Raw genomic sequence first — 232,456 nt, 5'->3', positions numbered from 1 at the left:
ATGCTTTTGTGATTCAAACTAATTTTAAGCCAGACCCTTCTTAACTAGCATTGGTGGCCTTCATTTATATTTTATGAGCCAGCCTATTCTAGCTGCTGGAGCTAAAGGAATCAAAGGAAACCGTAAAGTTAGTTTGATGCTTTGGGATTTAAAGCCTCCGGTGGGGAAGGCATTTTCATGGGCATTTTATGCAGGAGAGGCACTGCTAAATGTGCAATGCTGAAAGAGACAGATTACAGGAAAATTAAATGTAGGCTTTAACTGAGAAATAATCATTTTCTATGAAAGATAATGACTTCTCTTGAGGCCAGTATCAAGATTTATTGGCCCAAGAGGTTAATATTGATCAAAGCCAAGGCAAGCAAAATATTAGACCTTGAAGTAGAGTAATCTTGATATTGAAGTCTTGCCACTGACTGAACAGGTCAATATATCTGGATGCCAAAGCCCAAAGCTTTGTACACATAATGCTGGATGAGATTAAATATGTCTAACACCTTTGGTGGATATACTTTCTCTTCTCTGGCCTGAGTCATTTTGTGGCTGTCCTTCCTCTACATATGAGAGGGTTTAGGCACAGGTTTTTATTATTTCAAAAGTGGCAGTTTCTTCCCTATGACAGAGTCATTCAAGGGCAATACTGAAAAGGCATCAAACCCACCATATAGATGCCCCTGAGCAGCTTGGTCACACAGGTAAATAACGTTTATGAGAAGAACTTCACTCCAGTTGTATATCTGCACTATCAATCCTTATCATTCAATGCCAAACCAATAGCCATAAGACTGAAAACTATTGAACTTGAGAGGGATCTGTGGAGTTTCAATATTGGAGATTTATTACTGTGCCAAACTTGTATGTATAAAATACATAATTCTGCCCACATGGACTCATAAATCCAAAGGAGTCAGCAATAAATAGAAAAATAAAAAATTACAGACTAATTTGTTCAGAAAACTAGAAACAAATCAATATGAAAGCTATAGCTCAAAGTACCTACATTTTCAAATTTTATAGATAGATTAACATTTTTCAGTAATTTAAAATTTGAACTTTAAATTTTATTTTCAATATTTATGTATACACTTCACATTCATTACTTTATCTGGTAGTATTTAAATAAAATTCTCTGAATTATTAATACATTAATTTTATAAAAAGTCTCAATCATGTACCATATATAAATAATATTAAACTGCCACTGTGTAGCCTTGCAGAAGTCCCTTTGATACCATGGACTTCCACTTGCAACCTTCTATAAAATGAGGGGGGGTAGAGAAGATGAACCCATAAGTGTCTTATAGTTCTGGCATTCTATGATTTAAGACTTCTTTTGTCTATTGTCCCCCCAGTAAATTTCTAATTGAATGAGGAAAACCTCATTGTAAAGAAACTTAATATACAAAGGTGCCACAATCTCACTACAAATTATTATAGCATGCCAGAATCAGAATCCAAGGAGTTAAGAGAAAGGTTACCATTCAAATTACAAAATGATTCTTCACTTTATAAGGGACTAGCAGGTAAAAAACTAGCTCAGGGTATATGAAATATTATACAAATATTAGATTTACACACCACTCTTCAGGGACACTTTTTTTATCAGTCAAAACAAATAATACCTGGCTTGTGTTCCTTATTGTCTAAATGAGCTCCCATAATTTTTAAAAATCCATTAAGCATAAGCATGCACTTTCGATGAGTCATTTCCTCACATTTCAGACCATAACCACTAAGATTTTTTTTAAAGCCATGTGTATTTTGGATGGGATTTTTTACTTTCTTCTTATTTTTGGCAGTAGTATTCACAATGTGGAGATAATTGTTCTTGATTTAGTCTTTTTGTTTCTTTAAATGGCTCATCCTATAGCTTCCCACCATAACCAGTTAGTCATCTTCAAAAATCAAGAATAGCATTCTAGACTATATTGCTATTTCTCATGCCCATATCTGACAATTGTTGATGGTGTGTGTATATAGATGTGGCTAAAAGAGCAACATATGAACACTGGTTCCTGTTCCCACTATGCCTGTCCATAATAAAGCTACTCTAAAATCACTTGTGTTTATAACTAAATTAATTATCTGAAGGTCATGTTTATGTGTCTCTCTCTGAGAATCTGCCACCAGTCCTTAATTTCTCCTCACTTTTTTCCTCATATGTTATATCTCTGGCAATATTGGAAAACACTTCTACTAACACATATCCTTTGAGTATTTCTTTTGCCCTTCCCATGATTACCCCAAAACAATGTTCTGGGGCCAGTATTATTTAGTTCACATAGTTAATCATCTTGTGGATCTTTCTTCAGGAAATCCTCTTTATTATTAAATAAGCAGTCACTTCCTAACATCCCTATTTAAATATTTGTACCAAGAAAAGAAGTAATTGTAAAGGTGGAGGGAGACTTTTTACATACAAATATAGATATTTGCAGAAATGGCAGTTGCTGCAAGAAATGCCTATGAAAAATCTCTTGCAATGTGTTTATTTCATTGTCAATTCACTGGAAGGCTAATAATATTCCGCCATTAGGAAAAGGCATTGTTATTTTTAAGAAGAGAGACTGAGTCTCATAAAAGAGGCAAGACTATGAAGACAGAATTAAGATAGAACATGTTCTTATCAGCAAACTGAAAACAGGCTTCTGACTACCTAGTGGATAGCCTGTCTCTATAGGCTGACTTGGAAATTCATATTTCTGCCAACCAGGGGATTTTAGAGTGGTCTGATAAATGATAAAACTTTGGTATTCACTAGGGCAGGGGTCCCCAAACTATGGCCTGTGGGCCACATGTGGCCCCCGGAGGCCATTTATCCTGCCCCTACTGGAAGGGGCACCTCTTTCATTGGTGGCCAGTGAGAGGAACACAGGATGCATCCACATCCTGTGCTCCTGGAGTACTATATGTAGCAGCGCCACAAAGCGTGGCATCGCTCACTTATAGTACTACTTCCAGTGACATAATCCTTTGCATGGCGCCTTGTTCTGAGAGTAACTGAACAAGAGCGAGGCACCACTCAAAGGATTATGTGGCTGCACAATGGAAGATGTCAGCATGGTGAGCAGTGAGTGGGGGAGGGGATTCCGCACTGTGTATACTGCTGCCCAGTATAGTGGTGGCAGTGATGGGCCTGTGCAAGGTGTGACAGGCCCATCCCAGCCAGCGCTGCAGCCTCTGCTATCCCAGACAGCCGTATACAGTGTCACAGGCCCAGCACTGCCTCCAGTACTGTATACAGGCATTGGATAGTGGTGATATGGCCTTGACATCAGCAGTGGGCCTCTACTGTGAGAAGCGTACCACTGCCACTGGGTGTTTTATAAGACACCCCCTGTTTTTTTTTTGGGTCAAATTAATATAAGACAGTGTCTTATTTTCGGGGAAACATGGTAGTACAATGGCCCTCACACTCCCCTAGACATACAACATAATGCCCCTATGCCATTATGTTGTCAGTTTGTTGATTTAAATTTACTTGTTCTTTATTTTAAATATTGTATTTGTTCCCATTTTTTTTTTTACTTTAAAATAAAATATGTGCAGTGTGCATAGGGATTTGTTCCTAGTTTTTGTTTTTTTTTAATAGTCTGGCCCTCCAACGGTCTGAGGGACAGTGAACTGGCCCCCTGTGTAAAAATTTTGTGACTCTTGCACTAGAGGAAAAAAAACAGTAGCCCATCAACACCATTGGAAAATTCTGATTAACTGTTCATTCTTTTTGTTGTTTTTTTTTTTGGGGGGGGGTAGATACTAGAAAATCATATTCCAAGTCCTCTACTCATTTAAAGGAAAAGATGGCAGATTATGTGTGATCCTGATTGTGGCTTCATAATATTTGAATTGTTTATGTCTACTGGAAGTGTTTTTCCTTGGTATGGGGATCTCATTCTTAATTTATTCCCCAATACTAATATGTGAACTGGGATTTCATCTTACAAGTGCTAGTCTGAACTACTTGTCAGGTTCAAACAAGGAAACATTTCATATCATGTAGAGCTATGTTAATAAAGCCTAGAAATAAGATTTTCCTGCTCATTAAAGCATTCTATCTTTTAGAACCATTTCAGATTTCAAACCCTTGTCACCAAAAACATATCACTAATATACTGATTTGAGACTATATATCAGGTCTACAGAAAAATGCATTTTCCTAGTAAATAGCTTATTTAACAACATGAAAAAAATAGAAAGATTTACCTTTTTTTGGGGGGGGTATTATTATTCTCCAGATTTTACTCTGCCTTGCTCATAAAGTACTATGTGTAGAAATAGCAATTTGTATTTGTTTCCAGTTAGTCTGTGAAATTTAGGAGAATAATATAATTCCTATAAGCAAGGGTTATTTTCATAATACTATATAGGTCACTAGAAATGAATGGAGGAAAATAGAAGTTCAAAGGAAATTAATGAATTCAATAAAAATCTGATTATAGCTACAGTAATAAATGGTCCTCAAAATCACACAGGTAGCCAGGGCCTAGGTCTTTCAACTGTGAATTTGCCTATTCAACTTCTGTGGTTACATTTGTTTCATTCTGAATATTAAAAAAAAAACAACTACAAAGTTATAATTTTCTTTTTTCCTAGTTATAATATATCTATATTTTTCTGACACCATTATAAATTCCTAGTTGCCTTGTTCACTATAGAATAGTAGTTCTTAACCTGGGATCCTCCAAACCCCAAGGTATCCATGGATAGTTTTCAAAGAAATAGTTAACTTGAATTAAAAAAATTATATCATTATCTTCACTAACTTTCCTTCAATAATTTAAAAACATTATTCTGAAAAGGGTGTCCATGAACTTCACTATACTACTAAAGGGATCCATTATACACATACAAAAAGGTTAAGAACACCTGCTCTTGAAGCTGAACCCTTTTAATTTACTTTGGAATTGCCTTAATTGACACTCATTCCATTTCTAAATATATCATGTTCTTTTCTTCTGGTTTTTATGTATCTCAAAAACCCAATTCCTGATATCTGCCTAATCTTTGGGCCAGCATATTATGTGACCCTCAAACACATTTGCATTTTCCCATTTTTCATAGCACTTGTCAACAGTTTAGTTATAATATGTGTTTTTTTCCATCCTAAGAAAGGCAGGAAATTTAAACTTGTGATAAAAAGTTACAAGTAGGATTTTTTAAAAAATCATTATGGCTTCTTAAAGGAATTCACATCATGACTGTCTCCTTCTCCCCACCCCACCTTCTAACACCCATTTAGTCTGACTGGCTTCATCCATTGTCAGAGTTCTATTTTTCCCTTTTCTGTATCACTGACATCTGGGTGGTCTGTAGAAGCAGTGTCTGCTATAATTGGAGAGGGCATTGTCAGCAGTTTTGTTTTCATAGTGATCTTCTCCCCATCAGTAGGAGTTACACAGTGGTTGATGGACAGGGAAACATTCTGCTGTCTGGTAAGCTTTGCATATACAGCTAAAGCATCCCACAGGATTTTTTTGGTTAGTTCAGTGGATACTGAATCTACGATTCCATGTGGTTTTTGCCTGGGATCATTTTGGGAGCCCATAACACTATTTTTAAAGTTGATTTCTTTCTCTTCCATTGGATGTACATCTTCTTCCAGTAATATATCAGCCTCATTTTTTATAGGTGCCATAAGCTTTTGTTCTTTTTGGCTACTTAAACATCCTGAGGAATCATTACTAAAGAGTTGTTGAGATTCAGACTGAGCATGGATAAAGCAGGCCTCCATTTCCATAGGTTGGAATGTCAGAGTTTCAGGATGAGTGGCTATTGATGCCACTGAGCTGTCTCTTTGATTAAACTTTGTTTCTGTATTTCTCTCTAAAAATTGGTATTCCCCCTTGACCTCATCATGGCATTTGCCACTCCTTAAAGATGGTTCATAATGAAGTGAATCTTGGTCATTATGGTCACTTGACTTTTCTGAACAGTCTGTCAAAAGGTGTGATGTTTGATCTGATCTAAAAAACTCACTGTAATCCATGTCACACTCTGAATACTTAACTCTTTCCAAGTTTTCTTTGTGGTCATTCTTTGCTTTATCAAATATCACATCAGTCCAATACTTTTCTTCAAAATGGCTTGTCTCTTTGAATTTCAGAGTTTTTGGTTGTGTGTATGTCAGCAGTACTCTGTTCCCTGTATCATGCAATACCAGTGGATCATTCCCATCTTCATTGTTGGATGGTTTAAAGAATGATGCTTCTAGATTTCTAGACAAAGGAAGACTGGAGCAGCAACTCAGTTTTTTATTTATTTTGACACTTGGCTGTAGTTCAGGACTCAACCGTTCCTCTTTCCTATCTAAATTGTTATCTCTCTTTCCATCCCATCCCAGTGAGTGCCCATCCACTACTAAGTAAGAATTCCCCAAATCCAGAGGTACTGGAGAAAATTCCTCTGGCAATATCTCATCAGATAAAGAAGATAACTGGCTAGACTGAATGGATGAATTTTCATCTTGGACATTCTTTGAACTTTCTGGAAATACCATTTCTTCTGACAGAGAAGGGAAATCTTCTAAATTGAAGTCAATATCACCACCATTTGTCCAAAGCACAAGGTCAGGAGGAGGAGAAGGGAAATCTTCACTGGGGAAAAAGGAATCCTTCTGGGTTGGAGATGGGAGACCATCACTTCCATAAGAAAGCACTTCATCAACAGGGGATGGTATTTCAGACAAGGTACCACCATGGAGAAGAGGCAGACCATCTCCTTTAGTATGTATGGGGACATCAGCCCTCACAGCTGGGCAGTTCTCAGTCTGGGGAACTAGCATACTGGGTGACCCAGAAAGAGAAATTACCATCTTATGACCTCCTGAAGTTCTCTGCTGTATATCAGATTCATCTACCCAGTGCTCATCCCTTGACTGAACAATTTTCTCATCTTGAAAGATCCTGGGACTAGGTTTAGCAGGCACACGGTTGAAGTCAGTTGACAACTGCTGAAAGGCACATTTACTAACATTGTCAGAAATAGGTCCTTCTTCTGGATTTTCTCCACGTGCAGGTTTGGCTTTTTTGACTGACAAGTTTTGTTTTCTCTGTGATATTTCAAAAGGCAGTGAAAGCGGTTGGCAATTTATTTCCAGGTTTGGGGGTGGAAATGACACAGAGATTTCTGGGAGAGGAAATTTAGCTTCTTTTTTGCTTTTCTCATCCAACAAAACATCTTTGACCCCCAAATCTTTCTGATCTTTTCCTGAGTCAAGGGGAAATACAGGACCTTTATGTTCCAAATTATCTATCTGTGAAATGTCATCCAAGGATGAAGAGGAAGTGAATATGGATTCAACACAAACTTTATGGCCTGAACAAATCTTTTCTTTATCCTCATTTAGCCCCACATATGGAGCCATTGAAAGTATATCACTCAATTTTAGGTAGGGTGTGTCTTGAGACAATGGTAACTCTGTGTAGGAAAGGTTTGGGTTTTGTTTCCTGCTGCCAGGCAAACTCACATTAGATTCAGAAGGAGAGTCATTAGTTGAAATATTGTTATTTTCTTGTGTCTCTGGGAAGTCTTGGCAGTTTTCAAAAGGGAAATCATTATCAGGCTGTTTCTCATCACTGTTAACCACTGAAGTCAATCCATCTCCTTTACTTGGGATTGCTAAAGGATTAGACAAAGGACTAGAAAGCTCATTCAATGGTTGTTGATCAGTGAACTCCTGCCATTCATTGACATCTGTGTTTTGTGCACCCTCAGCTTCTGAGTCACTCCCTGAAATCAAACTTTCTGAAACATTAACTAAAAAGGCCGTCACTTTCTGAAATTCAGAAAAGGATGGATATGATTGACAACTCTCTAAATCTGAAGATGAGTCACATGGTGATATTAATGTGTCTATAGAGATAGATTCTAAACAGGTACTGAGAAAAGATTCTGATTCTAAGGAGTCAGCTGGATTGGTATCACACTTATGCAAGTGGTTTTCATCATACTGAATATACTCTGATTTCTTCTCTTGATCTTTTTTGCATTCTGGAATACAAATAAAAATAGAATCTATTTCAAAAGCTAGGTTTAGGAAGCATTTTAAGAAATAGGAAGATTCATATAACCTTAAGAGTATAAATAGTGCTCAAAAGTCTCTAACCTAAACTCAGAATAAAAATCCTATTTAAAGAAAAAATCCTGGGTGGCAGCTGGGTGGCTCAGTGGATTGAGAGCCAGGTCTAGAGACAGGAGGTCCTAGGTTCAAATCTGGTCTTGGACACTTCCTAGCCATGTGACCCTGGGCAAGTCACTTAACTACCATTGCCTAGTCCTTACCACTCTTCTACTTTGGAACCAATACACAGTATTGATTCTAAGATGGAAGGTAAGGATTTTATTTTTTTTTAAATCCTAAATGCCTCATGGTCTGGAATGGGGAGAGGGAGATAAGAAAGAGCCAGAAGGGATCTAGCCCCCTAAGTCAGTGGAAATGATGCTAAAATAAAATGTTCAAAAGTGGACAACTTAATTTGACCAATGAATTTGACTGATTTCTTCCACAAAATATCTTATTTTTTGTAGAAATAACTAAATACTTAGATGCCATTTACAATCACAGAATTGTAGGTTATTAGATCTAGAAAGGATCTTAGAGATTATCTAGTGCAATTGTCTCATTTTACAAAAGGGCAAGTGATACCCAAATATGGAAAGGGATTTTCCCTAAGGTTACAGAGTAAATAAATCAAAGATTGGAACCCTATGACAGGGTATCTACCAAAAGAATAGTAAGTTTTATTTTAGGATAAAGTGAACAATGAGTAGTTGTTTTAAGGGTAAGATTGATCCAAAATTTAAAGCTATTTTAATCTATTTTGTAATACATTGTGGTTTAGGATAGAGAGGAATAGAATATTTTAGGTTGAACTTAAAATTAATCTGCATTTCCTAAACTTATCAACTGGGCAGTGGAAGAAGGTAGAAAATAAGAATGTTAGATGGGAAAATGGAACAATTTGCCTCATGGTGTTGTGATTCTCTGTCACTTCAGTTTAAGCTCTGGTCATAATAACTCATTGCCACTCTTGTGGAGGGGATTCACACATTCTGTAGAAGATGGAACTAGAAGATCCCTAAAACTTTTTCCAGCTCTATGAGGAAGGCTCAGGCTATGAATTACAAAATAGACATAAATCTGAGTTTTGTATACACAATATAATTGTCTGCTACAAAAAAATAGGACTTGCCTTACCTTGAGGAGCAGAGATATGGTGTGTCTGGACAATTTCCAGCTCAACTTCTTTAGATTCCACCTTCATTCTGCAAAGACATGCACAGATGATTCACAGAACTCAAAGGGTGCTCAGAATAAGCCAGAAGCATAGTGTAGTGGTAAGAAGATTAGTTTTAGAGTCATAGCATCTGATTTCAAATCACAGCTCTGCTAAATACTACCTGTTTGACTTAAGATAAATGGCCATCTACCTTTCTGAGCCTCAGTTTACTCATTGAGAAACTAGTTTGTATAAAATGATTTCTAAGGTCTCTTCTGCTTCTAAAGCTATGATCCTATGTCCCAAAGGGGTCTGCTTTCTTAAGGAAATATCTTTAAGACTGTTATCCATTGTCTACATGGAGATATTCCTTCATCATAAAATGGGCCAAACTTCACACAGCTTCACATATTAGCTTACAAAAGGCAATTTCAAGCAGGCGAGACACTTTGGATTATTTATACCAGATTGTTAGATCTACAGTTTGTGACTAGGTCAAAGATCAATCTATGGCAAAAATTTTTCCCCTCTCATAGGGCCTCAGAATAGGCAACTGTTTCCATGGTATGATCAGAGAGGCTATGAAATCTGTCCAAGGACTGAAAAATCTCACCATTAAAGTTCTAAATTGATCAGACAACAGTGAGCATTGCTTATTGGAAAATACTAGTGAAAATGCATATGTATTACCTGAGAATAGCATATTCATAGATATCATGACCAGACACCTCTCTTTGTATCCTCAGTGTTTAAGCACAGTGCCTGGCACATAGTAGGTACTTTAAAATGTCTGTTGGCTGAATGAATGAACTAACTTCTATATTTTTTCTCAACAAGGAACAAGATATAATATGGGTCAAATTCAGTATTAGACACCTATATGGAATAAGACTCAGGTCACTAGGAGGCCAAACGGTCAGGGACATCTGGAAGAGGTATGAAGGGAGCTGATGGCAAATTTTACAAGTTCTCCTGGTGCTCAACCAGTATTTTGGATCAATCCCATTTCCTGGGACCTCACTAAGGCCATCATTGAACCACTGCACTGATGCTCTTGGCAGCTGTTCATACATGATTGTTTATGTAACAAAGAGACAAGTACCTCTGTTTTCCTTCTTGACTTTTCTTCTCTTGTGGTTCAACTATTGGCCTCTTAATGACATCTGAGCCCTGTTCTGGGACCTGGTTTTTTCTATTGTAAATAACCTGCCAAAAACATGTTTGAGAAATAATGAGTCCATTTTGGTGAATTGGGACAAAATTTTAGGGAAAAAGTTAGAAGTTACAAATAGGTCTAGGATCATCTTTGCACATGGCTGCTATGAAAATTTTTTCCAGAAGCTTCATTTTGGCACTGAGTACTATTATTTAATCCCACTTGGTTTGCACTGAGCAAACCAAATTAGCCCAGCATTGCAGGTCCTTATGAACAAAAGGCCAACCTGTATTCCTACCCTAATTAATAAGTGATGAGATCATTCAGTAACCCCCAATATGGGGTTCACTCACACTGTCCTCCTGATGAGAGGATTGTTCTTCCTGTTCAGCTGAACTTCTTTCCAATGTTGAACAATTTAGCTCATTTTTTTGTGTCTCTACACAACTCTTGCCTCTTGCTAATGAGCCTTTTATAACTTCACCTGTGAGATAAAGAATATTAGCCCCAAACAGCAGCATCAAATATGATTTTCTGTTTGGGAATGAATGTTTGACACTTCTTAAATGGAGGAAGTTCTAAATTATTCTGGGTGAACTTACTTGGAGGTCTTTTTTCCACAACATCAGGCTTAAGTTCAATCATTGAACTACATTCCTTTGCCCTTTCAGTTGGTTTCTAAAAATTATGAAAAACTGGAATTAGTACTAAGAAGACAGGAGGAAAGACATAACAACAAGCATATGAACCAACAGAAAAATCTACTAATATTTGTAAGCTATTCATACTGTCTGGAGACAGCTTTTAGAAAAAAAATGAAAATTTCTACAGCTAGTTATTCTGGTTCCCAGAGAGAATACAGTTATGATCAAGATGTTATAAGTCAACAGAATTGTGGAGATTTCTTTAAACAGATTACTATAAGCAAATAAATGGCTTCCAGGATTTTTGTCATACAGCAAAGACCTGATACGAATCTTGTTTGATTTCCAAAGAGCTTTCATGCTGTCGATATTGCCAAATAGGACAGTACTGTTCAGCAGGCTCTGAAAGACACAGATTTTCCTGTTATTAGCAAGTTGTGTGACATAGCCAGGGACAGGACCCACTCTCAAAAGATTCATTCTCTCTCTCTCTCTTTCTCTCTTTCTCTCTCTCTCTCTCTCTCTCTCTCTCTCTCTCTCGCTCTCGCTCTCGCTCTCGCTCTCGCTCTCGCTCTCACTCTCTCACTCTTCTGTGTCTCTCTCCTTAAACATTTTAGTAGTGCTCCTTGTTTCCAAGTACACTTAGAGATTTCAGGTCCCAAACTCAGAACCTATACATTTCCCTTCCTTATCCTTTAAAACTGACAAGTTTTAGATCTATACTCCCTTTTCTGATAGAATCAAGGTCAAAGAGACAGGAGATAACTTGAAGGCCATACAGTCCAGTTTTCTCATTTTACACAGGAGAAACTGCAGTCCAGAAATGTTAAGTTACTCACCCAAGGCCATTCATGTAGCAAGGATCAGAATCAGGATTTGAATCCAAGATGTCTGACTCCAAAGGTAGCATTTTTCTACTCTATCATTTTATCACCTTTTAAAACCTCTCTTGCTAGCTAATCTAACAAATTGATCTATACTTAGATGCTAATGGCAAATAATGGCATAATTCCTTTCCCTTTTCACTTGATAGATTTGTATTTAAACAGAGACTTTTGATGCCTTAACCTCTGATTGGTGCAATTAATGGTGGAAATTCAGGCATCATGGTTGACTGGTTTGGTTGGAGGCATTTCATCCTTCCAATATACTCTATTGGTAAATGTTTCTTCTTCCTATGCAGCTAGCTAGAAAATCCAGCACACCTCTAAAAGGTTATTTGTATGAGAATATAACTAGGAAACGGACTGGGAGGAAGGGTGTCATTGCCAGCAGTCTCTTTATCAGTAGAATAAGTATTTGGTGCCTATTTTAAAAATACTTCTACCATCAACAATACCACCAAACTACTCTTTCAAAAAACAGGACCTGGGAGAATCAATTACAAAATTCAAACCTAAAGTGATACATTTCCAGCTCTGCAGTCTAGATTTTTTGATATCCAATACCAAGGATGTATAAGAAACCAATTCATAAAACCTGGGATGTAACAGCTTAACATGTATCAGGAAATAGCATGGCTCTTGAATGACAAGAAGGTAGATCCTGCAATAAGCAAGTGAAATGTTTATTACCACATATGAGGTGAGGGAAAAGAACCAATTTCTCTTCTTATTACTTCCTATCTGACTTTTTTTTACCACATTAATGAAAAAAAATAGTGTCAGAAAAGGACTAAATTTAGAGGCTGATTAATTATTCTTGTATCCCAAGGGTCTATTTGTAAAGATTTTGTATGGCACCCAGTATATCTCCACCATAATAGGGCTTGATACAATTATGCCCAATATTCATATTCTTGATAAATGAAAACATATTTGTCAGCACCATTAATAAGTCAGTAATTTTTTCAGACTAATTTCCAAAATGTCCAAAGAAAATCAAATAAAATAGTTTTGGAGGACATGTCCATAGCTGCATTTTTCCAGATGAGGGGCAGTGATGGGGGTTAGAGAGGCTATCAAAATTGTTTTCATCTGCTCTATCATATTCAGCAGAGGAAAAGGCCAGAAAGAATCTATAATAGCAGTGTCCCAGGTTTATGTATTTAATATAGACACCATCTCAAAAATATTCTAAGTAGATGTCAGGGAAAAGAGACTTTTCTTCAATTTGAGAATATTAGAGGCCAGTTATCTTAGGCCATTGCCATAAGTATAGGCTCTACCTTAGCCATCTAGGTTTACATAGAGAAAATCTCCACTTCAGGATGACAGGAAACACCTCAAGTTACAGCTACCTATTTCACAAATGCTGGTAACTAGGGAGATCAGATGAAAGGTTGTGGATGACTCATTGAAGCCCATGTTCCCACTACTGGTGCATATACTCAACAGAGTCTTTTTCAGCTGCAAAGGATGGTGCATTGCCATTTTGTTTTTTCTTTTAAAAGACCACTTGAATTGCTACTGGGAAATGATAGTGGTTTGGATCTGATACCTGTCAAGCCAAATTTATTTTTCTTAACGATACCAAAATTACTGCATGGCATTCCTTTTCCCTCGTGGAAGCATCATCAGTTGCAATATCAACAATACCTTTATTTTCCTGGTCGTCACTCTTCACGAACTGGCCCAGAGTTTGATCCCTGTGGTCAAGCATGTTACTGACCATTGATCTGTCCTTGCCCCCCTTCAGCCACTGTGGCTGTAGGCATGAGTCCTCATCAGGAAGCCCCCGGATCTCCCTCTCAGCAAGAAGGCTGCAAGGCAGTTCAAAAGAGCAGTTAATGTTTTCTGACCCAGCTCATACTTCTCTTATGGGAACCACATCCTGGTGGGACTCTGTGCCCCAAAGGCTCTGCTGCATTGCCATTCCTGGGAAATGAGGAGGGGATGGTACTTGCTCTTTTGCTGTTTGAATAACTATATCAATCCCTAGGTGAAGCATGCTTTAAGAGTCTGTGTCCAGTGTTCAGAGCATCATGTTAATGAAACTAAGGTTATGTAGTCATCATTCCTGCATAGGCTATATAAGTTTAAATTATTTCCCACTCACAGACTGCATCCTTAATCAAAGCTGTGTGCTTTTTTTATACAAGGGAAAATGGATGAATGAATATGGATGATTCAGTGGAGTCCATCCATACTGTTTAAGATACTGTAGCCCATGTCTTACTCATAGCAGTGATAGGAACATAATCTTGCTTTTAATAAATACCTAAAACAAACTTCCTAGCCTATACCCTCAAAATAATTTCAAATTCTACCCTTTCCCTACTCAGACTCTGCATGAAATATATGTGGGAGTTGGAAGACTTTAGAATACCTCCAGGTTTCCTGTTTGGCTGGTTTCTGGAGCACATATTTACTGGCCAACATGTAAGTGTCCTTACATTTCTCTATGTACATTCTCAATAATATATCTTTCTCTTTTTTCCCACCTGTAAGCCACTATAAATAAACCCATTTAGAACATTTGGGGCCTTGCCCAAATATGACATTAGATCCTTTTAACAAGAGTTCAGTTCAACAATCCATATCATCAAGACTTATTGAAACCATATTTGTCTTTATATATTTGAAGGACTGCCATCTGGGAGAGATATTAAATTTGTCCTATATAGCTCTAAGGTAAAGAATTAGGGCAGTATCTAAGGATGAAAGTTACAAGGAGTTTAGCTCAGCATAACTTCTTAATTATGAGAACTATCCAACAATTGAATGGACTACCTTATGAGTTATTACTCCTTATCACTAGAGGTCTTCCAATGGAGAAGAATAACTACTTATTGGGAATGCTAAAGAGCAAATTTCCTGTACTATATTGAAAGTTGTATTAAATAATTTCTAACGCCTCCTCCAAATCAAAGTTCTGACTATCTTCTTATAGGGGGAGGGTTCTAAAACAGAAGTCTTTGGACTTTTAAAAAATATTAAAACTATTTGAAATATAATTGATTTCCTTTATGATCCTATCTATTTTTATGTATTCAAAGCCATTATTCTGGGAAGGGGTCCAGAGGCTTCATAAGACTGTCAAAACAGTCCATGACACAAAAATGATTAACAACTCCAGCTTAAGGCCCTTTCATTTCCCCTGAATATATGTGGGTCTTCCTGCTGCACCTATCACCATACAAAATTGCCATAGGAAGTGTATGTACTTTATGACTTGAATTGCTTTACCTCTGAGCTAGGGAAGAAAAACACATGCCCAAGTCCTTCCAATAGCCAAGTGAGTTAGTTTTGCTACTTCCAAAGAAAAGTATAGTAAAACCTTAAAACTCTAGTACAATTTTAGAGAAAAATGTTAAAGGGCTCAGGATTTTTTGTTGGTGAAGCTATGTCAACTCCAGTTCTAGAAGAATTTGCCTGGTACAGGAATTCCCACCCCTTCCCACCCCCCAGAATCCTGTCATTGGTTGTCCAGGCTTTACTTCCAAAGCATCTCAGGAGGGAAAAAAAATGCTCCTGTTAATGATTTGGAAGAGTTCTAACCAATTCCTTATAAATGGTAAGCCTAGTCCCTATAGGCAATATCACTATCATCAATGTAAAGTATTTGTTGTTATTACTCTTTTGTAAGACAACTGTATACATTTTTTCCCCCTTGGCCAGAAAAAAATAACACCTTTCAGTCATACTCCTTTTTCTGTACAGGAAAATCTCAACTATTCTTTCCATTCTTCATTCTTCAGTTATAATAACCCCACCTTACATCCAAATAGTACTTCTGGCATCTTGAGGGCTTCCATTTAAGTGATTTCATTTTATTTAACCCAAAAATAATCATCAAGTGCTAATTATGTGCATGATGCTTAATTATCACAATAATCTTATGAGATAAGGTAGCTATATTATAGCCACATTACAGATCATGATACAAAGGTTAAGCAAAATGAAATGAGATGCCTTAAAATAGCCTGACCAGTTAGTGGCAGAACTAGGAAAAGGATATGAGTTTCCTGAATTTGAGATCTATTATATTATAAGATCCTGTATCATATACCACACAGAACCTTATCCTCACCCATATTCTACACTATATTTACTGATCTTTACCTTCACCTCTGCACTCACCTTTAACCTGTGTAGGATAAATATAAAGAGTTTTATGACCAGTGGTTTAATATTTCTTTATTTCTTACTTTATGCTTCCCAAGGACATCATGGACTCTCTCTACCATTATAATTCTTCATGTACTGTGATGAACATAGTGCTGCAGATGGAATCGATTAAGGTATTGGAAAAAGGTATTGACATTTTGATGTCAAGAGTTTTACTACATGGGTTTAGGGTAGATTGAGAATAATCAATACAACTAGACCTATCAATTGGAATGACCCAGATTTGTTTGTTTCCCCTAAGAGAGGAAATTTGAAAACTCCTCTCTCTTATAGTCCGTGAGGCTACATTAGGGGAATGGGCTAAATATTATTGAAGAATTCTCTGTTGATTTATTTCGGGCTGATCTGGCTACAGCTTTCTTTTATAATACATTCAAACCTTCTTACTCCATGAGACCCCTCTTCTGTTTTCCCCAAAGCTGACATCTAGCTCCCAAGACTCAAGAAGCACTCTCTATTCTGGAAAGATTCTACTAACTACTTGGGCTAATGGTCACTGTGTCACCATAAGCAACCTTCTCAGTAATAAGCAGGCAAAGTGCAGCCAAGAAACCTTTTTAAAGATGCCTGTGACTTGTAATCAATAGGAACATGAATTATAGATCAGTTTCAAGCTGAGATTTATTTGAAAACTGCACCCACAGGGAAGCAAAGTACAGTACTGACGCATTGGCTGTTGGAATAGGGAATTACTTCCTTTTACCCAAAGAGATTTTTTAAATAGTCCCTGACCTTTTCCTAAAATAAATAACATCCAAATATCCCAAGACCTGTAAATGACTACTGTGTTTCCCTGAATCAGCTTTGGCACACCACTGTTCTGAATGAGACTTCTTTTCTCAACATACCTCTCCAAATGTCCCATCTCCATCATCATTCACATTATCTATTGCATTGATTGAGCATTACTATTTGAAGGATAAGGAAATAGGTCATGATTTATGGGTGCAACCATGTTTATAGATTATAAAGTCATTTTAGCTACTGAAAGGAAGCCAGACCCTTTAAATGGAGAAGTACTTTCCTGGAGGTCAGTAATCCACTTTAATTAAACCAATTTTCATTTCAAAGGGAAAATTAAAACTTTCACAGTGTTTTTCAAGAAATTCCTTGATGAATAGTGAGGCCAATACCTTTTGTGTCAAATGGTTTACCCTCAACAGTCATTCAGTGGAGTCACCTAGACTGATTCAGCACAAATTTCAGTAATTTCTTTCCTAAGGGAGCTCAAAAAATGTAGAATGTAGAGACCATACAATTCTGTGTGCCTGTCCTCCTTTTCTATATTCAAGGTAATAAATAATTCTGTTATTGGGACTTCACAGGAATACAATTCTGGTCTCAGTTTTTGTCTACTTCTGCAACCAGATCATACTCTTTTATTTTGGACTCCAGCTTCCTAATGGCAAGGCAGTGGAGAGGAGACGAGAGACAAAAGGGAGGTCAGAGTTAAGAGGAAAGATTTCCAAAGGCCAGATATAATCTCAGAAAGGCAAGATGATTGCTAAGGGGACTGCACATTCAAACATAAGAGATCCCTTTGTCCACATGTCTTATTCTCATTTGTTCTTCCAGATCAGAATAAAACTGCATCCCTAAGCCAAGTTGTTAAGTACCCAGAAAATAGGAAGCTTGGTGGGCAAATCATCCCTATAGAGCACGGCACAGCACCACATGCAGACAGGTGCTTCAAAAATGCCTTTTAATGTTAACGTTCAGATTACCTAGCTGCCACCAACCCCAAAACAAATCACACTCACTGTGTGTTCTCATACCATTTCAGGTTTTCCCCAGGGTCAGGTAAGAATGAAACTGATCTTCCTGTATCAGATGAAGTTGAGGTCATCATGTCCTCTGAACTCCTGACCAGCCACTCGGATCTGTAGACTTTCTCAGCTTCAGGCTTCTGGTCTTCTTTAGCTTCTGACCAGGGATTAGAAAACTACAAAAAACAGTTCAGATTATACTCTATAACATTTCAAATCTTTGTCAGTGAGAAAAGAATTCACTGTTGGATAAAGACATGCACCCAATAGGCAAAGTGATTATAGCCCAGGGGGGAAAGCAAAAGAATTGAGACCCAGCAAATCAAAAGCAAGATACATTCTTGTCCACATAAATGGGATTTGCTGGAGCAGAGTAGGTTTACAATGCTAAATTAGCTTGGATTATTTCCTAGATCAACAAGTTCTCTATCATGAAAGAAGACATTTTCTCCTAAAGTCAAGAACACATTCCACTCTATAGATCCCTCTGACCTTAACTTTGCCAGCCTCATTCTCTTCAGTTCCCTATAGAAATGTTCACTCAAAATTTTAGAATCATAAAATATCCCACAGGTTAAGGACAGAAAGGAAAGTTTTGTATATTTTAAAATATCCATCACAGTAAAGTTTTTTGTGGCAACAAAAAATGGAAACAAACTCATTGGCCAATTAGCAAATTAAGGATGATTAAACTGTGGGAAACAAATGTAATGAACTATCACTGATATATTCATTATATATCACATATATAATGAATATGAATAATTCCGAGAAATACGAAAACTTCTATGAACTAATGCAAAATGAAATAAGCAAAACCAGAAAAATACAATTCCTGCAACAATGTAAACAGAAAGAATAAAACAAAATGGAATACTGGCTAAAGAATGGCTCTAGAGAAGAAACAAAAAACGTACCTCTCACCATTCTCAGCAAAGTTGGGGGAATAGAGTATAGAATATTGACTAAACTATCAGGTGCAACTAACTGACTTGTTGGACAGTTTTGCTGAACTTTCCCCCTCCTTTTTCCTTTTTTTAACCTTGTTACAAGTGATAATTCTCTTGGTAGTAGAAGGGAGGTGGCATATTCAGAAATAAATGTACTGTTAAAACAGAAACTATCAACAACAACAAAAAGATTTGACCAATCATAAAACATTAGAACCAGAAAATCAGAAGGCATTGCAACCATAATTCCAGAGGACTCATGATGAAGCATGCTACTCACTTTTGTTAGATTTAAAATAGTTTTGAGCGTCAAATAGTTGTAGATAAGAGAGTGGGAGTCATAAACTGTGATAATTAAAATGTTTGGGAGCAAGGGAAATATATATATCAATTATGACCGTTGAAATATGTTTTCTACTGTGTCTTGGTTTTATATAAATATAAGATGGTCGCCAGGGAATATATTCCCAATTTATGAATATGCCCAAGCCAACTGGGTTTTATAGAGAAATTTAATTTATAATACACTGATTAATCAATAGAAAAAGAAAGAAAGGAAGAAAGGAATAAGAATGAAGGGCCTCAAGTCAATAAGGCCTAGACCTCAGTCCTAAGAGCTAAATCAGTCAGTTGGTTTTATCACTCACCCAAGATCTCTCTAGGTAAGGCTTCTCATGCCAACCTCAGGCTCCACCTTCAAGAGAGCCTCCTTTTAAGAAATGTTTCCAGAGAATTCTCCTCCTGACTCCTCCTGAGTTCTCCTTCCACAGCCTCCTTCAAGACCTCTCCAGGAGCTCTCCCTCCAGGACCTCTCTCCTCTCAGACCTCCTCCAGAGCATCAACCCTCCTCTTAGTCCTCAGACCCCGCTATCTTTAAGCCCACAATCTAAGTTCCCTCCCCTCAGTTCTCACATCTACCAATCACTGTAGATGTCTCCCCTGTGCCAATGGTGGCTCTAGCTTAACCCAGGACCGCCCAGAGGTCTGTCCCCTTTGCACATGTCTGTTGAAGGTCATATTCTCAAATAATTAAATCTTGATCTTTGCTGCATCCCTTCCTAAATCCTGTTACTCTGAGTAGGGTGGAGATTGTAGTTTCTAAGACCTGGTTCTGTCATTCCAAGTATCTCTATTGTATCAATTCTAAAATCAATCATGACTCAAAGAACTTCCTGTTCTATGCTTAAGCATAGGTCAAAGCCCTTTCCATTGTTTAGCAAAAGGTTTCTGTCCTAAAGTAGACTTAAGTAGGGAGGAGAAGGATCCTCCCATGCCAAGGAGTTTCATATTCCAATAGAGTTCTTACTATCAGTAGGAAATTTTTTCAAGTATGAAATTTCCCAATGGGGAAATCTCCAACATTCATAAGTCTAAGAAATTTTAAGGTTACACTTCCCAACAGAGAAAACTGATGAACTCAAGAGTACCAACTGCACATTTATTTTTTGGACATAGCCAAATACAAGAATTTGTTTTGCTTGACTATACATATTTGTCACAAGGCTCTTCTTTCTTAATGAGTAGATATAAGGGAGATAAAATTGATTTTTGTTGACAAAAATATTTTTTTAAAAAGAGTATGATATTAAAATGAAAGGCATCAATCAAGCAATTTTTAAAAAATGAAGCTAATCTAATCAGTTCAATCTTCTCATTTTACAAAAAAGGAAATAGAAGCCTAGAGAAGAGCAGTTACTTTTCTCACATCACACAGAGCAACTGAGGCAGAACTAAATCCCTAGGCTCTTGAAATTTAATGCAGTGTTCTTCCCTACTCTATTATCCAGGCATATGCCATCCTCTGCAGACTAAAATGATGATACTAATCCATTGAGAACAAGCACTATCTCATTATTTGGTCTTTATATTCCTAGTACCTAGTTCAGTGCTTTCTAGCTAATAGTTTTAGGTGCTTAATAAATGTTTGTTGAAAAATCTGGGGTCAAGGGCCATAAGTTTGAGAAATCTAACCCTACCAAGACAGGCAAGCTTCAATTACCCATCCACATTCTCTAACCTAATTCCCTTCTCAACTTGTGTCCAGGGGCACATGTTGGGAAGCCATGGTTAAGAGTCCTACCCATGACTGTGCAGTAGAATCAAACTGATATACTCAGAGTTGAACCACAGAATCTACCTTCCTTAGAGGACATTTGACCATCTAACCATAAACACATTGCAATGTACAATTAATATGATACTCAAGAACAGATTTGGCGAATCCTACATTCAGGCTTGGAGGCTAAGCAACTCAGATAAAAGCAATCTCATAGTCTCTTCTTTCTCTAACTGTAACAACATTGCTACACTAAAGAAAAACGACTTCCTAGAAGGTATAGGATATAGCTGAATAATGGCATTTAATATTTCCCACTGTCTCGACAAATAACTTTGCTGTGGTTTTTATTCAATTTACCTTTATGAATAGAATTCACTGTTAAAGTCCTGTTCTAATATCTCATTTTTATGTGGAAATGGCCCAGAATTTTTGACATGTAAGCTTCAGTAAGTCCTGTCATGGCAAAAAGTCTTTGAGTAAGAGTCTAATGATGGACAGTGTATCTCTCATCTGAGAACCAGGATAACTAAGTTTGGGAGGGACTTGGGGATCAGCACCAGAAAGGTGCCCACTAGGCTATTATTATTAGAACACAGCAGTTCAAAAAGATCATAGCTCTTAGTCAAGGGGGAGCACTGTATTAATGGCAGTAATGGAGTGTCCAAACTGATCTACAGGGGGCTGATCTTTTATGGTCATGGAGTATAAACAGGGAATATAGGCTTTTCCTGTCTCCATATATAGATAGGAGGTCAAATAATAAAAGCTTTACCTCCTGATGAGTCACTTCATAAATATTTTGTAGGTATTTAAGTTCTTCCAGAATGTGATAAAGGAGGATGAAATAGCAATTAGTAATCATCAGGGTCAAGATGAAGCATTTGGGTGTCCTGGAAGGGTGTTAAAACCTATACATATATATGCATCTGAAATTTGTGTCTTTTAATTACAGTCTACCAAAGGCCTTTTGCCTTTACAACAATTGCTAGAGATTGGATCTGTAATTTCATTCATATAGGCAGCTCCCAGTTGAGAAAACTCTCTTACAATGCAGGTTAATACTGTTTCTGTGACATATTCTTGGAGAGTTGTCTGAAACACGAAGAGATAGAATGAGGTCACAAAGATAGTAAGTGGCAGAGGCAGTGAGTGCTTCAATAGGGTCTTCCTGCTGTTGAGGTCAGTTCACAATCTAGTCATTACCCCTTTGCTGCCTCTTTGATGATACACATGGTCTATCACAAAATAACTATGTAGTAGAGAATAAGGCTTTTCTGGAATTTAGATGTACTTTGTTAGGGTCTGAGTCCCTCAACTTTAAAAAAAAAAAGATCAAGTTCAAAAATATTTCTCATTGCATCTATGCCCACAAGTTATGCTCTAGGCAACTACTTGCCTTCTCTACCTTTAGGCCTAGCTCTGGTAACAACAAAACAGCATTAAATGCAGTTCTTTCTTTAAAAGGAGGACAGGGTGGGTGGGGACAGGGAGGAGGAATATCCTGACCAAATAAGAATAGGATAAATACTATGAAAGATAACTTCAAGATCTTTCATTAATGGAAGACCCAAGGAGGCAAAGTAGGGGAGGGCTAGGTCTATCTGGTCAGAATGAACTCTCTTAATGTTATTATTATATGCTAAAGTGGAATTACATTTTATTCTCGAATTACCCATTAGGTCTTCCCCTTTCCCAAAATTCTTGGATTTGGTGGTAAGCCTTTGTTCACACCATGACTTTAAAGCTTTGATCCTGTTTCTTTCTCTGCCTATACGTTCTGTGAAACCAGGGAACATGTCTTAATTGTTTTGGTGTTTCTCCTTGTCCCTAACACATTGCTAAATTGTTGTTGGATGAAAATGAATGTATGTACCTTTCCTGATGGTTGAATACTAATCATTTTAATTCTTCCTTACCCAGAACTTCCTATACTGAAAAACAAACAAAACAAAACACAGGTACTATCAATAACTAAACCCCACAAACTCACTTTTAGCCTACCCTTGCCTACAATCATTTTCATTATACTCTGAAGTATCTTCAGCTCCATGTAGCAGGGACATGGACCACATCTACAATTCCTAATAGGGCTCTCCTATGACTTGGTTTTAAACTATGACTGTTTTCTTTCCACCAATAGCATTTATATACTAATTACTGAGGATTCATCTTGCTTTGTGATCTGGAGAGCAGATGCAAACATGGAACACCAAACAAATAAATTACTTGTCTGCTAGCAAGGAAGAAGGCCTACCTTAAAGTTTAATTAATGTTTGCAAAGCATTTAGATTACTCAGATAAAAGTCCATAAGCAAGTATCAATTATTATCAGCAAGTCTGGTTCTGCCCAGGAAAAGGAATACATTATTCTTTCATCAGCCACTAAGATGGCCAGAAAGCAAAAATTCCTCATCAGACATTAAAATAGCACCCTAGTGACCTGATAACCACCTGGTCCAAAGAAAGCATCTAACTTCTCCCACCCAACCCCATCAATTCTATTTATCTTTCCTTATATGCACATATTGAAATAGGTATGATAGACAAATGGCCAAATTTAGCACCAGAGATCTGGCTTTTCATTTTGATAACTAGGCCCAAACTATGTGGTGCCAGACCAGAGAATGAAAGCCCCCAACCATTCTGCCATGTAATTACTTCCACCTGCCCTGAACTTCCCACCATTAGGATCATAATGGATTAGATAACAACAGGGAGGTTGTTCAGAAGGCTCCAGCAATTCAATTGACTATCTTAGAAGTGACCTGGGAGCCCAATGACATTAGCACAATTGAGAAGATCAGATTATCTAGTTATCACCTGGAACCCAAGAGGATAAGATATAGAAGAAGGACATGGCAAGGACAAGTTCTGAGACTAGGAACCAGAGAGGGACAACCTGAGGTTGCTGACTCAGGGAAGTGGGAAAAGATCTTCAGTTTGGCAAGTGTACAGGTAGGCGAAGAGAAGACAAAACAGACATCTGAAAGAAGAGAGGGCAAGGAATTTAAAGAGAAGATCTTAGGTGAACTCTTTAATGATTTATGCAATTAAAATTCTTTAAAGAAACCTTATAAAGATTTTGGTAGTAAGTATGACCAAATCTGCCTGCAAATGGCATTTCTAAGGCAAATTAGACATTATTTTCATGACTGATACAGGCTTCAGTTCTAACAGAATTTACTTTACCTTTTCTAGAGTTAGCCTAAGATCACAGAAGCTACAATAACAATTTGCAGTCATCCAACTTGGTGATGACATTATCTAAATTCTTATAGGATTACAGATTTTGAACTAAAAGGAACAGTAGAAATAATATAATTCAACCCTTTCAATTTTGCAGATGAGGCAATTGAGAATCAAAGAAGTTAAATAAGTTGCTCAAATTCACACAGCTACTAAGTGGCAGATTCCAAATTCAGACTGTCATGACATTGTAATGAGCAGAGAGAAGGAGCTTCCTAACACTTCAAAGAATGATGTATTGACTCAGATTTTTTAGAAATAAACAATTTCTAAACATTTTAAATTGCTAGACAAAAGGACCATGGATATCACTGGGCTATCAGATCACATCAGCAGTTCAGAAAAGGCAGCCAGTTCCTGACATCCTCTGAAGAAGCCAATGGCCTACCTGTTCTGGCTGCAGATCTGTTAGGCTTTTGTGCTGATCTTCAGTCATTAAACTGTAGTTTCCTTTGTCCTCCAAACATCTAAAAACGGTGAGAATAGCAAAAATTATCATAACATTCCACAAATGTCATTCTAATGTCATTGGCTTCCAAACACTAATTCTATGTACAAATTTTGATTATCCATGTTAACAGCAAGAGGGCACACATAATCTAAAAATTATTGATATTTGCCTTTAGAATTCATTGTCTATTTTCTTCCCAGTGGCTTTTTACATTCCTAATTCTATTTGACTGAACCTAGATGGCAGAAGAGAGGAAGCAGTCAAAAACATTTCTGGGAACAATTTGGATTCCCAAATATTTTATTTTATCTAGAGTGATTTTAAATGGAGTTTCTCTCTTTCTAATTCTTGCTGCTGAATTTTTTTGAAATATATAGAAATGCTGATGATTTATGTGCATTTATTTTGTACCCTGCAACTTTTCTAAAGTTGTTAATTATTTTCTAGGAACAATTTGGAAAGGACCACACTTATTTTAGTTATAACTTGTCTAGTTGCCTTAAACTAGGCCACATAAATAAAGAGAATAAGCTCACTAGTTCTATCTTTGTTTAGGGCAGTTATCTTCACAAAGAAAACCCTGTTCCCTAGTCAAAGACTGAACTCTAACCCTGAATCCATCACCAGGTTTGGTAAGGAGAAGGCCTTGAACAGTCTAACCCAATCCATCCCTCAACAGACTTCTCTCCAGCTAATGATAATCTACTTGGAATTATTCTTCCAGAGTTAGCATACTTACCTCCAAACGTTCCATTCCATAACTGTACCCTCCACCCCCGTTCACTGTGCTCTTTGGAAGGCCTGATCCTTAGAGTTAATATACTTGCTTTAATTCTTTGCCTTTCTTACTCCCTCCACCTTCTAGATCTCATAGAGACCTGGCTATCTTTTATAACATGAAATCTCTAGCCATTAGGACCAGCTGAAGTTTTACTTATACCCCTTGACTCATTGGTCATGGCTGGGAGACTCAATAAATCCCTTGCTCCCATTGCTATTGCCCGGACTCTCCTCCTTTGAAGTGTATTCAACCCAAAGTTGTTACCTAATTAAAATTCTGGTGTTATCTACCAAGGGGCTGCTAGGTTGCTCAGTGGATAGAGAACCAGGCCTGGATTCAAATCTGGCTTCAGATACTTCCTAGCTGTGTGACCCTGGGCAAGTAAGTCACTTAACCCCAATTGCCTAGCCCTACTTTTCTGCCTTGGAATCAATACTTAGTAAGTAATACTAAGTAAGAAAAAGTAAGGGATTTTGTAAGAAAAAAAAACAAAACTTATACCACCACACGCCAGGACCCTTTCCCTTCCATCCTCAATTAGTTTGGTGAGAGGCTTTCTCTCTATCTCTGTCTCTCTCTCCCCTTTATCCCAGTTCCTGCCATGGACTCAGTTATAACATCTAAAGAGATGATCCTCAGATGAATTTCTCCAGGCCTAATATCTTGCCTGAATTCTAGTCTACCATCATAACCTATTGTACATCTAAAATTGGATTTTCCTTAATCATCTTAAACTCAACATATTAAAAACTAAATTCAGTATCTTTCTGTCAAAATCCTTCCCTCTTCTAAACTTCTCTATTACTGTTGATGGCATCACCATTTTCCCCAGTCACCCAGGCTTAAAACCCTGGTATCATCCTCAACTCTTTTTCATTGACTTCTACATAACCAATTTTTTTCAAGTCCTATCAATTTTACTTTTGCAACAACTCACATATATGTCATGTCCTCTTCTTTCTATTCACACAGTTGCCTCCCTGGTGAAAGCCCTTTATTACTTCCTGCCTGGACTATTGCCATAGTCTGAGAGTTGTCCCACACTCTCAGATCTCTCCCCACTCTAATCCATTCTCTACTCATCTGCCAAAGTGATCTTCCTAAAGCACAGATCAGTCATGTCACTCTCTCCTCATTCCATCAACTCTAGGTCCCCTAATATCTCCAGAATCAAATAAAAAATCCTCAATTTGGCTTTTAAGGACCTTCACTACCTGACCTTTTGCTACCTTTCCAGCCCTTTTACACTATCCTCCCTACACAAAGTCTATGATCCAGTGATATTGACCTTCTTGCTGTTTCTCACACACAACACATCACCTCCTAACTTTGTGCCTTTTTACTCACTGTCTCCCAAACTTGAAATGCTCTCCCCCCCTTGTCTCTGCTTCCTGCCTTCCTTCAAGACTCAGCTTAAATCCCACCTTCTACAGACAAACCTTTCCTTGTCTCTTTCATTCCCCACTAGTAGTGCCTTCCCTCTGAGAATATCTCCCATTTATACTGTATATATCTTACATGTAGATGGTTGTTTGGATATAAACTCCTCCACAAAAATGTGAACTCTTTGAGTGCAGAGGATATATTTTTGGCTTTCTCTGTATCCCCAGCACTTAGCTTAGTATCCGACATATAGTAAGAACTTAATAAATACTTGTTGATTGAGTAACTGATCAACTTCTTTCCCTTTTCCCCACTGCACCATAGGATTGACTCCCCAAAATTCTGACCACTTATTGAGCTAAACACACACACACACACACACACACACACACACACACACAGCCAGCCTCCCACCTAGCCATCTTACAAATACTATGGGTTATGAGGCAGACTAGGCAAGAAGGTATGAATGAAGCTCAATGCAATTCATTCCCATTTCTAGAGATACAGCTTGACAGCTAAAATATAAACTGAATCAGGGCTATCATCTTAATACTTGAAGGACAAAATACTTTGAAATTATATTTACAGATTTTTCTCCCTTAAAAATGCTGCTTCTAATAGCTTACCATAAAATCCTTACCCAAAAGGCTGATTCCAAATGATCCTTAATGTCCTCTCTAGAGCTAAAGTTCTAAGACTACATAGTAGAACAGGCAGACAGATGAAAAGATAATGAGGTGTATTCTTAAGTTTATGTAAAGATTAGCTCACTCTTTCTGTTGCTCTATCCATGCCAATTCAGCTGTAATTTTATCTTCCAGGGCTTTCTCCCGAAGCTTAAAAAGGGTTGTGTGGTACTGAGTACTCGGTTCTTCTTCCCTTACATACTGATCGGTCGGCCTCTGGTTGAAACCATCAAAATAGCTAGTCTGATTGATTTCTTCTTTCTAGAAGCAATGTAAGAATTGGTTTATATGTCATTTTCCAAGTGACCTCAAAATAAAAGTCTCAGAGGCAGCTAAGTGGCTCAATGGACAGAAAGCCAGGCCTGAAAATAGAAGGTACTAGGTTCAAATCTAGCCTTAGACATTTCCTAACTTGGCAATCCTGGACAAGTCACTTAACCTCATTTGCCTAACCCTTGTAGCTGAAGGGTTTCAGTTATAATGAATCATGAAGATGTTAAAAGATGTATTCAAAAGCTGACTCTAATGAGCAAAGTGTTCATGGACCAGACTTATGGATAAACTTCTAATATTTCACATTGACTGATTTCTGAATCCTTAAATTAGTTGAGACTTAAATTTTGTAGAACTTAAAAATGAAACCTCTATTGTTATATGCCATCTGGAACCTAGCTAACTATTTGTAAAGATCCTCTGTTGTGTCAAAGACATACATTTAGCATCTGGATAGCTTGGTGCCAGTGTTCTGGAGGAAGAAGGCTTGATAAGGGAGCTTCCTTCCAGGGCACCCTGCTCTTCCTATCCATTCCTTTATCTTGTAATTAATTGTCAATATTGTGGTAATACTTCTGTTGTTTCACTTGTTTGATTGACATCCTGCAAGCTCCCCATCCTTGAAGACTATAATAAACAATGCAGCTTGCTCAACCCAGTCTCTCTCTGACTCCTGAGCGCTGACCTGCTGACACCACCCAAAAGTTCTCTCCCTGTGTACCTTGTCTCTCTGCTCCTTCTATGGCTCACTCTAGTTCTTAATTTTCACCCATTCCTTTCCAGCTTTCAGCATCCCTCCTCAGGTGATTAAACCCACACGAGAATTGTATGTAGGGGCTAGTCCGCTACAGCCGCTTTTCTGCCTTAGAACTAATATGTGGTATTGATTCTAAGACAGAAGATAAGGGTTTAAAAAAAAAGTATCTCAGGGCTAGCCTTACAAATAACAGTCCCTTCCCTGTGGGATGGGAAATGCGCTTCTAGAAGGTCCAACAAGACCACAAGCATTTACTCTACTCTGTCCTAAAGTTGTCCCATCAGCAGAATTACTGATTAGACAACCAAGGTAGAGTCACAATCTCTAGAAAACCACTACCCACATGCCCGTGTTATCTGAGAATAGAAAGCCCACTTTCTTCCATTATACAAGAAAATCTCATCCCTGAAATGAGGAAATTAGATAGAGAATAAGCAACAAGCCTTGGAAGGTAGAAGTATAGTGCAATGGTTAATCCAGGATTTAGGGGCTCCTGAGGAGCTTCAAGTGTGAAGGGTAAAGCACCCAGAAGAAGAAAGGGCACTGAAGAATGAAACAATGGATGTGAAGTAACATCTTCAAGAGAAATACATCATTAAAATCTGGTCCTGAGGCTACCCTCATACCTGGCTGCTGTCTGTGAGTTCTTCGCCAGAAAATGCCTTGCTACTTGAGTAACCAGCAGCTGATGAGGACCACGCAGTGGTGTGGGATGTGCTGGGACTGCCTTGCTTCACTGTTTCCCTATCAGCTTCTATGGATAGAAAACATTGAAACAAGATTGTAGCAATGAATTCTCTATAAGAATAGGAAAAAAATAAAAGCTTCATTTCATTTGGAACTTTGATAGAAGGCATAAGATTAAACTTGGACAATTTAGCTTGGTGTTTCTTTCCCCACACAAAACATTAATGTTTACCTGAAGCAGACAATGTTTTCATCATGCCAAAAAATCCAGAGAAATAGAGCACTGCTACTACAAATCCAGATTATATAAAAACAACTTTACATTTGGAACTGTGAGTACAGAAAATTGGGTTCTTGGTTAAATATTTCTGATACTAGAGTTATTCTAATTATAGCAGGCCTCAAGTATTTTTTGCTAAAATGTCATAAATGAGAGAAGGTTGAGGAATTGGGTTAACCTATGAACAGATTAAAAATTTCAAGGATTATTGAAAAATAATTTTATCCTTTGATTTCTATCTCTAGACATGAAGACTCATTAGGCACTGTACTTCCATTATAGCAAGAGAATTGAGCTAGATATAGGGAAGTACTTGTCAAATATGATAATATCTTCATTATTGGGATCTTTAAAAATAGCATAAACCAAATGTCTTTAAGGGTTTAAGTATTGTTCTATTTAAATATAGGAGGCTAGCTGACATGAACTTAAAAAAAATTATCTCTGGGTACTTTTTTGTTTTTAAATTTATTTTTAAATTTTAAAAATGTTTTCCATAGTTACATGATTCGTGTTGTCTTTCTCCCCTCTTTTGTCTCCCATCTTGTTGTTGACAAGCAATTCTACTGGGTTATACATACATTATTACTCAAAATCTGTTTCTATATTATTCATTTTTGTAATAGAGTAATCTATTAAAACTAAAACCACAAATCATATACCCACATAAACAAGTGATAATTTCATATGTTTTCCTCTGCATTTCTACTCCACAGTTCTTTCTCTCAATGTGGGTAGCATTTTTTCTTGTAAGTTTCTCAGAATTATCCTGATTGGGGCAGCTGGGTAGCTCAGTGGATTGAGAGCCAGGCCTAGAGATGGGAGGTCCTAGGTTCATATGTGATCTCAGACACTTCCCAGCTGGGTGACCCTGGGCAAGTCACTTGACCCCCATTGCCTAGCCCTTACCACTCTTCTGCCTTGGAGCCAATACACAGTATTGACTCCAAGATGGAAGGTAAGGGTTTAAAAAAAAAAAAGAATTGTCCTGATTATTGCATTGCTATTAGTAGCAAAGTCTATTATATTTGATTGTCCCATGATGTTTCAGTTACTGTGTATGATGCTCTCCTGGTTCTGCTTATTTCACTCTGCCTCAGTTCATGTAGGTCTTTCCAGTTTTTAAAGAAATCAAGTTGTTTATCATTCCCTATAGCACAATAGTATTCCATCATCATCATATATCACAATTTGTTCAGCCATTCTCCAATTGAGGGACATTTCTTTAGTTTCCCATTCATTGACACCACAAAAAGAGCAGCTATAAATATTTTTGTACAAATAGGTCCATCCCCATTTTTTTTTTAATCTCAGAGCACAAAACTAGTAGTAGTATTGTTGGATCAAAGCGCATACATTCCTTTAAAGCCCTTTGGGCATAATTGCAAATTGCCTTCCAGAATGGTTGGATCAGTTCACAACTCCACCAGCAATGCATTAATGTCCCAATTTTGCCACATTCCCTCCAACATTTATTATTTTCCTTTACTGTCATTTTGGCCAATCTGCTAGGTCTAAGGTGGTACCTCAGAGTTGTTTTGATTTGCATTTCTCTAATCAGGAGGGATTTAGAATTTTCATATGATTATTGATAGTTTTGATTTCTTCATCTGAAAACTGCCTACTCAGATTCCTTGACCATTTATCAATTGGGGAATGGCTTGGTTTCTTATAAATTTGACTTAGTTCTTTGCATATTGGAGAAATAAAACTTTTATCAGAGAAATTGGTTATAAAAATTACCCCAGTTTGTTGCTTCTTTCCCAATACTGGCTGCATTTGTTTTGTTTGTAAAACCCTTTTAAATTTAATATAATAAAATATTCATTTTACATCTTGTAATAGTCTCTATTTCTTATTTGGTCTTAAATTCTTCCCTTCTCCATAGATCTGACAGGTATACTATTCTACTCTCACCTAACTTACTTATAATATCACTCTTTATATTTCATATACTCATTTTGAATTTATAGAGTGTGAGATATTGATCTAAACCTAATTTTGGTCATACTCTTTCCCAATTATCCCAGCAGTTTTTGCCAAATAGTGAATTCTTATCCCCAAAGCTGAGATCTTTGGGTTTATCAAACACTAGATTGCTGGAGTCATTTACCCCAATCTATTTCATTGATACACCCTTTTTTTTCCTTAGCCAATATCAAAATGTTTTGATGATCACTGCTTTATAGTACAGTTTAAGATCTAGTACTGCTAGGCCACCAAACATCACAATTTTTTTTTCATTAGTTCTCTTGATTTTCTTGACCTTTTGCTCTTCCAGATGAATTATTGTTGTTTTTTTTTCTAGTTCTACAAAATAGTTTTTGATAGTTTGGTAGGCATGGCACTGAGTAAGTAAATTAATTTCGGTAGGATTGTAATTTTTATTATATTAGTTCATCCTACCCATGAGCAATTAATGTTTTCCCAATTGTTTAGATCTAGTTTTATTTGTGTGAAAAGTGTTTTGTAGTTGTGTTCCTATAATTCCTGTTTTTGTCTTGGCAGATAGATTCCCAAATATTTTATATTGTCTAGAGAAATTTTAAATGGAGTCTTTCTTTCTAACTCTTGCTGCTGAATTTTGTTGGAAAGATATAGAAATGGCTGATGATTTATGTGGGTTTCTTTTGAATTCTGCAACTTTGCTAAAGTTATTATTTCCACTAGCTTTTTAGTTGATTTTCTAGGATTCTCTAAGTTTACCATCATATCATCTGCAAAGAGTGATAGTTTAGTTTCCTCATTGCCTACTTTAATTCCTTCAATTTCTTTTTCTTCTCTAATTGCTACAGCTAGCATTTCTATTACAATATTAAATAATAGTGGTGATAATGGGCATCCTTGTTTTGCTCCTGATCTCAATGGGAAGGCCTCTAATTTATCCTCATTGCAGGTGGTCCTTGCTAATGGTTTTAAATAAATACTCTTTTATTTTGAGGAAATATCCTTTTATTCCTTTGCTTTCTAGTGTTTTCAGTAGGAATGGGTGTTGTATTTCATCAAGGGCTTTTAATCTATTGAGATAATTGTGTGATTTCTGTGAATTTGATTATTGATATGGTCAATTATGTGGATAGTCTCCCTAATATTAAACCAGTTTTGTATTCCTGGTATAAATCCCACCTGGTCATACTGAATAATCCTTGTGACATATCACTGTAGTCTCTTTGACTGTATTTTATTTAAGATTCTTGCATCTATGTTTATTAAGGAGATTAGTCTATAATTTTCTTTCTCTGTTTTTGGTCTTCCTGGCTTGGTTGTTGGTACCATATTTGTGTCATAAAAAGAATTTGTTAAGATTCCTTCTTTGTTTATTTTGTCAAATAATTTGTATAGTACTGGGATTAATTGTTCTTTAAATGTTTTATAGAATTTACTTGTAAATCCATCTACCCCTGTGGATTTTTTCCTAGGGAGTTTATTGATGGCTTGTTCAATTTCTTTTTCTGAGACAGGATTATTTAAGTATTCTATTTCCTCTTTTGTTAACCTAGGCATTTTTTTTGGTAAATATTCATCCATTTCACCTACATTGCCATATTTATTGTCATATAATTGGGCAAAATAGCTCCTAATAGTTGCCTTAATTTCCTTTTTATTAGAAGTGAAATTATCTTTTTCATTTTTGATACTGGTAATTTGATTCTTTCTTTTTTTTATCAACTTAACCAATACTTTATTTTGTTTTGATCCCCCCCAACTAGATCCTAGTCTTATTTATTAGTTCAATGGTTTTTTTACTTTCAATTTTATTAATTTCTCCTTTGATTTTTAGGATTTCCAATTTAGTCTTTATCTGGGGATTTTAAACTGGTTTTTCTAGTTTTTTTGGTTACATGCTCAATTAATTGATCTACCTTTTCTCTATTTTATTGATATAAACACCCATGGATATAAATTTTCCCCTGAGTACTGTGCTGGCTGTATCTCGTAAATTTTGATATATTGTCTCTTCATTGTAATTTTCTTCATTGAAATCAGTGATTCCATTTATGATTTGTTCTTTGATCCACCAGTTTGGAATAATTAGTTTCCAATTAATTTCAATTTGCCTCTCCATGAACCCTTATTAATTATAATTTTTATCCCATTATGATTTGAAATTTTTATTTCTTTTTTTATTTCTGCTTTTCTCTATATTTGTGATGCTTTTATGTCCTAGTACATGGTCCATCTTTTTATATGTACTATGTGCTGCTGAAAAGAAGGTATATTCCTTTTTATCCCTATTCAATTTTCTCTAGATATCTATTTGCTTTAATTTTTCTAAAATTTCAATCACTTCCCTTACTTCTTTTTAATTTATTTTTTGGTTTGATTTATCTAGTTCTAATAGGGGAAAGTTGATGTCCTCCACTAGTATAGTTTTACTATCTATTTCTTCCTTAAGCTCCTTTAGTTTCTCCTTTAAAAATCTGCATGCTACACCATTTGGTGCATATGTTGAGTACTGATATTCTTCATTATATATACTGCCTTTTATCAAGATGTAATTTCCTTCCTTATCTCTTTTGATCAGGTCTATTTTTGCTTTAGCTTTGACTGAGATCATTATTCATACTACTACCTTTTTTGTCTTAGTTCAAGCCCAATAGATCCTGTTCCAGCCTCTTACCTTTACTCTATGTATGTTTTCCATCGCCTCAGATATGTTTCTTGTACAGAACATATGGTAGGACTCTGGTTTTTAAACCATTCTGCTATCTGCTTCCATTTTATGAATGAGTTCATCCCATTTATATTCACAGTCATGATTACTATCTGTGTATTCCTCTCCATTTGACTTCCTCTTTTAATTTTGACCTTTCTCCTTTTACTCTTTCCCTCCCCTCTAGTGTTTTGCTTTTAATCAGTCCCCTCCCTTATATTATTCTCCTTCTCATCAACTCCATTCTTATTCTCCTACTTTTCTATAGGATCTTTTAATCATTGCCTCCCAACTTTTCCCTCCTTTACATTACTCCCCTCTCCACTACCCAATTTATTATTCCTCTTCTACTTCTATGTAGGGTAAGATAGGATTCTATACCCCAATGAATCTGGCTGTTCTTCTCTCTCTGAGCCAATTCCAATAAGAGTAAGGTTTAAGTATTACCCATCACTGTCCTTTTCCTCCCTTCCATTGTATTGGTCTTCACCTCCTGCACACACACCCCATCATCCTCACCTCTTTATGTATTATAATTTACCCCACTTTACTTCTCTCTTCCTATTTCTTTTAGTACTATCTTCTTTTTAATCCCTAGGTTTATTTATTTTTTTTTGGCATATTGTACACAGCTTACTACCATATCCACTATGTATACTTGTAACTACTATGAAAATGATAACATTTTTTAAGAGTTACAGATACCATCTTTCCATATAGGAATATAAACCTTTTGTCCTTATTGAAGCCCTTAAATTTTTTCTCTTTCTTATTTACCTTTTTATGCTTCTTTTGAATTTTGTATTTGAACATCAAATTTTCTGTATAAGTCTAGTCTTTTCTTCAGAAATTCTTGGAAATCTTCTATTTTTATTAAACACCCACACTTTCCCCTGAAAGAATTTAGTCAGTTTTGATGGGTAGGTGATTCTTCCAGAATATCATATTCTAACAATGTGGAATCTGCCGGATCTGGTGTAATCCTGACTAGTGTTCCATGATATCTAAATTGTTTATTTCTGATTGCTTGTAGTATTTTCTTCTTGGTCTGGGAACTCTTGACCTTGGCTATAACATACCTGGGAGTTGTCATTTGGGAATTTATTGCATGAGGTGATCTGTAGATTCTTTCAATCTCTATTTCACTTTCTTGTTGAAGAATATCAAGGCAGTCTTCTTGGATAATTTCTTATAATATAATGTCTAGGCTTTTTTTTATTGGTCATGATTTTTGGGTAGTCCAGTAATTCTTAAATTGTCTCTCCTGGATCTATTTTCCAGGGCAGTTGTTTTTTCAATGAGGTATTTCATATTTTCTTCTATTTTTAAAATTTGTTTTATTGTTTCTTGATTTTTGTGAAATCATTATCTTCTATTTTGCCCAATTCTAATTTTTAAAAACTGAATTTCTTCTAAGATCTATGATTCTCCTTTCCATTTGTTCCATTCTTCTTTTCATATTATACTTTTCTTCATTTGATTTTTTGTGCCTCTTTTTTCCAATTGACCAATTTTGCTTTTTAAGCTGTTGTTTTCTTTTGCCTATTTTTCTTCAACCTATCTTATTTGATTTTTTAATTCCTTTTTGAGTGCTTCCAGAGTGTGATCCCAATTTCTAATTTTTTGTTTAAGATTTTGCTTGTAGTTCCTTGTATCCCATCATCGTCTGTTGGTTCTGCTCTCTGGTCTTTTTTTCTAGGAGAAGCTTTCAATAGTTACCTTCTTTTTCTGTTGTTTACTCATTTTCTCAGCCTTTTGTTATTGTTTTGTTACTTTTTTTCCCCCATAGACTGTACACTCTCTCCTCTGTTGGTTTAATGGATAAGACCAGTTGAGCTAATCTGCCCTGAGGATAAGTCTTCAATATAGTCAGCCACTGAGGCCTGAAGGTGATCAGCTAGATAGACCCCTGGTCCTCCCCGCCAACTATTGTTTAGGCATGAGACCTCAAGGGATATGTGTAAGGTACTCCTCTACCAGAGCAGACTCTGTTCCAGGGTCCCAAAATCAGTCTACACCTAATCGTAGATCCTAGTGAGGCAGATGGAGGGGGGTGGGTTGGGAAGTGGTAGACCAGGACTTCTCTGTGTACAGTTTTGCTTCTGATCCTCCCCTTATCTCATCAGAATCTACTTTCTCTGCTTTCCTTTCAAGTTGTGTTTAGCAGGAGAGGTCTGTGACTCCATCTTGCTATTGGGTTTGGATTCCTGTCTTTTTGAAGGACTTTCTAAAGATTGGTATAGTAAGTCAGAACAGTTTCAGCTTTTGCTAGTACTGAGCCACCATCTTGACTCTGCATCTTGACATGAATTTTTGAATTCTTCAAAAAGCTTAGATTCTTATTTAAAACTATGAAAGAAGCTGACTCTGTACCTTTTCCATAAGGTAATCATTACCAATATTTAGCCTTTTTTCCTACACAGTTCCTCACCAAGTCTTGGTTCACTTATGGAGGATTCACTGTATCATGGGTTGTTTTTTTTTTAAACCCTTACCTTCTATCTTGGAATCAATACTGTGTACTGATTCTAAGGCAGAAGAATGCTAAGAGTTAGGTAATGGGGTTTAAGTGACTTGCCCAGGGTCACACAGCTGGGAAGTGTCTGAGGTCATATTTGAACCCAGGACCTCCTGTCTCTAGGCCTGCCTCTGAGTTACCCAGCTGCCCCCCATAGATTTTAATATATATATATATAATTCTGTATCATGTAGCTTTTGTTATATTGTGGGATTTTGTGGATGAATACCATATTGTATACAATGGAAATGTAGTATGCCAATACTGCTTGTGCAAGTTTGCCAATGTGAGATTGTACACGGCAGACTATTGACTGATGGAATTAAGGTGACCAACCACAGAGCTTTGCTCTGTATCCTGGGCACTGCTTGGCTCGCTGACTGTAGCATTAGTCTGTTTGCTCTCCTACACTGTGCCCATAAGTTCAGAAAGTGTTTAAAAACATATGAAGTATTTATAAGAGTGTGGGAAAGGTTAATAAGAGTGGGAAAAGGTTTATATGAGAGTGGGAAGGATTTATAAAGCCTTAAAATATAAATAAATAATAAAATAAATATAACTTTGCCACTTCATGGATTTTCACCTATCGTGGGAGTCTTGAGAATAGAACTCCCATGATAGGTGAGGGATCACTGTAGTACAAAGTAGTTTCTTACAGTTTTGGCTACATATTCCATGAAAATGGGAAACAACTTACCAACTCTCCTTTAAATGCCCACAGCTGCCACCATTACCAATAGATACAGAGGTCAGCATGATAATCCTCAAAGGATCTTACCTGTGCTACCCAATATATTTCTCCTTGGTTCACTTTCCCAGGTGGCAATTGTTGGACTGTTGGGTCTGCTGCAATATGTTCTAGGGATACAGAAATAGTGGTTTTTAAAAAAGCAATAGGTAATTTCATGACACCTTATCACAATACACATAGAACATGCACATTTTAGAAAGTGACATTCTCTGTTTAAGTAGTCAGGAAAAGGCTCATGCCTTAGGAGAGGGGCAGCTTAGCTAAATCCCACATAGTACAGTCTAAGGTCAATTCTACATGCTGGCAGAGTGAGGCAGAAACCAACACAATGCTATGAGATATGTCATTGCTAAGGGCAAATCACTTGTTTGGCTTTGTGAGTAATGAGTTAATTCCCTGGACATCTATCATACCTGCTCTTAGGTGATGGTCTGGTTAGACATACTTTAGATTCCAGGTCTCCATGGGTCGTTGGCATCTTCCATTTTTCTCCTTTATCTAGTTCGCTTTTATGGATGTAGTTGTCATATAAACTTTGCTAGAATAATAATAATAGCAATAATAACAGTAAGCATAATAATTATAATACACTTTGAAATTTACAAGGTATTTCCCCAGCTTGCTCTTTTGACAAAGGAAATGAAAATATTATTATCATTCCCATTAAATAGGTGAGAATAATATAAACTTAGAAAGGTTAAATGAGTTGTCCAGGGTCACAGAGTTAAGTGTCAAAGGTAGGATTTAGATCTATGTCTTTCTTAAATTCATTACTCTTTCCACTACACCAAATATAGGCATTCATAGTAGTTAGGAGGAGGATATTATATGAGTGGCTTCATGAAGCTGGCCCTAGGCCTTTGAGAGCACTTAAGGAAATAACATATTTGCAAGGAATGAGGGCAACACTGCCACTAAAGTGATCCTAGTTTATTCAACTTAATCTTTTTTTTCTTTCCAAAAATTTTTCAAACTATTATTTCCATTATCATTATTTCTCAATAAAACTCTCATAGCACTTTCTCTTATCAATAAAGGTCCAGATAAATACAATGAATCAATATATTGACCATGTGTCTGACTATATGCCTCATTCTGTGCCCATTGTCAAGATTGGTTATTGAATTGATCTAAATTTTGATTTGGCCCATGACCTTCCATCAAATATTTATCTAATGGAACTTTCATTTGTCTGACACAAAAAGAAGGGAAGCCTTTTATTTAGGAAGCAAGAGTTAAGGGAGAAATCTGGGGAGAGAGCGAGAGAGAGAAAGCACTTACTTTGTGTCAGACATTGTGTTGCAAAAAGTCAACAAAAAAGAATAGAAGGAAGCTCAAAAAGAATCAGGACAAAGTTGGTAATATATTAAACATAGTCTATATTTTTAGAAATTTAGATATTATGCCATTTGGATTTGATATTGTTTATGGAATTTTTTAGTTTTTTAATTTAAAGATATTTTATTTCTCCAATTACACATCTAATAACAATTTTCAACACATATTTCCCAAAATTATAGGATCTAAACCATTGCCCTTTCTCTCTTCCCTCCCCCCATTTGGAGAGAATAAGCAATTTGATCTGGGCCATTTATGTATGATCATGCAAAACATGTCCATCTTGGTCATTGTTGTAAGAGTACACTCGTACAAAACCAAAATCCCAAAATAAAACCATTAATACACTGATGTGATAGTATGCTTTGATCCGCATCCATCTGGCTCTAACAGTTCTTTCTCTGGAGATGGATAGCATTCCCCATCATAAGTCTTTAAGGATTGCCAATCATTGCATTGAGAAAAGCACAATTTTCACAGTTGATCATATAATATTGCTGTTACTGTATATAATGTTCTCCTGGTTCTGCTTATTCACTCTGCATTAGTTCATGTAGATCTTTCCAGCTTTTTCTGAAATCATCAGGTTCATCATTTCTATTCTTTCTTTTTTTTTTAAAACCCTTACCTTCCACCTTAGAATCAGTATTGGGTATTGGTTCCAAGGCAGAAGAGTGGTAAGGGCTAGGCAATGGGGCTTAAGTGACTTGCCCAAGGTCACACAGGTAGGAAGTGTCTGAAACCAGATTTGAACCCAGGACCTCCCATCTTTAGGCCTGGCTCTCAATCCACTGAGCTACCCAGCTGCCCCCCCCCCCATCATTTCTTATAGTACAAGAGTATTCTATCACCAACATATACCACAATTTGTTTAGCCATTCCCCTAGTGATGAACATCCTTTCAATTTCTAATTCTTAGCCACCACAAAAAAAGTTGCTATAAATATTTTTGTGCAAATAGGTCCTTTCCTCTTTTTTATTGTCTCTTTGGGAATATAGGCCCAGTAGTGGTATTATAGGATCAAAAGAATGCTCAATATTATGGTTTGTTGGGACATAGTTCCATGCCCCCCCTAGAATGGTTGGATCAGTTTACAACTTCACCAACAATGCATGAAGAATCTCAATTTTGCCACTTCCCCTTCAACATTTATCACTTTCCTTTACTGTCAAATTGGCCAATCTGATAGGTATGAGGTGGTAACTCAGCATTGTTTTAATTTGCATTTCTCTAATCAAGAATGATTTAGAACATGTTTCCATATGATTATTGATAGATTTGATTTCTTCAACTGAAATTCAATTGTTCATATCTTTTGACCATTTGTCAATTGAGGAATGGCTTATATTATAAATTTGAATTAGCTCTCTATAGACTTGAGAAAATAGAACTTTATCAGAGAAATATGTTATAAAAATTTCCTCCAGCTTGTTGTTTACCTTCTAATCTTGGTTAGGTTGCATTTGTTTGTACAAAAGCTTTTTAATTTAATATAATCAAAATTATAATGGTACCTTTTAGTAAAATGTACTTTCTTGGTTTATCTCTTTGAATTATGTCTATTTTTGCCTTTATTTTTTGCCTGAGATCACAATTATTACCTCTGTTCATTTTTTTTTTTACTTCAGAGAAATAATACATCTTGCTCCAGTTTCTATTTTAACTCTATGTTTCAAGTATGTTTCTTATAAACAACATATTGTTGGAATTTGTTTTTTAATCCATTATGTTGTCCTCTTCAGTTCATATTCACTGGTCTTTGGGACTTGCTAATTGTGTATTTCTCTCCATTCTATTCTCTTATACTTTTCCTTCTCTTTTGAACAATGAATAAAATCCTATTAAAAGGGGAAGAAAACCCAAATAGTTATTAGACTAAGGAGGCAGAAATGAAAGATTTGGTTTTTAAACATGATTGCATGTTGCATTAAATGCTAACAATTCCTTTTTCAGTATCTGAATACTGTATCAAGTTGTGAGTGACTTGATTCATATAAGTGTTTCTGTTCTATTGTCTTTATGGATGATCTGTGTAGGTACTCATAAAACTGGCTTTCATTGGGAGTTCCCAGAGGAAAGGGATCAATTCTTTGTGTGACTCTTTTTATATCACCTAATACAGTGTGTCATGTTCAGTTAGATGATTAATAAATATTTAATAGTATTTATATGGAGTGACCTCAAACATACAATTTTTGAATTACCTGTATCAGATCTCAGATTATTTATCTTATTCCATAGCTTCCTACCAAGAACATATCTCTTGTACCCAGGTGTACAAAAATATTTATGGCAACTTTTTGTGATGGCAAAAAAAAAATGGAAACTTGAGGGCATTCCAAGCAATTAGGGAATGTGTTAACAAGTTATGGCATACGAATATGATGAAATACTATTATGCTCTAAGAAATGATGAAGGGGATTGTTTCAGAGAAACATGGAAAAACTCTTATGAAATAATATAGCAAAACCAGGAGAACAATTTTTACAATAACAATATTATAAAGATATTTTTAAAGACCTGGGAACTCTGATCAATACAATAATCAATGAGATTTTCAGAGGACTCATGATGAAATATACCCACCTCTCAACAGAAGGATGATGAACTTGGGAGTATAGATTGAGACATTATTTTTAACATAGTCAATGATGTAATTTTTTTTTCTAATATTCATTTGGAACAGAGACTCTTTTCCCCTTGCCTTCTAAACCAAAGGGGGAGGGGGGAAGTAGAACTTTGAAAAAAAAATCTAAGAGAAAAGATATTTTAAAAAAAGAAAAAGAAAAAAGGGAGCACGTCTACTTTATGTCTCACATGGTTAATATCCACAGCATGAAAGAATCATTAGAATGCATACCATCTAAAACATGACTTTCATTTGGATAGATAAACCATGGACAGACTGTTACAAATAGAAAAACATTACAAATGGACAATAAGCTGGACCTAGAATTTAAAAGGAAGGGGAATGCAGACTGTACTGCTTTGGGGGAATTAAATGGTGCTTTTAATGATCCCAGCTTTCTCTCTGATCCAAAGGCCTATCTTTTAAACAATGGAATTATTTTTATTTCTTTTTAAACACTTACCTTCCACTTTAGAATCAATACTATGTATTGATTTGAAGACAGAAGAGTAGTAAGAGCTAGGCAATGGTGATAAAGTGACTTGTCCAGGGTCACACAGCTGAGGCGTGTCTGAGGCTAGATTTGAACCTAGGACCTCCCATCTCTAGGCCTGGTTCTCAATCCACTGAGCTACCCAGCTGCCCCCTTATTTTTAAATTCTTAAAAAAGAATATTTTATTTTTCTCAATAACATTTGTAAAAATAATTTTTAATATTTAAAAAAGCTTTCAGTTCCAAATTCTCTCCCTCCCTCTAACCTCTCTCCCTTCCCTGAGATGGTAAGCAATCTGACATCAATTTTATATGTGCAGTTATGCAAAACATTTCTCCATATTAGACATTTTGTAGAAGAGAAAGAAAAGAGAGAGAGAGAGAGAGAGAGAGAGAGAGAGAGAGAGAGAGAGAGAGAGAGAGAGAGAGAGAGAGAGAGAGAGAGAGAGAGAGAGAGAGAGAAAGGCGGGAGGGAGGGAGAGGGAAGGAAGGAAAATATAATAGATTCTGGTCTGTATTCAGGCTCCATCAGTTCTTTCACTGATGGCAGATAGCATTTTTCATCATAAGTTTCTGGGATTGTCTTACATCATTGTATTGCTGAGAATAACGAGGTCATTCACAATTGTTTATAAAAAATATTACTGTTAATATGTACAATGTTCTTTAGATTCTGCTCACTTTACTTTGCATCAGTGCATTTAATTCTTCCCAGGTTTTTCTGAAATCATTCTGCTTGTCAGCAGAATAGCACAATAGTATTCCATTATAATCCTATACCACAATTTTTTCAGCTATTCCCCAATTGATGGACAACCTCTCAATTTCCAATTCTTTGCTGCTACAAAAAGAGACACAATAAATATTTCTGTACAAATAGGCTCCTTTTTCTAATTTTTAAAAATTTCTTTGAGATACAGACCTAGTAATGGTATTCCCGATTCAAAGTGTAGGTGAGTTTTAAAGTCCTTTAGGCATAGTTCCAAATTATTTTCCAGAATGGTAGGATCAAATCACAACTCCGACAATACATTAGTGTTCCAATTTTCCCACATCCCCTCAAATATTTATTATTTTCCTTTATTGTCATATTGACCAATGTAATAGGTGTGAGTTACTTTAATTTGCATTTCTCAAATCAAGAGTTATTTAGAATATTTTTTCATAGCTAGCTTTGATTTCTTTATCTTAAAATTGCATAAAATAGTATTATTTTAGTGATGCTCAATGACTATGAGTCATGAAATATCACAGGCTCTTAAAAATTAAAGTTGGAGAATTTAGAACCAAAAAATTAAAACAAAGTGAATGCCCGTATATGGTGAATGACTGAATCAACCATGGCATATGAATATAGTAGAATAGTATTATATTCTAAGAAATGACAAATACAATGAATTTTAAGAAATTCAGAAAGAGTAGTGTGAACTGATGCAAAGCAAAGAAAGAAGAGCCAGAAAAATAGTATATAAAATGAATACAACCAAATGATCTAAAATGCCAGTTAGGGAACTCTGGTGGAATGTGATGATTAATCTTATCACAGAGAACAGAATATGAAACATACTTTCCTCTTTTCAGTAGAGAGATGAAACTCTCCTTCATATACATATTTGTATGAAAAACTGTATTACATTTAAAAAAAAAGAGAAATAAAATAGAGGATCACCCAAGAAACAATAGAAAGGTAACTGGGAGGTATGAGTAAACTACAGCAAGTTAGCAATGAACAATTGCACAGGTAAAGTGGCCTTAACAGATGTTATCAGAGAGTTATATTACTGGAAAAGAAATTAGGCTATAAAAAGAGTGAGGACTGTTTAATGCAGAAAGAGTGAGAAATATCCATGGAGAGGTTGCATGCTCCTTTGCTATCCATGCAATCTTAAGGATTTCTGAAGCACTTCAGGTTAGTGGACTCCTGTGAAGGAATTATGGGAAGACACAGACAAGAGTTAATATAAGTGAGAAGACCAGGTGGATTATTATATCCATCATTGGAGGGAACACCTACTTTGATGAGATTGCAAATTCAGTAGCTTATCTCTTTGAATTTCTATTTCCAAAGCTTTGTTTTAAACAAGAGCTTAACTGTACTCACTAACAAATGAAATCACATTTGCATATTTTAAGTATGTTTGAATCTCAGAAATCTTGAGTTTTACAAGTTGAATTTTACAAAAGGCTTAAAAAACAGTTCATATACATATAACTCTAAGAATGGTAGGTGACAAAGCAAAACTAACCTTGAGAGTAGACAAAGAGAAGCAAGTTTTGTAATTGTCTCTTTCCACTGAGGATAGTAAACAATGGCCTCCTTAAAACAATGGAAGAGGAACATTTTCTCAACTTAGTGCTTACCTTTAAATTATTTCTAAAGAGCAATTCATCCAAAGATTTCTGAGTTTCTTGAGCTTCCAGTTCTGCTTTCTGCTTCAGAAATTCTAACTCTTTCTCCTGTTTCATCTGATGCAACTATATAAGGAAGAAGATCACAACAATCCTAAGACATCTCTCTCAAATGAAGTATCACTGAATTCTAACCCATTAGGTCAGAGGAGGGCTGGGATAAAGATGTCACTTGCTTTAACTTTCCAGTTTTGCAGATAATCAATCAAATTCAGGGATACTTTTCAAAGAAGAGAGCAGCCTTCCACTTCAAGTTCTTTTTCATTGAGTAAGGATAAACTTGTATACCCAGTGCCCAAACACAATGCCTAACATTGTCACTTCAAAAATGCTTGTTCATTGATTGAACCAAATAAAACAATGCTCCTCTGCCCAGAAAGTCATTTCATCTACTATTCTGGCCCCTCAAGATAACTTCATCCTGTTGAAATAAAAGTATAGTTTCCTTCGCCATCTTACATTCCATCTTTTCCCTTTTGAAAAACTACCTTTACATTTTCCCAGCCTTTCTCATAATATCTATGCCTAAATAACATAGCTTCCAAAACTTTTTCATTGATCCTTTGACCCTAATAAACTGGAATGCATCCAGAAAAGGGGACAGAATGGAGACTGGAGACCAGGAGAAGATGAGATTTGGGCAGAGCAGGATAGCTAGTTTCAAATATTTGAAGAAATATTTGGAAAAGGGGAATTTATCTTGTTCTATTCAGGCCCAGAGGGCATAATAGTAACCTTAGGTAGAAATAGTGGAGACAGATTTTGGCTCAATGTAAAGAAAATTTCATTATAGTTAGATCTATCCCAAAGTCCATGGTGTGGTTACTAGAAGTAACCACTATAGGTATCCAAGCAGAAGAGATTCCTGTTCAGATATGTCTTAGACTAGTATTATAGATACATAGAACTGGAAGGAACTTCAGAAGTCATCTAGTCCAACTCCCTCATTTTACAGGTAAGGAAACTGAGTCTTAGAGGTTGACTTGGCAGAGCAGAAGCAATTTTAACATACCCTCCTACCTCTGGATTTCTAGTCCAACACTCTTTTGTATCACCTGAGATTCTGTGACATATTAAACAATTCTGTCCATGTTGTCAAGTTTCTTCCATTTAAATGAAGCATGAAAAAGTGCTTCCTACTTAGCTCAAGAGGTCAAAATAATCAAGAAGTATTTTAGTTTCCCTGAACTTATAGCTTTAATGTTTGGGGATATTAAAGGCCAAGGTTAGAACTAACAAAAGAGAAGTTTTATATAGAGACAACAGACCAGAAATAATTTTAGTTTATAAAAATGTCTTTTACAATAAAAATATATTTATAACTTCATATTAGCCAAAAGCTAAGGAAATGTGGAAAAATTCCTAAGAAACTAAATCATACCTTCAGTTTCTGAAGAAAGCTAAGAGATTTCTGTCGTACACTGTTTAGATAGCTGATGCAGACATCATCAAAAATTTTGTTGTAATTTTTATTTTCCCCTGAAAAATAATGGAAACCAGAGATAACAAGTAGCACCTATAAAAAACTATTAATAATCACTGCCCTCATTTATATGGGGGCTTTTACATGTTTTGATCCAATCAATGAACAATACTTTTTATTTACTCATGTGATATACATCTTGCTGTATGCCAAGGAGAGAAAGACATAACTCCAATTGCCCTTTCCCTTGAGAAAACTTCCTTTTCATGTAAGGGAGGCAACATATTTATATATAGGTACCCACAGAATGGGGTGCAGTAGATAGAGTACCAAGCTTAAAATCAGGAAGACTCATCTTTCTGAGTTCAAATCTGGCCTCAGATACTTCCTAGCTGTGTGACCCTGGGCAAGTCACTTAACCCTGTTTGCCTCTTTTCTCATCTGTAAATTGAGCTTGAGAAGTAAATGGAAAACCACTCTGTCACAAAAAGTCTAACATGACTAAAATGAATGAATAATAACAACAAAACACACAATACAAAATGGTGGATACAGGATGATTTTAGAGGCAAGAAAGAGATCTGAGGAGATCAGTAAAGACTTCATCATATAGAAGGTGGTATTTGAGCTGAGTTTGGAAGTTAACCATGGATCCTAAATGGTAGATCAATAGAGTAAATTAGATACACAATATACAGGGGTAAATGAGTACAAGGGTAAAAAAACCTAGTATTTGAAAAAACCCAAAGATGCCAGCTCTTGAAATAAGAACTCACTGTTTAACAGTATGGCAGAAGCAAGGTACAGACAAATATCTCACACACTATACCAAGATAAAGTCAAAATGGATATATGATATAGATATAAAAAATGATACCATAACTAAATTAGGTGAACACAGAATAGTTTACCTGGCAGATCTTTAGAGAAGGAAAGAATTTATGATCAAATAAGCGATAGAGAGTATTATAAGATGTAAAATGAATAATTATGATCATATTAAATTGAAATTTGTACAAATGAAATGAATGTAACCAAGATTAGAAGGGAAACAACAAACTGGGAGAATTTTTTATAACAAATTTCTCTGACAAAGGTCTAATTTCTCAAATTCTCTTAGCCAAATTTAGAAAAATACAAGTCATTCCTCAATTGACAAATGATCAAAGGATGTGAACAAGCAATTTTCAGATGAAGAAATCAAAGCCATCAATAATCATATGAAAAAATATTCTAAGTCACTCTTGTTTAGAGAAATGCAAAACAATGCTGAAGCACCACCTCACATCTATCAGATTGACCAATATGGCAGTAAAAGAAAGTAGTAAATGTTGGAGTGGATGTGACAAAATCGGGACACTAATGCATTGCTGGCAAAATTGTGAATTGATTCAACCATTCTGAAGGGTAACTTGTTACTATGCCCAAAGGGCTATAAAACGGTGCATATCCTTTGATCTCATAAATACCACTACTGGATCTGTATCTCAAAGAGATAACAAAAAAAGGGAAAGGATATACTTATACAAAAATATTTATAGCCGCTCTTTTTGTAGTGGCAAGGATTTGGAAATTGAGGGGATGGCCATCAATTGGGAAATGGCTGAACAAATTGTCGTATATATTGGTGATGGAATAATATTGCATTATGAGAAATGATAAGCAAAATGATTTCAGAAAAAAACTGGAAAGATCTGCAGAGTGAAATAAGCAGAACTGAAAAGAACATTGTACATAATAACAACAATATTGTATGATTATTATCTATGAAAACTTTACTACTCTCAGCAATACAGTGATCTGGGACAATCCTAAACGACTTTTGATGGGGAATGCTATCCAACTCTAAAGAAATAACTGTTGGAATTGTCTTTCACATCACTGTATTTATGATTTTATTTTGGGGTTTGGGTTATGTATGACTGTGCTCTCACAACGACCAAGATGGAAGTGTGTTTTGGCTGACAATTTAAGAAATAAAATAAAATAAATTTATAGAAAAGAAAAATTGGTGGATGTGAGGGAGAATGCATTTCCAGCACTTGGAACAGCTGGGGAAAAGGACATAGGAAGTGGGACACCAAATGTGAGGAACAGCAAGAAGGCAATTTGACTGTATTGAAGTATGAGAAGGGGAGAAACCTTTAACAAGGCTAGAATAGTAGGTTGATGACCAGGTTGTGAAGGACTTTAGGTAACAGGAGTTTATATTTGATCCTAGAGGTAATGGGGAGCCATTGTAGTATATTAAATAAGGAAATAATATGGCAATCCCTATATAGTTTCAGAAAATCACTCTGGAGGATGAATTGAAGTTACAAGAAACTCAAGGCAGAGACATCACTTAGAAGGCCATTGCAGTAAAGTGAGAAGTAATAAGTGCTCAAACTTGTATAGCTGTATGGGTGAAGAGAAGAGTACAGATGCAAAAGATATGACAGAGACAGAAACAACAGTACTTTTACAGCTATGATGTCTTTTGATTCTGAGAAAACTCTAGTAAGGTGGGAAAAATAGAATAGTATAGCCACTTTGTAGATAAGAAAATTGAGGTCTAGAGAAATGAAAATAAATAGATGGTTTTCATTTATGTGTAAAGGAAGTTCATCCCCTCCCCCTCCTGAGTAGCTTGACCTGTCCATCAACATTCCTGATATAACACAGTTGCGCCCGTGTATGTGCTTTACGTCAATAAGAGTGAGAGGGGAGGTCCTGAAGGGGCTTCTTGCTGGGAACAAACTCAGGAGGAGAGCAGGGAAGAAAGAATTTATGATCAAATAAGAGATAGAGAGTGTGTAAAATGAATAATTATGATTATATTAAATTGAAAAGGTTTCGTACAAATGAAACTAATATAAACAAGCAGCCCTGCAAGGATGATGGTAGGCAGATCTGAGAAGGTAAGAATAGGTTTTTCCAGAAATTAGTTCAAATGAGATATTCACTCAGTTTATCAACCACATAACCAAATACAATGAAATATCCTGCCACAGTCCCTATGTGAATCTCTCTTGTTGAAAACAGTACTGCCATTTTGACAAGAAAGGCATTCAGTTGAGATCTTTCCTTCTCAGGGGAGAGAAAGGAATAATATAGTTGTAGTATCATTTCCACCTTCTTTTATTTCTCTTGAAAATAAGGTTAATGAAAAGTCAAATTAATCTTCATTGGTCTATGTTTATATACATTATATGTATTAAAATTATATGTATATGTGTATGGGTCTATATGCATATATGTATACATATATATTCCTGTTTGTATATATGCATGTATATAACCCTCCCATCTCCTAGGAAGCCACATGATGCAGTGGATAGTAAATAGAGCTATAGAAGCAGAGAGCCTGGGTTTAAATCCTGCCTCTGACACATATGACTGCTATTGATGGAGGTGGGCAGTGATAGAAGTGGGACCCTCATGTTGTGAAATCTTGTATTTTTCACCAATTAGCACTAGGTAAGCATAATAAATTGCAAAGTCTGTAGTTTCAGCAATAGTTAAGCATAAATTACAAAATCTGTATTATCAATCATTCATAATGGTTTTGTACTGTTCTGTTCTATACACCAGCTTTGTGCTGTGTATTATTAATTGCTTGTATTGTTCTGTATTTACTTTAGTTCAGTACAGTTAAGTATTATTAATCACCTATAGTGGTCATGTACTATACTGCACCCTCCCTATATTCCCCTCTTTGGTAAGAGCATTCCAGGAGGGTAGCGAGATCTCTCCTACACTGACAAATGATGGCAGGTGGGAGAATGGCAGTAAACATGGGACATGTGCCCTAAGGGCTCTGGCAGTCCAGGGGAATCTCCCAAACCTGCACATGTCCCTTATCCCGTTCCCTTTCTGGTGTTCTTAGGTTCACCAGTGAAGTGTCAAATCCTAAAACACATCTCCACTTGGATTTGTACCCATCTCTTCAATGCCCATTTTCTAGGGTTTGCAGCCTGTAACCTCCTGAAATGCCCAGGCATTGGCTATTCTAGGAAAAGGTAGAAATTTCCCTGCAATGGGAAGTGACAAGCCCCCAGACTCTCCATAAATATGCAAACCTTGAATCACTCCTTAGGCAACTCCACCAGCCCCAAGGCTATTCTATTAGCCCTTAGGTCATTTCATCAGCCACTGCTTGTAGGTGGCAAATCTATAGCATGCATGCCAGAGCAGAGCCTTCTCTGTGGGCACTTGAAGCTTCACCCACCAGGGTTCCTTACTACAAAGGCAGAGGGACTCAGGGTGGAGCTGTCCCCTGCTCTTCTTCATGGGCCTGAAGACATTCCTCAGCCAATGGGAATGCTTCCTCCCTCCCTAAGGTGGCAGGGGGGAAGGTGGAATGGCACAGAGTCTCTAAAAGGTTTGCCATCACTGGCCTGGCTATTTTACAATCTAAAACTCTTCTTTAAGTAATAAAATCCCTTTATACCTTGGTATCGAGCAGAGCTTTGAGCCTGCCATTCTTGGGTTACGACTCTACAAATTTCGAAGTGTTCTCCTGGAACAGTTTGACCTTGAGCAATTCTTTCACTCCCCACAACTTCATTTTCTTCACCTGTAAAATAAAATGGTTAGATTAGATGGTCTCTGAGGTTTCTTCCAACTCTAGAGCTATCATCTTTCATCTAGAGCTTAAGCCTTCCCTTCACAACAGTGCAGGAGGCCTATGGCATGCAGGTGCATCTTGGGCAAATAGATGCTTATCTATCTCCTTTGCTAGAAAAGAACAACATGCAAAAAAGATTAAAGATGGCCTAGGACACGTAAGGGCAGCCAGGGGCCACAGTGAATATACACTAGGCCTAGAGTCAAGAAGACTCAAGTTAAAATCCAGTCTCAAATATGTATTAGCTACAGGACCCTGGGCAAGGTACCCCCGTTTCCTCATCTGTCAAATGAGCTAGAGAAGGAAATGGCCAACCACTCTGGTATCTTTGCCAAGAAAACCCCCAATGGGGTTATAAAGAGTTGGCCTCAACTAAACACTATCAACAACAAGACTTCGCTGCCTCATGAACCATGTGAAAGTGGGAGTCAGAAGACCTTTTTGCTGCTTAACGTAAAGAAGGTATTTCTTGTTTCCTCCCAGGCCAGCCATTAACTCGACTCTCAGTTTTATATTTCTTTCCTCTGGTACAAAGTCTCTGGAGGGAAATTAGAGCACTGGAAAGTACTCTGACCCTAATCTTGGCTGAACTCACAGTCAAATCTTAGACACTATATATTTCTGATGGTATCTAAAGTCTTGGAATAATCTCCTTTTGTATCAAGGGTGTCATCCAGTCTGTGATCCAAGTAGGCATTTTTAACTTTCTCACCTCCTCAAAGGTCTCAGATTTCTCAGTTGATCAGAGGGCCCAATGGACTGAATTGCTGACCCTCTTTTATTTTATATGTATATAAAATAAAAGATATATATGGTAAATATATATATGGTAAAACCCTCACCTTCCATCTTGGAGTCAATCCTGTGTATTGGCTCCAAGGCAGAAGAGTGGTAAAGGCTAGGCAGTGGGGGTTAAGTGACTTGTCCAGGGTCACACAGCTGGGAAGTGTCCGAGGTCAGATTTGAACCTAGGACTCTCTAGGTTCTAGAATCTCTAGGCCTAGCTCTCTATCCACTGAGCTACCCAGCTACCCCCTCTGACCCTCTTTTTTTAAAGTGAGTCCCATAATAAAAGATCTGAATTTCCTCATTCCAGGACTCCAGAGCTAGCTGGAAGTTACTACTCCCTGATCAAATTTCTTATAATGCTTTCGTCTTTCCTTTATAATGCTCACATTTCACCTTGTTATTTTAATTATCTGCAAATTTATCTCTCTACTAGACTGCAAACTTCTTGAGCACAGGTTTCATTTTCTTATTTTATTCTTGCATATAGTAATAACTACTTAGTGAAAGTCTGTGGTTCAAATGAAAAGGATCTCTTTTTCATTCATCCAAGTTATAACAATCTGTTGTTCTTCCTTATAAATATAAAATCCTGATCCATTCTTAGCATCATCAACGAGATCTCAGCTACATCTCCAGTCCACGGGGGATGAACTGCACCAACTCATCCATGTATTTACTCTCATCTTATCCCCTGGTCACAAGCAGCACACATTTGCAAAACTCTATGCCTACTATCTATGTGGCCTACCCTAACATGCATATTAGGAGGGGAGGAAGGAGAGAAGTGAATAAAAACAGTATCATCTGCTTCATTTGTTTGTGTGTTTTGCCTAGTGTACACCACAGACATTGCCTGATAAAGACACTTCTGAGGACATCCTATATGGATGAAAGGATTTCTTTTGTTTTATTTTTTATTAAGGTATTTAGTCAGGAAGACCTCTCACAGGTTGCAAAGGGTATATATGGAATGAGGAGGAAGGAAAAGGGTAACCTACTTACTTTATTCTCTGGGAAAAGAAGGGGGAGGAAGCTGGCTAAGCGGCCCCCCTGGCTCAAAGCCAGGACCAGGTCTCCTGGGGACAAGCTTGCCTGTCTTGGGACTCTAGGTCTAATTGGTCATTTTGCAACTACATCATTGAAAAGGAAAGAAGTAGTTAACTCACAAGGGTCTTTCTACTGAAGGCTGCAGGATGATCTTATTATTTACTTTAAAAGAAAAGCAAGTTGTACATAATAGACCTGCAATTTCATGTATAATCCTCTTTTTTTATTCTACTATGTTTATGTAAATGATCATTCTAATTGGTTCCTGTTGCAGAATAAAAATAGGAATTATTCTTTTAAAAGTGGCTTGGGGGACTCTCTAAGTCTCTATCTCAGGGGGGAAAATGAGTATTATAATTCTTTGATTTTAGAGTAGCTGTGCTTAATGGATTTTCAATCGAGAAAGCAGCCCCCTCTGCTGATAGGAATCCATCTGTGCTCTTCACCAGATGGCTGAACACCTACTAAAAGGAGTTTCTGCACCAATTTCTTTTTTTTATTTTGGCAAGCTAAGGAGCCACAGTGACTTGAGACACCATAAAAACTCTTAGATCTACCTTAAGAGTCGTTCACTGAGCAATATTTAGCCTAGGGTCTCAAATTCTTGAGTAGGCACCTGGGAGCAATGTGATAAAATAAAATTTAAGAAGTATTGAACATAAAGTCCAAAGATTTTGGTTGACCAACTAGACAACAACTGGATCTTGGGCAAGTCAGTCTCTTTGCTTCACATTCCTTTAATGATATTCTAATTGACCATTGGATTTGTGATCTGGGTATATTCTCCAAAAATGCTAATCCCCAAATATCTGTGATTTTGTGTACTGTCTGACTTCTCACCTTGCTGTCCCCTTTCATATTTCTTTGCTACGTACTAAAAAAGTTGAAGTGGGTCACACAGGACTGAAGACCATTTTGTAGTTTGCTTTTTGTTTCACAAGGCACCATTACCAGAGAATACATCATCACCAAATGGGGAGTTGATCAATTTAGTGATGAGTCTCTCTGAACTTAGCTAGGTAGACCTCAGGAAGCACTCTACTTCCTAGACCACACAATGAAATGAGGATAATAGTACTTGTCCTGGGTTATCTCACAAACATGTTTTATCATGTAAGATATGTATATAAAAGTACTCTGAAAAACTATGAGATGCGATCTACATGGATTCAGTATGGATAAATAGTGCTTGATGAATTAAAAAAGGTGGGCTAATTACAAAACCAGAGATGGATAACTGGTGAATAATTTGTAGGATGTCAAGAGAACTCAAGGAGTTTGGGCAGACCACTTGTCATGAATTTAGGGAAGGATATGGACAGGTTGGGCAACATAAATGGGTTGCCATCTATATTGCTAGAGGAAATACCCAAATTACTGAGGTTATAACTCTACTGTAATATTAGAAGTTGATGAAGGAAAGGACAAATGCCAGAGTTTACTCACAGATGTGGTTATTTCTTGTATTTTTATACATTTAAATATACTTAGCCAGAAAAATGGGTAAGTTATTGAAGGACCCTTCCTTCCTCCTCATCCCCCCCTCCCCCTTTCAGGTCTTGTTAATGAGTTCTCCCTATGGTGACTAAAGTTGGCCACAGTACAGTGTGGGGCCAAAGTTAATTGGGGCAAAAAAATCTAACTCTCAAGCTAATTGGTTCCAAGAGCTAATGTCAAGGTAATTACATTAATTAATTACATACAGAATGTTTCTTTCAAGCTCAGGACACCAAGAGCAAGAGTCTATATATTATAGTGACTCCCCACAATGCAAACATACAGACTAAAGAGTGCAAACACTGTTCCTCAAAGAACACAAATTGGGGCAGCTGAGTGGCTCAGTGGATAGAGATCCAGGCCTGGAGTTGAGAGGACTTCAGACACTTCTTAGCTGTGTGACTTAAACTCCCATTGCCTACCCCTTGCCGCTCTTCTGCCTTAGAATTCTGCACTGTGTTTAAATGTTTCATAGTCTCTAAGAGGTCCAAAAAGCTTAAGTAATTTATCAAATGTATAATACTTAGTATTGAATCTAAGATGGAAGGTAAGGGAAGAAAAAAAGAAATCATATATCTGGCACCCCCATGCCTTAGTACTCTTCTCCAGTTGTGCCTACCATACATACCTAGCCAAGTTGACAGTGTAAACTCATTTTCTTCTCAGGGAAGTAACTGAAGAAACTCTGGTTAAGAGCAAAAGCTTTTTTCTAAGCATCTATTGAGATACAGGTTGCCTGAGCTTGTTCTTTTGTTTCCTTAAAGCTCCTAAAATAATGTACCATCTGCTATGATTTGGTCAAAGCAAAATAAGGTCTCCTAGGAGTGAAACTGCACCCCCTCATTCTGTTCTTGCTTAACCCTTTCAAGTCATTAACCTGCTCTCTTCTTACCCTTGCGATAACAAGATTTCTGTTTTTTAAAACCACTTTTAGTTTCAATGTCTTTTTGTTCTCACACATAAGGAATTAGATATTAAGATATCACTAACACCACAAAGTTACTACATATTTGTTTTAAACCATTTCTTCACTGTGTTGAAATGTTTCATAATCTATGAGGTCCCAAAAGGTTAAGTAATTTACCAAATGTATAATAATAATTTTTTAAATTTACATCATATAGGATGTTTTGTTTATTGCTTTATAGTTTACCAAGCCTCAAATATACATTGTTTCACTTGAGCTTAAATGAGAACCTCATGAGAAAAATAGGGAATTTCCACACCTCCATTTTACAGCTGAAGAAACTGACATACTAAATGGCTAAATGACTTTCCCAAGGTTACAAGCTAGTAAGTGTCTAAAAGGGGATTTGTACTCAGGTCTCCTGACTCCATTTCCAGGGCTCTTCCCACTCTGTTGAGTTGCTTTCTTTAGGAGTCCATTTGAAAACCCAAAACTTCTCTTTATTGCCAAATAGCCCCCAAGATTTCCCAGACCTAACTGCTGCAAATTCTGGCACACTGTTACCTATGGAGTCCTAGCTCCCATACTCTCTGGTTCCACCAGGAACCAGTCCTAGTGCAAAAATTCCTTTCACCAATGAAGATCTTCAATTTCTCTGTAACTTATATAAAAGGTAACTTTTCTATAGTTCATCTTCCTGACAGCTTCCAGGGGACACCGGAAGTATGAGTGACTTACCCATGGCCATACAGCTACTATGTATCAGAGGTTTAACTTAAAGCAATTTTAAACCCTCATTGCCATGCTGGCTCAATCTATTCTTTCTTTGTGGGAAACTTTTTTAGTAGTGATTTACTTTTTGGAGGAGATAGAAGAAGGGTATGAATGGTAGCTGATGGCTATTAACCAAGTTCATAATCTCCAACAGTGCCAACATTAATTCCTTACATATCCTACCAGGTTTCCTCATAGGTCACCCTCTTTCACAATCTAACTGTCAGAAATCACCAAGGAACTTGCTATCCAGAAGGACAGGGTCTCACAACTTGCGATCCTAGTATATGGCATCCTCTACAGCAGTGGTAACCAAATTATTTTTTGCTTTTGCACCCTTAGCAATAAAGAAAATTTTAAATTGTATCTTCAATATGTCTATAATTTACTTAGTGTTAAATTATTTTTGTGTACTACTATACAAGTAATTATCTCCATTGTAAAACCTTTATAAAATATATGTTTAAAAGGATAAGATAAAGATGAAATCGCATTTGGTTCTTGAGACAATAGGGAACCACCACAATTTTTTGAGCAAGGGAGTAACATGGTTTAACCTGCACTTGAGGCAAATAAGTTAGACCGATTGTGAAGGATGAGTAAAAGAAGCAGGAAAAACAAGTTATAGAGTTATAGCATTGCCAGTCATCTTGGCTTTTGTCTTGCCACTGGATTTTGATGACAGGAAGAGACTGCTACTGTTGTTTGTCCTTCGTTTTTTGAAAAGGACCAATGATATCATGACAAGTAAGGTCTTGGCATGCCTGTGAGTTAGATTTAGGTTGAGGTAGAATTATACAAACAACAGCAGCCTAGTTTATCATGGTATCTAAGTGACTAAAGAAAGGGGGAGATAGGTTGTGGAGGTTGAAAAAAATTGGCAACTGGTTGTAAGTGGGGTGAGTGAGAGTGAGGAATTCAAGACTACAATGAGGTCTGTAAATCTCAGTGATCAGGATGATGGAGCCCTCAACAAATATGGGAATCTTTGGAAGAAGAGTGGATTTTCTAGGAAAGAATAATGTTATAACATTATAACAGATCACAGTCCATTTCATGCCACTCATTCTGTGACTCTCACTCTGTTCTACCCTAAACAGTGGCTACCAGGTAATTTGATGTGGGGCAGTGAGGAAGAATGGAATTTTCCTACATGCATCACCTAAACAGCTGCTGTTTAGGTGCCTGGAAGCATGGTTAGGTTATAATTACCTTGGGAGGCCAATGCCTGACTTAGAAGCAGGGAGGAGGGAGTTTGTTCAGTGGAGGGAGTGGGCTGAGGTGGGGGATATTGGTGAATAAGGGTAGGTGTGACTATTTTGGAGACAAGCCCTTAAAACTGATTATTATCCCCCCCCCCCCTCTCCTCTGCTTGACCAGTCACATATCCTTTGTAGTCAGGACAGGATTCCTTTGATGTCAAGCCAGGGTTCCCATTTTGTAGATGACTGCTCTGTAGAGCTGTTGAAATATATCCAAGGCTTTTTATTTCAATGAATAGAGCACAATGCTTCATGAAGGCAATAAGTTTTATCCTTGTATGGCTAGTTTCTTTCACAGAGACCCCCCCTAAGCTATGGCTTGTTCACAGGTGGCTCACCAGCAGAAGTCATGGATTTGTATAGTTAAATGAAAGCTGTCCAGGGCATGGAGTGTGGTCAAGTGAACTGGGCCAAAGAGGAAACCTGCTTTAATCCTTAAGCTAAATGGTTTATTTAGGGAATGTCAAGGTAATTATATTAGTCTATGTTTATTTACATTAGTCCAATGCTTCCTGCAAGTCTACTGTAGAAAAAGAAATTAACCAGATCATCTTCCCACCATTTACTGGCTTTTGAATGACCAATCACAGCATTCTTCACTATTCATCTAGCACTGGTAACTAATCACTATATGAGCCTTTTCCTAGACTTAGATGCAGTTGGATCAACAGTGTCTTATATTTAGATAGCTCTTTTCCTGGAAAGGAATGAAAAGAATGGCAAATTGATTATCTCATTCATTCTCAGAGTCTCAGCATCAAACATCAATTCATTCATTCATTTTCATTATAGGACATTTACAAGGGGATAATTATGGCCTTTTTAGAGATGTGGCATTTGAGATAAGGAATGTTTAAATGGCTTATGCTGGGTTACATAGTGGGACGACAACAGAATATTAAATACCCTCTCTTACCTGTATGTTTGTTTGAGAAGTTTAAAACCTCAGTTGCTTTGGCATGAAGAGCTTGTGTCTTGGTATCCCCTGTAGCCTCAGGATCTCTAAGAGAAAATCCAGTCAATTCTTCCACCTTCTGAGTTGCAGAAAAATCAATGAAGCTGGCTTGCTTTTCAGATTCTTTCCTTGGACTGGGAGACACATAAACGTGAACATCTGGAGAACTTTTCCTAGTTGGTGAGGTTTTTGAGACCCTTAAAAGCAACAAATGAAAATGGTCTCTATAAAACCAAGCAGAAAGTATAGGGAATTATTGACTACAATACAAACTAGGCTAAGGATGGGGGAGAGGAGAGAAAGAATTGTTTTTTTAAGAATTATGAGAACCTAAGGAAGTCTGATAGCAAGAGAGTATTCAGGTTGGGCTATAAGCAATAAAAGTCAATATTTGGTGAAATTGACTTGTATGGTATTAGTGATGGTGCAGGAGGAAGTAGAGAAGATTAGTAGGGAGTGTCAAAGTTAAGGAGAGAGGAATTAAGTTAATTCAACCAATATTTGTTATTATATAAGAAATAGAAAGAAATTAAGAATTTAGTTCTTCCATAAATTCTGCAATATTTAATCATAAACCCAAGGCATGTCCTGGGTTCTAGAGCAAAAGATGTTTAAATACAATTTCTTTCACTGGACATTCATTAGTCCCCTCTTGTTTATCTACCCTTGTGTTAGGTGGTTATATCTTCTTGTGTACCCATTACACTGTGGGAGAGGCAAAGGAAGTAAAAGATGGTTTCTGATTTTGAGGAGCTTGTAGTTTACTTGGAAATGCAAGACATACACATATGGAATGGCTAGAGAGGCAAGGGCTTCTCTGTGAATAAAGTAAGAATAGCTTACCAAAACTATAGGATCATAGAATTAGAGCTAGAATATTCAAGTCCAGATTTCTCCCTTTAGAGATGGGGTAACTAGGGCACAAAGACTTGCCCAGGTTCAGATAGATAGAAAGTGTCTGAGATTGGATTTGAATCAAGATCTTCTTGATTCCAAGTCCACTGTCCTATTCACTATGCCATAGAGCAGTGATAGCATACCTTCTAGAGATGGAGTTCTGGGCCCCTCCTCCACACCACCCCCAAGACCCAGTGCTGTGCCCCTCCCCACCACCACATGCTGGGTATGCCCCCCTTACCCCACCCAGAGAAGAGAGGAAGCACTCTCATTGGCTTCTGGGCAGAGTGGTGGGTAAAATAAGGAATGTCCTTAGCACTGTAGAGATGGAGAGCTGAATGGCCTGAGTTCCCTGCTCCCCTCCAGCTCTGCTGCCTATGAACCACCTACCATATCCCCTGTATGTTCCCATTGGCTGCTGGGCAGAGGGGTGGGGATGTGAAAAAATGTTGTCAGGCACAATGGGGGAGGGATCAGCTCCACCCAAGTTCCTCTGCCTTTCAATGAGTGCCCAAAGAGAGCACTCTGTGTGCTATCTTTGGCATCTATGCCATAAGTTTGCCCATCACTGCCTTAGAGAATGAGGATGATCCTGGGTAGGGGGGACAGCTGATAGAAGCAAATCTGAAGGTCATAAAAATGTGATGGACAGGGATGAGAAGAGAACAAAAGAAAAGGAAGGATATTCCAGGCAAGCTTGAGTAAATAAATATGCTTTTATTGCTATCTAAAGATGACTCCTAAGATTGGATCCATTAATATCAGACAAATAACATCGTAAGAGGCAAACAAATAAATAGAATGATTGGGTACTGACACACCAATCCAAGAAGGAAAAAGTTAATTCTATTCATAACCTCATCCTTGTTGTTTCAGCTCCATGATGTCAGACCACCTCAATAAATAACTTTGGAGTCAATGCCAAGAGTAGCTTGTTGCTAGTTCATGACTTGAACTGGAATTCTGCATAAATAAAAAGTAGGTTGGCACAGTATTTAAGGTATTTTTTTAAATTAAAATGAAAGTGAGAAAATAGGTACTTCTTGATCTAGCAGCAAGTCCAAAAGATATTGACCAAAAAAGGCGTGGTGTGGCAGATAGAAGTCACAGCTGTTTATAATGTGAGCTTTTTTTAAGCACAGAAAAATTAGTGTGGAAATATGTATGTTTTTTCCCTTTTTATCATCAATCAGCTTAGCTAAATCTCATTTCATATTTCTCATTAATAAGTGTTTCTGTTATTCCTGGCACAGAGTGACCCAGAAACAACTAGATTGATTAAAAATAGCTTTCAGTAACTGGGGCTTCCCATTCTGCCTGCAGATAGTAGGGGCCAGGAAGAGACTAAAAAAGACCATGAACCCACAAGAACTACAAGTATAAAAGAAAGGAACCATCCCATTGCTTTCAGGAATTTCATGCAGATGAATCTCAAGGTCTAAATGATCCCTCCAAAATCCTACCCACATTGGTAGGCTCCAGGTTAGAGGTAGGCTGCATAGGCTTCCCAAACCACTAGCAGAGTCAGTAAACCTATCCCAAATTACCAGGCACCTGGAGCAGAGAATTTTAAAGAGAAGTGATTTGGGGAATGAAACAACCCCTCTCCTCTATAAGCTCTACCCTATGGCCTAGGCAAGACTAGGAAGAGTCTGATTAATTTTTATTACTCAGCTGCCAAGATTCTTTGTAATTGTCAGATCCCAAGAAAATGTCAGTGTTTTTCTTCTCCTTTTCTACTTGCACTATCAGTATCTACCTAGATCCCTGTAATAGGACCACGGTTATAATAGAACACAGAATTCTATAATGTTAGAGTTGGAAGAAGCCCTAGAACCATGTTGACAAACCTATGGCACATGCATACTGGAGAGGGCTGTTCCCCTCTCATTCCCCACTGAACTTGAGGATTTTTTTCACATCACCCACCCCTCTGCCCAGCAGCCCAATGGGGCTGTCTGGGGTAAGGAGGTGGCTCACATGTGGTTTTAGGGTACAGTTTGGGCACATGGTCTCTAAAAGGTTCAACATCATTGCCCTAGAACATAGAATGTTAAAAGGGGTTGAGGGGGAAGCTGGGTAGCTCAGTGGATTGAGAGCCAGGCCTAGAGATGGGAGGTCCTAGGTTCAAATCTGACCTCAGACACTTCTCAGCTGTGTGACCCTGGGCAAGTCACTTGACCCCCATTGCCTAGCCCTTACCACTCTTCTGCCTTGGAGCCAATACACAGTATTGACTCCAAGACGGAAGGTAGGGGTTTAAAAAAAAGGGGGGGGTTGAAAGGGGTCATTGGGATTAGTGATTCCAGTGGCCTTGTTTTATAGTGAAAGAAATTGAGGGCCACAGAGGAAATGGAACCTGTCCTGTCTCAAAAAATACTCTCCCTCATCTGAATGGATTGTCTAAGAATAAAGTGAATTCCCCATTAAGTATTCAAGCAGAAAATGGATGATTACCTGAAGGGAGAGTATAAAGGTTTTTGTCTTTATGGGTAGAAGTCTAAACTAAATAACTTTCTAGAGCTGGGATTTTTATTCTATGAATCTAAGATGCAGAAGCAAAGCAAACAAGTCTTTCTTATCCCAGAGAAGAGGTTGTTCCTTTTTTCAGTAGCCTAAGATAGCTCCTTACAAAGGACTTTTCTGGTCCTGGCAATGGCAGTGACCATTTTAATACAATAGCAAAAAGATGCTCAGACTTGAGGTCATAATTATAGTCCCTGTTCAAACACTAACTGGTTTTATATCCAGGTATATGTATATATGTATATACAAATATATATATATATATATATATACACACACACACACATATAAATATATATATATACAAGACATTGTTCTCTTTTTGATAGTTTGAGATGGCTTTTTGTTGAGAGAGAGAGAGAGAGAGAGAGAGAGAGAGAGAGAGAGAGAGAGAGAGAGAGAGAGAGAGAGAGTGAGAGAAGGAGAGAAGGAGAGAAGGAGAGAAGGAGAGAAAGGGAGAAAGGGAGAAAGGGTGGAAGGAAGGAAGGAAGGAAGGAAGGAAGGAAGGAAGGAAGGAAGGAAGGAAGGAAGGAAGGAAACTCAAGGGCTCAGTGGATTGAGAGCCAGACCTGGAGTCAGGAGGATCTGGGTTCAAATATGGCCTCAGATACTTCTTAGTTATGTGACCCCGGGCAAGTCACTTAACCTCCAATGCCTAGCCCTCACCACTCTTCTGCCTTGGGACCAATACACAATATTGATTCTAAGAAAACTCTTTGACAGTTAAGTGGTCTATCTTTATAACCAGATTCCTATAGATAAACTGGAACTGTATAAAAACCATCATCTATTTAAAGAGATTTAGAAAAGTATCAAATAATCAAGTGATCAACATATTTATTAAGCACCTATTTCTCTACTGTGCTTGGTACTGGAGATCCCAAACAATGAATGATAGAATCCCTACTGTTAGGAGCTCAAAATCTGTTTCCCATTCTCAACTGCCTCTACTCCCTGGAAAATCAGTTCCTTCACCCTCCACAACCTACCTCCCACATACTTTTCTTCAGCCTTTCTTCATATAATTCCACTTCATAATTTCTATTTTTTCAGTCAAACTAGACCCTTACTCTTAACTGTTTCCCAAAACTTGACACTCCTATCCTCTATCTCCATTTGTTCATAAAAGCCATCTTCCAGGTTTGAAATGTACTCTGCACGTCAGAATCCTTATCTCAGGTATCTGAGGCTCAGCTCAGGTGATACGTCCTCCAGGAAGCCTCTCTTCACCCTCCTCTCTTCAGTTTTTTGTGCTCTCATTTTTGCCTTAATTTTCTATGTGCTCTTCTTAATTATAGTATACATATATATATAGTATCCCCCTAATAATAATGATAGTGATGGATAAACTGAAACATGGTGTTTTTAAGATTTTCAAAACACTATTCATATTATTTCTTTTGTGTAGAATGATAGCAGGATGACTTTATTTTTGTCTTTGTATCCCTCACACACTGCCTTGCACAAAAGAGCTCCTTAATAAATGTTGGTTGCATTGAACTGAATATAATAATAGGAGGCAGTGATGAAGGTTCACTCCAGTAACTTCTCTACTCTCTCTGCTAAGCTAAAAGGGGGGGGGGTGAAAACCCTGAGGTATTTACATTTCTCTCCATAACTCTGACTAGAGCAAACCGGTTGTATAAATCATCTGTGAATCCATGGCTCTCTGTTACAAGGATTGTGAAACTGTTACTGAGGAGGGCAGGGGAGGAAGGGAAGAGAGCTGGGGGTGTTGGGAGGGGGGAACAATTACAATCTGATTTAGCAAGTTAAAATGCAGGTCCAAACATTTTCCATTAGCAATACTAAAGTGCGAAGAAGTTCTTTGAAATAATTTTAAAGTAAATCATTTTATCTCTATAAAACAAAGCCCTCACATTAAACTAATGTCAATTTTTCCAATTCTAGAAACTAAATCTAGAAGAGGATACCATCAAATATTACCCTCTCTCTACTTCCCACATGTTTCCAGATTACAATCCTGAATATAGCAACATTCAGCACAGAAAAACATCCTTAAAGTTACCCTGTCTATAAGGGATTTCCATTTTTTAAAAGTTCTTATTAAAGAATCATTTTTGGACATCTCTTTTGGTAGGACATAGACCTGAATTCACTCACTTTCTCTTTGTCTCTGCCTCTGTCTTTTTCTTCTCTCTCCCCTCATCTCTGTCTCTTACTCTTGCTCTCTTTTCTTCTTTCCACTCTTTCTTTCCCCCTTCTTTATCTCTTTGTCTCTGTCTCTGTCACTCTCTCACTCACACACACACACACACACTCACACACACACACACACACACACACACACACACACACAAAGCAAACTATATCCATCATCAAGTTTTCCCAGAACAAAATGAGAAGACTCAATCCACAGTAGCATAGGAAATGAATGGAATTTTACTGAGGTATTTACAAGAAAAACATTGTGTTCTTTTTTCTCTGTTCCCTAAATTAAACACAAGCTGGGAGTGAAAGGTAAACTTTCTTTATTCTCTTTGTCAATATTTTTCAACATAGGATCCTTGAGCAGATAGGAATATATCAGGATCCCAGTAGAAGTCATTCTACAGCCTAGCCCAGAAATAGTAAGCTGGGGCTTCTACATGCCCCAGGATTTGCTGAGGGCTCCAGGTATGTCTCATTTTTGTTTCTTTGTTTTTGTCTACCATATTAATAACCAAGTAGAATATTTTACATACTGCTATCTAAAGACAGTTTGTGTGATTCCTGGTCTAGGAATTAAGCTTGTTCTAGATGTTGCAACTGTCTAGATATTGTAAAAAATACTCGAATACAGGACTACAATCCCCACGAGCCTTTGCTCCACTTCCCCAGAATGCCTTGTAATCTCACCTGGGCTGAGATCGAGAAGGTATTTAAGCTGATTCAAAGGCTTTTGAGAGGGGCTCTCTCTTGGCTTTTTTTGGACTTCCGTTTTGGAGCAGGCACGTCTCTTGCGTAATGTGAGGTTATTTTGCTTAGGCCTCTGGCCTAGGCACATGTTTCTTACTTGTATACTCTTTAATCTTTAACCTTTAATAAACCTCTAAAAAATATAATACTTATTGCAGAGAGAAACTAATTTCTACCTGCCTCAGATGCCTCAGTCTCCCCTTCTCCCCTAAATTTTAACTGTTACAATATTGGGTATGCTTCTAGATATTACAAATATTTTTTCCTTTGCTGTGTCACTCACTAGCTGTATACTCACAGGAAAATCACTTAAATTCCTTGATCTTTAGTTTCCTCACCTGTTAAACTCTGTAAAAGCTTTCTCACAGAATTGCTATAAGGAAAACACCTTTTAAATTTTAAAGCGCTATATAATATAAATTATCATTATTAATAATACACTTTTAATGGCATGAATAGGCAGTTTTCACATAAAGAAATAAAAATCATCAATAAGCACATGAAAAAGTGTTCTAAATCTCTCATAATTAGAGAAATGCAAATCAAAACAACTCTGAGGTACCACCTCACACCTAGCAGACTGCATGACATATGACAGCAAAGGATGGTAGAAATGTTGGAGAGGATGTGGTAAAATTGGGACACTAATACATTGCTGGTCGAGTTGTGAATTGATCCAACCATTCTGGAAGGCAATTTGGAATTATGCCCAAAGGGCTTTTTAAATGACTGCCTGCCATTGGATTCAGCCATAGCACTTCTGGGTTTATACCCCAAAAAGATAATAAGGAAAAATACATGAACAAAAATATTTATAGCCATGCTCTTTGTGGTAGCAAAAAATTAGAAAATAAAAGGATGCCCTTCAATTGGGGAATGGCTGAACAAATTGTGGTATCTGTTGGTAATAGAATATTATTATGCTGAAAGGAATAATGAACTGGAGGAATTCCATGTGAACTGGAACAACCTCCAGGAAGTGATGCAGAGTGAAAAGAGCAGAACCAGGAGAACATTAAACACAGAGACTAATACACTGTGGTACAATCAAAAGTAATGGACTTCTCTACTAGCTGCAATGCAATAATCCAGTACAATTCTGAGGAACTTATAAGAAAGAACACTAGTCACATCCAGAGAAAGAACTGTGGGAATAGAAACAGAGAAGAACATTTCCTTGATCACATGATTTGATTGGGGATATGATTCAGGATGTAGACTCTAAATGATCACCCTAGTGCAAATATTAACAATATGGAAATAGGTCTTGATCAATGATACATGTAAAACCTAGTTGAATTGCGCATTGGCTAGGGGAGGGGAGGGAGATGTGGAGGGAAAAGAATATGAATCATGTAAGCATGGAAAAATAAAAATAAATAAATTTAAAAAATAATAAAGCTTTAAGTGCTATATAAATATTAGTCATCAGTTAATTTCAACAAATTTAAAGCTCGAAAAATCTTGAATTTTATATATTATAGTCGCTTATTTCATGGTGAACCGACAGATGATTAGAGAGGTTAAATAACTTCACTAAGGTAAGATAATAAGAGGAATGATTAGAATCCAGGTTTTTCTACTTCAAATACCATGTTCTTTTAACTCCAACACTGATATATCTAATCCTGACCACTCTAAGAACCCAGCTATCACAGAACTCTGAAGTCTCTCTGATCATTTTCTTGGAGTAAGAATTCAAATCGCTCCTTGCATTCCACCAGAAGGCCATAGGAGGAGGAATAGGAATAAGGGAGGTAATATAATAAAACCAATCATATTGCCTTTTAGTACAACTCCAACTAAACTATAAAAGTTTATTTTGGAGAGACATAAAAAATGATGAAGTTCATCTATAGCCATGATAGCAAACCTATGGCATATGTGCCAAAGATGGCATGCAGAAACCTTTCTGTGGGCACATGCACCATCACCTGCCAGAGTTAGTTACTAGAAAAGCAGAGAGACTCAGACAGAGCTGCTCACTTTCCCCCTCTCTACCATGCCTCCCCACCTCTCTGCCCAGCAGCCCAGTGGAAGTGCTTACTTACTTTGTCCCCTGAGTAGAACACCTGGGCCACTCCTTCCCTTTCTCCCACTTGTCTGGGCAATGAGGTGGGGGGAGGGACACTGGTCTCTGGAGGAGTGGGGCATGGCAATGTCTAAAAGATTCTAAAAGTTTCATCATCACTGTGCTATAGGAACAAAAGATCAAGAATTTTAAGAGAAATAATTGGGTGGAGGGAGAGGGGACAGTAGTACAAGGTCTCAAACTTTATTACAAATCACAGTGTATTCATCAAAACTATTTGATTAAAACAATAATAACAACAAACTATTCAGTACTAGTTAAAAAATAGAGAGGTCAAATCAATGGAACAGATTTTATGTACAATATATAGAAACAAATACACGTAATAGCATTATAAAGCCAAAGTCACCAATTCCTTGGATAAGAATTCTCTATTCAACAAAAACTAGTGAGAAGACTGAAAGGTATTCTGTCAAAAGGCATAGACCAGGGGCAACTAAATGGCCCAGGAAATAGTCAGGCCTAGAGATGGGAGACTGAGCATTCAAATCTAGAATCTAACACTTATTAGCTGTGTGACCCTGGGCAAGTCACTTAAACCCCATTGCCTAGCCCTTACCACTCTTCTGCCTTGGAACTAATACTTAGTATTGCTTCTAAGTTGGAAGGTAAGGGTTTAAAAAAATAAAAGGCATAGACTAACAACTCATACCATATGCCATGATAAGTGCTAAATAGATATATGACTTAGATATAAAGGGGAACGTCATAAACAACTTAGAGGAGCAAGGCAGGAAAAAGCATTTCAGAATTATAGATAGGTGAAGAGCTCGTGACAACACAAGGGCTGGAGAGCATCACAGGAGGCAAAATGGAAATTTTTGGTTACATGTAATTGAAAAGTTTTTGCACAAAAAACATCAATATAGTTAAATTAAAAAAAACTCAGAGAACTAGGAAAATTTTTTCTCTGATAAAAAAAGTTTCTCTGATGAAAGTCTCATATCAAAGACATATAAGGAAATAAAATATATAAAAACAAGAATAACTTCTCAATAGTTAAATATTCACTGTTAAGAAAAGGCTATTTCAAAGGAAGAAATCTAAGCTAATCATATAAATCATATAAAATGCTACAAATCTCAAAAAAAATACAGAAATCCAAATTAAAGCAGTTCTGAGGTCTCACTTCACACTTATCAGATCGACAAAGATGACAAAAATGGAAAATGAAAATTGTTAGAGGGGTGGTAGGAAAACAAGAACACTAATGCACTGTGGATGGAGCTGTGAATTATTGGTCCAGCTTTCCTGGAAATCAATTTGGAACTATGCCCCTAACGTGGCTAAACTGTACAAAGCATTTGACCCAGCAATGCCATAACTAAGGCTATACAGAAAGGATGATGAAAAGTCACACACACACACACACACACACACACACACACACACACACACACACATGCATGTGTGGGTGTGGAGGGTACCATCTAGATAAGCAGGGAGCATAGTCATAGGCAAAGGGTCCTTAGGAGAATGAGCATGAGCCTGATGAGCAAAGGAACAGGGGTAGTAAAGCTACTCAACATGTAGTATAGGAATATTTTACTGGCAGATTGACTAGAGGAAAACACACCCCTGGATGTTGGCATCCTGGAGCTCTTTGAAGACTTCAGTGGATTCTAGTAGTTTATGTCTATGAAGCAAATTTTATGTATACCGCTGTTACTGGGAGAATCCCAGCATCTATTAATGAGTGAATATGGACAAAGGTTATAAGATACAAATCAATAAACATCTATTAAGAACCTAGTTTATGTCAGGAGCTAAAGATACAAAGAAACAGAAAAAATAGTCCCTCCTTCAAGGGGCTTACAGTCGCATAGGAGAAACAACATACAAATATGCATAAATAAAATATAACCAGGATAAACTGGAGATAATCTCAAAAGAAAATCATTAGCATCTTATAAGGGGTATTGGGAAAGGCTTCTTGCTGAAGGAGAGATTTTAGCTGAGACTTGAAAGATGACCAGGAGGAATAAAGAGGGATGGAACTCTAGGCAGAGAGGATAGCTGTAAAAACTGGAGTTGGGATATGGAATGTCTTATGTGAGGAACAGCAAGGAGACCATTGGCACGAGTTCAGAGAGCACATGTAGGGGATGGAAAGATAGGAAGGGGCTTGGGTTGTGAAGGACTTTAAAAGTCAAACTGAGAATTTTCTATTTGATCCTGGAGGTAAAAGGAGTCCACTGGAGTTGATGGAGAAGAGGAATGACATGGTCAAACCTGAACTTTAGGAAGATAACTCTTTTGAGAGTTGAGAGGATGATTGACTGTAGAGGGAAGATACTTGAGGTAGGGAGGCCATAATTAGGCCATTGCAATGGTCCAAAAATGAGGTGATGAAGGCCTGTTCACCAGGGTGCTGGTAGGAGTACTCCTCCTTTGAGAGGAGAGAAGGGAGCATATGTGAAAAATATTGTAAAGATAGACTTGAAAGGCTATGGCATCTGATCAGATATGGAAGGGGGTTGGGTGAGGGGTAAGAGTGAGAAGCTGTGAGCCAACAGTATGAGCCTCAATTATTGGGTGGATGATTGGTGCCTTTGATAGTAAGAGTGAAGTTAGGAATAGAGGAGGAAATGGGGGGGGGATAAATGAGTTCAAGATGTCCAATGAAAGTGAGGTCAGAAGGGATTTCACTGCTGGATAAATAGACCTGAGGAGCATCAAAATAGAGATGATAGTTAAATTCATGGAGGCTGATGAGATCAATCATCAAGAAAAATGATAGAGAGGAAAAATAGAAGAGAACAAAAACAGAACCATGGGGGCAACCAAGATTAAAGGGAACAACTTGGATGATCCTGTAAAAGAGACTAAGGATAGAGTAACTAGGTGACTAAGTGGATACAGAGCCAGGCCTAGAGTTGGGAGGACCCAAATTCAAATCTGACCTCAGACATTTACTAGCTGTGTGACCCTGGGCAAGTCACTTAGCCCTAGTTGTCTAGCCCTTAACACTTTTCTTAGTGTCACAAAACCCAAAAATGAGTATTGAAAAGAGAAAAGAATGATTGACAGTGTCAAAGGGTACAGGAAAAGTAAAGAATAATGAAATTTGAAAAAAGTTCATTAAATTTGACAGCTAAAAGATTATTAGTAGCTTTGGAGAGAGCAATTTCAGTTGAATGAAGATGAGATCTGTGGAAAGGAAAACTGAATCAAGCTTTGGGCCTTTATGCCACTGAGGTGGAACAGATAGCTTGTCTCTCAGGAGGGTCTGTGCTTACCTGCCCTGGGTATCTTCAACATCAATCAATAGAGAAGACATCCCCTCAGGCTATCATAGTTGGCCCATTTCTTGGGAACCCCATTTTTCAAAAACAGTCTCTCAGCAGGGGGTAGCTCTCTCCTTTTACCTCACCAGCATCCATATTCCCTCTATCCCTTCAACTCCTCCATTCCCTGTTACAAAACCTTCCTTATCTCCTATACTTCTTCAATCCTCAACAATTCTTTTAACTATTACAGATCAGATGCCAGACTTTAGGGAGCTAAAAAGAGTGAAAGGAGAGGAAGGAGGTGCCTTTCTGAAGGAATAGGTCAGTCAGTCAATAAGCATTTATTAAGCACCTACTATGTGTAAGGCACTATGCTAATTCCTGAGGATACAAAAGATACCCCCCCCCCCAAAGTTCCTTTTCCAGGATAGAATGTTATCAAAGAAACTTGGAGAGAAGAGAATATTAAGAAGTGGATAAGAGATAGCGAGTGTCAAAGGATGCAGAGAGGGCAAGAAAGATGAGGATTCAGAAAAGATTTTGAAATTAAGAGGTTACTGATAACATCAGAGAATAATTTTGGTTGAATGATGAGATCCAAAGCCAGATGGTAGAAAGTTAAGAAGAATGAGAGGAAAGAAAGTAAAAGCATCGATTGCTTAGTCACAAAAAAGGAAGGAGAGATTTGATAACTTTATCAGGAATGGATGGATCAAGTGAGGATTTTGAGAAGGGGAAGAAGCGATGGCCCTTCTCATTGCCAGGGTAAGCCCTCTACATGCCCAAATGATCTTATTCCATGCAGTCTTTTCCAGCAGATTGTCTCCTCTAGCAACCCAACATTCTCAATGGCTTCAATCTCTCCCTGTCTCCTGGCTTCTTCCCTACTGATTACCAGCATGCCTTTGTCTCTCCCATCCTCAAAGAACACTCATGTGATACATTCATCCTGTATCTCTCCTCCATTTCATGGCTAAACCCTCAGAGCCTGACATCACAGGATCCAGAACCCAAGAAACTTGGGAATAGCAATGCTTTCAGCCTAATAATCACAGTCATCATCCTAGGAAGCAGCCCCTGTGAAATGCAGCTTGGCAACTGCTCCTCTGGGTGTTATAGCCAAATCTATTAAAGTCCCAGAAAGAAAAATTCTTGTTATCAAAGTGTTAGCACTGTCAAATGGTTTGATTTTTAGAAAGTGATACAATTTTTATCAGTGGAAGTGGTATTTAACAAGAGGTCTGGGTTCAAATGTGGTCTCAAATATTTCCTAACTGTGTGACCCTGAGAAAATCACTTAACACCAGTTACCTAGCCCTTACCATTCTTCTGCTTCTGAACCAATACTTTACATCAATTCTAGGACAGAGGATAAGGGTTAAAAGAGAGAGAGAATTCACACAAAACAAGCCCTTACACAGAGGTCAGAAAAAGTGATACAAGGACATCTTCAAGATCTCTCTGAAGAACTTTAGTGTTGATTGTAAGAAATGGGAGATGCTGGCATAGGACAATCAAGCATGGTATGACCATATCAAAAAAAGTGCCGGGCACCACAAGCAAAGCAGAGTTGTAGTAGCTCAAAAGAAATGTGAGATGCACAAACATCTCCATCCCAAGCATTCATAAGAGTTATTTGTGCCCAAACTGTGGTAAAACCTTCCAAGCTCATATTGGTCTGATCACGCAGTCAGACACTATACATTGATCCCAACCTAGTTATGCCATTTTGGTCATCTTCAAGTACAAAGGCCAACAACCAGTCACTGCCCCAACATCATCATCACAGCTGGCAGTCCCCTTTAACCTCCAAAGGAGATATTGTGGGGTTAAGGTAACAAGGAGGAAGCATAAGTGGTCCGATGAAATAGGCCCTAGGGATGGTAATTCAGGGCTGAGCAAAAGAGCAGAGGGAGTTGGACTATCCAATATGGTGGTCTGGGAATGGTAAACTGGAAGATGGTCAGAGAGGATGCTTGTGCTTAGATGTTGGCATTGCTTAGTAAAATGCTACTCTCTCTGCCCTCATAAGAACTCTGGCTACTCTTCTTCTAGAGCTTCAATGGATTTTAGTACTTTGTGACTACCTAGCAACCATACATATAACCTTGGGTATGCTAATTCCCAGTCTTTGCCTGGGAACAAGGGCAGTAGTTACAAAATATAAGCTTTTTTTTTTTTTTTGGCAGGAAGACACAAGACTCTCCTGCCTATAAATCCATTAGTTTAGAGATGATAGCTATAATGACTGTGGATAAACCCTTCCATTGCCTTATTTCTAAATGACATCTGAACCGGCTATAATCCTATCTCTCTCTTACTTCTCCTTTTCATTTTCCAATGGCTTCCTGATTAGGGAAAACTTTTCCAAACTGAGGGAAATGCCCTCCAAGATATTGTTGAATCCAAGTTCCATACAAATGCAACCACTTCTTTTGGTGAAGACAAAATTAAAATCAGACAGCAAAAATGAGATAAACATCAATTTTACTCCAATTAGTAAGAGATGGCAGAGTGCTTGTGATACTCATCTCCCACATGGCATGTGCCAGGGGCTCTCTCCACCACAGGAAGGGGAAGGGCACTTATAGTAAGCAGCTTACACCAGTGTGGATCAGTGCTTCCCTCAACCCACCAGGTCCCTGATGTGAATGGGACTGGCACCCTGTGAATTTGGGGGGCCCTCCAGCCTTCAGTCAGACTGTTGCTGCTCTGTTGGTCTCTCTAAAGCTGATCCACCATAATTAGGGCCTGGGCTTCCTATTCTTCTGAAGAAAGAGGTTCAAGGATGGGTTCCCCAGACAGATTAGCAAGGAAACCTGAGGGTGGAATGACAACCCTATACTTTCTCCCCACCTTTAGAGCCAGGAATCTAAGTGATTTTCCTATGGAGTTTCTAAGACAAAGGAATAGAGGCACTTCCATCTTTGAGATGCAGAGTGGTATAGTGGAAAGAGTGTTGGATTTGTTGACTTTGATCCTACCTAGTTCTACCTAGAATTACCTATGCAACCTTGGGTAAGTCCCCCAACCTTCCTAGGACCCAGTTTCCTTCTCTGTACAAAGGGAGATTTGAACTACATTACCTTGAGGTCCATTCTGTCTCTGGCTTCATGATCCCGTGACAATGAATATAATTCAATAGTTATTTATATCCCTTTATATTACTTTATTGTATATTTCAGTTTTTTATTATATATAGTTATATAATAAAAATTTAATGAATGCTTAATATTATTTTAAATACCCACTAAGAAAATGTTTGTATAAATTGTTTTATGAAAAGAATATATTTTTCATATGGGGGTAGGGTGGGGAGGTGATCCATCAAGTTTGGCAACCATAATTAGAGAATGGATAGGTCATATGATTCCTTGTCCAATATTCTTTCTACTACACCAAGCTATCTTCCTGATGGCCTGGGCCATAATTCCTATCTATGGTAATGCCCTTGATACCAATTATCCTTTTGGATGCCAATCAGCCTGGCATTATCATGGGGAAAGGTTTCCTCTTAGATACAAAAATATCACTCCTGATAATTCATCCTTCATAAGGACATGTTAAAAAGAAAGTGGAGGAAGCTGCTGATCTTGACCTAGCCAATCTCACTCCTAAAAAGAATTAAAAGCCCAGCTTAGACTGAGATGTTCAGAACATAAAGGCTTAAAAGTCCATTTTCAATATATTTTGACTCTCCAGCTGTCACAAGAAAAACAATTTTGTTTCTTCCTCAGAAGTTCTGACAGCAATGAAGCTCATCGCATTTCAAATTTCAAAATTCTCTTTACTTTGATTCTTCTACATTCTTAGAATTGGATTAGAAGACTATCCAGGTCCCTTCCATCTATAATCACTGTTACTGTATTACTTTAGGTATCTACTGCCCCCTTGTGTCTGGTGATTAGATTAACCCCTCTGACCCCCTTCAACACCCCCCCCCCCCCAAACATACACTTTCTGGTAAGAGACCTTCCTCACTTATATTAAGAGGGCAAATTTCCCCAAATCACAGATGATAGAATGACAGAATTGGAAAGGACCTTAGACTACATCTGGTCCAACCCACTCATTCTGTGGATAGAGAAACTGAGTCTCAAAGAATTTGTGAATTGCCCATGGTCAAATAGTTAGGGGGCCAGAGAACTGAGATTTGAATTCAGATCCTCTGACTCCAAATCCGTGCTCTCTGTGACACTTGCCTAAGCCATCCACTTCTCTGGTCTAATTTAGGGCAAGCCAAACCAAATATCCTAATACAGGGAATTGAGGGGTACACAGATGTGACATTCACTAAAAAGCAACTATAGAACAGAGAGGCTAGAAAGCTTAAACATCAGTCAACATGCTACGTTGTTCATTGCTATCAGTCTGTGTTTAATTAGGTCACTGGATGGAACCAACATGAAACCATCAAGGTAAGGACATGGATTCAATGTCTTTGTGAGTCAATTTACTTTGATCTGTTCCATGGCCACAGACTACACCTTTAAGTCTGCCCAGCAGTATCCAGTCACATAATTGAGTTGGAGAGAATAGATGGTTTGATATGATACATCCCAGATGCTAAAAATACAACTAACTCATCATACACCCCCACCTTTTTAACACATTCTTTCAATAAAGGATGAATTATCAGGAGTTATATTTTTGCATCTAAGAGGCAATATCATCACCTAGTCTTTCAGTGAGCAAGACTAGGACTCACTAGGATTCTGTTCCCCCTTTCTTTCAAAATTGTTCTCTTAGAGACTAATGAGTCCAAGCAAGAACCTTGAAACTAATCAGAAGATTAGAATCTGATCCTTTATAACAATCCAAATAAGGGATGTCTTGGGTTTTAGACCACACCTAGGCTGGCATACCTTCTCGGGAAGGGAGCAGGATTTTTAAATTTGATCTTCCTTTGTTTTGGTACCCTCTTTTTCACTTCTGGATCCTCAGTCAGAGTAGAATCTTTGGAAAAAGAGAGATTATTAATTCAATAGGATTAATGGGTAAAAATACAGGGAATCTTATAAATAGCTATGAGTTTGTTGCAAAGTTGCTTGTGTATATAAGTTAATAAATTCATAAAGATATAGACTTATTTTTTCTCTTAATCAACTTTTCAGCTTCTTATATCCAGAATCCATGGCTAGAAGAAAATCATTAAAATTTGTAAAGAGATGAAGTATCCAAGAGTCTTGATTTTAGACTCCATTCTTTCCCTAGCCCAGGAGCTACCTCTATTTCTCTATAGGAAAAAAGAAAGCAGTTATTGGAGTTACAAGAATGAAATACAGTAAAAGGGAGATATAGAGTTAGGCAAATATATGGATTTCTATGCACTTATGTTTACTCTTTCCAGAGTCAATTACTTAAGAGGTTCAGTCTTTATTATGAATCATTCATCTGTAACCATTTGTAAGGGAAAAACATTTTCATAAGTACATTTGAATTTCATACATCTTGGGGATCAAGGATTGGAAGGAGGAAGTCAGACTCTGTAAGCTTGCTTATGTGCTTATACATTCAGTTGTATATAATTAGCTTTGCAAATAGTAGGAACAGAACCATAATTGGCATATTTAATTTTTGTCCTTTTCTGTTATTATTTCAGCTATAACATTTATCAGAGGTAAATAACTACTCTGGCCCATTGAAGCAAAACAGGAGGGGACTTCTGTCCCCTTCTTAGTTCCAAATTACTCTAGTATTTTTGGAGTGAGAAAAAGATAATAAATGTGCTGTGGAGACAGCTTGACCTCATTTTCTACCCCCAACATGTAGTTTATCAGATCAATTCGTCCATGGATTTCCATTAAAAAAAAATCTTTGTTGAATATGATGAAATGGCTATCTGTATAAAGAGCAAAAGGAAAGTTTTCCTTAGCAGATGCAAGTATGATGAAGTAAGATGAAGTATGCAAGGAGGAAAAACTTAGGATTTATTAAAGTTTATTACTTATTTAAGATTAAAGATTAGATTCCATTATGGAATTGAACATAAGACCTAAACATAGGTAACTATGAACTTCAGAGATATGTTCCAACATAGATGTCTTCTCAGCTACTGTGAACTTTTTCTATCTCTTTAGAAAGAAAAAGTCCACAATAGCTTTTTCATCCCTTAGAAAAATATTTGTAGGCATTAATGTTTTTGAAATAGGATTCAAATTCATATCTTCTTTAAACTTTTGTTTTCACTCTGAAGACTCACAATTGAATTAACCCAACCATTCTGGAGGGCAATTTGAAACTATGCCCAAAGGGTGCTAAAAGACTGTCTGCCCTTTGATCCAGCTATACCACTGCTGGGTTTGTACCCCAATGAGATAATAAGGGAAAAGACATGTACAAGAATATTCATAGCTGCGCTCTTTGTGGTGGCAAAAAAATGGAAAATGAGGGGATGCCCTTCAATTGGGGAAAGGCTGAACAAATTGTGGTGTATGTTGGTGATGGAATACTCTTGTGCTAAATGGAATAATAAAGTGGAGGAATTCCATGGGAACCTCCAGGAATTGATGCAGAGTGAGAGGAGCAGAACCAGGAGAACATTGTACACAGAGACTGACACACTGTGGTACAATCGAATGTAATGAACTTCTCCATTGGTGGCAATGCAATAATTCAGGACAATCCAGAGAAATTTATGAGAAACACACTATCCACCTCCAGAGAAAGAACTATGGGAACAGAAATGCAGAAGAAAAACATATGATTGATCACGTAATTTGATGGGGATATGATTGGGGTTTTCATGCTAAAAGATCTCTCTACTGCAAATATAAATAACATGGAAATAGGTTTTAAACAATGATACATGTATAACACAGTGGAACTGCTTGTCAGCTCAGGGAGGAGGGAGGGAGGAGGGGATGGAAAAATCATGAATCATGTAACCATGAAAAAATATTCTAAATAAATAAATAATTTTTAAAAAGACTCAATGCATGAGGTATCTAGATAAAAATTGAATTACTATTCCCATTTTTTAAGCTAATAAAAGTCAAAGCTTTCTGCTGAACGCTGTTTAGTAAAGACCTACCTTTGAGACTAGGTTTTATTATATCCTCAGCCTTATTCAATTCTGGGTTTTCACTGAGTATTATATGGCCATCTGCAGGTTTTGTTTCCATTTCTACCACATCTTTTCCACTTTCCTGAGTCTTTCCTTTCTTTTTGCCAAGGGGGTCAGTTACTTCCACCCCAGGCCCTTCAGGGGTCCCTGAGGCAGGTTGGCTAGAAGATTGCTGAAATGCATGGGGGCCATGAAATGATCGTTGAGGGATGGAGGGGTATTCCTGAGCTGGTGCGGGATCAGTGCTCTGCACATCCATGCCCTTTTCCAAATTGTGACTGGGCATGCCACACACTCCTGGAGAGTTTAGCTTCTCAGTCATGCATTCAATTCTCTCCTTCAGCATCTGAGCAGTGGCTTCAAGAATCCGGATCCTATCCTCCTTGTGTTGAGAGGATGAAGGGCTTGATTTTTTGCTCGGCCCCTCAGAAACCTGAATCTTCTCCAGGTTCTCAACTGGACTTAACTGAAGATCCACAGTTGGAGGTAAAGGACCAGAGATGACATCTTGCTGTTTCATGGGCCCAGGGGATATACTTATGGAGATCAGCAAAGGGGAGTTAATAGCACTTTCAGAAATCTCAGTTGTGAATGGAATATTAGTTCTCCTGGAAGTTCTGTTTAAATACAAGGGGAAAATAATTGGGGAAAAAAAACATTGAAATGACAACCACTAAGAGTAACAAACAATTCATACTTATGTAACACTTGAAAGTTTTCCAAAGTACTTTCTGAATCTCTGTCTACCTCAGTTTCTTCACCTAGAAAATGGGGATAATAACAGCACCTTTCTCCCAAGGTTGTTTCAAGGATCAAATGAGATATGGTGTTTGTAAAACACATTACATAGTGCCTGGGACATAGTAGTTACATAAATACTATTATCATTCCCACCCCCACCCCCATTTTCACATTTTCACACAAGCTTAAGCCAAAGAAATGATGTGAATTTCTCAGGTCACATAAACAGTAAAAGTCAGAACCAGTTTTCAAACTCAGGTCTCCTGAATCTAAGGCCAACATCTTGTATATTTTAATTTTAATTCTTAAGCTTGTGAGTTCATTGCTAAAGTGAACTAATGAGGAAACTCCCTTTACCAATGTAGATCAATAGAGGCTAGAGGGGTAACTAGGGACTACAGTAGATAAAGTGACAGACCTGGAGTTGAGAAGACTTGGGCTCAAATCTGATCTCAGACTCTTCCCAACTGTATGATTCTGGGCAAGTCACTTAACCTCAATTTCTTAGCCTTTGCTGCTCTTCTGTCTTAAAATTGATACTAAAAGGTAAGGGCTAAAAAAAAAACAACCAAAAAACAGTTGCTTGGTTAAGTAACTTCCTCAGGGCCCAAGAACCAGTATATGCCAGAGGCCTGACTTGAAGCTAGGTCTTATTGATTCTAACACCAGCCCTCTATCCATCATGCAATGTGGCCTCTCTCAAATGTCCTTTCCACTATTGTGTGGCAAAAATGATGGTTCCTGATCCTACGGATCTCATAATCTAATGGAGGAAATAACCAAAAGAAAGAAAAGCTGAGAGAGCTTTTGGTTGCTGGAAATCCTTCCCCATAAAAAGGGGAGCCCCTCAAGTTTTGACCTCAGAAAAACCATGATGAAACCTTTGTAGAACTACAGAGCAAAGAAAGTCATTTACAATTTTCCTGAGAAATGAGAGATGTGATTTTAAGCCCCATGCACACCAATCTAGATCAATGAGGAAGACATGAGACAGATTGGAGTGAAGAAACAAAGAAAGTAAGTTGTGAGCAAAGTGGCAGTTCTTGTCTATGGTGCTGTTTCCCTTCGGATTCAGACATCAGATACCTTAGTCTTTGGATCCAGTTCCCAACTCTACAAGCTTAGTCCTACTGTGCTGTGCTGATCAAAACTATAGACTTCTCTTGAAACAAAAAAAAAGGTTAAAGAAAAGAAAAAAAAGCCTCATATTCAGAGCTAGGTCTGGACAACAAACTAGATCTCAGGTCATTCTCTATTTGTTTAAATTCTTTCTCCCTAGCAAAAATATAATTTGGACTTGACCCGAGGAGAAAGAATGAGGTTTTCAGGTTATTCTCTTTTTTTTTTTAAATTCTATTTCTCATTCAAAAACTGAGAAGGAAATATGACAGCTTTCAAATCCTACTTACATAGTTAGCAAACATAAGAGTGCCAGAGTTTGAAAAGTGAGACATCTGAATGGTGATATAAGTTTAAATTCTCCCAAGCCAATTTCTGACAAGGTCTTCCTTCTGGTTTATCCATATCCCTCAAGAGCCCTTAATATGCTTCTGAGACAGAGGGATAGTTCTTTCTGCAGCTTTCCTAACCCTTCTAGTTACTTAAGTGACTCTTTTGACTCTTCTCTCTCTGACTTCTCATATCCCATCTCTTTCCAACTCCTGTCAGTTTCATGTTGGCATTCTTTCCCACAACCACCTCATCTTTCTCTTCCCCCTGCCACTGCCTTAGCATATTCCCACCTATTTATTCTTTGCAGTCATGTCCTACAGGTCTTTACACCGAGGTACTTCCTCCCTGCTCCAACTTGTCTTTGTAATGTTGTCAGAATAATTAGCTCAAAGATCTTCAGTGGCTTTCGATTATCTAAACTCTTTTGTCCCACTTTCAAAGACCTCTATGATCTGGCCCCATCCATTCTTTGTAGCCTTGTCCTATGACTCACCCTTCCTCCTCAAGTCCTTTCTTCTGCAGAGAAGTTGGTCTACTCTCTCTTTCTCAAACATGCCTTCTCCCTGCCTCCATGTCTTTTTTTTTTCATATTATTTCCTATGCACAGAATATCTTTCCTCTTTGCTTGCTTATTCCCTCCTTGTTCTTTAAAGCTCAATTCATATTCCACTTCCTCTGTGGAACTGTTCCTGATCCTCCAGGTTACCCTCCCTTGGACCTCAATTATACTTGATTTTATACCACACTAATGCACTTGTGTGTTAAACATGCATTAAAAACTAGGGACACCTTTAATGATTTAGACTTTAATTGGTCTTTAAAGCAAAGGGGACTGGGTCAAGGATGATTTCATAAAGCTCCTTCCAAATATGGTAGTCTAAGTCTTATGTGTTGTGTGTTAAACATCCTAGGTATCTGTTATTTGTGTCACCCTCTTACTAGAACCAACAGCTCTATGAGGACAGGCTTCTCTTATTATCTAATCTTTGCACATCCCAAGAACGCTGAACACAACAGGCACTCAAATGTCTGCTTCATACTCACTTGTCTTGAAGCTCTTTGTTACCCGCCACAGTCACTGTTAGCTGCTTTTCATGCTCTAGAGCTGCTTCCTTTTGGCTTTCCTTGGCTGCCTGGGCCTAGATAGGAAGAATAACCAACAATTCAACAAACATTTGTCTAGTATGAGATGACTGTAGAGCATCAGCACTGAAGAAAGGGAGCGACACCATAGGCTTCTGCTTGGGTAACAAAGTAGAAGATACATATGAGAGCATCTTCTCAACATGGAAGGTTGGCTTAGATCTGGGTTAAAGGGATACAGAGAAAGTGAACATCCCTTCCAATGGCCACATCCTCATCTTTCTAAGTAAGTGTTCAAGACAAAAATGAAGAGCTCAATTAGCTATGCTCTCAATTCTCCCTATTTTGTCCCCACATACACACATATCAGCAGTAGCTAAGCCTTGTTAATTTTTTTAAATTAAAAAATGTTTTAACCATTTAAATCTTTAAACCCAACTTATTGATAGTAAGTATTGGGGCAGTTAGGTGGCTCAGTGGATTGAGAGCCTGACCTAAAGATGGCCCTCATAAGTCATTTAACCCCCATTGCCTAGCCCTTACCACTCTTCTGCCTTGGGACCAATACTTAGCATTGATATTAAGATGGAAGGAGAGAATTTTTTTTCAATTAATAAAGGTTAACCATGGCTGATGGGTATGCATATGGTGATAGAGTAGGGAGTATTGAAAGCATAGGTTATTAATATTGATTTTAAGATGGAAGGAAAGAGTTAAAAACAAAACAAAACAACTAAGCATTGGTTCCAAGGCAGAAGTGTATAAGGGCTAAGTAAGTGACTTGGCCCAGGATCACACAGCTAGAAAATATCTGAGGCCAAATTTGAACCCAGATCTCTCATCTCTAGACCTGGCTCTCTATTTACTGAGTAATCAAGCTGCCCCTAAATCCCATTTATTTAAGCCCCAGCTTCTAACCCAGATAACTCAAGTAAATTTTATCAAGCCTAAACTACTCATTGACAGTAACAAAACAGATATTGTTGACCTATTGCCTACTTTAGCAAGTGGGTGAACTATAGATGTTAGTGTGGACCCCAGTATCACATATACAACATGAGTCATTGTTGTTTTCCAAAAGTAGCAACACGTTCTAAGCTCTCCCTGAAACAAGGCTCATTTTTCTAAGTCTTTACCTAATTTGGAAGGAACTTTAAGAAATCATCCTTCCCTTTGCTTTAAAGACCAATTAAAGTCTTAAATCATTAAAATAAAGGTGTTCTTATTTTTTAAGCTCTCTTCATTAAAAGGCTCAGGGGATCATATAGCAAAAGAATATATTCTGGAGGAAGGTTCCCAGCTTCATGCTCTATAATGGATAAGAATCACATGGGAGAAGAAGACTTGGAAGAGTTGGGAATCTCTCCTAGTGAGGGAACCAATCGATAGTAGCAAGCCTCAGAGAGGCTGAGATTATCCACATTCATTTAGTGCTCTGTATTTTACAAAGCACCTTGTTATTTTAACATTTGAGTCCCTGGTGGTATATTTGAACCCTGCCCTGACACTTAACTCAAGACCTACAAGTTACTTCACTTTCCTGGAATTCAAGTTTCCTTTTTGTAGATGAGGAAACAGGCCCAGAAAAATCAAATGATATGGGGAAGGACATGATTTAAGTGTCAAGGACTGGGTTCAAATACAGATTGTCCAATTCCCAATCCAGTATTCTTTCTACCACTGTCTCTGTCTCTAAGAGGTAGATCCTATGGCCTTGTTAGCACCTCTTCCAATCAATAACTCTATTGGTTCTAACAGCTATTTCCTGCTAGGGGAAAAAAAACAACTTTTGTCTTTAGCCTCTCTTCTCTGAAAAATGAAGAGTCCTGAACTTCTATAGATAAACTATATTTCAATATCATTAATTTCCTTGGTAATCATATGTATTCTTTTATGCATTTAAAAACATATTTCTAAGAAGGCTTTACCAGACTACCAGAGGGGTGCATGGCACCTATAAAAAAGGTTAAGAGATTGGCTAACATGACAGCAAAGAAAAGTAATGAATGCTGGAGGGGATGTGACAAAGTTGGGACATTAATGCATTGCTGTTGGAGTTGTGAATTGATCCAACCATTCTGGAGGGCAATTTGGAACTATGCCCAAAGGGCACTAAAAGACTATGTCCTTTGATCCAGCCATAGCACTGCTGGGTTTGTACCCCAAAGAGATAATAAGGAAAAAGACTTGTACAAGAATATTCATAGCTGTGGTCTTTGTGGTGGCCAAAAATTGGAAAATGAGGGGATGCCCTTCAATTGGGGAATGGCTGAACAAATTGTGGTATATGTTGGTGATGGAATACTATTGTGCTCAAAGGAATAATAAAGTGGAGGAGTTCCATGGAGACTGGAACGTCCTCCAGGAAGTGATGCAGAGTGAGAGGAGCAGAGCCAGGAGAACATTGTACACAGAGACTGATACACTGTGGTACAATTGAATGCAATAGACTCCTCCATTAGTGGCAATGCAGTGATCATGAACAACTCAGTTCAGAGGAAAAACTGTGGAAGTAGAAACACAGAAGTAAAACAACTGCTTGATTACATGGGTCGAGGGGACATGATTGGGGGTGGAGACTCTAAATGAACATCCTGGTGTAAACATCAACAACATGGAAATAGGTTCTGATCAAGGACACATGTAGTACCCAGTGGAGCTGTGTGTTGGCTATGAGAAGGGTGGGGGGATGGGAGGAAGGAAAGAATATGATTGTTGTAACCAAGGAATAATGTTCTAAATTGACTAAATTTTAAAAAAAAGGTTAAGAACCCCTGATATAAATGATGATGATGATAATTTTAAAAAAATCTTTTACATATTACATATTAAGATAATAGTCTTGACCTTTTAAGAATGTATGAAAGTGGTACACTTCCATAGCTCAGTGGACTGACAACCAGGCCTAGAGACAGGAGGCCCTGGGTTCAAATCTGGCCTCAGATACTTCCTAGTTGTGTGACCCTGGGCAAGTCATTTAACTCCCCTTGCCTGGCCCTTACCACTCTTTTGCCTTAGAATCAGTATTCTAAGATGGAAGGTAAGGGTTTGAAAAAGAAAAGGATGTATGAAAATGCTGAGTTTCCCCCTAACAGTGGGGACTACCTACACTGAATACTCCTATGCCCTCTACTGAGCCTCCTATGACCCAGTGACATACAAAATGCAATCTATGGCCATGGAAAAGAATGGCTAACTGGTCTATTTGTAGATTGACTCTTCAGTTCACTACTCCCCATGGGCCATGTGGGCGCTAATTTAAACCAGATGGCTAACACAAAGACCAGGGGCCAGAACCATCCAGCCAACAAACCTTCCCACCAGAGCACTTACTTTAGAAAGGTGGGGTACAGCAGAACTGGACTTAGATGGCATTTGTGATACTCTGGCATTGTTCTTCTTGGATAAAACTTCTCTCTGCTTCCTATACACTTCCAGCAAGTTCTTATCTCTCAGTTCTGAAGCTTTCTTAGCAGATGCTTTGGCTTCAAGGCATCTTCTCTTTCTTTCATTTGCTTTCTGAGTCATGAATTCCTGGATTTCTGCAAAGGAATACTGCCGAGGGGCATTCCCATTTGTCCTTCGATGGGTCCCTGGGCTGGCATTTTCTTTTTCACTTGACTTCCGTGCCCCAGAATCACCCGTCTTTGAAGGGAGGTTCTTCCCTTCTGAGGCAGATTGGAGATTCCTTCTTCTCCCTGCGTTATTTTGAGGTTTTGAATGCCATACCGATTCACCTGCTTTCTTGGTAGATATGCCCTTTGGAGACTGGGATCGTGATCTTCTTTTATTTCCCTTGTCCTGAATAGATGACTGAAGAGTTCTCAAAAGATTCAAGATAGCTTGGATTGGTTCAGAATTACTACAGGTCACTGTTGCTGAAGTTTCTGAACAGACCTGGGAGTTTTCAGGGAGAGACTCAGCTCCTTTCTGGATGTCTACACATGGAGCAGAACATGGTATATGTTCATCTTTTTCAGTTTTCTCTGCCAGTCCTACAAACACAGTCACAGAAATAGTAAGGGAGCTAGAAGCAAGAGAAAGATTGGGAGAAAGATCAAGTTTGCCCCCGATGAAATTCAAAACATATTGGGAAGGGACTCAATCCAAACTTATTCCCCATAACTTTGATCCAGAAGTCACAGTGTCAGATAACACACACACACACACACACACACACACACACACACACACACACACACACACACACACACACACATTCCACAGTCACTTTTGAGTCAGAAACTTTCCCCACCCTTCTCCAGGTGGCCAGGGCCTACCCACACATTGCCCCACTTCACATGTCTGGGAGAGAATTGCCCAATAAACTTATTCCCATTGACATATGAATAGAGAAAAACTTTTAAAAAGCAAAGCATTATAGTGCGAAGACAGCAGAATCAGAACAGTAACATTGCACACACATATTATTTTTACGTAGCCACAAATAATAGCTGCAACAATATTTTTTAAAATGCACAGAAGACCCAAGCAGGCGAGAAAGTGAATAGGATAGTCTTATATTTGCTAACTTGCTCTTGCAACTTTCTAGCAATTTATAATTTATAGGTATTTATCTATTTTTTTAAAATTTTGGTTTATTTGAAGGTTTTTTTGTTGATGGTTGCTGTTAATATTCAAGAAATATATTCCCCCATCTCACTCCTGCCCTACCAAATCCTTTCTACAAAGTCTTAAATTCGAAAATAGATACCTGGAGAGGGCAATGCTTATCCCAATAGAATGAAGCAGTTCCTGTTATAATTTCAGAGGTCACTAATAGATCAGTATAGGAGATATTCTAAGGAAGCACCCAATAGGAGACCGATGACTCCCTCTGCTCTGGTTATTCTTCCTTACTCAGATTTAACATCTCTTTGCTAGTTTCTCATCCAGTTCTACCTTCTCCTCATCCACAACCCCCACATATACCACCTAACCAGAACTGAAGTAGAGACTCAGGCAAGAATTCCATTTCCAGAGCAGCACCAAATACCTGACTCCTTTGTGGTGGCTAGGCCTCCGGAGAGGGCCCGATTCTGGATCTGGGGAAACGTGGGAGGGGGCCCAAGAAGGAGCCTCGCAAGCCTCTGTCCCTTTCTCCATGCAGAAACACCAGCCGGCTTAGCATCTTAAAGAAAAAACATACAGCCCCTGGATGCAACAGAGCCCCTCTGGCGTACTAGGGACAGGCACAGAGTGGGAGGCTCAGGTTAGGATCTAACAGCACTGGTCCAGGAAGACTTTGAAGAAGTCTCAACTCTAACACATTTATTAGTCATCTAACCAGGTAAGTCAAACTTCCCTTCCTTCATCTGGAAAATGATACAAAATGTTCACACAGCTTACCTCGAAGTGTTGTCATAAGAAAAAGATATCATGCCTCGTAGTCTAAATGTGAGCTATGATGGATAAATATACTATGATAGAAGAAAGAACATGGCCCTAGATAATGCAACATGGCTCCCAACTGGACCACAAGCAAATTTCTTACCTGTCTCTCTTAGTTTTGCTTTCCTCAGTTGTTACATGAAAGGACACCACCTTCCCTACTTACCACATAAAGCTGCTTAACAAGGATCAAATGAGAAAATGGATATAAATGACCTTTGGAAATGATAACATTATACCAAGACAAGGCATATGAGGATGAGGATGGCTTTTTCCTAGATGCTCTTTCTCATCTTCCTTACTTTTGCTCATCATGTTCTTTGTCAACAAGTGAGAAAACAAAGCCTGAGAACTGACCAATAAACTAGCTTCCTTGCCTCTTTTGGCCTTCCCAGCACAGCAGTTTATAGACCAGATGATAGGCCTATCTTGTAAACCAAAGCCGTCTCCTTAGCCAAGGGAAAAGCACTGTCACTAATGTAGCTTGAGCTCAATGAACTACCCAGTGAGTCAGAGTGAGGGTTAATGGAAATATCATTTTATTTTTGATGATTTGCACCTCATGTGAGTAAACTAATTTGATTTTAAACTGGTGCAAGTCAGCAGGAAGAGAGAAAGAGAATCAATGAAAGCTCCTAGCCCAGGCAGAATGAGAGGCTCTGTATAATGCAAAAATAAATGATCTACCACATCACAAACACAAATGAGTTTTCTTTAATAAATGTTGTCACATAATAAACACCATTTATCAAGGTTTTACTTCATAATTTCAGATTACATTCACCAGATGCCGATACCAGCACCAAGATCATTACAAATACATAGACAATCTCTACCAACAGACACTTGAGATGTTTCTCTCTCTCCCCCCCTCCCTCTCTCTCTGTCTCTCTCTCTCTGTCTCTGTCTTTGTCTCTGTCTCTCTCTCTCTCTCTGTCTCTCTCTCTCTCTGTTTCTCCTCTCTCTCTCCTCTCCTCTCCCTCCTCTCTTACTTATAGAGTCAGGTTTTGTAACCAGTTCAGTTTGTAGGATAGGCTATAAAGAATGTAAATCATTCATAAGATCTTTGACCTTTTCCATTTCCAAATCCATTGATGGGCTAGTATCAAGTTGATAAAAGGCAGCTTTACAAAAATTACCTCAACCCAAGCAAGGTGAGTATCCATGATGCTAGACCCCTGGACTCTTGGGGAAATATCTCCCCAAGTATAGAACATAGGATGAGTATATTAACCTTTATCTGTCATGATTACTGATCCTTTTCAGTAGCACACACACTTGGAGTGTTTCTAGTAATGGAGTTGGTTTTCCCACTTTTCCTAGTCTCTTCTATGATTAATTAAATTCAAATAGTTTAAAGGCACCTATTATGTGCAAGGCAGTATGTATGCCAAAATGATATGAGAGGACAAGTGTGAATGAGAGAGTCATTGTAGAGGTGGGTCTAGGGGATGGATTTAGTCTGTGTCCAGGGATAAGGAATAATCAGTCTCTGATGGAAGCTAATGATATGGTTGACCAGAACCAGAGCTCAGAGACTCACTTTGTGCTTGGGACTGTGCAAAAGATTGTCATCATCATTGTTGCTATCCACATCATCTATTAGAACAATGCTCTGTTTAACTGAACTAACCAGACTCAGAAACAGTTTTACAAGCATCTTGATGAGCTAAGTGGAACCTAAGAGCAGAATCACAGAATGTCAAGAGTTGGAAGGAACCTTAAACATCATTTAGATGATACCCCTTTCTATTTATAAATGAAGACAATAAAGCCCTGAAAAGTAAAATGACTTGCCTACCATCACACAGATAATAAGGGGCAGAGATGGAATTAGAAACTAGTTTCCAGGTCCATTGCTTTTTCCATTACCCAAAAATGCTTCCCTTGCTCTTTTGAGATGTAAATTATCCTGAATATACGGTTTCCATTAATCCTCCCATCCCTTTCACTTCATTTGGATCCATTAGGTCTAAGCTCCAACAACCCCACCTCTGACCTAATCTTTAATTCCCAGGGATCATTAAGATCACTCATGGAACCCATCTGGTCAGTAAGGATGGAAGCTGCTTAACATCAACTGAGGTTTCCAAATTGGCATCAGGCCCAGTTTCTGGGATGCCCACTCCCATACACCCTTATGTGCGCATCCCCAACTCAAATGTCAAGTGATACAGATGTTTAGCTTGACAATAAGATTGCCCTGAGAGTAGTAAGCAAATTAACGAGCCCTTCTGGACACATCCCTCACTGTAACTCTCCCCACCCCATAAGCAGCCTAATCTTAATTAATTTTTAAGAAAGAATTTTTAGTCTGTGACAATGAATTAAATCTCAAAGTATGGGATCAAATTCTTGGCATCAACTTAATCTCTGATAAAAAATGCAAAGCAAGGTGCTATCATCTGAAATTAAACATTCGGCTCCATTTTCCTGCTGCCTGGACAGATGAATATTTTATAACTATTGTGATTTAATTTTTTGTTAACTACAGCAAATTTATAATTCATCCAATTCCCAAGTCCTGTGACTCTGACCCCTGACCCCCAATTCATCTCTTTTGAGCCCTGCTTTGACTTCGTCACTGACAGGAACTAATGGTCAACACAGACTCGGTGACACTGGCGGCTACAATGATGAATGTGCCACATGGCATGGTCTTGTGACCCAGTCTCAGGGAGAGAGCAGGTCATTTTTCAAGCGATCCATTAAAACAAAAAGGGGGAGGGCATGATGAAGGAAGAAAATTATTTTATATTTTAAACAACCTTTTTTGCACCCAGCACATTATACTCACAGCATCCTTAACTTCACATTCAAAGTACTGAATAAGCTCCGTAGGATTTCTCTTCCACTCCTTTTCAGCATTCCTTTGTTGATTCATAAACATGTCTCCTCTGATAACCAACCGACATCCTCTTGCCCCCTCCCACCCTCACCACTATGCAAGCTTTCCCTTCTCACCTCGAAACACCTAGCACCATTCATACAAATATATATATATATATATGTATATATATATATATATGATAGAATACTATTTCCCCTTTCTCCACCAAACTGATGTCGCTCTGTCTACAAACAGGAATAGGTGCCACGGATATGGTAACTAACTAGTTAGAAACTCTATGAATAGTAACTATAACTCCAGGGTATTGATAGAAGTCATTTTTAATGGCTACTGATCATGAGGTAATTTAGAATTGTAATTCCCACTTTGTATGTGAAGAAATAAAGGCCCCCAAAGGAGACAGAAAACTCTCTTAAAATTCAGCAGCATCATTGAAATCTGTACCCACAGTTTTCATCAGTAACATTTACTCCAGAATGAAATTCACTGAAAGGTGAATCAGCCCTTAGCCTGTCCAAAGGAAGGGGATTGGTTAGCAAAGAGAGTCACCTGTCTAGCCTCCCTAGGATGCTATCCTAGCAGAAGTCTAGAGCATTATTAATACTGCCAGAGTGTTTACAGACTCCTAATTGAATAAGCTCATCTATCCTTCTTGGTTCAGGTCAGGGACTTTCTAAAGGTCACACAGAGAATCCATAGAACTGCATTCAACTCTAAACACCCCCACCACTTCCTCATTATTCCAGTCAAACCCTTTTCTCTAGCCCATTAACCAAAGTGGTTTTGTTTGTTTTCCTTTGAAGTTCTTATTTGGCGCTGAAATCTCTTTCCCCACCTTTAAAAAAAAACACAAAATATCAACAACAAAAACAACTTACCCTGACTTTTTGAAGATCTTCTACTGCAAGGGGAGGATGTCCGAGAAGATCCACAGGAAGTCTGACTCGCTTTAGTTTGTTCCTTTTGACCTTTATGGTGTTTGAGGTAGGGGAGAAGAGAGAAACAGAGAGACAGACAGAGAGAGACAAAGAGAGAGTGATAGAAACAGAGAGATGGGGGGGGAAGAGATTAGTGATAGAGAAAGCAATAATTGACTTAATAGAACTATTAAGGTATTTGTTTTATTCATAAAACTAAAATTGAACAAGTATCATCATAAAATTTGTTTTTTGTTTTTTTTTTTTTGGTCAGGCAATCAGAAGTTAAATAATGTATACAGGAGTCACACAGCTGGAAAGTATCTGAGGCAAGATTTGAACTCAGATCTTCCTGAATCTAGGTCCAATGAGCTTAACCAATGAGCTACAGCTGCCTTTCAATAGCACTTATATCTCAGAGTTATTGGAAAGATGAAGTGGGATAATATTTGTAAAATCCTTTGCATAGTGTCTGTCTTATAGTAGGTACTTAATAATTGCTTATTCCCTTCCCTTCCCTCTCCCTTTTACACAGGCACTGTTATCAGCTCAGCAGGACAGGGATTTTGAGCCCATATGCCCCCTGGCAGGGAGAGGATGTGCTGAGCACAGTTCCATCTCTCATCTCTGTGCCTTTACTACGGTCATGTTCCATGCCTAGAGTGTTCTCACTTGGTCTGCCTCCTGGAATCCTTATTTCTTCAAAACTCAGCTCAAACACAATCTGCTAGAGGAAGAGAAGGGACTTTCTTGGTTTGTCCAGTTGCTAGCGGCATCCATATCTATATATCTACATCTATATCTATCTTTCTTTATCTATATATAAGCTCTTTAAGGCTGAGCCTGTACCGATTTAAAAATTCTATCCCTAGTACCTGACAATACAGTAGGCATTCAATAAACGCTTGTTGATTGATTTAGACCAACAACTTAATCACTCACCAGAGATGACAGAAGAGTGTCATCAGGACTAGAATCAAAGATAATTAAGGCTAGGAAGACCTGAGAGACCACCCAATGCAAACAATACCCTTCTTTTTACTAGCAAAGAAACATCCAGAGGTCATCAATGACTTACTCAAGATCACACATCCAAAGAGGATCGATGGGGCAGCTAGGTGGCTCAGTAGATTTTGAGCCAGGTCTATGGATGGGAGGTCCTGTATTCAAATCTAGCCTCAGATACTTTCTAGCTGGGTGACCCTGGGCAAGTCACTTAACCCCAGTTGCCTAGTTCTTACCACTCTTCTGCCTTAGAGCCAACACTCCATAGTGAAAAATTGAGGACTGATATCTGGATTTCCAGGTAAAATGGTTTTTCTTTGGCACACTACCGTCTCTTTGTTGGATCAGCCTATAGCCAGAGTCAGTGGGACAAATCTATGACTGCCTAAAACAACAAACTAGATGACTTTCTTTCCCCCACATTCCAAATCCTCTTCTAAATTGCAGGGCCAATTAGGGTCCTAGTAAAATTAGTAAATTTAGTAAATTAGGGACCTAGTAAAGAGGATCGATGGGGCAGCTAGGTGGCTCAGTAGATTTTGAGCCAGGTCTATGGATGGGAGGTCCTGTATTCAAATCTAGCCTCAGATACTTTCTAGTTGGGTGACCCTGGGCAAGTCACTTAACCCCAGTTGCCTAGTTCTTACCACTCTTCTGCCTTAGAGCCAATACTTAGTATCAATTTAAGACAGAAGGTAAGAGTTTTAAAAAATAATATACAATAAGAATATTCCTCCATTTCCACAAAAATACTACAAAAGCCCGCCCTCCCTTAGGTCCTTGGATTCCCCCCTGACCAAAACCCTGGAATGGTGGGGACTCTTTACAAACTCCTTAAAGGGCTTCTGCTCCCTCTCTGCACCAAGACAGACAAAGCACCTTACTCCCAGAGCAGGGATAAGTAGGGAGATTAAAATGCAAACACTTTAGAAAATATAAATGACACCAGCTTGTAAATGATGGGACTTACAGATTGAGATCACAGAATGAACAATAATTGCTGGCAGTGTTACGCTAATGGATATTCAGCAATCCCTACAGGTAGGGGGAAAAATGGCTTATAAATTGGTCAGATGTCACTGGAATCTTCAACAGAGCCATTAGCAATGGCCAACAACATTTAATACTGAGCCAACTGCCAGAGTCAGGGTGGGTGGAGGGCGGGGGTGAGTACACTCAAGCCATTTCAGAATGCTGCTAATGACCATAGGGACATTAAATTAGAGATGGCTGCAAAAGGGAAAAGCTCCTGCCATCATCTTTATCAATCAAAAAGGCAGGTCTCAAATAGGAGCGAGCCCTGACAGATCATCTCAAGGTTGACCTATCTACTTTTACTCTAGATCCAATGAGGGGTAAAAATACAAAAAGGTTTGTGTCAGTCCTGGCCAGCAATCACCACTACTGCCTCATCCCCTCAAAGAGCCACACACAAACCGAGAAATGTTTATTAATTGCTATGTACAAGGCACTATTTACATGAATTGTATTCTTCCACCAAGGGGCCCAGCTTCTGGTGAATAAATACTTGTGGAGCTCTATGGGAAAATTAATTGTGTGGATTAAGCCAAAAAAATGATATTATGGAAAAAATGTTGGCTTTAGAATCCAAAAAACCCAGGCAAGATTAAGTAGAAAAAGTACTTGTGATAAAGAGAGAAGTCAGGAGAAGGGAGAAAAGGCCAAAGGCCAAAAGAGAATTGTGCTCTTGGTTGCATGAAGCAACATTTTCAATATGCGTCAATCAGCAAATAGCCATTGAGTGTCCACTATATGCCAGGTGAAAGAGATTTTTGCTTAAAGGTCACTAATACACATAACATATAATAATTATGTGTATCATCTATAATATTAACATACAACTAATATATAAAACTATAGGTAAAATATTGATACAAGACCAATTCAGAGTTTTTGAGGGACATGGTCAAAAAGCACATTTGAAGAACAGATCAAAAAGAACACAAATAATTGAGGGTTGCCTCCACCCTACTGCAAATACTAATTATTCTTTAAGAAATTCTGTAGAAAAGAATTAGAATTAGATCGTGAGAGATATATTAGGTGCTAAATGGCAAGGATGATGGGCATTCATTTAGTCATTCAATAAATGTACCTTCAGCACCTACTAGATGCAAGATACTATGTCGTTTACTGTCGGGATTTTTTTTTTACCAGATCTATGATTTCCCTGGCGTAACTAACTGCTAGAGAAAGCCTAGGCATAACAAAAAGACTATCCCATAGAAAGAGCAGGGCATCTAGGTAGCAAAAGGAATAGAGAGCCAAGAAGACCTGGGTTCAAATTTGGCCTCAGATACTTATTAACGGTGTGGTCCTAGGCAAGTCACTTAATAACTCTGTTTGCCTCAGTTTCTCAGCTGGAGAAGAAAATAACAAACCAGTCCAGTATCTTTGCCAAGAAAACTCCAAATAGGATTGCAAAGAGTTGGGTGTGACTGAAACAACTGAACAACAATGTAGAAACTATTTTTGTAACCCTTTTGAAGTTTCGTTATTCATTCGTTTCAGTGGTGTTATGATCCCACTCTGGAGCAGTCACTGACCTTCAGGTTTTTTCTAGCACTTTTCCTATTAAAGGAATTATCATTAGGATGTGACTGGAGACAATAGAAGATTTGAGAAACTGCTCCTTTTTTCCCCAAGTCTACCATTTGTGCTATCCCTTCCTTCTCATCTCTCCTTTGAAATGCCTTCTTGATCTCCCTCCTTTAAAATAAAATAACAACAAAATCTTGACCTCATTTTCTTCCCTTTTCTAGTCCCCCACAAAGAATCTTTTCTGGGCAAGGAATCTCAGGATCCCTATGAGGAATTATGTGAGGTCTATCACAAATCACCCCCAAGATGCCCAAATCGCCCCTTACCAAGTACCTGACTATTAATGCACTGGGGGCCATGTCCTTCAAATCCCTCCTTTTGATGGGAACTATGCAGACTTCCATATCATGCCCTTTCCTTTCCCTGAAATACCAAGGACTTGATTGACTGTGCCACTCCTTTGTGCTTAATCATTTAAGCTCTGGAATTAGGATTTACCTTTCCATGTAATTTACTCAGAATCATCTGATCCTGGCATTTCACTCTCTAAGTTCCCTGAGAACAAGGATCCATCTTTGTATCCCCCTGGGAGATGAGCCCTGAGTAATGTTGACATTATCTTGGAAAGGCTTCGTCTCAGACCAGACTGCCTTCTGCTCCCTTTCTCATTAGGATTATACGGCAAGAGCTGAGAAAGACCTTCGAGGCCAGTTAGACCAATACTCTCATTTTATATATGAAAAAAGCAGGAAAATGACTTGCCCCAAGGTTGCCCAGATAGTGTCCCAGGCAGAATTTGAACCCAGATTTCTCTAGGTTTCTCTGACTGCAAAGAAAGTTCTCTCTCTCTACTCTAACATATGACCTCATTCTTTGCTTTCATTCATGGCTTTCCCATACAACCCTTCCCTCCTACCACCATCAGCTACTTTTCTCAGCCTACCTACCATAGTTCCTTACTTATAGCTGCAAGTCCCATTACTTACATGAGAGTGCTGAAGGTGATGCTGCAAATCTTACTTTGTAGGCTTTTCTCTTTGGAGTAAGTTTATAGGAGACTGTGTGGTGAGTAGCACAGTGATCTGGACTGTTGTGGCATGGATATGCTGATTCTGAAGCAGCATACTTCATTTTGGAGACATTTCTTTTTGGCACGTGCTTGCAGAACAGAGAGTGAGGGGTACAAGAACGAACTTGGAGGGAGGAAGGGAAAACGTTAGAATGTCGATGCTTCTGTAACTGGATCCTCTCTCTCACCTGCTCCAGCCGTGAGTCAGGGAAAGATCTCTTTATGCCTGCCAAGGGCCATCTCTGAAGATTGGCAGAGGAGTCAAGAGACGGAAATGACTTTTCCCTCCATTGGCTACTTTTCAGAGGGGTCAAGAAGTGATGATAGTCTCCTGAAGGAACAGAAATAAAGAGTGGCAACCCAGAAGACTGATCATTTGCTGCACACTCTCTTTCTAGTTCAAGTTGGTAGTTAAAGTCCTCCTCTTCCCTCATTGGGTCAAAGGTGTCAGGATCTAGATGAGTCACCTGTCTACCATAAGTCATTATATTGCCATCTGGTTCTTCTCTGAAAATAACTGACTCATGTAAGACGCTGGACGGTAAAGATGTAGTTGCCACACTGTGGTCCTTGGAAAAATGAGGCACTCTCAATTTGCCATGAAGAGAGCTAGAATCATTGCAGTCTTCCCTTATGAGGGAAAAGAAAACAAATAAACACACACACACACAAATAACAAACCAATCAATCAAGCTAAGAAGAACTCAAACTTGCAAAAGAAAAATATCTGTAACCCAAACTCAAAGATCAAAGGCAGGAGACCATACCTGATGGGCTCTTCATATCCCTGCCATGTTTATGATTCCATGACCCAAGATGCCTGTGGTTTAAGCAAGACTCAATGGGCTATATTCAAGATGGCACCATGTGATGAGTGATAATGACATTACATTGAACACCTTGTTACCAGGGTGCACAGGCTCAGTAGGGGAAATGGTCTCTCAGTCTTCATGCTGCTAATGAACACCATCATCATCATACAAGCTAAAATTTATTATAGAAATTTTCTCTCAAGGCTTCACTTCAAAGTGTTTCACTCAGATAACAGTAAGAGAAGGACCAATGTTATTCCCATTTTACAGGTGGAGAGCATAAAGATATTAAGTGACTCCAGCCCAACATCACACAGCATTATCTAAGATTTGAACTTAAATTTTTTTACTTACAATCCAAGTGTTTCCAAAGATGAATTTTTTCTTCATGGGAGGTAAATTGTAAACTTATACCTTTTTTTTACCCACTCTCCTTACCCCTCCTTAGAACTCCAGAAAGATAAATAGAAAATAACAGGGCTATCAGTACCTTTTAAGCAGTATTCAAAGATCCCAATAAGTGGTTGGGAGCAGCTAGGAGGTGAAGTAGTTAGTAAGGTGAAGCTGGTCCCAAAGTCAGGAAGATTTATCTTCCCTAGTTCAAATCTGGCTTCAGACATTTAATAGCTGTCCCTGAGCAAAACTCTTAACTTTGTTTACCTCAGTTCCCCATTTGTAAAATGGATTGGAGAAGGAAATGGCAAACTACTACACTTATTTTTGTCAAGAAAACCCCAAATGGGGTCATGAAGAGTTAGATGTAACTGAACAATTGGGGGAAATTTTCATGTTGGAAAGCCATTGAGCCAAATGTCTCGGGGCAAAGCAACAGCTTAGATCTGGAGGCAAAGTCCTTATATCAGAGGGAATAAAAGTACTCCAAGCAAACCACTCTGTGTGTGTGTATGTTTGCAGTCTAGCATTCAGCTTCTGATCCAAACACAAGCCATCTCTCTATTCCTTAAAGCAACTAATTCCCACTACCCGGTATGACATCCTAAAACCATATAGGCAGATTGAGCTTGTCAAGCCCATGATTGGCAAAGAAAAGCTTTAAATTCTAAGAATCTGTTATTCCAAGAGGGAGAATTCTTAGAGAACATTATGCCAACATAACCATAATATATGGGAATTCTCCTGGCCCATCATCATCAGTAGGACTTGGGCTCCAATAGTGGAGATAGGCCTCTCTGAGCCATCCTCACCCCACTCCCATCTCTTGTCCAGATCCCCACATTTTTGAGACAAATGACTGGGTTTAGGGAGACAAGTCTGTGACCATGGGATAGAGCAAAGCTAATCTGTGACCTTCAGGGTCAGTCAAGATAAGATCTTACTTTAAAACTTGAGTTTAAGCCATGGAGCTTTAGGAAAAAGTTGAGTCCATAGGATCCTTTCTTAAGTCGACTTGTGCCCAATAGCACACAGATCAACAGAACAGCTAGTTTCTATCCTTTCCTCAGTTTAAATCATTCCAACTGACAGATATGAAAGCCTTTGGCTCTGCAACTAGATACACTAATGGATCTATTAGATTCTTCCTAGAAAGAGTTCAGCTGAAAAGTTGGAGTAGGTCCTATTGTTTTGTCAGGGGGCTCCAATATCTGGCCTGGCATTATTTCCAAAGGCATTTAGGAATCAAGACCTATAGGTTCTAACCTTAACTTCTAACACTAACCCAATGACCTTAAATAAGTTACATTCTCTCTTTGGGTCTCAGTTTCCCTATCTGTAAAATGTGAGTTGGATACCATCTGGAATCAATCTATGATCTTATTTTATTTTTCTTCCTGTTCTACTTTCTAAGATCTAAGATTCCTCTATCAACCCTTATGTGTAGACCTGAGTTTTTCTCCCCCAACCTGTCTTAGACAAATAGGCTGTCCCTTTCCTGCTTATGTCCCTAGCTGGTGGAGGGGGTTCTTTTTCCTCTCTTTGAATAATCCTTGGCAAGATTTTTTCCATTTTAAGTTAGGAATTTCCTTAAAGAAGCTTATTTGGTAAAGAGGATTTAGGGGGCAGGGAGAGAAGAAAGAGACTGTTTAGAAAGCCATTCTGCAGCAAAATCATCCAATAATTAATTGGGAGAAGAGGCAGAAAGTATAAAATTCTTTAAATGGGAATACAGCTTTGGCATTTCCAAAAAGACATTAGAAAAAGTGAGAGAATAAAAAATTTTCACAAATGCTGAGAAACAGATAAGGGAAGAGTACAAATTTTGGATTTAAATATAACGGATACCTTTGGACACAGGTGAAATTGCCTGATGCTATTCTATTTATGGGGGCTCTTAAAAGACACAGAAGTCATGACCAGCTGGGCTCAAAGTTGGTTATTAAACATGTTGTGCCTGGCCTATCCTTTCAGTATTCAACAGCTCATCAGAAGAGACAGCAAGAGAATGGACTGTGGGGCTGAGAGAGTAATGGGGAAAGTCCAGATCTGTTGTCTCCCAGGAGCAGATCATCCTTTCCCACATGATCTCTTCAGAATCCCCTTAAATTTGCACAATATTTCACATTTTTAAAAGAGCTTTTAGGGGCAGCTAGGTAGCACAGTGGATAGAACTCCAGGCCTGGAGTCAGGAGGGGGTTCAAATAAAGCCTCAGTCAAATATTGTATTTGTAAAAGTACTTTATGAATGTCAAAGTGCTATAATTGATAATAGTATTAGTAGCAATCTGAGTTTATTAAACACCATTTATTTTATCATAAAAAAAATGCGGCCTCAGATACTTCTTATCTATGTGACCCTGGAAGAGTCACTTAACCCAGATTGCCTAGCTCTTGCTGTTCTTCTGTCGTAGAATTGATACTTAAACAGGAGGTGTTTTTTTTTAACTTTTTTACATATACATATAAACACATTATATATGTGTATTTATTGCATATACATATATGAATACCTTTCTCATTTGATCCTTACAAAACTATGTGAAGTTGAAGATTTTCTTGTAACTAGATGGGGTTTTTCTGGGTGGAGAACTTCTTGGAATGTCTCCTACCAAGTAGCTGTTCTACAAATTAAACTATCGTAAGAGAGTTGCTGAGAGACATGGAGAGTTTTAAGTGCCTCAAATGGGAGTCATAAAGTCATTAAGTGGCAGAGGGGGACTTAACCCCCAGTCTTCTAGAGTCTGAGACTGCCCCTCTCTATGCCATATAACTCTTATTCCCATGGCAGTGAAGCTTATCACCATTTGGCAAATGAGGAAACTGAGACTTAGAAAGATGAAGTCCTCCATCACCAAAATCCTTGACTCTAGCAAGAGCTCAACTTCAGAAATGGAGATGGACTTGTATATATGGGTATGTGATTTGGGGTTTGGGCTTTAAAAGATTGCTGTAGAGCAAAAATGAATACCATAGAAATAAATATTAAGTGATAACAATTGTACAACCCAGTGGAATTGCTTGTTGGCTCTAGGGGGGAGGGAAGAAGAGAGGGAAAGAAAATGAATCATGGAAACATGGAAAAAGATTTTTAAAAATAAAAATTTTTAAAAAGAAATGGAGTTTTTCTTTCCCCCAGTGGAATGACACACTAAAGACGACACATTCTTTCCATCATATTTGCAACTGAAACCTTCTCTATGAATGGAAGCTCCTAGAAAGGAAGGACTAGATTTTTTTTTTCAGTTTTATACCAAAGTGTTTTGCACAAAGGAAGCCCTCCACAATCCAATTCATTCATACATTCATTTGAATTATCCAAGGTGACACAATGAAGTGACAGAGCCCAGACTCAGACCTTGGAATCCCTCCCCACAAGTTCAAGTCACCCCAACACATCCTGATGCTGCTCAATAACTAATAGTTCTTTCTTCAAAGCCAAGCAAGGATATCTCAGGAAGAAGGCATATTGGCTCCAAGGATGCCCTACTCCTCACTAGTGAGTGAGGAGAGTCACATACTTCCCGTGCTGGGGCTATTTCCTAATATGTAGGTCATCCTTAGGACTTGCTAATAGGTTCCAAAATTGATACATTAGGGGCTGCTGGGTAGTTCATTGGATTGAGAGCCAGGTCTAGAGATGGGAGGTCCTGGATTCAGATCTGACCCTGGGAAAGTCATTTAACCCCATTGCCTAGCCCTTACCATTCTTCTGCCTTGGAACCAATATACAGAATTGATTCCAAGATGGAAGGTAAAGGTTTTAAAAAAATAAATCCATCACCTCCATGGGAAAGACTCCAGCCTGGATACTCCGATTGAGCTCTACCACATCCTAAGGACTCAGGCCTGCCTGGGTACTGAAGGGAATGACACTTTGAATCTCCTATACTATATGGGATGTCACTAGATGAGGTTTAAATGAATCACAGCCTTTTTCTTGGGGATTTTTGTTTAAATGACATAGACTAAAGCTTCAGAACTGGTTTGGGCAGCCATAGGCAGGGGTTGAAGCTTAAAAAAGATTTTTAAGAGAGGGCAGCTCAGGATTGAGAGTCAGGCCCAGAGTTGGGAGGTCCTGGGTTCAAATCTGACCTCAGATACTTCCTAGCTGTGTGACCCTGGGCAAGTCTCTTAATCCCCACTACGTAGCTCTTACTACTCTTCTGTCTTGGAACCAATATACAGTATAGGTTTCAAGGAAGAAGAGAAGGGTTTTAAAAAAAAAGATTTGTAAGGGCACAGAGAATTCACTAGGGAATAAATTTATCAAAAGTATTTCCCAAGGAGTTGAGAAACAGTCTAAAAGTCTAAACAGACTCTAAAAGGGTTGGGATAAATCCCTAAACAGGTCTCTGGCAGGTCACTAAGAAAAACATGTGTATGATTGGGAATATCCCTAATTTTAAAAGTACCATGAAAGACTAAGACCAGTCTTTCTCACACTGGTCCTCAAAGCTCCTATCAGAGACAAGATTTCCAATTGGAGAGCTAGTAGAACTAACCCAGAAGAAAGATTATTTTCAGCTTCCCCATACTCTTATTAGAGAATGTTACTTCATAAAAGCAGTATCCAAACAGTCATAGTCTAAAAACCAACCCCAGAGAACCTTAAATATGGTTTCTCTCTGTCATTATTATTCCCACCTGAATTCACCTTGTATGCCCAAGGGAAGGTCTTGATGGGCAAATGTGTACTTTGATCAGCAAAACGTTTTCAAAGGTAGGATTGCATCCTAAAGTCTTATCCCTCTCCCGAATCTAAAAATTCCCAAATTGATAAAAAAAAAAAAGCATGGCTGTTTTCACTACATTGTAACTGTAAAATCTGATCTCAGAAAGTAAATGTGGGTGGGGGATGAGTTTCTGATAGGGCAAGACTGTTTGTTTGCATGCACCAGAATGATAAAAATCCAACATCAATTCCCTGTAAAACTGGGGCTAAGTTTTCCCCATATTTTCCCTGTAAGTCTGATCTCATAAAAAAAGGATCTCTCTCTCTCTCTCCCTTCTCTCTCCCTCCCTTTCCCTCCATCCCTTTCCCTCTCTCCCTTTTCCTCTCTCTCTCTCTCTCTCTCTCTCTCTCTCCCTTCTCTCTCTCTCTCCCTTCTCTCTCTCTCTCCCTTCTCTCTCTCTCTCCCTTCTCTCTCTCTCTCCCTTCTCTCTCTCTCTCCCTTCTCTCTCTCTCTCCCTTCTCTCTCTCTCTCCCTTCTCTCTCTCTCTCCCTTCTCTCTCTCTCTCCCTTCTCTCTCTCTCTCCCTTCTCTCTCTCTCTCCCTTCTCTCTCTCTCTCCCTTCTCTCTCTCTCTCCCTTCTCTCTTGGGGACAGAGTGGGGAGAGCCTGTGAGGGGGGGAACAGTGTCTGCATGCACAGGAATGATAGCAAAAGTCCAGCATCAATTCCCCTTGTAATAGATGGCTGCTATAGGGCTCTTTTTTTCCCATTAACAGAAAAACAGCCCAGATATTAAACTGTCTTCACCAGACAGCTGCAGATTACGTCCTCTCCAGGAAGAAACGGCATCAATAAATACAACAGAGCAGTCACTTTAAACACTTTACTGCCAATAAAAGCAAAATTATGAAAACAAATACATAGTGAATGTGAAAATAAAACCAAATAAACAGCATCATTGTCGTGTGAGTTATATCAAAGTGGGAGAACTTCCTAACCACCTCCTCTACACTCTTCTCTCAGGCAGCTCAAAGGTCCAAACTACTGTGTCTGCAGATCTGCATTAACCCTGTAATGGCCTAGGGTTAGGTAGTAGCCAGCTCAGTCAAAGAAACAAAACAAAAACAAACAAAAATATCAAGGCTCCCATTCATTCCTTCATTTGCTACAAGGTAGGAAACTGGCTTTCCTTAATCAGCATAAGGGTTTTAAGAAAAGGTCTAGTGGCTTGGTTTCTTAGCAGGGATGAGTCGGGGTATTAGAGTGAAAACAGAAATAGTTCTTCCTCTTTCCCTAGTGTGAAGGTAGCTAGATGACACAGCATGTAGCATGTTGGACTTGAGATTCCAAGGAATCAGAAACTTTTGAGTTTAATTCCTATTGCAATTATTAGCTCTTTCTTAATCTCTTGGCCTCAGTTTCCTCATCTATAAAATGGGAGTAATAATAGCATCTAGTGGGCAGTGGGATTGAGAGCCAGGCCTAGAGAAGGAAGGTCCTGGTTGCAAATCTGGCCTCTGATACTTCCTAGTGACCCTGGGCAAGTCACTTAACCCCCATTGCTTAGCTCTTACTACTTCTGCCTTAGAGCCAATACACAGTTTTGATTCTAAGACTGAAGATAAGGGTAGGGGAAAAAAAGTATAATGGGGGGGGGGGAAGAGCAGCTTGGTAGCATAGTGGTTAGAGTTGGGAGAAACTATGTTCAAATCTGGCCTCAGACACTTCCCAGCTGTGTAACCCTGGGCAAGTCACTTAACTCCCATTGCCTAACTCTTACTGCTTCTGCCTTGGAGCCAATACACAGTATTGATTCTAAGACTGAAGATAAGGGTAGGGGAAAAAAAAGTATAGTTGGGGGGTGGGGGGTAAGCAGGTTGGTAGCATAGTGGTTAGAGTTGGGAGAAACTATGTTCAAATCTGACCTCAGCCACTTCCTAGCTGTGTGACCCTGGGCAAGTCACTTAATCCCCATTGCCTAACCCTTACTGCTCTTCTGCCTTGGAACCAATATACAGTAGTGATTCTAAGGTGGAAGATGAGAGTTTAAAAAAAATAATAGCATCTACCTCTTTTTTAGAATTACAATTGAGTGGTAAGGATCAAATGAGAATATGTGTGTGTGTGTGTGTGTGTGTGTGTGTGTGTGTGTGTGTGTGTGTGTGTGTGTACATAAAGTGCTCTGCAGACCGAAGCACCACCTGAATGTTAGCTATTGTTATTATCTTCTCTACCAAGGATCCGGAAAGTCCAGTCCTTCTAACTTGATGGTCCTCACCAAGACCAGCTCCCAAAGCCCTAGATATTATAAAGGGATCCTTCAGGCCAATGACATTGCATTTTCCAACTTTGATCAGACGTAGCCCAGCCCTGGCCCATCCCCACTCACCAAAAGATCGAGTTCTCTTGCTCAGCATCAAGGGTCCTGCAACTGTGGCTGCTGGACCTATGCCAGCTGGATATGTCCAGTTCACTCTCCATCAGCTGTAGCTGTTAAAAAGCACATTTACTTTCTAGACGGACATATGCCCCATTTTGCCAGCTGCTTCCATAGCAGGTTTGGGTAGGTGGTGGTTGGTTGTTTTTCTAGACTAGCACAGAGCCTGGCCCTAATTAATGCTACTATTTATTTCTCACCGCCTCTCTGAGGAGAAAGGCAAACAGTTTGCAAGCTGGGACATGCCTGCCGCCTTGGAAAGTACTCAGTGGGCTGTGAAGCTAAGACAGACCCCACTGCTTTCCCATTATTTGTACTCACCCAAGTGCTGGGTAATTGCCTACAAAGGACTTATCACTAAGCAGCTGAAGCTTATAATAGAGAGCTCCAAGGTCAGGATAGCATCAAGCAACCACCTCCCCAAGGGCTGCAGAGCCTCAGAGCCCCCAGCCAATCAACATCCCCCGAGTTGGGAAAGATCCAAATTGGCCGGATCCTCTGATTAGCTACTTCAGCACAAACCAGCCAAGCAAAGCCCCCAAAGCCTCATGCCAGAGAAAGACCCCAGGAGAGAGATCGAATTGCAAAATGGATCAAACAGAAGGACTTACCACATGCCTGGCTCTTTGAAGGCTGGCCCAGGCCAAGGACACATCTGGGGAAATGACATGCAGATGCTGAGAATTCCAGAGCACTACTAATGCCTGGGTACCTCAAAGCCAAGTCTCCCCTTGGGCGCCCTGAGCTGGGTTTTTGGAATGGATGGTGTAGCTTCTGAGGCATTCCTGGGCTGCTAAATCCCTCTTGGGGAGTGTTTGCCTTTTAAAAACACAAATCAGCACCTCCTTTCTTTGAACCTCCTTTTTTGAGCCGGATCTGATTTGTCAATGTGAGCTTTTTTCAAAAAGCACATCCATCAGATCTTTCCTTGGCTCAACAACTGACATAAAGATGCTGATCAAGATTTAAAGAAATTCAAATGGAGCAAAGCAGAAGGCAGATACAAATGTTAGAATAACATTATTCAATAATCAAGTAATTTGGGAGATATTAGAAAGGAAGAAGTTGGGGGGAGGGGGAGCAGATGGCTGAGTTTGAAGTGGTGATATAAGACAGAGATAAATGATGTCTGCCAGTGACTTTGGACTCCTAGGGAAAGAATCACTGTAAGCAGAAGGATTACTACTCAGAGACACTCCAGATGTTTAGCAAATGAAGTCATAAGCTACTCTGGCCATATCTAACCCCTGGGCCCTGGATTTGTTTTCTTAAAGGGGAGGGGTGACTCAATGGATTGAAAGCCACACCTGGGTTCAAATCTGCCCAAGACACTTCTTAGCTATGTGACCCTGGGAAAGTCACTTACCCCCCATTACCTAGCCTCACTGCTCTTCTGCCTTGGAACCAATGCACAGAATTGATTCTAAGATGGAAAATAAGGGTTTAAAAAACAAACTCCAAAAACCCCCTTACCTTCTATCTTAGAATTGATACTACCAGCTGTGTGACCCTGAGCAAGTCACTTAACCCCCATTGCCTAGCCCTTACCACTCTTCTGCCTTGGAGCCAATACACAGGATTGTCTCCAAGATGGAAGGTAAGAGTTTAAAAAAAAAAAGCATTGATACTAAAAAGGCAGAACAGTAAGGGCTAGACAATGGGGGTTAAGTGACTTGGCCAGGGTCACACAGTCAAGAAGTGTGAGGCCAAATTTGAACCCAGGATCTCCCCTCTCTCCAGGCCTGACTTTCTATCCAGTGAGCCACCTAGATCTCCTGAATAATCTTGTCTGACCAATGTAATAGTAATGTGCCCATGCTAGCCTCTTAAAGCCAATTTTCAACTTCTTTTAAACTCACCCTTATTTCTATAATTCTCCTATTGCACCAGATTGATATCTCTTATTTTTAGACAATTTCATCCACGATGAGTCTTGCCTGGCCTACTGAATAGGACATGGAGATAGGATACCTATCCAACTGGAAGGCCAACTAGTTATTTTTTGTGGGGGAGTCAAAATAGGATTAGCTGCTCCATCAGTGGCATCTAGCCTGTCTACATTGGAATTGGGATGGAATTAGCTTCTAAGGCACATTTCAGTTCTAAGATCCTGGAATCTGAATGTAAAAATTAGAAACTCCAAAACGGCCTGTCTTAGCTTTCTGTAGGTACTCTCTCAAACTAAGGTGTTAGCTAACCCAAACAACATGATCAAATGAATTCTTGACTGTCTAAAATTTTCAAAAATTCTTAAGGGTTTAGACATACTGTTGAACATGTGGCCCATTGTTAGACTGCAAAAACTTGAAATATCAGGTCTCCAATGTAAACTAAAAGAGTATTTCCTTTTGCAGATTTGTCGTTTGGTTTAATGGCAAAGGTCAATTTCCCCCTTGGAAAACAGCCTAGGTAGTCCTCCTCGGAAGAAATTAGTCTTAAGATTTGGAGCTGGAAGGGGTCCTTGGGGATCATCTAGTCTAACACTCTCGTTTTACAGATGAAACAATAGAATCCTATTGTGGTAGGCCAAGGGCACAGAGCAAGTAGCCATGGCCCCATGAAGGCAAAATGATTCCTTGACTGACAAGCTTATCTACACAGAATTCTTCCTATAGTCTGAATGTCATTGTTGGCTTCTCAGTGGCCAACATCTTCAGTCTGACCAGGAAGTCTGAAGAAGCTCCGTCAGATCATCAGTACAAGATTAGGTTGGGGTTACACGAGGCCTGAAGTCAGGATAAAATTGGGGTAAGGGATAAGAAACACATAAATATCACTTCCTGCCCCTGGACCCTTTCCATATAGTATAGCAGTATAGGCAGGAGTGTGCTAAAAGATGTTTAACAACTAGCTGGGCTCTCCCTACTGAAAACTTAAAAAGATTGAAATTTAATCTGCATCATTAACATTTTCTCCATCACTTTCTTAAGTCTAGAAAACTAACCAAACAATAAATCAAGCCCCGATTTATAGCCTTTGCCAGTTTCCAAGGTAAGTGCTCCCCCTGAAAACTGAACAATCATGGCTACAGACAGGACGTCAAAAACTCTCCTACAGACTTGGGAAAATCTTCCTTCTCTCAGGCCATTAAGAAAAAATAAATTCCCATAGGTGCTTCCCTGTGCCTGAGACCTACTCTTTGTTTCTACCCACCGAGTTCCTCCCCTCCAGGCAGGTTTAGCTGAAATGCCACCTCTTCCGGGAAGCTTTCCTCAAATGAAAGGAAGGAATCTTCCCTAAGTGAATTTGAGCCCTCCTTCCTCAAATTTTCCTAGAGCACTTTGTCTAAACCTCTCCTTTTACCTCTAGCATGTTCTGCTTTGTATCCATACCTAATTGCATGCATGTTGTACATTCCCTAGCCAACTCTAAGCTGCTTGGCACCAGTGAATCTCTGGCAAGGACTGTGCTACTTGTTTGTTCAATGAAAACACATACATCCCCATCCCCATTCCCAAAGAACTGGTCCTTCTCCAACCAGCCCCATCTTCCCCCTCCAATTGGTTCTTTGGCTTCCTGGTCTGCAATTCAAGCATTGCTTCCTAAGAAAAGGAGGAGGAGACATTGCTGCTGGAAGAAGACTCTTCCAACAGACAAGGTGGGGAGGCCCTGTGCAGTGGGGTGAGGTGGAAGTGGGGGAGAAGAAAAGCGCTGCCTGCAGCATTTGGAAATTGGTGATTTGATCACCTGTTGTGCCCTCATTCTGGTCTTGCTCTGCCCCATCCCCAACCATTTCTCCATCCACTACCAAGTGTCTAGAGCCAAATCACTCACCAGCGAAAAGATCTGATGAGGAGGAAGTGGCAGCCGAATCCATCTAGGGGTTCCCCTCGGAGGCTGAGAGAGTCGTCTGAAAGTACAAAGCAGCCACAGCCAAACCAGCGTCCTTCTTGGCCTGGCCGTTAGTTAGGCTGGGGCTGTTGCTGGAGGAACCCAGGCATCCCCGCCCAGCTCCGCCCCCAAACCAACCAGCCTAAAGGGAGGGGAGAGATGGGGTGCGGTTCTCTCCATCCGGGTCCTTTTGTCTGGCTCACCTGCTTCACCTGGTGGGCGCTGCCCCAGCAGCTCCGCCCCACACTGAGGCCTTTGTAGAAGAAAGAAAGAAAACCCCCCAATACTCCTCCTCTTCCCCTCCTCCAGCCTCCCCCTCAAAAAAGGGAGCGAGAGAACACTGGGACTCTTATCTGATGCCTCAGGTGGGCAGAGTTTTCCTGCCCTGATTGGATCTGACCAGATGGATGGGAGGAGTTCAAAGAACTGGGAGGAACCTTGGAGGTCATGTAGTCAAATATCGTGGCTGATGTATGATGTATATAGCACTATCCAATAAATTGTTACATATAATCATAGAATTCGGGCCAAAAAAGTACCAGAGAGGTCACCTAGTTTAACACTCTCCATTTTACAGATGAAGAAACTGAGACCCAGGTGGGTGACTTCAGCACCCCAAGTTAACTAAATAAAGGATTAGGATCCAAAGCCAGGTCTTTTCCCACTATAGCATGAGTCATCCTGCCTGTTACCTCAAAATCTGTCAAGGAGTTCAGTGACAGATATCTGCTCTTAAAGGCAATTCTATACTGCATTTGGGGCTAGCTTTTTGGGCATGGCTGGAGTTCTATTTACAATATCCCTTTGGAAAAAAGAAGGTGTTTCTGTACTCTTCAAAGGATCTTCCACACCAGGGAAACACAATCATCTCCCTGAACGTGAAGGAGAGCTAGGAATCTGAGATCCCAAGTGACCCACCATGAGCTATCAGGTAAAATCAAAAATATCTTACAACCAAGCTGCTGCAGCCTAGAACTGACTTATATCCAATTCAAGGTAGCTGTGAATTCCTTACATTTCACTATTGCAGACCATAGGAGGAATGATCTTTCCACAGGAATTAAAAGAGAAGAGGGAGACTTGAAGAGGGCATGGTGAGAAAGATGAAAAAGTTTAGTGAATGAGTTGGAGGAGGTAAAACTCCAATTAGGGAATCAGTCCATTCTGTGAAGGTTTCAATTGAGATTAATTGTTTCTAATCTTACATTTAAAACTTGTTACCCCCAAACACTTTCCCTTTTCAGAATAGGAAATCCATTTTTGGAAACACCTGACTAGGGGAGCTTCTACTATTTCTGACCCAGAAGGACCATTCTAAAGAGAAATTATAACCTTCCTGCTCTCTATGGGAAAGATTTCAGCCCAGAACAATGGAAAACATACTGGATTTGGAGGCAGATCTGGCTTTGATCCCTAACTTCCTCTTATTACCTATATGACCCTGGAAAAGTCCAGATCTCAGTTTCCTCATCATCAATCAGCAAGCATTTATTAAGGACTGTGTGCACAAAACAGAGGATAGATAGAAAAAAAAATAATCCCTGCCCTCAAGAAGTTTATATTCTATCAGGAGAGACAATCTACATATGGCACAAGTGAAAATCTGAGAAGGGAAGGCATTAGTAGTTAGGGGGACCTTTCAGAAGGGAGGAGTTCTCATCTGAGTCTTGAAGGAAACCAAAAGGCAGAAGGGAGGAAGGGAAACATCCTAAGCTTGAGGGAAAGCCAATGGAAGGTATTGAGACAGGAGATGGAGTGTCATGTTTGAGGAACACCAAGTAGACCGGCATAGCTGGATTGCAAAATGTATGGAGAAGAGTGGAGTGTCAGAAGACTGGGAATGTAGGAAAAGGCCAGATCTATAACTAGATGACATCTAAGGTCCCTTTCACACTACCCCCAGAAAGGTTTGAACTAAGAGGCGTCAAACTCATTGAGGTTTCCCCAGAATCCACATCATTCTACGTGAGATCCAAGTGAATAGGTGTCAAAAGAACACCCAGAGTCAACATAATCTGGGTTCAATACCTGATCAAGAATTAGCACTGTTGGTGAAGGATGGTGTCTTGGATAATGACCCAGTCAAGGATAACTTCCACAAAGTCAGGCCCTCAGCAAAGTTACCAAGCTGTTAGTACTGCCATCTCCAATCTCCTCCTTTCTCCATTTCTCTTACTTTTCCTTCCACACTTCCCCCACCTTGTTCTTGGGGAATATACATATATATATAAAAAAAGAACAAAGACAAAACATTGAAAAATTAAGTTTGTAGGACTGATTCTAAGTGTATTCATTCTGGCTCTGGCTAGAAGGTTCTATCCCTGGCCCTGAATGACTCCATTCTGGGTCTGGGAAGCTAACCATAAAAAGAAGCAACAAAATTGACCTTTAAGGTCAATCTATTCTAAGAATCTGGGAAGGATCTGGTTGAGGAAGGAGTCTGTGGTTAGTAGTAAATGTTTTATTTCTACTTGTGACATCTCTAAATGTGATGGATTGTTAGCCCACATCTGACTTGAATTATTTAGAATAAAGCTTCTGTGCTATTCTTAGTGAAGATAGAGGCGTCTTCGTCATTCCTCAAAGACCAAGGTTTCCTTTCTGAAAATAGGTACTTTCTCGATGAGGTATTTCCTCATTTAAACTGGACAATCCCAAGGTTTTCAATTTGTTTCTTATCAGTATTGGATTCTGACTCTGCATCTTCCCCTTCAAAGTTGAGGATTGACCCCAACTTCGCTCTATTGAATTGGAAACAGGGATCCATAAAAGGCCTGGACATGGGTGGCTGTAGTGTGTTAGGGATGGGGGAGAAAACATGGACACGGCCACAGATGAGTGTGGGGAGAGAGAAGGATAAGAAGCTCACACATCTACAGCCAAAAGGGACCTTGGGGTTATTCAATCCAATCCCTTTATTTCATAGAAGGAGAAACTAAAGTCCAAAGATATGAAGAGGCTTGTCCAGTCATTCAGCAAACGTATGTAGGAAAAGAGAAGGAGGAAGAGGTAACTTCAGTAGTCTTAGCCACACTGACTGGGGAAGAGGGAGAAAGATGTTGAAGAAGCCCTGGTTACAGAGGAGGAGGATGACAGAGAAGATGAAGAAGAGGCTCTGTCCAGATATGACTGTGGGTGGAAGAAGAAGAGGAAGAGACCCTGGCCACAGATGAATATGGGTAGAATAAGAAGATAATGAAGTAGGAGAGAGGTTTTGATAGAAGGAGGAGGAATTGATGGCTGAGGCATGGCTACAGATTAATGGTATGCACCAAGATCGCAGAAAGTCTAGCTATGAAAGACTTTCTAAGTTATGTTCCTCAATGAATCCAAGATCTTCTTCCATACACCTCTGCTGCTGGGCAGTCATCTTTGGAAGGCAGCTGGAAAACTGCAACCTGTAAGTGAGTGTCAACACATAAAACCAAATCTATTTCCTAATTAGGACTAGAACCAAGGAATGATAAGTAAACAAGCCCTTCTTAGGCCTTTGCTGTGAGATATTGGGTAAAATTGACTTGAAATAAGTATATTTTTTTATGAGAGAGAGAGAGAGAGGACCCATATGTGCAAAAATATTCATAATAGCACTTTTATTATAGCAGAGAACTGGAATCAAAGGGAATTTCTATCAGTTGGGGACTGGCCAAACACATTTTGGCACATGAATATACTAGAATATTATTGTAACATTAGAAATCACAAAAGAGATGGTTTTAGAAGTACAGGAAGATTTGTATGTCACTGATGCAGAACAAAGTTAATAGAACCATAACAATTTAGATAGGTACAATGTTGTAAAGTAAAACAATTCTAGAAATACCTAAGAATGAATGAAATAGAATATTAATACAATATAAGAAATTATAAATATGAGTATAGGGTAGAGAAACTTGCAAAGACTTACATTTACTGAGGCAAATCAATGTAAAATATAGCCAAGAAAACAATACACAAAATGAATGTCTTAAGAACATTGATCAAGGCAATGATCATCAATGACTCCAGGGGGTTGATAAAGAATTCTGGCACAATTTAGACTTAAAGGGTGATATCATAAACCAATTAAGAGAGCATGGAATAGTTTACCTGTCAGATCTATGGATAAGGGAAGAAGATATGACAAGGAAAGAGATAGAAAACATTACAAGATGTAAAATGAATAATTTTATTATGTTAAATAGTGTTTGTACAAACAAAACCAGTGTAACTAAGATTAGAAAGAAACAACAAATTGGAGAAGATATTTTATCGCAAGTTTCACTGATAAAGGCCTCATTTCTCAGACATATAGAGAGACCTGAGTCAAATTTATAAAAATACAAGTCATTCCCTAGTTGACAAAAGGTCAAAGGATATGAACAGGCAGTTTTCAGATGAAAAAATCAAGGCTATCTATAATCCTATTTTTAAAATGTTCTAAATCACTATTGATTAGAGAAATGCAAATTAAAACAACTCTGAATACCATCTCATACCTATCAGATCGGCCAATATGACTATAAATAAAAGTGATAAATGTTGGAGGGAATGTGGCAAAATTGAGACACTACTCTATTGTTGATAGAGTTGTTTGTGAACTGATCCAATCATTCTAGAGAGCCATTTGGAACTCTGCCCAAAGGGAATATGTTTTGCATGCTCATACTTTTATAACCTAGATCAAATTGCTTACCATCTCAAGGAAGGGATAAGAAAAGAAGAGGAGACAACTTGGATTCTTTAATTTCATAAGTGGGAAAATAAGTTTTTAAAAAAAGAATCCTGGGTACATTCCTCCTAATAGAGAGTTCATAAACTGAAGACACAAATTGAAATATTCATTTGTGAACATAGCAAATATATGGATTTATTGGTTGACTACTTATTTGTTAAAAGGATTGTGGTTTTTCTTTTGTATGGGGACTTGAATGATTGGGTCATTATAAAAAGAAAGAAGAGAATCATTGAAACAATATTTTTTTAATTCATAAAAGAGCAATTGAAGAAAGTTCAGAAGGAAAAATACAAGTATGATAGCTCCAAAAGCAATATGTTGTATGTATTTATTTAATACCTTTTTGCAAAGCAAGCTAAAATAAGAGATTCATATTTTCACATAATATTTTTTGTTCTTTATACATGGATATATTTTTGTAGGGTTTACTAAAACTGTAATAAAAAATCTTAAATAATATATTTTTCCCTCGGCAGAATGGGATTGATGGAAACACAGATGAATAAAGGAGTGTTTTTTTTTTCCCTAAGAGGGGAAATGTCAGCATTTTTTCTTTGTTAGTCATGTCTTTTTCAGGAATGAGGGTTTTGAAATATTTAGCATCCCTCATTTTTCTAGCATAATGTGAAAGGGATGAGGGGAATATATGTGAATGACCCTGTTCGAAGACAATTTCATCAGGGAGGAGATGGAGCAGGAAGAAAGTGTCAGGTAGACACCATAATAAACCATGATAATAGAGGAACAAGGATGAAGCATTTTGCCCACCTCCTAAAAGAGAAGTGATTTACTCAAGGTACAAAATGGTACATACATTTTTAGACATGGCCAATGTAGTAATTCATTTTGTTTAGCTATGCAAATTTGTTCCAAGGACTTTGTTTTTATTTTCTTTTTTCAATGTATGTGGGAGAAGGAGAGAGGAAAAAGAAAGCAAATTTTTGTTAACTGAAAAAAATATAAAATAAAAAAGAGAAAAAACAGTAGATTAGAAAATAAACAAAATTTTGAGGAAGTAAATCAGGAGGGGCAGCTATGTGGTTTGGTGGATAGAGTGCCAGACCCAGAGACAGAACACTTCCTACCTGTGTGATCCGGAGCAAATTACTTGACTCCAATTGCCTAGCCCTTTCTGTCTTGGAATTGTGAAGAGGGAATTACCTTCCCTTTGTTTTCTTTGATGTAATCAATCATTGACCTTTGATGTAATCAGTCAGGAACTTGAAGATCCTTTACCATTGATGTGCAAGTACAGATACACCCTCAGAGACAGGAAACCAGATACACCCTCAGAGACAGGAAACTGATCCCACAGGCACTGCCCTGCTGGGTGGTGCCAGACAAATTAAGGAACTATGATTGGTTCCTGAGATGTGATGTGGGAGAGCTAGTGGGTGGAGAAAATGGCTAATAAAGGCCTGACCAGAGGTCTGAAGACACATTCTTGCATTGGTGACCCTCTTGCTGGAGACACTACTATTGCTAGTGACTCTTGCTGAAGAGACTCTCACAGACTTCTGAATGGAGATTGGACCTGAAGGAGCCTTTGTCAATGATGAGCTTCATTCCATTAGAACAGCAATTAGGGTATTTAGCTAAATTGCTCTCTACCTCTTTCCTACATTTCCTTCTCTTTACTATCTTTGATGTAATAAAGCTACTAACAGCCTCATAATTTAGTTTTAATTATTACAATTTGGCTTTAATTATTCCAGACCAGTATTTAGTATCAATTCTAACACAGAAAGTGAGGGGTTTAAAAGAGAAAAAAAAAGCACAAAATACATTTATTATGGAATTATCAACTACAATAGATGTGTCTATTCTCAGCAATACAATGATCCAGGACACTTGAGGAACAAAGAATGCTATCTTCCTTCAGAGAAAGAACTGTTGAAGATGGAATATAGGTGAAAACATGCTATTTTTCACTTGTTTATTTAGGGTTTTTTGGGGGGGTTTGTTTTCATATGATTATTCACTTACAAAACTCAATAATATAGGAAGCAAATAAGGCCTGAGGAGATGGCCTGGACCCTTGTCATCATGCAGAGGACCACCTCAAGAGAAAGGCTACTGCCCAGATGCTGGTGGCCTGGTCAAAGATGTCAATGTTCCATCCTTGGTATCATTTTTTGTCAAATAGTCTTTTACTATGTCCCTGCTTATTTTGAATTTTAACTCCCTTTTAGCCATTTTTGTTCTTTTCTTTCCAGGTCAGAAATCATTCTCTTTTGTAAGGAAAACAGAAGCAAAATAGGAATTGAATAACTTTGTCTTCTCTAAATCCAATATTAGGGTACAGCTGGTGGCTCAGTGGATTGAGAGCCAGGCCTAGAAACAGAGGTCCTAGGTTCAAATCTGGCCTCAGGCACTTCCCAGTTGCATGACCGTGGGCAAGTCACTTGAACCCCCATTGCCTAGCCCTTACCACTCTTCTGCCACAGAGAGATTATGCATGAGATGAAATCACCATTCAGGATGATGACTGAGACATATTGGTAAATGGATTAAAAAATACAAATAACTGCTCAAGGATGAAAAAATGGACAAATTAGGAATTCAAAATGGAATTTTGTACTCCAAGACGGAAGGTAAGGGCTTAAAAAATAAACAAACAAATAAATAGATAAATAAATAAATTCAATATTATCATTCTCCCATCTACCCTGAGCAGTGATCCCAGACCTATCTGATCTTCTTTTCCCTAATATCTACCTATCTATCTATCCATCTCTATATCTATTTAAAATAAATCAACTTTTTTCTTATTCATAGAATAACCTGAAGCTAGTGAGAAAAGCTTAGCTTTAGCATTCCTGAAATTAATTCTTATATAATTATGCCACTTCAGTTTTATTACTGGTCCTTGCTTTCATTTTCCATAGTAGTATACCAAACTCCTCTTTTTTTTCCTCTTAACCCTTACCACATCTGTCTTAGTAACAATTCTAAGACAGAAGAGTGGCAAGGGCTAGGCAATCTGAGTTAAGTGGCTTGTCCAGGGTCACATAATTAGGGCAGTGTCTGAGGTCAAACTTGAACCCAAGCCCTTCCATCTCTAGGCCTGGTACTTTATCCACTGGGCTACCCAGCTGTCCCTACTCATGTATTTTTTAAAATAATATTTTATTTTTTCCTCTGTTACATGTAAAAAACAATTTTTAGCATTCGTTTTTTGAAGTTTTGAGTTCCAAATTCTCTCCCTTTTTCTGAACCCTTTGATATCTGGAGAGAGAAGCATCATTTTGTAGTTACTTGAGTGTTGGTCTCAGAATCAGGAAGATCTGTGTTTGACTCTTGCCTCTGACATATGATATCTATATGGTTCTAGACAAGAATATCTAAGCCTCTTTCCTCATCTGGAAAACAAGGGACTTGGACTACCTGGTAGCTAAGGTCTGTTCCAGTTCTAAAATCTATGATTCTATGTTCTTCCTAACCTGAAGTGTCTGTCAAACTAGGACCAGATTTCCTCTCCTTTGTTACAAATTCCAAGATGGAATGGTCGTTCCATTTTAGTAAATGTTTAGTAGAGGCTTGGTAAATATTTGAATGACTGGCTTTTTGTAGTGCTGCTTCTATTGGTCTGCTGCTTTTCCAGCAGTGCTCTTTTCAAAAGTTAGAAGAATGGGATGTGGTGAGTGTGAAGGAGTGAAAGTAAACCTCACACCATGGAGCTGTGTGTGTGTGTGTGTGTGTGTGTGTGTGTAGGTGGGGTGGGGTGGAGTGCTTTGGAATCATGAGAAATCTCCTAGAAGATAAACCAGGCTGGAAGCATAGGGCAATGAGTGCCAGCAAAGGATTTTCCTCTTCTCTCCAGATAATTATTCATAGTCCAGGAATGAAATTGGAATCCGGGACCCTCCATTCTATAGTTAGAGCCAAACTCATATCCTCAGAGAATTTTGGAGAAAAAGATCAAATGATCCTATAAGCTTTCTCACACCTTGTTTCTAGTCAGTTCAAGGAAAATGATTTCCCAGGGGCAAGGGATCTAGAAAGGGGGGCTGTGTAAGAAAGATTAGGTATAGATTAGATATGACACCGGCTCTAGGAAATAATGGTCAATAGTAGAGTAAGACTTATATTACCTCTATCTCTAAGGTACCAGATCAAAACCATAACTAACACCTGGCGCTATCAGGACTCTACAATGTGGGGAAGGAAGAATCTTACCCTAAATATGTGCCTTTCTAAATGTCAGCATGCTGGGGGAAGAAGGGCACCTATTTCCCTTCCTTGCAAAGCTCTTTTCACCCTCATGCCTTGCTTCTTGGACCTTACTTCCATATGACTACAGCAAACTTCCTGTGCACCATCTGGATTGGGGAGTGAGGGGTATAAACAACACAAGACGCCCAACATCATCAGAGCTGGTAGTACGTGTGAGCCCTGGAAATGTCCCAGGATCACTGAATCTTCTATTTCTCTATGTCCTGCCCTTTTCAACTGTTTGTTCTAGGTACCAAAATTCCAAGTTATGACTGAAGACCCAAGACTGACCAGTTTCAGGTCTTTGTCCTAACTCCTGCTCAATCAGGAACATCTGGCTCTTAAACTGGAATGGTGGATGAACATCCCCAAAATAAGGCTCTGGGACTGAATTTCAATCTGTTCCCCACATTACTCCGTCTTAATCACTGGTTCCCTGTTATGGGGCTTCCAGGGGAGACCCAGGGCACATGGCCCCTTCTCCAGCTACTACTTTAACAAGCAGCCTCACCTCCATATGGAAAGCAGTTAGTTAGATCATTGAGGTGAAAAGAATGATGTCCAATCCCAGAGGCGAGTGTGGCCCAGGCATAAAAGTGTCTCCTTCTTTAGGAAAAAGGCCAAGACGTAACTGTAATGTAGACAGACCATTTACTGCCCTGAGGAAGTCATAGCAAGGGAGGCAAAATGAGGTCTAATGGGCAAATAATCCAATGTTTTCCTCAGTTTCCACTTCTAAGCTAGGTTTATGTGCTCTGAGTAGCTTCCCTTACGCTTTTCTCTTCTGGCTTTAGTCTTTGGCATGCTCTGTTTTCTCAAGTATTGTCCCTGTACAAAGTGTCACTATGATCTTGCCCGAAGGCAGATTTGTCTGGGGCTGGGGCTAGCGGGTAAGCGACCCTTGTCACTGTAAGCAGTTAGGTGAACAACAATGAATCCTGCAGTTTATTACTTGAGAGGTGGCAAATTTATCATTTATAAATGTATGAAACAGGGGCAGCACACTAGTCTTTGGATACTCACTGGGAAAGATCACAATGGGCAGTGGAAAATGGCAGCAATCACACTTTATTAAACACAAAGAGGATGGGGACAAAAGCCCATAAATGCAGAGACAAGCAGTGAAAAAGCAGGGAGGGAAACTGAGGCAAAGGTGCAGATGGTGAGAGAGTCAGAATGCATGGAGAAGAAGAGAGGAGGCAGAGAGTATCCCTCACATAACCACAGTTTGAGCAATGGGCCACATGGACCAGATAGAAAGGAAAGTACAGTGAGGGAGGGCAAGAATGAGTTTGGGCCTTGTTTTTATAGGGTTTTTTTAGGGAAATAGATCAACTTCTATTTGTGTCATTAACATTGTCCCAATCATCTCAAAGCTATCAGTAAATTTTCAAACACATCTCAAGGGTTTCAGCATCTTTTTTTTTTTAAACCCTCACCTTCTGCCTTAGAATCAATATTGGATATTGGTTCCCAGGCAGAAGAACAGAAAGGACTAGGCAATGGGGGATAAGTGACTTGCCCAGGGTCATAGCTAATAAGTGTTATGTATAAATGGAGATTTTGAACCTTTGGACTTCATCCCCCAGAAGTTTTTTAGTATTTCCCAAAATTCCCTTTAATTTCTCTTGTACCTCCACGTTTGCATGATCACATTATTGGTTTATAAGTTCTGTAGTTCCACCCTCTCACTCTTTTCTCTTGTGACTGGACTGGGTTTAGGTGGGTTTTTTTACTTTAGTTATTATTAATAAAACTTTATAAAATATAATATTTAGCTTTTATATATCAATTTAAATCTTTACAGTCTGAGGTCACATTTGAACCCAAAACCTCCCATCTCTAGACCTGACTCTCAATCCACTGTGCTACTCAGCTTCCTCCTTCAGCACCTTTTTGATGTTCTATTAGGCTGGTACTGTGGTGGTCTGGAATTTGTCTGGAATTTACATTTCCTAAGACCAAAGCCCTGACAGCAGTAATTAGATGGCTTTTCTTGATTCATCATATGTTACCAAAATATGAATTTTGGTTAATATATCATATAATATGTAAATTGTTCTCTTTGTTTTGGGGTAAGTATGTATGCAACTTGCAGACCCCCCTGTGCAGTCTTATTTCTTGCAATTGCTCCTTTATACTATCTACTTATAAACTTACTACACTGAGTAGAAAGGGGACCAGAACAAGATACAATCTAAATACAGGTAGATATTCCAAACTACTCTCTCACTGGAATTTCAGGGGAATGTATTAGGGTCAGGAATAAAATACTGACAAGAGATAATCTGTAAACCAAACTGTCTGCCACTACCCTCATCATAGGAACACTGAAAAGTCATTCAGAAATATGATGCTTAGTCCTCTCTGGGATTCTTCCCCCCCCCCCCAAACTCTTACCTTCTGTTTTAGAATCAATACAAGTATTGGTTCCAAGGCAGAAGAGCAGTAAGGGCTAGGCAACTGGGGTCAAGTGACCTGTTCAGGGTCACACAGCTAGGAAGTGTCTGAGGTCAAATTTGAACTTGGGTCCTCCAAACTTCAGGCCTGGTTCTCTTTCTACTGAGCCACCTCACTGCCCCTTGGGATTCTACTTTATGGAGGGCCTAATATTAAATTACTTACCCAGTTTCCATTTCTGGCCTTAGGTCTATTGTTTTCTTATAGTTTTTTTAGAAAGATCAATATAACATTGGGGGACAGATAGGTACAGTGTAGCCTTTATTCAGATAAAGACATATTTCTTGCCCATACCCAACTTTTCATCTGTATCAGCCCTAGATCTGATAAGGATTCACTGAGGCTCAACTAAAAAACCTTCCTTCCTATGATGATGCCCCCCTTCCTTCCCCATCCCTTCTGGAAGTGATGGAAATGTTAGGAAATGGTAGGTAGGGGATGCCTATGAGCAGCAAGAGAAGGAAACAGCATATACCAGCCAAGAAGAGAATGCTTTGAGTCTAGAAATTAGGACCAAGTGTCACAACAGGATGAGTGAGATCCCTAAAGGCTGAATCTCAGGACTTTGGATTTTCTTTCCTACTCAGAATGCAAGGGGAGAGGGGCCAGAAGAAATAAAGGCTTATTAATGACAGTAGTAAGCTAAGGGATGGGTGATCATGAGTTCCCTTCCTATGCTCTAGGCAAGCGCCTTGTGTTCTGTAGTTCATTGGAAGACCCATGATTGTGGTTCTGTGTGTCTTCCCTGATTAATTTCTCTGCCTCCATTAAAGACCCTTATTATTGACATGACTTAGATATATGTATCTCCTTTGACCCATATATATGCATAGATAGATAGATAGATAGATAGATAGATAGATAGATAGATAGATAGATGGATGGATAGATAGATGGATGGGTAGATGGATAGATAGATGGATGGATGGATAGATAGATAGATGGATGGATAGATGGATGGATGGATTAATAGATGATAGATAGATAGATAGATAGATAGATAGATAGATAGATAGATAGATGGATGGATGGATAGATAGATAGATAGATAGATAGATAGATAGATAGATAGATGGATAGATAGATGGATGGATAGATAGATGGATGGATGGATAGATGATAGATAGATAGATAGATAGATAGATAGATAGATAGATAGATAATTTCCTTTGACCCAGGAAAGTTTGAAGGACTATCACATGGAAGAGAGATTAATTAGGCCTTGCTAAGAGGCAGATTTAGATTATATGGAAAGAAAAACAGCAGTTTAAGAGTGAAATGGAATACCTGAAGAGGTACATTCAGCTTCCCTAGAAGTCTTTAAACAAAGGCTGGATGCCCACTTGTCAGGTGTTGTGTAGCTAGAATTTTTGTTTCTACGTGAGTTGGACTCAGTGGCCTCTATGAATAAAATGCTAGACCTGGAATCAAAAAAGCCCATCTTTCTGAGTTCAAATTCAGTCTCAGACACTTATTAGCTGTATAATTCTGGGCAAGGCACTTAACCCAGTTTGTCTCAGTTTCCTCATCTATAAAATGAGCTGAAGGAGGAAATGGTGAACCATTCCAATATCTTTGCTAAAAACACCCCAAATGGGGTCACAAGGTACCCTCTGTGGTCCCTTCCAAAGATGGTATTATATGCTATAGTATCCAGAAGTTGCATGGACTAGTGATTACAGAGCTGGTCATAAAACTAGGAAGATCTAAATTCAATTCCTTCCTCTGACCCCAACCAGATTTTTGAGCCTGGACAAGTTACTTAACCTTTAAAGTGCTCTAGACCTAAGGGGCCAAACATGTGGCCATATGTGGACCACAACTTCTTAAGCATGGCCCAAGCCAGATTAAAATGTAATTAGGGGGTAACATAATAAAAATTATAATTCTACCTAAATTAATTTACCTATTCAGTGCCATACCAATAAAACTACTAAATAATTAGTTCATAATTGGAAATAAAATAATAACATTCATCTGTAAGAACAAAAGTTCAAGAATATTGAGGGAATTAATGGTGGGGGAGGGGGTAGAAATGAAGGAATGGGGCTTAGCTATGCCAGATCTCAAACTGTATTATAAAGAGATAATAATCAAAATCATTTGATATTGACGTAGAAATAGAGTAATAGATTAATGGAATAGATTAAGTACTTAACACATATCAATAAATGAACATAGTAACCTAGTGTTTGATAAATCCAAAGATTCCTGCTTTGGGAAGAACTCATTATTTGACAAAAACTACTGGGGAAACTGGAAAACAGTATGGTAGAAGCTTGATAATATTTCACACCATATTTCAAGAGAAGTCAAAACTTTTTAAATAAAGGATGATACCATAAACAGATTAGGGGAATAGAAAATTAGTTGCCTATCACATTTAAGGATAAGGGAAGAATTTATGACCAAACAAGTTATAGAGAATATTGCAAGATGTAGATTGAATAATTTTGATTATGTTAAATTAAAAAGGGGTTGCCCAAACAAAATCAAAATTTATAGCAAATGTCTCTGACAAAGACCTCACTTCTCAAATATACTGAAAAATGAATCAAATTTATAAGAATACAAATCTGATGTAAGGAAAAAGGAGGGAAATGTAGGGAAAGGAAGGGAAGGAAGGTAGATATGGAGAAATTGACCAGGGATCTTTGTAGATATGCTAGGATACAGATTAAATCAGGCTAGACTCAGGGTAAATTAGGTAGGTTTATTTAGGGTTAGGAAGGGAAAGTTTGAGAAAGTCAGGGAAAGTTAGATCTCTGTCAGATAGGCAGGGATCAAAGCTCTCCACCTGGGTTAGGGAAAAAAGGTGCCAAAACCCTGACCCCCCCCCTTCTCTCCTCTTTTATTCTCCCTCTGACACCTCCCACAAAGAAAGTGGACAGACAATTCTCAGATGAAGGAACTTAAACTACTGTCATATGAAAAAATGTTCTAAATTACTATTTATTAGAGAGATGCAAATTAAAACAAGTCCAAGGGAATCACCTCATACATATCAGATTTGCTAATATGACAAAAATGGTGAATGATAAATGTTGGAAGGAATGTGGGAAAACAGGGACAAAGAGATCAAAGACTAGGAAAATGGATCTACTTGTAAAAAAATATTTATTGCAGCTCTTTTTGAGGTAGTGGTAGCAAAAAAATTGGAAACAAAGGAATGTTCATCAATTAGGGAATGACTGAACAGATTATGGTATAGAATTTTAATGGAATTTTATTGTGCCATAAGAAATGACAAATAGGACAATTTCAGGGAAAAAAAAACCCCAAAAAGATTTGTATGGACTGATGCAGAGTGAAGTGAGCAGATCTTAATGACTTTGCTATTCAAAACAATACAATGATCTAAGACAATTCTGAAGGACTTATGATGAAAAATGCTATATATGTTCAGAGAAAGACCCGATAGAGTCTGACTGCAGATTGTAGTATATTTTTTTAAACTTTCTATTTTTGGTCCATTTTCTTTTAAATTATGATTGATATGGAAATATGTTTTGCATGACCGCACATGTATATCTTTATCAAATTGCTTGCCATCTCAATAAGGGGAGAAGGGAAGAAGAGGAGGAGGGAGAGAATTTGGAACCCAATTTTTTTAATATAAAAAAAATTGATGTAATTGAGAAAAAATACTTTTGAAGTAAAAAAAAAAAGACCACAAGTCACATGTTGAAGAGAAAGTACCAGTTTGCATTAGTGAAAGGAGTTCCTCTAACAATATAATCTCAGGTCTGGTCCCCGTCCCTATGATATATAGGTATGATAGTTGGGGAGCTAAGAGGTCCTATAGAATTCGATGACAAAGACTAAATGAGAGTTATGGCCCTTACTGTATATTTCAGGAAGGACCCATGCAGGCACAGAAATGGACAGCTCTTTCTCTGGTGACTACAGGGACTTTGGCTGTCAGTGAGATCTTTAGGATATCCAGTATGACAGTACATATCTAATCTTATAATTATACAAACAGAAGCCAGGGTGGATCTAATAGAAGAATGGGGTTGGTGCAATTGGGAATCTGCTGCCCTAAACAACCTCCATGATAGAGAGTCAAGATCTGGTTTAGGTTGGTGACAGCAGAACCAAGAGAAAGAAGGAACCCAAAGACAGAAGCTCTGGCAATCTCTGGTAGAGGCTATTTTTAGATTTGCAAGGTAACATTTTCAGGAGAACCACCTCCTTTTCCCTGTTACAATAAAGTGAGGTTGATCCCAGCAGTCTTGAACAAAGTCACCAATAACTACATCCTACTTCAGAGGAAAAGTAGTAATACCTTTCAGGAAAGTTAGATGCGGATATATTAGCATCCCAGAAAACCAAGGAGGTATGGAAGAATAGTAGGTAGGCCAGCAACAGCATGCAAAACTGGAAATGGTCCTTGTAGAATTATGGCTCGGGCTGTCTTATTATGACTTCATGGGGAGATCCTAATTTTGCAGGTTTCACTCTTCATGAGCCTCAGACAATTGATTTATTTGATGGGAACTCAAGGAAGATTATATGTCAGTTTTATGATCTAGACTCTTCTGGTATCCTCACACTAAATAAATAGTGCTGGTGACTGATAGGAAGAATGAATAGGATTCATGAGACAGACTGGGTTCAAAAAAAAAGAGAGAGGAGATTAAAAGGATTTTACTCAAGACAGGTGTTTAGGTGGTTTAGTGGATTGAGAGCCAGACCTAGAGATGAGATGTCCTGCGTTCAAAGGTGGCCTCAGACACTTCCTAGCTGTGTGACCCCAGGCAAGTCACTTAACTCCCATTGCCCAGCCCTTACCACTCTTCTACCTTGGAACCAATACTTAGTATAGATTCTAAGAAAGAAAGGAAGGGTTTAAGAGGGGGGAGGAAGGATTTCCTGTCCTCCTGTGCTCATCATAGAAGTCTTTCCCAAAGACAAAATGAATAATGCAGTAAGTTTTTAATAAATCATTTTCATTCATATATTCATTCATTCAGTTTAGAAATTTGGGACTCATATTAAGTGTCAATAGAGCAACCAATGAGAATCAATGGGATCCAAGAGGAACCAATAAGGATCTCTGTAAGGATACAAGGAATTAAGTGAAAGTAATATGAAAACAAAAGACATCAAGAAAAGTAAATATTTTTTAAAAGACTAGAGGGAAGCAGGAGGCCACTAGGTGGAATAGTAGATAGAATGTCAGACTTGGAGTCAGGAACACTCATCTTCCAGAGTTCAAATCTGGTCTCAAACACTTATTACCTATGTGACCCTGAGTAAGTCACTTAATCCTGTTTGTCTCAATTTCCTCATGTGTAAAATGAGCTAGAGAAGGAAATGGCAAACTCTCTAGTATCTTTGCCAAGAAAACCCCAATGAAGACCCAGAGTTGGACCCAACTGAAATTAATAAATGACAATAGACCAATAAGACTAACTATTGGAATGTCAAATTGATGATGATAGATCTTGGAATTAAAACTGGAAGAGAACTTAAAGATCATTGAGTTCCAACTATTTCATCTTACATATGAAGTAATTAGGTCCCAGGAAGTGTCTTGGCCAAGGTCATACAGACAATAAATACTAAGAACTTTAACTCGTTGTCTAACTCCAAAGGCTAATCCTTTCTGCTCTGCCACACTGTATTTCTAGAGAAAGATGAAATTTTTCTAATTTCAGATAAGGGAGATAATACAAAAAAATTAGATGCCCTCTCCCTTGGCCCTTGGTATTAGTCACATACCTGTTCTCAGGATCTTCGAGTAGGGGCTCTAGTGAAATCCAGGACCATTGACTAGGTGATCGGTATAAGGCTTAGCCAACCCTAAGATCTCCAATGTTCCTGGGATTCCTTTGAGGGAAGATGGATCTTTTGGTATCATACCCTGGTAGTGACATAAGAAGGAGTCCTTAAATTGACATTCACTGCCTTCTAGATCAGGCCTCACTGTGGTTCTTCTCCCAGGGATTTTAGAACTGGTTTCCTTAGAACCAATCTCTTTTTGAAAGAAAATCTACATGAACCTACTCTATGTGGCAAAACAAAAAACAAAAACAAAAACCCTCCGTGCAGCTAGTCAAAATTCTGTAAATTGCCCCCAATCCTTTGTATTATATTATTCCAAGGACAAACATTGTCGTGCCTGTATCAAACAGGTTATATATTATCTAAGGACAAGAACTAAATTTCATACTTTGATAGATAAGCAGAGGCTGTCAAAAGTCCCTTCTTCTTCAGGGTGGATGCTTCTCTCTGGCCACAGACACCCAGGCCAGGAGGAGCTGACTCTCTTTAAGAGAGCTGTAATTTGTCAAAACCCAGAGCAGCTACCCTGGAAGACTAGAAGAAGCAGAGAGTCAAAGGAAAAGGGTATGTGTACCCACAATCCCCCAAAGCGGAGGGGAGGGGGTACTCCTTGAGCAGGAAACCTAGGTAGGAGGTAGGAAGAAGTAAATAGGGCAGACTCACCATGAGCTGACCCTGAGCTGAAAATGGGCTGGTGATCCCCAGGGAAAGGTGTTTTCCACAGTCACTTAAAGAGACTCTTTATGAAGAGGGTGGTGCTATGGGACTCTGGTGTCAAACAACAGAAGGCATAACTGGCCCTGAAGCATTCTGGAATCTTGAAAGACCTCAATATTGTCAGCCAGGATTCCAGTGTCCTGCCCCCGTGGATCTGCTGCTTAGAGTTGGCCCCATCTTCTCCTGAGGGAGATCCAAGCAACAGGAAGTAGAACAGATGACTATAGTGTTGGAAAAGTAGAACTCTGATGGGAGAGAGAACATCACAAAGGCTGGATGAGGCGCGGAATTCAGTTGACAAGCATTTATTAATGCTGGGTCCTGGGCTAAACACAGAGATTCAAAAAAAAAGGAAAAAAAAACACAGTCCATGCTCATGAGGGCTCATGTTCTAATGGTGAAAACATTTATTTTTTATTCTATGCATATAAGATATTTATATAAGACATAAACAGGGCAAATAGAAGGCAATTTTATAGAGGATGAAATAAGAGTGGAGAAGAGAGAGTTTAGGAAAGGCTTTCTATAGAAATTATAGTTTACAGGCAGCTAGATGGCTCAGTGAGTGGGGCTGAAGCTGGGAGGTCCTGGGTTCAAATGTAGCCTCAGTCACTTCCTAACCGTGTGCTCCTAAGAAAGTCACTTAACCCCAATTGCCTAGCTCTTAATGCTTTTCTGCCTTGGAACAGATACTTAGTATTTATTCTAAGCAAGAAGAGTTTACTTTTTTTTTTTTTAAGATTTGATTTTTTAATTTAAGTTGAACTTTAGTCAGTGGAATTGTGCATTGGCTATGGGGGTTGGGAGGAGGAGGGGAGGGAAATAAAATGAATCATGTAACCATAGGAAAATATTCTAAATTAATTATTTAAATAAAAAATTTCAATTATTTAAGTTGAACCTTAAAGGAAGCCTCAGAAGCTTGGACTTGAGCACCGAGACCATTCCAGGCCCAGGGGGGTCGCCAAAGCAAAAGCAGAGTCCAAAGATGGAGTGTTGTGTGGGAGGAACTTTGAATAGTCAAGTATGGCTGAATTATAGAGTTAATGGACTAAATGAGTATGGAGTACTGGACTATAGAGCAAATGGACTAAAAAGGTAGGAAGGGAGCCGGTTGTGACTTCAAGACCCACAGAGAATTTTATATTCACTCCCAAAAGGTAATAGGGGGATAAGAGGCTTCTTTAAGGAGGAGAGTAACACAATCAGATCTACAAATAAGGAAGCTCACTTTGACAACTGGAGTGGGAGAGACTTGAAGCAAAGAGGTCAATTAAAAATAGTCCAGGTAAGAGATGATGAGGGTCTGGATAAGGGGAATGATTGCTGTTCAGTTGTTTTTTTCCTTTCAAATCCAAATCTTCATGACCCCATTTGGGGTTTTCTCAGCAAAGTTCCTAGAATGGTTTGCCATTTTCTTCAACTCATTTTCCAGATGCAGAAACTGAGGTTAACAGAGTTAAGTTAAACCAAGAAATTGTTTTTCTCACCTTAATGTGATAATTACTTTATTATGGTGGTCTGCAAATTGCCCATGGCCACACAGCTAGTAAGTGTCTGAAACCAGATTTGAACTCAGGAAGAGGAATTTCTGACTCCAGGACCTGCTTTCTACCCACTTTGCCACCTATGTAAGTGGAAAGAAAGGGATATAGATGAGAGACACCATAAAGGTAAAACTGGCAACATTTAATAGTAGATTGTCTATGTTGTAGGAATACAAGAATAATCCTGAATTGGGAGATTAGGTAACAGGAATACCTCATTTTATTACATATTTTACAAACTGAAGATTTGTGGCAATCCTGAATCAAGCAAGTATATTAGCACCATTTTTCTAACAGCAGGTGTTCATATTGTGACTCTGTGTCACATTTTGGTAATTCTCACAGTATTTCAAACTTTTTCATTATCATTATATCTATAACACTGATCTGGGATCAGTGATCTTTGATGTTAAGATTGTAATTGCTTTTGGGCACCATGAATTGCACTCATATAAGATAGCAAATTTAATGAATAAATTTAGTGTGTGTTTTGACCGCTCCACCAACCAGCCATTCCCCTGTCGCTCACTTTTTCCTCAGGTTTCCTTATTCCTTGGGACACAACAATATTGAAATTAGGTCAGTTAATAACTCTCCGTAGGCCTCTAAGTATTCAAGTCAATTGATGTAGAAAACTTCATTGTTGTCTTATTTTAAGCAATAGCCACAACTAACTCCAATCTTCAGCAACCATCAGCATTGAGGCAGCACCCTCCACCAGCAAAAAAAGATTACAATTCACCAAAGGCTCAGATGATGGGTACCATTTTTTGGCAGTCAAGTATTTAAGTAAGGCATGTACATTTATTTTTTCAGATAATACTCTCACTCCCTTGAAAGACTACAGTAAAGAGTAAACATTAACTGGGAAACTAAGAAATTGTTTTTCTTGTCTTATTGTGATATTTACTTTATTATGATGGTCTGGAACTAACCTGCAATGAATATACCCTGAGTATATGGGTGTCTGAGAGAGAGAGAGAGAGAGAGATAAAGAGATAGGGGCAGACAGAGAGATGGACAGAGAGACAGACAAAAATAGAGAGAGAGGAGAGGAAGAAGGACAGGGAGGAAGAGAGAGAGGAGAGAAGGGAGAGTGACAGAGACAGAGAAACAGGGGCAAACAGAGAGATAGACACAGAGCCAGAAACAGAGAGGAGAGATGAAGAGAAGGGAGAGACAGAGACAGATAGATGAGAGAGGAGGAGAGGAAGAGACAGAGACAGAGATAGAGGAGAAAGGGAGAAGAGAGGGAGGGAAAGAGAGAGAGAGAAGAGAAGAGAGAGTGATAGAGACAGAGGCAGAGATAAATAGACAGAAACAGAGAGGAGAGAGAAAAGGAGAGACAGAGACAGAAAGAGGGGGGAGAGGAGAGAGTGAGGACAGGGATGGGGGAGATGTGTATATATATATATATATATATATGCACATGTATCATGTACACTTACATGTGTGTATATTGTATGCATGTCTGCACATATATACATGTATGCATGTGTGTCCATACATATATATTACACATACTACAAGGTATGCCTTGGAGTAACAGAAAAACTGAAGAGAGAGAAGGTTTTGGATATATTTAGTTTGAGTTGACTACGAGGCTTCCTGTCTGGGATATCCATGGCAGTTGGTGATACCTGGAATGCTTTGGCCTTGTGTCCTGATGAATGCAATACATATCCATTTGTCACATAACTTCTATCCCTAATTTCCCATCCAGCTGCACTCCTTTTGGACTTCCCAATTTCATTACGCCTTTCCCCACTTTCATCTTTCTTTGTGCAATGTCTTTCTGCTATCAGATTGCAGGGCAGAGACTATCTTTCTTTCTTGTACTTGTATCTCCAGTGCTTGGCACAATGTCTGGTACAGAGTAGGATGAACTTTTCCCCAAGGCTGCCCCTCAAGGAACAGGAACAAGCTGGTTTGAATACTGGGAACTGACGTGGGGACACATAAAGGACTGACTAACTTCTATCTCCTCCTCATCTAGTCTGCTTTGCTCATTTGATGAAGACTAAATTCATCCAGGGAGAGGAAGTGCCTCAGTCCAAGGTCATATGCAATAGTGATGCCAGGTTCAGGAGACTAGATCACACTCAATATATTCAGATATGTGCCATGAGATGGGATGAGGTTTGCTTGAATTGTTTTCATTTTAGTTGCATATATCTGTGATAGGGGACTGTCGAGCCTGGAGTCAGAAAGATTCCTCTTCTTGAGTTCAAGTCTGACCTCAGATACTTACTAGCCAGGGGAACCTGGGCAAGACACTTAACCCTGCTGGCCTCAGTCTCTTCAATGTATAAAGTGAGCTGGAGAAGGAAATGGCCAACCACTCTAGTATGTCTGCTAGAAAAACTCAAATGGAGTCAGAAGAGTTGGACCCAATTAAAAGGTTCTATATATCAGTTCTTTCTCTGGGGATAAATAGGATCTTCCTTTATAGGTCCTTTGTAGTTGATGTGAATATTCATATAACTCAGAAAAACTTGGTCATTCACATTTACTCTTCAGATGGTATTGCTATTACTGTATACAATTTTCTCTGGGCTTTGTTCATGTCACTCTTTATTATTCCATGCAAGTCTTTTTATGTTTTTCTAAAGCAACAAAAAACAAAATCTGAGCTAAGATGGAGACTGGGGAAAAGGGATAACCTGGTTTTCCTTCTAAAACCTGGAAAGAGTTTCTTTTATATGAATAAGGATATAGATAATCATCAATATTAACAAGAAAAGATAGATTTCAATGATATGTGTATAATCCAATGAAATTGCTTGTCAGCTCCAGGAGGAGGGGAGGGAAAGAGGGCATCATGAATCATGTAGTCATGGAAAAACACTCTAAATGTAAAAAAAAAAAATATATATATATATATATTAAAAAAAAAGAAAAGAAAAGAAGTGTTCCTTCCTCATAAAACTTTAAATCACCTACTTTCCCTTAATCTGAGGACAGACTTTCTTAATCTCCATCCCTCCTTTCAAAGGAAAAACCAAAGGGGTAGCTCAGTGGATTGAGAGCCAGGTCTAAAGACAGGAGGTCCTAGGTTCAAATCTGGCCTCAGACATTTCCCAGCTGTGTGACCCTGTGCAAGTCACTTGACCATCATTGCCTAGCCCTTACCACTCTTCTGCCTTGGAACCAATACACAGTATTGATTCCAAGATGGAATGTAAGGGTTTAAAAAAAAGGAAAACCAGGTTATCCCTTTTTCTCAATCTTCATCTTACCTCCATCTCCAATCTTACCTCAGATTTTTTGTTGCTTTAGAAAAACATAAAAATTCAGATCATTCACCCATTCTGAGTTTATCTTGGTATAGGGTGTGAGGTGTTGATCCAAGCCTACTCTCTCCCACAGTGCCTTCCAGTTTTCTCAGCAGTTTTTATCAAATAATGGATTTTGGTCCCAAAAGCTGGGATCTTTGGGTTTATCATAGACTGTCTTGCTGAGGTCACTTACCCCAAGTCTATTTTTTCTGTCTCTTAGCCAGTACCATATTGTCTTGATGACCACTGCTTTATAGTATAGTTTGAGATCTGGGACTGCAAGGCCTCCTTCCTTTGCTTTTTTTTTTCCCATGATTTCCCTGGATATCCTTGATCTTTTGTTCTTCCAAATGAACTTTATTATGGTTTTTTCTAATTCAGTAAAAAAGTTTTTTGGTAGTTCAATGGGTATGGCACTAAATGAGTAAATAAGTTTGGGTAGGATGGTCATTTTTATTATGTTAGCTTGTCCTATGCATGAGCAGTTAATGTTTTTCCAATTATTTAGATCTAGTTTTAATTGTGTGGAAAGTGTTTTGTAGTTGTTTTCATATAGTTCCTGTGTTTGTCTTGGCAGATAGATTCCTAAGTATTTTATATAGTCTAGGGTGATTTTAAATGGAATTTCTCTGTCCAATTCTTGCTGCTGAGATGTCTTGGAGATATGTAGAAATGCTGATGACTTATGTGGGTTTATTTTGTATCCTATAACTTTGCTAAAGTTATTGATTATTTCGACTAGCTTTTTGGTTGATTCTCTAGGATTCTTTAAGTAGACCATCATATCATCTGCAAAGAGTGATAGCTTGCTCTCCTCATTGCCAATTTTAATACCTTCAATGTCTTTTTCTTCTCTAATTGCTACTGCTAGTGTTTCTAGTACAATGTCAAATAATAGAGGTGATAATGGGCATCCTTGTTTCACTCTTGATCTTATTGGGAAGGCTTCTAGTTTATCCCCATTGCAGATGATGTTGGTTGATGATTTTAGATAGATACTGTTTATTATTATATTTATTATTTTTAGGAAAGACCCTTCTATTCCTATACTTTCTAGTGTTTTCAATAGGAAGGAGTGTTGTATTTTGTCAAAGATGCATTTTTCTGCATCTATTGAGATAATCATGTGATTTTTGTTGGTTTGCTTGTTGATATGGTCAATTATGCAGATGGAAGAAACCAATAAGAAGGTTCAACGGCTGAGATGGCGATGCAGCAAAGCACTGTGGAGTGCTTAGGGTGTGTTAGAGCACAAAAGACAACACGGCCATCCAATGCAGCTGAGGAAGTCTCCAGGTGTAACGACTTTTCATGCCACTGGACCCAGGCTTCCAACGCCGAGAGAGTGGGACTGTCTCTGTGCAATGACTTTTCCACTTAAATATCTTTCACGCAGAAGTGTCTTTGTGCACACTCATCTATCATAGATGAAAACGCACAAAGACAATCGTCATCCTTGGTTACCGAGAGACTACTACTATGGTCAATTATGCAGATGGCTTTCCTAATATTAAATCATCCTCTCATTCCTGGCATAAATCCCACCTGATCATAGTGAATAACCCTCGTGATCACTTGCTGGAGTCTTTTTGCTAGTATTCTATTTAAGATTTTTGCATCTATGTTCATTAAGGAGATTGGTCTATAGTTTTCTTTCTCTGTTTTTGACCTTCCTGGCTTTGGAATCAGTACTATATTTGTGTACAAACATCTCACACCCTACACCAAGATAAACTCAGAATGGGTGAATGACCTGAATATAAAAAGGAAACTATACATAAATTAGGTGAACACAGAATAGTATACATGTCAGATCTTTGGGAAAGGAAAGATTTTAAGACCAAGAAAGAGTTAGAAAAAAATCACAAAATGTAAAATAAATAATTTTGATTACATTAAATTAAAAAGTTTCTGTACAGACAAAACCAATGCAACCAAAATTAGAAGGGAAGCGACAAATTGGGAAACAATCTTCATAACAAAAACCTCTGACAAAGGTCTAATTACTCAAATCTATAAAGAGCTAAACCAGTTGTACAAAAAATCAAGCCATTCTCCAATTGACTAATGGGCAAGGGACATAAATAGGCAATTTTCAGTTAAAGAACTAAAAACTATTAATAAGAACATGAAAAAGTGCTCTAAATCTTTTATAATCAGAGAGATGCAAATCAAAACAACTCTGAGGTATCACCTCACACCTAGCAGATTGGCTAACATGACAGCAAAGGAAAGTAATGAATGCTGGAGGGGATGTGGCAAAGTTGGGACATTAATTCATTGCTGGTGGACTTGTGAATTGATCCAACCATTCTGGAGGGCAATTTGGAACTATGCCCAAAGGGCAATAAAAGACTGCCTTTTGACCCAGCCATAGCACTGTTGGGTTTGTACCCCAAAGAGATAATAAGGAAAAAGACATGTACAAGAATATTCATAGCTGTACTCTTAGTGGTGGTAAAAAATTGGAAAATGAGGGGATGCCTTTCAATTGGGGAATAGCTGAACAAATTGTGATATATGTTGGTGATGGAATACTATTGTGCTCAAAAAAATAATAAACTGCAGGAATTCCATGTGAACTGCAACAACCACCAGGAACTGATGCAGAGTGAAAGGAGCAGAACCAGGAGAACATTGTACACAGAGACTGATACACTGTGGCACAATCAAATGTAATGGACTTCTCTACTAGCAGCAATGCAATACCCAGGACAACTCAGAGGGATCTACCAGAAAGAACACTATCCACATTCAGAGGAAAAACTATGGGAGTAGAAAAAACAACTGCTTGACTATATGGATCTAGGGGGATATGGTTGGGGATGTAGACTCTAAATGAACATCCTAGTGCAAACATCAACAACATGGAAATGGGTTCTGATCAAGGTCACATGTAATACCAAGTGGAATTGCGCATCAACTACGGGGAAGGGTGGGTGGAGGGGAGAGAGGGAAATAATGTGATTATTGTAACCAGGGAATAATGTTCTAAATTGTCAAAACAAAATTAAAATTTAAAAAAAGGGAAAAACATCAAAAGACTTGCACAGAATAATAAAGAGTGACATGAACTAAGCCAAGTTCCCAGTTGTTCAGATTGTGGTGAAAATAAACAATATTATCAGAAATTCCTAATTGTATTTGAATCTATGTCTTTTTTTGGTAGGAGAGAAATTGCTATGAAAGAATTAATGAAACTTCAAAATGCTGTTAAAGATACTGTTTTTCTTAGTTTTTTCAAAAGCAGATTCAGAGAATAAAAACTAAAATCTCACCTCTGAAGAATACTACATGGGTGACCTTGGACAAGTGACTTAATCTCTCTAGGCCTCACTTTCCTCATCTGTAAAATGAGAGAGTTGGCCTTGATGGCCCCTGGAGTCTCGTCTAGTTCTTGGTCTGTGGTGCTATGATCCTAACAGACCAGGGCCCACCTGTTTTGATGCTAAGAAGCTATGTTGTGCTAAGGCCAGTAGGTGGCAGAGTTCCTCCATAAAAGCCCTCCCTATATATATAGATATATATATATATATACTGGCTAAGTAGGTAAATGACTCTAAGGGAAGTTATCTGGTCCCCTGGCTCTGACCAGGTTTATGTTAAAAAGAAATCTCATTTTCTTACAAAGCTCCTAGAGAAGCAGGCATCCGAAGAGCTGGTGGAGGTGAGATTTAACATCCAAGAAGAAGAAATGGATTTAATCTTTTCTAACCATCACCAAAGATGATGACATTTGGAAATTTTTGAAAATGTTTGGACACCACCCGTGCAGAGCAGGGGAGGGCACACTCTGGCCTCCTGCCCCTAAGGACCGATCTGTCTATTCCTGGTTAGGTTTGGAATTCATCAGTGCTGAGACAAATGACAAATCATACTCATCCTTCTAAATGAAGGACAAAAGGGATAGTAAAAACATTAGCAGCTCATGCTTGAATAGTATTTTCAAGTTTGCAAAGAGCATTACAAATATCTCATTTTATCTTCCTGAAACCTCTGCAAGGTAGGTGTTATCATTATGCTTGTTTTACAGATAAAGAAACCGAAGCAGACAGAAATTAAGGGATTTCTCTAGGATCCCATAATTAGTATCTTTAAGGCTGGATTTGAACTCTGGTCTTCTTAATTTTAGATTCAACACTCTATCTACAGTCTTCTTATAATCTTCTTATCTAAGGTGGTAGTTTATGCTAAGGGGCCCTGAATGTGGCCCGTTGTGTATAAGTTGAGAGGTTTAGAGTGTACCTGAGAAGAGGGGAAAGAGAGAGAGAGAGAGAGAGAGAGAGAGAGAGAGAGAGAGAGAGAGAGAGAGAGAGAGAGAGAGAGAGAGAGAGAGAGAGAGAGAAAGAGAGAGAGAGAGAGAGAAAGAGAGAGAGAGAGAGAGAGAGAGAGAGAGAGAGAGAGAGAGAGAGAGAGAGAGAGAGAGAGAGAGAGAGAGAGAGAGAGAAGAGAGAGAGAGAGAGAGAGGGCATCTAGGTGGTGCGGTGGATATAAAGCACTGGGTTTGGAATCAGGAAGAAAGCTTCAGGAGTCCACATCTAGCCTCAGACACATTAGCTAGCTATGTGACCCTGGGCAAGTCACTTAAATCCTGTTTACTTAACTTCTCATCTATAAAATGAGCTGGAAAAAGAAATGACAAACCACTCCAGTATCTCTGCCAAGAAAACCCCAAATGGAGTCAAGAAAAATCTAACACAACCAAACAGGAACAGAGAATAATTTGCCTATTTTTGAATACTAAAGAAGTAATAGCTATTTTTTGTAGTGGCAAAGAATTGGAAATAGAAGAAATATTAATTAATTGGGGAATGGCTGAACAAGTCGGAGTATTTGGTTGTCATGGAATAGTGTTGTGCCATAAGAAACAAAGAGCAAGATGATCACCAAAAAACCTGGAAAAACTTCTATGAAATGATATAAAGTGAAGTGAGCAGAACCAAGAGAACATTGTACACAGCAACAACAACAATGTACAATAATCGACTGAATGAATTAATTATTGTCCAAAATGCAAGGATCTAAGAGAACTGCAGGGACTGGACAAAAAAGGCTATCCATCACCATAGAAGAAAATTGATTGGGTTTGAATGCAGATTAAGGCATACCATTTTTCACTTTATTTCCTTCATGAGTTTTTCTCCTACATAAGTGACATAAGTCTCCTCTCACAACATGATGAACATGGAGATAAGTATTGTATAATAGTACATGTATAGCCTATATCATATTACCTATTGTCTCAAGGAGCAGGGAGGAGAGGGAGGAAGAGGACACAGATCACAAAATGTCAGAAAACAATCATCCAAAATTGTATTCCAATATAATCTGGCAAAGAAAAATACAATAAAAAAAATTTAGGATGAAATAAAAAGAATAGCTAAATCATATCTCAGTATAAACAGACTGACAGAAGACCAGAGCAAAGGGTCTTACAGATTGTCTGATCCCAACCCCTTATTTTATGGATGAGAGAACTGAGATTCAGAAAGTTAAATTGAGTTGCTCAAGGCCACGCTCGAGCAGAGGCCAGACTGGAACCCTGGATCTTGAATCTTACTTTGGTGTTCTCCTTTCAACACTTTTCTATCTGAAAGCTACCTGGGCTAGAAATGAATGCTTGAATCTCCTACCAGGACCTTTAATTTTCCCCCCGCTTTGGTTATTTGAGGCAATGGGATTGAAGCAGCATCATTTCATTTCACAGGTTTCCTACAATTCAGCTGAGATAAGAAAAAGCAGAGTGGCATCACTGATAAAAGGAAAATGTTGTTTTTTTTTTTTAATTTTGCTTAGACTTAATCATACCACGCACTTTTAAATACCAATAACACCCCTCCCCAAAGAAATCATAGGCAGAGCGCCCAGAGCTACAGAACTCAAGGGGATGGAACTGTAGGCCAGTGTTTTATACTGATCAAATCCAATCTACTTCTCTTGAGAATGAACATCTCTGCCCTTGGCAGAGGCAAAGCCCTCAGGAGTATGTATCTGGGCTGCAGCTCTCCTAAATTGGAAATCTAAGATGAGACATTAAAAACTCACACAAACATTTCTGGTTTGTTAACAAAAAGAAATCAAACTACGTGAAATCTTTACCAGGGAAAGATGTCTCTGGGCTTTTAAGAAAATCTCCAACCACAGACATGGGAAATTGAACAAAGTAGCAGAAGTCAAGTTGCACTATAATTTTCTTTTGGGGAGTTTCATCTTGAAGCACTTTTCTCATGGTTGCTCACCCAATGAGAGCGGAAGCTGGCCAGCCCCTGAACTGTGGTTGCAAAGGCCACCGCCCAAGGTTGGCAGGTCCTGATGAAAAAGCTTCATGTCAGGGATCTGATGCTTCTTGGCTAGATGATTTGTTGTTTGTACTTAAAGTAAGGACCCCAGGGCCTGGGGGTGGGATGGGGGGGGGGGTGGATAAATTTACTCGGCCACACAATTACAGGTAGGAAAGGATGTCAAAAATATACCTAGAAATACATCTGTAAGAGAGAGGAAACAGATTTCTTTAAAACTAAGAAAAATGAAAGGGCAAGAAGTTGCCAGCGTTGCCAGATGTTGCCTGATTTCCTTCTGGTTTGCCCTAATTCCTTTCCCATCCTTTCCCTATGGGCTTATTTGCCATGCTCCACTGAGCACATTGAAAGCCCATGGCACGCTCATAGTAGCCTGTTGTGTTGGTGCTGGTTGCATATTATTTCCAATGAGAAAGCCATTGCCATCAGGCATATTTCCCCAGAGTTCAAATTAAGTCATCATAATACCTTCTTCCCTGCTGGGTGAGGAAGATATGCCAGCAGCACCCTGAGGTCTTAACTGCTCTCTGGAGGGTAATTTCCATGTCTGCTCCACAGATGTGATTTTGCAGTTGAGTTTTCTGATGTTTTATGGTGATGTTCTGGGGCAGTGAGGTATCTCAGTGGTTAGAGAACCAGGCCTGGAGATGGGAGGGTTATGGGGGTTTAGGCTTCTCCTAGACACCCCAAACTCCAGAAGTGTTCTAGGTCAAAGGGGACATGAAAAAACTTTTGGACTTTCCCCTAGAACTCAAATTATCATAGATACATAGTACCCCCCCCCCACTCTGATTTGGACCTTCCCCATGACCTTCAATTAACATAGATATGTACCTCCAGGTTCCACTCTGATAAACACTGGATAGCACCTAATCTAATCATCCTTTGAATTCCACAGATCCTTCCTTATGCCCCCTTTTGTTATCCTGTAACCCCTGCTGTCAAAGAGGGTATAAAATCCCTAAACCCCATCTCCTCAGGGAGGAAGTATCTGCCCTTACACACTGTCTACAGGCTGTTCAACATGGCTACCAAATAAATAATTTTTTCTTTTTCTTTTTAAGCTAAGTTTTGGAGTCTTGCCTTCTTTAAAAGGGTACCTGTCTGGAACCTGGGTTTTTTGTTTGTTTGTTTGTTTTTTATCTCAAAGCTCTCCCACAACAGGAGGTCCTGGGTTCAAATTTGATCTTAGATACTTTCTGGCTGTGGGAGCCTGGGCAAATCACTTAACCCCAAATGCCTAGCTCTTAGTACTCTTCTGATTTGGAATCAATACTTAGTATTGATTCTGACAGGAGGTAAAGGAGAAAGAGAGGGGGAGGAAGGAAGGAAGGAAGGAAGGAAGGAAGGAAGGAAGGAAGGAAGGAAGGAAGGAAGGAAGGAAGGAAGGAAGGAAGGAAGGAAGGAAGGAAGGAAGGAAGGAAGGAAGGAAGGAAGGAAGGAAAGAGGGGAGGGAGGAAAGGAGGAAGGGAAGAAGGGAAGAAAGTTATGGTTAAAAAATCACACAAGCTAAAAATTTAGCATCAAAGTACAACTTCCATGTGCTAGCAGTTAGATGGCTCAGAGGATAGAGTACCTAACCTTAAGTAAGGAAGATTGATCTTCCTGAGTTCAAATCTGGCCTCAGACACTTATTAGTTATATGACCCCGTTCTAGTCCCTACACCCTGTTTGCCTCAGTTCCTCATCTGTAAAAGGAACTGGAGAAGAAAATGGCAAAACCACTCCACTGTCTTTGCTGAGAAAACTCCAAATGGGGCATGAAGAGTCAGATACAACTGAAATGACTAACAATAAATAACTTTCATTACATTGAACTGTGCATTGGATTGCACAGTTTTGCAATTGTAAAATTGCATTAAAATGCAATTTTTGGATTGCAAAAAATCCATCTTTATTTTGTATCTGCTTCCGGTACCCTTTCTCAATAAATTATTTGTTGAAAAATTATTAAACTTATCAATATGTGGTATCCCTCCTTTCTACACCCACATCCCTCCAGTACAACATAAGCTCCTTGAAGACAGGGAATAGTCATTTTCTCACAGTGCCTTCTAATAATGGTAAGCATTTATATTGGACATGTTTCACGTGTGCAAAGCACTTTATAAATATTATCTCATTTTATCTCTATAACAACCCTGAGAAGTAGTTACTATTATTATTTCTATTTTACAGATGAGGAAACTGAGGCAGGCAACAGTTTTAGTGACTAGCCCAGCTGTTAAGTATCTGAAGTTAGATTCTTGACTCTGGGTCCAGTGCTCTATACATTGCACCACCTGGCTCTCCTCCATGTAGTTCTTATTAAATTTTACTCAAAATGAATTGAATGAAGAAATGGGGAGAGGAGAGGTTGGGTACAAGTTACTCCCAAACAGGAAGACATCTCTACTCACTTATTGTTTTGCAAGATAAAGAAAAGCTCATAGAGACTGAAGAACTACTGCCAGTTCTTGCTTTGTAAGACCTCTGACTTGTACAGAATGGGAATTTGCTCCTCCCCACCCACTGCACTTAGCCTATATACCAAAGGAAAGTACAAAAGAAAAAGTCATAAAATATAGAAGTCATAAAATAGACATTTTGGTATTTTAACAGACTCATTAAATACTGTACCATGAAATGGACCGAATTCTGAAAGGAAAGGTAAAGTTGGTGATGAAATATGCACAGTACTGTAGAGTTAACATAGGGGTTGCCCCTTCCCCACCCACTGCACCCAGCCTTTATCACTAGTAGCTAGCTGGCTATGCAACCTTTTTTTATGAAGCTATCAAGAAATGATTGGACAGTGACTCTCTTTTCCCCCTCACTTATCTGATAATAGCAAACAATATTATACTCACCCAGTTCTTCAGAATTCTTTACATAAAGCCAAATCTGTGCAATTCAAATTTACACAAAGCAAGAATTATCTATACATTAATTGAATGGAGCATTAGACTCAGTCAGCAATCTCCCTTCAGACACTTAGTATGTGTGTGATCCTGGGAAAGACATTTACTCTCTCTGACCTCAGTTTCCTCATCTGCAAAATATGAATAATAATAAGACCTACCTCACAGGGTTATTGTGAGAGTCAAATGAATGAATGACTTTATGAATATGAAAAAACATATTAAGAGCTTACCAAGTGATGGGCATAGTGCTAAGAGCTATGGACACAAATGTAAGCAAGCAAAACAGTCCAGCCATCAAAGAATTTACATTTTAAAAGGTAAAGACTATAAATAGAGAGGAGTGGGGGAAGGAGGGTGCTGGGGTGAGAAGGGCAGGGAAGTATGTGGTGACCTAGATTCAAGGAAAGAAAAGGGAAAGGCAGGGTCCCAGAAACAGATCCAAGTTCTGGAAAGAGGAGAATGAGGAAGGGAAGACCAGAGTATTACAAATATGGTTTGGTTTGGGCTCACTCTTCCATCTTGTACGAACACATAGTTTGGGTCTCTAGAGGGGTAATTGCTATTATTCCAAATGTTGTAAGGTGGAATGTAGTGAAGAAATGGGACAAGAATGTATTAAGTACCTACTATGTCCCAGGTACTGCTCTAAGCAATTTACAAATATTATTTCTTTTTTTTGAAATTTACTTATTTAGAATATTTTTCTACCATTACATGATTCATGTTCTCTCCCTCCCCATTTCCAGAGTTGACAAGCAATTCCACTGTGTTATATATGTATTATTGCTCAAAACCTTTTCCCATATTATTCATATTTATAATAGAGTGATCTTTTAAAATCAAAACCCTCCAATCATATATCCATAGAACCACATTATCAATCAAATGCTTCTGCCTTTCTACTCCCACAGTTCTTTCTCTGGATATAGATAGTGTTCTTCCTTATAAGTCCCTCAGGATTGTTCTTGATCATTGCATTGCTATTCGTAGCAGAGTCTATTACATTTGATAGTTCCACAATGTTTCACTTTCTGTATACAATGTTCTCTGGTTCTGCTCATTTCACTCTGCATCAGTTTATGGAGTTCTTTCCAGTTCATATAGAAATCCTCCAGTTATAATTCCTTTCAGCAAAATAGTATTCCATCACCATCAGATACCACAATTTGTTCAGCCATTCCCCAATCGATGGACACCCCCTCATTTTCCAATTTTTTGCTACCACAAAAAGTGTGGCTATAAATATTTTTGTACAAACATTTTTCTTATAAATATTAATTCAGTCGATCCTAGGGCAGTATTGCAGTTCTAAAAATAATACTGATGCTAACTATCCTCCTCTACCATGGATCATATGCCCCCACTGGTGTGCTTCACCTTATAATCAGCCAGTAGACAATTCTCTAGCAAAGGCATTTTCTAGAATGTCACAGCAAATACAATAGTTACAATGGATTTTCCAAAAACAAACAAACAAACAAACAAAAACCTGGAGTATACTCTCTCAAAAATATGTTCAGTTTGGAGGGGAGGAGAGTGGGTACAGATGTTCAAATTCAATAGTACTGAGGCACATGCATAGGGATGACTCTATGTAGGGCACAATCATTGCTGTACTGAACTAGGAAGATCACTGTGGACAGGTGGAATCACTATACTCCCTGGGCTAAATCTTCAAGGGTCATTAGCAGTCTGTCGCCACTAGCGGGGCTGAGGGATACCATGCTATCTTCAGCTGGAATGCTATGATACTATTACATATAAGGCAAAAATCCTTAACCCAGAAACTTCTCCTCTTTGACCCTCAAAAACCATAAATGGAAATCTGTTGCCTCCAGGAAGGTGGTAGGAAAGATCTCCCCTTTCTTACTGGTTGAAAGCAAATTGCCTCTCAGATTCTTCCTTTGCTTATATTGATTAGCTATATCTAGACCTAGACATTTCCCAATGAGGATCTTATACATATGAGTGACTGAAAACCAAGTTAGAAAGGCAGTTTTGCCCTGGGAAAAGTTCTTTGACTCTATTGGTATTTTTTTTTTCAGAAATTGAGCTATTATTTAAGCTTTGGTCCTCACATGGATTTCTTTACATTTCAGTATCTCTGTCTTTTTAATTCTCTACCTTTCAGACTCTAAGGAAGTCTCAGTGGTTTCACAATTATAGAGGTAATATATGTAAAACACTTAGCAAACCTTAAAGTTCTATGTAAATTGAGTAGCTACTTATTTATTAATTATTCCAAATAAGAATTTTGAACACATAAAATACAAAAGGTATTTCTTAAAGAATAGTTTGAGTAGATCCACTGTAGGGCAGGTAGATGGCAGTGGATAGAGTGGTAGACCTAGAATCAGGAAGATTCATCTTTCTGAGTTCAAATTTGACTTCAGACACTTTCTAGCTAAGTGACTCTGGGTAAATCATTTAACCTTGGTGGTCTCGGTTTCCTTATCTTTAAAAATGAGCTGGAGAAGGAAATGGCAAATCACTCTAGTGTCTGTGCCAAGAAAATCACAGTGGAGTCACAAAGAGTGGATTGCTAGAATTATTAGGATAGATAAGATTGAAAAGACTAAAAAATAACAAAAAGTACTTAATAACTATTTACTGATTATTTCCCTCCTCAGTTGGGAGTTTTGTACAGTTGGCCCAATTTATCCTAGTAAACAGAATATGATTGGTGGGCTCATGGGACTTGGACAAGAACAATAAAATCTAGTCTTATGTATGTAAAGTAGATGGGCAACCACAAGATCCAAGTAGCCCTACTTCCAAGGCTATCACCAATTTAGTACCTGAAATTTTACCCGTACTTGCTTAATTTGGCTAATTCTTGACCTGTTAGTAGGTTCTATTTTAAAACAAAAATATCTCTGGGAGATGCTGGGAGCCATCAGGCCACAATGCCTTGACAAAGTCAAGTTGCATCTGGTTGCGCCAAGACAATGAGACATTGTGGTTCACTGTCCCAGCCTTTATGTTGAGTGACAGGAACAAGGAGGAGAAGATGTATGTTGCCTGCTGGCTGCTGGTTTGGAGTCAGAAGAAGGCGGTGGAACCCGGCCAGAAAATGTGTTACTACAATTCCCTCTCCTCCAGGCCTAGCTGGTACCTCTAGGAGGGCGGCCTTGGGAATTCCGTGTGTCGCTGCTGTGAGACTGTCTGTCCATCATTGGAGAGTTTCCACAGAGTTCCCAGGTGAAGGGAGAGCCCAGATGCTCCTGGTTGGACCCATGGTTGTGCAGAAGGCTCAGACTTTCTGGTTTGAAGACCACTGTACGACACTAAATGAACTGATAGTCTCCAGGATGGCCTTCATGGGCAGCTTCGCCATGGTGGTGATGATCGTACTGGCCATCGTGGGCACGCTGGTGGCCTGTGTCCGGCCCTGTGCCGCTGGCCCCGGATGACGTGGCTGAGACCCAGAGAGAGCCCTTTCCAAAGAGAGCTGGTGACTTTTGAGGAGGCCCTGGACAGCTCGGCCAGGGAGGAAAAAGAGAGGCCAGCAGAGGTGGAAAGGGGACAAAGCTGAGGAGCTTCCCTTGCTCCTGAAATAAAGCGCCTTTTAGAATGCTAAAAAAAACAAAACAAAACAAAAAAACCTAAGGAGTACCTAAGGCCCTTGGCAAGATGTGACTGCCCCACTCAATTCCCTTTGCATAACCTCTCTCATTAACATCTCTTAGCTATGGAATTGACATGATTATTATTCCCCCTAGTCTCAGAAGGAATAATACAAGAGCAAAATACCTGTACCCTAATTCCCCAAAATATCACCAAAAGATCAGACCCTCAAACCCAACCCCAAAAGACTATCCTGGGTTAACTTTTACTTAGGTACATAATTCCCAGTAAAACTGTAGCTACTAGCCAAGCCCAGAACTTTCCCACTCACAGAAACTTATTCTAATGAAGTCAGCATACAAATCAATCATGAAGACCCTAAGCTTCAATATGCCTCAGTGACTTGACTTCACAAACCAGTAACTTGCCAGTGGGAAACTCCCTAGTAAACCCTGAAAAATGATTGGTCTAATATTAAATCTGAATCATGTTCCCAGTACCTTTCAACCTCAGTGATATGATTATTGAATTGTCTTTAAGAACTACTGATTGATTATTTCTTTTTATTAACAGTAATAAGTAATTTTCCTTGATTATTTGTAAGCTCAAAACTTCTCACACGGTAATGCCTGTGACAAAATCATTTATCTTGTGTGAAACTTTTATGCTGTCAAGAATCTGTAATCACAATACAAGAACATAGAATGTTAATCAAGTGATTTGTTAAAAGTTAATGTATCACATTTCTAATTATCTCCATTTAGACATGTGTATTAGGTAATGTATCTGTGTGCCAAGAAAATGGGTATAAAAATAAGCATCAAGCTTGGGGATGGCGGAGCAGCTATCAGATGCAAAACATTCCCATGGCCATAAAGATACAGCTGTTTTCTGTTTGTTATTTTCTTAACTGATCATTTTCCACCTGTCGGGAACCCCTGGAGTCACAAGTGAGGCTGGACCTTTCCCATGGCAGGAAGAGGATAGTCAATAAGCATCTTTTGAGACTGAATGCATTAGATACTTTCTTCCAAGGACAAGAGGGTTTCTGGGAACAAGAGAGAGCTAAGACTCAAATAGAAAGAGGAAAGCTAAGCACTAAAGACAAAACCAGCCACAGAAACCCTGACCTCTCTGCCTGTGTTATATACTGAAGGCATAGGGATAGGGACTAGATCTGGGATTTCACAGGTATAGGGAATTCCCAGATGAGGAAACTCCTTTAACCAATGCCAGTTGGCACCATCTCTGCAATTTACAGCCTTAGAGAACTGCCTAGAACCCAGGAAAGTTAAGTTAAGAATCTCAATAGAGATTCTAAGTGTCAAAAGAGGAACTGAATCTAGGTCTTCCTGGTCTGCTGGCAAGATTTTTAGCCTCTACACCACACTGCCATATGTGACACCCTGTCTTGAGAAAATAACCTCTGAAAGAGTTCTTTAGGAGTCTTAAAGAGTTGATATAGTTTCCCAAGATGCCTCTCTCAGGCGAAATGCTGATGCTCAGGGAGAGCCTGATTTAATCATGGTTGAAGGCAGCCAGGTGTTGCAGTGAATAGAGTATTGGACCCTAGAATAAGGAATACCTGATATTTATTATCCATGTGGCCTTGAGCACTTAGGACAGAACTTGGGCAAGTTCCATTCTCCCTCCGTAAAATTGGAATAATAACATCACTTAACTGGAAGGGTTGTTGGGATGATTAAATGAGATATTTATAAAGCATTTTATAAACCTTCAAGTGCTGTATAAATGCTAGCTAGCTATTATTGGACAATATTAGTCTCCCTCAGGGCTATCTTCCCCACCCCCAATGTTCTAAAGCAAATTTGAAGATCCAAACAAGTCATCAAATCCCAGTACCATCAGGGGCCACACCTGAGGTTAATAAGAGCCTGGGCGGCTTCCAAAGATGAACCCTCTCAATCCTTGCAACTAGGATAGGCTGAAAATCAGGTGGTTCAGACTAGCTTGGGGGAAGGCTATGTGAGTGCAATTTTAATTTGAACAGGCTGGTTCCGCTGAGGAGAAGCTACAGGGATTTTGAGAGGCAGAATAAGGTTTCCATGGCAACCACTTGATAGTAAATGTGTTTTCAAGCTGCTTGACATGATTTACACCTGGGGTGGGATTAGGCTCAGGCTCCTGAGGACACTGCAGCAGGCTTGGGTAAAGCCACAGTGGAACAAGCCGACTCACTTTGGCTGCCTAATGTGGGAAGCTTCAGCTTGGTTTACAAACTTCACTGGGCTAATGGGGAAATTTTTGTGGACTTGGTTATGCGGGTAGCCAAGGGCCAGTCATTTTTAGGCACAAATGGGACTGGGAGGTCACACTTCTTGAACAGTTCCTCTCTGGGTAGCCCAGCTGCCAATTTACTTATTGGATCAACTTCAGCTCTCGAACTATTACATAGATGGTCCAAGTCAGAAAAGAGGAAGATGTCTGGTTCCCTCCACTCATTAGTTCAGTAGATAGTTCTAGTGACTGATTTTGCATCCTTACTGGATCAAGCAGTCTTCTAGCACTCACTGGTGAGGGGTAGCAGAGAAACAGAGCCAAACTGAGATCATCTTGTATTTGTCAGAAACTGAGTGTTACAGTTGTCTCACTTCCCCCATCTACGACACCCATGCCCTCTAGCTAGCCATTAACAATGGCCACAGTTGGAGCAGCTGGGTAGACTGAGAGCCAGGTCTAGAAAGATGAGAGGTCCTGAGTTCAAATTTGACCTCAGAAACTTCCTAGCTATGTGACTCTGGGCAAGTGACTTAACCCCCATTGCCTCACCATTATTGTTCCTTTGCCTTAGAACCCATACATAGTATTGATTCTAAGATGGAAGGTAAGGTTTTTTTTTCTTAAATGACCAGTCTTCTCTGAAGGTGGGGGAAGGAAGAATTCCAGAAGCATACTAATCTTCCCCCTGTATGAGAGCCCTAGATTTTTGTCCTGACTGGATGCTGCAAGAGAGAGGAAGCTGACAGCTTTTGTAAAAATGGAGACTTGAACCCCAGACTTCAATCCCCAGAAGTCCTTGCTCTAGTTCCCAGGATGCCTTCTAATCTCACTGAGATTCCCACCTGGGCGAGGTAAAAAATTTCTATTTAAACTGGCTGTAAAACCTACTGAGTCTCTCTTCCTACTTCTGCTTCAGAGCACACACGGCTCTCTACCTGGCAGGGAAGATGTGAGTGGTTGTGAATGGGCTCTCTGAGCCTAGACACATGCTTTCTTATTTTGTATATTTCTTTAATTCTTAATCTTTAATAAACCTCATAAAAGTATAATACTCTTAGCAGAGAAACTAATTTTAACTGCTATACTTTGCACAGTTCTGCCCCCCTTAAATCCAACTTGTGAAAGTCATCCTTGTGAGATCACAACATTTTTAAAATTTTTATTTAATTAGATGATTTAGAATAATTTTCCATGGTTACGACTAGTGTTCCTTCCTTCCCCTCCCCCCACCCCCTCCTGTATCTGTTGCACAATTCCACTGGGTTAAACATGTGCCATTGATCAAGACCCCTTTCCTTATTATTAATATATGCACTAGGGTGATCTTTTAGAGTCCACTTTCTCAGTCATAGCCCCACCAACAAATGTGATCAAGCAGTTGTTTTTCTTCTGTGTTTCTTTTCCCACAGTTCTTCCTCTGGATGTGGATAGTGTTCTTTCTCATATGGCCCTCTGAATAGTTCTGGATCATTGCATTGCTGCTAGTAGAGAAGTCCATTACTTTCAATTGTACCATGGTGCATCAGTCTCTGTGTACATTGTTCTCCTGGTTCTGCTCCTTTCGCTCTGCATCAATTCCTGGAGGTTGTTCCAGTTCACAGAGGTCACAACAATTTAAAAGGAGACAAAATGCACACAGTTGGATACCTCCAAAAGAATGAGCTGTGTTCCAACTAACCAAGACTACATGATCATTTGTTGCATGATTCACTTGTTGACTGAGACACATGGATGGTGAATGAACAGTGAACCCTGAGAAAACACAAGCTCTATTGTTATCAATAACCACCTCTAGACAAAAGCCCAGGAAGCCACGGATGGAGCAGTGTAGAGAAAAGTTTGGAGTTTGATGGGCAATACAACTTGTTCTTTTCCTATAAATTCACTTTCAAGCTAAAACTAGAAACTTTCTGAGAAGATTTAACATGTTAGAAGTCTGGTTTGGACTAGAGACTTTAAAGGATATCACCCTCAATAAGATGAATTTGCTTCTCCTGTCTCAGAACCTGGAAGGGGTCTCAAAAAATAAGGTTTTGAATGATGGCCTCCCCTGACACATGAGAGATGAGAAGTCAAGTAATGTTATTAAAATGAGATTTTGTCTTCTGCAGAGTTTAACCCACTAAAGAATTTATTAGGAACAGCTAGTGTGTGATTTGAATCTGTTACCCTAAAAACTCAGATCCCCAGCAAAACTATGATTCCCAGCACCACTCACTTCCTGTCATTATGTGTTAACGTAGACAGGATATAAATTGGGTGGAGTTCCTTGTCTGGCACTCTTTTTTTCTTCCTGTGGAGGCTTTGGTGGAGCTGGGTTTTTTTTTGGTTTTTTTTGAGCAGATAGAAAACTTAGTCACGTGGTTCTATTTTTGTCAGATAATAAACTTTATAAAAATAATACTTGAAGTATTAGACATTAATTTAAATCCTATAGTAGGTAGCATAGTGAATAGAGTGCCAGACCTGGAGTTAGGAGGACCTGGGTTCAAATCCAACCTCAGATATTCCTAGCTCTGATAAGGTTTACCTAAGAAGGTAAGGGTTAATAAAAAAAAAAAAAGTTGTGGGATCTTCTCATAAGATGTTTCATATCAATCATATGTTGGTAGTTGTTCAACTTTTGTTTCAAAGAGGACAATGACATTACAGTGATCTCTTGATTTGCATGTGAAATGTGAGAGTTTCACAAATTTATCACTCACCCTTTCTTCCAAAGGCATCCAAGTCCAGTGGCAAAATAAAAGTCAGAACAATTGGCAATAGCCCAGGGTGTAGTGAATGACCTTGGCCTCTTCAATGTCTGACCAACACTAAGTGCTGCACAGTGCCTACTTCAGCTGCTTCCGTGGCTGTTGGAACAAATTGTTCATCTCCACTGATTCTGATGAGGAAAATCTTCACAGGCTTGAAGTAGAAATTCCCCCAACTCACAGAGGGGTTTGAGGCCTGTTAATTACCCTTAACCTGGTTTAGTCTTGTCTGCCAAGACAGTTTTACTGGAGAGTGGCCACTGTATATGGTACAGCTTCTAGGAGCCACAGGTGCAAAATTGGATGAAAAATCATAGGTGAGAGTTGGATGAAAAATAGACACCAAAGGGGGATGAGCATCCCTGAAAAGGGCTAGGCAAACCCTTATACCAGAGGTAGGAGTCTTTCTAGAACACCCTATACATCTCTAGCAATAATATATAGTAGGGGGAAGCTGGGAAAACAAAGGTGCTACAAAACTAGATGAGGGCAAAAAAATTTTTTTTTTTAAAGAAGAGAGCTGATCAGATTGAGAGCCGGGCCTAGAGATGAGAGGTCCTGGGTTCAAATTTGACCTCAGACACTTCCCAGCTGTGTGACCCTGGACAAGTCACTTGACCCCCATTGCCTAGCCCTTATCACTCTTCTGCTTTAGAAACAATACACAGTATTGACTCCAAGACAGAAGGTAAGGGTTTAAAAAAAGAACATATATATATATATATATATATATATATATACACATATGTATGTATGTACGTATATATGATGTGTGTATGTATGTGTATGTATGTATATGTATGTGTATGTATATATATATATATATGATTGTAGGGAAGAGAGAAAAGAAAGAAGAGAAAAGTCATTAAACAACAAAGGTTTGTGTTCTATCTCTTGCATTGAAGGGTTTGATTGTGTTGGAGGCCATGAGAGCATTTCTCAAAATCCTTCCCAAGTCATCATCACCTCCTTCCTTCCTCTTTTGGCTTCCTAATTCCCAGGACTTAGCCCTCAGGACTGGGAATATATTTAAGTGATTTCACTAAGCTATTAAGGGTTCAGAAGAAATCTATGCCCACTTAATCTAAACACTAAATGAGTGGGTTTCCTCAGCCAAAACTTCAATAGAGGCCTGGTTTTGTTGGAATTTAGGGGTAGGGACAATAGAGGCTCTGCAATGCTAATAAGACAGTTTGAACAAGATCCCCAGGAATATTTCTGGGCTTCTGTTGGTTAATCTCATGAGTCCTTGTGCCCAGAAGTCTCACAGAGTCATCTGCTTAACTATTCCTCAATTGTTCAGTGTATTCAAAAACCTGTCAACTCTAGTCTAGTGCTACATACCTGGTGAATTTTTCCCCCCCTGGTGAATTTTCCTTGCTCCCTTTCAACAGCAGAAGTAAGGACAGAAGTGGAACAAGAGCCCGGGGTGAAGAGAGAAGACAAGAACCAAATGCTCCCTGACTTCTCCTTCTTTTCCTTAAGTAACAAAGTCTGTTCCCAGGACTTAATTGACCCCTTCCCTTCTTAATACAGCTTCCTGTCTCCTAACGGCCTTCCATATTGGGTTTGGGACATGTCTTCTCTTTCACTAAAGCTATTACTTATAACATGACAAACTAGAGGTAAATAAAATGTTCATTGATAGAGATTCTCATTGTCCCTTATTGACTTATATGAATAGATAACAACTAACCCTTTGACCTAAGTGAATAGATGAGAATAATCAGCTTCCATGATCCATGTCTTTCTTATTCTTCCACAAGGGTGGTTATGCCTCAGATCCTAACATCACCCATTGCTGTGCTATCTTCATGATCTTGAGTTTCCTTTTCTCTTTATAATCACCTGTGCTTTTTACATTTCTCCTACCCAATGTGAATTTTAAAACTATTCCACCCTAATCAGACTGTACTTTAGAAGATCTGATTTAGCTATTTCCTGATCAATAACAATAGAGATACTTGGACTAACAGAATCAAGTCTTGGGAACCCTGAATTTCTCTACCCTCCTTAGTTTAACAAGATTAGGAAGGTCTTCACCAAACTCAAGATTTAATTATCTGAGGAAATGGCCTTCAACAGACATGTACAGAAAAAGTGGACAGACCCCTAGGCTGTCCTAAGTCAAGCTAAGCTATCATTGGAACAGATGATTCTTAGGAAAGTGATGTAAAACCGTCTATATAAGGCATGTCACTTCCTCTCTCTTCCTTTTTCCCTGGAGAGGCGACTCTGGCTGGCAGCATGTTAGGCTTTCTGACATCTTGGAGTGGTGGCAATTATTTGGGTTTGGCAGTGAGTTTTGCCTTTGAACTGATTCAGATTTGGTCATCTTAGCTGAGCCCCTTTGGAGGTCAGCCTGATTCTTTCCTCCTTCACACTCAAACCCTTACTTTCTAGATCTCCTAATCTTCCCACCCAGTACTAGCCGCTTCCTTCTTCCTTCTTCTTAATCTCCTCCACTATATCAATTAAATCACCATAAATTACCAGCTGACTTGGGTGTTTCATTAGGATTTTATAAATAAAATCCTTGGTGACCAAAATAATTATTACATTCAGTCTCAACCATAAATTTAATTTTTACACCAAGTCCTCATAAACTTACTTCTCCTTACTATGACCTCCAACCATTCTATATCACCCTGTTCAAATAATCTATTACCCTTGTTCTGGTCTCATTTTTCTCCTCTTAAAGTCTTGGCCTTACAGTTGATCATTTCAATTATACACTATTCTCTATCTTTTACTCCTTCTTTCCCTTATCCCATAACTCTAACCTTTGCCAAACTCCAAACCCGAATTAACTTTATTTACTTTTGCCACTTCTCCTATGTTGCTGAACATCTGTGGAGGAAGTCATGGGACTGCGATGATTGCAGCCACCATATATTCATGTTATTTGATCTCAGTTGGACCCTCATTGCTGAATGGCAATCCTTTTATTCTTCCATGATTTACTATCACACTTTGTACAGTAGCTATTATGAATTTCCACTTTCTCCTCAAATCTTCCTTGCTACTATAAGGGGGAAAAGGGGTTAATTTTTAAAGGGTTGGATCTTATATTTTAAGAGTGTGATCTCCAGGAATTTAATTAATTCCAAAGAGATTTTGTTTACAATTTCATTACAAAATGTAGAAAGAATGAAGCAAGAAATCAGAGAGAGGATAAGGTAAGATATCTAGCCTCAGAACTAAGTAATTTATCTCTTTCTCTTCCCCTCCCTCTTCCCCCCCCCCCCTCCCGGCAGGGAGAATTAGTTTCACTTAAGGACCTGAGGAAGGAAGCCTCTCTCAAGAGTAGGTCTTTCCTGAGGCCAGTCTCTTCAGAGAAAAACCAGCAGTTAATTACACTCACCATGCATCAGTCTAGTCAGCAGATTCTTTATCAGCTTCACCAGAAAACAGGGTCTCAGGTCCAGTCAGCACTCTGTGAACTTGGAAATTACTTCACCCTAATTAGATATACTTTAGGGGAAGATGAAGTTGTAAACTCCTGATTGAACAATGAAGGTACTTAACTCATACCTTATAGAGAAGCTAAAACTTGAGCTATTTTTAGATCTAATACAAAAGGGTGTTAAGTACCTATAAAGGTTAATTAATCACAAAAAGGTCAAGTAACTCACAAAAGGTAAGCTTAACAAAGAAGTGTGAAGTACCTCAGAAGATATAATCTAGCCAGAGAAGGTAAGAACTAAAGAGTAGACAGTCCTGGAGAAAATCTAATCAAAGAAGGTGAGAACTAAAGAATAGGCAGTCCTGGAAAAAGCATTTACTGTGATGGATACATGTGAAAATTTAGGGGAGGTTAAATAAGAGAAAATTTCTTTAAAAGGAGACTAAAAAGTCAGTTCAGGCAATTAAATTCAGTTCGAAGTGCAATTAGATTTGGAGTTCAGTTCAGTGAGGACTGGAACTCAGCCTGGAGGATCCCCCTCAGACAGCTTCCTTGGAGACGGTCTCGTGGTGAGTGATAAGACTGACTCCCTTTCCCTTAGGCTCAGGGAGGCCACTTTGGCCAAGGTCTTTAACTATTGCTTGGCTCAGCCTGAGCCAGAGCAGTTTAAATTAATTCTTCTCTCGCTCTCTCTCTCTTTTCCTTAATTCCTTCACTCTATATTAATTAAAATCACCATAATTCCCAGCTGACTTGGATATTTTTATTATGTGGGAATTTTCCCTGGAGACCAATTATTTAGATTTCAAGTCACAAAGCTAAAATCATCTTTACAAGTCCAAGGAATAACGATTTTTTTCCAGTCTCTACTTCCATAAAAAAATGAAGAACTGGCTCTCACAGGAATCAACAGCTCCTTTTAAAGACATTTTCTCGGACTTCTGGGTAGGCATGGTGGCATTCTAGATGCAGAACGCTTCCTCTCCCCACCACCCAACAAAATAGACTACCTCAAAAGAACATAAAAACCATTTTCAGAAGAATGGAGGGACTCAACACTAGGGTGCAGCATTGAACGTACATGGGGTTTGAGCATTTCCACACTATAAGAGGATGAAAAAGCTCCCACCCAAACATGAGCCAATCTACCCTCCCCCACCCCACTTACGGAGCCAGAGTCAGAGCCAGTGCGCATCAGAATCAGTGAGTGAGCAAGGGTCACCTCTAGAGTGAACAAGGAGACACCTCTAGGTCCTTGCGGGCTGACTAGGTCTGTCAGGGACCTCCCCCTGAGAGCAATTACATGGGAAACCCCTTTGCACTGGGGAGCGCAGACCACAGGTGCTCTCATGAACAGCAGAGGCTGCAGATATTCAAGAGCTTGCCTCAGGCAAAAACCTTGCTCCTTAACTCCATAAATAGAGAACCTGTCCATCTCACTCAGATTTCTGACTAAAAAGGGAAGGAAAAACCACCATAGGGATGGCTAATTGTGCCCAGGACCAACAAACACCCTCCAGGAAAAACAGGAAGAAGGCATTGACCCTGGAAATTTTTTACGGAGGGAAAACCCAGGCTACAGAGGGAAAAGAGGAAGAAATTCAAACAAAATCAAAACTTTAAAAAAAATGGAAATTGTCCACAAGCTCTGGAAGAATTCAAATTGGAGATTATAAAAAAATGGAAGCTTTCTGGCAAGAAAAGTGGGAAATAATTCAAAGAGAAAACAACAGCCTAAGGGACAAGAACTCCCAATTGGAGAAACAGCTGGAAGCCACAAAAAGCAGGACAGACCAAATTGAAAAGGAAAACCAGTCTTTAAAGACCAGAATTAGGCAACTGGAAGACAACGATCTTGCAAAACAGCAAGAATTAATAAAGCAAAGTCAAAAGACTGACAAATTAGAAGAATACATGAAATATCTCACTGTCAAGGTGACAGATCAGGAAAACAGAGGAAGGAGAGACAATTTGAGAATCATTGGTCTACCTTAAAAGCCAGAAATAAACAGAAATCTTGACATCATAATACAAGAAATCATCCAAGAAAACTGCCCTGATGTTCTTGAACAAGGGGAAAAAATAGACATTTAAAGAGTTCACAGAACACCCTCTACACTAAATCCCCAAAAGACAAGTCCCAGGAATGTAATTGCTAAATTCCAAAAAATTCCAAAAAAAAAAAGCTTTCAAGCTAAGGAGAAAATTCTACAAGAAGCCAAAAAGAGACAATTCAGATACCAAGGAGCACCAATCAGGATCACACAAGACCTGGCAGCTTCCACACTAAAGCACTGCAAGGCCTAGAAGATGATATTTAGAAAGGCAAGAGAACTGGGTCTTCAACCAAGAATCATCTATCCATCAAAACTAACTATATAATTCCAGGGGAAAGTATGGGCAGTCAACAACAAAATAGAAGATTTCCAAGTATTTGTAAAGAAAAGACCAGAACTAAGTGGAAAGTTTGATATTCAAACACAAAGATAAAAAAATGAAAAACTAAATATGAAAGAGAGAGAAAAGGAGAAACATGTTTTTTTTTATTCAAACTCTCTTCTTTAAGGGCTACAATTAGATCAAATTATATATATTAATACATAGGAAAATGTTATTTAATTGTAACTCTCAAAATTGTATTCATTATTATAGTAATTAGAAAAATCACTCATAGGAAAAGATTGGGGCATTAAGGGCTATAAGATAATATGTAAAAAAAAAAGAAAAGGGGGTGGAATCAATAATGGTACCAAGAGATACTTGAAGAAATAAAATAAATAGAATAATCTTTATCACACAAAGATACACTTGGGAAGGGGAGGGGAAGAATACTCTTATAAGAAGGAGAGGAAGAGAGTGCTAACAGGTAATACTTAAACCTTACTCTCAATGAAATCATCTCTGAGAGGGAAGAGCATCTAGATCCATTGGGATCCTGAATTCTATCTTATCCTACAGGGTAAGGGAGAAGGGGAAACTAAGGGTGGTAGCAGGGAGGGAGTACAAAAAGGGAGGGAAGGAGAGGGGGGGAGGAAACTTAACAGATCCTAAAAAAAAAACAAGAAGGGAACAAAAAGGGAGGGACCAGAAAGGGAAGCATATCAAGGGAGGGGATTACGGGGATTGATTAAAAGTAAATCACTGCTTTAAAAGGATATAGCAAAATAAGAAAGGACAGAACTGGGAGAGGATATCAAAATGCTAGGGAATTCACAAGTGACAATCATAACTTTGAATGTGAATGGGATGAACTCACCCATAAAACGTAGATGAATAGGAGAGTGGGTTAGAATCCAAAATCCTACCATATGTTGTCTACAAGAAGCACACCTGATGTGGGTAGATACTCACAAGGTCAGAATTAAAGGTTGGAGCAAGACTTATTGGGCCTCAACTGACAGAAAGAAGGCAGGAGTTGCAATCATGATATCTGACAAAGCCAAAGTAAGAATAGACTTGATTAAAAGGAATAGGGAAGGTAAATACATCCTGATAAAAGGGAATATAGACAATGAGGAAATATCACTAATCAACATGTATGTATGCACCAAATGGCATAGCACTCAAATTTCTAATGGAGAAACTAGTAGAATTGAAGGAGGAAATAGATAGTAAAACTATACTAGTGGGAGACCTGAACCTACCACTATCAAATTTAGATAAATCAAATAAAAAAATAAATAAGAAAGAGGTAAAAGAGGTAAATGAAATCTTGGAAAAATTAGAGTTTATATATATATATATATATATATATATATATATATATATATATATATATATGGAGGAAAATAAATAGAGACAAAAAGGAATACACCTTCTTTTCACCAACACATGGTACATTCACAAAGATTGACCATATACTAGGTCATAAAAACATGGCATACAAATGCAGAAAAGCAGAAATAATAAATGCAACCTTTTCAGATCATAAGGCAATAAAAATAATGATCAGTAAGGGTACATGGAGAGCCAAATCAAAAATTAATTGGAAATTAAATAATATGATACTCCAAAATTGGTTAGAGAACAAATCATAGAAACAATGAATAATTTCATTGAAGAAAATGGCATTGATGAGATATCCTTTCAAACTTTATGGGATGCAGCCAAAGCAATACTCAGGGGAAAATTTATATCCTTGAATTCATATATTAACAAATTAGGGAGGGTAGAGATCAATGAATTGGACATGCAAATCAAAAAACTTGAAAGCGAACAAATTAAAAACGTCTAGAAGAAAACCAAATTAGAGATCCTGAAAATTAAGGGAGAAATTAATAAAATCAAAAGTGATAGAACTATTGAACTAACAAATAAGACTTGAAGCTGGTATTTTGAAAAACCAAACAAAATAGACAAAGCACTAGTCAATCTAATTTTAAAAAGGAAAGAAGAAAACTAAATTAAAAGTATCATAGATGAAAAAGGGGACCTCAGCTCCAATGAAGAGGGAATTAAGGTAATCATTAAAAACTATTTTGCCCAATTATATGGCAATAAATATGCCAATTTAGGTGATATGGATGAATATTTACAAAAATATACATTGCCTAGATTAACAGAAGAAAAAATAGAATTCTTAAATAATCCCATATCAGAAAAAGAAATCAAACAGACCATCAAAGAACTCCCTAAGAAAAACTCCCCAGGGCCGGATGGATTCACAAGTGAATTCTATCAAACATTCAAAGAACAGCTAATCCCAATACTATACAAACTATTTTACATAATACGCAAAGAGGGAGTTCTATCAAATTCCTTTTATGACACAAATATGGTACTGATTCCAAAGCCAGGCAGTTCAAAAACAGAGAAAGAAAACTACAGACCAATCTCCTTAATGAACATACATGCAAAAATCTTGAATAGGATACTAGCAAAAAGACTCCAGCAAGTGATCAGGAAGGTTATTCACTATGATCAGGTAGGATTTATACCAGGAATGCAAGGATGGTTCAATATCAGGAAAACCGTCCACATAATTAACCAACAAGCAAACCAACAAAAATCCCATGATTATCTCAATAGACACAGAAAAAGCTTTTAACAAAATACAACACCCATTCCTATTGAAAACACTAGAAAGTATAGGAATAGAAGGGCCTTTCCTAAAAATAATAAACAGTATCTATCTAACACCATCAGCCAACATCATCTGCAATGGGGATAAACTAGAAGCTTTCCCAATAAGATCAGGAGTGAAACAAGGATGCCCATTATCATCTCTATTATTTAACATTGTACTAGAAACACTAGCAGTAGCAATTAGAGAAAAAAAAGACATTGAAGGTATTAAAATTGGCAATGAGGAGAGCAAGCTATCACTCTTTGCAGATGATATGATGGTCTACTTAAAGAATCCTAGAGAATCAACCAAAAAGCTAGTCGAAATAATCAACAACTTTAGCAAAGTTGCAGGATACAAAATAAACCCACATAAGTCATCAGCATTTCTATATATCTCCAACACATCGCAGCAGCAGGAATTAGAAAGAGAAATTCCGCTCAAAATCACCTTAGACAATATAAAATACTTAGGAATCTATCTGCCAAGACAAACACAGGAACTAAATGAACACAACTAAAAACACTTTCCACACAATTAAAACTAGATCTAAATAATTGGAAAAACATTAACTGCTCATGGGTAGAATGAGCTAACATAATAAAAATGACCATCCTACCCAAACTTATCAATTTATTTAGTGCCACACCCATGGAACTTCCAAAAAACTTTTTTACTGATTTAGAAAAAACCATAATAAAGTTCATTTGGAAGAACAAAAGATCAAGGATATCCAGGGAAATAATTTTTAAAAATGCAAAGGAAGGTGGCCTTGCAGTACCAGATCTCAAACTATACTATAAAGCAGTGGTCATCAAAACAATATGGTACTGGCTAAGAGACAAAAAGGAGGATCAGTGGAATAGACTTGGGGTAAGTGACCTCAGCAAAACAGTCTATGACAAGCTCAAAGATCCCAGCTTTTGGGACAAAAATCCACTATTCAACAAAAACTACTGGGAAAATTGGAAGACAGTGTGGGAGAGATTAGGCTTGGATCAACACCTCACACCCTACACCAAGACAAACTCAGAATGGGTAAATAACTTGAACATAAAGAAGGAAACTATAAGTAAATTATGTGAACACAGAATAGTATATATGTCAGACCTTTGGGAAGGGAAAGATTTTAAAACAAAGCAAGGCTTAGAAAGAGTCACAAAATGTAAAATAAATAATTTTGACTAAATCAAATTTAAAAAGTTTTTGTACAAACAAAACAAATGTAACCAAAATCAGAAGGGAAGTAACAAATTGGGAAACAATCTTCATAACAAAAACCTCTGACAAAGGTCTAATTACTCAAATTTACAAAGAGCTAAATCAATTGTATGAAAAATAAAGCCATTCTCCAATTGATAAATGGGCAAGGGACATGAATAGGTGATTTTCAGTCAAAGAAATCAAAAGTATTAATAAGAACATGAAAAAGTGTTCTAGATCTCTGATAATCAAGAAATGCAAATCAAAACAATTCTGAGGTATCACCTCACATCTAGCAGATTGGCTAACATGACAGCTATGGAAAGTAATGAATGCTGAAGGGGATGTGGCAAAGTTGGGACATTAATTCATTGCTGGTGAAGTTGTGAATTGATCCAACCATTTTGGAGGGCAATTTGGAACTATGCCCAAGGGGATCTAAAAGACTGCCTTTTGACCCAGCCATAGCACTGTTGGGTTTGTACCCCAAAGAGATAATAAGGAAAAAGACTTGTACAAGAATATTCATAGCTGCACTCTTAGTGGTGGTAAAAAATTGGAAAATGAGGGAATGCCTTTCAATTGGGGAATAGCTGAACAAATTGTGGTATATGTTGGTGATAGAATACTATTGTGCTCAAAGGAATAATAAAGTGGAGGAATTCCATGGGAACTGAAACAAACTTCAGGAAGTGATGCAGAGTGAAAGTAGCAGAACCAGGAGAACATTGTACACAGAGACTGATGATACACTGTGGTACAATTGAATGTAATGGACTCCTCGATTAGTGGTAATGCATTGATCCTGAACAACCCGGAGGGATATAGGAGAAAAAACATCATCCACATTCAGAGGAAAAACTGTGGGAGTAAAAACACCAAAGAAAAACAACTGTTTAATGACATGGGTTGAAGGTGATATGACTGGGGATGTAGACTCTAAATGAACATCCTAGTGCAAATACCAACAACATGGAAATGGGTTTCGATCAAGGACACATGCAATACCTAGTGGAATTGCATATCAGCTGTGGGAGGGGGATGGGAGGGAAGGGAGGAATAGGAAATGATTTTTGTAACCAAGGAATAATGTTTGAAATTGACCAAATAAAAAAAATAATGTAAAAAAAATTAAAGACTTTTTCTCTTGTGTCACTTCCTTTGTCTTCCCTTAATTTTACATCTACCAATCACAGTTGTCACTTTCTTTTAGAACTGCCCAGAAGGAAGTCAATCGATTCTGATTTGTCATCCATTATCGCACATGTGAGTCACAGACTTCCCCCACTCAAGTGTGAATGGGGTGTTTGCACCTCTGGTGATTAAATCTAAAATTGGCCATACTTAACTTACCTCCATACTTAACTTTTAAGTTCCATGTTTACACTTATGGCGATTAAATCTAAAAATAGACAAGGGTTATAATTTAATCTTCACAATCAGAGGAGAGTTAAGTATTTTCGTTTTTATAATCAGAGGACAGTTAAATTTAATCTTCACACTACTTTAATCACCTCTCGCTCTTCTAGTATTCTTCTAGTATTGAGAAATGAAAGCTACCTGCTGTGGACTCTTTTATCTCTCCTACTCCACACCTAAAAAATCCCTCTGTATACTTACTTGTACTTTTTCCTTTGTCCCAGTATCTGAGGAATAAATGACTCTTCTACTAGTCAAAATCAATGTATCCTCAATCTTCTCCCCCAATATCTTTTCCAGAAGCTTGGCTCATTGATTGTTCCCATTCTCTCTGTGAAGATTAAATTAACTCTCCCCTGCCCATTTTTAGATTTAATCGCCAAAATTGTATACACTCCACTCACATTTGAGTGGGGGAGGTCTGTGACCCACATGTACGATAGTGGGTGACAAATCAGAATTGGCTGACTGCCCCCTGGGAAGTCTTAAGCAAAGCTTTAGCTATAATTGGTAGACATCAAATGGAAGAAAGTCACAGGAAGTGATGAAAAGGAATGATATTTTAAAATGCCGAGACCTTCCTGTGAAGTCTCTCTTGGGTCTTTCGTTTTTGACTTGACTTTGGAGGAGCTTGGGCTTGAGATCTCAGACTGTTTCCCTTTGGACAGACACATGGTGAGTGAAAGGTTGACTCTCTTTCCTTGGATTTTCTTAAGGGATTAACCTCAGGAGAGACCTACACTCTTGAGAGAGGCTCCCTGAATCCCCAGGTCCTCGGCTCAAGGCCGAGGCCCCTCCAGCAAAGAACTAATTAGCCCTGACTGGGTTGAGCCAGGGCTGGAGCAAAATACTTAGTGTTCATCCTAGATATCTTACCCTATCCTCTCTCTGATTTTCTTACTTTCACTCTTTTTATATTTTATAAATACTGTCTAAAAGTTGCCTCTGAATTGATCCAACCATTTTGGAAAGCAATTTGGAATTATGTCTCCAAAAGTCACTAAAGGGTACGCAGCTCATTGACTATGACATTGACTTTGACTCTGATAGTACTACTAAGTTTTTATCTCAAAGAGATCAAAGAAAATGGGAAAGTTATCCACATGCATAAAAATGGCTCTTTTTGCATTATAAAAGAACTGAAAATTGAGGGGGCATCTATTAAGGAATGAATGAACAAAATTATGTTAATATAATTAAATATTATTGTGTGGTATGAATTATTTTTTAAAATAAGGTTTCAGAAAAATCTGAGAAGACTTAATGAACCAAATCAGAGTGTATCCTGCAAGACCCTGCCTCCCTGAGCAGTGCTAGACAATTTGAAAGCTGTGATTGACCCCTGTGAAGAGGGAAAGGGACAAGAAGTCAATATAAAAGCCCTGAATTTCTGGGGCTAAAGGGAGGTTTCAGGAGTCATCCTCAAGAGGTCACTGTCTTCAGCTCAAACTGCCTCTTGGAGAGAACTTGGGTGAGTGAATAGCTGACTTTCCTTTCCTGACTTCTGGAGAGAGATTAATTCCGGTTGATGGTCAACAAGTTGTGCCAGGCTGAGTCAAGCACTGGAGCAATATTTAGTGTGATAGGCTAAATATCTTCTCTACTCTTTTTTTGTATTTCTCAACTTTCATTCTCTACCTATTTTGTAAATAAAAACTATTTAAAGTCATTTTGACTTGAGCTAAAATATTTTAAATCTGTAACCACCATATTTATTATAATTTTTATATATTTTAGTTAAAACTTTAATTTTAATTCCTTACAAGTCCAATTTGTTACTAGAAAGGCGAAGTTATTCAGCTAGAACTGCTCTCTTCTCCCTCTCTATGGTCCCTGACAACATTTTTTCACATCCCCCACTCCTCTACCTAGCCACCCCCAATGGGAGAGCACAGGAGGTAAAATGGGCAGCTCACAGGCAGCAGAGCTGGAGGGGAGCAGAGTACTTGGTACACTCCCTTCCCCTTCTTCACTGATGACATTCCTCACTTCACTCACCCCTCTGCCCAGCAGCCCAATGGGAGTGCTTCTTCCCTCCCCTGAGTAGGGTAAGTGGGGGATGAGATACCTCCAGCACTCAGTGGGGGAAAGGAGCATGGCATTTGGTCTGGGATGGGGCAGCACTGCACTCAGTCAGGGAGGTAGGGTGGGGGCAGGGCCTGGCCCTCCATCTCTAAAAGGTTTGCCATTATTGCACTAGACTAACAATATTTAAGGGAGCAGATAGGTACAATTAAAGCCCAACACCACTCCCCACCTCTGAGGAGATCAGAGTGGCCTCTAGCCCCAACTTCTTCTTGGCAGGAATAAGTCTCCTATGGAGAAGAATTGGGGGAGAAGAGGCTAGAGATGACTGTTCTTCCTTCTTCTGAGTAACCTCTCCATGCTACAAGTGGAAGAATGTGGACCAAATATGGACTTATCAATACATGGGACCCTTTTCACATTACAAACATGCATATATGTTTTATACACACATATATAATAATATTATTTGGTATTTTGGATTCACATTTTTTTAAATTTGAAGATAAAAAAGACCTAAGGGGGTAGATGGGTAGCTCAGTGGATTGAGAGCCAGCCCAGAGATGGGTACTGGACTCAAATTTGGTCTCAGATACTTCTTAACTGTGTGACCCTGGGCAAGTCACTTAGCCCCCCATTGCCTAGCCTTTACTGCTCTTCTGTCTTAGAACCAATACACAGTATTGATTCTCAAATGTATAAGGGTTTAAAAAAAAGATCTAAATAAAAATAAAAGACTTAAGTTTGCCCCCATATCTATTCAACCTATCATCCTCTATCTTTTTTTCTTTCATTGTCAAAATCCTAAAAAGTTCTCTATATTTCCTACCTCTATTTCTTACCCCCCCCCCATTCACTTCTCACCTCACTGAAAATGCTGTATAATGCAGTTATTGATTATTTCAATCTATGACCCTTTTTGTTTGACCTTCCTGCGGTTTTTGACTCCATTTACCAACCCCTCTTTTCTTTGCTACTCATTCGTCCTGTGATTTTCCATTATATTACTTCTCCTATCTGGCAGCTTCTTCTAAGGAAGCCTCCTTTGTTGATTTACCATCCATTTCAGGCCTCTGAAGAATGGATGTGTCCAAAACTTTGACCTGGGCCATTTTCTCTTCTGTATACTCACTCCCTTGATATTCTTATCCTCCATGGGTCTAAATAGCATCTCTATGCAGATGACTCCCAGCCTAGATACTGTGACAGAGGGTCCCTTCCTAGAGTGCAGGCCCTCTGTCACAATATCTAGCCCTAATCCTCCTTAATTCCAGTTAACTGGACATCTCCATCTATCTATCACCTGTAAGCCATTGCTGCCACAATTCTGGCCTCTAAGAATCTCTCAAGACTCTGCTCTGGTGCCATCTCCATGAAGCTTTTCCTGATCCCCCAATAGCTTGCTCTCTCCTTCCTCAAATTACTTTGTATTAATTTAGTTTGTATACATGTTGTTTATTCCCAGTTCAACAACAACAACAAACATGATTAAGTTCACACTGTGCCAGGCATTATGCTAGGTAGTGATAGACAGGAAAAGTAAATGGAAACAATCTCTGCCTCAAGTAGAATGCAAGATGCTTGAGAATTGTACTTACATATGCTAGTGCTTAATCCATCTTTGTTTAAACTGAATTGAAACAGTACATTGACTCTAAAGCAATAGATAACACAAAACTCTGTAAAAGCTTACTCTCTTCCCTGCCTCCACCCCAAACTTGAATATTGGTACAATGCCAAAGGCAACTTTAATGCATTAAATGAGTAGTTTGACTCAATGACATTTTTACTGAAATGCAATCCAGGTCAGAAAGATTAACTTTTGTATTATCTATCTGCTCTTGGAACCATCTGAGCCATGATTTTATGTGGCTGAGAATTTTATCTAACAGAATTATTTCCAAGTTTCAAATGACAGATATTTGAAGGACAATTTACATAACTATTCAAAATTGGCAATGCATTTGACCTCATTTCATCCTTTAACAACCTTGGTAGATAGGGGTGCTATGATGAGAAAACCAATGCAGATGGAGGTTAAATGACTTGCTTAGGGTCACACAACTCGGGTCTTTTAGGTCTAGGACTCCAGGACATTTATAACCAGTATTACATAGCCCATGGTGAAAGCAACAGTAAAGTTTGTCCCTCTAGACTAACCCTTCTTATTTCTGGACCTGATTGAGATTTCTGAAAGAGGTAACAGTGCTGTCTGCCAGTTGTCTTGAAACATGATTCCCAGGAAATTGAAATTCCCAACAGCTCTACTCTTCAGACACTACTCTGTGAAGATGAGCCACTTGTCCAGCTCCTTCCCACTTCAGGGCACATCTCCAACTGGCAGAATCTCAGAATTTGACTGTCAGAGGAAGGTTATCGACAAGTCCTTTTACTCCGTTATGAGTGAAACTTGACTGGCTTTGCTTAGAGACCACTTGTTCTATATGGTGACATATGACTAAAAACCCATCCAGTCAGCTGGCAAGCAAATCTTGGAAGTAAAATCTAGTTGGACCTCTTTCTAATAAAAGTAATGAATGGGCTTTACCTCCTGTGAAGTTCTTCTCTGCTGGTTTTTGAGTCTGCAGAACCAAAGAATTCCCAAGGAGTCTTTCAGTAATTAGCCCAACAATAAAGATTCTCCTAAGGCAAAGAAGAAGAAGAAGAAGAAGAAGAAGAAGAAGAAGAAGAAGAAGAAGAAGAAGAAGAAGAAGAAGAAGAAGAAGAAGAAGAAGAAGAAGAAGAAGAAGAAGAAGAAGAAGAAGAAGAGAAGAAGAAGAAGAAGAAGAAGAAGAAGAAGAAGAAGAAGAAGAAGAAGAAGAAGAAGAAGAAGAAGAAGAAGAAAGAAGAAGAAGAAGAAGAAAGAAGAAGAGAAGAAGAAGAAGAAGAAGAAGAAGAAGAAGAAGAAGAAGAAGAAGAAGAAGAAGAAGAAGAAGAAGAAGAAGAAGAAGAAGAAGAAGAAGAAGAAGAAGAAGAAGAAGAAGAAGAAGAAGAAGAAGAAGAAGAAGAAGAAGAAGAAGAAGAAGAAGAAGAAGAAGAAGAAGAAGAAGAAGAAGAAGAAGAAGAAGAAGAAATCCAGGCAAATTAGAGAATGGCAGAATATCAGAGTTGGAGGGTTCCTCAGAAATTTTCGAAAAATTATTTCTATTCCAACTCTAAAGCTTTATTTGGCCTGTATTTGAGTAGGGTATAGCATCCCTAACAAGTGGTGATCCAACCTCTTCTTGAAGGTCTCCAGCTCATTCCACTTCTACACAGTTCTAACTGTTAAAACTTTTTACTTACATGGAATCTAAAATTAACTCTCTAAAACTTCTATCCCTTGCCCCAATCCAGATTTCTGCAAGCAAAAAAGCAATGCAAATTATATCCTTCTGAAAACAGTAATTTACATATACTCACACACACATATTACTTGATTTCATCCTCCAACAACCTTGGTAGGCAGGTGCTATGATGAGAAAACAGAGGCAGATACAGGTAAATGACTTGCTCAGGGTCACACAACTAGGAAAGTATTTTAGGCAGGAATTGAACTCAGGTCTTTCTTCATTCCATATCTAACACTCTATCCACTGTATCACTTCACTATATTACATACTCTATAATGAAAGTAATAGACACAGACACACATATACCTTCTCTTGTCCAAGCTAAATGTCACCAGTTTCTTAGACTTATCCTCATAGAGCTGGGTCTCCCATCCTTCTATTATCCTGAATCACCCTCCCCTAGACTTGCTCTAGTTTGTCGATATCCTTCCTAATCCATAGTAGTTCAAATTGAAAACAATACACCAGAGAAGGTTTGATTAGGACAGAATGAAGCAGGACTATCACCTAATTCCCTCTGAACACTTTGCCTCTATCATTGCAGCCTGAAGTGATGTTGAATACTCTTGGGATGATTTTGCTTAGTTGAATCTCATGGCCAGCTGTTCTGTAGATGTATTCCAAGGAGATGCTGAATGACCACTTCTCTGATATGCTATAGAGGATCTAGTCTAACTCCCCTTTTATTTATGGGTCCAATGTGATTGGCTGCCTTCCAACTAAAAAATTCTGTGGTTCTGTGCATTCTTACATTTTTATTCACAAACTTTTGCCATTCTGATCTGTAGTGTTTTACCAACCTGTTTTTATCCCAAACTAGTGTTTCCTTGGCCGCCATCTCCTTTGGCTTAGAAAAGATTAAGTGTTTGCTAACTGGGAAATTGCTGGCCTCCCATTTGGCCTCCTCATTGTAGCTAATGCTTTACATTTGTTAAACTTTTGTAGGAAATGGTAATATTCAAGGTCAACATGTTTTTCTTTTTTCATTTCTCTTCCATTTTTCAACCTCAGTGATTTGATTGAAGAGGTCAAGTTGACACAGTTGCAATTATCCAGTGTCTTCTCATCATTTGCCTTTCTTCTAATTTGCTGTTGATCTTTGTTTTAAATACGTGATGGTCTGACTACACACAGACAGCTGATTCTAGGATGGTTTCCATGTCAATAGCTAGTTGTTTCCTATCAAGATACTCAATTTTATTTTTGGTGATATTTTCTCACCTTCTTCAACACCTTCCAATTTTTTTTTAACCCTTACCTTCTGTCTTAGAATCCCATACCATGTTATTAGTTCCAAGACAGAAGCATGATAAGGACTAGGCAATGGGGATGAAGTGATTTGCCCATGGTCACACAGAAAGTGCCTAAGGTCAGATTAGAACCCAGGACCTTCCATTTCTAGGCCTGGCTCTCAATATACTGAGCCACCTAGTAGCCCCCTAACTCTTTTTAAAAAAGAAACTTCATAATATATAGGCATAGGACTTCTTGGCAATTCAGAAACCTTTCAAAGACTTGAATCATACCTCCAAAATACTTTTCGCCATCCTTCCCTGTGCCCATCTTTGTATCAAAGTCACTGATAATTAAATATCTAGTTTTCTTGGTTTGGAAGATCTATACAAGTTCTTTGTAGAATTTCCCTATTTCTTCATCCTATGGAACAAATGTTGGTGCAAAAGCATTAATTATCTTGAACCCTTCAGAATGATGTGATCAAGGGCTCCATAAAATGATGCTTTTTTTTTTTTAACTTTGAGTATGCAATGAAACCAACTCCACCATCTCTTTTGTCTTCCTCTCCAAAGAGAATCTATAAGCTATTCTTCCATTTAGTTCCTTTTGTCTTCTGGTTTTGTTTAGGATAATACCAATATTGGTGTGGCTCATTTCTCCAATTAGTGGGTCAATACCTTGAAAAGTCTCATATTTGAAGGGCCAAAAGTTGTGCTAATACACATAGATGGTCTCTAAACTGTGTGATTGTTGATACCCTCCAATCCCTTTTCTGAACTTCCACCACTCCTTCTGAAATAGAAGGAAATAATATAGAATTGAGAGTTATATTTTATTTTTCTTCATTTTACGGGTTTTTTTTAATAAGGATGCCACAACCAAATAATTAATTGCCTTGTGGCAATTAGTGATGAGTCTACCTGCACTTTGTTGGATTAGTCATCAGAGGCCAGTCTATGATTCATTGACCAACCTAAGAAGAGGCTAGATGACAGACAAAAATGAAAAAATAATGATCTATTGTCATCATCATTGGTAATGGAATACCCACATTTGGATCTTAATACCTCTGTCCCTTCTATGTCAGATGAGGAAGTAGAGAGGGCCCTTAAGATGAAGTTAGGAATAATGACTATACTGCAGTAAGTATATGCTGAGGAAATTTATGCTGGAGGCAACACAATCTAGAAAGTATTAGTGATCATTTTATGATTCTTCATGGAGAGAATTATGCCAAAGAATGGATGACATTACTTCCCCCAAAAAGGCAATCAAGAGAATGTCAATATGCTAAATTTGTCATTTTCATAAAACATTTATGAGAATTACTTATCTATCAAGGGCATTCTTGATTAAAATATGAAAAGTGAACAAGCATACTTTTGCACAAAAAATTACATGAACTATGTCTTTAGAGACAAACAGTTGCCTAAAAGTTGAAGAGACTATAAACTGCTATTATGTTTATCGTTTATTGATTACAAAATAATACTTAGCTCAGTAGAGCAAAATGCAGCTTTAAAGTCCTTCTTCCAACAAGTAGCCTCCCAAGCACACATTAAAATCATATAAGATCTCTCAACAGATGAAAACCCAGAGATGACTCTCTTTAATGGTCTTCTGGTTACTAACATCAGTCAAACCATAAAAAGAAGTGCTCACCAAAGATATATACCATCCTCATGGAAATGTTCTTCTATACAGAGAACAAATATAAATTAGACTCCCCTCCAAATGGTGAAGCTCGTGTTTATAGACAACATTGTACTCATTGAATCAAACCTCAGAAATAGTACAGGGCCTCCTTTCCCCCCTCCCCATTTTTTATTTAGAATATTTTCCCATGGTTCCATGATTCATGATCCATCCCCCTCACCCCCCCCCCCCCACTCTCCCCCTCCCAAAGCTGACAAGCAGTTCCACTGGGTTATACATGTATCATTGTTCAAAACCTATTTCCATGATAATCATATCTGCAGTAGAGTGATCTTTTAGCAACAAAACTCCAATCATATCCCTATCGCACTATGTGATCGATCATATATTTTTCTAATGCATTTTTGCTCACAGGGCCTCCTTAATGGTTCACAATTACATATCAACCTAATGTTGTTGTTGTTCAGTTGTTCAACCACGTCTGACTCTTGGTGACCCTTTGGACCACAGCAAACTGGGCCCTTCTGTCTTCAACTATCTCCCAGAGTCCATCCGAGCTCATGTTTCCTGCTTCCATGACACTATTTATCCTTTTCATCCTCTGCCATCCCCTTCTCCTTTTTGCCTTCAATCTTTCCCAACAACAAGGTTTTCCCATGAGGACTGTCTTCTCAGTATGTTCAGCTATAGTATTTGACTTTCCAATGAATAGTTTGAATTAATTTCTTTAAGTATTGACTAATTTGATCTTGCTGTCCAAGAAACTCTCAAAAATCTTCTCCAGCACCATAATTCAAAAGCATTGATTCTGCTGTGCTGATTTTTTCTCATACTACAACTCGCATAGCTATACACTGCTACTGGAAAAACCATAACTTTGATTCTACAGACATTTGCTAGCAAAATGATGTCTCTGTTCTTTAGTGTGCTCTCTAGATTTGCCATAGCTTTCCTTCCAAGTAGTAAGAGTCTTTTAATTTCATGGTCGCAGTCATTATCTGCAGTGATCCTCAAGCCCCCCAAATATAAAATTTAATAATTTATACAAGGAAAAAATGCATTCTCTGCACTGAAGATCATTCTATTGAGTTAAGATATTAGAACAGATATCTGGAATAAATACTACAAAAGCTGAAAACAATTAATTAGGCCCAGAATTGAACTGGAGGAAGAAAATGGGCCAAATTTATGTAGCACAGTTAACAATCCCTAAATTATTTCCTGGCACAGATGTCTAACTTTCAAATAGAGATATTTTACAACATTGTAGTCAAACTTTGAAAGAGTTAAGATTTCTTATCAGTGCCATGACTAACCATGATTGCAGAAGACCGTGAATGATTTCTCCTACCCATCTCCTGAAAGGGAGATGATGGACTCAAGATACAGAATAAGACCTACATTTTTGGATATGGACAGGGTGGGAATTTGTTTTCTTTGACTATTCATATTTATTACACATGTTTTCTTTTTCTTTTTCTTTTCCACAGTAGGGAATAGAGGTGGGAAGGAAAGAAAGTAGATCTATTCATTGAAATTAAAAAAAAATTTTAAGTAATGTTTTACTGACATTGCTCCTTATAAATCTTGGAACATCACAATCTTTAAAGAATAAATGTTGCAGTTGACCCAGAGTTCATGGAGAGTCTCATGGTGGGACACAGTTACAATATAATATATTTTCATTAATTAACACTAGGCAAAAAAAAAAATGGCCTGAGGGATATCACTCAGTAAATGTATATTCAGAAAGGAGGTAGACTATTTGAGTAGAGAATAAGAAATTAAAAATGGACAGATGAGTATTAAACTGATAACTACAAATATTAAAAGACCTAATGGAAGTTTTATAACATATTGGATAGATTCATTGTGGAGGTTCTCTAGAAGAACATGGATACGAGTAATGCAATATGAGAGGGCACAGATGGGCTGCAATCTTTATTGACTGAGATGGCCACAATAATGAGATCACAGATCCACAGAAATGAGATCTCATTAACTTTTTTGGCCACCATGCCACATTATTGGTTCATATCGAGCTTATAAATAGCTAATTAAACCTCAGAGTTCAAAGATGTTTCATATATTTGATCCTCATTCTCTCAGGCTGGTAGGGCAAGTCCAGATAGTTTATTAGAGGTAAAAGTCTCTGTATTCTTATCATTCATCAGCTTGTACCCAAAGGGGACTAGTTAACACTTAATCATATGTACTCTTGCCATAGCTTTCCTTCCAAGTAATGAGTCTTTTAATTTCATAGTTTAATTTTATGGATCGTCAATATTCACTCCTTTAACTTTCACAATTTCAAACATATTTTGTTGATTTTATTAGTATACTCATTTTTACTTTCATATTGGCAACCACCCACATCCACAACTATGTACAGTAAAAAGAAAGATGAGAGGTGTCATGCCCAAAAGTTTGTGGAGTGGTCATTCTTTGAAACTCTTAAGGATCTCAAACATCACAAAGTACTGATGAATTATTTTAAACTGGTGCATCCTTCAGGATCCCCAAGCCACCAAGAACAGAATGCTGAGATGATATTGAGACCTCACCGGTCTTTGTCTTCTGACAGCAGCAACCAACATCTCAACAACCTCTCCCTTGACTTTCAGAGGGCAGCACAGTAGAGAGGTTTACAGCAGTATAGTACACAATGTCATTGGACACAGTGGAAGATGAGATTCAAGTTTAAAAAATTTTTGTTTTAGGAATTTTATTTTTCTAGTGATGTGACTTTGGACAAGTTACTTAACCCTGATTGCCTAGCCCTTGCCACTTTTCTGTCTTAGAACTGATACTAACACCAGAGGTAAGGATTTTAAAAATAAAAAATGGATAAAAACAAAAAGAATTTTGTTTGCCTACAGAATCTATAGTATTGTAGATTTTATGTGTTATGAAAAGCAAATACTATCTGAAACTAGTGTTTTTTTATTAGGATGTTGGGGCAAAAGGTCACAACATTCTAGGGAATTACTATATACTAGTGAGAAAAAATGTTTTGCATGTTACCAGTTTCTGTGTGTTACATTTTATGGGTTATTTCATGATTATTGTATTTGGGAAAGTACATATATGAATTAATGTTTCATCATAAAGAATTTTATACAGAAAAAAAGTATATTTTCAGCAATCTCTGGCCAAAGATTATAGTTTTGGGTGATTGTGGAAACCTAATCCCTATTTCCCTGAGGTGCAATCCATCAAACTTCATGTTTCCTTACTTTCATACCATTTTCTAGGAACATTTCTCCTGCAAAAGTTGAGGATTGATTGTATAAAAGAAGGGAGAAATCCATGGTGTCTCTGCTTTTACACTTCAAAGGCTCATGATTTCATTTTAGTGGTTAATCCTTCCACCAATACAGATTGTAACCTAAGACTTTTGTTGAGAATCTTCAAGAATTATTGTGGCTAAAAAACTTATCAGCCTGCAGCCAACATAGTAATTAGTCTCTCTGAGCTTAATTAGCCTGGTCCTTGGATGAGAAAGATATGGTCTATCACTCAACCCATACTCAAACCCCTTCCAGCTGGGTAGGACCTGCTAATCAATCAATGAATGAACAAGGATTTATGGGCCAGGAGCTATGCTAAGTATATTGGAAATACAAAATTCCAAAGTCATATCTAGTTAGTGCAGTGTGGTAATGGACAGGGAAGGGGTAGGGGGAGACAGGAGGAAGAAGAATGATAAAAATAGGAGGCAGGAGGCCTGGATTAGGACCCCAGTCCAGCCATTTAGTGTCCCCTTGGACTAGTAACAAATATTTTCCAAATATCAATTTCTTGGTCTCTTAAATGAAGTATCTGCCAATTGAAAGTCAGCAGGGTTGTTGTGATTGTGAAGGAAGGTAACACCTATGAATGTACTTTGTAAACTTGAAAATAGCATTATGTTTTACAGGTAAGAAATGATCATTAAGATAGTTCCCCTTGGGGATGCATTGTATGCCTTGTTCAGGAAGATTTACCTTCCCAATTATTTGGGTTAGACTGTTTGTTCTTCATTTTCTAAGAGGACCAATGACATCACACAGTGATGTCTTAACTTGCATGTGAATTAGATTTAAGTGAGGCAGAACTGCACAAAGTCATCAGCCTCATTTTTTTCTTCCCAGAGTCATCCAAGTCCAATGTCAGGACAAAAGTCAGGACAACTGTTGATGGCCCAGGTTGCAGTGGATGACTTTGGCATCTTTGATGTCCAACCAAGCTCTAGACACTCCACAGAGCCTGCTGGAACAAATTGTTCTTGGGCTTGGGGAAGTTTCCACATGTTTGGGGTGGACATCCCCTTAATTTACAGATAGGTTTGAAGCCTGTTGGCTGCTCTTAATCTGTTTTTTGCCTTTCTTCCTGCAGAGACTTTTTCCTGAGGGTGCTCACCAAAGATGGAAAAGAAGCCCTGAAAGGGGCTCAGCAAGCCCTCACACAAGTGTTAGTCCTCACTGAATGCCCCGTGGGTTAGGCTAGACTTTTGCAAGAGAAATAGTTGCCAAGAGGAGCCTACTGAATAATAGTAAGAAGTGTATGGCTATTTCAGAGCTGATGAAAATCTCCATCATAGAAGCAACAAGATTGTTGCCTTTCTTCTGGTCCAGGTTTCTCTTCTCCTTCAGTTCTAATTTAAGGGGGGATGTAGGTTTCCAAGCCATCAGTTTTGTGAGCTCAGCACAGGTGCAAGTCACAATAATTATTCCATGTGTGTCAAAAACTCCCTTGGGAAACTTTTCACCAAGTGTCCAGATTGGACACTCAGGAACTGGCTGACTTCTTTTCCGCCACAGATGGGGCAGTTTCACATAGAGTCGTATGTGGCTATGTGTGCATGACTGTGCCTTACCTATTTCCCAAAATACTGGAGGCAGATTACAAAGTATAACAACCTGACAAAATTTAGCCCTTCTAACAGATCTCAGTTTAACACTCTTTGTATGGCATGAGAGGAGGTTGGACAGGAGAGGAACAAGAATGGGGCTGAAGGTCATAAAGCAAAGATTCTTAATCTTTGTTGTACTGTAGACTCCTTTGACTATCTGGTGAAACCTATGGGTCCCCTTCTCAGAATAATATTTTGTTGCCTGCATTCATAATCGAAGAAGTGCTAAATTTCAGTTAGAAGTTTGTGAAAAATAAAATGTTTTGTTGGGTTTTTTTAACTCATGTTAGTTCAAAGACCTTCTGAAATCTATTCACCAACCTCAGATTGAGAACTCCTACTTGTCAAGGTGAATTTTAGGATGACTCAGTTTACTTTTTACTTTTGAGAAACTCCAGTACTAAGTGCATCTATTTTGATTTAAATGTTAAGCACCTTTTTTGTTATGGATGCTTCTGTATTGGTTGAAAATTTCCTCTCAGGAAGCCCAGCTCCTGAGCTCAACCCTTTGTCTTTAATTTGTTATAGCTGACCATTTTCTAATGTCATAGCTGTTGAGTGTTTAGAGGTTTACACACCTGTTTGTAGCTAGTCTTAGTAGGCTTCCCAAAGGTATAAAGAGACTGTCAGGTCCAGTATCTCTTTGGAGCTGGCACTAAGAGCTGTGTCTTCTTCCAGGGATATGGTTCCCAGAGTCTCAGAACCTTTGGTTCTGAATACAATTTGATTTATGACTCTGTGTGGTGCCTAGATTAACGAGCCTATTCCTGATTAAAAAGTGGGTTTTCTGACTACTTGGAAGTTCTGTATTTATTTCCAAGTTAACATACTCTAAGGGAGAGATGGGAGAAGTAAGTCAGCAGCAGGGGACCACACTATGTGTGTACAGCTTGTCTCTACAACTGGATTGTAAAGTCTCTGAAGAAAGGGATAGAGTTTCCTCTTCTTGTCATCATCATGGTACCGGATACAAGACTGAAAACATACTAAGAGTTTAAGAAATACCAAACTAAAGAGGAAAAATCATGGTCTCTAGCCCTTTAGGGTCTTACCTACAGCCCATGATTTGGGATACACAAGTTTGTGTGTATATATAAATATAAAAACATCTGAAGGGTGTTCTGGAGGCATCCTTGGGAGTTACTGGACTTGGTGGTTGTTCAGTTGTGTCTTTATGACCCCATTGAGGATTTTCTTGGCAAAGATATTGGAGTGGTTTGCCATTTTCTTCTCCAGCTCATGTTACAGATGAGAAAAATGAGGCCGATTTAAATGACTTGTCCAAGGTTGCACAGTTAGTGAGTCTGGAGCCATATTTGAACTCGTGACTTCCAGGCCTGGAGTTCTATCCACTGCACCACCTAGCATACACTTTGAGCATGACACAAAATCCCAAGAACTCTTTGGCACTGAAAAGAGTTCATCTTCATTCTGTTGCCAAACAATATTAATAATCAGCCAAGTTTGAACCCCTACCACCACCTCTCCTTTGTAATTGCCACAGAGAATTTATCAGAGCCATGATTCCAGAAGCCCCTGCTAGAGGACAGGCCTTTTGGCCTTTTTGTCAGAGCCTGCAGGATTTTATCTTTTTTTTTTTCTTAAACCCTTACTTTCTGTTTTAGAATTGATACTAAATATTGGTTCTAAGGCAGAAGAGAAGGGCTAGGCATTTGGGATTAAGTGACTCCCCCAGGGTTATACAGCTAGGAAGTATCTGAGGTCAAATTTGAACCGAGGACCTTCCATCTCCAGGCATGGCTATCTAGCCACTGAACCATTTAGTTGCCCCTGCAGGATTCTATGTTGCTAATCTCTTTCCCTGAAATAGCCCAAACTCTACAGCATCTAGTTCTAATAAGGAATCTGGAGGGTTTCAAATTTCAGCATATTGACATGAAAGATTGGTTGTTTGGCTATCTACTCATTGGATGGCCCAGGCTAGGTAGGGTTTGAAAGCTTGAAGCCCTGGAGTCATGCATGGCCAGCCTGACCTCCATCCACCAATGATTTAGACACTAGCTCTCTGTGCCAACTGAAGGACAGCAAACTTAGCTACAGACTGGCATTGCCTGGCAGCATTGTAAAGGTGAGCCCTTCCTTCTACTGATGGAGTGTCTCAGCCTCTCATTTCTCATGTGCTGAGCCAAGAAACCATATGATCCACTTAACATCATATCCCTCAGGAGAACAAGGTAGGTTTTTGATACATCTCCTTTGGCTGCTATTAAATGTGGAAATGATACCATGCCGATCTTCTCCATTGGTTCATTCATCCAACATTTATAATAAGATGATGCCGCCTGACCAAATACTGGCAGATGGTGAACTGTTTTCCCAACTGTGGAAATGGATCACATTGAGGTATCCACACTCTCCCACAGGGTCCTTCCAAGGGCAGATTTTTGTGACTGTTTTAGGGTAGTGACTAAGGGCTGTGATTGGGAAACAAAGTCTTCCTTCTGTGCAAAGCAAAGAGCAAACCCATAGCCTGGGTGTCTTTATCACTGGGCTTTGACATTCTAATAATCTAATCTCAGCTGGGCCCTCACTGCAGCAAAGCAATTTTTCACTCCTTAGTTTATTTTCTCTCACATTTCCTATAGCATCTGTTCCAAACCTTCTTTCTTGAAACTTGTTGATTGTTTTCTTCTCAAGCCTCCCACACCACCCCCTCCTACTGCCTTCTCAATAGAGGATCTCACCTCATATCCTGAGAAAATAGATTCCATTTGCCATGAGCCATTTCATTTCCTTTCTCTACATCTCAAAACTCTGCCATTATCTACCGTTCTCTCCTTTTATTCTAGTCTCTGATGAAGTGGTAGCTTTTTTCTTCTCCAAGATCAACTCATCTACATTTATCTTGATCCTATTCCCTCCTGATCCCTTTGGCAGATTATTCCACACAATCATCTCTTCTAATTCTGTAATTTTTTAAAGTCATCTTGCCTTTGTGAAAGCAGGTTCCCCAGCACCTTCCATGTGATTCCCTACACACACACACACACACACACACACACACACACACACACACACACACACACACCCATTACACTATGACTCATTTATTCTGTGTCCAAAATATCTCAGGTCCATCCCTTTATCTCTACTTGATGGCCATCATCCTAGTTCAGCCACTTGCCTTCTAAGGAGCCTTCCCTCCTGAATCCATCATCCAAATGGCTGCAAAATTTATCTTCCAAAAACATGTCACTGTTCTGCTCCATAAATTCATTGGCTCTCTAGCACTTCTAAGATCATATACAAACACCTCTGATATTTAAAACTCGTCATGACATCGTCCAACTCACTTTTCTAGTCTTATTCTATATTATCACCCTTTACCTACTCTTTAGTCCTGTCAAATAGTTCTTGCTGGGCTTTGTACAAAACAATCCATTTCCCATCCCCATGCCAGGAAAACACTCCCCTCTCACCCCTGCCTCTTAGAATCCCTATTTCCTTCAAAGCTCAACTGGTCATCTCCTAAATAAAGCCTTTCCTGATCTCCTAGTTGCAATTGACAAAACATCTTGTTTATTTTGCATATGCATATTTCTATATATGTCACATATATATGCATATATGTATCCATACATGCACACACACATACTGTGGCCATAAGTGACCATCTGTTGAACTCCATATATGTTCTCTCTTCTGGCTCCCACCCCCTAATAATAACAAAAAACCCTTTAAAAAGTGCAAGTGGCTTCTGGAAGGGTAGATGGCTACCTCAGGTGGACTTCCAGGCTTAGCAGGACCTCCAGCACTTCAGACTGACCACAGCTAACTGAAACTTCAGAAAGCAGAACCACAGAGAAGATAACTTATTGTATAAGATGTCAGAGTTCAGGGGACTATTTTTCATTTCTGTCATCATATTCCTAGCACAGACATTCAATAAATATTTGTTGAAGCAATATTATGGGATGATCAACTGTAAGACTTAGCTACTCTCAGCAAGACAACGACCAGGAACAATTCTGAGAGACAAAGAATGCTCTCCACCTCCAGAGAAAGAACTGCTGAGGTGAAAGTGCTACTTGTGTCCTCTAAAGTTTTGTGTTCAGGTGCAAAAGGCTAGTCACCTAGTTATAGCTCTGCTTCTCACTGAGTTGTTCCTTTGGATGCAAAGATAGCCTCCCTCGCCGCAGTAGTAGCTTTCCAAATTGCTGTTTGCAGTCTCATTCTTGACAGGAATGTCTGGCTTTGGGCATGAAATTTTCTTACAAGAGCCAAAGCCAGATTTAGTTGTCAGGAAGAATACTTTGGATTAATATAGCATTTCACTTACAAAAATGCTACCTAAATAACTCTTTCTTCTTATATCTCTATATGGTAAGGGGGAAAAATCCAAAACAGGTATAGCTACTAATCCCTGAACTTCCTGCCTAAGTAGGCCGATTTGGCTTTTACACACAGGCACTGTGACCCGTGTAAGAAGAGAAACAAGGGTAGGAAAGGGAGGGAGAGTTCTACAGAGGCATTCTGCTCTGTGGCCTGGTGGCCCCTGCATGATCCCTGCCAACTATATCGAGGTTTCCCCTCACTTCAGGGGTTGCTTCTACTCAGAGTCCTGACAGCTTTTGGGCTCCGGACCCCATCCCAGCCCCTCTATGGTACAGAGTTCAAGGAATTGCTGAGAAGAGAACTTGGTCAAATTTTGCTTGAAGGCCAGAATTGAAACTCACACCCATTGGATTCCTGCCGGCTTTCTGCTTCCCTGTCTGAAGCATTGTGGTCCAAGACATTTCACAGACCTTGTGGTTGGGGAAACTAAAAATGATTTCCAAGTCTGCTCCCTGAGCTGAAGGAGTTGTGGAATGCAGCTAGCATATAAAAGGGGTGGCCTTCTTTCTTCCCTTACCCAGGATTGAGACAATGGTGCTGGCTGCCCACCGTGTGCAGCCATGGCCCTTGGAAGCCAGGCCCTTTCTATCTCTTGTGGGTTGGGGTTTTCTGGGTGGTTGGGGGGGGGGAGATATATGAGAATGGGAGCTGGGGAAACAGGCAATGAAGCACAGCTGGTTCTCATTCTCCTACCTAATTTCCTCTGTAGGAAAAACAAACCCACTCAAGCCTGAGATGTCCTCTTTGATTTTTTTTTTCCATTCTCTGCCTCAGCTGCCCAAGCCCAGTTTCTATCAAATCCAAGATCATGCTGAGGGTGTGGTTAGTGTGCCCATGACCACAGGCTTGGTACGTGCTGAAGTAGCAGTAGTACAGACAATCCAAAAGTTGCTTTTGTTTAAATATACACCCCCCCCCAAAAAAAAAATTGCCTTTCTAATGACATGTATTCGTGGCTGCTTTTCAAGTGAGATGGATTCTTCCTAAGCAGACACTAACATTGTGAGGAGGGACAGATGTGGATATCAGAGGAGAGGAAAGAAAGGATGCTATATGGGTCAGAAGAATTCAAGCTGAGATTAAAAAACATATACACTGCCTCCAAAATCCTGGTCACTTGAATGATTCAGTGGAAATGCTGACTCCAGCAATACAGCCTAGATGTAGGCTAAACTCCACATTCCTCTATTTGTGTGCTACCAGTCTCTTTCTGGCCAGGCTTGTCATGGAGGAGCACACTCTAAGACCACAGAAAATGCCACCCATGCCTTGGCAAGCAATTCCTTATGGAACCAAAGCGTCATTCCTCCTATCCCCCCTATGTATTTTCATTGCCCAGTTAATTGTGAATCCCCTATTCTTAATATTAAGGGTTCGCGGCTTGGCTTTGTCTATGGAGGGTCTCAAAAATTCCCTTTCCCACTGAATGCAGGGAAGCTAGCAAGCAGGTCAATCCTGGAAGTTAGTGACATCTTTAAGAGCTATGCTATAAAGGATAGAATATTGGACTCTGTCTCAAGAAATTCGGAATCAAGACGTAGCTTCAAAGCTTTCTGTCTCTTTGACCAGGAGCAAATAAATTATTTAAGCTCTGAGTGTTAGTTTCCTCATTTGTAAAATAGAGATAAATACACTTGTTCTCTCTCCCTAATTCGTAGAGTTGTTTTTGAGGGAGGCTTGCTATATAAACATGAGCAATTATTATTATGAAGACCAGGACCCTGGGTGCCAGGCCCTCACAATTTGCTTCTTTTTACAACACCCCAGGAGACTTCCCCTTTATGAAGTTCTCATTTCGCCAGAAGTGTTTTCATTCTTGTCCCAGTCAAAAAAGGCTCGGAGGAATCCCTCTCCTCCATCCCCTTACCCCCTCCCCCGAAGGCAGCAGACTATGCCCAAGGGGCCAAGTCGGGCGTCTTCAGCTGTTGGGAAACCCCAGAGCAACCCACACTAAGCGAAGGGATTGGGGGCGGCTGTTGTTGGTCACCGAAGAGCAAAGTCAGCTCCGTCCCCCCTTCCCCAGTGTACGGGTATGACATCACGCTCGGGGGGCGGGGGGCAGGAGGGCGAGGGAGGGGCCTGCCCCAGACTTTATTTGCCTATACATCACTTCCTAGCCGCTGCTGCCTCGGCCGCTGCTGCCATCGCTCTCTGTTTGCTGCCGGGGCGCTGCACCCCACTAGCCCTTGTCTCTCGAGCTGCCTCTTGGGGGTTTGGTCGTCTTTTCATGCTACCGCTGCCTACTGGGTGCTCGCGCCCCGAGGGGACCGTCCCTTCTCGATAATTCATGGCTTGCCTGACCAGTGATGAAGTCCAGAATTCAGCCACCAAGAGACTTTATTCCAGGTAAGGACCCCTTTGCCGGCTCCTTGCCAAGCACTCTGCTTCCCTGCCCCCCTCACGGGTCACCCAGGCCAACGGCAGTTTAGGTATCCCCCCTGGGTCACGTTGTCTTCCAGCCTCAACTGGCCAACTTTCTCTGGGCACAAGTGAAGCTCGGCGGTGCTCCGATCTAGCCCCACGTTCTCCTCCGGCCCGCCCTGCCCTGCCTTCCCTTCCCCGGTGCCCCGTGCCTGGGTCTCCCCCCAAAGAAAGCTGCTTTCGCACGTGTGCTTGGCTCTCCTTTGCCCCTCGGGGTAAAAGGGGCGGGAGATTGGGGGAAGGTAGACAAAGCGAAGCCTGGCTAGCTGGGCGGCCGCCGCGGTGAGGCTGCGGGATGTGCTGTGCGTGCTCGTGCCGGGTGGGTCTGAGCCGAGGAACACAACAGGCTTCCCCCTCAGCCTACCTTTGATGCAGCGGTGGGGGAAGCCAGTCCGCCCATCTGCTGGCCAGGGACTGGCGCGCCCATTCCCTGGCTCGATGCTGGGAAAGCCCCCCGTAGCTGTTGTTGTAGACAATCCTCGGGGCACGGTGCCCCAGGTTTCAGCCACCTCGCGCTCTGCTTCCACCACCTGCCCCTGGGGAACCCCTCCAGGCGAAGCATTCCTCTGCCTCCAATCTGGGCTGGCGCTGCATTTTGGACGACTTGCAGGAGGGAGAGCGGGCGAGAGGGAGCCGTGGTGGGCCGAGCAGGGGTCGTCACCCATGGAGAAATGGCCTAGGACCCCCGCCCGGACGTTCCTGCTCATGGCCGGTCTGCCCGTTGCAGAGCTGGTTCGATGGCCCACTGGCGGGCGAGGAGCCTTTGTCACTGAGCCCCCGCCTGCTGACCGACATCACTTCCCAGTCCGCACTTGGCTGGAGGCATCTAGTTCTCTTGTCACTGAGGTGTGGACCGTGGGACTGGATGTCAAAGCATACTCGAGGGATGCTCCTGTCTGGTTTCTAACTGCCTGCTAGTTTGGGGGCCCTGGGAACTAAAGGGACAAGACAGCCGGGGTATTTGAAGTTCTGAGGAGCAGGACCACCAGAGGGCCCAAAGCTGTACCACAGACACACCTCTCGATTTTCCTCCAAAGAATGTCCAGGCCTCCCCCTTCCCAGCCCAGCTTCTTAGTTGTAGCTCTCAGGAAAAGATCTGGCCCGCTGAGTCCCGTCTCTGGCTGCTCTGAAGAAAGAGGAAAAAATTATTTTGTTAGCACCCTGTGGGATTAGCTGCCCTCCACCTCATGGGTAATTGAGAGATGACTGTAGGATGTGACATGTAGGCATATGTCTGGATACACACATGTATTACAGTGTGCTGCATCATCCAGCTTATAATTACGAGGCCACTTGCCATGCCACAGCACTCACAGCCTCTCTACCTCCCCATAATCATGGCTAAAAATCTGTGCTAACATACACCAGGCCTGCCACCCCAATGTGTCCTGTAGGGAAGCATATGGACTGTCCATAAAGGACTGCAGTGAAGCCATCAGAGGCTCAGGCCATTGTTATTACTGACAATCTCACAAACTGCAGTTTCTTTAGTTAAAAAAAAAAAAGTAGGGGGTGGGGACATGGCAGCTGGGTGGCTCAGTGGATTGAGAGCCAGGCCTAGAGATGGGAGGTCCTAGGTTCATATGTGATCTCAGACACTTCCCAGCTGGGTGACCCTGGGCAAGTCACTTGACCCCCATTGCCTAGCCCTTACCACTCTTCTGCCTTGGAGCCCATACACAGTATTGACTCCAAGATGGAAGGTAAGGGTTTAAAAAATAAGGAAAGAAGTTATTTTTAAAGTATTCCCATCTCAATGGATTGGGAAATTCCCAGCCTCCTATAGATGGGGTTCAGGTCCTTAATAACAGAAGATTATTTGACAGCAAGGCCGAGAATCTATCTTTACTGTTGCATAGAGGGGCAGGAGCATGTGTCTAATCATAAGCTGGGATGGCAGTGGGAAGAGGAAGAGAGGATGAATTGAGAAGGTGGACTTGAACTTGGCATGTCTGTCAGCACGAGAGGAAAGGGTCTAAGACAATTCTTTAGATCTTAGATTTACAGCTGGAAGGGACATTAGAACCACCCAAACTGAAGGTGTCAAATTGAGGGCTCTGAACAGATTAGAAATGTAATTGTTAAATGTTTAAGAAATTAAAGTACAGTAGAGATGATGTTAATTAGTGGTTTTCCAAGTCAATATGTGGCCTTTAGGGATCCTTTTCTATTTAAGTTTGCTATACTGACCTTTCCTTTATGAATAAAGGAAACTTAGGCCCAAAGTTGGAAAGTAAATCAGTCACAAGGATGATATAGAACATATACATTAAGGCCATCACCTTTTAAACTGCATCTGACAACATAGAAGAGCATGTGGGGGGAGGGGGAACACGTTATCTAGATAGAGGGGAGATCTGAGTTCAAATCCCAGCTTTGCTGTTTACTACAGGTGTGACCATGATTTCAACTCTGAGTAACTCTGAGAATGGTCGTGCCAGTAATAGAAATGGAAGAGTTGGGGGAAAAGGCAGGGCTTAGGAAAAAATCTGAAAAGAGGACTTTTTTTCATTTTTCAGGAGAAACAATTGACTAATTGTATTGCTTATTGTATCTAATTGTATCAATTAGATGTAGTCTTTGAATTGGGAGTCCCAATTATGGATTGAGGTTGCATTGAATCATTCTTATGTTTAATTTGGACATCTGTTTTCCAATAATGCATGTTTTCAAAGCCAGAGTTAGGATCTCAATCCCTATAATAAAGAACAGTATGAGGGTAAGTGCCCCAGTTGGAGAATCAGTCTACAACCATGAACCGGTCAGTGCCATGCTATAAGCCCTTAAGCCAAACAACCAATAAACAAATCACAGAGAACTTTAACATTTAGGAAAGACTGTATTTTGTCAGGTCAAATGTAACAGTCTGTTTTCTGTAAAGGCTCTGGTTTCAAGTTAAAGAACTAAGCAAGAAACCAGAAGCCAACTCCAGGGCCAGCTAGGTGGCTCAGCTATGAGGCCTGGAGACTAAAGGTCCTGGGTTCAAATGTGCTTTAGGCATTTCCCAGCTTTCTGATTCTGGGCAAGTCACTTAACCCCAGTTGCCTAGCTCTTACCAATCTTCTGCCTTGGAACCAATACTTCTGAAACAGAAGGTTAGGTATTTTGTTGGAATTTTTTTGAAGGGAAGAGGAGAATTTAGTGACCCAATGCACAGAGAGCCAGGACTAGAGAGATGGGAGGTTCTGGGTTTAAATCTGACCTCAGACACTTTCTTGCTTGTGTGACCCTGTGCAAGTCATTTAACCCTGTTTGCCTAGCTCTTACCAGTTTTCTGCCTTAGAACCTATGCTTAGTATCAATTCTACAACAGAAGGTGAGGTTAAAAAAACAAACTCCATCTACCCCTTTTCTCCCTACACCCTAGACTACAGGATGAAATGCCTGTTTACAACTAGAGTGCCAGTCTAAAGAACCATCACCCCCTTCCTAGCCTCTCTCTGACCCTGTCATTACTGAGCATCAAAGGTAGAAAAGAAAGTGGAATCTTAACTATCTTTTCATGTGATCAATCTATCAAAGGTTATGGTAAGAAGGATGAGCATTATTGCCAAGATTCCTATACACAGGGGTAGGACTTTTCCAGGCATTGACCCAATACCAAGATGAAGAAATAATCAGAGACCAGGGACAAAGAAACCCAGAACTGGTTTCATTAGGGCAAATAGACAAAAAAGGGCAGGGCAAGGTCCAATTTGAACCTTTGTCCTAGAGAACTGGGCATCTAGTGATGGGTGCAGTCTGGAATACCAATGTGCTTCAACTGAAAACCCATACCTGGACAACTTAGGAAACAAGATAAGAATGAGATCATCTTCCATTCTCTTTGATCAGGAGAGAAAGGGCAAGCAGAAAACCTTGAGGATGTTGAAAAAAAGCCCTGAACTCAGAGCTGGAGACAAAAATCCATACTGGCGCTGTGGCTACTGGCTTACCGTTAGATGACCTCGAGCACTTGATTTTTCTGAGATCTTTGCTGCCTTGTTCATAAAATGATAATTTCTATCCAATTTAAAGAGTTCACATAAGTTAGGATAGTATTTGTCATGCCATTTTAATATGGGGAAAAAAGTGTTATAGAAATAGTATTCTTACCAAATCTAGATAAATCTGGAGAGAGATATATGCATATGTATATCTGTATGTATTATCTCTGTCTTTCTCCAGGTTTATCTGTATACTTACATGTGTATGTATATATCTATATAATGGTCTCACACATCATTAAACCTCACAAGACTTTGCCCTTTTATTCTACCACCTTGACATAGTGCATTTGTTTCACTCTCTGTGCTTTGTACTAGACTTGTTTCTCTATGTGTATACACCCATTTGGATGGCAAATTCCCAGAGTCTTATAGAATGTGAGTTCCTTGAAGACAAGGATTATTATTCTTGTCTTTGTATCTCTAACATTTAATACAGTGCCTAGCACATAGTCGGTGTTTAATAAATGCTTATTGCTTGATTGGTTGAAGGCATGACCCACATCTCCTTCCCAGGGTATTTAATGTTGATACCTTTCACTTTATAGAACAAACTGGTACATCTCCAAAAAACTACCCACTAGGCCAATTTTTGTCCTGAATATGAAGTCAGTTTTCCATTATGAAACTGGGAATTGTTATCTTGGTAAAAAAGATAGGAGGAGAATCTAGCCCCTAAGATAGCTTAAAAGCACACAGCAAATATTTTCTAATCACATTGGGGGAGGGCAGGGAATGATAATTTTCCAATTAAATAATTAGAATGAATACTCCAAACAAAACACAAGCTATGAATGCAAGCCCATTGAGGTGATTTTCTGGTGGGGCAATGAATGGCCAAGTATTGTGGGGGAGAAGCCATAAGGAAGTCAAATGAATGGAACTTTGTTGAGTGGAACATTCCAAAGCTGCTCCCAAGCCCCTTCCCTAGCAGGGAGAGCCCTCTTTGGTAGCTCAGACTCCTTCTCTCATACTTGGCCAGCCTGTTAAGGACTGCTGACAGGAGGAGTAGCTGGAGCTAAAGTTAGGTCATGATACCCAGATCAGGAAATGAGCCAGTTGGGGGACCCCATTTACTGAGCTTTCCTGAGACATATGACTGACAAAAGGCCTATAGGTCCAGTTCATTCAAGATTTCCTAGAACTAAGCTAAGTGGAAAGTGGGGATCAAAAGTGTCTCAAGGAAATAAGGCAGTGCTGAGTATGATCTGGATAAATGCCTAGAATTCATATTTTCAGCATTTATTTTATTTGTATTTGTACCAATTACATGTAATAACAGATTTTCATATAAGTTTTCCTAAGTTATATGATCAAACTTATCTCCCTCCCTACCTCCCTTCCCTTTCCCCTCCTGCCTGATATTTTCAATCCAGGATTGCCCTTGTTTCTTTTTAGGAAACAGTGGGAGAAAAGTTGACACTTACCTGTGATCTAGGTCCCCAAATTGCCCAAAATCTGAGTTTGGCATTGACCAGAAGGTAAAACATTTTCAATTTCAGGGGTGAAAGGAGAGAATGGGAAGGTAGTAAAACACCTAATCTTAAAAGACCAGTCATTTCCAAAGGAGCTCAGAGCCTTGCCCTTCATGTTCCTAGAAAATTATGACCCAGAATCCTCCCCTAGTCTCTTTTTCCCAGGAGGAACTCATCTCAAAGTAAGACCTTGCAGATTTATAAGGCTAAGTGCAGCTAGATCATTATGAAGGTCCCAGATGACATACTAGACATGACATGCTCTCGGTTGGCCTTTGGACCAGGCTACCTATCACTGATCTTGGATGATCCAATATATCTCTTCTTTGGCAAGAGGCCATGGGCAAAGAGGCAGATTGGGACTCAAAAAAGGACTCTTTTCCTTCCCCCTGGGGACAATGAGCTTTGTACATTAACTGTGATATGTTCTAGTTAAGCTTTGTAGGGTAGAAAGACTGACAAGTTCAGCTTCCTTTGGATATAGGGGTATTTCATGTGTTCTAAAAACAAGTTTGGTTTTAAACCAGCCTTGCTGCATGTCCTTCTCCAGCATAAGTCCCTTTCTTCTCAGCCCTGTGCTTCCTGAAATATTTGCTTAGATACCCTTCAACTCTGGAATACTGGAGTTAAGCCAGTGGAAGATGTCCTCAATGGAAGAGTGAGCAACCCAGACAATAATTTAGCTTAATGGGGGAAGGATGAGTGGAAGGGGCATGCAAAAACTGGTAAAGAAGCTAAGAAACTGGTATTCCCCTCCAACAAGAAAGCAACCAAAGCAGAAGGGGCAACAGCCAAAGAGTGGTCTGGAGGGACTCACAATGTCAGGGTAGTTTTGTGCCACAATAATGAAGGGCACATAGTCATTGGCAGTTAAAGTGTAGATATTGAGATAAAGAGCAAGATAAGATTTAATGACTCTTAATGAGCAAGAGCAAAAGACTTTGAGGGGCATGGATAATATTTGGTGGTCAGGGCTAAGTGGTGATTGTTGGCAGCTAAATGGACAATAGTGCATAAAAAAGTGGGGATGGGAGTTAAAGACACATAAGCCTAGATAATCTTTCCTGGTATGTTAACTGCTAGAGGTTTCAGTGCCTGGTAAAGGGTGGTATAGATGTCTGGGTGGAGCTGCAAAGTCCAGGAAGAGAAGATAGGAAGTGGATAAATCACCCCGTCCCCATTTCCCATATCCGTCTTTCTCCAAAGGACTGGGGGAGAGGTAGGAGCTATTCACTAATAATTTTAATTAAAAATAACTTGGCAGGCAGATGAGGAAGGTTGATGTACAAAGGGTAGTTCCTGCTTTTCAACGGGTCTGTTTAAGCAGCCAATAGAAGGGTTGTAACCCAGAAGGTAGGCACAAGTCAAGAAGTCAAGCACAAGTTTAAAGCTGGATCACCTTTTCAACCCTATCTGACAAAAGGGAAGAGTACGAGGGGGAGGGACACTTAAAATGGAACAACTGAGAGGGCCAAAATCAGTGATAGCCTGGCGTGTGGTCAGAGGTAGCCAAATAGATCTCCTGAAATGTTAACTTACGGGGCTTCCAAGAGGCTTCCAGGAGGTATGCAGGTGACACAGGTGGAATCTTGGCTTCCCTTCAAAGGCGCAGGAGTAGGGCATAAAAAACAAGTGTAGGAAGTCAATTTATCCCTCCTCTTCCTTTCCCCCAAAGCCATGTGGAGGCAATGGGTCCACAGGCAGGCTTTGGCAGGCTGACACTCTGTCACTGCCATTTGACTATTCTAGCAGCCTGTGGGGATAATGTGGCAAAGTGGGAAAGCAGGACTTGAAAGTGAGGTCCCAATTCGGGGACAATTTACAGTGACAGTGGCCGTGTCAGTGGGAGAGATGATCATACTAGCAGAGAGCTGAGGAGAATTTAGGATTGCTCCTTGCTCCTTGAAGGAAAGTTTAAGTGAGGGAAATTCTGGGTTGCTGCATGGTATGGGGGACAAAGAAGGGGTCTGAATTTGGGTACCAGAAACAGAACTCAGCTTTGTCTCTGGGTATAATCATTGAAATGGGGCTTGGGCTGGCAGGGCAGGAAGTGGTGAACTCCACCCAACCCCCAAAGAGGTGGGGGAGGGATTCCCAACCTGAGTAGGGGACTACTGGAAGTAGAACTAAGATTTCGACTGCTCTGGCTTCCTGTGAGGTTGGTGCCTCCTGAAGGGCTGGGGAGGCAGGTGCTTCATGGGTGCTGTTGAGGAACAGGGGAATGGAATGCTGGCTTCCAGGAGGCAATCAATAAAACAGAGACAGTAGCAACGAGGGGGCAGACTAATTCTTGTCAACCTGTGAGATAGAGGGATGGTGAGCTCTACATAGCATTGGGATTCTCAGAGCAGTTCTATTTTTCACTGCTACTAAGCCACCATCTTGGCTCTGCTCCCTCTAAATACCTTTGGGGAAGCTTTTGGGGCTGCCTTAATGGTAATCAGATACCAGAGGTAAGATCTAGTACCCTTTTGAAGGTTCCAACCATAGAACAGAACCTAGGGTGGGAGTGATCAGTGGCAAGGGGCATATTCCATACTCAACTCACCTTTATGCTTGGTAGAGGCTTTGGCTATGGGTATGGAGGGGAGGATTTTACTAATAAATTACCTTACTAGAAGATAAATTGCCAGGGATGTGAGTAGGTAAGTAGGAGCTGGTTCGCTTTTTCAGCAGGCTAATGTAATCTGTGGTACTTTAGTGTGACTTTTCCATCAGTCTATTGGAAGAGTACCATAACCCAGGGTCCAAGATGGTAGCAGTTGCACTGGTGGACCCAAAGCTGGCTAGCTTAACTTCAGTGCAAAATGGTGAGCCCTAGCTTTGGCTGGTATCCCTTTCCCTATCATATTAAACAGGAAATATTGAGAGGCCACATTCCACCATGAGTGTACAAGGCAAAAGACCCATCTTCTTCTGAAGGGTATAGTCACAAAACCAAGGATGGTAAGGAGGCAAATTCTCCATTCATACTTGTACCACCTTCAGAGTCTATAAAGGTGCTAGGAGAACGTGCCTCCTATTTTATTTAAGAAACTAATTACTAATGAACATGGTGATACATACCTGGAATTCCTGTTTCTGGGGAAGCTGCAGTTGGTAGATCACTTGAGCCTGAGAGTCCTAAGCTGCAGTGGGCTAAGCTGTTTGAGTGTCTATAGTAAGTACTGCATCATTTTGGTGAGCCCTTAGGAGCCTAAGGAGGGAGAGACAAGAAGATAGGAAGAGAGGAGGCAGCTTGGGTAACTCAGTGGATTGAGAGCCAGGTCTAGAGATGGGAGGTCCTGTGTTCAAATCTAACCTCAGACACTTCCCAGCTGTGTGACCCTGGGCAAGACACTTAACCCCCATTGCCTAGCCTCTTCTGCCTTGGAATCAATACACAGTATTGTAAAGGTAAGGGTTAAAAAAAAAAAAAGAAGGGAGGAAGAGAGAAAGAAACAGAGCGGCAAAGACAGAGAAGAGACAGTTCAGCAACCAAGCTTGTCCTGAATATCAATCCCTGCTCAAGTGGTCATAGCCCTGAAATTTAGTTTTTAGAGCTCTACTAGGACAGTATGATAAGTGACCAGCTGGTAGAGGGGTTGGCAGAGAAAGGAAATGATTGGCTCTTAGTCATGTAGGGAGTAAGTTACAGAGCTGGGTCCAGAGATCTCAGCACTCTTTCTACCAGACCCCAACGCTACCTCCAGCTCACCCTAAGTTGCTCATTGGGGGCTCTTTGGAGAGGCTGGGAGCACAGCCTCTGTGACAGGACTCAGGAAGCTCTCCTTGCTTTCTGTGGCAGTAAGGGCAGAGTAGTTTCTACCCTTACTAACCATAGCTTCCCAGAGCTCCAATCCATCCATCCTAGCTAAAGAAAAAGTAGAATATTACACCAAAAAGAATCAGAAAGGTAAAAGGGAAACAGACATTTGGAGGCAGAAAGATTGTCACAGGGGACCACAGATATTCAAGATAGCCAGTCACCCAGCTGTCAAGACTTCTGTTATCACTTCATCTGCTCCAGAGGCCTAAAGGAAGTAAACATTTCTTCTCCACAAAAGGAGAGACCCACTGGCTGAGAATCTATTATTCATGGTATAGACAGCAAATTTCTCCAGGGCTTTTGGAAGATCATTTACTAAGCACCTACTGTTTGCCAGGTTTTGAAAGGGACTATTTATTCCAGTCCAAATAGAGGGGAAGGGACTGAAGGCCATGGAAAATGAGTGAGAATTTAAGCCAGGGACCTTAGTCCCTGGTGCCTGCTGCTTTTTCAGTCTCCATGGTCAGTATTCCACTGAGATAGTCCCTGTATCATAGGAATAGGCTTTGAAAGAAAGCAAGGGAGCAAAAGATGAATGTATAAAATAGACTTTAGAGGGGTAATCTCATTGGCTGATAGTAGGAAACCATGAGGGGAATAAGTTTATGAAGGTAGAGTCTGCCTTTTTAAAGGCATTGGAGTAGGGGGAGAAAAATCCATTTACCTCATCACTGACCTACAATTTTCTTATTTTGATCATGGGAATCATAAGATCTAGATTCAAAACTAGAAGGAACCTCAGAAGCCCTCTAGTTTAACCCCTCATTTTTTCAGGTGAGGAATCACACAGGTCGTAACTGTAAGAGGTAGAATTTCAAGCCAAGGCCTCTGGCTTTAGAGCCAATTTTCTTTCTACTTTATTATTTAGACTGCCATTCATCTCAAGCCCTACCTCACACCCTTAGGCAAGACAGGTATCCCTAGCCTGAAGCCTCTATTATCAGTCATTTTTCTGGGAATTGGGCTCCTCAGTGGTTACTATGGATTTTCCTCTTAGAGAGTTCCTAGCTCAATGATGGAGAACCTTTTATTTTATTTTTTTTACCTTACCTTCTGTCTTGGAATCAATACTGTGTATTGGTTCCAAGGCAAAAGAGTGGTAAGGGCTAGGCAATGGGAGTTAAGTGACTTGCCCAGAGTCACACATCTGGGAAGTATCTGAGGCCAGATTTGAACCTAGGACCTCTCATCTCTGGGCCTGGCTCTCAATCCACTGAGCTACTCAGCTGCCCCCAGGAGAACCTTTTAGAGACAGAGTACCATGCCCACCCAGAGACCATGTGCTTTGCCCCTCCCCTCACCACAAGCTGGGTATGCCCTGCCCCACCCTTACTCCCCATTTGTCCCTCAACCCTGCACAGAGGAGGGAGGAAGCACTCCCACTGGGCTGCTGGGCAGAGGGGTGGGTGAAATAAAGAATGTCTTCAGCAAATGTAGAGCTAGGGAGGGGAGTGTCCCCCCCAAGTGCTCTGCTCCCCTCCAGCTCTGCCACCTGTGAACTGCCCACCTTACCCCTGTACACTCCCATTGGCTGCTGGGCAAAGGGGTGGGGCATGTGAAAAATGTGATCAGAAGCAGTGGAGAGGGGGAGGGGATCAGCACCCCCTGAGTCATTTTCTGCCTTTCTAGTAACAAACTGTTAGGGAGGGACAGCTGAGTGCCCACAGAGAACTCTCTCCATTCCATCATTGGCACCTGTGCCATAGGTTTACCATCACTGACCTAGACCTTCCCTAGTGATAGACTTTCACAAGTTGGTCCTTTATCTTAGGAATTTGGAGAGAGTGGCACCGTGACCTTTAAGCTCTTGTCTCATACACCTAGTCTCCTAGATAGGGCCTAACAAGCTTTGATGAAGAAATCCCAGATTAGCCTACAGATACTGGGAAAATTCAATTATTTTAAAAGATTATTCTAACTCTGAAATTCTATGAATCTATGAACTGGATAAGGTTTATAAGAAATTTCCAATTCCATCCCTTCCTCTCAGGGCCAAGTTCTTTTTTTCAGCCCTGAAGCCACTACAGGAAATGACTGCTCAAGGCTGGGGTTTGTAAGGCTTTGAGCTGTCCCCAAAAGACCTGTGGGAACCAGTAATACTCCAGAGACATCCCAGTTACTAAGCAACCTATCTCTCATGGTCCCTTCAGGCAGTATCTATAGGAGGCCAAAACAATGACTGAATAAGGAAAAAATCAATTTCTCAGGTAGGTTCTCAGAATGTGCCCAGTTTTGACTGTATTTCAATAGTGGAAAGGGAAGACATTTGTTCCCTCTCTTGGGCCATGTGTCCTCTTCCCTCACCTTCCCCCTGACATCCAGGATAAAATAGGAATTTGGTTCATATATTGGGATCCTAGTCTCTCAGCTCTCAGGAAGGGTTAAGAAGTATTGGGGGGGGGGGGAGAGAACATGTCCATATCCACATGGGGCCAAACAACTTAATTATTTTGTTTTGTTGAGTTAACTTTTTTTTAAATAAACATTTCATCTGGTTGTTTGGGTGTCAGGGGGCGGGTCTCAGTGTGACTTAAACTTGGGGATCTCCAGACATTCCATCCTGGGCCAGCTCAGTTTCAACTTTGGAACTAAGGGATAGGTAGGGTAGCTCTGGTCAGGGAATAAGGGAGAGGCAAAACCTAAGCCTTGAGTGCCCTCTCAGAAATGGGAGATCAGAATCCAAATGGCCAGAAGATATGGTACTCCACTCCCACTGCCCTATTTTCTGAGAAGCCTTTGATTTCTCTTACCAAGTATTCCATCACCCAGTTGGAATTGTGTAGAATGAGGGAAATTGTTGATCTGTCAGCATAACAGATTTAGAACTTTAAAATCTTGCCTTTCGGAGCCAGCAGGTGGGCACAGCAAACAGAGTGCCAGTCCTGGAGATGGGAGGACCTGGGTCCAAATATGACTTCAGATGCTTCCTCGCTGTGTGACCCTGGGCAAGTCATTTAACCTCATTTGCCTAGCCCTTGCTCTTCTGTCTTAGAGTTGTTACTAGGAAAAAAAGTGAGAGTTTAAAATAAAATGTTGACTTTTCTGTTCCTCTATCAGCACCCTTTGGATGGATTGTCCAGTACAAGTCAACAAACATGACTTTGGTGCTATTCTTATGTGAGACACCATGCTAAAGACCAGGATGCAAAACAAAACAAATTAAAAACTAGTCTTTGCCCTCACCAATGCTTATACTTTATTGAGATACAACATGCAAACTTGTAAATATATAGATAATTGTTTGAGTAGACAGTAAAGATGAAGAAAGATTATTCACTGTATGGAGACAGGCAGGTACAGTATGCCAGAATGTGTGTGGGGCCTTAGAGAATCAATTGTGCCTTGGTATTTCCTTGTTTGCCTATTTGTGAAAGAGGGACAGAAATCCTTAACCTTCCTTGCTGCTCTGATGACAGAATGATGAGTTGTAGGCATCTAGTAAGGACTTTAAGCCAGGGGTGTACAACAGATTCTTCTTGTTCCTGGAGCTTAATTAATCAGTGCTAATTGGTCCCTGCTTCCCTCATCTTGAAAGCTGGAAATACGGCTATTTAAAGCCCAAGAGAAGGCCCAATGGCCACTTTGCTAAGCCTAGATTTCAGGAACTCTCTCTGCCCTTTTTAAAAAAATCCCCAAGGCAGAGCAGAAGGACAAAATATGTTAAACTGGTTTCCCCATCCTGGTCCCCTTCTTGAGGCTTGCATTGTGAAGGGGCTCTGTTCCCCATCTCCTATCCTTGCCCCCAATCAGCCATGGCTTTCCAGAGGTTATTGAATTATTGATTTATAGCTGAAAAGGAACCTCGAAAAGTTGGAATGAATAATCTCCATCTTACAGATGAAAAAAAAATGAGACCCAGATAAATGGTCATCCAAGGTCACACTTCTAGTAAGGAACAGGGATAAATTTGAATTCTGCCCTCAAATGTGGAACCTTTTCATATTGCCATGTTGCCTGTTGTCTGTCCTCAGGAAAGAAAAGAGGAGAAATCATATGGAACAGAGCAAAAGACAGTGAGACAAAGAATAAGAAAAGAAAAGAAAGGAGAAGCAATAGCAGTTCTAGAGACAGGCCTCTGGGCTGCCAGAACCCCATCCAAGCTGGCCACACTCACTCAGCTGTCAAGCTCACTCCACATTCCTCCTCCCCTTGTTCCAAAGGCCAAAGGAAGTGATTTCTTTCAAGGCTAGAGATTCCACTAATCCACCATGGGCTATTTATAGTGTTCTCTGAGCCCTCTGAAGCTCTGGGAAACTGCATTTAGTTCATCCTCACTGCTGATAGACCCATAAGCCGACAGGGGGAGCCCACTTCTTGAAGCTCAAGGACTCAGGACTTGGAGGACCAATTTCCCATAGAACTTTGATGGGCCTGGGGAAAGTGAAATAGGAAATGGAGAATGAGTGAGCGTCAGTCATGGAGGTGACCCTGGTTTGCTGCCTCTCTTTTTTCCATGATTGTAAATAACAAACAGCTCCTGAACTTGAGGGGATTCCATGAGTGGTATTGGAGGGGATGGGGCTTCATGAGAGCATACGATGACTTAGAAGGAAAACAGATTGGAAAAGGAGTTTTCTCTAAGAAATCTCTCTATCCACCCTGTAGCTGTATCTTAGGACAACTCGGTGGTACAGTGGATAGAGTGCTAGGGCTGGAGGAAGGACAACTCATAGTAATCTTCCTGAGTTCAAATCCAGCTTCAGATGCTAGCTTGTGTGACCCCGAGCAAGTCACTTAACCTCGTTAGATTCGGTCTTCTCATCTGTAAAATAAGCTGGAAAAGGAAATGGTGAAGCCTTTGATATTTTTGTCTAGAAAACCTCAAATGGGTTACAAAGAGTTGGACATGACTGAAACTACTAAACCACACAACTATTTATATCTTCCCTTTTAACCAGCAGGAATTATGTTGGAGAATTCTGACATTTCCCTAGTCTATGACATCAAAGCTATGGCAATCTCTGTATATTCATATGGAGTCCATAATACAAACTGAATCCTTTCAGCTCAGGAACAACTGAACATGTGCCCTGGGTAGAATGCCCTTTCTCCAAGAAAGTAGCACAGATGCCAGTCACCATGTTCCCAACTGACCAGGTTTTAGTAGTGAAAAGGGAGACATTTATTCCCTCCCTTTGTTGTAGCATGTGTCCTCTTCCTTTACCTTCTTCCTGACATTTAGGGTAAAGTAGGAACTTGGTTGGTTTACTGGGATCCTGGTCTCTCAGCTCTTGGGAAGAGTTAAGAAGTATGGGCAAAGGATTGAGAGTCAGGCCTAGAGTCAGGAGGTCCTAGGTTTAAATCTGGCCTCAGATACTTCCTAGCTGTGTGACCCTGGGCAAGTCACTTAACCCCCATTGCCTAACCCTTACCACTCTTCTCTCTCCAAGACAGAAGGTAAGGGTTAAAAAAAAAGAAGTATGGGGAAACAGTCACAGCTAAGTGGCTCAAAAAACTGAAAAACCTAGAGATGGGAGATCCTGGGTTCCAATCTGGATTCTAAATGAGAAGGTTAGAGTTTGAAAAAATAAATAAAATTTTTAGAAGAAACATGAAGAAACCATTAGTTTGTTAGGATGTATGCTAATTGGTGTTCTCAGTAATACATGCCTGAAGAAAACCTAGCAACATGACTTAGCCATGAATCAAGGGACTTCTGTTTACTTAGAGCTCTCAGAGTGCTGAAACTACTTCTGAAGAGCTGGGATAACAGATCCAAACCTAAAAAGTCACTTTAATTTACTATTGACCTTCAATCCCTTTGAAGAGGTCTTTTAGAAGTGTTGCTGTTCATTCATTCAATAACAACAACAATAATAATAGCTAACACTAATACAGTGTGTGCCAAGTGTCAGGCACTGTGTGCTCAGTGCGTTACAATTATTATCTCATTTAATCCTCTGTGCTACACTTGGAGTCTGTATTCATCTATTTTTTCCTATTTGGTTTGCTTATAGAATACTCAGATGCCAAAATCAGCTCTTTCTCTCTCCATTAATCACTCTCCTGATGCTCTTTCTTCTAATTTCTATGTTTCCTCACATGGATATATCTTCTTCATACACAGTCATATTCAGCACCCTTCTTCTTTTTTTTTTTTAAATATTATTTTATTTGGTCGTTTTCATACATTATTCACTGGAAACAAAGATCGTTTTCTTTTCCTCCCCTCCCCTTCCCCCCCCCCCCCCCCCCCCCCCCGCCTTTCCCTCTCTCATAGCCGATGCATGATTCCACTGGTTATCACATTTGTTCTTGACTCGAACCCATTTCCCTGTTGTTGGAGTTTGCATTATAGTGTTCATTTGGAGTCTCTCCTCAGTCTTATCTCCTCCAACCCTGTAGTCAAGCAGTTGCTTTTCAGCGGTGTTTTTACTCCCACAGTTTATCCTCTGCTTGTGGGTAGTATTTTTTAGATCCCTGCAGATTGTTCAGGGAAATTGCATTGATACTAATGGAGAAGTCCATCACCTTCGATTGTACCACAATGTATCAGTCTCTGTGTATAATGTTTTCCTGGTTCTGCTCCTTTCACTCTGCATCACTTCCTGGAGGTTGTTCCAGTCTCCATGGAATTGCTCCACTTTATTATTCCTTTTAGCACAATAGTATTCCATCACCAACATATACCACAATTTGTTCAGCCATTCCCCAATTGAGGGGCATCCCCTCTTTTTCCAATTTTTGGCCACCACAAAGAGCGCAGCTATGAATATTTTTGTACAAGTCTTTTTGTCCATTATCTCTTTGGGGTACAAGCCCAGCAGTGCTATGGCTGGATCAAAGGGCAGACAGTCTTTTATCGCCCTTTGGACATAGTTCCAAATTGCCCTCCAGAATGGTTGGATCAATTCACAACTCCACCAGCAATGAATTAATGTCCCCACTTTGCCACATCCCCTCCAGCATTCATTACTTTGCATAGCTGTCATGTTAGCCAATCTGCTAGGTGTGAGATGATACCTCAGAGTTGTTTTGATTTGCATCTCTCTGATTATAAGAGATGTAGAGCACTTTTTCATGTGCTTATTAATAGTTTTGATTTCTTTGGCTGAGAATTGCCTGTTCATGTCCCTTGCCCATTTGTCAATTGGAGAATGGCTTGATTTTTTGTACAATTGATTTAGTTCTTTATAAATTTTAGTAATTAAACCTTTGTCAGAGGTTTTTATGAAGATTGTTTCCCAATTTGTTGCTACCCTTCTGATTTTGGTTGCATTGGTTTTGTTTGTACAAAAACTTTTCAATTTGATGTAATCCAGATTATTTATTTTGCATTTTGTAACTCTTTCTAATTCTTGCTTGGTTTTGAAGTATTTCCCTTCCCAAAGGTCTGACATGTATACTATTCTGTGTTCGCCTAATTTTCTTATAGTTTCCTTCTTTATGTTCAAGTCATTCATCCATTTTGAATTTATCTTGGTGTAGGGTGTGAGGTGTTGATCTAAGCCTAATCTTTCCCATACTGTCCTCCAATTTTCCCAACAGTTTTTATGAAATAGTAGATTTTTGTCCCAAAAGCTGGGATCTTTGGGTTTGTCATATACTGTCTTGCTGAGGTTGCTTGCCCCCAATCTATTCCACTGATCCTCCTTTCTGTCTCTTAGCCAGTACCAAATTGTTTTGATGACCGCTGCTTTATAATATAGTCTGAGATCTGGGACTGCAAGACCCCCTTCCTTTGTATTTTTTTTCATTAATTCCCTGGATATCCTTGATCTTTTGTTCTTCCAAATGAACTTTGTTATGTTTTTTTCTAAATCAGTAAAAAAAATTTTTGGAAGTTCCATGGGTATGGCACTAAATAGATAGATGAGTTTGGGTAGGATGGTCATTTTTATTATATTGGCTCGTCCTACCCATGAGCAGTTAATGTTCTTCCAATTGTTCAAGTCTAGTTTTAGTTGTGTGGAAAGTGTTTTGTAGTTTTGTTCATATAGATCCTGTGTTTGTCTCGGGAGATAGATTCCTAAGTATTTTATTTTGTCTTGGGTAATTTTGAATGGGATTTCTCTTTCTAGTTCTTGCTGCTGAGCTGTGTTGGAATTATATAGAAATGCTGATGATTTATGTGGGTTTATTTTGTATCCTGCAACTTTGCTAAAGTTGTTGATTATTTCAATTAGCTTTTTGGTTGAATCTCTAGGATTCTTTAAGTAGACCATCATGTCATCTGCAAAGAGTGATAATTTGGTCTCCTCCTTGCCTATTTTGATGCCTTCAATTTCTTTTTCTTCTCTAATTGCTACTGCTAGTGTTTCTAATACAATGTCAAATAATAGTGGTGATAATGGGCATCCTTGTTTCACTCCTGATCTTAATGGGAATGGATTTAGTTTATCCCCATTGCAGATGATATTAGCTGATGGTTTTAGGTATATACTGCTTATTATTTTTAGGAATGATCCTTCTATTCCTATGCTTTCTAGTGTTTTTAGTAGGAATGGGTGTTGTATTTTATCAAAGGCTTTTTCTGCATCTATTGAGATAACCATGTGGTTCTTGTTGGTTTGCTTGTTGATGTGGTCAATTATGTGGATAGTTTTCCTAATGTTGAACCAGCCCTGCATCCCTGGTATAAATCCTACTTGATCATGGTGGATGACCCTTCTAATCACTTGCTGGAGTCTTTTTGCTAGTATCCTATTTAAGATTTTTGCATCTATATTCATTAGGGAGATTGGCCTATAGTTTTCTTTCTCTGTTTTTGGCCTTCTTTTTTTTTTTTTAGTTTAGGATGTTCCTTTTGGATAAGTTAAGCCTTTTCAGATATACATTCTTTTTAAAAATTTTTTTATTTTTTAAACCCTTACCGTCCGTCTTGGAGTCAATACTGTGTATTGGCTCCAAGGCAGAAGAGCAGTAAGGGCTAGGCAACGGGGGTTAAGTGACTTGCTCAGGGTCACACAGCTAGGAAGTGGCTGAGGTCACATTTGAACCCAGGACCTCCCATCTCTAGGTCTGACTCTCAATCCACTGAGCCACCCAGCTGCCCCCTCAGATCTACATTCTTGAGTCTCACCTGAACAAGTTTCAGTGATACCCATGGGATCAAATTTGCCTCCTTGCATTTGGATTTCTGGTTTGCCTTCTCTTCTACCCATAATTTATGCATTTATATAGAGATATCCAAGGCCATGGATTTTGTTGCTGTCCTAAACTGTATTTTGTTTCCTATAAATTATTGGGTATGTCTCCTAGTATTCTTTCTGCATTGTAAAAATTGCCTAGGATATCTAACTTGGCAGCTTTCTCCTACTCTCTTCCTTTTTTTGGTTTAAAACCCTTTTCATTACATTTGCAGTTCTCTATACAAATACATTCTTAGCAATACATGTTAGACATACTCCATCTCTGGCCAAGAGCTAAGCCATTATCCAGAAATCTAAATTCCATTTTTAGATATCATATTCTTTTTTTTAATGTATTTCTATCTTTTTTTTTTCATTTTCTTCATTTCTGAATAGATCTCTTCCCAACTCCTTTGCTTGGAAAGCAATCCATTATAATTTTTAAAAAAAGAGGGGGAAGGAAATAAAAAATAGTTCATCAAAAATAATCATTGCATCAAGAGAGTCTGACAGTATCTTCAATGTTCCATACCCATAGACCCTCAGCCTGATTTCCACTGAAGTGAGGGAGTTGCATTTTCTCATCTCTTTTTAGGCATAAATTGGCTATATGATGATACAGTTCAGAGTGTGTTGTTCTTTCCATTTACATTATTGTAGCCATCATGTGTATTGTCATCCTGGTTCTACTCCTTTCATTCTGCATCAGTTTATGGAAGTCTTCCAATGCTTTCCTGAATTCATCATTGTTGATTATAGCCCAGTAATGTTCCATTACATTCATCTATCCCTGTTTCTTTTAGTTATTTACCAACTGATGGGCATCTACTTGTTTCTAGTTCTTGCCTCTCACACACATTCTTTTTTTTCCTATAAGTATTTTCAATATATATGAGAGTTTCATTTCTTTTTTTTTTAAACCCTTACCTTCCACCTTAGAATCAGTACTGGGTATTGGTTCCAAGGCAGAAGAGTGGTAAGGGCTAGGCAATGGGGGTCAAGTAACTTACCCAGGGTCACACAGCTAGGAAGGGTCTGGATTAGATTTGAACCCAAGACCTCCTGTTTCCAAGGCCTGGCTCTTAATCCACTGAGCCACTCAGCTGCCCCTGAAAGCTTCATTTCTGAGAGATTTTATTTTTAGCAGGCTGCTCAATTCCCAAACATGTCTTTCTCTTCTGGACCCCTTGCCTTTGATCAGCAGCAGTGATGGAAACACCACCTGTTCCCCTAAGGTCTTTAGTTTCTTGTCCAAGACTTCATAATCTTTAGCAATGCATTTTAGATTCCTTTTGGCAGTATCATTTTTGCCCTCATGAATCACCACCAGTGAAGAGTTATCTTGGGAGGTTGTTTGTCATATGCTGGTTACATGCCCTGGGAGTAGAGCAGACCTCTGTCCTTTTTATCAGTCAGACAGATAGCTGCTTCGGTGCCCCTCAGGCACCACTACTCATGTCTTCTTCCTCTGGTCCTTACTGGATGATCTAGTACCTGCTGGCACACGTGAATCCACATTATCGTTCCTTAGCACACTAGCTGTGGTCCTCTGAGGGTCCAGTCCCCTCCTCTTTAGAAAGAGCCTCACGTCAGTTCTTTAGCATCAAATATTTAGCAGTACCTTTCTCTTCTATGTCACATTTTCCCACCCTTCAACCTTCTTTTTTTTTTAATTTTAAAAAAAAAAAACCCTTACCTTCTGTCTTAGAATTAATACTGCATTTTGGTTCCAAGGCAGAAGAGCAGTAAGGGCTAGGCAATGGAGGTTAAGTGACTTGCCCAGGGTCACACATCTAGAAAGTGTCTGAGGCCAAATTTGAACCCAGGACCTCCTGTCTCTGGGCCTGGCTCTCCATCCACTTAGCCACCCAGCTGCCCTTTTACCTTCTAAGCTAGGTTAGGATTCCTGTCTGTCTCTTTAGATCCCTTTTTCTTCTTCGTTCTCCCATCTGTTTTTTTAAAGGCATATCCAATTTTTTCAGAGAACCTAAGAATATAGAGACATTCTTCAAGATTCTGCTTTCTCTTCTCTGATTGAGACCATACTACACTTGAAGCATAAATAACAATTACTTGACTTGTGGCAAAAAGACAAACCACATACTCGGCAGGTCCCTGCAGAATTAGCCTTCCTTTCCATACTTGCTGTGGGCAGATTCTCCATCCTTCAGTGTAGCGAATCTGCATTCTTCTCTTTTTTGGATAGACACTCCCAAGTGCTCCCAATGCAGTGTGGTCTACGATCTGACCCCCGTGTTTGCAGACCTCTCTGTCTCCCTTGGCCAACGGGGCTTGGGCAAATGGCTCGTTGATTTTTTTTTAACTTTACCTTCTGTCTTAGGATTGATATGAGTATCTGTTCCAAGGCAGAAGAGCAATAAGGGCTAGGCAGTGGGGGTGAAGTGACCTGCCCAGAGTCACCCAGCTGGGGTGTGTCTGGGGTCAGTTTTTACTTGCTGACTTTTTCCGGAGGATGCTCAGCTTCTTCACTCTTCGCATTTTTGTAAACCTATAGAAATGACCAATAACATAATGGTGGTCACGATAATAGCCTTGTATAGTATAGTCTGACTGCACTGGGGTTCCACATCACTTGTGCATATAGAGGACAGTTGAGGAATTAATTCCTTCCCTCACGTTTGCCCCCAAATAAAGTTGCTTTCATCCTGTCGTTGCAGTTCAATCTTTCCCCTACAACAATGCACTCAGAGGGGCCTGTAAGGACCAGTGGTGTTCTGCTTTCTGCACATGCCACTCTAAAGCAAGCTTGACTTCCTGTGATGGCGTCCTAGGTCTCTGGGGAGGGTATTCAAACCTGATGCATAGAATTAATTAGATATCCATATTAAGTTAAAGCAGTTGGGTGGCTCAGTATCTTTTTTATTTTTTTAACCCTTACCTTCTGTCTTGGAATCAATACTGTGTATTGGTTCCTAGGCAGAAGAGTGGTAAGGGCTAGGCAATGGGGGTCAAGTGACTTGCCCAGGGTCACCCAGCTGGGAAGTGTCTGAGGACAGATTTGAACACAGGACCTCCCATCTCTGGGCCTGGCTCTCAATTCACTGAGCCACCCAGCTTCCCCCAGGTAGCTCATATCTTAAAGGATTGAAAATGCTCAGAAACACACAAGTTCAAATCTAGCCTGAGCCATTAAGTGGTACAGAGGAGAGAGTCAGCAAGCCTTGAGTTCAGATTTGGCTTCAGACATTTACTAGCTGTGTGACTCTGGGAAAGTCAGTTAATCTCTGTTTTCCTCAGTTTCCTCACATGTAAAATGAGAATAAAAACAATAACTATCTCTCAGAGTTTTTCAAGGATCAGATGAGATTGTATTGATAAAGTGCTTTGCACCCTGCCTGGCACAGTAGGTGCAATAGAAATGCTTATTCCATTCCCTTTCTCTTCCCCCTCGTTAAAAAGGAGATCATAATATCTACCTCACAGGGTTGCTATATGAACCAAATGAAATACGTAAAGCAAATCTTCAAGTGCTATATTAATGCTTGTTATTGCTAGTATTTCTGGAACATCACAAAGCATCCCGACATCATAATGATAGTCTGTGAATAATGCTCTGGCATTGTGAGGTACATGACAAGGAACTATGTTTTCATATACCACCCGGCTGGTCCTCAGTTCTCATCTATAAACTAAACTCGGGTATTGAGAGGATCCTTCTCCCTGCCAGAGTCCTAAAGACATTGATCTCTAATGTTTGAGATATATTAAGAATTATCTGAAACATTGAATGTCAAGTTAAGTGGGACCAGGTTTAAGGCATTGACTTAAAAAAAGAATGAAGGGGGGAAGCTGGGTGGCTCAGTGTATTGAGAGCCAAGCCTAAAGACAGGAGGTCTTGGGTTCAAATTTGGCCTCAAATACTTCCTAGCTGTGTGACCCTGGGCAAGTCACTTAACCCACCACCACCACCATTGCCTAGCCCTTACCGCTCTTCTGCCTTGGAACCAATACACAGCATTGATTCTAACACGGAAGTGTAGGATTCCCCCCCCCCCCCCAAAAAAAAAAGAGACAGACAGAGAGACAGAAAGACAGAGGGGAAGCAAATCTTCTCTGAAAGCTGCTAGTGATTAATAGCATTCAGGTTAATAACAATAACATAACCATGATGTGAAAATGTTCAACACCCTAAAATGGAACCAAACCCTCCACACATTTCTAAAGCCTGGAGTCATCTGTTGTATATTGTCAGTTTGCACATTGACATCTCTGTCAATCTGGAGAATCGTTTTCCCTCAAAGCTATTTTGCTGACTCAGAGCAAGTCAAGGAGAGCTGATGACTCTGGGAAAGAGAGAAAAGGAGCTTCCTAATTAAGAAAAAGGAAGCAAGAACAGACACTGCCTTCTGTTTCTTTTAATCCCTCTATGACCCCTAGTGCTGGCCAAACTAAACTCTGGCAGATCATTCTCTCCAAGATGGCGCCAATGTGGTGCAAGCCCTCATCTCCTTATGCCTGGACTATTGCAATAGCCCAGTGATGGATCTGCTCACGTCAGGTCTCTCACCATTCCGATTCCTCCTCCGCTCAGCTTTCAATTTGATCTTTCAGGTCTCATCATCCATATCACCCCAGCACCACCCTATTCAGTCACCCCCAGTGGCTCCTAACACCTCTAGGCTCCCTTATGCCCACATACTCTGGGACCCCCTGGCATTGGCTTCCTTGCTGTTCAGAAAGATCCTTCACCTCTGAATTCTGGGCATTTTCTCCTTCCTCGACATTGCCTCCTGGCTTCCCTGATTTCCTTCAAATCCCAGCTAAAATCCTACCTGCTACAAAGAGCTTTTCAGACCCCCTTTAATGCCTTCCCTCTGAGATGACCTCCAATTCATACTTTATATATCTGGTTTATATATATTGTTTGCGTGTTATCTCTACCTTTAGACTGTTAACTCACCGTGCCTGGCACACAGTAGTCACTTAATAAGTGTTCATCAATTGATCATATTTTCCATCAATACCAGCTATTCTTTTATCTAAACACCTAAACACAATGATTCCCATCTACCTCTCTGCCCAGAATGTTCTCTTAATGCACAACTTCCTGACTTCTAGATCTTTTTTTTTAAACCTTTACCTTCCGTCTTGGGATCTGAATTCTAGATTTGATCTTAAAAGATTTGGTTTCAGGGGCAGCTGGGTGGCCTAGAGATGAGAAGTCCTGAGTTTTAATGTCATCTCAGACAGTTCCCAGTTGTGTGACCTTGGGCAAGTCACTTCACCCCCATTGCCTAGCCCTTACTCTTCTGCCTTAGAACCAATACACTAAGGAGGGAAGGTAAGGGTTTAAAAAAATAGATTTGATTTCAAATCCTAAATGCTACTAATTACCTATGGGAAGATGGACAATGAGTCACTTAACCTCTCTGGCCATAATTTCCCTTATCTCTAAAATAAAAGAGTTTGACAAGACAATCTCTAGTAGTTTTCTTTATTAAAAATCACCATCTGTCAGACACTTTAATTGCAAACTGTGAAAGACTATAACAAACAAAAAATGTAAATTCAGTTTTTTCATAGCAAAGTAGAGCCATTCTCTCTCTTTTATTCAGTGTGTCCCCAAAGTCCGAGTACCCTGTGTGGATGTGTATATGTTTGTGTGTGTGTGTACATACATGTATGTCTACGTAGATCCATGTACACAAGTTTCATTTCAGGAAAATGTCAAAGTATGAAAAAATACTATCAGATGATATGATATATTAATTAGTGTATATATAGAATATATATAAATAGTGTGTATGTATATATATGTATATGTATATATATATATATATATATATATATATATATAGAGAGAGAGAGAGAGAGAGAGAGAGAAAGTATAGTATATTCATTATTTACCCATTTTGAAGCTAGAGAGTATTATTCACCTCCAATGGCAGTAGCACATAGTTAGAAATGTGACTCTACATTTTGGACCTCCAGGCAAAAATTTCAAAACCTCATGATTCTAAGTCCTCCCCGCTGTGGCAATGCAGGTGGCTGGCTACCCGACATATGCATCTGGGGAAAGGGAAGAGAGAAACAATTAGCCAATGGTTCTCTTCCTCCTGTGGCCAGGTTGAGCCTGTTCTCTATGCCAATTGCACTTCCCCATGCAGGATTGTCATGTAATTTGCTATAATAATTTTGAATAACTTACTTGTAAAAGTACTATTTTAAAAGGTTTTGCTGAAATGGTGTCTTTTTTTTTAAACCCTTACCTTCCATCTTAGAATCAATACTGTGTATTGGTTCTAAGGCAGAAGAGCGGGGGCTAGGTAATGAAGTATGGGGGTGAAGTGACTTGCCCAGGGTCACACAGCTAGGAAGTGTCTGAGGCCAGATAAGACCCAGGACCTCCCATCACTGGGCCTGGCTCTCAATCCACTGAGCTACCCAGCTGCCCCATGAAATGGTTTCTAATGCCCTTTCTAGCTCTAAATTTATTATCCTATGTTCATTTGCAACTACCTTCCCTGGTACAACTCCTAATACTTAACTAAGCCAAACTGTTGGACCAACCTTGGAAAAGATCCCTTTTGCTGCCCCCTTTCTGATGTGAATGAGCAAAGATACTGAGACAATTACTGGCTTTAACAAAGTTGTAGGCTAGAAAATAAACCCACAAAAATCAATGGTATTTCCAAGTAATAACAATAGAATATAGGAAGCAGTAATTGTAAGAAAATTTCCATTCAGAATAACTACAAAATGCATAAAATACTTGGGAGCATTATCAAAGTATATTCAATATCTAGATAGATCAGTTATAAAATGTTCTTTAAAGAAATAACAACTTAAATAGCTAGAGGAATATTCCCTGGTCGTAGCTAGGCCATGCCAATTTAATAGAAATTATAATACTACCAAAGTTAACTTATCGATTTAGAACTATACTAATAAAACAAGCAGGAGATACTTTGCAGAGCTAGCAAAATAATAACAAAATTCATCTGAAGGAACAAAGGATCTTGGATATCAAGAGAAAATAATGAAAAAAAAGTAGAAATAAGAGTAAATAACACTTCCAGATCTCAATCTATGTTATGATAAAGCAATCTAAAACCATTTGGTAATAGTTACAAAATTGAAAATTAGAGAATGGAACAGAAAAGACAAAGAAGAATGAGAAATAATTGAACTCAACCTATTTTTAAGTAAACCACCACACCTAAATTACTTAGGGAAGAACTCTTACTTGACAAGAATTTCTGGGAAAGCTAGAAAGCTGTCTGCCAAAAATTAGATTCAGACCAATACTTTATGCCATTTTCTACAATAAATTCAAGTTGGACATGTGACTTGAATATTAATGATCACGCAAAAATTAGAAGAGAAACATTAAAATGCCTTTCACAGCTTTGAGAGGGGATGAATTCTCAATTAAACAAGGTATGGAAGCAGTTATGAAAAATAAAATGGATCATTTTGATCACATACAACTGAAAAGCTTTTGTAGGAATAGGATGTAGGATAAGAAAGGAAACAGCTTATTGGGGGGAAAATCTTTGTATCAAATATCTCTGATAAGGATGTATTATCCAAGATATATAGGCAACTAAAAGAAATATAGAAGACCAAGAGCCATTTACCAATTAGATGAGTGATCAGAAGTTATGAAGAAACAGTTCCCAAAATAAGAATTTGAAACTATTAACAACATAATGCACCAATTCACTAAGAAGGAAAATGCAAGGAAAAACAACCCCGACCTAATATTCAGCAAAATGATGGAAATAGTGTTTGAGGGGAAAGACAGGCACGCTAATGCATTGTTAATGGAGCTGCAAATTTGTACAACCATTCTGGAAAGCAATTTGAGATTATACAAAGAAAGTGACTGATATGTTTATACTTTTTGACCCAGAGATTCCACTGCTAGGAATATACTCCAAGAAGGTTAAAGATTGAAATAAAATTTCCATATACACCAAAATATTAACAGCAACAACTTTTTGTGATAGAGGATTACTGAGAACAAAGAAAATGCCTATCTATTGGGGAATTTTTTATATTTTATTTTTAATTTTATTTAATTAGTAAATTTAGAATATTTTTCCTTGGTTACAAGAATCATAATCTTTCCCTCTCTCCCCTCCCCCACTCCCTCCCATAGCTGACATGCAATTCTACTGGGTTTTACATGTGTCCTTGATCAAAACCTATTTCCATATTTTTGATGTTTGCACTAGGTCGATCATTTAGAGTCTACATCCCCAATCATATCTCCATCGACCCATGTGATCAAGCAGTTGTTTTTTTTTTCTGTGTTTCTGCTCCCACAGTTCTTCCTTTGGATGTAGATAGTGTTCTTTCTCATAAATCTATTGTGGAATTTCTAAACAAATTATAGTATGTGAATAAAGTAGAATATAGCATCCCCAAAGTCATTTTAAATCTTTAAACTGCAATAAAGCTATTGGGACACCCTGTATTACTCTGCTGTAAGAAATAATGCACATGATAACTCTATAGAGAAGAATAGAAAGACTTATATGAATTGATGCAAAGTGAAGTAAATAGAGCCAAGAAAACAATATGCACAATGACTACAACAAAGTAAAAGAAAGAACAACCATAAACCATTTGAAACTGAATGTTGCTTAATATTTGAGGCCAAGCCTTAAAGAAGAGATGAGAAGATGACTCCCTAGTCCCTTGTGGAGCTGGTGGTCTGTGGATATGGCATGAGTGTTTCTATTCTTCTCTGCTGTATATAACATTAAGTTTTTTCCAACGTACTGATTTTTTAATCCAGATTAAAAATTATTATAAGAGATGGCACTCTAGAAATGAGGAAAAGGAAGATTACAAGGGAAATGTAGGCAATGTAGAAATGAGATATATTTAAAAATCATTAAGAAAAAGACAAAAAACAAAAATTGTCCCTTACCCATGATATGGCAAAAAACAATCTATCAATTCCATTCATTCATTTTCTTGAGCAAGACCACACTGGTAAGTGCGTGGTCCATGCGGCAAAAAGATCCAGTTTTAATGAGCATTGGGAAAGTAAACTCCCTAGTTCATTTTCAGTTTGCTCACAAGTGGGATTTGGACTTATTACCCTCTAATGTCGAAGGGCCCAATCTTTAAGTGATGAATGATTGGGAATAAAGGATGGTCTGCACTTTGAAGAGTGCACCTTCTTCAGAGTATCCCAAAGCACCATAGAAAAGGCTTTTCTCCCCAAGGAAATGCCTATGTCCTAATCCCAGCATCTTAGACAGTTACCCAGGATTCCAGATTTCACAGCTACTTCCCTATTGTTCTAGTAGAAATGAGAAAAGATAATTCCTTCTGCCCTAGAGTTCAGTGTGTCCTAGAGACCTGGCTGAGCTATTCTCAGCCCAATTTCATTTACTAAGGCAATGAGTAAACAGGTCATGGTCTGTCTGGAGTACTTCTCTCCTCAATTGGGGAGGTTCACTCTGCCCCTGTTATCTCATATTGTTAAGAGCACATCTGTTATCTAATATTGAGTTCCTTCATTTTAACATGGATTAATTATAAAACTTTTTCTTTTTTTCCCCTTTAGAAAATAAAAGCTGATCAGAACCACTCATTATCTTCTCAAAATGTTATCATTGTTTCTATCGTATATCAAGATTATATTTCTGAGTTATCAACACGAGGGCTCAAGGTCTCTTGTATTTCTCTAAGTACCCAAAATTGGGAGGAGGGGATCAAAGCCCAAGGACACATTTTTGAGATGGAGTGTTAAGAGTTGTTTGGGTTTTGTTTGTTTGTTTTTTGCCTTGGGCAAAGTAAGCTTGCCACAGGGAAATGGAACCAGTGACTTTGGCCTTATTTAGCAATAAGCTGGAAAAATGGGTCTGTGTCTAACCAGGCACTGCCTAAATCTTCCTTGATTCATAGAATATTCACAATGAACATCGAACATTTCTTTAATCCTCTAGGGTCAAGGTAGGACCTTGGCCCATTTCAGTCATTACGGTTCTTTACATTATCCTTGAAGATCTCTGAGAAAAGAGATTTTCCTTCACTACCCTCTAACTGATTCTAGCTTCTCAATCTCATCTGATTTTTATATGACAACCTAAAGGGTTTTAAGTTGTCCCTTAACTCCTTGGTGCATTTATTCAAAGAATCTTAGTGTGTCTGAATTGGAAAGTAACGCCCCCTCTCCCCCATCTCATCTAACATCATTAATCAAATAAAGAAACTAAAGTCCAAAAAGAAGTGACTTTCCCTATAGTCCCTATGTAGCCATGTAGTCATATGCCTAGTTGGGGTGTAGGACTCAGGACCAGAGCCTGGCTTTCCTGACTGCCAATCCAGGGTTCAATTCTAAGCCTTCTTTCCTTGTTCTTACCTAGGAAGCAACAAACCATTTGCCTTTCCCTTGAGTTCCTTTCCAGAACTAGCAACTCTGTTCCTGGACCTGCCACTTTACCCTATTTGCCTCAGTTCCTCATCTCTAACAATGAGCTAGAGAAGGAAATGGCAAACTTCTCTATTATCTTTGACAAGAAAACTCCAAATGGAGTCACAAAGAGTTGGGCATGACCGAAAAGACAGTCCCTTCCAAGATGGAAACATGACATTTCATCCGTCACATAGTCTAGGTTCGGAATAGGAAATAACACGCATTCAAATAAAACATGATGACATTGCAGACTATGGGAAATATTTCTAGTGTGGCTCTTGTAAGAGGGTGGGGCAGCTGGGCTTTTGGAAAAATCACCAATGCTTTGGGCCTGGGAGAAGAGCATTATACCACTGAGTCCAGCAAACCTAGCCCCCTTCTGGAAGAACTCAATAACATCAGTTTGGCTCCTGGGCTTTGCCCAAGTTGCTTGGTTTTATTTTTCACATTTCAGATTGGCCAACCCACCCATCCTTTGCTGTCTTCTGGCCTCTTCGGATTTAGTCCCAAGAGGGATTGAAGATGAAATTTCAGAAATCTAGACCTATACTTAGCCATCATTCAACCACAAGGAATAAGGAGGAATGAGTAGTGGCCTCTGGCTGGATCTGTACTGTGTCATTGCCTGGGTCTCTTGGGAGCTGATCTGCTGGCGATTCTCACTGGCCATTAGCCATGGCCTATTTGGGGATGGGTTTGTAAGGAAGTAGCTTTTCCAAAGGAATTTGGACAAAGCAGAGATTTCACTCAGTCTTACCACATAGACAAAACTTAGGTCTGAGGAGTCAGGAAACCTAGATTCTGTCTGGCTCTGGCTATCCCACCAAATAGCTGAGTGGCCTTGGGCATCATAGCATCCAGGCAGGGATTATTCCTGGGGGGAAGGTAGCACAGTGGAAAGAGTACCAGGCCTGGAGTATGGAAGTCGTCTTCCTGAGTTCAAATCTGACCTCAGACATTTACTAGCTGTGTGATTATGGACAAGTTTCTTAACCATTTGCCTTAATTTCCTTATCTGTGAAATGAACTGGAAAAGAAAATGGTAAATCACTCCAGCATCTTGACCAAAAAAATACCAAATTGGGTCTTGAGGAGTTGAACATGCTGGCCTAGAGATAGGAGGTCCTAGGCTCAAATCTGGCCTCAGACACTTCCCAGCTGTGTGACCCTGGGCAAGTCACTTGCCCCCTATTGCCTAGCCTTTACCATTCTTCTGCCTTGAAACCAAGACACAGTATTGACTCCAAGATGGAAGGTAAGGGTTTAAAAAAAAAGAGTTGGACATGATTGAAAAATGACTGAACAACAACAAAGTTCAGGAGAGGAAGGAGAGGTGCTATAATCTTAGTCCTAACTTGGCTGGTCTTCAATACCCTTAGGAGAAAACCAAGGGATGAAGTAGTATCAACTATAACACCTTAGGGGGTAAGGGAAGAATAATCTAAATTTAAGGTAACTACAGTCAAGTTATAGATTTGACTGACTGGGCAAGGCCCCTTCCTTGGGTTTGGACACCAAAGTACCCAGAGCCAGGTTGAAATATCCCCACACCCAGGATGTGCTTGGGGATGTAGACTCTAAACGACCACCCTAGTGCAAATAGCAATAATGTGGATATAGGTCTTGATCAAGGACACATGTAAAACCCAGTGGAATTGTGCGTAGACTATGGGAGAGGGGTAGGGGGAGAGGAAGGAAAGAATATGAATCTTGTAACCATGTAAAAATATTCTAAATTAATGAAATAAACTTTTCAGATGTAAAAAAAACTACAATTCACTTTTGTTTCTGTATCTATATATTAAAAAGAAAAAAGAAAAGAAATATTCTCACACTCAGGACAGAAAAAGTAAGCAAGCTCACTTTCTAAGCTCACTTTTAGTCTCTATCCTTAGACTCCTAGCCATCAGTATTCAAACCATCCTATAAAGAAACCCAAACATGTTGGGTTTTTTTTTTTAAACATGGCTATGAAAAAAGATGGTTCACTGTTGAAAGATGGCCTTTGCCCAGTGGCCTATTTAGAATCCTGCCCCTTTTGACTTGAGAGAGGGAAGAAGGGAAGTGAAGATTGAGAAAGAAGCTGTGTCCTATCATCCCTGGAAATGCTACCTTGTGATCTGATAGCGTGGAAATGTGCCCAGCCCGTCCCCAGAGAGTCAGGGCACCCTTCTTAATGTCTCCCATGCCATCTTGCCTTTTACTCATTGAAAAGAGACAAGTTGAACACACAGGCTTTCTTACATGTTTTAAGTTCAGCAAAACCAACCAGCACATTCACTGTGGATGATAGCACATGCAACATTCTATACTATGGTTCAAAAAAGAAAAGAAATACTTTTTAAAATCTCTTTTCCATCATTATTATTATCCTCCATTCTAGGAGCCAAGGACCTTCTCCTTCCCTGTCTCAACCTGCCATTGGGTGGCAAGAAGAAAAACTATCAGGGGCTACACAGTGGGTAAGAGTATCACACTTGGCAATGGGAAGCCTTGGTTCAAATCTGGCCTCAGACACTCTTTAGTTGGGTGTCCCTGGATAAGTCACTTAATCTCTTTTGCCTGATCTTTATGGCTCTTCTGCCTTGGAACCAATACTTAGTATGGATTCTAAGACAGAGAAGGTAAGGGTTTTTAGAAATAAGTGCTACTATGCCTATGTCCCATGGCAAATAGGGGATCTTTTTTTTACATCTTTAACCTTGCAGCTTTGGCAAACCTTTACCAAGTTTGAGTGCCCAGAGGGCAAATTCAAGTTGTCTGTGAGCATTGCTGAGAGAGCTGAGGGAGAAAGTGCTTGCTTAGGCTGGATGTGCAAAAAGTGTCTTTGGGCACTGAGAAGAGGGGGAACGGAGTAGCTCCCCCAGTGCCAGATCTGCATGCGTGCCATGTCTTTGCCAATGCTGTCCTAGGGGAATATATCTAGAAGTGAGATTTCTAGTTCAAAAGGGTATAGACAGACACGTGATTGTTCCCATCACCCTTTTTTTTTTGGCACAATTCCAAATTGTTTTCCAGAATGATTGGACTAATTCCTAGCTCCTACAACATGTAGCAACACATTTGTCTTCTCCCCAGCTTTGCAACATTGACTCTCCATCTTTTCCAAACTTTACTTTATAGTCCTAATATGAAGAGCCCTGGCCCTTAAGCACACAAGCCTGGAAGCCAGCCAACAAGGGAAAGGCCTTCCTTATCTGAGATATTGACCGTTTTCCAAAACAATAGCATTTAAACATTTCCAGTAGCCATGAACAGGTGGCTCCAACTTAGTTATTTTGTCAGATTGGAAGACAGCTTCCTACCTGATGCAGAGGACTCAATGGTATATTGCAAAAATGTAGGCACATTTGTGTTTTGTATCATTATCCTGCAAAACAGATCATGATATTTAAATCATTGCTCTCAAAGACCCTTTGGAATCAATAGCTAAAAACACTTTCATCTGGAATGACCTCCAGGAAGTGATGCAGAGTGAGAGGAGCAGAACCAGGAGAACATTGTCACAGAGACTGATACACTGTGGCACAACCAAATGTAATGGAGTTCTTTACTAGCAGCAATGCAGTGATCCAGGAGACTTACGAGAAAGAACACTATCCACATGCAGAGGGAGAACTGTGAGAGTAGAAACACAGAAGAAAAACAACTGCTTGATTACATGGTTCAAAGTGGATTTGATTGGGGATGTAGACTCTAAATGATCACCCTGGTGCAAATGTTAATGATATAGAAATGGGTCTTGATCAATGATACATGTAAAATCCAGTGGAATTGCAAGTTGGCTACAGGATGGGGGAGGGAAAGAACACAAATCTTGTAACCATGGAAAAATATTCTAAATTAACTAATTAAATAAAATATTCCAGTAAAAATAAAAAAAATAAAAACACTTTCATAACAACATAATCATTTGTATAGAAAGTTGAAGGGGGAAGTCAGTAACCACTGAGGTGGTTAGAGCACCAGGCTTAGTCAGAAAATCCTGGGTTCAAATGTTTGTGTGATCCTGAGTAAGTCACTTAATCCCCATTGATTAGCTTTTGCCACACTTTTGCTTTATAAATGATAATGATTATTCTAAAATGGAAGGTAAGGGTTTTTTTTTTTAGTTGACATGTACTCTAACTTGTGTCTCTAGCAATAGAGATTCACAGCACACTGAAATGTCCACATGTTCTTTTGTGGCCAGAAGGATGCTTTTGTGAGATGGTTCAGTGGGTTTGGGGCTCCGTCTATGGCAAAGGTTAAGAGTTGATCTGTAGGCAGTAGTCGGGGTCAGAGACCCAAACCCATGATCCCAGTCACCTGCCTTCAATGTATTGGTTTAGAGACTGTCATCTACCATGGAGGTCCTTTCCATTTCCCTAAAGTTTTTTCCTCCCCTGGGGGAGGATCAGAGTAACAGATAACAGGTAAGGAGCCCCATAAAAGCAAGATACTACTGAGGTGGGATGGGAGGAATCTGTGATTGGTTGCCATGGAACCAAAGCCCCAACAAACACTGAGTCATCTATTAGGCTCACAGACCTGCCCCCTTTCCTGTCGCAAGCAAATAGAAGCACACTATAGGGGAAACTCCCAGCACGTGATCCATGTTTGAAAAAAGCCGCTCTCTGAGCCTGGCAAGGTGTGGCTTGCAGATTTGGGATAGGGCCCCGCAGATTTGGAATTTTCACAATACCTTGTGGTCACCGCATTTCCAACTAGCCCACTGTGTGCCAAGCTCAGAGAATATGTTGGGTCACTCCAAAATCCCCCAGGCGAAGAGAAGTGGGCTTCTGTGTTGTTCCAAATTCCTTTGGAAGCTCTGTAGCTCCTGCATGAACCTGAGGTCACCCATTCTTCGTCCTGGTAGGACAAGGTAAGAGTACACTGATCAGGCTAGTCCCCGGTCTGATCAGCTCTGCCTCTTTCTTCTTTGCTTCTGCACACATCATTTATTCTCTCCTCTTAGAATGTCTTGCCTCTCAGTTCTACCATCTCTGGTAACTCCAATTCCTTCCATGATGTCCTTAGAACTCCCCTCCTTACGGAATACTGCCTCAGGTGGTCTACTCTCCTAGCTGGGGTGATCAACACTCAGTAATTCATCTGCATTTTCTGAAAAGTGTGTTCTCCAAACTTTGCCTTCATGAATATTTCATCAAGCCATCTTGGTGGCTGCGCTTCCAAGGCTCAGACCCTATTCTCTCACTTTGTTCTTCCTCTCTGGATTCCTCAGGGCTACCTAACTGCCCATAGACCCTCTGAAAAGATCCCAGAATTAGATCTAAAGCTGGAGGAACCTCTGAGACCCCCTAGTCCAACCCCCTCTTTTTACTGATGAAGAAACCACATCCAGAGAGATAATGGGATTTGCTCAAAGGTCACCCAGGTAGTCCCTGTCAGAGCTGGGATTTGAACTTGGGTCTTCTGACTCCAGAGATAGTTCTCTTCCTCTCCTATGATGTTACCTCCAGAGAAACAGTGAGTCAGGATGCTGAAATTCAGGCTGGATCAGGCAAGGAGAGTGCGGTTACAAGAATGTTCAGGGTCCGTGTTGGCCATGGTACAAATAAGCCAGCCCAGGTGACAGACAGGTCCGCCGCAGGTTATATGTACCCATCAGTAGGTGACGGACATGTGGACAGTTCCACGGGTGACATCCACACACGCACACACATGCAGGCACGCACTCACACAGATAGTCTCTCCTGAATAAGATCTAATAGGGAATGTATATGTAATCTAGCAAAGAAAAAAGAAACTTAAACTGTCACGAAGGCCTTTAGTCCAGCCATTTACACCAATCCAAAGAAAACTGTATCTTCTTTATCAGTCAGTTATTTAACATTTATTAAGCGTTTACTGTGTGCCTTATTAGACAAAGAGAAGTGGGTACATTTCTGGAACTATTCAAAGTCCTCCGAGTTTTCTTTCTTAACTGCAGTAAAGTCATTGGGAAGAAGGGAAGGACCGAAGGATACATGCGGTACATATAGATATAATAACAGCAAAGACAGCACAAAATGGAGTGATTTATGGTCTCTTAAAAATCCACTTTCAGCAACGTATGGGGGGCAGCTGGGTGACACTGCAGATAGAGAGCCCAAACCCAGAGATGGGAGATCCTGGATTCAAATGTGACCTCAGACACTTCCTAGTTGTGAGATCCTGGGCAAGTCACTTAACCCCCATTGCCTTACCTCTCTTCTGCCTTGGAATCCATACTTAATATTGATTCTTTTTTTTTTTTAAACCCTTACCTTCCATCTTGGAGTCAATACTGTGTATTGGTTCCAAGGCAGAAGAGTGGTAAGGGCTAGGCAATGGGGGTCAAGTGACTTGTCCAGGGTTACACAGCCAGGAAGTGTCTGAGTTCAGATTTGAATCCAGAACCTCCCGTTTCTGGGCCTGACTCTCAATTCACTGAGCCACCCAGCTGCTCCTCTTTAATTTTGATCCTAAGGCAGAAGGTAATGGTTAAAAAACAAAAACATTTTCTAGGCCGGTCCCAGATTTGACTGCAGTGTGACGTACACATTTGCACACGTGCCTGGGAATGTTGAAAATTCTTTAGGATGACATCAAAATACAAAGCAGTGTCTACCCCCAGGACTGAGCTGAAATTGCACCAACTCCTAGACCAAACCACTTGATTTTAACTTTAAAAATCCTTTGAAAGCAACATCCATTTTGAAGGGAAATGCAATAAGGATGGCAGAACTCATGGGCACGAATCAGTCAACTCCTGATTTTTGGCTTTGTCATCCCTTGGCAGCCACTTTTTAATTTCACTTTGCCTTCTTTATTGCTCCCTGGTGTGGCCTTGGGGCAGACAAATTTAACTGTAGAAGCTTGAGCCAACTATATATCTAAGCCAACAATATATTAGATGTGAAACCTGAGGTTCAGAAAAAGGTCCTAAGATACAACCAAATCCCCCAACCCTAGCTGGCTTTGGAGTAGGAAGGGACTAAGGAATAAAGGTCCTGTATTCGAGAGCAGGGGGCGGGATGGCATTGTTCCCAGCCCCTAGACCACAGCCTTCACGTAATAGGAGCTTCCGAATGCTTGTTGAGTGGAATTGATTTTTGGCTTCTTTGGATTATGTGTGCCACCTATCCCCAGTCTTAGAGCAGGGGAAGGCACATCCAGTGTATATATTACGGCTCTCCAAATCTCATGGTGGCAGGGGCAGCTAGGTAGCTCAGTGGGTAGAGAACCAGGCTTGAAGATGGGTTCAAATGGGACCCCAGACCCCTGCTAGCTTTGTGACTGTGGGCAAATCACTTAATCCATTTGCCTTTCTGTCCTAGAGTTGTCGCTAGGATGAAAAGGAAGGGTTCAAACCAAACCAAAAAACCTGGGATCTAAAGAAGACAGAATAAATGGTGTTGGGCTAAGAGCCTAGAGCCTAGAGCTGTGACCTTCAGCAAATCAGAGAACTGGAATATACCTTAAAGGCATGCTAAAAGGAGGGTAAACTCTGAATGACTGAAAGGCCAATAAAGTTCTAATTGAATAGCTAATGAAACCTTTCTCCACCCTCTAGGGTAGGAGGACCTACTGGGAAGGAATATTGTCTGCTAGGTCAATCCATTGCTGTATTGGGTTTTTTTTGTTGAATTGTTTCTCTTCTTTGTAACAAAAGAGGTTTCCGTCTGGAAGGAACCGAGCTGAATTACCTGTGATGTAAAAAGGGTTGAAATAGATCCAGTCTCACTTTTTTTTTGTCTTGGGACTCCTTTTGGCTGTTTGGTGAAGCCAAAAGGGACCCCCTCCCAGAATAATTCATAAAATAAAATACATGACACTACAAAGGAAATCAGTGATATTGAAATACAATTATTTAAATCCAGTGATCTATACAGTGTCTGATACATAGTAGGCATTTAAGAAATGTTTGTTAATATAAAAAACTCCAAATTCTTAAATCCTCTGAAATCTCCCTACAGAGGGGGGCAGGGGACATCTTAGGTTAAGAACCCCTGATTCTTAAATGATCTCTAAGATTCCTTCCAACCATAACAATCAAGTAGTGAAGACAGGATTTGAACCCAGAATCTCTGACTCCATAAGCTAGGAAAGCCAGAATTGGGCCCAAGCAGAACAGAGTGATTGTATACATACCAGCCTGTACGTTAGATTGTATTTATATGATGTTAAAATCAAAACCTATTATTTGCTGCTCTGAATTACTTAATCCAACTTTTATTGCTGCTAACTTTTTTTTTGCATCATTTCATACTATTTGACGTATAGAGACGAAATGACAAAAACTTTAATAGAAAAACACTTGGATTGTCTGTTCTTTCAAAGTACCTGTGCCCAGCTTCCTCGGATTGGATAGCATAGACTGAGCTTTACTTCCGGGCCGGAGCCTGGGGCTCGCCAAATAAGAGGGGCCAAGTTGTGTAGGATCAGTGATTAGTATGTGGGCCGAGCCAAAGACGTGAGGGAGGAAATCTGGAAAGAAGGGATGGAAAGAGGAGTGGAAGTGAGTCATTTCCATGCTCAGCATGTAGTCAGCCAGGGTTCTGTTCTGAGCTGGCTGCCCCAGAATTCTTGTCTTTCCAACTTCAGAGTTGCTAATCATATCATTGTGGTGGGAGCCTGGCTGTGGGCGGAGGGTATATTCCTTGACACAAAAGCCCCATTGCTGAATGGGCAGAATTGGGAAAAGAGAGAAAAAATATTGGAGATTGTGCCAGAGTGAGGGTCTGAGTAATTACAGGCTATCTTTACCACTAGCTTAGCAGAAGAGAAACCAGGGCAAAATTTGGTCTGTTTATACCCTGGGGATAGGGGGCTGGTCCTTAGGGGCTCTACCCAAACTTGAGTTTCTTCTGATGGCTGGAGAAGATGAACTGAAGTGCTGGCTAGAGGTCATTAAATAATATACTCTAGCACAGGCTAAAGGTAAGAATTCAAATGCCACCTGGGTTGGCTCCTCTCTGAGACTTTTTTCAACTTTCTGTCTATGGTCCTATGAATATTTGAGGTTCACTGAATTGTCTGAGACTTATCTGCTTAGATAAGCTAACTGTAGACTAGGAATTCATCTCTCTGAACCTCAGTTACTCTTAATTTATTTCTTTCTCATTTCAATTTTTGTTGCTCGGATATGTCCAATTCTTCATGAGCTCATTGAGATTTTCTTGGCAAGAGATATTAGAGTGGTTTGCCATTTCCTTCTCCAGCTCATTTTATAAATGAGAAAACTGAGGCAAACAGAGTTAAGTGACTTGCCCAGGGTCATATAGCTAGTAAGTATCTGAGACCAGATTTGAAATTAGGTCCTCCTGACTCCAGCTTGCATGCTTTCTCCACTCTTAACACCTAGATGCCCTTTATTTCAATTAACAAGTCTTTGTTTTCTCCCCTTCCTACCTTCCTCTCTCCAAATGGGGGGGCAGGGGGAGAAAAAGGGAATTCCTTGTAACAATTAAGCAAAGCAAATTTCCACATTTGCAGTGTCCAAAAACATGGGCCTCATTCAACATCTTGAATCTGTCATCTCTCTCGAGAGGTGGGGAATACACATTTCTTCACTGAAGAAATAGTATCTTCTGAGCTTCTGGTCACCTGCCTTGATTGAGTTCTTAATCATTTCAGAGCTATTTTTCCAATGTTCTAAGTGTACAGATTGTTTTCCTGATTCTGCTCTCTTCCCTCTCCATCAGTTCATAAGGGTCTTTTGGGGTTTCATCATTTCTGAAGGCTCAATAGTATTCCATGATATTCCTAAACCATAATTTGTTCAGGCATTCTCCAACTGATGCCCCTCTTTAGTTTTCTCCTCTTGGCTACTACAAAAAAGGCTGCTATCAGTATTTTTGTACCATTGATCTTTCATCTTTAATCTCTTTGGAAGCCTAGTAGTGGTATTGCTGAGTCAAGGACTATGTGCAAATTTGTGGCTTTGGGGATATAGTTCCAAATTGTTTTCTGGAATGGCTGGACACCTGTTTCCTAATATGATATTATTATTTGTATTATCTACCTTGTCTGTCCGTTTTAGGAAAAGCACGGATGAGTTTTTATGATCATTATTTTTATTATAAAAAGGTGAAAATTTCTGAAAATCAAAAGTTAAGATTAAATGACAAAAAAAAATGAGTTCTCAACCCTATTTGCTGTCACAGAACCAAAGCAAGACAGCTGGGGCATTATCTTCTCTGAAGCAGGGGAGATCCCTGTCATTGCTTCTTTTGGCTGGGTTGCAGAAAGGTCACAATGCCCATGACTGTTGCCCTCTCTAAGGAGAGAGATGGACATAAAGTAGGGTCATCCCCAGCACACTTGACAATGTTGAAATGTCCAGGGCCTCAGGCTACTGTGCTGGTCTTTCTCAGGGAGGGATCCACAAGAGGAGTGTGCTCCCCTTCTTTGTCTCCTATGGGATCATTGTCTGTGTGCCACCCCCCACCCCCTTGCCCCAACTGGATAAGGGAGGCAATATGGTATAAGGAATTTATTAAATGTTCTTTTTGTCTCATTAAGAGCAGTATTTTTATCAATATCACACTGTCTCCTTTAAGAAACAGAACCAACAGCTCTTTAAGAGGTCTATCATAAAAGAGAGGATTCTGTGAGTTCTGGGGCCAGTCTCTCTGACTTCCTTGAGAGCAGGTTGCTGGATTATTTCTCTGACAAAAAGGTCTGTTATTTGAGACTGTTTACCTTTGAGAAGTTTGATTAACACATACAAAGCTGAGGAAGAGTGTGTTTCACTGAGAGCTTTTCTCTTGAAGGGGGAAGGAGCTTCAAGAAGGGCTTGGTCCATGCTCTGTGACTTGGAAGCAAGGCCTGCTTCTGAGGCTGAGTCTCTTGGCCAAGAGATTCTGACAGTTGTCTGGTGGCGTTTGGAGTTGAAAAGAACTGATACTCTAAGGAGGTTAACGAAGACTTTATTAATTAGAACAGTTTAGTTAGTAGAGAAATATTAAAGATAGTTGAGAGAAGAGGCTGCAAAGAAAGCAGCTAGTTTTTTTGGGGGGGTGGTATTTAGAATTTTAGCATAAGGTTAAGAGATTCCTGTCCTATTCCTCATTCCTCGTTTGTACCTCCCATTTCCTCTCCCTACCTCTTCCCGTAGAAGAAAATAAATAAGGATTGTATTGAACCACTTCCAGCCTTCCATCCACCGCCTGCAAATAGTTTAACCCCTGACAACTTTAGTTTATTATAACAACTGGGCATTACCATTGGGCTATCAATATCCAATACCAACATAAGTATAGTTATAATAATAGGATGGCAAAATCAGGAATACCTGTGTTTAATGAAAAGGGCTTTGCAAACCTTGAAATGCCATGTAAATGTGAGCTATTATTATTGTTAATTACATGTCTCTAGCTATGGTTGTGCTGCCCCTCAAAATTGGAGCTACCAGACATGTAAAACCCAGTAGAAGTGCACTCAGCTATGGGAGGGGGGTTGGTCAAGGGGAGGGAAAGATCATGAATCTTGTAACCATGGGGAAATATTCTAAAATAATTAAATAAAAATTTCCCATACTTGGACAGAAATAAAAATAAAAATAAAAAAGTCAAATAGGAGGTAAAAAAAATTGGAGCTGTCAGGAAAACCTAGCTACCCAGCAGGTGACAAAGACAGTCCTTTGGGTTTGGAACATGCCATGCTCCAATGCCCATGAGAGTAGGGTTAGGTGAAATAGTAGCTTCAAAACCATCCTCACACAACCTGACTCCCTCCAGCAAGATAAGCAATCTGGGGGTGAGGCTTCTCCAGAAGAGCACTGGCAACTGCCCAGTGAGAGGGCTGGAGTGCTAATGGGCTGTGTCCCTAGGAATGCTGTCCTGTTCCCTGCATGCTAGGGTTCGATGCTGTATGACAAATAGTGCAAGCGTGGTGGGACTCAAAGTGGTACAGATGCAATTTGAGTTTTCAGATTTTTTTCCCTTCTAAGAGTTTTTAAGCTCTATAATAGGGGGGTTAATTAAGACCAGGATGATAATCCCCATGTCGATAGTGATTTGATGCTATAGAGATCAAAGAGAAACTCTCAATCCCCACTCATTATAAATCCATTTTCCAAGCTCAAAGGGGAGCCTCTGGGCCTTTGTCTAGGCCCTTGATTGTGCTGGAGGGGGCTGCTCCCTTCCCACTCTCCATGCACATTTGAGGACATTCTCTCATCACCTGCTCTCTGTCCAGCAGCCCAGTGGGAGTACTTCCTCCCTCCCTTGCCTGGAGTAAGGGGACAACTCACATGTGGCATGAGGGTTGCTATTTGGTCACTCAGTCGCTAAAAGTTTCGCCATCATTGGCCTAGGCTGTCCCCTATATCTGGATTACACTTCTCCTTGCCCCTGCCTGTTGGAAGCTCTGCCTTCTTTTTTTTTTTTAATCCTTACTTTTTCTGTCTTGAAATCAATGCCTTATATTGATTCTAAGGCAGAACAGTGAGGGCCAGGCAGTGGGAGTTCAGTGACTTGCCCAGGGTCACACAGCTAGGAAATATCTGAGACTCGGATTGGACTCTAGCACCTCCCAACTCTAGGCCTGGCTCTCAATCCACTGAGCCACCCAGCTGCCCCTAAAAATGGAAACTTTTTTTTTAAAGCCTTACCATCTATGTTTGAATCAATACTAAGTATTGCTTCTTGGAAACTCATTCGATAAATGTGGAATCTGAGCTACAAGGAGGTTAAATGACTCACTTCAGATCTAAGAAGCATCCAATATGGAATTTGAACCCTAATCATCTGACTCTAGAGGTAGTCTTCTTTCCACACTTCCATGACTGCCTCCCATCCAGCACAATACAGGATATTCTTCTTGAGGGCAAGGATGATTTTTTTAAACCCTTACCTTCTGTCTTAGTATCAGCTCTTAGAGGAGCAGCAAGGGCCAGGCAATGAGGGTTAAGAGACTTGCTTGGGGTCACACAGCTAGGAAGTGTCTGAAGCTAGATTTGAACCCAAGCCTGGAGCTCTATCCACTGTGCTCCCAGCAACTCCTGAGAGGGATGGTTTTTCATTTTGTCTTTGTATTCTCGGCACCTAGTAGAGTGACTTGTAGATATTAGGCACTAAACAAATGCTTGTTGGGTTGGATTGAAGATGTGGCACTTATGACCCTAGGAAAGGAGGAATGAGGTCAGGTGGCTCCCGGGATGTCAGTTCGGCTTTTAAGAAAGACCTCTAGAGTCTTACCATACTTAATAGCCATAATGCACCAAGTCAATGTGCCTTTTGAAACCTCTGATTTATTACTAGGGAGCAGTGGACACTAGGGAGAATAATGCTCAGTTCTTCCAGTACCGGGATGCTGTTCCTGCCCCACCTTGGTCCAAGAATGGGGATGGGCTGCACCGATCCGTGTGTCCTCCCACCAGACACAGATTCGTGACGCTTGGTCCAGACCTTGGAACTGGTGTGTGTTTGGGCAGCAGAGAGAAAAGATTCAGGAGCTCTTATTAGGAATTGAACATGTCCCCTTGACTGCTTCAGCACTGTGTACCAGCCCTTGTTTAACAAATGGCCCCAGTCACTAGATTTCATTCTTTTCTTGTGTTAACTCATATATTAATTGTTTAGGATCATTTACATCGGGGGAGAGAAGACTAAGGGGCTACTGAATCATTTTCTCAGTTCATTGAAGGCTATAGAAAAGATGGTAAAGGACTTTTCTCCAGTGTCATCGTGGATGGAACAGAAAAGCACAGAAAGCGGATGGAGAGCCAGGCCTAGAGATGGGAGGTCCTAGGTTCAAATCTGGCCGCGGATACTTCCCAGCTGTGTGACCCTGGGCAAGTCACTTAACCCCCATTGTCTAGCCCTTACCATTCTTCTACCTTGGAACCAATACACAGTAATGATTTTATGATGGAAGGTGAAGGGTTTTTATAAAAAGGAAAAAAAAAAGCATAGATATCTGTGGGCGGCCTTGTGGAGGATTTAAATTAGGTATATAGAATTGTCTTAAGATGAGAATTAAGCCTGATTAGAAGCATCATGACGGTCTAGAAGACATTTTCTACTTGCTTCATTCCCTAAGACTGTATTTTTAGCCATAGGACAGATCCACACAGGTATTTGCTGGCAGAGTAGATATTAGGGATGGAGCACAAGAAAGGAGGGAGTAAGCCCCGCTTCCCAGTTGGGTAAGAACTCAGACTGGAGCTGAAAAATTCCCTTAGAAATCAGTCAGTTCAATAGATAAGCATTTTAAAGTGTTTATTATGTGTCAAATACCTTGCTAAGTACCACAACTGAAATATATGTAGACAGTCCCTTCTGCCAGGGGTAAATGACACCCCCAAACTAAAAAGGGGGCAGGAGTGCCTTTGGGTGTGATAAAGTCCTGAGTGTAGTCTGGAGAGGATGAAGCAAGGCTGACCTGAGCTCCTTCCTTAAATAGAGATTCTGGAAGGAGCCATTCAATCAGAGGGGAAGACACAGGAATGGAGGGGACTTCCTGTATGTGGATTGCAGTGCTGGAAGGAATAGGGCATGGAGGGGGCAGGATGGTTGAGCATGTCTAGAGGACAGCCTCACAGCTCTCCATTAAACATTTCAGCCACGCTCAGCATCAAAAAGCACGAATGTTTAAAGAAAAAAATCAAAGGGCTGTGGTTTAGCAAGGATTTTTTCCCCCCAGAGAATAAGGGAAGATCATGAAAGAAAGATGATAAGATGAGGGAGTAGGGAAAGGAAGAAAACATGCCCAGCAAGCAGCGAACCCTCCACCGAATCATGTGTCATGGAGGGATACAGAGAGTGGAGCTACATCTCTTTTCTCCCCTGGCGTGTCAGCACCTTTTCTTTCGGAGGTCGAAGCAGAGAGGACAGGAAAGAAGAAGATCCTTGGCCTCCGGACCCAGCTGTCTTTCTGGAGATCGTTTCCAGTGATGCCCCCTAATTCCAGCCCTTCCTTAGAACCTTCTGGTCCAAAGAGCCCCTTTTTGGCAAGCCAGCAGCCTCCCACACGCCTCTAAATGCTGCATCCACAGCTGGGCTCAGGTTTGTGGCTCCACCATAACTGTTGTTGGTTTTGGCCCTGTTAAAAGGTGAATCGATTTTTGTTGCTTCATGCGATGCTGCTCCAAGCAGTGCTGGCTAACTTCCCAAGCCGAAAAAGCATTGGCTTGGCACGTCGAATTGCCCGCTCCACAGGTGGGGTGGCAGAACCTTCAGAGGTCTTCCTACCCACCCAACCTCCGGCTTCCAGGCATGGCTATATGGAAACCATTTGAGTTCGGTTGGGGTCTTAAAGGCCCCTTCGTGTCTCCTCATCTCCCCCACTCCGTTCCAGTGTCCCAGCAGCCCGTCAGTGTGTATGCAATGCAGTGCCACCTGTTCTTCTTTTCCAAATCGCCTCTGGGCCAAGAGACAGAGATGGAGCGTTGCCTGACCCAGGCCAACTTTCAGACCTGGAAGGCAAAGGGGAGAGTACTGTCTTCGTTACTAAACCACTCAGAAGTGGGTGACGAGCATCCAGAGCAGTGCCCCGAGATCTGGGCCTTGACACAAATATTTTTTTCATTGTTCAGTTGTTTTCAGTTGTGTCCACCTCTTTGGAACCCCACTTGGGATTTTCATTTCCTTCACTAGCTCATTTTACAAATGAAGAAACGGAGGCAAACAGGGTTAAATGACTTGTGCAGAGTCACACAGCACGTGAGTGTCTGGGGTCAAATTTAAACCCAGGTTCTCCTGACTCCAGGCCCAACTCTCTTATCTACTGTGCTGCCAAGTTGCTCAACACAGACATTAGCCTGTCTGAATTACTTGAGGAGGAAAGGCCCAGTGACCTCCATTCTCCATCCTGACTCATTCATATACACACGGGGCTGGTGAGGATCAGGTAATTGCTTTTTCTATGCTTTCCCTGAGTCTTCCAGCCTTCTGTATATTTTGAAAGAAACTTCACTCATTTTAAGAAAGTAGAAGTGGGTCCTGCTTTATGTAAAAAAAATTTTTTTCAAAAAAAAAAAAGTTGAAACCATTCACAAAATTAACTTGTTTTAAAAAAAAAAACCTCCAAAAAAATGAAACTTGAACCCAGATCTTCTTGCTTCTGTGACTTGCTCCCAATCCATTATATCACAGTGCCTCTCCTATGATACTTCGTTCTTATCTGACAATAAAACATAATCAAAGAGGTAAAAAAAAACTTCATTAAAGATTATATATCGAGGCAGTTAGGTGGCTCAGTGGATGGAGAGCCAGGCCTAAAGACGAGAGGTCCTAGGTTCAAATCTGGCTTCAGACACTTCCTAGCTATGTGACCCTTACCACTCTTCTGCCTTGAAATCCATACACAGTATTGATTCTAAGAAAGAAGATAAAGATTAAAAAAAATTACGTGTCAATTAAGGTTGTATAAGTGCAAGCCTATTTTAAATATATGAGAGCAGCTGGGTAACATGGTAGATAGAGCGATAAATTTGGAGTCAGGAAGACTTGTTCAAATTATGCCTAAATCACTAGCTTTGTGCCTGAGCAAATCAGTTTACGTGTCGGCCTCGGTTTCCTTGGATATAAAATAGATATAACAGTAACTAGCATTCGAGGACAGCAGCGGATCGAGTCCCAGGCCCGGAGTCAGAAACTGACTTATCTTCTTGAGTTCAAATCTAGCCTCTGATCCGGACTAGCTGGGTGACCCTGGGCAAATCACTTAGCCATGCTTGTCTCTGTCTCCTCATCTGTCAAATGAGCCAGAAAAAGAAACGGAAAACTACTCCAGTATCTTTGCCAAGAAAAACCCCAAAATGGAGTCGCGAAGAGTGCGATAGGACCAAAAATGACTGAGCAACAAAAGCTAGCATCTGGGCTAATAAATAAGGGGAAGGAAGCAAATGCAGCACACGTAGCATCCTTAAGTATCAGAAAATCCTACGCCGAGAGATTTCAGCTCTCTTTTTGAAGCTGACAGTATGGGACACTGACCTAAGCAGAGCCCTGGGTGGCTCAGGGGGCTGGGAGTCCCGTGGGTGAGCAGAGCCTAAAGTGGGGAGCAGCAATTTTGGATCATAGAGGAAGCCAAGGACGAGTCCCTAATAGGCTGGCAGAGGAACTTACTTGGAAGAAGTCAGGGTTTGGCTGGGCCCCTCACAACCCTGTTGTGAGTATAGACAGAAGGAGGAACTTGGAGCTAAAAAAAGCAGAAGGAGAAACACCAGTTTAAATCTTAGAGGGGATGTTGGGTAGAATATACAGCCCATTAAGGTTTATAATGAAGTTTATATATATTAACTCTGTTTGATCCTCATGGTTAGGTAGGTACTTTAATTATCCCCATTTTACAGAAGAAGATACAGGCGTGATGGTCAATACTTGTTCAGGGTCACACAACTAATGAGGCTAGAAGAGGCATGATTCAAATTCAGCTTCCTGGCTCCAGATCCAACCCTCTGTCCACAGTAACATTTACCTCCCTAGAAGTTTGCAGGTTATGGATGATGGGAAGACAAAAGATGCAATGTGCTTTCCTGGAAAGAGTGATAAACTTGGAGTCTCAAGACCTGAGTTCAAATCCTGCCTCTGCTATATACTACTTGTACCTTTGAACTACCTTAGAGAAATAATCCTATGAGAGCAATCAGAGTTATTGAAACATCCCCCAGCTTTCTCTCCATGTGCCCCTCCTTCAGGGTTTTGTTGCCAGACTTTGATTTGAAAAATAGTCTGCTCTCCAGGGCTAGGAATCCCAGTGAGTTGAGTATTATCTTATCTCCTCTTGGCTTACCTTTTTCGTTATGTCTGCTAGTGTTTCTATGAGTTTCCTTCCTTCCTTCCTTCCTTCCTTCCTTCCTTCCTTCCTTCCTTCCTTCCTTCCTTCCTTCCTTCCTTCCTTCCTTCCTTCCTTCCTTCCTTCCTTCCTTCCTTCCTTCCTTCCTTCCTTCCTTCCTTCCTTCCTTCCTTCCTTCCTTCAATTTATTATTTAATTTTAAGGTTCATTTTGTTTACATTTTGAATTCTGAATTCTCTCTCTCCCTCCAGCCCCTCCCCTACAGTGAGAAGGCAAGCAGTACATTAATTATGCCTATAAAATCATACAAAACATATTTCCATATTACTCATGTTGCAAAAAAAAAGACAAGAAAAAATTTTAAAGTAAAAAAATATATACTTCAATTGAAGAGTTCATCAGTTTCTTTTCTGGAGGAAGATAACATTTTTCATCATGAGTCACAAAGGTGATTTTCGAACACAACTTCAGATGAAAGAGAAATAACCAGCTGTTAAGAAAAACCAGAAGATTTTTAACAGACACAACTACTACCATCCCCTTCTGCCACTTCTTAGCTGTGCCTTTTAAAATAGAGTGGCCTCCCCAACTGGAAGAGCTCATAACCCTGAGCTCCTGTAGGAGATTCTCTGGACCCAACAAGATGTCACCTTCAGTGGAAATCCATCCATCCTTCCTTCCTTCCTTCCTTCCTTCCTTCCTTCCTTCCTTCCTTCCTTCCTTCCTTCCTTCCTTCCTTCCTTCCTTCCTATGCTGCACATAGGCAAGGCAGAATGTCAGAAATGGAGAAATATTCTCATCTACTTTCCAAAGAGCCTAGTATTTCATCATGGATATTTTCCCCAAAACTTTTACCAGCATATACCTGTGGAAATGGGAAGGAAAAGCAGCATTTGTTCTTGTCTTGAACATCTCTTAGTGGGACTGGAAAAGAATTTGTAACCAGAGCATTCCCTATTCACCAAATACCCCATTTCTCTCTGGCTTCTACCCTATCCATCCAAAGGCTGTTTCTTCAGAGAATACAAATTCATTTTTATAACCTGATCCAAACTGAATTAACATGGAAAAACATGGTTAAAAAAAATAAAACAAAACAAACTTGATTGTCATATAGTTAAGAAATCCATATCATGCATTCCAAAGTCAAATAAAAATGACTCTTGGTTATCTAGTATTTAACATTATCTATGCCACTGTCTCCTTATAATAATGCAGACTCTTGAGCATTTGCTAGGTAAAGAAATTAATAATGTCATGCCTCTGTTCAAGAATCTCTAGTGGCTCCCTATTATTTTTTGTATAAAATATAAATTAGCATTCAAGGCCCTCCACAATCTGCCTCTAATCTCCCTTTCTAGGCTCACTCCACACTATGTCCTTGATATACAATGCATTACTAGGCTATAAGCTGTTCTTTATTTCATCCTGCCTTCTTCCACTTCCATTCATTCAGGCTATCTGTCATGACTAGAAAGCACTGTCTCCACATCTCTCTATCTTTTGCAATCCTTTTCATCAAGTTCCAGCTGAGCTAAGCAGTCCCATGAGGCTTCCGCTGATCATCCCAGCTGAAAATAATCTCTCTTCTCAAATATTCCTAGAGCATTTTTTTCTGGATCTTTCTTTCGTCTATTATGGTCACCCTAATATCATTCTTATTTGTGTAGATGTTGAATTCCCATAATTAGACTGGAAGCTTTTTGAGAGCAAAGACTGTTTCATTTTCCATCTTTGTATGTCTACTGCCTAGGACAGTCTCTTGCATATTGTAGGTACTTAAAAAAAATTGTTAAATAGTCTGAAATTGAATAAGCATTTGAGTTGCACTGAATTCCATCCCTTTATTCAGTCTTCCCTTCCCCCATCTATTTATGACACATATAGTCCAGCTCAGGATTGAAGGGATTGAGCTGCCCTTGATCTCCATCAAGCCACTGAGGAGCAAGGTGGGGGTTGGGGAGGCTGGGGGAGGGAGGATCATTGAGCTGCTTCTATCTGTCTTCTCAGTCCTTGTAAGGAAGTAGTTCAGAGTTGTCTGGGATCAGTGATGGCTGCCTTAGATGGATCACACCATCTGGAAGAATAATCAAAGACCCCAAACTGCGGAGGACACAGGCTGGAGATAGGGTAGAGCATTGCTTAGTACCAATGACTCTACCATTGCTTCTGAGAGCACCATACTCAAAAGAAATTAGAAACTTGTTCAGGACCTACAGTTGAAATATCTCACTGGGCAGAGGGTGTAGCAGGGAACACTCATGGATGGCAATAGGAAGCTGGATAGCGAGGAAATTTTCTTCCCCTTGGAACAGTCCACCACCAACCCCTAGAAGAAAAGGCTCTTGCTGCTGCCCCCATCCCAGGGAAGATGCCAACAACTGCTGTAGAAGGTCAGCCATCAGCCCTGAGCCTGGCAGAAAGGGCTGTGTGCAAGGTGGTATATGGTGCTCCACGGCCCCGACCCCTCTTGCTTCCTGTGGGCCTGGAACTCTGGCTTTATGTGCAGAAGATGCGCAGTGTCCAGAAAAGAAGGTACCAGGCAGCTCCTGGGAGGGAGGGCTTGCATTCTAGATGGTAGTTCAAGCTTAGGGGGAGGTCAGAGACTCAAATGACTAAGGTGGGTTTGGGAGATAGAAGGAAGGTGGGCCAACTGATTTGAAAGGACGTTTGAAGGGGACTTCCAAGGTGACTAGGGTGAAGTGTAGACCTCTGTGGTAATGGGAGGGGGAGCCCTGTGTGGAAGGAAGGGAGAAGCATCGACTTTTGTACTGGACAAGCTGCCCTGTGGTTGGCCTCCTGGAAACAAGCCTGGTTGGTTTGGGGAAAGTCATGCCACCCTGGCAATTTCCCCTTGGCACTTGGAATTGGGTCAATGTGTGGAGTGGAATTCTGGGAGGGGGCTTGTTTCCCCATGAATCACTCTAATGAGCAGACAGGAGACTTGATAAGATGCTGGCAGAAATCAGGTGGCTTCATTCAAGGGTGGAGAGGTAAAGTGGGGCATAGAGTGAGGGACCACTGTCTGGAGAGACCTCTCAGAAGCAGTGGCCATTGATGCTCAAATTCACTCAGAATTTATAGGGATTCAACACAATACCATCTCCTCTTTCCCACATCTGAGTGTGACATAATGCTTTTTGTATGTTATATTTCTTTATCTTGTTCTATTCTCCTTACATTTTCCTGCACTTCCAAGCCTATGGGAGCATTCCTTAAGTTTGCAACTTCTCAGTCGAGTCAACATTTAGACCTGTCCAAGGTTTTTCAGGCTGAAACATTTAGGACACAGAATCAAGATTATAACTTGAAAGTTTCAAGATTTCTCTCATGAGAATTAGGACACCCAAAATCTTTCCCAGGGGAAGACAAAGGAGAGGGGGAGGCATCCCTTAGCCACATTAGAAAAGAGTAATTAAAGGCCTATATTTATGTAGTAATATATACGAAGCTGCTTGGGGAGGAGGATTTCTCTACTCTTCATAAGGAGAGATTGATATCTCCCTAGTGAAGGGCACTTAACTTTCACTAATTTTCTGTAGGAAGCTGCCAAGCCGTGATTACTAATATTAATCCTTGTATGCTGGGGGATAATGCACAATTTCATCCCATACAGTTGGGATTCCCTTTCCTTGGCTTACGTTCTATCCATTCAAGCTCTAACCATGCCCTGTTCCTAGATCTTTAGAACATCACAACTTGTTAAAAAAAAAAATCTATGCTCATGTGATTTTTGGACTCAGCTCCAATTCCAATAATCAGATCTGTTGGAAACTCATTATCTTGCCCAGCTACCCTTGGTTGCTTATATCTTATGCTCTGCATGTAAAAATATAGCTTTAAAAAAAAAACCAAGATTTTTATCCCTGCTTCTTCATTCTGCTAGAAGAATAATAGTAAATAGGAAAGTTAGACAGTCAACAAAGACACAGCTCATTCAAGGACAAACAGATTTTAATTAAAAAGCACTGTGAATGGCATGGGCTCACCTTGGGTGGCAGGGGACTAATATGCCAGCTGACTGGTCACCATGGTAACCCTGGGGCCAGCCTTCCCCACTGTCTGAGGCCCTCACTGTATCCCTTTCTTGCTGGCAAATTGAACCTAAGAGGAGGTAACAGAAGAGGAATACAATTAGTGAAGCATCCATCGTAGGTGGACTGGGGGCCTTGGGATGGGAACAGCTTGGCCTGGTTGGGCGGTTTTGATTTACTATTTATTTAGAACCTACAAAGTGCAAAAAATGTACTGAACATTCCCCAAACCAGAAACCTAAGTCTCCCCCACTATCTGCAAGTGTTCGTATCCTATTTTGGGACAACCTGAGTTCTGTAGATCCTAATTGGAGAGACTGTCAAGCAGAAACATCCTAAAAATAGTTTGCAGGAGTATAACACCCCTGCTCCTACCACGTGAGGTCACAAGGCAGCCGTCTCCAAGGGGGGGACCTGAGGGGAGCAATGTGATACATGAGGGGAAACAGCAGCCAAAGTTAACACATTGCCAAGCCAACCTTTATTCAAGTGGGGAGTAAGGATAATAGGATGATGACTCTAGATGTGAACAAGACCTTTAGAAGTCAGCTTGTCCAATTCTGTCAGTTTGCAAATAAGGAAATCAAGATTAAGTGACTTATCCAAGTTCCTGTATATAGGAACCAGCAGTGGTAGGCTTCAGTGCACTTTCTGATGTACCAAGGAGGTAACAAAATACTGGAGGAAGTCAAGGAAATCTGAGCTTTAGAGCCAACCAATCCTCCTAACTTGTCATTGTATTCCTCTTGCCCAGGTTATAATCGTTAGATTTCTTATCTTGCCTATCTTGGTATAAATGCAGTTTGCTCTATTTATTTGTCTTTGCCCTGTTTCCTTCCACCCATGGACCAGGATGGTCCCTTGGGTTCCTAAAGACAACCTGAAAAAATGTAATTTTGAGAGAGGGAGGATGGAGAGGATGAAGGGAATCAATAGGTTAGTCAAAGGAGTTAAATGAGACATTGCAATGAGAAAAAAAACACACACACACAAGGAATACTTCTGGTGTTGTTTGCTATCATTCTTGAATGAAATTTGCATTTTTTAAAATGATCAGTAAAACTTCTGGCTCCAGTGGTGGGAGGAGAGGTTGGCATTTTCTCTCTTGGAACAATAATTGGCCTTGACTGCATTTTAGACAAGTTGGGAAGGAAGGGAATGTCAGCTCCAAAGATAGTCCCACCATGTGTATAATGACATCTAGAAAGGGGGCATCCCTTTCCCTCATAGGAATTGTGGGGGAGGAAAACCCCTGGAGAAGGGTGCCACAGAGATGGGGCCCTGAGATGGGACAGTCATGCCACATACCACCACAGAATAATGACAGGGGAGGTAAAATTATTTCTTTGAGGTCTATCTGCATGCCTCCCCTACTCTTATGCTTTTGATGGTTTATGAAAACATTTTGCAGAAACATAGAATTACTTTTATTCCTTTCCCTCTCCTAATTCACTCATCAAAAGGTTAGCTTAAGGCAAGGTCAGTTATGCACAGCAACTAGTCAAAGAAAAATCTAGCCACTTGGAGAAAAAAAATGTTTTTCATTTGTCTTCTTTTCTCCTTCCTCTCTGTAGCTCTGCAGTAACCCCTGACCAAGGGCTCCCTTGGGGACCAGTTATTCTTCCATCCAAGCCAAGCCAGACAATATTTTATTTTTCTGGAGTCTGTGCTGGGCAATCCTGATGTTCTGTTAAATTCCAGGGCCACTTCCTAATTACCTCTTGGCTCTCCCATGTCCTTATGTTAGTCACATTCAGAAAACATTTGGTTTTTGGAATCTTTGCTATTTCTTTTTTTTCCTTCTGGTGCCCACCAAGCTCTGGACTTCTGCAACTCTCTGCCCTATGTGCCATAGGTACCAGGGACCAAGGACTCAGACTAAGAGCCTGAGAATAGCAGAGATGTAAAGTTAAAAGTTTTCTCAGACTGTGGCATCCCAAGTCAATTTACAGGTTGCCTCAAACCAATCCAGCTAAGTAGCATCACAGAAACAGATTGATTTCATTAGAGACTGGACCTAAAAATGTTTGTGCATATGGGTGTGAAGAACAGGAGGCTGCTCTCTCTCTCTCTCTCTCTCTCTCTCTCTCTCTCTCTCTCTCTCTCTTTCTCTCTCTCTCTCTCTCTTTCTCTCATGCTGGGGTATCCAGTTTTTCTGTGACACATGCTTTTCTTTGGCTAGCCATTCCACTAAAACAATTCTGGCTTCAGAGAGGTGACTTTTAGGGGCACGTGTGAAAGGCAGATGTCCTGAGTTAGAGCTTGACAAAGGTATCTGAACCTATAGAAGAGGTCTGAGGTAGATGGTGAAAGGGAACGATGAAGGCCAATGGTATCAAGCTCAAATGGAAACCACTTTTCAACATTATTTATGTTGTGTTTTATTTGTTTTGTTAAATATTTCCCAATTGCCTTTTGGTTAAGCCTGAAGTTCAACACCTCTGGTGAAGGACTAGATAAATAGTCTCTCCAACCATGAACTTGAAGGAAAGAAGGTAAAATAGGAGCATAGAACACGAAGACCTTTCATATTCTCTCTCTGCCTCTGTTTATCTTTCTCTCTCTCTTCCCTCTCTCCAGTTTGGAATAGGGCCTTAATTAAAGAGAACCACAAGAGACAGCTGGGTGGTTCAGTGGACTGAGAGCCAGGCCTAGAGATGGGAGGTCCTGAGTTCAAATGTGACTTCAGACACTTCCCTGCTGGGTGACCCTGGGCAAGTCACTTAACCCCCATTTCCTAGCCCTTACCACTCTTCTGCCTTGGAACCAATACACAGGCATTGATTCAAAGATGGAAGATAAAGGTTGAGAGAGAGAGAATGAATATCAGAATGTTGACTTTCCCTCTAGGTCTCAGTGTCCTTTTTTTTTTTAAGTAAAATGAGGCTGAAGGGGACAAGGTTGGAGTAGATGGCCTTTAATATTTTTTTTAATACGAACTGATGCTCCTTCAGACAAAATCCCATTCTGGTAAACCCATCAGACTCCTCTCTCCGCTCCCCCAGTGTACTTATCCCTGTGATCTCACAGGGAGGGCCAGCAGCAGGGTAAAAGGATGGCTTTCCTGCCCAGGTAGCAGATGGGGCAGTGGCACAAGCGGCTTTTCCAAGAGCAGTGGCACAGCTTCCATCTGTTCTGAGTCTAGAAACGCCAAAAATCCTGCTTAGCCCAAGCTCTCCTTCTCCCAGGGCAGGCATGCTTTCTGGTGAAATGATTGTCCTGGAGCTGATTGTTATTGTTTCTAATGAGCGCATAAGTCCCTGGGGTTTCCAGAAATGGATGGGAACCCTGGAACAGAGATTGGGCAGAATTTTTCCAGGATATTTGGCTTTATCTTGCACTAGTCATTCCACCAATTTTCTCCTAAATAGCAAAACTGGAACATCTGGTTCTCCAATCGGCCCTGGGTGACAAGCCAGTTAAGTGTGTGCCTGCTGCTGGGAGAGGAAGGCTAGCTGCTCTGCCCTGCTGTCTCTGCTGACATTGGGGCCAGCAAGTTTGGGCCGGTGAAATGAAGTCTCTAAGAGAAAGGCCTGGAAAACAAGGTGGTGGGGAGAGGCCCCGGCCCCCTGCGATGCAACCAGAGACAGAACGAGTTTATTGAGTGAATGAGAAGGAAAGAAAGCCAAGGGAAAGGTCTGTGGGTTCTTAAAGAGGAGAAGAGAGATTCCACTGAGGCTTGACACAGGACTGTACTGAATTCAAGCTCAGCGAATCTTTATTTAATGCCAGTTACATGCAAAGCACCACTCAGGTTCCAAAACAACACAAAACCTCATTATGACAATGTAACTGCCTGCAACCTTTCAGACTTGCCTGTCCTGGAGACTCCCCCCGCCCCCCCCAAAAAAAGACATCAATAGTAGTAGATAACGAACTAATCCTGTAGTTAGGAAGATGTGAGTTTAAGTCCTGCCCCTGACCAAACTAGCTGTGGAATTGTGGGTAAATTATTTAAATTATTTAAAATAAATTATTTAAAATATTTAAATTGTGGGTAAATTAATGTTCTCTAACCTCAGACAACTCAAAATTATAAATTACTAAGATTACCAAGATAAAAGAAGTTCTTCATTAGAGTTCCTTGTATCAATGTAATCATAAGTCCTAACCAGAAAAAAAAAAGGAGGGGAAGATTATGTGTAGCTTCTACTTTTATCCCCATACCTCTGTCTGCCTGGGGCCATAGTAAGTTAGGTAATGCAGTGGATAGAGTATTAGGACTAGAGTCAGGAAGCTCTGGGTCCAAATCCAGCCTTAGACACAAGTTGTATGACCTTGGGCAAGTCACTTAACCTTTGTTTGCCTCAGTTTCCTCAACTATCAAATATGGGTATTGTGAGGATGAAATGATATAATAAATATAAAGCACTTAGGACAAACACATAGTAGTTAATAAATGTTTGGTCTATTAATTAAATGCAATTTTGATATTTTAATTAAACATTTATTTGACTTAAATATTCATTGATTAGTTGTTTAAATGCTTAATGAATGCTTGTTCCATTCCTTCTTTGATGGTCCTTCCTCGCTCAACTGTAAGTGCCCAAGGAAGCCGCAAATATTTCTGGGCTTGGAAATGTGACTTCATTCTGTAGCCTCTGAGGGGGTTGCTGGCAGTGGAGAGTCTGTGGATTCCATCCCTTACCTTCTGTTTGTATCTAGCAGCTGAGTTGGGATGTGATGGGGTTGGGGTGACAGGTTCAAGTGCTCTGAGAAGGGAAGATATCAGTGTGCCCTTGCTGTCAAAGTCAATGGGGGTGGGGGTTACAGACTTTGCTACTGGTAGCAATGCAACAAGCCAGGACACTCCTAAAGGACTTAAGGGAAAGAATGCTAACTAACCACATTGAGAGAAAGAACTGTGGGAGCAGGAATGCAAAACATATGATATCACTTATCACATGTATATAGGGGGATGTGATTTGGGGTTTAGGCTTTGAAAATTGCTCTATAGCAAAAATGAATAACATGGAAATAGGTATCAAGTAATAACAATTTGTACAACCCAGTGGAATTGCTTGTCGACCCAGGGAAGGGGGAGGGAAGAGGGGAGGGAA

The 232,456-nt window shown here is 39.6% G+C and overlaps 2 protein-coding genes across 12 annotated transcripts in view; one reads left to right on the top strand and one right to left on the bottom strand.

Annotated features, from left to right (window-relative positions):
- Positions 1–780: 780 nt before the first annotated feature.
- On the bottom strand, positions 781–123,539 carry CCDC187 (coiled-coil domain containing 187). Of its 11 annotated transcripts, none has more exons than XM_056812697.1 (30): positions 123,260–123,538; positions 122,534–122,675; positions 107,443–107,619; positions 105,358–105,433; positions 102,195–102,238; positions 101,536–101,636; positions 93,185–93,897; positions 88,593–88,682; positions 84,469–84,603; positions 82,806–83,467; positions 79,434–79,528; positions 76,164–76,813; positions 73,996–74,086; positions 57,428–57,663; positions 50,059–50,184; positions 45,585–45,682; positions 44,156–44,269; positions 37,746–37,870; positions 37,360–37,439; positions 29,069–29,196; positions 27,498–27,628; positions 24,497–24,575; positions 17,863–18,029; positions 13,556–13,719; positions 11,332–11,420; positions 10,977–11,052; positions 10,728–10,858; positions 10,321–10,424; positions 9,197–9,264; positions 781–7,989 (listed from the first exon to the last, which is right to left on the bottom strand). In XM_056812697.1, exons 4-30 carry the CDS (start codon positions 105,398–105,400, stop codon positions 5,261–5,263), a joined length of 7,269 nt encoding a protein of 2,422 aa, XP_056668675.1. In that variant the 5' UTR covers positions 105,401–105,433; positions 107,443–107,619; positions 122,534–122,675; positions 123,260–123,538; the 3' UTR covers positions 781–5,260. The 11 variants fall into 11 exon arrangements, with proteins under 11 accessions (XP_056668675.1, XP_007475380.1, XP_007475382.1 ...); XM_007475318.3 differs by having other exon boundaries at positions 27,498–27,673; positions 123,260–123,537; XM_007475320.3 differs by having other exon boundaries at positions 11,341–11,420; positions 27,498–27,673; positions 123,260–123,537.
- Positions 123,540–176,585: 53,046 nt separating this feature from the next.
- Positions 176,586–232,456, top strand: part of GPSM1 (G protein signaling modulator 1) — a 151,235-nt gene continuing 95,364 nt past the window's right edge. Inside the window, 1 exon segment of the mRNA XM_056812696.1 lies at positions 176,586–176,839. Within this exon segment, the coding sequence (XP_056668674.1) occupies positions 176,781–176,839 (59 nt within the window). The 5' untranslated portion in view covers positions 176,586–176,780.

This window comes from Monodelphis domestica, chromosome 1 (assembly GCF_027887165.1).
Source record: "Monodelphis domestica isolate mMonDom1 chromosome 1, mMonDom1.pri, whole genome shotgun sequence".
NCBI classification, from domain to species: domain Eukaryota; kingdom Metazoa; phylum Chordata; class Mammalia; order Didelphimorphia; family Didelphidae; genus Monodelphis; species Monodelphis domestica.
This window is presented reverse-complemented; position numbering and strand designations above follow the sequence as displayed.

Bases quoted from the DNA above. Each gene is read 5' to 3' on its own strand.
- CCDC187 (XM_007475319.3), bottom strand. From the start codon at position 105,400: ATGGATTCGGCTGCCACTTCCTCCTCATCAGATCTTTTCGCTG. The intron at 88,683-93,184 runs GTAAGTAATGGG...AACACCATAAAG, and splicing joins ATCACCTTCAGCACTCTCAT to GTCAAAAGGAACAAACTAAA. The intron at 11,421-13,555 runs GTATTGTTGATA...TGTGTCTTTCAG, and splicing joins TGACGACCAGGAAAATAAAG to AGCCTGCTGAACAGTACTGT.